We start from the raw sequence: 288,358 nt of genomic DNA, 5'->3' as shown, positions 1-288,358 counted from the left end.
TTTGGTAAGCCTCATATGCTTCCCTAGTGGCCGCGGTGGACCTAGTGGAGGGTTCGGGTGGAGAGGCCTCGGTAAGGTAACGAAGCTTGTCGTCACCTTCGGCGGCTAATTTGAGTTGGGCATCCCAATCGGAGAAATTTGACCCATTCTTTTCAAGTTTACATCGATCCATAAGGGTCCGTTTGGATACAATTTTAGGAGGGAAGGGGAGGGGAGGGGGAGTGAGGGGAGGTGAAGGGAGGGGAGAGAAGAGGAGGGCAAATGGGATGTGGGTGTTTGGATAACAAAAATTATGAAGGGAAATGGAAGGGGAGGAAGGAGGGAGATGAAGAATGGATGGAGGATTAAAGGATGTTGGTGGTATAATTATAGTCCAAATAATGTTTTCTTTCCAAATCTTGTCACCCTTGGAAAGATTATAGTTTGTTCTATAGGAGGGAAAATAAGTCCTTTCATTTCTCTCCCCTTCCATTTCCTTTCTCCCATATTCTTTATCCAAACAAAGGAAATTAAATCCCTCCCTTTCCCTCCCCTCCCCTTCTCTCCAATTCCTTCAATCCAAACGGACCCTAAAGGATCGGAGCCATGACGAACTAGCGAGAGGTGTGGCGTTAGGAGTTGGTGTTGGTGTTGCCATTTGTTATGAAAAAGAAGTGGTCTACAAAAACAAAATATAAGGAGTAAAACAAATGTCGTTTTAATAATAATACTCGTAAAAATGTATGATTTAAACAAGTTTTATGCATTTTTCTAGTGACCTCTACCCAACTAGATAAATGATTCTAAGACCCAAATTCATATCGACTTAGGCACGGTATGGCCGATGAAACCTTTATCAATATAACTCGGTGGATTAACGTTTTAATCGATTCTACTTTTAGAACTCTTGGTCGATAAAATTACTCTAATAATTATCTATAGCCCAGAACACATGCAACTACGGTCGCGAATACTTCCGTTGAGCTCAATCCAAATTTCGAATAAATGTGTCCATGATCCAAATCCACATCAACTTGGGCACGGTATGGCCGATGAAACCCTCATTAACATGAACTCGGTGGATTAACACTCATCACCCACTTCCCCTACGTAACAAGGTTTGTACCCCGGTAGGGCCGAGTGCACTCCCTCGCGAAATAGGTTTTCATGGTTTCTACTATTCGGTAAGGCTATGTCTCAATTAATTCTTTTAGCGAGAGGTCATGTCAATTTATTATCTATCACGTTTGAAGTGAACTAAAGCGGTGAACTACGATAATTCGAATTGACACGGTCGATAAACTCGATAAAATAGGATGCATGTTTTAGTTATGGCGATTTAGCGATGCATGCGACATAAAATAAAATGCAAGCATAAAAATAAATAAATCCTAGTATGGCCTTTCCTAAAATAGAAAAACTATTTAACTATTATATATTCGGAAACCAACTCCATTGGTCCCTTGAACTTTGGTTATGGCACGCATCTCGAGGTAACACCGTCTTTATGTATCGCCATTCTTGAAGAAATCCGTCTTTGGGAACTCCGGAATGAATAAAATTACATAATAAATTACATAATTTCCTATTATACATTTGTAACTAAAATAAAATAAATCTATTAAATTACAAAACGGTGATACGAGATCACAATAAAATTACAACCGAATCGATATTCCCATACATTTCGGGAAATACCAATTAAAATCTAAGGCCATACTAAGTAAAATTACATAATTCAAAATTACATAAATTAAAATTATGACAATCATAAAGAAAAACGCAGCATTATAATATGTATGAACATGCCCAATTTTATGCTAAATCGCCTTTAAATAGCCAATATCGTATATTACTCGGTTTTTACGGATTTGCGTGATTTCGACATTTTTATAATCACAAAAATACATAAACTCATATTTATGCATAAGTTAATTACCCTAACCTCTTAGGACTCAAAATTTAGTCTTCACTAATAATTTGACCATAATTAACCCATATTTTATAAAATTGTTCATAAATGGACCAAAAACTACAAAAATAAGCTATAAACTTCAAATAAATCACAAAATTTCAAATAAATTCAAAATTTGAAATTTAAACTCATGAACATTCTGGAAAAATACCATGACACTCATAATGTTCAAAATCTTAGGTTAAAAATTTCGAAATTTTTTCGGAAAAACAATGTTGCGGTTTATCGATTTTTAATAAAATAATCATAAAAACATGGAAAAATTATATTCATTAACTTTTCAATTTTAGATCTGAAAAAGATAATCAAAAGCAACATTAGACGTTTTTCCTAAGTCATAGATTATGTTTTATTAATTTTTCACTAATAATGTCACTATTTATGCTATTTTTCTTCAAAAATCCATAAATCATGCAAAAAGACTTCTTTATAGCCAATTATTTTACACACATCTTGTAAAATTGCATGTGACAACATATTAAATTTCTATGACCAGATTCGAAATTTAACTCATATTAACCTATTTTTCACCTAAATCCGAATTTAATAATGAAAAATCCATTTTTCGAGCATAACAAGTCCAAAAATTATGAAAATTTACAGGTTATCTCAAAATAATATATGTGACAACATATCCAAATATAAACTGAAAATTCGAAGTATAGCTAATTTTAGACCGAAAATGACATTTTTACTCATAAAATCACATTTAAATGCCATTATTGTATAATATGAACAATAAAAATCCGTAAAATTAACCAAAATATCCTAAAACATTTTAGGACCAGAAATATTAACATGCATGAATTAATTTCGTGATATATCATAATAACACAAATTTTACAAGTTTTATATGTTATTCTTATAACTCGGAAAAACTTTTAACCGATTTGCATGCAAACAACCAAGGCTCTGATACCGATTGAAGGAAATGTAGATCTTTATACATAAACATACTCATATATGTTATAAATTAATTTGTCATAAAATTAAATATGGATTTTATGCATGCAAACAAATGATAAAAATAGAGGAGAAATCATGTTCTTACGTTGGTGATTTCGGTTTTATGGGCACAAAAGAAATCTCCTTTTCTTTTGTTCTTGTGCTTTCCTATAATGGAAGAACCAAGATCCAAGTATAGGATCTCTCCTTAGGATTTATACCCAAAGCTTACCCTTAATCAAATTAATATTACATGAACTAGTATAATATTAATCTAGTAGAAAAATGACCCAAAAATATTACAACACACTTAATATTTTCGGTTTTATGGAGGGAGAAGAAGAGAGCTTTTTATCTCTCTAGAAATCTTATTTTGGATGAGTGAAGAAGTGAATGAATAATACAATTACATTATTGTATATGAGGTAAAAATTAAGAGAAAAACCAATTGTTTTTCCCTTCTTAAAAACCGGACAAAGGGGAGTGGGAGGGGAGCCAATGCATGGAAAAATTGTTCTTCACAATAAACAATAGGGTTGCATGGCTAGTGACTGGGGTAATCATCATGCCCTCCACTAATTATAATCAACATATAATTAGCTTAAAACTCCTCTAATTTTCGGCACACTTGATAATATGGATTCCATATTATTTTTGTCTATTGTCAATATGTCACATGTCATATGTGACATAAATTTGTTATGTATTTTTAACATATTAAAAATCAACGTATTAATAAAAATACGTCATATACAAAAATCGACTTAGTAATTTAATAATTACTTGTACCATAATATTTTACCATTTATAAATCACAACATATTGTATTTATAATAATTCATTCAATTTCATTTGTTTCTTTAAACAATAATTTCATCCGAGTAATGATACAATTCAATTACTTAGACCGTATCTCATTTAATCACATTTTAATGTGATACGTAAATTTTACTTCCAAAATCGTCCGTCAATTTTTCAAGTAATTTAATTAACCCGTAACATTATACGATTAATTAAATGATCAATTAAGAGTGTTGCCCTATAGGTATGACCTAGGGGGTCAACTGATCACCACCGTCACACGACAGTAATGTCAATTTCTAGTCAGCCAATCATTACCGATATATGTTGACCAGTTGACAGTAACAATATTACTTCCCAATTGTATTCTTTATAATGAGATTTAAACATGTGATCATCATGATCAATAGTCGTGATCGCATTATTGTCGGAGGACACATATTCCAACAATTACATAAACCAAAAGGCATCCTCCTATATGCAAAAGTACCATAAGGGCATATGAAGGTGGTCTTATGTTGGTCATCCGGGTGTATAGGGATTTGGAAGAATCCCGAATACCCGTCAAGGTAACAAAAGAATTTATTGGAGGCTAACCTCTCAAGCATTTGGTCAATGAATGGTAGGGGAAATGATCCTTTCTTGTTGTTGAATTTAATTTTCGATAGTCAATGCACATACGCCAACCGGTGATCATCCTTGTGGGTATTAGTTCATTTTTTTCATTTGTCACTACCGTGGTGCCTCCTTTCTTAGGTACCACTTGGACGGGGCTAACCCACAAAGAATCCGATATGGGATATATGATTCCTGCATCAAGTAATTTCATAACTTCTCCTTTAACAACTTCTTGCATGTGGGGGTTCAATCTTCTTTGAGGTTGAATGGTAGGTCTATGGTCTTCCTCTAGATGAATTCTATGCATGCAAAAATTGGGACTTATCCCCTTAAGGTCATCTAGACTATAACTTATAGCCTTCTCATGTGTTTCAACACATCAAGCAATTTTTCCAATTGGTTCTCATCAAGTCTATCATTAACAATCACGGGTTTGGTCTTTGATTCATCAAGGTAAGCATATTTCAAATTTGGGGGAAGGGGTTTTAAAGTAGGAGTTTGTGCCTCACTTTCCTCCTTTGGAGTTTCATTTAGAATTTGCTCCATCTCCAATAGACATTCCATTCTCATAGCATATTCAACTTGTTCTTCATTCTCATCAACCTCATCATATTCGAATTCCATGATGGATTCTTCTTACTCTTGATCTTGTAAGATGTCTTCTAGGATGGATTGCTCATCTTCTATAGGTTGACATGCTTCCACTAGGATGTTATGCACCAATACGGATTGTGCATGAGTGAGTTCTTTGTTAGCTATAGCGGCCTCAAAAAGATCTACCTCCAATTCCCAATACATATTTTTAGCCTCACTTGCTTCCAAGGCTTCCAATGCTTGCATGGAATCCTTAAAGAAAGGTATATTTAAGTGGTCCTCTACAAAATAATCTATAAGGTCCATCTTGCAAAATATCAAACAACTTGAAAATAATTAGAACAAACTTTGAGGAGTTTTACTTCCTCAAGGCAAAGAAAGACACAACTAATAACAATATAAGAAAATCTAAATCAGGATAACACCGTCCCCGGCAACGGCGCCATTTTTGGTCGGGACTATTTTCGGATGCTATATTCTATTTTTCGGGACAATTGTCGTTGGAAGCACCTAGACCAAAACACAATTTATAACTTCACAAACAACTCTACAATAAGTAAAGAGGCAAGTAAAGGTCGGATCCAAAGGGACGGGAATTGAGATGAAATTTCTATTGAAACTAGTGGTGTCTTAGGGGTGTCACAATTTGGGTTGATGTTGAAGGTCACTAAACTAAATAGCAATGAAAGTAAATAAGCAAGATCAATTGAAAGGGTTGTAAACAATTGATAAAAAGCACTAGGGTGTCATGAGGTCATAGGGGATTCATGGGAATTGATCATACAAACATGTTCTCAAATTATAAGCAAGCAATTATTGTTGTGATGGATTGAGTTGGGTTATATCTTACAATCCTAGGAAAGTTTGGGTCCCGGAGCCGAATCGATTAGATTGTACAACACCTACAAGTCGACTTAGTCTTCCCTACTCAACAACATGCATGGTCTAATGAGACTCGAGTTGGTTTATGTCTTACAAGTCTCATTGAAAAGATAGGTGATGGGTAAAAAATGCAAGGATTCATAGGCTCACATTTCATCAAACATAACATGTGCATGAGTTGAGATCAAAACAAGCAAGCAAATAAACCATTAAATTAAAGCATATTAATTTAAGCATGAATCATTCCCCATGTTGGTTTCCCCTAATTACCCATTAACCCTAGCTATGGAACTACTCACTCATTATCATGTTGAACATGCTAGCAAGGTTGTCAATCATACCAACAAAGTGAAACATGATGAACAAATGAAAGTAATTAGCAATAATTAAAAAGGGATTAAGAGAATTATACCTACTAATGATTCCAATAATAAAGCAAAGAATAATAGAAGTACTTGATGCTTGATTGAGAGGTTGTCAATCTCCCAATAATAACCCAAATAATCTTCAATTACCCAAGATAAAGGATGAACAAAAGAGAGATTAAGGAAATAAAACTTGTATTAAAACTTGATTAATTGTTGATTACAAAACTAAAGAGAGATTTGCGCTGTCTTGAGGCTTGAAGAAACGGATTTGCGCTGTCTTGGAATCCGTGCGTCTTAGGCACGGGACGGCCGGATTGAGGAGTCTCTGCCCGGGCGTCTTTAGGAGAAGACGGGTGTCTTCTGGGTGCTGCTGCCCGGGCGTCTTTGGTAGAAGACGCACGGATTGTGGTCCTGGGGGACGGGCGTCTTCAGGGGAAGACGGGCGGATTGTTGCTCAGCCGTGTTTCTTCTTCTTTTCTTCCCTTTTCTTCATGAAATCCTTGGGGATTTCCTTGGGGATGCAAGGATCTTTCCTCATCATTGCCCAACTACTATAATATGTACAAAGGCCTTCTAATCTTGTCTCTCCTTGATGCTTGGTCATTGGATTCAATCAATTTAGTCTCATTTTGCCATGAAAATGCAAGGTTTGCACTCCTTTCCTACCAAGGACACAAAACCTCAAAGAATATGCAAAACAAAGAACTAAAGACAATAAATGACCCAAAAATGCACTAAAAAGCATGGGAACAAGGCTAATTCGGGGACTAAATGTGCCCTAATTATGGTCACATCAACCGTACAGGACCACGGCTCTTCTACATCCCCATGCCTGACCGACTAAACAATCTCATAGCATTGCCAATTGTTTTTCACAAAACCAACCAACAATAGAGTACCAACCAATAGCGATAACAATATGATTATCAGATACGCAAGGCAATAATTATATCAATATACTCAACACAACAATTACGACGATATGCCCAAGACAACAATTACAAACAATACTCAATCTTTTAACCATCATCAATTACCAAATAATATAGTTGAGTAGTTAAGCTGCCTTTAGCAAAATTCTTCTCAAACAATTAAGCGATCAAAAAGCTTCTTCCACAAAATCACCACCTAAATAACAATTAAATTATATATAATCATTAACTAATCGTATTAATGAGATTAAGATGTAAACTACCCAAAATAATCCCGCAAAAATCGTCACAAATACACCCCTATATCACGGTTGACTCGACGGTGGTCAACTCGTCGGTAAACGACCTCACGGCAACGGTCACGGTGGTCAACGGCTCACGGGTATGGATCAAGGTCAACGTAAATAATTGATGTGAGGCGATAAAATAACTTACCACAAATAAATTGCGCGAGATGAAAACTCCTCCTTAGGGTTGTCTCACAAAAGCTCTCCTCACAATTGTGTATGCGTTTTTGAAGTAGAATAAATATGATGGTAAGGCATAGGGTAGGTATTTAGGTATTTAAATTAATTGGTAGGTGAAGGTGGAAGGTTCTAGGAAAGTGCTTTTAATATTAAACTAATGAAAATATCTAGTGCATAGATAACACCCAAACCAAATACCACTTCCCCCATATACACGGTCTAACTCGTGACCATACACGGTCCAACCCATGGTCACACACGGTCCAACCCCAAGTCCGTCTAATTTGTTTACTTTGTTTTACTTTTCTTTTTACGATGACAACTTATTATTTATTCACATTTTAAAAAAATTTAATTATTATTAATTAAAAATACAGAGAATTACACCGGCACCTCCGTGTAGTGCTCCCAAGGCCACCCAACAAACTGCACTCATGACAAAGCTAGTCAACTGACTGGAGGCTTTCTAGCTACATATGCATCCTACCTCTACCTTTTTACAAAACAAAGGAGACAAGGAACGAAGACTTACGTCGCCAAGTCGGAGGGCGTTCACCAGACACCTGCAGTCCTCATAGGTCGACTTAGGGAACTTCTTTCGAGCCACCGTCCAACCCTTCACTGTCGGGTAAACAAAAGGCTCGTCACCCACCGTCTTCGGGCGTAAAGGGGGAAAGTAAGAAAGAAACCAAGCCTGTAACACAAAACACGGCAACAACAAATCAGCCAATTTTCAAAAATTGCCAGAACTAAAAAAAAACCATCAATCAAAAACCGATAACCAGCAATAACGCTCGTACCTCTAAGATGAGGCCGGGACCAACCAAAGCGGGAGAACTTCCATCATCCATCCTCTTCGGACGAACAACAGCGTGCAAGTAACGGGTAAACTGAGCCAGCGCCGGCGTCACCCAGTCAAACTGACCCAAGGCGTCCAGGTCAGCAAGTGTAGATACCCAGTATCTGTTGAATCCCTAACAAACACCCGATGATTATCGGACTACAACATGCTTAGGAATCACTACGTTTAATCGACAGTTTGTATAACTATACGTCGAAAAACTCAAAACGATTTCGAAAACAAAACATTTTCAAAACTTTTTAAAAGTACCTGGAGTGTTTTATGCACGACGACGGGGTCACAATGACACTAACTAGAGTCAAAACCGACACCGGACCAAAAACCGACTCAAAATTTAAATCCCGACTCCAACATTAAGTAAAACCGAGTCAAACACAAAAAATAAACATCACAAAGCTTCCATGTTAAGTATACCCGGTTTGCCAAGACAGCTCGAAGACCTGGGAAATGGCTCGATTTCAAGTGCGTGATAATGACAAGACAGCTCAAAGACCTGGGAAATGGCTCTCGCCTCTTCGAGTAGCCAAGGTAGCCACGTCTCTCAAAATGCACACAACCACACAATCCCCTATAAATATCCCTCAAATGCCACCATTTGAAAGTCGCGAGTGTCGCCCCCTCATTTCTCCCTTAAAATTGTAGACTCGACTTCTTAAGTCACAAACCGACACGTATTTTCGACCTACCGATTGAAAATACAAGCAATACACAATTTTTGGTACAGTCATCGTGCATTAAATCACTTGACTGACCACTTCGACCAACTACACAATCACTAAACCCGTGTGTAACTCCTAGCTCGTGGTAACAACATCCACCTTGAGAACAATCGAATATTAGAACCCCTCGAAGATCAGCTGCCTGACAACTTTACCTTAACTGATGTGCCCAAGTTCAAGGGAGTGGAGGACCCACTCAATCACATTCGTGCCTTCAAGGATTACATGTCAATCAAGGGGGTAAAAAAGGAACTCTTCACCCGGATCTTTCCGTCATCCTTGGAGCCAATTCCCCGCCAATGGTACTAATCCCTCGACCCCAAGAGCATTACCACTTGGGACGAAGTCGTCGTCGAATTTGCTAAACAATACGCCCACAACGTCGAAATCCAAGCCAAAACCCGCACTCTTGAGGTCTTGACTCAGAATAATAAGGAAGGATTCACAGAATTCTTAACCTGTTGGAGGAGGGTAAGCACCCAATTGGTCAGTAAGCCGAGTGAATCAACTCTGGTGGAGACGTTTGTCAACAATCTCCGTCCAGTTTATGCCAACCTGCTGAGATATCAAAACATCAAAACCTTCCAGGATTTGCAAATCCTCGGAACACGCATTGAAGACAACCTGCACAAGGGCGTCGTAGTCAAAAAAACCGGTAGAGGCTATTAGGGGTCTACATAACCTGGATCTCGTCCCTACGGTCAGACAAACAAAATCGATGAGGTCAACCTCCTCGAACCAACTATAAAGAAAACTGAGCGTCCTCAAAGGGTATTCACAAACTTGGGAACAACCTATGCCAGCGCCCTAAAAAGTCTCATGGACCAAGGGAAACTACAGCCGATTGGGCCCACTCCTGACCCGTTCGAGGCCAAGAAAACCCGTTTCTGCAATCCCAACGCCTACTGCCAATACCACTAGGGAAAGGGTCATGACACAGAAGCTTGTTTCAAGCTAAAGCACGCCATTCAAGATATGATTGAGAAAGGGGAATTATCCTTACCTCCGCCAACAAAACCAAATAACAAAACAAACTCCTTGGAAATCCATGCCATCTCCAATGACGAGCCAACCATGGATTGTTCACACCTCATCCGGCCTATTGAGGACGAGTTGAATGCCTTTGAAAAGGACATCCCGGACGGGATGTTCGTATTCAGCGCCGCAACCATGCTCACCATGTTCCAGCAGGTTGAAGAAGCCATAGCCAGTCTCTCAGAAAGGATCACCCGACTTGAGGATGCCTACCATCGGCTGGTATTTACCTCACCAACACCAACACCACGCCCAAGTGAGGGTCCTCCAAGCATCCAAAACTCCCAGTTCCAGAAAGGATTGCTCTCGCGAACATTCTGGATAAACCCCACAAAAACTACCCCCACAAGAACGTCCCCTACAAAAACTGTCCGCCAAGGAATACCCCTCCAAGGTACCCTCGCGATCCCAAAATCAACGATATCTGGAGAGACGACGAAGAGGATGTCTACATTGTTTCGCGAAAAGGAAAACAGGCAAAAGAGATCGGTCACCTCACTCGATCCGGACGCCCCTACCAGAATCCAAACAATTCAACAACTAATCCAACAACGAATGACCAAGTCATCCCGAACGTAGACGTTCAACCTAGGATTCCCGAGAACTCGATCCTTAAACAACTACAAAAGACCAAGGCCGAAATATTAATTTGCCAACTGATCGCCACGTCCTTCGAGCATCGGCAAGCTTTGCTACAAGCCTTGGGAAAGTTGACGGTTCCCTCTGCCTTCTCTCCTGAAGAAGTGGTAGCACACATGACCAAGGATGTTATTGACCTGAGCTACCAAGTCATCTTCGCCGACGAAGATATCCCTCCGTTCGGAGCCAATCATAACTTGGCCCTGCACAACACTGTGCAGTGCCGAAAAAGGAATGTGCCTATGGTCCTAGCGGATTATGGATCTGCAGTCAACGTCATTCCCCACAAGATGGCTCATAAACTGGGTATCAAGGAAGCTGGCTTGGTGCCGACTAATCAAGGAGTACTCGCTTATGACGGTACTCATCGTAAGGTCGCAGGGCTCATCACCTTGACCATTGCAATAGGACCCCGGAAAGACAAGACAGTTTTCAGGTGGTCGACATCGACGCCTCTTTCAACATGCTTCTCGGAAGCCCCTGGATTCATGCGGCCAAGGCCATCACCTCAACCCTTCATCAGAAAATCAGGGTCCCTTTCAACGGGAAAACAATCATAATTCCTGCATCCCCGTTCAAGGCTATCATGAAGAAGGGAATAGCCTCTCATGTCATTGAAGAGGACGACAACGAAATGTGGGGATTCCAAGCTGTGAACGCCATAACCGATGAATCAACACCCTTTGATTGTGATCTGTTCTCAAACCTCATAGTCAACCGCATCTTGATGCGCTAGGGTTATTTCCTGGGCCTACCTCTCAACCCACTGAAGAGCATCTTGCCTCCCATGAAACAGGCCAAGGTCCCCATCATCGCCTTCGGGCTAGGCTATGAGCCAACCGATGAAGATATCCAGGAAATTGGTCTCCTAGTACGGAAACGCAAAAAGCAAGGAGTCATCCTCTGACCCTATTACTTGACTCTCAACGGCTACTTCATCCCCGAGGGAGAGTCTGGGCTTTACAACGGCTTTCCTGAGCCAATCTACGACCCCGTAGCAAAGGTCAAACATCCGGGCGTAGAGCTCTTTCAAGACTGCTACTTCATCCCCGACGACACCAAAGCTGCATCAACCAAATCAGAATCAACCCCTTGCTTGGACGGGCAAGCCGTGAGTCTCCTCTTTGGAGAATACAACATCAACACCTCGATTATGAGGACATCTTCAACATCGCTCTCAAAGACAACCACTTCGATCCCACTGCCTTGATCTCTGATGCTGACCCAGAGAAAGCTACACAAGGCTGGAGGAAGACTGTCAAGTGGACCGATCGTCAAGGCCGCATTCTTAAGATCACAATTGGATAAGGCCCTATGTTCAAAGAGGAAAGTGAAGATGAAAAGGGGTCAGAGTCAGAGTCTGAGTCTGAGTCTGAGTCTGTCTTAGCTCCTAGCACTCCTGATGTCCCGGTCAAGGTCCCCTTTCCACTGTGTTATCACAAACTTGTGGCTGCCACAGAGGCTGAGTCAACTAGGGTCATTCCCACTCCCGCAGAAGGTAGAAATCTGGAGCTTGTTCTAGGGGCCACCTCCTCTACTGCGTCGCCTCTGACTGCCCATGAGATGTCTGTCCTATCGGAGCTTTTCGCTCAGGTTGACATAATGAACGCTAAGTTTGCTTACGACTCCTCTTAATTTAACTGCAATACAATTCTGAACGAATATGAGGAATTTAACTCGGTTGACTACCCTCCTCATCTAGCCAAAGTACTTGACAAGCGAGAGGATAGGACACCCATCATTTGGGAGACCGAACCCATCAATGTAGGGACCGACGAAAGACCTCAAGAACTTAGGATAAGGACTACCCTTGACCCCTCGGAAAGACAGCAGTTGATCGACCTCTAACACGAATACAAGGACGTATTCGCGTGGTCCTACAAAGACACGCCTGGGATCGACAGAGAGATTGCAGAGCACAGGATACCCATTAAACCTGGAGTTAAGCCCGTGAAGCAGAAGTTGCGCCGTATGCGCCGCGTGGGACCCTGAAAATCAAGGAAGAGGTAGACAAACAATTCGAAGCTGGATTCATCACAGTTTCTGAATACTCTGACTGGGTAGCCAACATAGTCCCCGTACCCAAAAAAGATGGGAGAATTCGGGTTTGAGTCGATTTCAGGGACCTGAACAAGGCGAGTCCAAAAGAAGCTCACTATGATTTGTGAACCAATCTTCAAGAAGCTCCGCACCTCCGATCACACCGATTATCAAAAGGCCTTCGAGAGGATAAAGAAAATCCTATCCAAACCACCTGTTCTCATGCCACCTCAGCAGGGAATTCCCTTGTCCCTATACCTGACTGTCACCAACATAGCCATGGGGGCAATGATAGCACAAACAGTCGACGGCGAAGAACGGGCCATATACTACATCAGCAAAAAGTTCATCGAATACGAAACAAGATGTACCCAACTGGAAAAGACATGTCTTTCCCTGGTTTGGTCGACAAAGAAGATACGACATTATATGCTCAGCTACACGGTTCACATCTACTCCAAGATGGACCCGGTCAAATACATCTTCGAAAAGCCCGTGCTAAATAGAAGCCTGTCTAGATGGACACTCATGCTATCCTAATTTGACCTCAAATTAGAACCCCTCAAGGTCATCAAGAGAAGGGCAGTCACCGATTTCCTAGCGGAAAATCGCGTCAACGAGGATCCAACGACCGACACATGGTCACTTCCTGAAGAAGACATCCTTTGTGGCGACACCGACGCATGGGACCTATACTTCGACGGTACATCATACCTAAGAGGCTTCGGGGTAGGAATCCTTCTAATCTCACCAGAAGGGGAACACGTTTCGATCTCAGTCAAGCTAGATTTCGCAGTCACCAACAATGCCGCCGAATATGAATCATGTCTCATTGGCCTACAAGCAGCCATAACACTTGGCATCAAAAGGTTGAGGGTTCATGGCGATTCCTCACTCATCATCAATCAGATGTCCGGATCATGTAAAATCTGAAGCAACAACTTAGCACCCTACCAAGCAAAAATTAATCAGGAGGCCGAATTTTCGACCAAATCGACTACTTCCACTTGCCACGGGAGGAAAATCAATTTGCCGATGCCCGAGTAAAACTTGCTACGCTCGTCAACATACTTGACGATATGATGTCCATGCCCTTATGTGTCGAGAGAAGGAGCGATCCAGTTCACATCTGCGCCATCAACAACGACGAGGAAAACCATGTCGAACCTTTGTACCAAGCCATCCTCAACTACAAAACCAAAAACGAATTCCCTCCCAACTCTGATACAAGAGGACAAACAGCCATCCGTTTACTTGCATCATAATTAATGATAAACCAAGAACAACTGTACAAAAGAACACCCCAGGGGATTCTTCTCCTTTGCATTGATCACCACAAAGCCAAAAAAGTCATGGGAGAGGTCCACGACGGAGAATGCGGTCCTCACATGAGCGCAATGATGCTAGCATGAAAGATCATGTGGTTAGGCTACTATTGGACCACAATCGAAGCCGATTGCAAAAACTACGTTAAAAATTGCCACAATTGCCAAATCTTCGCCAACATACAACACATACCACCATCCCTTTTATAGACCATGACATCACCCTGGCCTTTCTCGACCTGGAAAAACATCAAGGAAGGTGACTTGGTCCTCAAGTCGGTTCGAGCACCGTTACCCGTCGATCCGAGCGGGAAATTCAAACTCAATTGGGCCGGGCCATACCTGGTCAAGAAAATACTTTCGAGGGAGCAGTGAGATTGAGTGACCTAGACGGGGAGGATTGTTGGAATATGTTGTTAGAATTTTAATCTCATTAATTTAACATATTCATATATGTGACATTTTAATTTAGTCATAAAATTAAAACTAGATCTTATGCATGCAAACTAAAACAAGAGTAGAGAAGAAATCGTCACTTCTTACTATGATGTTTCGGATTAAAGGGCACAAGTAAGATCTCCTTCTTACTTGTTCTTGAGCTTCCTTATAATGGATGAACAAAGGATCCAAAATAGAATCCCTCCCAAAAGCATATACCCAAGGAATATCCTTAAAGACTAAAAATAATATGATCTAGTATTAGGATTAGTCTTACTTAAAATTTTGACACAAAATATTTACTTGTTCTCTCTTATTTTCGGTTGAGAGAGAAGAGATTAGTGAGTTTTTATTTCTCTAGGATTTTCACAAATAGTAGAGAGTTAATTTTCTTACTCTAGAAAAATTGGTTGAAGTGGTGAATAATTGTAGAGGAAAAACCTCTTAGCATCACCCTAGAAAACCGGTTGGAGGGGGGGTATTTTTAAGCCCAATGCATGCAAAAGTTGCTCTTCTCAAAAGCTATAGGGTTGCATGGCTACTAGTTAGCTTTTATCATTGTGTTTTCCACTTAAAACAATTAACACAATTTAAACCTTATAATCCCTCCATAATTTCGGCACATGTGACATAAAATGGGAGGTCCATTTTATTTTGTCATTTGTCAATTGTAACATATGTGACATGTTACTTTACATGTGAAATTGTAATGTATTTTTAACATAGTAAAAATCAACATACTCATAAAATATGTCATATACAATATCGACTAGTAATTCGTAATTACTTGTACCAAAACGGTTTATCAAATTATAAATTACAACGTCTTGTATTTATAATAAATTATTCACTTAATTTCAATTTCAATTGTTTCGTAAACAATAATTTTATCTAAGTAATAAAACAATTTGATTACTCAGACCGTATCTAATTTAATCGAATTATAATAAGACACGTTAATCTTACTCACAAATCACCCGTCAATTTTAAGCAATTTAATTAACTCGTATCGGCATACGATTAATTAAATAATCAATTAAGAGTATTTCCCTATAGGTATGACCTAAGGGGATCAATTGATCACCACCGTCGCACGACAGTAATGTCAAACTCTAGTCAGCCAATCATTACCGATATGTGTGGACCAGTTGACTGTAAAAAAAAATTACATCCCATATGTATTCTTGAAATGAGATTTAAACATGTGATCATCATGATCGACAGTTGTGATCGAATAATTGTCGGAGGACACATATGTTGGAATATGTGTCCTCCGACAATAATGCCATCACAACTGTCGATCATAATGATCACATGTTTAAATCTCATTTTAAGAATACATGTGGGATGTAATATTTTACAGTCAACTGGTCCACACATATCGGTAATGATTGGCTGACTAGAGTTTGACATTACTGTCGTGCGACGGTGGTGATCAATTGATCCCCTTAGGTCATACCTATAGGGAAATACTCTTAATTGATTATTTAATTAATCGTATGCCGATACGAGTTAATTAAATTGCTTAAAATTGACGGGTGATTTGTGAGTAAGATTAACGTGTCTTATTATAATTCGATTAAATTATATACGGTCTGAGTAATCAAATTGTTTTATTACTTAGATAAAATTGTTGTTTACGAAACAATTGAAATTGAAATTGAATGAATAATTTATTATAAATGCAAGACGTTGTAGTTTATAATTTAATAAACCGTTTTGGTACAAGTAATTACGAATTACTAGTCGATTTTGTATATGACATATTTTAAGAGTATGTTGATTTTTAATATGTTAAAAATACATTACAATTTCACATGTCAAGTAACATGTCACATTTGTCACAATTAACAAATGACAAAATAAAATGGACTACCCATTTTATTTAAGTGTGCCGGAAAAAAGGAGGGAGTATTAGGTTTATATTGTGTTTTTATTTTTAAGTGGAAAACACAATTATCAAACCCTACTTGTAGCCTTGCATGCCTATTTTTCTTGGGTAGAAAAACAAGCTCATGCATTGGCTCCTACTCCCTCCTCCAACCGGTTTTTCCAAGAGAAAAGATAGAGTTATTCCTCTATTATTTATTCACAACTTCAACTTATATTTGTTGGAGCTTGTGTCCTCCACAATTAGTGTGATAACATTTATAAATCTCTTATAGGTTCACAAGGGTATACTTAGTATTTTATCAGTTGATTAACGATTACCTAATAACGGTTGGCTTGCTAGAAAGTTCGACGTTATTATCATACTGATGGCGGTGATCAACTGGTCCCTGAAAGTCACACCTAAAGGATGTGTTTGAGAGTTGTGATTATGGAAATGTAATCACATTGATGCCTAATATTACTAAAAGGTTAGTCCATGTATTTGACTAAACAGTTAGTCAAAGTGATGATGAGACGATTATTTAATGCAATTAAATAATTTTAGCTGAAACAAATTAACTGTCAATTCGTAAATTGAATATAATATGTTATATTTAATTAATGTAAATAATGTTAGCTTAAACGAATTAAGATGTTAATTCGTAATTAAACGTAATCGGTTATATTTAATTAGCTAATTATAAATATGCGATATTTATAGTTAAAGTATATATTATACGAGATTGTCATAATAAATTATTACCGACCGGTATTAATAACTCGACTGCAAGCTGTTGTGTGTCGACTGATTAATACGGAATAAATTAAATGACAATTTATAAATTATATAATTTATATACATTTTGTAAACTACCAAAAATAAGAAGATTTAATCACCTTATTTTGGTAGGTGGAAAAACCGAAAATAAGGAGATAATCCTCCTTATTATTTCGGTGGTCAAAACCGAAAAAAGGAAGAAATATATTCCCTTATTCCTCTCCCATATTTCGGTTATAATAGGGAGAGAGGGAGATCATTTTCTACTAATCTTTTTTAACCTAATTTTGACCTAATCACTCTCTCATCAAAAATCAAAAAAAAAAACCCTAAATTAATTAGTAAATTTGGGGATCTCATTCTAGCAATTTGAGGGGCATTTCTCGGAGCATCTTGGGTGCAATGATTAGGCGAATATCAATTCGATATTGTTCTTAGGCCATAATTGCTAGGACCGGAGGTTGTTTCTTAATCTCTTCTCTTTTGTTTATGTAATTTCATTTATGACTCGTTTTTCATAGATTATAATTTCGTTATAATCCTTAATCTTAAAGGATGTATACCGATATTTCCTACAAGTGGTATCAGAGCCAAGGCCACGAAATTATTTTTGTATGATTTTCATAAATGAATTTAAACAAAAAAAAATTGAGAAAAAAAAAATTCATTCGGCCGTGAGGTATTTTTTTGCTGAGTGCAAAAATTTTTTTTTGCCGAGTTGTTTGTTCTTGTTTTGATGATTTGTTCCATTTTGAATTATTGATATTATTGTTTTAATAGGTTAAGATAATAATATTATAAATTTGTAGATGTTTTGATTTAACAAGAATTAAATTGAAATGTAAATGGAATTGTTTTGATTAGTGATGATTTTTGTTTTTGCTATATAGTTTTTGGCATACATGATTAAATTGTTGTTTAAGATCATGATTCATTAATATTTTGATGATTATGCCAATCTTGTTCTAGTAGCAACTTTAAACAAACTTGTTCATTATTAATTGGGTTGTTTTCGAAAAAAAAAATTATGTTTTTTTGATTTTAGGGCATTATGCCGCAAGAAAAAAAATAAGGAACTGTTTTTGTTTTTATTTCTCAGATTTGCCGAGTAAAAAAAAAAATCTGTTTTTCTTTGTGGAAATGCCGAGATCTAAAGGCAAAAGAAAAATTTTTATTTTGGCAAGAAAGCCGTGAGCAAAGAAAAGAAAAAAAAAGGCTGTTTTTTTTTTTGCAAAAGGCCAAGAGCTTAAAAAAAACGGTTTTTGTTTTTTTGTTGAAATGCCGTGAGCATTTTAAGAAAAAAAAATTTCTGTTTTTTTTCTTGTTGTTCATGGCCAATAATTAGAATTATACATTACTTTTATAATGTATGATTAATTGTTGTGAAGAGGTTCACAAATCATAGATACCTAATTATTTTAAAGAGGTTTAAAATAATGTTAGATTAATTCATATTACAAGATTAATGTGAATTAAGATTAAAATTAATGTGAGTAATTGAGGAATTGTCACATAATTTGATCATTTAAAATAGGTGGTTTGGATAAATTACTCTACATAATTAAGGAATTATGTCTTGAATGTTTAATTTATTAGTTGACATTTTTATTTAGTTGAATGTTTTGTTGAATGGTTTTATTTACGTATGTTTGCAATCAGTTGTAATTTGTAATACCTAGTGTGGCCTTAGTTAAATTATGTTTTCGTAATGATGGAAACATAATTTTTAATGTAATTTTGAGATCTCGTATCTCCTTTTGGTTTTCTTTAAGTATTATGGTTTTGAAATTAGAATGTAAATAGGTTTATTATGTAATTTTTAAATTGTAATTTTTGAGAAGACTAAAGACGGAGATTGGATTGCTAACTCCCGCTACATGGACTAAGATGGAACATCAAGACAAGCTTCTCGGGTCCAAGGATGGATTCCAAAGTTGTATATATGTTCATTTTGGTAGATAGGCCACACTAGGACTTTATTTTGCTTTTACGTTTTTCATTCTCGTTACTTTCCATTCACATGATAGTTAATGCATCATATTCCGCCTAAACCAAACCACCTACTAAAATGCATGAAAATTGACTCGTATAGGTTGGATGTTAGTTTTCATAGACATACAGATGTCACTTTTTTAAGCCATAACCTTAGTTTATTCATTCTCGCATGCTAGATATTAGTTCACTTAAAATGAATTAAAATAAAGTTGATGGGATCTTCCTCTAAAACTGAAATTGAGACTAGTCTTTATAAGGGCAAACAACTATGAATCCCTTCTTCGTCGGTAGGCATATAGGACCTTACTCTCCATATGACCCCTTCTACGTTGGGTAAGGGCAAACAACTATGAATCCCTTCTTCGTCGGTAGGCATATAGTACCTTACTCTCCATATGACCCCTTCTACGTTGGGTAAGTAGTTTGTGTTGACTTAGTTTACCTTAACATTATAATCCGAAGAGTTTCTCGTGATTATGATGGACTAAAGATAGAATTTACAGAAATTTATCGACCAAGAATTCTAACAGTAGAATTAGCCAAGAGGTTGGCTTATCAATTTACAGATAATTGAGTCTTGGGATCATTTATATAATGCTTGAGGGAGGTCAATTGTATAAATGCTTGAGTCTTCGCGTTATAACAGTATTGCATTAAGACTTAAATCATAATGATGAGTATGCTTATTATATTTATTCTTCTTTTCGCAGTGTAGAATACGTTTATTTTGATAATACTGTTACAACAAAATGGCTGGAAATAACGAAATCCCAATGCCAAGTGCCACACTTGGACGCGAGTCCTGGCTGAAAGCTTTCATGGACCACATGAATCAGTTCACACGTCTGAAAAATGACGGTTCCAACTTTGCGGACTGGGAGGCATCATTGCGGAATGCTGCCATTGCTGACGGTAAACTCAAGTACTTAACTGAGCCAATACCGGTAAACCCAGGCCCCAATGCAGGAGTTAACGAGTCACTTGCTTATAGTGACTTCGTCATGGAAGCGGGTGCGATAAAGAACGTACTCATTTTTGCAATGGAAACCAATTTGCAAAGACGCTTCATTGCCCAAGGTGCAAACAAGATTTTCACCACGCTCACTAATGAGTTCTCAAAAGCACCGAGAATCGTTACTTATGACCATACCTGTCGCTTCTTTGATGCGAAACTCCAGAAGGGCCAACCGGTTAGCCCACACATTCTTAACATGATTGAGAATGTCGAGAAATTGGAGGCACTTGATTGCAAAATCAGTGAGAGCATAGTCATTGACCGAATGCTTCATTCACTTCATGATGGTTTTGCCCTCTTTAGGGCAAATTACTATATGAATGACATGAAGAAAAGTCCTCATGAGCTACACTCACTTCTCGTACAGACCGAGAAGGATATGAAATTGAGTGGGATCATGAAGCAAGATGTTCTCATGATTTCCAACAAGAATAAGGGTAAGGGCAAGGCTCACGGCGACCTAACTATAGAAAAGCCAAAGTATAAAAAGTCAGGAAACGGTAAGAGTGGGCCTGGTGAGACTAGTGGCTCACTAGGCAAGGCAAAGAGCAATGACGGTAACGTTGAATGCCACCATTGTCACAAGACTGGACATTGGAGGAGGAACTGTCTCGTGTACCGTGAGGACATAAAAGCAGGCTGCGTCACTCCTGTTGGTATGTCAACTTATATTCATATGATTGATATTAACCATGCAAGTTTCGGAACTTGGGTACTAGATACTGGTTGTGGTTCTCATCTGTGTAATCATTTGCAGGGCCTAAAAAACATCACACCTCTCGCAAAGGGTGATGTGGACCTGTGAGTCGGGAATGGAGCACGAGTTGCTGCAGTCTCAAAGGGAACATACGTAATCCAACTCCCAAGTGGTTTTGAGTTATATTTATATAACTATTACTATGTACCCAGTTTATGTAAGAACATTATTTCTGTTTCCGTACTTGATAAAGACGGCTTTTCATTTTCAATAAAGGATAATAGATGTATTTTCTCTTTTAATGAAATGGTTTATGGCAAAGCAGTTTCCATGAATGGAATTTACATCTTAGATCAAACCACGGATATATTACACGTGAATAATAAGAAATTAAAGGTTGGTGACAAAGATCAAACTTATCTATGGCATTGTCGAATGGGACACATAAATGAAAAACGTGTAAAGAAACTCGTCGAGAATGGGACTATTCCCGCATTCGAATTTTCTACATTTGACACGTGTGAATCATGTATCATCGGCAAAATGACTCGAATTTCCTTCAAAGGTGTTGGAATGCGCGCTAGTGACCTATTAGGACTCATTCATACTGATGTATGTGGACCTATGTCAATTACCGCTAGAGATGGCTATAGATATTTTATCACTTTCACGGACGATTTGAGTAGATACGGATATGTCTACTTAATGAAGCATAATAGTGAGTACTTTGAAAAATTCAAGGAATACCAGAATAAGGTTGAGAACCAACTGGGAAGAAAGGTTAAAGCACTCCGTTCAGATCGGGGTGGCGAATATCTTTCAAATGAGTTTCATCAACACCTTAAAGACTGTGGAATCGTTTTACAGTTAACTCCACCTGGAACACCTCAATTAAATGGTGTGTCCGAACGGAGAAATCGAACACTACTTGATATGGTTCGATCCATGATGAATCACACGGTAGTACCTGATTAATTATGGGGCTTTGCTCTTTTGTCAGCTGCTCTTATACTTAACCGAAGTCCGTCTAAAGCTGTCGACAAGACTCTATATGAAATGTGGAAGGGAACGGTTCCTAACTTGTCCTTTATTCGGGTTTGGGGTTGCGAGGCTTATGTCAAGTGGAGACACGAAGATAAGCTCGGCCCGCGATCGGTCAAAACATACTTTATTGGTTATCCAAAAGGAATGTTTGGTCATTACTTCTATTCGCCTACCGAACATCGAGTTTTTGTTGCGGCTAGTGCGACGTTCTTAGAGAAAGAATTTCTCGAGAACAGGTCAAGTAATAGAACCTTCCAGCTGTCGGAGATTCAAGAACCAACAACCGAGGAACAGATGGAGGAAGTTGTTCCTTCAACTGATGATACGGTTAATATTCCTCAGGAACCTAGGAGGTCGGGTAGAGTCTCTAATCCTCCAGACAGATACATTGGTATGGTCAAGGAGAATAACGTTTTGCTCCTAGAGAGTAATGAACCCGCTACCTATAAAGGTGCCATGACCTGTTCCGACTCAAAGCTATGGCTTGAAGCCATGCAATCCGAGATGGACTCCATGCATGAGAATGACGTATGGGATCTCGTTGATTTACCTAATAAGGTAAAACCTCTACAGTGCAAATGGCTTTACAAAATAAAGCATTCTGTAGACGGGCAACCAGATATCTATAAGGCACGACTAGTGGCAAAAGGTTTCACTCAAGTGCACGGATTGCACTATGATGAAATTTTTACACCCGTAGTTATGCTACGTTCCATTCGGATAATCTTAGCGATTGCCGCTTTTCATGACTATGAAATTTGGCAAATGGATGTGAAAACCGCCTTCTTAAACGGTTATTTGGAGGAGGAGTTGTACATGATACAACCTGAAGGTTTCATAGATCCTGAAAATCCTAAGAAAGTGTGCAAGCTTAAGCGTTCCATTTATGGACTTAAGCAAGCTTCTCGGAGTTGGAATCATCGTTTCGACCAGGTGATAAAAGAGTATGGTTTCACTCGATCAGTCGAAGAACCATGCTTATATATCAAGTCGAGTGGGAGCAAGATTGTTTTCTTGATATTGTATGTCGATGATATACTCTTGATTGGGAATGACATTCCTCTCTTATCTTCGGTTAAAGGATGGTTGAAGAACCATTTCCAGATGAAAGATCTGGGTGAGGCACAACGCATATTGGGAATCCGTATCTATCGAGATAGATCACGACGGATGTTATCACTGAGTCAGGAGTCTTATTTGGATAAGATTCTTGAAAGGTTCAGCATGACCAACTCCAAGAAGGGGAACCTTCCAATGACGTCCGGGATGCAACAGCAAGTCTCAGTCACCCACGACGCCTGAAGGGATTGAGCGCATGAGTCGTGTTCCTTATGCATCAGCCATATGATCGATCATGTATGCTATGATATGCACACGTCCAGACGTGGCATATGCATTGAGTATAACGAGTCGGTACCAAAAGAATCCAGGTGAATCACACTGGATAGCAGTTAAAAACATCCTTAAGTACCTACGGAGGACTAAGGATAGGGTATTGACTTATGGAGGAGATACTAAGCTATGCGCAATCGGTTACGCTGATGCTAGCTTCCAAACGGATCGAGATGATTCAAAATCTCAGTCCGGGTTTGTATTCACTCTTAATGGTGCTGCGGTCAGCTGGAAGAGTTCCAAACAGGATGTTGTAGCAGATTCTACTATCAATCCGAGTACTATGCCGCTCGAAGCAAAGAAAGGAAGCTATATGGATGCGCCAATTCTTACAAGGACTTACGATAGTTCCTAGTTCGAATGACCCGATCACCATCTATTGTGACAATAGAGGTGCCATCTTCCAGGCTAAGGAGCCTAAGTCTAGCAACAAGTCTAGACATGTACATCGGAAAGCTCACCTGATCCGTGATTACGTGGAGCAAGAGGAGATAGTGATTGACAAGATAGCTTCGGATGATAACATCGCGGATCCTCTCACTAAACCGTTGAATTATGATAATCATGAAGGGCACGTTATTTCCATGGGAATTAAACGTGTTCCTGAGTTGTAGTAGTTGATTATGGATTTGATACATTATCTTTTTCATATACTATTTATAACTTCATCGTTTTATTTCATATTTTGTTTTTCATGTTGATTGTACTGACAACATTGAACGCCACAAAGTGAACTGAATTACATTATATTTGTTTTGGTCCGTAATCGCCTACATGAGTGATAACTCTGGCTATTATATTGTGTAGTCGATTGATGGTGGGTTCAACGAGCCATAAGTCAAACGGTTGGTTGATCGATCACAGATACGAGTTATAACGATACCTCGTAGGACAATTTTTGTGACAACGTAATGGAGTCCTAAATGTTTAAAACATTCGGTGTCAGGTCGTGGATTGGACGTCCATTGTGTTCCTAGAGTCGATTCTTTTGACTATCGACTGTCTCTTCAGATTAAGCGCTTTTTGGGTGACTTTTGTTTCTTTCTCATGGTCTCGCCGTAACAGGAGGCTAAGCGAGATTTTTTCCGGGTCATTTCATATTGTGCTTATATCTCAGGGATTCGAGTTGAAGAAAATATCCAACCTTTATCGTGGTTTAGTTATTTCTCGGGGCCACTCGAGGAGTTGTAACTGAAATGCATGGCCATGCTCGAATGATGATTCGTTTATCAGTTAAGTTACTCTCTAGTCTGGGAAACCACTCTTGATATTGATCACTTGTAAAATACGACCTTTGTGAATACGGATTTTGCAAATTGTTTTACATTGAGTGGGAGAAATTTTAGGATATGAGAATCGGTTATCGCACATACACTTGTGAGGACAAGTGGGAGATTGTTGGAGCTTGTGTCCTCCACAATTAGTGTGACAACATTTATAAATCTCTTATAGGTTCACAAGGGTATACTTAGTATTTTATCAGTTGATTAACGATTACCTAATAACGGTTGGCTTGCTGGAAAGTTTGACGTTATTATCATACTAATGGCAGTGATCAACTGATCCCTAAAAATCACACCTAAAGGATGTGTTTGAGAGATGTGATTATGAAAATGTAATCACATTGATGCCTAATATGACTAAAAGGTTAGTCCATTTATTTGACTAAACAGTTAGTCAAAGTGATGATGAGACGATTATTTAATGCAATTAAATAATTTTAGTAAACGAAATTAATCATCAGTTCGTAAATTGAATATAATATGTTATATTTAATTAATGTATATAATGTTAGCTTAAACGAATTAAGATGTTAATTGATGTGGCTAAAGTCGTATTACCAAACCAAAGTAAAACTATCTCAGGACTAACAAGAATAGCTAGTGATAAGACAGGTATCGAATCCACAGGGAGGCGGTAAAAGCTAAGTCTAAGAGTATTTAAGCTGTCTAGAAGTAACCGATTTCTGGGGGTTTGTTTGTTTTGATTCTATTAAACTAACTGCAAGTAATTAAATGAAGGTTTAACGATATTATTAAAAGTCTAGGAATTAGGTTCACTAGGTCAATCAGTCGGGGATTATCAATCAATTACTAAATCTATCAAGTTGTTTAAGGTCATAAGATCGGTCGACTCCATTATGCCCTTTAGATTGATTCTAACATGCGGTCGCTATGATTAGATACTCTCTATTTGATTATCGCAGCCTATATCAATTCTAACCCGGTTCGGGGATCGATTCGCTACACTAATTAATAACTCAGGCCTCAAGTTGATTAACTAGAAGAATTACAATAATCAAACAACAACTTTAATGATATCAATAGCAACTAATTGATTTTCCCTTTTAATTAACCTAGATCCCCTTCATCCTAGATGAGGGGATTAGCTACTCATAATTATAATAACAACAACAAATATGATTAAAGATGAAAACATGATTGAAAGCATAAAACAATAATGATTAATTAATGAGGAAAGATTAGTACCATACAAGGGAAAGATTAGGGTTCTAAGAGAGTTTTCCAAAGAGATATCAAGCAAAATATAACGTAGTCTAACAATAAAACACGAGTTTCTAATTTATAACAAAAGATAATCGTTTTAGGAAATTCCGGAAATTAGTCTGCCAGAGAGGATCCTCGATCGAGTCAGAGGTGACTCGATCGAGGACAGCTGCTCGATCGAGTCAGTGGTGACTCGATCGAGGAACCTGCTTCACAGACGGTTTCTTCTCTTCTTTCACTTCTAGTCTTCGTACTTCCTCGTTTCCCGTGCCATGCTTCGTGTATTCTTCTGTGTCGTCGCCGCCATGCTAATCTTAGCTTGATCATACTCGTATTGAGTCATTTCTGCATCAAAACACAAAATAGCGGCAGTATCGACAATTTATTGAAATAAAGCATATAAATGATATAATAGGCACGAAACGGTATGAAATATGGTATAAAGGGAGCTATAAAAGTATATATGAAAGTGATACATCAAACTCCCCCAAACCAAACCTTTGCTTGTCCTCAAGCAAAGCAATCAGGCCAAAACAAAGGAAAATAAACATATGGTGAATGAATAACTCAGAGCAAATGTCTAGACACATACAAGTCTCAGCTATCCATATCTATAACAAAGTAATGACCGAAGTTGTGCTAATAAAACAAATTCAAAAGCACGGGTAATAGACTCACGCAGCTCTTACTCAAGATGTGACATGATACCGAGACTCAGCCGAATACTTTTCAACCTTGCAAGACAATTCTTTTGGATTCTCGCGGTTTCACTCATGCACTCATAATGGGTGATATATATGTAAGATAGAAAGAAATAAGACTCTCACTCAACTTATGAGATATGCATGCAATCTAATGTGATAAGAGATTCTCCAACTAATACGCATTCACGAAACAGACCAAGTACATGTATCAAGGACAGAATGGTGGTAAAGTGGCATGGGTATAGAAGTGGCTTGTGCAAAAGCACGTATGGGTAATGTGAGGCTCAGACGGTAGTCGCAGCGCTAGACCAATAGCCAAATCTAATAAATAATAAAACAATCATCCAACTGGAGAAATAATCTCAACTTTGACAACATATGAGAGAAATGAAGAAGCTCTCCAAATGTGCATTAGACTCCAGAAATTACCACACACGACCTCCTAACATAAATCAATGAAGCAAACATTATTCATCTTTTCTTTTTCCTTCTCTTTTCTTTCTCTTTTTTTCTTCTTTCTTCTGAACTCTTTTTTCGAAGCTTTTTTTTTCTTTCTTTTTTTTTCTTTTTTTTTTTCTTTCTTTTTTTTTCTTTTTTTTTTCTTTTCTTTTGCTTCACAATACTTGTTTTTCAACATAAGAGGTCACACAATTGTTACAAAAAGTTAGCTACTACCCACATGACAATAAAAGTCCCAACCCAACCAAAGTAGCTATAACAATAAGGCTCAAACAATCATGATCGTCCCCGAAAAGGTAGGCAAATTCTAGAATGTAGCTAAGAAATAGGATATAAAATTGCTACATGGTTCAAACGGGCTAACAAAACTGGGTAATGTAAGGCTTATTTGAACGATAAGAATCGCCTATCCACATGTACTTAATCAAATGAACGCGCAAAAGCTAAGAAACTAATGTCACACTTATGCAGTTTGATATTACATATACCACAAGGAGACCACACTCATCAGCCTAAATAACAATGAGACCGGTTTATTAATGTTCCCGGCCTAGGAAGCTCTAAAGACCTCAGAAATTTAAGTGGTTTACCACCAAAATAAAGTCAAGTCTACTCGGCATAAGGCATATTGTGACGGTCAAGACTTGAGTAAAGAGCTTTGTTTATCATAGCTAATAGGTTAAAACAATGTACATGAACAACTAAATGAGACTCAAATGCAAAGACAAAGCAAGTTATCATCATTGCTATACAATTCACCAAGACTCGACTCAAAATAAACAAAAGTAAATAAAAACATGTTTTTGCATTTAGTAATTTTTTTTCAATTTTTTTTGAATTTTTGATTTTTCACACAACAATAAATAAAAGCACACAACAGAAATAAACACACTCCCCCAAACCTAAATGTCACTGTGTCCTCATTGTGACGCCTACAGCATAACAGTCACACAGAAATCCAGCAACCTATAGGACACCACTAACAAAGGGAAGAGGGTAAAAAAGAAATGCAATAAAAACAAAAAGAAAGATAATACCAGCTGTAATGCAGTAGCCTCCCCCAAACCAGCTGGAAAGAGAGGGATGTAGTGACCAGCTGTCACTACTGGGCGTCATCAGCAGTATCATCAAAACCATCAATCTCGGCATAAAGGGACATCAACTCAGGATCAAGAACGGCAATGCGGCCACGACCTCTACCACGGGTGGGTCTCCTAACACGGCCTCGACCACGGGTGCCTCCAGTAGCAGCAGCAGTGGAAGTAGAAGCACTAAACTGGCCAAACGGGCCTCTCTGGGAGCAAGGGATACCGGTGTCCTCCGCAAAAACAGAAGTAGGCTGAGGGGGGCGGACTGGAGTGTAGAAGGGACGGCCTAACGCACCGTACTCGGTGCTAAACTGTCCAAATTCCGTAGGAGTCACTCCGTAAAGATGGAACACACGGCTGTCGTCACCAGGAGTGGTGTAATAAGAAGGTGACACACCGCGATACTGCCCCCCGGAAGCTAAAGACATAGCCTCCATCTGATCCCACATCCTCCTCTCTGTCAAAGCAGTGTTGATGCCCGTATGCATCCTCACCTCCCATTCAATGACGGGATCAAAATGGTAACTCAAGCATAGCCTCGAAGTGGGATAGGTCAAGGAGGTGGAGGAGGAGCAGGCCGGAAAGAGCCCGGCGATGGGTAGTGGGTGCACGACGTCTCGGCGCCGCCGTGTGGTAGTAGTACTAGACCCGGAAAAGTAACCGAAGGTCCTCGGGAATCGATAAGTAACGGGTGAGGGTCGCTCCACACCGCTCTCCTCGAGGGGGTCGACGACAGGTAAACGGGCGCAAGGAAGAAGCATGTAAGATTCACCCCGGACCCTCCAAAGAATGGTCCTTCCCATTCTTGATATCAAGATAAGAAATGTCATAACGAAGGTGGTCATCATCAACAAGTGGCTCATAGTCGCCCATGGGCTCATATGGGTCATCACCCTCAAAATCACAAATGCAAACCCTAGCAATCTTGGTGACAAGAGCACCACAGTCAAGGTTCCCATACCTCCCAATTATCCGGTCAAAAGCCATACACACAAGAGCAGGGGGAGAGAATTGGAATGTCTCCTCCCTATAAGGATTCAAGTAACTAGCAAGGATGAGGACCTCAATAGTGGAGGTCTTGCTCTTGTCTGTCCGGCCATACAACAAATAGCTCAAATACCTCAAAAACATACGAAGACAAACGTGTTGGACGTCCAACAAAGCCATAGCATCGACGTCGCATCCGCATAATCGGTAAATAATGGAAAATAACGAATGGACAACCCACCAACACCATACAAGTCCCCGTCACAAGATGCTTATCTATTCCCGGATTTCGCATGACAGACGGTCAAAGGTTAAAGACCGTTCAACATTAAGCAAACGAAATTTGATTAGATGATCACTGGGAAGGTAAGTAAATGAGCTCAGAAATTCGAGAGTTAAAGCAGGGTAAGATAACTCGTGGAGCGTGAAAAGACCCTGTAACCCTATCTCATTAAACATGCCATACATAATGTCGTCTATCTTCAAAGTGCGCAAAATTTTCCTATCAACACATCGAGTGGCACTCATAGACTTAGTTAACAGATACTCAAACCTGTCCTTCTGTGCTTTGTCACGGAATTCGATGAATGGGTAATCATCTAAAGGAGACAAGTCGTCCTCCGAAGACACAACTTCTTCGGGAATTACCTCGGGTTGTTGAATCGGGGCTCTCCTTTCTCTAGTCCTCTTATTTCCTTGCCTAGAAGTCGACATAATCTACACAAAGGCAAGTAGAAAATCAAACTTCAACCTTAGCATAAAAACAGTCCCGTTTTTGGCAATAATGGGTCAAAAAAATCAATTTTTAAGACTCCAAATGACAATGAAAGCATCCAAAAACTTAGGGGAACATGAGTATGTATCAAATATGGAAGATTCCAAGCAATAGAATACAATTCTAACCAATTTAATGCAAAATTTCTACCCGGATTTTGAAGAACCCTAATTCTCAAATTAGCAAATTAGGCATGAATGTCAACAATTAAGGGGCTAGAAAGCAAGGAAATAGCAATTGTATACTAGCAATGGAAGATTCAATACAATTAACTCAAGTAATAAGCAAGAAATTTCAGAATTTTCGAGACACAAATAGGCAATTCGTGACATACCTTAGCAATTTAAGCAATGGAATTGAGAAAATAAGCACAAGAGATTGATGCAAACAAGTAATAAGCAATTAAGCACAAGTTTTAAGTGAGTTTTGATGATGATTTATGATGAATATAGAGAGAATGAGTAGTAGAGGAGGAAGTATGCAGGAAAAAAGTGGCGAAAAAAGAAGAGGAAGTTAGAAGGAGTAAGAGCAAATAAACACAAAACCGGTAAAAACCAAACGCGGAACCGGGTTTATTTTAGATCCTCGATCGAGTCGCAGTTGGCTCGATCGAGGAACCAATTTCAGGACTACCCAACTTTCGTTTTAAACTTTTCTGAATTTGATGTGGCTAAAGTTGTATTACCAAACCAAAGTAAAACTATCTCAGGACTAACAAGAATAGCTAGTGATAAGACAGGTATCGAATCCACAGGGAGGCGGTAAAAGCTAAGTCTAAGAGTATTTAAGCTGTCTAGAAGTAACCGATTTCTGGGGGTTTGTTTGTTTTGATTCTATTAAACTAACTGCAAGTAATTAAATGAAGGTTTAACGATATTATTAAAAGTCTAGGAATTAGGTTCACTAGGTCAATCAGTCGGGGATTATCAATCAATTACTAAATCTATCAAGTTGTTTAAGGTCATAAGATCGGTCGACTCCATTATGCCCTTTAGATTGATTCTAACATGCGGTCGCTATGATTAGATACTCTCTATTTGATTATCGCAGCCTATATCAATTCTAACCCGGTCGGCGATAGGATCGATTCGCTACACTAATTAATAACTCAGGCCTCAAGTTGATTAACTAGAAGAATTACAATAATCAAACAACAACTTTAATGATATCAATAGCAACTAATTGATTTTCCCTTTTAATTAACCTAGATCCCCTTCATCCTAGATGAGGGGATTAGCTACTCATAATTATAATAACAACAACAAATATGATTAAAGATGAAAACATGATTGAAAGCATAAAACAATAATGATTAATTAATGAGGAAAGATTAGTACCATACAAGGGAAAGATTAGGGTTCTAAGAGAGTTTTCCAGCAGTATCCAAGCAAAATATAACGTAGTCTAACAATAAAACACGAGTTTCTAATTTATAACAAAAGATAATCGTTTTAGGAAATTCCGAAATTAGTCTCGAGAGGGATCCTCGATCGAGTCGAGGTGACTCGATCGAGGAGGATACCGCTCGATCGAGTCGGTGACTGACTCGAGGAACCCGCTTCACAGACGGTTTCTTCTCTTCTTTCACTTCTAGTCTTCGTACTTCCTCGTTTCCCGTGCCATGCTTCGTGTATTCTTCTATGTCGTCGCCGCCATGCTAATCTTAGCTTGATCATACTCGTATTGAGTCATTTCTGCATCAAAACACAAAATAGCGGTAGTATCGACAATTCATTGAAATAAAGCATATAAATGATATAATAGGCACGAAACGGTATGAAATATGGTATAAAGGGAGCTATAAAAGTATATATGAAAGTGATACATCATTAATTCGTAATTAAACGTAATTGGTTATATTTAATTAGCGAATTATAAATATGCGATATTTATAGTTAAAGTATATATTATACGAGATTGTCATAATAAATTATTACCGACCGGTATTAATAACTCGACTGCAAACTGTTGTGTGTAGACTGGTTAATACGGAATAAATTAAATGACAATTTATAAATTATACACTTTATATACATTTTGTAAAGTACCAAAATAAGAAGATTTAATCACCTTATTTTGGTAGGTGGAAAAACCAAAATAAGGAGATAATCCTCCTTATTATTTCGGTGGTCAAAACCGAAAAAAGGAAGAAATATCTTCTCTTATTCCTCTCCCATATTTCGGTTATAATAGGGAGAGAGGGAGATCATTTTCTACTAATCCTTTTTAACCTAATTTTAACCTAATCACTCTCTCATCAAAAATCACAAAAAAACCCTAAATTAATTAGTAAATTTGGGGATCTCATTCTAGCAATTTGAGGGGCATTTCTCGGAGCATCTTGGGTGCAACGATTAGGCGAATATCAATTCGATATTGTTCTTAGGCCATAACTGCTAGGACCGAAGGTTGTTTCTTAATCTCTTCTCTTTTCTTTATGTAATTTCATTTATGACTCGTTTTTCATAGATTATAATTTCGTTATAATCCTTAATCTTAAAGGAAGTATACCGATATTTCCTACAATATTTTTGTAACACCCCCATATTCAGAGGAGCCTTAACTAGGCCTTCCTTAGCATATAAGGGCGTTACCATCTCGGTTGCCCGAAGTAAGTAATCATCAAAAGTCGATAAAAGAACATTTATAGTTATATTGCAAATGTTACAACCAACTTAACAAAATAAAGATACAACTCGTGAGCTACACACTATCTCTATCAAAACTCGTGAGGCCTCATCCCGCCAGAACTCCAGCTATCAACGCTATCAGCACCTGCTAAGACCGACTGCTCACCATAAGGGATCACGGCAGACAACTAAAACAACAAGACAACCACACCAGGTTAGTGCTGAGATAAGACACGATAAAACCAACAACACCTAACAACACAACACAGTACAATCGGTCACACACACAATCACACCCACTCCAATCAACCTCCGTCACCGACTGTCCACTGGACCAGCCCTGCCAGTGGGGGACCGCAGTCGTACCCACCAAATCCCCGCTCATCATACCGAGCGATAATCCTGTCCCATTAATGTGCACATCCCCTCCCGTGGCGGGTTTCACGGAGGGCGAAACTAGGGCGTGAAGCCACTCCCGCAAGTGACTCCACTCAGCCGAGGGCGCGCCTCGAGAAGCAGAGACAAACAATCACAGACAGCTGCAATACAACAACAACCAACAGACTGAATACACCAACCGACTACCGTATGTATGCTGCCACGCAAACACAATGCAACACAACAACCACGACACAACAATCGACACACTAGACCATCCACAGAAACTGAGTAGGCGAACCTACCTTTAAGCAACTGCAACCCTTCCATGTCCACACACGCAACATCCAGCAACCAAGCAACACCTATATATATAACACAATCATCTATCACTACCAAGCAAACCCTAACTGCAAAGACAAGGATACGGATGATGATGACGACATACCTACAAGGGGAAACCTGGCAAAGGACCGCTACCCGACTCAAGCTATGCTCTCCTAAGGCACAAGGACCTTCAAAGGCTTCCTTGGAGGTTATATGGTGAAGGGAAGGGAAGGAGGCGACCTAAGGATATGAAAAAATGAGGCGGAAATGATTTGCGGATATAACAAAACGCGATTATAAACCCTCGCTGAAAACACGATACTCGATCGAGTGGCCCACCTACTCGGTCGAGTGTCCCCTACTCGATCGAGTATCAAAGCTACTCGATCGAGTAGCCTCTACTCTATCGAGTACCACCCCTAACTCACATCATAAGATCACTTTGGTACGACTTCTAAGGACTATTACCGCTCCCAAGGTTAGTCAACGCTGGTCAACGGGTCTCTAAAAGGGCGGGTATTACAGTCTTCCCCCCTTAAAAAGAACTTCATCCCCGAAGTTCAACTCACCTATCTCAAAGCACAAGACACGGGAACAAAACGACATCACTACTCTTTCGACATAGGTCTGATCTCCCCGAAAATACCATTCCCCATGTCATCATCATCGACTGTCGAACGCTCCATATAGATCGACCTCTACAAGCTACTACTTGAAATACCAGCCTCATAACACAAACCGGCACAACCACGGTTACCCAATAAATTACGAGATTACACTTTCACTAGTAACAACCATCAACACGAAACATGTCTCATATCAACACGCAGCATGACTATACCACCATGTTACTCAACAACGCGATTCTATTCCAACACATGACATCGTAACTATCTCTTTATGACCGTCTTTTAAAGCACACTGTCAACTTTTACTTCAGTACACGAATTATTCAAAGAACCAAAGCAAACAATTACAACTTCATACAATAAATGTAATCAAAGTGATAGAAAACCTTATAAACAACCAACAAAATAATTACCATGTGGGCCTTTTTTTATTTTGCGACATTACTCTTCCCCTCTAAAAGGAACTTCGTCCCCGAAGTTCACCATCAAAACACTGCACATGTTATGTACTTACTTACGTTTTGACACATATATCTAACCCATATCATTCATTATTGACATTACTCATTAGCTAGACAACCATTAAACCATAAAACGCATGCAAGCATATACGAATAACTAGTCAACGTCAAGAGTGCATGTTTATATCATTTGCATTTGTATATATGGAAGGACACACTTCCGGTGAACTATAACTAGTAGACATTACGGATGTAAAATGAATGCAATAAGAAACACTTACTACCTCACTATTCGTTACAAATACGCATCTAAAATCCAAGCACGACTTCCAACATATGAAATTAACGGTTCAAATGTGTTACTAATCATCAATAACCATGTTAAACACCAAACATGTAATTATATAACCATTAAACAATTTTAATTTTACGAAAAGTTCCTGTAACAGTGCTACTCGATCGAGTATATAGGTTACTCGATCGAGTGCCCGCTACTTGATCGAGTGTCTTGGCTACACGATCGAGTAGCCCTGAGATCAGAATGTTGTGTATCCGTCACAGCTGCAGCTACTCGACCGAGTGTGGGGCACTCTGTCGAGTAACTACAGGTCAAACCTTAGAGAACACCTGTCATAACACCACATGTATATATATAAACGTCACATAACGCGAGTCGGGATGACTCCCCGACCCCCAAAATCCTGCAACAAGGTCAAACTAACAAATCCGGCCTTATGGCCATCCGTACAAACCACAATAAAAAGTTCTACTAACAACGACTACCATCGTCCAACACCATCAACCATAAACAAGGATAAAGAAAAGGAGTATCTCTCCTGCTGCTGCTGCTCATCCATCATCTCATCTCCACCACCATCTCCTCCCGAGGTGCCCGCTCCCGATGACCCGATACCTGCATCAATCCCCGCTCCTGCTCCAGGACTCACATACCATGGGGTCAAGCCACCAAAAGCAAAGGACTGAGGTGTCCCCCAAGCTGACTGATCCACCCCGTAAGAGTGGAAAATCCCACTATAGTCCCCAACTCCGCTCTACCACACCGGATGCGGTCCCTGTATGCCAATCCCCTGAGCATACGCCATCTCATGCATGTTCCGGAGTGTCAAGGTGGACGACACTCTCTCTTCCAGGTAGCTCGAACGCGTCTCCGGGGTGTCGAGTTAGGGGTAACAAGGAAAAGGGTGCTGCTGCGGTGGTGCTGTCGGTCGTGGTCTAGTCTCAGCTGTCCTCTCCCTCACCTGGCGAGGTCCTCTCCCCAACCTGGGTCTCTCTTCCACCACCGCAACATTCTCCCCCTTCTTCGGCTCGGGCATCACCTGAAGAATCGTGTCATCGATGAGGTATGTCTACAACTGCCGGGGCACATCATCATCCTCCTCCTCCTCATCGGAGTCAATAGCTACCACCACCGGGTCTAACGGCTCTGTCGGTGGGAGGTGCTCAGGAGCCAGGATCCTCATCCAGCTCATACCCCACACCCTCCAAGCTAGGCCACCATCAGCTAAAGTTCTCAACCATTTCAGGTCGAGGTAGTAGTCTATGTCCATCGTAGGCACCGGTGTAGATAGAGGCACATACTCCGAAGAAGCCTCAAAGGAGGCTAGCTTTTCAGCTAGCCGAGTGGCGATAGCACCACAACTCAGGTACCGGGTGGTGGAGGTAGCCATCAAGGCCAGGCTAGCGCAGACCATGGCGGGAGCATTAAAGACCACCTTCTCGGTCCGCTCCGGGTTCAGATAAGACATAAAAAGCAGCAGTTCATGATTGTTCAGTTTACTCATATACGGCCTCTCATAAAGAAGGTTTGACAAAGAACGAAGGAAGATCCTCAAAGTAACATGTTGAACATCATTAATCAACATGTTGCTAGAGGTGGGAGCTAGCTTTCCGGAAAGACAAGGCATGAGTCGGCAAACACCACACTCGGAAGGAATTTCACTGATAGAATCCTTGGGAGGCTTGGCCAACCCAAGGTGAGAAGCAAAAAGGTCCATGGTCAACATGAAGCTCGTGTTCATCATACGGAACTCAACCGTTTGTGCAGCCAGCTGGTAATTAAACGAGCTCATAAACTCTAAGGTCAGAAAAGGGTAAGAATGCTTCCTTAGCCGATACAACCCCGTAAACCCCAAGGTTTCAAAGATGTGATGGACATCCGTCTCAATTCCCAAGTCCTCAAGAAGTGTGGTATCCACACAACGGATAGGCCTCATTTTGCGTTTCTGCAACGCCACAAATCTCTCCCTTTGTTTAAAGTCCACAAACACCACCGAAGGGTACTCCGGTACAGCGGGTACTACGGGTCCACTACCTTCCCCAAGCTCGGGCTGTGAAGCCCTCCCCCTCTTACTCTGACGGGTCCCTATGTTTAGTCTCGGCATCTGTTTCAGCATACGATTTAAACAAACTTGCATAGGCATGTAAAGCACATAATTCACACAATTGAACTTTGAATACACAGCTAGGTACACACTTTCACCAACAAATTCCCAAATCGGTATATAAATTCAGTTTATAGTAACTCAGACGATCTCTATAGCTGTGAAAAGTTTAGCATGATAAACACAATCTACTCAACCAATTCGGATATCATGTCATGGCTCAAATGCTACCCCATATAATTACTTGATAACATGTGAGATATTCATATATGTTCATAGAAAGGCAACTTAAAATATGTCATCATCAACCTTCAACATTAGAAGCAATTAACTCAACTAGACTAGTCAGACGGTCTCTACAGCTGTAACAAATTGACATATTCATCAACAATTAACATCACCATTACCATATTAAAAGCTTAACTCTTGCATATGCATTCATATCCAACACAAAATCTCAGTTATAGAAAACGAAATTCAACTTGGGGCACTTTTAAGACGGAGTTTTAAGGCAAGTTTTAAGGTGAAAATTACCAAAATCCAACTTTCAACATGGTATATACAACATATAGTACTTAATTTCACCATCCAACATGTAGAAAACAACCAAAATCAATTTTGATTTTTGCTAACCCTAGAAAATTCGTCCCCAATTTGGTAATTTCTATTCTATTTTTGGAGCAATTAATCATCAACAATCATGAAAGGGAAGCATATGAATCATATTACAACAATTACAAGCAACGATTCGCCCATATGAATCGAAATTTTCGAACTATTCTTTCATTCTAATAGATTCAAAGTGATAAAACATGTAAATAGGGAAGAAATCCATACCTTGATTAGATAGGAAAGTAGGAGGACGAAATTAAACAAAGCAAACAACCCAAACTAATCACCACCAACACAAGAATAAGAGAGTTTTGAGAGATTATAGAGCTTAGGGTTTCGAAATAAGGAAGATAGAATAAAAGAATGAGAAGAAACAAGGGTTTTAAGAAACCCGTAAGAGGCTCTATACTGTAGCCTACTCGATCGAGTGCCTAGGGTACTCTATCGAGTGCCCTCTACTCGATCGAGTAGGTGCTATTTCGTCGAGTATCTGTAGAAAATTTCCACATCCCGACGTCATAGCTTCCTAACTAGATCGAGTGAGGTCTACTCGGTCTAGTAAGCACTCGCACTCGGTCAAGTAAGGTTGAGTACTCGGTCAGAAATACGAAGTAAATTGAAGATTTCTGCAAAAACAATATCGCGTGTCGATTCCAAACTATGTTCGGAATTCGTCACTAGTTATCATACTCACTCATGTATTACCATTACTACTCAAGTGTATCATACCATCTCATCAAATAAGGTTTATTTCATGTTACGCTACAACAAATTCACACCACACGGCTTACCTGTTACCGAGTCATTCATATTCATAATTACGTCACTATATCATATCTAACTCGTTTTACCGTATGGCTATCAGCTCATTCTCATGTAAATGTAAAACATATAATTAACGATAATTATTCTTCCATATGTCATTCAAATGTATTACTATCATATTCCAATTTCAATCATAAGCAAATTATTCTACACAAATTGATCATTGCACAGCGGAAACTTTCAACCTTCGAACATTGCACAAAAGCATCATTACCTGCTATTTCCCATATTATGACTCAACAGTTCTTTAACTATCATCACTATAGCTACCGTAGGACTTACAAACTCGTGTAGGATCACCATTACCACAACTTTAGGCAAACACCAACATGACCACCTTTCACATTACAGCATGCACTTCACACTTTTCACGCATTCTAATTAAATAAAACCTACATCGTATAAGCTCCCTAATTATACCAAAACTTCACCATACACAATCCAAACGCAACTACCATGCCCATACCAACTTTAACAAAGACTCGACCACAAATAGTTCCGACGCAATCAACATACACATTATATACATACACACGAACTCCACATTCCCATACCCAATGACTGACTTAAGTACAATGAGGCCAAGATTTTGAAATGAGGGCGCCTACTCACCCAAAACCTAGCATCAGCTGGGGCTCTCATCATACATACACCAGGTTCATATTATTAGACTCACTACGTTCATTATTTTCATTGGTTACAGGTTTCAAAATCGTCGCTCTGATACCACTTTGTAACACCCCCATATTCAGAGGAGCCTTAACTAGGCCTTCGTTAGCATATAAGGGCGTTACCATCTCGGTTTCCCGAGGTAAGTAATCATCAAAAGTCGATAAAAGAACATTTATAGTTATATTACAAATGTTACAACCAACTTAACAAAATAAAGATACAACTCGTGAGCTACACACTATCTCTATCAAAACTCGTGAGGACTCATCCCGCCAGAACTCCAGCTATCAACGCTATCAACACCTGCTAAGACCGACTGCTCACCATAAGGGATCACGGCAGACACATAAAACAACAAGACAACCACACCAGGTCAGTGCTGAGATAAGACATGATAAAACCAACAACACCTAACAACACAACACAGTACAATCGGTCACACACACAATCACACCACTCCAATCAACCTCCGTCACCGACTGTCCACTGGACCAGCCCTGCCAGTGGGGGATCGCAGCCGTACCCACCAAATCCCCGCTCATCATACCAAGCGATAACCCTGTCCCATTAATGTGCACATCCCCTCCCGTGGCGGGTTCCACGGAGGGCGAAACTAGGGCGTGAAGCCACTCCCGCAAGTGACTCCACTCAGCCGAGGGCGCGCCTCGAGAAGCAGAGACAAACAATCACAGACAGCTGTAATACAACAACAACCAACAGACTGAATACACCAACCGACTACCGTATGTATGCTGCCACGCAAACACAATGCAACACAACAACCACGACACAACAATCGACACACTAGACCATCCACAGAAACTGAGTAGGCGAACCTACCTTTAAGCAACTGCAACCATTCCATGTCCACACACGCAACATCCAGCAACCAAGCAACACCTATATATATAACACAATCATCTATCACTACCAAGCAAACCCTAACTGCAAAGACAAGGATACGGATGATGATGACGACATACCTACAAGGGGAAACCTGGCAAAGGACCGCTACCCGACTCAAGTTATGCTCTCCTAAGGCACAAGGACCTTCAAAGGCTTCCATGGAGGTTATATGGTGAAGGGAAGGGAAGGAGGCGACCTAAGGATATGAAGAAATGAGGCGGAAATGATTTGCGGATATAACAAAACGCGATTATAAACCCTCGCTGAAAACACGATACTCGATCGAGTGGCCCACCTACTCGATCGAGTGTCCCCAACTCGATCGAGTATCAAAGCTACTCGATCGAGTAGCCTCTACTCTATCGAGTACCACCCCTAACTCACATCATAAGATCACTTTGGTACGACTTCTAAGGACTATTACCGCTCCCAAGGTCAGTCAACGCTGGTCAACGGGTCTCTAAAAGAGCGGGTATTACAATTTTCTAGTGTAAGAAAATGAATTTTCTCTCTATAATTTGTGAAAACTTAGAGAAATAAAACCTCACAAATCTCTCCTCTTGGCCAAAAATATTCAAGGGGAATTACAAAATATTTTTGTGTCAATTTTTATAGTAAGACTTATATTATTACTACATCATAATAATATTAGTTATTAAGAGGTTTCCTTGGGTATATACTTTTGGGAGAGGTTCTATTTTGGACCTTTTGTTCATCCATTATAAGGAAGCTCAAGAACTAACAAGAAGGAGATCTTGTGCCCTTATATCCGAAATCCGAAAGTAGGAAAGACGATTTCTTCTCTTATCTTGTTTTAGTTTGCATGCATAAGATCTAACATTTATTTTATGACTAAATAAATTATTTCATATATGAATATGTAAATTAATGAGATTAATGAATTCCAACAAGCGGTATCATGAGCCTTAGGTTGTTTGCATGCAAATCGGTTTATAGTTTTTCTGAGTTATAAGATTAACATACAAAATTAATTAATTTGGATTTATGAAGATAAACCTAAAAATAACTTTGCATGTTAAAATTTTCTGGTCCTAAGTGATTTTTAGGACATTTTGATTTATTTATGGATTTTATTGTTCATTTTATATAATATTGGCATTAAAATGTGATTTTTATGATAAAAATGTCATTTTTGGAAGAAAACTAGCTAAACTTCGATTTTTTCACTGGTTTTTGGATATGTTTTCACATATCTTATCTACTGATGGCCTGTAAATTTTAATGATAAAATGAGTTGTTTTGCTCGAAATATGGATTTTTCAAGTTAAAATCGTATTTAAATGGGTAAATAGGTTAATATGAGTTATATTTCGAATCTGGTCATGGAAATTTAGTATGTTGTCACATGCAATTTTACAAGATGTGTGAAAAATATTTGGCTATAATGAAGTCTTTATGCATGATTTATGAATTTTTGATGAAAAATCACATAAATAGTGACTATAATTAGTAATAATGCTAAAACATACTTCATGACTAAAGGAAAAATGTCACATGTTGAATTTTATCATATATTTCAGATCTAAAAGTGAAAAGTTGATAAAAATAATTTTTCTCATATTTTTATGGTCATAATTGTTAAAACCGATAAATCGCAACATTGTTTTTCTCGATAAATTTTCGAAATTTTTAACCTAAGTTTTGAACATTATGAGTGTCATGGTATTTTTCCAGAATTTTCATGAGTTTAAATTTCAAATTTGAATTTATTTGAAATTTTTATAATTTAATTTGAAGTTTATAGCATAATTTTGTATTTTTGGGTCCATTTATGAACAATATTAAGAAATTAAGTTTAATTATTGTCAAAATGTTAGTGGAGACTAATGTTTGAGTCCTAAGATGGTTAGGGTAATTAACTAGTATATAAATATGAATTTATGTAATTATTGTGATTTTAATAAGTTAAATCACGCAAATCCATAAAAACCGATTAATATATGATATTGGCTCTTAAAAGGCGATTTAGCATTAAATCTAGCATGTTCATACATATTATAATGCTGCTTTTTATTTATGATTGTCATATATTAATTTTATGTAATTTGAATTATGTAATTTTACTTAGTATGGCCTTAGTTTTAATTGGTATTACCCGAAATGTATGGGAATATCAATTCGGTTGTAATTTTTGTGATCTCGTATCACCGTTTTGTAATTTAATAGATTTTTTTTATTATTATAAATGTATAATAGGAAATTATGTAATTCATTTTGTAATTTAATTATTCCGAAGTTCCTTGAAGACGGTGGCATTCGAGAAGGCGATCCATCAAAGAAAGTGTTGCCTTGAATTGCGTGCCAAGACCGAAGTTCAAGGGACCAAAGGAGTTGGTTTCCGAATTTGTAATAGTTTATTAGATTTACTATTTTAGGAAGGCCATACTAGGATTTTATCTTTATGCTTTGCATTTTATTTATATGTTGCATGCATCGCTAAATCGCCATAACTAAACATGCATTTTAAATCGAGTTTATCGACCGTGTCAATTACAATTATCGTAGTTCACCGCTTTAGTTCACTTAAAACGTGATAGATAATAAATTGACATGACCTCTCGCTAAAAATAAACAATTGAGACTTAGCCTTACCAACAAGTAGAAACCATGAAAACCTATTTCATGAGGGAGTGCGCTCGGCCATATCGGGGTACAAACCTTGTTACGTAGGGGAAGTGGGTGATAAATGTCTATCCACCGAATTCAAGTTGATAAGGGATGAATCGGCCCTACCGTGCCCAAGTTGATGTGGATTTGGATCATGGACACATTTATTCGAAATTTGGGTTGAACTCAACAAAAGTATTCTCGACCATTGCCGGATGTGTTTTGGGCTAAAGATAAATATTAATGTAATTTTATCGACCAAGAGTTCTAAAAGTAGAATCGATTAAAGAGTTAATCCACCAAGTTATATTGATAAGGGATGAATCGGCCCTACCGTGCCCAAGTTAATATGAATTTGGATCTTGGAATCATTTATCATAGTTGGGTAGAGGTCACTATGTAAATGTTTTACTTGTTAAATTATTTACAAGTATTATTATAACGATAAATGTTTTGTTTTCATTATTCCGTTATCATATTGTTCTATTTCTTTACCTCAATTTATATACGATATCATTTCGATTTTAGTTCAAATCTCCATTAAAACATCGTAACTAAAGACAAAATTTAAATTTTCTTCTAAAAACCTCGTATTATCCATTGTAAGGATCTCTTGTGAAGAGTATAGATAAAAGTTATTTGTGATCAAAGGGGTTTTTGATTCTTGACTAACATATCTACTTACAATGAATTGTTTCTCATATGCTTAATTGAGTTAAGTACTTTGAAACATTACATCATTTTGGTCACTAGATTTGTTGGAAATCAAAATTGACCAAAATACCGCAACCACTTCAATGAAATTTTTAAGACTAAACAAACGAATGAAGAGTAGTCTTCATGATTTTCAATTTTGCTTCTCTTAGCAAAGACTCATTGAAATGAGTGGGAGCATTCTCTTAAACCGTTAAGAAAAGGGTGAGGTTTAAAGAAGTAAAATTAGAATGGAATTAATACAAGGTAATGTTAAAAGTAAAGTTATTGAGAATAACGATACTAAATCTATCAATCCCGACCGATAAAGTTTCCATTGTCTTAATTATTAGACACTAGAAAGGAAACTAACCCAAATTATTGAAGAATCAACGAGTTAGTTGTGGGACATCTAATGGGACCTTCTTCTTTAAATGTTTATTTTATTAACATAAATTTTGCTAGTACTAATTCGTCAATATTAGAAACCAGTGGAGGTTTTCATCATTGTATTCGATACATAAGATGATTATAATATGACGACTAGCATCAAATAATGTCGAGAGATAGAGTCATTGTGTAATCAATCTAGTTTAGGGTTTATAGTTGTACTTAATTATGACTATTAAGTGCATAAACTCTAAATAAGAATATAAACTTGTTAAGATACAAAATAGGTTTCACTTTTGTAACCTTATACACCACGATTTGATGTATGGCTAGCCCATTATCAAGGTGAATATATTCTAAACCAAACTAGAATGATACATCATGTAGATGATGCAAGACTCAAATTGGTAACCAGAGATTAAACCTTAAATTCTGGAATGATGAACGCAAAGAGTTATCGAGTACTCTTGGAACCATTAGATTGTTAATCTTATGGTATATGTATATCTTGTATTCAAAGCAAGATATCTCGTGCCTTTTGGTTGAAAAGGAGATCGAGGTTGTAAATCATTGATCCAAAATAGGTTGATCATTTTCTTTTACCAACGATTTAAGTTGACGCTAATGTGTTCACTTAATAAGGTAAATAGAGAAATCTTTGAAGAAGTTCAAAGAGTTCAAAGAATCACGATTTAGTCGTGATGTGATTATAAAGTGAAGACTTTGATATAAGCCAAAGGAAACGTGATATAGTATCACAAATTAATCTCTCTTAGCACGCATTATGGGATAATGTGTGGTTGGATAAAGAAATCAAACGCTATTCGATATGGTTTGGACTTCAATCAAGTTACTTTGAGTTACTTGATCCTTTTGGGGATTTTATCATTTTGTCTAAATTATTTTTCCACTAAATCTAAAACGAATCATATGAGATATGAAATGGTAGAGTATCATGCTTGTAAGTTTTCACAAGAAACAAATGCTCATTTTTCCTTACTATAATCACGAGTACAACGAGTTTGTGGCTCGTGAAATTGTCTTTCTAGAATACAAGTTTATTTCTAGAAGACAGAGTGGGAGAAAATATTCAAGAGCCACAAAAGAATTGTGTCAAAAATTGTATGTCGCAAGAAACTGGTTTTTTTTGGCTACATGACGTTGTTTCATCGAAACCTAGGAGGTTGAACTCATCACTTGTTGAAGATGATGAATTCGTGTTACTTTTAGAAAGTAAAGAGCTTGCGACTTACAAAGAAATTGTTTGATTCAAGTTACTTCTGGAAAGTAATGATCATATGACTTAAATAAGAGTGTTTAAGTCACAACTCAATACAAGGCTTACAGCCATGAAAATCCGAAATAAATTCCAAGTGGAATTGTTGGATATCAAAGAGAGATATCAAAGCTTGATTGGTGGCAAAGGGTTTTGCACTAGTTGAAATGCTTAAGTCTATTTGGATCTTCTTAGGGATTGTGTTTCATTATGATGATATACATATAGCAAGTGAATCTAAAACCCACTTCTTCAATTAGAAGGAATGTATTCAATACATGTCTTGAGTTTTGTAGATTCTTGCAATCCTAAGATAATGTGAAACTTAAGAGAGGGTCTTAAGTAGGACATCAATGAGTTAGAATCAATGTTTCGATCATGTTATAAAACTTTTCTCGATAAGTCGAGAAGTTGTGTTTATACATGGAGTTTAGTGGGAGTTACGGAAATTTTAATTAGTCTAATATATGGAAGACATATTGATCATTGGGAATGATTTAAGACTTGGAGTAATATAGTACATCTTTAATAACCAGATTTATGTAGATAAATCCACATGATATTAGCGCCAAATAAGAAGTCTTATGTTGATAAGATTCATGATTAGTTCAATCGAGTTGAACATATTTGATTGATTTCATTTGTTTCCGCTGCCGGATCAATTAAATGAGTAATGATGTACAACACTTCATATACTTTGAGTATGATGATTTGTTTCAAAATCGAATTTAAGTAATAATTACCAGGTAGCCATATAGATTATTCTTAAGTGCTTGAGAAAGCATTAAGGATGGAAAGTTAAGTGTTTTTGATGCAATTAACTAATTTGTGTAAGGGTGTTACACGATGACAATTGAGATTGCGAAAGGTTTCAGACAAAACCATATTCAAAACACGTGAAGATGGTTAAGGAACCATTGTGGCTATGTTATTTAAGAAATAGATTTGCTAGAATCGTTCTAGGCAATAAAGAACAATGAGAGATATTTACAACGGAAATTGAGTACACTTGCAATCATGAGATGTGCAAGAAGGATGAGTCCCGCACACTGTGAAAACAGTGGGAGCTATTCTAAGGCTAGAGGGCCTATGTCTAGATTGGATCTAGACACGTACTCAGAAAGTTTTGTAATGCAAATGTATACATTACAAAGGAAAAAGAGTATGTAGTAAGGTTGAGTTAGGTACAAGAAGTTGATAAAACCTACTAACCAAAGCCTTCTCATAGGCTTAACATGATGAGTCATGTCATATATCATTTCAATTGCATTGAGATGAACAACTACATATAAGATGAAAATGGATTATAAAAATATGAAGTAGTAATCAGGTATTGACTATTCATATGTGATAATCACATTTGTCGTTCGAGTTTTTAAATCTAAAAAAAACTCCTTTTTACCTTGTTACATCCAAACGGTCTGTAGAGACAATATTGAACCCCGTTAAAGTGAACCCGGATTAACATGGTATTTGCCCATAGTCACTTGTATGAGGTGACGTCTTGAAGTGACTAGAGTGTGATGCGATTGATGGCAAGTTCAAGTGACATAGAGTCATGTGAGATGACTAGTCGATCAAATAGGCAGACTGTTAGGAACACTTTATCGGGCCTTATGACCGCTTATAGAGTTCTGGCAAATTTATATAGCCTGGTCGTGCAAGAGCTACTATAGTATTCTAATGAGTCGATTCTTTTGACTAAAGACTGTTCGCCCAAGGTTGCACAGTTTCATATTAAATTTGATTTATGTTACTACGACCTTCGTAAATGGGGTCAAATGGGCATATTTTAGGTTATGATGGTTGTGGCTAGTCGAAGGGAATAGTGCGATAGGAATTGTCCACCCCTTGTCAGGGTTAAAACAATATCTCAGGGCCACTCGAGGAGTAATGAACTGGAAATGCGTGGCCACGCTCGGAAGGTATCTATGGTAGATAATTCCGGTCAATCAGTTTTTCTCGAGATCGAGGAAACCACTCTCGATATGACCACTTGCAAGTTCGATCTGAAAGATACCTTGCATTGAGTGGGAGATAGTAATAGGACAAGAGAATTGGTGACGCACACTTGTCGAGGACAAGTGGGAGATTGTTGGAATATGTGTCCTCCGACAATAATGCGATCACAACTGTCGATCATGATGATCACATGTTTAAATCTCATTTCAAGAATACATATGGGATGTAATTTTTTTTTACAGTCAACTGGTCCACACATATCGGTAATGATTGGCTGACTAGAGTTTGACATTACTGTCGTGCGACGGTGGTGGTCAGTTGATCCCCTTAGGTCATACCTATAGGGAATTACTCTTAATTGATTATTTAATTAATCGTATGCCGATACGAGTTAATTAAATTGCTTAAAATTGACGGGTGATTTGTGAGTAAGATTAACGTGTCTTATTATAATTCGATTAAATTAGATACGGTCTGAGTAATCAAATTGTTTTATTACTTAGATAAAATTGTTGTTTACGAAACAATTGAAATTGAAATTGAATGAATAATTTATTATAAATGCAAGACGTTGTAATTTATAATTTGATAAATCGTTTTGGTACAAGTAATTACGAATTACTAGTCGATTTTGTATATGACATATTTTATGAGTATGTTGATTTTTAATATGTTAAAAATACATTACAATTTCACATGTCAAGTAACATGTCACATTTGTCACAATTAACAAATGACAAAATAAAATGGACTACCCATTTTATTTAAGTGTGCCGAAAAAAGGAGGGAGTATTAGGTTTATATTGTGTTTTTATTTTTAAGTGGAAAACACAATGATCAAACCCTACTTGTAGCCTTGCATGCCTATTTTTCTTGGGTAGAAAAACAAGCTCATGCATTGGCTCCTACTCCCTCCTCCAACCGGTTTTTCCAAGAGAAAAGATAGAGTTTTTCCTCTATTATTTATTCACAACTTCAACTTATATTTTCTAGTGTAAGAAAATGAATTTTATCTCTATAATTTGTGAAAACTTAGAGAAATAAAACCTCACAAATCTCTCCTCTTGGCCAAAAATATTCAAGAGGAATTACAAAATATTTTTGTGTCAATTTTTATAGTAAGACTTATATTATTACTAGATCATAATAATATTAGTTATTAAGAGGTTTCCTTGGGTATATACTTTTGGGAGAGGTTCTGGACCTTTTGTTCATCCATTATAAGGAAGCTCAAGAACTAACAAGAAGGAGATCTTGTTGGTGCCCTTATATCCGAAATCCCAAAGTAAGAAAGACGATTTATTCTCTTATCTTGTTTTAGTTTGCATGCATAAGATCTCATTTATTTTATGACTAAATAAATTATTTCATATATGAATATGTAAATTAATGAGATTAATGAATTCCAACAAGGATTTCACAAATCCGACCAACCTAGACCAACTCAAGAAATACTACCCTTAAACCTTAGTAACCATAAACCCTACCCTAGTTTCACAATTAGTGGCCAGAATCTCCCTTAAAATGAATTCCTCAAAGCGTTCCGATTTGAAATTGCATGTTTTATCGAGTCTAAGTTACGGCTCCTTGCCATGTTTCAAACAACCTTTGATCTGTCAAAGGCAACATCCATTTGCACTCAAAATAAAAAACACCTGAACTACGAACATGGTTTGATTTCACCTCTTCAGGTGGATACGTAGGCAATCCTTTCTTAGGCAAGAAGGATATAACCACAACATCCAAACAAAAATAACAAAACATTCGAACTACGAGTATGGTTTGATTTCACCTCTTTAGGTGAATATGTAGGCAATCCTTTCTTACACGAGAAGGCTACAACCATCCCCACACAAAAAACAATCACCCATACCAAATTCAAAAAAAAAGGGAAAGCTTTCCCTTTTTCTAGAAAAAAGCCTTTCTCCCTTCCGAAAAAAAAAATCCTCTTTCACAGGTGCAGCGTTTAGGATAATTCAGACCGAATTGCCTTTACAAGATGGATGGAAGAGACAACAAGCATTCACAACTTCTTTTAACACAAGCAATCCTCTTCTTTAATTAATAATGAGAAGGATTACAAACTTGACAGCAAATAAAGCTAAGCGAGTCTACAACTCACCAAGCTAGAATGTCGACCAAGACATCTTACATAGTAATACTAGCACAAACACACAATCCATAGCTAGTACAACATAATAAAACACACAAACACTATTACAACATAATAGTAAAACGGGTAATGGAGGTCTTCACTCTTCCATTCTACCCTTGCCTTTTCCCTCGGGGTACATCTGTTGGAGTATGTGTCCTCAACAATAGTGCGATCACGTTATTAAAACTCATGATAAGAATACACAAAGGGATGATTCATTTTTATACGTCAGTAAACATTAATCGGTAATGATTAGCTGACTAGAGTTTGACATTACTGTCGTTTGACGGTGGTGATCAGTTGATCCCTTAAGGTCACACCTAAAGGACAATTCCCTTAATAGATGAAATTAATTAATTGTATAATGATACAGATTAACTAATTCCTTAAAATTGAACAATTTACATATGTGAGTAAGAATATGAATCTTATTGTAATTCGATTAAATGAGATTCGTTTTAGTAATTAAGATGTTATATTACTAAAATTTTTGTTTATGAAACAATTAAATTAAGAATGAACAGTTAATTATAATTACAATTTGTTGTAGATTATATTAACATGGACCATTTTATATACTTGTAATCATGAATTACTAGTCAATTGTTATATAGTTGTATTAATATATGTAATGATATTTAATTGTTAAATATGCATTAATATTATTAATAACATGTTACTTGTCACATGTCACACATTTTATGACAAATAGACAACTGACAAAAATAAAATGGACTCCATATTAGCAAGGTGTACCTGTTTTAGAGGGGTGTTTAGGGAGAAATGGTTAAATTATTTTATATTATAGAAAACATAATGATTACCATTTAACCTAATCTACACTCTAGCTTGTTTTTGAGAAGAACATTTCTAAAAGAGAATGGCCATGCATTGGCTCCCTAGCCACCACCCCACCCACCGGTTTTCCCCTCTTCTAATACATAAGAATTGTTCTTATTTTTCCTCTTTAATTTATTCTTAGATTTTTTACTTCTCACCTCTCACATTATCTCTCTAAAATTAGTTTTAGAATATAAGTTGTTCAAAATATTATATTAGATTACTAAAAGTAGTAATAGAAATAATAATAATAATAATAATAATAATAATAATAATAATAATAATAATAATAATAATAATAATAATAATAATAATAATAATAATAATAGTAATAATAGTAGTAATAATAGTAGTAATAATAGTAGTAATAATAGTAGTAATAATGAAAGCTGGGGCTCGGGTAGCCGCTTACATTTTTACTCGTATTAGCTTTACTATTGCTAAGGGTGTGGGAGCCCAGATTGTCTCTCGGCTCCCCACCAATTTCATGTAAACCTTTTATTTTTATTATAATGAAAGCTGCGCGCATTTTATAATAAAAAAAAAAATAATAATAATAATAATAATAATAAAATAATAATAATAATAATAATAATAATAATAATAATAATAATAATAATAATAATAATAATAATAATAATAATAATAATAATAATAATAATAATAATAATAATAAGATTTATTTAAGGATTAACTACTAATATAATCTAGTCAATTAATTAGTAGTTTTAAGGGGTTGTCTTGGTGCAATTAAGAGGAGCTTCTCACACTATTGAGACAAGGAGGATCATCCATTTATTTTGAGCTCAAGAACAAGTAGGAAAGGTGTTCTTACTTGTGCCCTTAAAACCGTTTTAAATATTGTAAGGGACATTTTCTTTACTTATCTTTTTATATATTGTTATGCATGCATAAGATCAACATCTAGTTTTAAAGAGTAAATTAGATCTATAATTAAAATAGTTTAATTAGAGGGTTATAGAATCCTTTCAACATATTCCCCTTGTTCTTCTTGATAGCCCGCCTAGTATGGACTTCCTCTTCGGAACGGATCCTCAAAGGAGCTACAACGACGATGGCATCCGGTCTCCTACAAGACCCTATACTCAGTCCAAGATGAGCCCACACATGGCCCACCATCTCTTTGGGACCCAAGCTCCTCCTCTTTAGTGGCCTCACCACATCCGGGCTAACGTCATTGGCAAAGTCGTCAAAGAAGGCACAGTCGGCCTTGCCAACATCTCTATACTTCAAATCAACGTCTTTATGGAACTTGGACCTTTATTCCAAGGTTTGAGCTCTTGACCACTTGACATAAGCGAGAGTCACCCATGTCGTGGAAACGGGGTTTGGTACCTCCCAAGTCGGCCGAGTGGCCCACAACCTCTTGAAAATCTCCACAAGCTCAGAGTTTCGAAAAACACTCTCTTGGACGAGAATATCTTAAGCGGGTGATGCGTGTCCTAAATATGATGTTTTACACCCTATTTTACACCCTATTTTACACGCATTTCAGAGCTCAATTATGTAGTTTATGCTACTATTTGCCCCATTTCGTCTACTTTCGTATTTTTATGTAATATTGCAGATTTATGCGGAAATGAGTAGAAATTGAGCTAAATCCGTCCCCGAGTACCTTGCATTGCATTTAACGTGAAGTATTTACTCAAGAAACGAACTTGGTGCGCATTTCGAGGCCTGAAAGACAATTTTATGAAGATTAGAAGCGGATTACCAGCTATACTGGTCGATCGACTGCTGCCCATGGTCGATCGACCAGAGCACGACTTACAGTAGCTCATGTTCAGCGCTATCCAGTCGATCGACTGCCTTGCATGGTCGATCGACCAGACCGTTGATTCTGACGCAAATTAAAAGGACGAGAAGTTAGAAGCCCATTGTATATTAGGTTTAGGAATAAGTGTTACGTGATATTCCTATATAACGTAACCTTAGTTTTTCATAAGAGGGGGGAAGCCATTATCAAGTCTTTTATCATCAATAATTAGGGTTCTTGAGATTAATGTTCGTAATCAATAAAGTTTACTTTTGCATTCGGTTTTGATCCTTTCTCTGCAATTCCTTTTACGGTATTTTCTGTTCCAATATATTCAGTTTTATTGCTTTATTTCGTTCATAGTTTAGAATTGCTGGAGTAGTTTCCCAAAGCCAATTTATCGTCTCATGTTATTTGCTTGTTTAGTTAATTTAATCATGAAATCAGCAGCCTTATTCATTAATCTTTTTATTGTTTTTTTCATAATCATGAGTAGCTAAATACCCTGTGCTAGGATGTAGGGAATCTGTAGAAGTAGGCGGCGTAGAATAGTAGACCTGGAATCGCGCCACGGTCGATCGACTGGGTTCCCTGGTCAATCGACTGGCCACGTGAGTTTTGTTTCGTTTTAATTAATTCAATTGCTATATTTGACGAATCGAGTGCACGCGACTAGTTGAATGTTTAGGAATTGACTGACCCGATAAGATCGAAAGATAGGGGAGGGAAATAGACTGCCTAATTAAGACGACTAAATTAATAAGATCGAGAGATAAGTTAATTTAGCCTTTTAAATCACTTTTCAGGACGAAAGTTAGTATTAGTGATACTAGGGACCTGTAGCGAGATCGAAAGATGCTACCTGTTAAGAATGGACCGAGAGGACTTCTTGTTTCCCGCCTCATGTGTTTATTTCAGACTTACCTAGGATACCGCCGCCGAAACTATAGTGAACCAACCATCTTAGCACCCTTTTAATATTCGATTTCATCTATTAGCTTAGTTTACTTTTCATTTATTGCCTTTAGTTATAGATCAACTTAAATCAAATCCCCCTCACATTTGTTACCTTAGACTAGAATCAGACAACTATAAATTACATTCGCCTCTCTGTGGTTCGACCCTGACTACCACTAGCTATAGTAGTAGTTTGGAATTATAAATTTATCTCTGGTACTCTACGACGGTATCAAATTTTGGCGCCTTTGCCGGGGAGGCAATTTTTTAATTTTTTTAGTTGTTTGTATTTTAGTCTTTTCTCAGTTTAACGGACATCTGTTCCTTAAATTATTCTCATATTCTACTTGTAGTTTCTTCTTATGCGCAGGTCACAGGGCGGTGAATTACTACCGTTCAATCCTGAGATTGAGAAGACTTTGCGTGAGTTGAGACGATCATCTAGAGTATTGCCGACAGAGGAAGAGCTGAGTACTCTGTCCAGTTACTACGAGAATGCTTTATTTGAGGAGGATCCACCTTCATCTCCTGTTTCCACTTCTTCACCGAGACCGTCACATCTCCGTATATGGTCAAGAAGCAAGTATAGCCATCACTCTGAGTGACAGAGAATCTCTATAAGGGATTCGCATTACCAGGGACGGATAGAAAATTCGAGCCGAAACCGTCTTATATCAACTTGGTTGAGAGAAACCAATTCGGGGGAGCTGCAAATGAAGATGCAGCCAAACATATGGAGATATTCATTGATTATTGCTGTTCCATACCCCCACCAACAGGTGTGACCCAGGACCAAGTGAAGGAGACTATGTTCATATTCTCGCTTCGCGATGCTGCAAGGGAATGGTACCGAGATTTGGATCGAGCTGCTAACGGTATTACTGATTGGAATTCGCTGGCCTTAGCATTTTCCAAGAAATATTTCTCTGCCTCGAAGACAAATGTCATTAGAGCTCAGATCACGAGCTTTAAAAAGGGTCCTGATGAGAATTTTCATGAGGCGTGGGTCCGTTTCAAGAAGCTGGTGCGAACTCTTCTGCACCATGGGTTCGAGAAATGGAGCCTATGCAATCAATTTTATAATGGGCTTTATGACGATCAGAGGGCAATCCTGGATGCGGCAGCTAATGGCAGATTCCAGAAGAATGTTGGAGAAACTAAGGGGTGGAAAATTATTGATGATTTGGGCACCCATAAAGCTGAGTATGGAAATTCCAGGGGAAATCAAAGGAGAGCTGCTGAATCCCCTTCTATAGCTGCATTAGAGGCTCTTACGGCGAGATTTGATAAGTACGAGTTGGGAGGAACTTCAAAAGGAGGCATTTATCAAGTGAATGTTGTGTCAGACGGTCCTTTCGTCTGCAAAAGATGTGGAGCTGAGGGACATGTTTCAGATTTTTGTCCTAATCCCTATGAGTCTTGTGCTGCTTTTCAACATTATAGGCAGACAAACACTTATTTTGAGCCGAATGTCCATCTAAACTTGACGTGGAGTAGCCAGAATGTCCAAAATCCGACTCCACCTCCGCAGCAGCAGAACTATGTACCTCCTCATAAACAGCAGCAGCCATACCAAAAGCCTCCGTATGTCCCTCAGCAGCAGCAGCAGCAGTCCCAAGGCTCCGATTTTGTCGAATTGAAAAATTTGTTGCTGAAAGAGTCTCAAGCTAGAGAGGCCGGGATGAAAATGTTGGAGAGCCAAATTGCTCAATTAGCTAGAAGAGTGCAACTCGAGCTACGGGGCATTTACCATTGCAGCCAGATCAAAAAGAGACCCTAAATGCTATCACTTTGAGGAGTGGGTCCACCCTTGATGGGCCCGCTATGGTTGAGGATGTCACTGAAAAAGATGAGGCGGAACCAAGCAAGAAGAAGGCAGTGACGAATAGTGGAAAGAAAAAGCCGTCTACCAGGTATATCAGTCGATCGACTGATACACCTGGTCGATCAACTGAAACGCGAAACAAAACAGCTTCTGGTCCTGTAGAAGTCAGTCGATCGACTGACCTACACGGTCGATCGACTGACAACGCTGCTGATGTTGAACCTTTTCGTCCTCCAATGCCTAATAACTTGAGGGACCACTTGTTTCGGGGTACGACGACTCCGAAATTATTGAGGGAAGACCCAAATGTTGATGGGTCAGTCCCGGTTCCAAAGTATGACCCGATGACGATTAATGGTTCATTTTTGAGATGGTCTGGAGAAGGTTCAAGCTTTAACAAGGAGAAGGTAGTGGATTTTCAGCCTAAGTCCACCGATGCCGGCATGAGAGACCTAGAGGAGAGGGCTAAGTTACTTCTTACAGCCCCTTATCCGGAAATATTAGTGCCGACAAAGGAACATGTATCGTTTAACAAATTTGAAAATGTTATTCGTAGCTTAAACGTACAAGTTCCTTTTCTTGAATTAGTAAATCAAGTTCCTGCTTACATGAAATTTATGAAGCAACTTTTGTCTAAAAAGAAGTCACTTGAAACTGTGCAATCTGTCGCACTAACTGAGGAGTCATGTTCTTATTTGACCCATAATGCACCTCATAAGCTAGAAGACCCAGGTAGTTTTTCAGTCCCATGTAGTATTGGCACCTTTTCTATCGAGAAGGCCTTGTGTGACCTAGGAGCCAGTATTAGTGTAATGCCTTTGAGTCTTGCTAGGAAGTTGAAATTGACTAGGTTTGCAGTCATAAACATGACAGTACAGATGGCTGATCGCTCTCGGTCCAAATTTATAGGAGTCTTAGAAGACATTCCCGTGCAAATAGGGAAGTTCTTTTTCCCTTTTGACTTCGTTGTACTAGATATGCCCGAGGATGCTCACATTCCTATCATTCTCAAGCAGCCATATCTGCACACCGCCGGGTGCTTTGGTGCGATTATAGATGTTGGTTCGGGGACTCTGACCTTCAAAGTAGGGAAGCATTCCATTGTCTTTGCCTAGACAGCTAAGAAGAAAGACCCCATGTGGCCAGTCACTTGTAATACGGTTTCTGAAAAGAAATCCTATTTTGTGCTTCCTGATATGCCTATCTCTATGCCTGTTTCTGCTATAACACCTCCGCCCCAGATTGGGAGCAAATTGGAGGAAGATTCTTCTGTTTTGGATATTGAAGGAGCTGGTTTGGGGAAGGAAGATTCGCATGTTGCTTCGGCTGTGAAGGAGCCAATCGTTCAAAGAAGCGGCTTAGGATGTCTTAGCTATGGCACTGATGAGGAGCCAGTCAAAGTGACGGAGACCGACTTGGATTTTGATGAGCCAGAAGAGGTCATTAGTTGGGAAGATGTTGAAGCTGTTGATCCGTTGAGTTCTGCGGATGTTGAAGTTGATAGGAGTGCAGCTGAGGAGATGAGCACTGTAGAGGCTACTTCCTGTAGCCAGGAGCCGAGCAAGTGGGCCATTCCGTGGCATTCTTGATCAACTATTAGTTGATTAAGACTTTTTCAAAAAAAAACATTCATTTTATTGCTTTCGTTAGACTCTTTTTATTGCTTTTGTGTGCGCGAGACTTCGCATTTTAATAAGTTTGCTTAGGATTTTAAACACTTTAGACTGTTACTTTGGGTTTTTCGCAATTTTGGGCGCGTTATTATATGTACTTGCAGGTTTATAGACCATGTTGGCTCAATTTATTGAGCTAATTCGAAGAAAATCAGAACTTACAGCAGGTTTTCAAGTCGATCGACTGCCTCCTATGGTCGATCGACTGAGCTGCGACTTCCAGGAGCTTCTGTTCCTATTCACCCTGGTCGATCGACTGGGTGATGTGGTCGATCGACCATGTTCGCTGCTGTACCTGTTAACGACCATTCCCTTGCTGTGTTTGTTCGATTTGCGGAGTTGAGGGAGTCTTTTCTCCACTTTATTCTCCGACCCATTTCTGTTTTCTTCTGCTTTCTTATTTTCACATAATTTTGCGTTTCGGAAATTGTTTTCTTGGATTTATGCACGGTACTTTTGTTTGTCTTTTCAGGTACCTATGGTAGCACTGCTGGCTACTGAAACCTCCTAGCTCACGCTGGTTTGGGGAGGTTTCCTTTTGCTGCGCTTAAAGTCTTGTGAGTTTCCGAGTTTCACTTCATGTCTTGTTTAGTTATAATAACGCAAATTCCGGTTTCCCTTTTATTTCACTATATGATTTTGCACAATGGGGACATTGTGTGATTTGGGTTGGGGAAGGGTTCTGCATTGCATTCACATGTTTTATTGCATTTCTGTTTCACGTTTATTTCAGTTTGCATTGTTTATTTCATTTCCAATATATATATACAGAAAATTCAAAAAAAAAAATTGAAAAATTTCAAAAATTCCAAAAATGCACGTTTATTTTAGCATATAGGTCGAGTCGGAACGGTAGTATTTCAATGATGACATTGCATTTTCATCCGTTTATGCCTAAACCTTGCTTAATTGACATGTTATTAGTAGAATCATATGCATAGTCTACGAGTTTTCGTTAAATTTCTTGTTGAACTTGAGACTCAGCTTTGATTTTTGGCAAACTACATCATTTTCTGAGGTTTAGAGCTTATAACTGGTGACATCTATGACCAGTTTATCTAGGATTGTGAGTAGTACTCCTTATGAGACATGTTACATAAATATGCATAAATATGAACTTGATCTGCTTAATACCTGTATGCATTCGGTTTATGGTTAGTTGACACATATGGAAGAGGTCACCCCCTTATTCATTTTTCCCATAAGCCTCACACTGCCAGAAATAGCCTTTTTGTCGCGTTAACTACATCCTACACTTAGCCTGCCCTTGTCAAGCTAGTAGTTTATGTTCTTGGGATTGTTACTTTGTTTTTTAGTAGCTAATGCTCATTTTGAGATGATGTTGGGAAGATGAAAAAGGAAGGAGAGAAAGAAAAAAAATAGAATTGAAAAAGAAAAAAAACGCGTGTTGTACTGTAGAGGGCGGTCGATCGACTGGCCATCTTGGTCGATCGACTGAAGCCCGAGAAAAGAGAAAATAAAATCACGTGTTGCAATCGTTATGAGTTGGTGATTTTATATTCCCTTACTTTATTATCATCATTTGGGGAATTACAATTATATCGGAGATTGTGAGATTTGTGCTTGCTATTAGCACCGTTTCGATTGAAAAATCTTGAGCAAGAAGTTGGATGTTGTTATAATTTGGTTCCCTTAGTTACTAGCTTGGCTTTTAACTATGTTTTTATCCAAATTTATCTTAGCCCTTCCTGCCCATACCTCACATATCCATATTTACTTCGGCATGTGTCATGGTCATTTGTTTGGTTGGAATGCGTATGTACGGTTGTAGAAATTGTTTTCATATTAGATTGCAGGCATGTTCTTATAGGTCGTAGTTAGGTGAGTGTCACTACAAAATGAATTCTTCCTATCTTTACATTTTATTCACCTGTGCTTATGAGTGATTCGAGCGACCCGTGAGAGTCCATAATGATAAGTCTCTATAGTTGACAATTCAGCAGTTTTTAACGACTTCATAATTCGTTTGCATGATTCATATTGCTAATTGATTGTTGATTTCTAGCATTAAATTTGGTTTTGGCTTTACAGTTTGCATTTCGCTCTGAGATTGAACTCGTTCCATTAGGTTTTAGGATCGAGTCTAGTTCTTGCTTGAGGACAAGCAAGGGTTTGGTTTGGGGAAGTTTGATGCGTGTCCAAAATATGATGTTTTACACCCTATTTTACACGCATTTCAGAGCTCAATTATGTAGTTTATGCTACTATTTGCCCCATTTCGTCTACTTTCGTATTTTTATGTAATATTGCAGATTTATGCGGAAATGAGTAGAAATTGAGCTAAATTCGTCCCCGAGTACCTTGCATTGCATTTGACGTGAAGTATTTACTCAAGAAACGAACTTGGTGCGCATTTCGAGGCCTGAAAGACAATTTTATGAAGATTAGAAGCGGATTACCAGCTATAGTGGTCGATCGACTGCTGCCCATGGTCGATCGACTAGAGCACGACTTACAGTAGCTCCTGTTCAACGTTGTCCAGTCGATCGACTGCCTTGCATGGTCGATCGACCAGACCGTTGATTCTGACGCAAATTAAAAGGACGAGAAGTTAGAAGCCCATTGTATATTAGGTTTAGGAATAAGTATTACGTGATATTCCTATATAACGTAACCTTAGTTTTTCAGAAGAGGGGGGAAGCCATTATCAAGTCTTTTATCATCAATAATTAGGGTTCTTGAGATTATTGTTCGTAATCAATAAAGTTTACTTTTGCATTCGGTTTTGATCCTTTCTCTGCAATTGCTTTTACGGTATTTTCTGTTCCAATATATCCAGTTTTATTGCTTTATTTCGTTCATAGTTTAGAATTGTTGGAGTAGTTTCCCAAAGCCAATTTATCGTCTCATGTTATTTGCTTGTTTAGTTAATTTAATCATAAAATCAGCAGCCTTATTCTTTAATCTTTTTATTAATTTTGTCATAATCATGAGTAGCTAAATACCATGTGCTAGGATGTAGGGAATCTGTAGAAGTAGGCGGCGTAGAATAGTAGACCTGGAATCGCGCCACGGTCGATCGACTGGGTTCCCTGGTCGATCGACTGGCCACGTGAGTTTTGTTTTGTTTTAATTAATTCAATTGCTATATTTGACGAATCGAGTGCACGCGACTAGTTGAATGTTTAGGAATTGACCAACCCGATAAGATCGAAAGATAGGGGAGGGAAATAGACTGCCTAATTAAGACGACTAAATTAATAAGATCGAGAGATAAGTTAATTTAGCCTTTTAAATCACTTTTCAGGACGAAAGTTAGCATTAGTGATATTAGGGACCTGTAGCAAGATCGAAAGATGCTACCTGTTAAGAATGGACCGAGAGGACTTCTTGTTTCCCGCCTTATGAGTTTATTTCATACTTACCTAGGATACCGCCGCCGAAACTATAGTGAACCAACCATCTTAGCACCCTTTTAATATTCGATTTCATCTATTAGCTTAGTTTACTTTTCATTTATTGCCTTTAGTTATAGATCAACTTAAATCAAATCCCCCTCACTTTTGTTACCTTAGACTAGAATCAGACAACTATAAATTACATTCGCCTCTCTGTGGTTCGACCCTGACTGCCACTAGCTATAGTAGTAGTTTGGAATTATAAATTTATCTTTGGTACTCTACGACGGTATCAGCGGGCACCTTTTATTGGCGGCCCATTTGCCTCATAAGACGTTCGGGATAAATGAAGGAAGCGACCTTCAAGCCCACCACCATCAAAGAACAAGAACAAGCGGCCGGAGCGGGAAACCCCGTGTAGGACCTCAAGTGCCACCACGGCACCACCCAACGGTTATGAGGACCACCATCCTCCACCTATCTCGAGGTCCAATAGGCCTCAGTGGATGCAAAACTATCTGAATAGAACTTCTTTCTCATAGTAAGGTGACGGAAGGAGTAAGAAGAGATATCAACCGGAGGCTCTACATACCTTAGCCTCTCCATGAGCCATACTTGGAGGATCCTCGGAGAACCAAACAAAGTAGCTTCTCCACAAGAGCCCTTCTTGTTCAAATCTTGGATGATCTCGCCAAGCACCAACCACGATGGATCCCACCCGTGCTCCATTTTCTCAACAACATGCACAAGGGTCATGCTACCATACCATCTTGACCCCTCCTTTTCCAAGGCATCGACAAGGAGGTACGCATGCACTAAGCAAAAGGCAAGAGACCTTCTCCTTGCCACCTCCGAGACATTACACTACGCCAAATAATAGGTGCAACAACGGTTAGATAAGGTGATATACTGTTGTAATACAAAACACGGAACCGTTATTACATCGACCGTGGTTATTTTGTGACCACGGTTGTTAAAAAGGCGGAGCCGTTATGAAATGTAAATAACGGGTTCAAATAACCGTAGTACAATATTAAGAACGGTTCAGAAACCGTTGTCTATAATATTGTAATTGTGGTAGTATTAGTTGGAATGCTCTACGGAAACCTATGATAACGGTTTTACTGAAACAAAACCGTTGTAAAATATTAAATATAACAAAGGTTTATGCTTATTAAACTGTTTTAAATGTCATGAATTCGACAACGGTTTTATTTCGTTATATTATATTTTTGGCCGCAGCATTATGGATGAATATGTCAACGGGTTTCTATTTAAATGCGACCGTTGTCAATATCTTTATTGACCACAGTTTTATTTTTAACCGTAATCGAATTTATAAATATTTTAAAAAAAAAATTGTTTTAGCAGGTTCCAGCAGCTGCTGATATGCTAATTTTTGCAGTAGTAGGTTCCGCTGAAATGCTACTGCAAAAAAGCATTTCAGCAGTTGCGCATTGCAAGAATTCAATCCTGCAACATCAGAATATTACACAGATTGATCTATTCAACCCAGCATCAAAATATTATAAACAGGGTGACCAAAACTAATTACGCATGGCTCTATATACACACATACATAATAAGCAGACTATTTACCATCTGTTAGTGAAAGAAAATAAGTGGCCCACTTATTTCTCATGTCGGCGATATCTTCCTTCGAATAGGTTGGGTCTTTGTTGTTGATTGAAGGTGGGAACTACAAATCAAAATATACTTAAATCAAAATAGATAGAATAAGTGGAATATTACACAGAATTAAACCCAAGTTATGTTTGAAATAGTTATTAAAACACACTAACCGGTGACTCTATGTTGATATACTTTCGGGTGATAATCTCCCACATGGACCGACAATAGAAAAAGGCGCATTCTTTGCTGTCTGGTTGTTGTAGAGGAGACTATTATATAAATCACATACAAATAAGCTAAATTAGATCAACCCCACGCATAAACATAAATTAAATGATAGGAGTAATTATTAAGAATACACTAACTTTTATCGTAACAAAAGTTGGACTTGATGCTCCAATTGCTTGAAACACACTAATTCATAAATATATACAGGAAATTATAATTAGCATTTGGCTCTATAATATTGATGGGACATTAAAAGGAGCCTGGTCTTCAAAGGTCATACAATAACAATTGACATTATAATTTAAGGTTGTAAACTTACTCAGTTATCATCTTTACATATTTCTCAGTGGGACTATGTCCGCAAGAGTCAATCCAGTACACTATGCCTTTTGTCACATTGATTGTTGTTAGCAGCCAATGCTTGCTATGAAATATTGAAAATTGAACTGTTAGTTCATATACATGCATGTAAGCGTGTTAATAAATGAATAGAATCGTGATTCATTATAATAAAGTACTACACATACTGATTCTCATTGCATGGGGCAAACCATAGGCTTTTGGGCATCCTCAACCGTTGAGCAATTTTATCGATGTGGTCTCTGTATGTGTATCCAAGCACCTTTTGAGAGAACAATTCAGGTGACACGAATCTGTAGTCATGAGAAACATCGTTCCCCTCAGCGATGTGCGTACACAGGTACCTATTGAGTCAAATGGAATAAAGAATGTTATTTTCATTGATGATTTAAATAAACATCACTATTCGTAAAACTAAATGCCAAGTTTTATTAATGAACTTACTTCATCCAAATTATAATGTGCATAGCATCTAAATCGTCAAGGTCGAGAAACTGACACAATGATTCCCCATCCATCATAACAACTGTATCTTCGCCCAGAACATCCTCTCTGATCTCAATAATGAGTACAGACTCGATAGCTGCCTTCCTTTCAGCCAGCTGGTGCAAAGCTACGAACAACAGCGTCGTGTGCAGCAAAAGTAGATGGCTTATTATGTACGTCGTCTGATTTAACCTTGGTCTACAATTTAGAAAAAAAAATATATACATTACACGAGACGTCATATATAATTTAAATAACCAAAAAAAAGGAAAAACTCACAATCTATTTTTCAAATTATTACAACCTCTTGAATTTTGGGTGGAGAGGCAGCCAAATCAGTGACTTTGGATGTTGACGTAGTAGTCCTAATTTCAGCCATAACGGCTTCGTGTAAATCCTGCAAATGTAAAAATTAAAATACTTACTATATGTTAGATCAGGTTACCCTAATAAATTTAAAGGCGTTCATTATATAAAATGCGTCCGCTTTAGCATAACTACCCTGGAGATGTCAACACTAATGAATGCTTCAGGCCATTGCACAATAGAACTCATGACATCTTGCAAACGCCAATTATCACTAAGTGGTACTATTAGAGTACCATACTCCTCCAGATATATGTCGGTCACTTCTATTTCCCTCCATTTATGATGGAGGGCAATGCCTTTAACCTCAACTTCTTGAATCTGGTTGTAATAGAACGCTGCTCCCCTAGCAACAACCATTTTGCCGGATGGTACTATAGGGGCATTGTAGTAAAGAACACAAGGCTTCTTGCAAATGCCCTTAACATTTTTAATTATTTAGTATATACACATGCACTACTTTAATTAATAAATTTAATTAATTAGTATATATACAGCAATTATAAACTAGTCGTAGTAGCTAAAAACCTCGTCAAAAGCCGGATTTGGAGATGATAAGAACGTGTCATCATCAACTACCTCCGCCTCCTCTCTCACGGCCTTCATGGCTTCCTCTTCAACCTCTAGATCTGCTGGAATGGAAGTGGGAATTGATATCAATGGACTTCATTGTAGGTCTATCTAGGACTCAAAAGGGGAACAACATGATTTGGGTTATTGTGGATAGGCTTACTAAATCGACTCAATTCATACCAATGAAGGACTCTTGGAGCAAGGTGGAACTACATAAGGCCGTATGAGATATTGGATAGAGTTGGGTAAGTGGCCTACCGCTTAGCACTTCCGCCGGCACTTGATCGTGTTTACAATATATTCAACGTTTCTCAACTGCGGAAGTACATAAGTGATCCTTCTCATGCTCTAGAAGCGGAGACAATTGAATTAGATGACTCCTTAACCTATGTGGAGACTCACAAGGAAATCTTAGACCGGAAAATAAGGAAGATAAGACATGGGGAAACGGTGTTGGTAAAGGTGTTGTGGTCTAATCACCAAGTAGAAGAGGCTACATGGGAAGAATAGGACGCAATGAAAGAGCGGTGTTGTCACCTTTTCGAGCAGGTAATGAGTTTGGTTACGAGGTCGTAACCTTGTTTTTAGAGGGGTGGAGCGTATTACGCAAGTGCAAGTTCCTTCTTTACTAGTTAGTTTGCTCCACCTTCATAGTCGTTATAGTCATTAGTTGTCTCGACCTATGTGAGTGTATAAGTGTCTTGGGTAGTAGAGACCTTCCATAATGCGTAGTTGGGACATGGGTAGTAGTATTAGAAGTACCTTTTTTGAGTCGAGTGTGAACGTCTGGGACGAAGTTCAATTTAAGGGGGGAAGACTGTAATACCCTTTAAGTTCTAAGGCTGCACTCGGCCGAGTACACCGAGTACTCGACCGAGTGGAACTCACTCGACCAAGTGAGGGACTGAGTAACAGCTGATCTTTTACACCAGCTCCTAGAATGAGTCACTCGGCCGAGTGGTGCACTCGACTAAGTAGAGGATCACTCGATCGAGTGCCACCGAGCACTCGACTAAGTGGCTTGTAGATGTCCCTTGTTTCGCGTGTGAAGCATGGTGGGTGGACCTTATCTCTTTTAAACTCATTTTTCAGATTTCCTCCTCATTTCCTCACCAAACCTTATCCTCATACCTCTCAAAAATCCCACAATATACTACCAAATCTTATCCTCTAAGATTTTCACCATACCTTTGAAGATTCACTTCCCAATTCTTGTTCTTGTTCATTTGTTTACACTTGTAAGTACACTCTTGCTGTTTTCCTCTATTCTAAATTAGTAAGGCCTAGTTTAATTAGTATGTTGTCTTACGGGATTTTAATTAGGGTTTTAACTAATTAAGTGGATTAATTAGTATTATTATTGTTGTAGTATATTGTTGTAATAGTTAGTCATAACGTGTGTAGGAGGACACTTCATTGAGGAGCTCTTCTACCTTGCTTGCTTGAGTGCTTGGAGATTAGCAAGAGGTAGAGTTTCCCTACTTAGTTTTAATAATATGGGTGTCTGTTTGTGCATTAGTTATCATAAATTACATAATCTATGTGGTAGTTGCATGATAACATGAGTAATTAGTAATTAGGGTTTAATGGCATACTAATGTGGGGTGTTTATTCATTTATTTTGATTGGAAGGGGATTTTGCATCATGACATCACCTTGTTGCATTATAACATGAATTGGTAAGTTGGTCAATTAGTTAGTTGGTATATTGGTAAACATGTGAGTTCTTATCATAAGATGGCTCATTCTTATGTGGAAAGTCTTATTTAGTTTTGTGCATACTTGGTTTATTCTGGATGTTGGAGGTGGTGAATGGAGGATATTGGATTGTGATATATGGTTGTTGAAGAGACGTAAGATGGTTGGGAGACCGTCTTATGCTTGGGACGCCTCTTGGAGCTTCCCACTCCAAGAGGGACGTGCATGTTTATGATTCGAGTTGGGAGGGACTCGTGTGGTTGAGGCACGACATCTAGGATTCGGTTAGCGCCTGGGTCCGGTACTAAGATTGTGTCCTGAGTTTCTTTGTTACTGATGAGTCATATTTATATACATTTATATGCCTCCCCTTAGTTACTTTTGATACAGTTTTCGTGCTAAATTACGTTATTTATATGTCATTTATATTAGAATGTCGATACTCCCACTATTTGATGTTTTTAATGTAGGAATGAAGCATTTGTGGATCAAAGGAATAAAATAAGCACCACGGAGTTGGCATGAAGGAATACACGAAGCATGGCACGGAGATCTAGAAGAACAAAGGAATAGAAGTGAAGAAGACTACATGAATAAAAGAGCTAAAAAGAGAGGATCTTCGATCGAGTTGATAAGCACTCGATCGAGTGGGTGTGTATTCGATCGAGTCACTTATACTCGATCGAGTATACTCCGTTCTAGCGATTTTCCGCGCAAGTTTCCTAAAGTCGGTTTATGTTTATTATAAATATAAAACTCGTGCCCTATTATTGGGTTATGCTTTATTTACGTATTATTACTCTAAAAACTCTGACAAACCCTTAGTTTAGTTTTATTTTTATTACTTCATATCTAAGCACTCTGTAATTACAGTATTACTAATCTTTCTTTAGTTATTATTAATTCAAAGTTTTATTTTATTCAATTGCTCTCTTAATCACCTTATTATGTTTTTAATTATGTTGTCCCTTCATCCTATTGTTTTAGTTCTTATTAATATGAGTAGCTAATCTTTTAATCTAGGGTGAATGGGGATCTAGGTTGTTAGAAGGAGGTTTAATTAATGAATTGATAGTTAAATTGCTTCTTTGTTGTTGTTCAATTATCTATTTTGAATCTAGTTGATTAATTACTCTAGGATTGATTAATTAGTGTTGCAAACTTGGATTCTCACCGACCGGGTTAATACTAGTACAGGCTGCGATAACTAAATAGAACTAATTTAGTGATAGCGACCGCATGTTAAGTTAGATCTAAAGGGCATATTAAAATCGACCGATCGTATGACCTTAAACAACATAAATTGCTCTACTAATGAATTAAATCTCACCCTCAGATAACTACCTAGTAAACTTGATCCCTAAACTCTTTTAATATATTTGAATTCGTCTTTATTACTTTATTGCAATTATTTATAGAAACCAACAAATAAAACTGTGGACACGAGGGGGCCCACGGGGGCGCTTGGGAAAATAAGCGTTTGCATTTGTGGAGTCGCCACCAATTTATTGTGGAAAATTGGAAACCGTTCGAATACTTCGTGTCATGTCAAAACACAAAGTACTGACATGAACACTAAGAACCCGTTACCCTTAGCATTCTATATCTAGAATGACTCTCGTGGGTGTCAATGAATACGGATGTTCACAGAGATCTGGAGTAAGGGGTGAGGGTACGTATTAGGAAGCTCTTTTGATCGAACACCTAATCCCGCCCGCCTCGATAGCGGCCTCTACTAATTATTAGAGAAATTATCTATACTTGATATGTTGTCGATTATATGCATGCAATGCAACATCCATCATTTTAAACCTAGCATGTGAAGATTAACTAAGTCGGTGAACATTTAACTTAGCATACATTTGGGTCGAAGTAAGGATTTAAGGTTGATTACATGTGAGAGCAAACAAATGATAATAAAGAGTACAACAAAATACAATAATTAAAATTACAATGGTTTAATTATTTACGTCGAAAATACGTTTAAAACGGATAATTTTAGAAAAGAAAAGGAAAATAATTAAGATTAGAACACGGACAGATTAGTGGTGATGTTACGATTAATAGTCGATTAATACATAAGCTAACAAACTGGGTCAAAGCAAGAACGGAAGTTCAGAGACAGAAATCACTCCGGAACAGGCGCAACAGTGCTGCGTCCCTTGGAAGAGGCCCAGTGGTCACTGCGTCTGTTCCTGAGGTGAGTTCTGGCTGTGAAGCCGGAACTGCATATTGTTAATGTTCGTTGGTGATTTTAATGATCGATTATTAATGTTCGGCTCAAGTAGAAGTGAGTTAACGGATTATTTACATATGAATTGGTCATAAAAGCGATAAAGAAACAAGTTCAAACGAATGAGAATTAATTATAGCGAACTAAAGTGAATTATAAACTAATTACAAATTAATTAGGTTTACTTATGCAATTAATGAGGTTAGATGGTGATAAACAGATGAAATATATACAAAAGGCGAATTCCAGAGACTTGATATGAACGAATCGAATCTCTAAAACCCGGGTTTGATTTTAATGACGAAAACCCGCAAATATTGATTACTTGGGATTTAAGTCGGAAATTAAGGGGTGATAAATAATTATGAATTATGTATTATAATTATGAAGGAAATATGAAGAAAATAAGAAAAGACGAATAAAAGAAACGAATCAACAAAGAACAAAGGAAGAAGAAGAAAGGCAGAAACTGCGGCAGCCTCAGAAAGAGGCGTAGCAGATGCTGCGACTCTTCGAAGGGGCGCAGCAGTTGCTGTGTTTCTTCTCGACTTCTGTCCTCTGTTAGTTCGTGAAAATAGGTTTGATAAAAGGGTTTTGTAAATCGGTTTTAAACATGCTTTCGACGTAAACCTTACAATAATTTATACAATAACAAAAAGTACAATAATAAAACATGGGATTTACACCCTCAGACTTACATGTTTGTCGAAACGAGATTAACTAAGTTAACGATTAGTGATTGCTCGACTCGAATGTATGATGAAAGTGCCCTCGTAAGAGGAATTAAATTAAATTGATTTGATTAATTGAGTGGAGCTGGTCAAATTGGTCGGTCATGCAAAACGAGACTGGTACTCAGAAGGATCCGAGCTTACGTGGTCGAAAGTTCAAGCACGTAGACGTCAATAAGCAAAGAGCGCGGTCTTAGAATGCAAAGAGAGAAGAGAAGGGCGGACACTCGCGTGAGAAATATGAGGAACGAAGGTCCCTATTTATACTAATCACAAGGAGGAATTAGGGTTACGGTAAAACTTTGGAAACAAATCTCGAAAAGATTTGAAAATATGCAGAAAAGAGCTGTGGAAGAGGCGCAGCAACCACTGCGACCTTTGGAAGAGGCGCAACAGGTGCTGCGTCCTTTCCCCCAGAAGTTTCCTCCTGTGGAAGAAAGATTTTCCGCGTTTCTGTTATGGAATTGCGGTAGATCTCAACTTCCTTATTGTTTAAAATATGATTCCGGGATATATTTTGCCAAAAGATGAAAAGGTTAAAATTATGGAATAGAAATATCCGGAATATTCCATAACATTCCGACTCGGCATTTTAAACGGTTTATTAGAAAATGAAGACTATTTTTTACCCGGACTCCAAATGAACTCTAATTACTGTCAAAACGACCGTAATGGCGCGTAGATGACGACCAAGTGGTAGACACAAGTATTTGAGCTATCACTTGACGATAAACTTATGAACTATCATAAATCATTCCGTGTACCAAACATGCGGCCCAATCATCACCGGGTGGTTTGAAGAAGGTGCAAAAATGAGGTATCTACACAAACCTTCAAGAAATTTTTAACCTAAGACGGACTTAGATAAAAGCAAATTAGATAATTACCGCCTCCCTGTGGATACGATACCCTACTTACCGATATCTATTTGTTAGTACAGATATAGGATTACTTTGATATAGGTGATACGACTAAAACCTTATCAAATTTGGCGCTGTTGCCAGGGAGGGAACTCTAGTTCCTTGAGACCGTTTGATATTGTTCTTGTTAGTTTTGTGTATGCCCAGGTCTAACAGGTCGGAGATTATATTCTTTGATCCCGAACCAGAAAAGACTTTTCGGTATAGACGGAATTTTCAGAGAGAAATCAGTCAGGTGGAAGACTTGAGTACACTTGACGTCAACTACGAGCACTTTACATTCGCAGAAAATCCGTCCTTTGAAGAGGAGAAGCCCGTTTCTGCCACTGTGGTTCGTCGGTTTTGTTACTCGTCGTCAAATGTTACCTAGACCAAAACAAAATTTATAACTTCACAAACTACTCTACTATTAGTAAAGAGGTAAGTAAAGGTCGGATCCCAAGGGACGGGTATTGATGTAGGATTTTCGATTGCAAATGGTTGTGTCTAAGGGTGTCACAATTTGAGTTGAGGTAGGATATCAACTAAGCTAAATAACAATGTAAATAAACAAGCAAGATGATTAAAATGAGATGTAAACAATTGATTAAAAGCACTAGGGTGTCATGGGTTCATAGGGAATTCATGGGATTTGATCATACAAACATGTTTTCTACTAGATGCAAGCAATTATTGTCGTGATGGGATCGAGTTAGTGTATATCTTACAATCTCTAGGATGGTTTGGGTCCCGAAGCCGAATCGATTAGATTGTACAACACCTACAAGTCGACTTAATCCTCCCTATCCAACTATATGCATGGTCTAATGAGACTCGAGTTGGCTTATGTCTTACAAGTCTCATTGAAAAGGTAAGTGATGGGTAAAAAATGCAAGGATTCATAGGCTCGCATTTCATCAAACATAACATGTGCATAAGTTGAAATCACAACAAGCAAGCAATTAATTATGAAAGCATATTAGATTAAGCATGAATCAATCCCCATGTTGGTTTTCCCTAATTCCCCATTAACCCTAGTTAAGATGACTACTCACTCATTATCAAGTTTAACAAGGCAAAACATGATGAATGAATGGAAATGATTAACAATAATTAAAACAAGGATTAAGAGAGAATTATACCTAAAGATGATTCCAAAATAATAAGCAAAGAATAATAGAAGTACTTGATGATTGATGGAAGGTTGTCAATCCTCCAAATAATCTTCAATTACCCAAAATAAATGATGAACAATAGAGATTAAGGAAATGAGATTTGTATTTAAGCTTAATTAAGAGTTGATTACAAGATTAAGATGAGATTAAAATTGGATTAGAATAACCTAAAAAGAGCATGATAATCTAACTAGTACAATGGGGTATTTATACTAAAGACTAGGTATATAAATTAGGGTTACTAAGGGCTTAAATGACGATTAAGACTCTTAAGAAAAGTTGAGGAAGTGCTCTTCTCGAGGGAGATGCGCATATCCGTTTTGGTGGTCTTCATGGAATACGCTCGTCCCGAGCGGCTTGGCTGAGGGACGGTCTGCACTGGAGAGGAATCCGAGCGGATTGGTGAGGGCGACGCTCGGATTGAGAGGGACCAGGACGAGCGTCTTGGCCACGGGACGCTCGGATTGTAGCAGGCCAGGACGCTCGTCCCGTGCACTGCGTCTTTTCTTTCTCCAACAATCCTCAAGGATCTTGTTGGAGATGCAAGGATCTATCATCATTGCCCATTTACTTCATTATTTACATAGGCCTTCTAGTTTTGTCTTCCCTTTGATGCTTGGTCATTAGATTCGATCAATTTAGCTCCCTTTTGCCATGAAAATGCAAGGTTCTTACTTCTTTCCTATCAAGGGATCAAAACCTCAAAGAATATATAAAACGAAAGACTAAAGATAGTAAATGACCCAATTATGCACTAAAAAGCATAGGAACGAGGCTAATTCGGGGACTAAATATGCTCTAAAATGAGTCACATCATACTGACATTCCAGTTCCTATCCCAGACGGGATGCCTACTCTAGCCAGTCATTCAGAGCCTATTCTTGCATCCATTCCTAAAGGATTCAAGCTACCCACTACGTACAATGGCACATTCGAGATTCGTCCCTCCTACATCAACCTGGTAGAGCGAAATATGTTTGGTGGAGGTGCTTCTGAAGATCCTGCTAAGCACATGGAGAAGTTTACTGATTATTGTTGCTCCATTGCGCTATCTACTGGAGTAACTTAAGACCAAGTGAAGCAGGTACTCTTCCCTTATTTCGTTGCGAGATGGTGCGGCCGAGTGGTTAAGAGATTTGGATATGAAGGCTCATGGTGTCACAGATTGAAACACTTTGGCTCTTGTATTCTATAAGATATATTTCTCACCACAGAAGGCCAATGCTTTGAGAAGTCAGATTACAAGCTGTAAACAAGGTCCCACTGATGACCTGAATGAGGCGTGGTTTCGCTTCAAAAGGCTAGTTCGTTCTGTTCCACATCATGGTTTTCAAAATTGGTTTTTGTGCAATCAATTCTATAATGGGTTATATCACGATCATAGAGCTTTACTTGACTCCTCTGTTAATGGAAGATTCCAGAATAATACTAATGATGCCACTGCATGGAAGTTAATCGAGGAGATGGCTACTCACACTGCTAAGTATGGTAACCCAGAGGAAGTACAAGTGCGGGTGGTTCAGATCGTGCAGTTGCAGCACAGTTGGAGGCCTTAACTGTCCAGATAGCCGAATTGAAGATATCCTTATCCTTGGGAAAGCAGCAAACGGTTCATGTCATAGTCCAACAGGAGGTGCCTTGTGAAAGATGTGGGATTAATGGTCATACTGTGGCCAGATGTATGAGTACTATTGAGCAAGTACATGCTTTTCAGGCTTTCAAACGAGGAACTCCATATTCTACTTTCTTCACTGAGAGGAGTTCGCAGTAGAATGCATATATTATTCCCCAAAATCGTCGTAATCAACCATAAAGGAACGTTGTTAGGCAGAACCAAGGAGGTCAAAGTTTCAATCAACAACAATTTCAGCAGATACAACCTCCTCAGCAAGCTCCTAACAATGACCTAGCATAGATGAAAGCTATGTTGCAATAGAATCTTATGGCTCAAAAAAAGCAAGCGGCTTTAATTTCTGAACTTATGCCTCATAACAAGATATTGGATACCCAAGTTGCTTAGTTAACGGTCCAAAATCCTTCTAAGCAGCCCGAAACTCTTCCTCTTCAAGGTAAACAAGCACATGAGCGAGTTAATGCTATTTCATTGAGAAACGGTACTACTTATCAAAGCCCAGAGGTGTAATACCAACCCTGTTAGGGACCCGTTGACTGACCTTAGACACATGTTTGACCTATTGGAACCTTTACTCTAGCGGTCTTGCGTCATAGTAACCTTTGGGAGTTGGAAACTCGATCTAGTGTAGGCTACTCGATCGAGTACTCTTGCGACTCGATCGAGTAAAGGCCACTCAATCGAGTAAGTTCCATACTCTATGGAGTATGGCGGGTTCAGCGTATTTATTTATATCGTGAAGTTGGAAACCCAAATCAGTTTCATTTTCATTTCTCCCAAAACCTAATGGACGACACATCTTCTCCCTCACCATCTTTCAACCTTTTTGAGATCCCTCACACTTTGAGACACCTTGGGGACGGAGGCTCGAGTCAGGTCGTGGTCTTGTCGCCGGAGTGTCGAGCATAGGTAAGTTATCATCATCAAACCTAGGTTTCATTGTGGTTATGATTGTTAGTAATAAGAGTTTCCTACTGGTTGTAATAGGTGTTGATGGAGGTTGCCTTGTCTTCATATGGATGTATGCGATGTTGGTGCTGATTTGCTAAAGGTAGGTTTTCCTACTCAGTACTGTCGATTGGTTGTCATGTGTGGTGCGTGGTATCTCTGATTGTGTAATAGTATTATTGTGTTTGTGTACGGGGTGCGTCCCTGGCTGAGTGGAGTCATCTTCGGGAATGGCTTCACGCCCTTGATTCTCCCCTTGTAGTTCCCGTCACAAGGAGGATGTGCACTTTAATGGTCATTGAGTTATTCGCTCTATGGTTTTGAGTGGGGCTTAGGTGGTAAGGCTGTGGTCCCCACTGGCGGTGTGGATTACTGGTTGCCACTGGTAATCTGGCAGGACTATACCTTCGGGTTAGTCAAGTGATTGGTAATTATTGGAGTTGGAGGCTTGTGCTTGTGTTGTACCATGTTTGTATGTTGTTCTTCAGTTACTAACCTTGTGTGGTTTTGTCTGTGTTTCTTGTTATGTGTCTGCGGTGATCCATTATGGTGAACAGTCAGTCTTAGCAGGTGTTAATATATGGAGCTTATCGGGGTGCGTTGGAGGGACGAGTCTTTCACCGAGTCTTGCCATGGATAGTCTCAGTGTAGTCATTTTGTTTCATCAGTTGTATATTATTTTGTTGAGATAAATCTTGTAATAAACTTTAATAGTTCTTTTATTGATGTTGTGATATACTATTCATCGGGCAACCGAGATGTTAAAGCCCGTATCTTCTAGGGAAGATCTTGTTAAGGCTCCTTGGTAGATGGGGGTGTTACAAAGTGGTATCAGAGCGACGATTTTGGAACCTATAACCAATGAACATAATGAACGTAGAGAGTCAAAGAAAATGAACCTGGTGTATGTATGTAGGGAGCCCCTTTCGTAATTGATTTTGGGTGAGAAGGCGCCTTCCTTCCAAAATCTTGGCCCCAATATGCTGAAGCCAGCCATTATGAATGGGGATATTGAGTCGGGAATTGTATGAACATGTGTGTGATGTGTAAGGTATATGTATGGAAGTAATGCCATGTGTGGTTGATAGCGTCTGTGATGCGTAATTACTTTTATAATTGTGTGCGTGGGTATGTGGATGGTACAGGGGGGATATATTAGAAGCGTGTGTATGGATTTGTGGTGGCATGTATGTTGATAATTGGTTTGAACATTTGCAATATTCGATGAATGATATGAGCATAGGATCGTTGTGAGATTAGATATGCATATGAATAAGGTAAAACACCGTTACCGCTATGGGTGAATGTGTGAACTAAGGTACGTAATAGCAGGTTGTATGTTATATGGAACGCAAAAGAGTAGTGTTCTAATGTTTTGGTTACGATGCTTTTGTTATATGTAAAGTGATAAATAGTTAACCCTGAGACCAGACTAATTGAAGCAACGACTAATGCTCCAACTTGACCCTGAGATAGTACTAAAATGAGCTGGAAAATAGAATAAGAACAATAGCTAGTTAGAGGTGTTCACTCATTGGTCCGACCAAAGACCAGACTGGATCAGACCATTTCGTCTAGACCAGACCAGACCGTATTTTATTTGATTCGGTCCACGGTCCACCTATTTACTCTACTTTGGTCTTTGGTCCGATCCTGGACCAAACCGAATGGACCGCGGACCGGACAGTGGACAGAACTTACATAAGAAAAAATCTTTACAATTGTAATATCAATGATTTTATTTTCTACTTTATTTACACGTATTATAAGATGTGTAACTATGTACTTAAATTTAATAAGAAGATAATGATGTTTATTTTGATCGTTACGAACTTCTTAAGTTTTAATTTTATATGCTAAACCATGTCGATGACCATCATATTTGGTCCATTTGGTCAAGTCCGATCTAGATTGGACCGGACCAATATTAATATGATCCGGTCCTCGGTCCACCTTATAACCCTTATTTGGTCTTCGGTCGAGAGAGTCTGGTTTGGTCTGGTCCAATCCGGTCCCGGACCAACAAACACCCCTATAGCTAGCCAACGAACAAATTCTCTGAATGACACTGATTTTGTGGCATGTGAATGACTCATCCTCAAACATCTTCTAGAATCTGGACACCTATGCATTATTTCCCTAACTTGGCAGCTAACATGGCCAATGATTGATGATTTGAATCAAATTTGTTAACATTTTATTTAGGATCCTGATTTTCGTAGTACACATTTTACTCATCGCAGTACACTGTTGACAATTATACCCTTATCATTTTCAATCCCAATTTCCCTCTCTAATTTCTCTCTCTATTCTATTCTCTCTAATTTCACATACCTTTACTCCTCTAATTTCACATCACCCTATTTTCGGCTAATGTTGTCGACTTGTCGTCGTTGGGGAAAGCGAGTTCGCTAGCGGTGGGTTGCAGAGGGGGTGTGTTAGGGTGGTTGCATGGGGTGCGGAAACCGAGTGGGCTTGTGTGGTTGCACTGGTCACCGGCAGGAGGGACTTTTCCGGCCGACCAGAATGTCGGCCTGGGGGGTGGGTGGTTCGTGGGTCAGGGTGGTGCATTGGGAAATTAATATTGCCTGCGTAACACTGAGTAGTACATTTCACCCCTGTATTACATTGAAAAAAAGGGCATTGGGTAAAGGAAAATAGAAAAATCAATACACACAGTACATTGAGAAAAGTAGAAAATCAAAGGCATTACTACATGTCTACAAGTATTGACGTATTGTATTCATAACTATGTAATACGCTGACATACAACTTCTTTACTATGTACTACGGCGGTCCAGTACCGCCTTACCACAAACAACCACTGTAGCATTGGTCCAAGGGCGACTATCACGGTCGAAAAACCCCAGCAAACCACCGTCGAATTACCAATGTAACCACCATATATACCACACTAGTTAGCCCTTAATTAATTTAGAAATAAACCATAATTAAAAAGGAATAAAATTGTAAGAAATGGTCAATTAAATTATTAATATGGACTTAATGAATTAAATACTCGCTCTTCATCAGAATCATCTTTCATAATTGAAGAATTTTAAGAAGATTGGAGAAAATTAAAGTTTAACAATAGAGAGAAGATAGAGAGAATTAGGTTTGGTGTTTGTTAGTCAAGGGTAGAGAAATGGAAATTTTGATGCAAAAAGTACTCTGATGAGTAAAAATAATTCTGTTTATTTAAAGAGTAATGAAAATATAGGACAATTAATTTGGAATGAAATATAGGGCAATATTAGTAATTCACTAATTTATTATTACTAATACTAAATTTAGAAATAGGACAATTAATTTGGAGAGAAATTTGCGGAAAAAGTGGACAATAAAAATGGAATAAATAAATATAAATTCACTTCCATTTTGTTATCAAATTTATAAGGTATGTTTTGAGTTCATTTACAAGTACCTTATTTTTCCAATATATGAAGATAAAGTTAAGAGTTTTTTTTTTGTCAAATGAAAATTGCATTATAATAGAGAGGAGGGGAGATTCGAACCTGGGATCTATCATAATACTGTCTACGATCTTAACTATTAAATTAAGACATTTTCGGTTAAGTTTGAGTTTTTGTGTTACGTTTATAAATGACCAAATTAAGAAATGGTTTATTGCAAGTCACATATTTCCCACATGGGCAATATTCTTCATGTCAAATTTAATTGCGAACATCCTAAAATCTTGACCAAAGTACAAACAAAAAACAAGGTAACATATGAAATGACCATAAATCCCCAAAAATAGTCATGATTAGATTCATCCTAAAACACAAAATCTCGGCATATATCCGCCTATAACTAAAAACGGGTCAAATACAATACCACAATTCTAATAGGACAAGCAATAAGTAGGGTGGTGGGGGCCAAAAATATCATCACTTTCAAGCTATTTGACCCGTCTTTAGCTATAGACGGATATATCCGTCTATAAAAAGACTAGCTGTAAAATACATCCGTCTATAGCAAGACTAGCTCTTCCTAAAATGCAATGAAAATGACACATTACTGTCTTCTGAACAAACACGTTAGAAATATTAAAAATAATCAATAAAAAAATCAATAAAAAAAACTAATAATTAATACAACCACCCGTCTCCCCCACCACCACCACCTAACCACCAATACCCCATCTCCAGCCGACCAACTGACCACCAAAAACCACCGTCCCCAGTCGACCACCTGACCACGGAAAATAGCCAACCACCTAACCATCGAAACCCCCTCTCTCGCATTCCCCTGCTCTCCCGCACATCCCTTTCCCCTGCTCCTGACCACCACCACCATCGCGCACCACCCACCGTCCATCGCCATCGCGCACCACGCCACCACCCAGCCGCACCACACCTTCATTGATAACAATTAATTCATATGTAAACAATTAATTTCACTAATTAAAAATTAAAACCGCTAATAATTTCAACAAAACATATTAACAATCGTTAAACCAACAAAATTACTTTATTGATTGAAGAATTACTCCTTCCTATTCTAGATAAACCTCCCTATTCATGGGGAACACTAGAATTAAGGAGATGGATTAAAATAAGGTAAAGTATTGTAGTTGGGTTTGGTTATTGGAGAGAGGGAAGGTATTGTGGGGTATTATTGTGGGTGATGTGATTAAAATAAGTATTGGTGTGTGGTAAGTTGATTAAAATAAGTATTGTTGTGGGGTGAGGTGGGGTATTGTTGTGGGGTAAGATGATTAAAATAAGTATAAAACTTTACTAAATAAGGAAATAGGGAAGGTATTGTGAATAGATGAAAAAGAAAAAAAGGGAAGTTTATGTAGAATAGGAGGGAGTATAATTCATTATTCAAGTTTTCAGAACAATTGATTTGATATTAGGGTAAAAGGCATTATACATGCTTTAATTTGTTAGGTTTAGGAGAAGGGCATGTCAAGAAAATTTAATGAAAAAATTTATGTGAAAGAGTAAAGTCCGTATATGAAAAAGTAATTACGAATATATAAATATAAATATTTTAATAAAATTCTTAATTTAGCCTGTGAACTACTCAGATAGGATTTCGACCATAAAATAATGGGTCACTTCAGGTCGAATGGTTTGCCGGGTCAAATTTCGGGCCTTGACGCTAGGAAAACCAGTTGGTTTTCAAGTCGTATCAAAATATGACAGGTCTATCCTATATCAAAAGGGTATTTTGGTCAATTAACGTAAACCCCTCCAGTTAGATGCTTTCCCTCCTCTTCTATTTGCAACAGTTCATAGACTATACATCTGAGGTAGTACCTGTTATTGTTTATTTTCTGAGTTTTATTTTAAAGTTTTTGAGTTCTGCTTTAGTATAAAGTTTTTGAGCACATTTACTAAAACATTACACTAAAAAATATAATATTCTTTCAAAACTATATTTATAAATGGTAATATCTTTAAAAATGTGTATATCTTTCAAAAACTACTGCCTGGCGTGCTACCTCAAATGCGTAATCTTTTTTCTCTATTTGCAACTGCCAACTGTAAGATTGTAGGACTCCAACAAACTCCCACTCTTTCACCTTTTTCTTTATTTTTTTCCCTTTTTTACTTCAACCTTCCTTGTTAAATCCCACAGTAAAATCTCAAAATCTTTTTAATTTCGGTAACAAAACTATCACTCAAAGAAAAAACCCACAAAAATTTCAGTTATATTTGGTAATAAAAATGGCGTGCATGCACTGAGATGAGCAGTTATAAGTTTCAACAAATAAATGGCGTCAATTAAAGTAGGATTACTGGACAATTTACATCAAAAATTACGGCCAACAACAAGAAATTTCATGATTTCTAGGTTTGGATTAGTAATTGGAGGAACATCTTTCATTCTTGTTACTCTCATCATTTTGTTTACAAACAATACTACACCCTCAATTTTTTACCCTTCTACTACAGTAACTTCTTGGTCTTTTTCACCCCCAAACACTTCCCTAACTACTTCTTCTGGTGTAAACAATGCAACCCTTTTGATTAATTTTACTAGTACTAGTCAGAGTTACGGTGGAGGTAATTTTTCAGGGGAGGGTAAAAATACCCATTTGGTAAATCTTGAGTTAGGGGTGAAAAATGTGAGCTTTCTTGGTCAAGAATTGAGAAATATTAGTTTGAATAGTAATTTAGAAGAGAAAGAGTATAATGGGAAATATGAAGGTGAGTGTGATATATTTGATGGCGAGTGGGTGAAAGATGATAGTTTGCCACATTATCCACCTGGGTCTTGTCCTTTAATTGATACTGATTTTAATTGTTATCTTAATGGAAGACCTGATCAAGGCTTCTATGCATGGAGATGGCAGCCAAATTTGTGCAACATTTCTAGGTAAACTATTCCACCAATTTTACGTGATTCCGAACTTATTGAGGCACTGGGTAATGTTGTTGTTGGGATGTTATTTCTCTACTTTTTGATTTTATGGTTGTTAGTTGTTAATTACTGTATATAAGGTGATTTAGGTTTGGTTTTTTGTTGGTGTTGGTATATACTCCCTTTGTTCCTTGTGAGGGGGTATTTTAATCAAAGGCAAACAAATGATTGAGACGGAGGAAGTATATGTTATGCTTCTTATTTCACGTTGTAGCTAGTTAATTATGCCTTAGGATGAAATGAGGTGTGTATTTGTACTAGCTACATGAATTTTCTTTGGTTGGATGTAATACCATGTTATTTCTTTGAGGTAAATCTTGAAATTTTTATATTGTCAATGTTGTTGCCTTTGTTCAGCGGGTTAATAAGCTAACTTCGTTTAATTGGTTAACATGCTAATTTTGTTGAATTGGATTTAAGTTCAGACTCAATGCCACTGATTTTTTGGAGAGAATGCGAGGACGGAAGCTAGTTTTTGTTGGTGATTCACTGAACCGGAACATGTGGGAGTCTCTTGTGTGTATTCTTCGACATAGTGTCAAAGACAAGACGAGAGTGCATGAGATTTCTGGGAAGTGGGAATTCAAGAAGCAAGGCTTCTATGCCTTCAGATTTGAGGCATGTTTTTTTCTGCTTTTGCCCATGAATGATATAGTCTTACTCCTTTGTTCGTCTGTACTGATGCAACTGACATGGCTTCTATATCCAGGACTACAACTGTACTATAGATTACGTCAGGGCTCCTTTTTTGGTCAGGGAATCCACATTTCAGGGCCAAAATGGATCATTTCCGACATTGAGACTCGATCTAATGGACGAAACTACTAAAATGTATCATGATGCTGATATTCTAATCTTCAACACAGGCCACTGGTGGACGCATGAGAAAACCTCCAGAGGGTAATTTCACTGTCATTTTATCTAGAATTTTGAAGCTGTAATTCATCTTTAGAGCGGGAATCTGACTGGTACGCTGTGTTTAATGAATATACAGTGAAGATTATTATCAAGAAGGAAAGCATTTGTATCCTCGCCTTGAAGCGCTTCAAGCTTATGGAAAGGCCCTTAAAACTTGGGGTAGATGGGTTGATAGGCATGTCAACCCCAACAAAACTCTGGTTATCTTTAGAGGATATTCTGGTACTCATTTTAGGTAGGACTTGGCATATTACTCTGAAGTCTAAATATGTAAAATTTTGGATAATTCATATGAATGACTACAATTTTGTTTCCTTTTTGTATGAAATATCACATTATAGTTGACTGAACTATAACATTAATGCAGAGGTGGCCAATGGAACTCTGGAGGACAATGCCATAAAGAAACAGAACCAATCTTCAACGAGACGTACTTGGGGCAATACCCGTCAAAGATGAGAGTTCTCGAGCAAGTTATAGGGAAAATGAAGACTCCTGTGATGTATCTTAACATAAGCAGGCTGACAGACTACAGAAAAGACGCTCATCCTTCAATATACAGAATGTCGTATGCGACTCCAAAGGAAATAATGGAGGCGGAGACATCTCAAGACTGTAGCCATTGGTGCCTTCCTGGTTTGCCAGACATCTGGAATGAGTTGCTTTACGCTTCTGTTATTAAGGTTGGATGGAAGCCCTCCAACTCTACAGGTATGAAGCCAGATATGCAAACTCAGTAGGAACTAGAAAGTCAATACTCGTATTACGTTGGTTGCAGATATTACCTGGGTTTAAACCATGCACAAAAGTAGGGTGCTGATTGTTGAGTTTATAGTCGTAGTTGAGTAGAGCTGTACTTGTAGTTGAGTTTGTTAAAAATCATAGCAAGTTACATATCTTCTGACAAGAAGCTTGAACAAATTATATATGTCAATTTGTATGAATTTTTGTGTTGTGCTTAGCTTGTCCCTTATTTTCCATCAACTATGAATAAGATGCTGAACTGATACAGTGCTCAATATGTGTGCAGTAGATACACAAAGACAGTAAGAGACTGGAATTTCATTCATATGAACTAAAATGTGAAATATCAGATAAAATAATCAGTATTCAGCATCTTCTTTAGTGGTTTTGTTGAAATTTGGTTCACATCCGGAAATCGGGAGGACTGATTTATTGACAGCACATCACCATCCGTTCTAAATGCGTCCGACTTTAGGTTACTGAACGAAGAAATGGTCTGGTAGTGAACAAACGGTGCCTTAGAATGGACTTTCAGAATAATTCAAGTAGCAACCCAGACATCAAATTTAAGTTTAAGTTGCCCACTGTTTTTCCGAGTTAGTAGTATCATCGATTATTCAAGTTTGATTTGGATTTCATATGAAAACCTTCAACAAGAATGAACAATCGGTTGTAAAACTGTAAATTACACACAAAACCTTCACCCACAACCCAGAAATTTGGTACCATGCTGGGTGATCCACACAGTAAAGCAGCATTAATAAGCATGGTGACAATGTATGTCAAATAAAGGGAGGACAACAAGTCAACAATAACATTCAAATACTCCTCAGGGTTGAGCTACAGGTGTAGCAGTTTCTTGTTCAGATGGTAGTTTGTCACATCTTTCACTCCTGCTACTGTCAGCAAATTTAAGACTAACTTGATGCAGGTCTCTTTTCTTTTCATCTGAATCCCATTCCCGGAGGTAATAATCTGCTTCAGATACATTTGGATTCGGCCCGCAAAACATTCCACCCCATTGTGGAAAGTATATCAATGCTATGGGAAGTGTACATGCTATGATCATTATTCCCATGTATGTTATTCCTTGTTCAGTTGAGTAATGTGACCCTTTGAAGAATATTGCTTGCGTTATAGCCGCTCCCACATTTCCGCCTGCTCCTGTTATTCCTGAAACCACTCCTAGTGATCTGAACCCAACAAACATATTTGCACACCAATTTAATGTCAATGCTATTGCTATTGCTATTAGGACACTCTGCATCCGGTTTAATAAAAGCTTATTGAATGACTAGTAAATACCTTCGAGAGATAAAAGGAACAACTCCGAAAGTGAGACCACAAGCAGCCTGGACGAAGACAGAGAAGACAAGCATGATAGTAATGGAAGCAGTTAAAGAAGAAACCAGGCCTAGAACAAGACAGAGGACCCCACCAATGGTCTGAATGGCCCACCACCCCCATAATCGGCCCCTCATCCCGTACTTTTTTCCCAAATAATCAGATACAACCCCACCCCCTGGCCTGGCAAATATATTCGCCAGGCCAAAACTTGCTGCTATGATACCAGCAGTGTGGAGATTGAGATGAAACCTGTCAAAGAAATACTGAGCAATAATGTTGTCAATGGTTAACTCCACCCCGAAACAGTAACCATAGCACAAAGCGGTTATCCAACCCCTGTAGTTTACAACTCCGTGGTATGTCACCTTTTTCATATTATCCTTGTGCTTCTCGCCTGCAGTGGTAGACCCAGATTTGGAGTTATGGATCATTAAAACATACGAGTATATATCCTCATTCTGCCACTAATTACCTGAAGTGTGGAGCCTCTGGTAGTTTCCGTCAGGCATATCTTGGCCAAATATCATGACTGCAAAAGCCGCGAGTGTTTGAAATAGAGCTGGTATGAAGAATGCTAATCTCCATGCTGTGAACTTCATTGCCCCCATCTTTAGAATTAGTTCATACACTAGTGGCATTATCAGCTGTGTTGCTCCTCCTCCCAGGTTTCCCCAACCACCTGACACATCCACATGTTTGTTACGTAAATTTACACAAGATAAAATACGTCATATTTGATAAATCGGGCATTTATTATTATTACTCGTAATTGTGTGACTGTATTATCAATTAAAGACGATGATAAAAGGAATACCTGAGACACCGTTGGCACTCCCAACAACAGGTGGCGAAAACATTGAGCTCATCCAAAATTGCGTGGACACAAAAGTGGCCAAGGAAAAGCCGGTGAAAAACCGGACGAGAGTAAAACCAGCCGAGGTGCTAACAGTTGCAGTAAGGTAGACTGCAGGGGAGGTGAGGAGGGTGAGGCAAGCAGAGGCAAGACGGGGACCGAATAAATCACAGGCGGTCCCCATAACAAGACGGGCAAAAACAGCTCCTGATACGGATGCAATCCCTGCATTTCCAATGTCAGTGGCGTTCAGGTTGAGATTGTCTCGGATAAGCGGAAGCAAAGGAGGTGCAGCAAAACTGGAGACAAAACATGCAAAGAATTGGACCCATGAAAGGTGAAATGCTCGCATATGAGGCTTTGCTATTGAAAACAGTGGGAATACTGTTGATTTGTGCTCTTTATCTACTGGAAGAACAAACTTTTTTGGCTCTATTTCATTATTTTCTTCATTTTTCGTCATTTTTGTTTGGGTTTTACCAAGTTAAGTTAATTTATGATTTTAACTTGGTAATTTTCTCTTACAAAAAAGATTGGTTTTGTGATATTTCAGGGGAAAAAGCAGTTATTTATGGTGTATTAGGGTTTGAGACTTGGTGGACCGTTGCATGGCTTTATTTTATTTAATTTCAAGTGTATTGTGTATTGCATGGCTCTTTGTTCTTAGGAAGAGGACAAGAATATCGACTGTAATGTTGCGTCACAGTATCATTTTTGTGAATCTTGGAGCTCTTAGGAATATTTACAAGAATTTAGGAATTTAGGAATCTCTGTTTCAGAATTTTAAACATATAATTAAGTTGCTTTCAGAGTATGTTTCTTAGCTGTCTCATGTCTGGTTTGAATTGTTATTACTTACTCTCTTCCGGTCATTTGTTGTCCTTTTCTATTTTTTGGTGTCTCAGTCATTTGTTGTCCTTTCTATTTTAAGAATGAACTTGATGAGTAATTTGATCATTCTCATTCAATTTGTTCCACTTGTCATTTAGTTATTGGTCTTTTCCTCATTCCTGGTCTTTTGTGCCAAAACGCGACAACAATCGAATTGGCCAATTTTAGGAGTACTTATTTATGGTTTGACTTTGGAAAGGGTGATGGTGAGCCAGTGAGGAATAAGTAGGAGGCTTGACTGAATCTTTAGGAATATTCATAGAATCCTTCTATGTCTAAATTAAATGGGCATGTTCTTAAGATTGTTTCGGGTTATTACTGAAATAAATTTAATTGTGCAATTAGAATTAATTTATCTATATAAAAGTATAATAGAGGAACCACTATTCATTTTTTGTACACGTGTCAACCATACGTTGCTTCTTTTACCCGCTCAACTGCGTAGTACTGTGAAGAGCATCTCCAGTGGACAGCTACAACGCATTGTAGCTTGATTTTGCAACTCGGTTTTTTAAGCTATTTTGATCTTCAACTACATACCGCTCCAATGGTTCGCTACAACATTTTCTAACTTTATGGGTCCCATAATAAAATTTCCACCAATGAAAAATTTTACTTTTTTTTTTTTAAAGCAAGCTACATGCTTGATAGAGCTACAATGCTCATAAGCTACATCAATTATTTCCTACTCCAATGGTAAGCTACTTGCTTGCAATTTTATAAATATTGCAAGCAAGTCCCTAAAGGAAACCATTGGAGATGCTCTTAGGAAACCTAAAAACTATTCAATACATTTACATAGAATCCTATAGCCGCCATTCTACCTCTCCTCACCATCATCATTCTTCACACCAAAATTTATTTCCGCTCTTACCTTTGTCACCATGGCCAACCTACCTTCACAGCAATTTTAATTCTTTTAATTGAGGCAACTGTTTCCATTAGATTGAATACCCAGGCAAACTAATCATATATTATATTAAAGCAGAAACCATCTGCCACATGTCATCGGCAGATGGCTTCTGCCACGTGTCATCGTCATATTTATTTTGCTGTAATCTAATAAGCTATTATTACTAATTAATAATTAAACCATGAATAAATGCATTACATAAATAACGTCAATAAAATGCAATATAAATGGTAGGAGATATGTAGAATGAAACAAATTTGTAAATTTTAAAAAACTTACCATAATCTCACTAAAATCACGGCAAGATATCACAATAGTAGAAAAACTCTATATTTAATATCGGAATTTATTTTCGCAATATGTTTTTTACTCAATTCAGTACATTTTTCACATTATTTCCATTTGGTTACCCTTGGCTAAAAATGCACAAACTTAATTCTCTCTCTTTCTCTATTATTGAATCTTTAACCTCTTCCAAATTCTTCAATTATGTATAATTATTCAACTGTAAAGCATATATTTAATTCATTAATTCATTATTTACTAGGGTTTATGTTAAATTTAGATATTTAATTTTGGTCTTTTTAATTAGGGTTTATGTAAAATTAATTAATAACGGAAATTGCGTGCACTTAAGAATCTCCAAGTCAACAACCTATGTCAACCCAGATATAAGCCTGCAAAGAGTATTTGGAAACAAATTAGTCCGCCATATATGAACCCATGTTGATGTCATGTTCATCGTCTTTTTCTATTAAAATTCCGTTTTCTTACATTGTCAATGTCGTTTCGTAGTGCCAATGCGTTTACTACCCGCATTGTTTTTGCGAATTTGTTTATGGATTTCAATTAGAATTGGTCAGGCAACCCATCGCTGGCGACCTACTCGGCCGGCGAACCCCCTCCCCCACGAGGATAGTAATTATAAGGGAATATGGTGATGTGAAATTAGAGGTGAATTATTGTGTGAAATTAGAGAGAGTATATTAGAGAGGGAAAATGGGAGGGGAAAATGTAAGGGGTATAATTGTCAATAGTGTATTGAGTTGAGTAAAATCAGCACTGCGAAAATCAGCACCCATTTAATATTTATAGCGATAATATTATGAAAGGAATATGAAAATACGTGCTTTGATTTTTGATTTAGTTACCTCAAATTTTGGTTCCTATATTACATGTGCTCATCCCAATTTACTACTCCGTATAACACTGATCACTTTTTAAGAAGAAGATAAACTTTCATGGTAACCATACAAATTCCATGACAAACGAGATTGTTCTTAACTTATATTTCGGTTTTGACCGTATTGCTTTAAGCGGTAAGTTAATAAATTTATTAATTTTAATTTACGTCAATATAATTTAGTATTATCTGTTCTAAAACTTTTCTTTGGTTATGTTAACTGTTAATTTTACATAATTATTTATAAGTACATCTCATATCTTTTGTTTTTATCTTCCATTATTTTAGTAGATTTTTACATTTTTACATTTAGTTTGTTTCTTCTAGATCCTATGTTCATTATATCAGACATAATAATATTAAAATGAATTGGAATATTATGTCTGTTCTCACATTAAGTGCTACATCAAGAACTAATAGTATTGTATACGATTTTGTTATTTGTATAGAATTACCAAAAATTTCAAGTCTACTGCTTTTGAAGTATTGTATTATCGTCATCAAATATTACAATGTGTGAGTTAATTCCTCTTATTGTAAGGTTCTTATTTGAAGGGTTGGATGAAATTGCGCACTTTAATGTCGACTCTGGAGTTAGAGGCTAGGGACATCATTTCAGATATGGATAACCGAAGATTGTCATTTTAATTTTAACAATATATGGCTTAGAGTTTATGACGGGTTACTTCATAATAATTTCACGAAAAAATAGTGTATTATAAACTCACATTATCTATAGGAAATTATTTACTAATTTTCCTAATAGTTACTTATTTTGATGTAGTCAATAACTTAATATGCAATAGTAAGTTTGACTTAAATTATTGTTTTAAGATATTTGAGTTATTAAAGGTACTTTCCAATTGTATAAAGTACAAATCGATCGCATTGGTTTATTTATTAAACAATTCAACAAATAAAGTTCATATTGACCGGATCGAGGCTGAATTGGGTCAACATGTCTTTTAAACCAATTTTTAGCATACACAATTTTTTTCTTTGTCCATCCTTATTGAGTAGGGCCACTACTAACTAGATTATTACAGTAAAAAAGTGTAAATTCTCACTTAAAAAGAAGGTTATTTATTAACTTCGATATAGTGTACTATTTCACCTTAACCACTAAATTGACGTAAAACCTGTTAATGTATATATTTTGCTATTGTACTCAAAGTAAATTGAAACACTAGCAGGTAAATGTGTAATGTTACAAATTATTGTCGTACTCCAAAGTAAATTATAAAAAATATTAAGAAGAAGAGATGATGGGGTGTCGTGTTTAGAAACTTTAGAGTGAAGTGGGTCGATTGGATGAAATGACATTACGGAACGATTAGATCGAGTGCGTCATTGTCAAAATCGAATATTCATATTTCATAAATTACTATAATGAATAAGTTTGCTACTAATCATATTTTTGATTTTCTCTCTAAATTAAAATGTGTCATTTAACGAAAGAAGCGGAAGACAATATTTAATTGCCTTGAAACAATCTTACTCTATTCTGATATTGAGTTTTAGAAAAAAATATATAAAGAAATATAAATTAGCTAAAATTTCTCTAGTAATTCCATAGTATATATATCAGAAAATGTGCAATAGATAATGTAGAATTATCAAAAAGATAATTTAGATACTTTATATTATTTTTAATTTATATAAGTTAGAGTGATTTTAAAGTGAACTAACAACTAATGCATGACATTATAACATTGAAAGGTAATGAGTAAACACAAAAGGCGTTAACAAAAAAAATGTTATATCCATTTTAATTTTACTGTTCAATCTCCCATTTTAAATTATTTCAAATTAAATGTGTGTTGCATGACAAAATGATTTACAGTATTGAAAGGCGAGTTTTAACATGACTCAATAAACAAAAAAAACATAGTATTTGGCTACTTTAAAGGCGAATGATTGAGCGGTGTTGACGGTGAGAGATCGTGATAGGGGAGGGGTCGCAATGGGTGAGGAGTCTCATAAGATTATGAGAAGGGTTATGGGTCATGTATGGGGTTGGGCCGGGATGATGGTGAGGCTGGGGGTACGAGACGTAGGAGATGATGGAGGCAAGGTGAGGTATGATAGTTGGAAGACGTAGGATATAAATTGTTGGAGAATGGTTAGTTGTGTGGGGGCTATTGAGACAGGGGTTGAGATGGAAGTCGTGGTCTGAGGTGCACGTTAGGTGCAGTCACACCTATGGTGGAGGGTCTGCAGGTGGATCTCGAGGTAGTCGGTAAGTGATGGCGAACGTTGTTTTCAGACGTCCAGACAATGTGGTGGGAGAGAAAATGGGAAATAAGGTAAAAAATTTAGAGAACAAACAAGTGGGATAATATGATTAAAAAAAACGTGTAACAATGAGTAAAATTAATTGTATATTGTGTAAATAAACAGGTTATGAAATTTTCAATAATTTTATATTTACTTTTCAAATTTCACCACTTATAAATTAAAAAGTCGAGAAATTTTTTTAAAGAGTACTTCGAATAAAAGGAAAAAACATAAACTTATCAAAAAGTTTATAGGTAAACAAAGTTAAGTTTCTAAACTTTAGTTATTCACTATATCAAAAAATACATAAATTTTACTTTTAATAATATTTTTCGTTACCACTCGTGCAGTGCACGAGTTTAAAAACTAGTTCCTTTAATTGAAGCAACCATCTCCATTAATTCGAATACTCAGGCAAACTAATTCCTTTAATTGAAGCAACCATCTCCATTAATTCGAATACTCAGGCAAACTAATGTAATTAGTAATTCAACCGATTGATAATTTGATGATTTTCTAGGTATGATTCTATCAATATCTTGCTATTTATCTCCATGCATTTTGATTTTTGATACAGAGTACCGACGTACCGTACTATTTTAGGATTAATTTATGATGTTTATATGAATTGTTAAGTGCTAGAAATCTTTTCATATGTTTGGTTATTTGTGGAATTTCGGGAATAATACTAAGATAAGTTTTGATAAATCAAACTTGCCTGAGTTGGTATTGATTATATAATTCGAAAATTACTACTTGAATTTTGGTTAGAATTTTTTTTAATTATGAAATTTGTCGCTACAATTAAACTTTGGAATTAATTTATGATGTTTATATGAATTATTAAGTGCTAGAAATCTTTAATTTTAAGATAAACAACTCAGGTTATTCATGTTTCGATATGAGTATTGTTTGATGGAATGCAAGTCATTTTCGAAGTCATCTTTATCTTGCAATTCCTTCATCTTGGGTTTGGTTCGATCTTGGAATGCAGTTGTTTGTTTTAGTTTTTATGGGTTGATCTTGAATCCGTAAGTTGAAATTTTTCCAGAATCATTTTGTTTTTCTTTATCTTAATTTTTAATTGGTCATAAAGTCGTCAAATTTAAATTTTTATTAATTTGGAGCTTCTTAATAGAAACTACCCATATATTCGATTATTGATATTATTTAGATTGCCTTTTAATTTTCTTAGTGTGTTTTTTAAAATTAGAACTAATATATTTAGGATGCAAACATACTATGAGTCGGCGGAAAATGTTGACAATAAGTGATCGATGTAGATACATGTATTGGCGCTCTGTGACTGGAATCTACAATTTTTTATTGCTCTCAAAAGGGTTCTGATGCTTTATATTTATTTTGAATTATGAGTGAAGTTGGTAACAAAATGTTCATATGATAATACTCCATCCGTCCCAATCATTTATTTGCCTTTGATTAAAATACATCTCACAATGAATAAAAAAGGCAAACAAATGAGACAAGGGCGTAATTTGTTTTGTCCCAGTTCAAACGAAGTTTATCATTGTGGTTGATCATAGTTATCGTGTTAGGAATGTGTTCGTACTGCTACAAAATTTGGCTATGATGTAATATGGGCTGTCTGGCACAAACTTAAATTTCATGATTCAAACATCTTTTGGTATAAGTTGTGTATGTTAGCAGCTTAGCATATTGGGTTATTGTGTATGAGTTACAGATTATTTACCAGTGGTCCGTACTCCTTAGATCATTACAACTTAACTACTAAGTAGCATTGTACTTGGATTCTTGGAACATATTAGTTGTACATAATTCTCCTTGGTGATCTTAGATTTGAATTAATCTAATTTTCTATCCTGAGTTTTCAATAACTGTACTTGGCTATGTCAAGTTTAGAGTACTTCTCTGTTGATTCAAACGGAACTTAAATAACCCATACTCATTTATGAACCTGAAGAGGTTCATCTACACCCGTTTATAATTTGTGATGCAATCCCAATCACGATGGACCCTTGGCTAGAACAAACTCATAATCTTCCTGCTTTATTAACTGTGCCTGCTTCTTCTCATTTGCCTATATAACATGAAATACTGTCGTATCTTAAGCTTCTCTTCTTTGGTATGCAGGTAACATAACAAGTTTCATCTAGACTTTTGGTCTATGATTTAACAGTCATCCTCAGCCAGATCCTTTTCATATGTTTGATTATTTGTAATTGGAAGGACGCATCACCATTAAGTGCGCAAACAAACGAGAAACACCTTTATTCAAACTGTCCCGATTGAAAGTTTTCACTCCAATGGATCAGAATAAAATTGAGCTTAGCAACGCGGTTACCCACCGACAAATCCAAATCAATCCTCACACATTGATCAACAAAGTTACTTCCTGTTCGAGCAAATTCATTTTAACGTTCTCGATGAAAAGGCTGACTACTGTCATTAACTTCATGGATAATTAGATTGCTTGAGTCTGGTATCTTGGCGATCCACTTGCTTATTCTCGGCTTCTTGCTGATTGTTGACGCATCTTTTAATTTTACAGTTCTTGCTGCTTTGCACAACACAGTTTTATATATCAACTTATATTTGATCTGGATATTTTGTACTTCTTGATATGGAGTATGGACAACACAGTTTTGTAATCCATATTATTCCAAATACTTTCAATATTCTCAATCTGGACATTTTACTTGTGCAATCATTCAAAACCAATTTGCACGAGCAATAGCTATATGTATTCACAAACAATTAATCCACATATATGTATATATAATTTATAGCTATTCACAAACCATTAATCCAGATATATGTATATGTACGCCCTGATTTTATGATAAGATTATCATGATACGAAGTACTTATCTAACAATAGTATGAAAAAGTGTGATTTAAGCCACTTCAATCAGGTATATATAATTTGCTCTATACAATTAAGTTCTTATAACAATATTATATTACGAAGGTATTATGAATTTTCTTTGCATTTGTCCGCTACAGTTTGGGTCATTTGAGTACGTATTTTCAAGTATAAATTATTTATAGCAAGTATAGTATTTTCACTATAACAATTAAACACTTATTTATATTTACTATCTATATATCCCCGTGAAATTTTACATGGGTTTTAAACTAGTATAAATTCATATATTCATAACCAAGGATATAAATATTGTGTAACGGACAAACTTCATGTTAAGTTTATAATGAGACCCTCTTTTATAAGAACTCGGAAAATTTTCAGATGTTCTGTCGTCACATTCTAACTTTCTAGATACTCTCATAAGTGTTACATATATCTCTAACAATATAAACCTAATCAAGTATCAGATATGAGATCACGGGCACATCGGAAAAGAGGAGCGAGTTTGTTCGATCACTATATAAACAAGGGAGTTAGTTGCTCCACCATTGTAATTTGATTTTGGACTGAAATCTTCTTAGACTTATAAAATGTGTCATGTCTTCTCCTTGTGGGTGCGGTCCAAATTTATGCATGAATTTCACATTTGGTACACCATATTAGTAACAAATACGGAGTATATTGTGATTGACAATTGACATGGACTAAATTACTTTCTCAAACATAAATATTAGTTTAGACCCCGTGTAATACATGTACGGTATTTAAAGTTTAATATTTTCATAAAATTACCTATATAATATTGATACATTATAATTTTTTACATTTCTCATTATTGTTTTTTTGCTTTGATAAATAAAATAAGGAACAAAGAATTGAGTAACGAGTTGAAATATATTTTTAATGAAAATATTTTTATAGCATAAAGCTAATGAGTTTCAATTTGTATTTTTTTTTTAAATTTTTTTTGTCATGAAACTAATAACAGTGATTTAAAGTTTTGTGTTTATACGAAGCATGAGTCAACTCATCATCCAATAATAGCACCAGTAAAAGATTTACCAGGTTTTATATTAATTTTATTTTATTAAAATTTAAATATTATCGTTTAGAGTTTAGTGAAAATATAATATAGTTTGAAGAAAAGATTAATTTTAATGAAAATATAATAGATAAATTAAATTGTAATTATTAGATTTCTTATTTAGTGAATGAACATTATCATCATCATCATTAGTTTCCTTTTTTGAGAATATGCATTTTGGCGGAAAAATAATAGACATCATTTATTCTTTTAGTAAATGGAGATTAGTAGTCTTTTTTTTTTTTTATAAATAAAATCTCTATAAGATAGTATACTTTAATCAAATATAAGAAAACTTATTTTGGGACTAACCTGAAAAACTTTGGATTCTGTGGGCAAAATTAGAAGTAAATGGAGGTATTTACTGTGATTTTTGTGTTTGAATGTTATATTCTTTCAATGATTTTACGAGTATTTATAGAATTACAATGTACGATATTATGGAATACAAAATTTAGGGTAAACTATATGTGCAAGAAACATATTACGAACTAAGGAAAGAAGGCTAATAATAATTACAATTTCCTAAATGCATTATTTACGAGATATCGAAGATGATACGGGAATATCTTTAACACGCTCCCGCAAGACGGTCGGTCTAGGAGTGAGACGAGTCTTGGAAATCAATGTGACAAAACGAGAGCGAGCCGCCAATGGTTTGGTGAGGACATCGACAATTTGATCCGAGCCATTTATATGTTGCACACGAAGGTGACCTTGTTGGACCTGCTCACGAACAAAATGAAATGACAAAGCGAGATGTTTTATACGGGAATGAAAAATTGGGTTAGCAGAATAGTGAGAGGCACCCAAATTATCACAATAGATCGTGAGAGTGTGCGTGAGAGACACTCCAAGTTCGGATAGCAGAGCACGCAGCCATATAATCTCAGCTGTGGTGTCGGATACAACTTTAAACTCGGCTTCAGTCGAAGATCGAGACACAACACGCTGCTTTTTCGCAGACTGGGAAATAGGGTTCGAGCCAAGGAACACAATATAACCACCAGTAGAAACATAGTCATTCATATCACCCCCCAAATCAGCATCACATTATGCATGAAGAACAAACGGAGAAGAGCGATTCAAATGAATACCAAGGTGAAGAGTGCTCTTAAGATACCGGAGTAGCCGCTTTAATGCAGTCCAATGGGACTCGGTCGAATGAGTAAGAAATTGAGCTAGCTTATTTACCGTAAAGGAGATATCAGGCCTAGTGAGTGACAAATATTGTAGGCTACCCACTAGGGCACGATACTGCGATTCTTCGTGTATGGGTAAATCAGGTTGGCAAAGAAGCAAGGTATCCATGGACATTGGTGTGGAAACAGGTCGACAATCTACCATATTATACTTAAGTAGGATGTCGGTTATATATTTCGATTGATTAAGATGCAATCCGCGTTGGGTCGGAGTGACCTCAATACCAAGAAAATAGGACAAGGGACCCAAGTCCTTGAGCGAGAAGCGACGGAAAATTACTTCAATAAACGTGTCAATGGCTGCGACAGAGGAGCCAGTGACGATGATATCGTCCACATAAACCAAAAAAAAATAAACGAGTATAATGTTTAGTAAAGATAAATAGCGATGAATCTGAAATAGAATTAACGAACCCATATGATGTAAGATATGTGCGCAACTCAGTGAACCACGCCTGAGGGGCTTGTTTGAGACCTTATATCGCTTTAGTTAATTTGCAAACGTGTGTCGGATTACTCATGTCCACAAATCCATGGGGCTGAATCATGTAGACATCGTCGGATAAATGACCTTGCAAGAATGCATTATTTATGTCGAGTTGTCTGAGAGACCAACCATTAGCGATGGCAATATCGAGCGTAAGGCGAACCGTGGTAGGTTTAATGACTGGACTAAATGTCTCGGAATAATCAATATCAAGACGCTGGTTAAAACCCTTAGCAACTGAGTGAGCTTTATATTGCTTAATCGATCCATCCGGGTTATATTTAATTCAGAAAATCCATTTGTAGCCTATGACATTGCGGTTCGGGGTAGAAGGGACAAGAGTCCAGGTGTTGTTGCGGGTGAGGGCATCATATTCAGCTAGCATCGCATCACGCCAACGAGGTTCAACAAGAGCTTGTGTTAAGGGAGGCAGTGTGAGCGAATTTCCGGGGAAGAGAAAAGTAGAGAGGGTTAGGTTTGACAATATTAAGGGAGAGGCGAGTGCCAGGACGGGTATGAGAGGGTGGGGGGGGGGGGGGGTGTAACACCCCCATACTCCAAGTGCCTTACCAGGACCACTCAGGTATGAAGATATTACCATCTCGGTTACCCGAGGCAATGATAATCAAATAAACAATAAAGAAACAACGTTTAAATAGAAATACTTAGTAAAAGGTTACAATCTCGAAACCAAAACCAAAAGTGTAATACATGTTCTCAAACTGATCATTTCTTCGTTCTAATCGAAATGTAAAGAAACTACTAAGCTACAGCGGAAGACTTCTATCATCATATCGTGGCAATCCCAGCTATCCCAGTACTCATCTCATACCTGCTCAATATCTGCTCACCATCCCCGAATGGATCACCGCAGGTTTACAAAACAACAACCGGGGTCATTACTAATCACATAACTCAATATATATCAACAATAAGATAAACAGATAGCTTAACTGTCACACACACAACCACACCAACTCCAACAATCTCAATCACCGATCGTCCACTTTGGACCGATCCTGCGCCATGGGGACCGGCCGTACCCACCAAATCCCCGCTCCTCATAATGAGCGATAACCCTGTCCATTAATGTGCACATCCCTTCTGTGGCGGGTTCCACAGAAGGAGAAACTAGGGCGTGAAGCCACTCCCGCAAGTGACCCCACTCAGCCGAGGACACGCCTCGAGGAACTTAGACAACCAATCACAATCACAATTACAGCCGTCACAATACAATTACTATAGCAAACAATCAATCTCAACACATCAACAATCATCCCATTATGGGACTAATACTGAGTAGGAAATCCTACCTGGAAAGTACACTATCAGACGATCTCTACAGCTGTATCAAAAAGCTTCCTCTACGAAACCTCCTCCTATCATATAACATACAAATGCTATCAAATCACATACTACTCAAAAACCCCCAAATCCCTATATTAGGGTTTAACCAAAACAAAGGAAAGACAACAAAAAGGGTACATAGATCTTACCCTCGACGCAAGGATCTCAACGGTATAACCAACGATGAAAACCGACCTTCCAAACTCCGGGATTTGCTAACGATGCGATTAGGATTAAGAACGTACTTGCTTTCTCTCTTTAACAGTAAATTAGGTTTTGCAAAAGTGTTTAGAATAATGACGACGAAGGTTATATATCTTAATCGCATAATTAACAAAACCCGAGAAAACTCCCCACAAAACCGGCTACTCGATCGAGTACCCAAGGTACTCGATCGAGTACCCCCTTACTCGATCGAGTATCCTAGTTACTCGATCGAGTACCCAACAGGTCAGAAACTTTTCTAAAACGCAACTTACCCTTACTCGACAGAGTAAGGCCTACTCGATAGAGTACCCGAAGACTCACAAATATGGAGTATTACAGTCTTCCCTCCTTAAAAAGAACTTCGTCCCCGAAGTTCAAACCACTACTAAACAAAGGTACTCCCTCAACACTTCCAACTCAACAACCAAAACAAAACTCAACATAAAACATGTTACTAACCCAACTCATCCCGACACACATACCGACACAACATACAAAAAGGGTATAAAACTCTTTAAAACTCGTGGCGATCATCTCCTACCCCCCTAAAAGAAACAAGGTTACGTCCCCGTAACCATACATACCTGATCAAAAAGAAAAGGGTATCGCTCTTTCATGGCTTCCTCTGGCTCCCATGTAGCTTCCTCAGTCTCGTGGTTAGACCAAAGGATCTTAAGCAAAACTGTCTCACCACTCCTAGTCTTCCTAACCTTTCGGTCAAGAATCTGCTTAGGCACCTCAAGATATGATAAGGACTTATCGAGCTCTAAGTTCTCTGCCTCTAACATATGTGACGGATCACTCACATATTTCCGCAGCTGCGATACATGAAACACATTATGCACTCTCTCTAACGCCGCTGGTAAAGCCAGACGATATGCAACTTCCCCAACTCGCTCTAAGATCTCATAAGGCCCGATAAACTTCTGACTTAACTTGCCTTTCTTCCCAAATCTCATAACCCCACGCATAGGAGACACTTTCAAAAGAACCTTGTCCCCAACTTGAAACTCTATGTCCCTGCGATGTAGATCTGCATAACTCTTTTGCCTATCCTGACACTACTACAAATCCAGGCAACTACAACGCCCCTTTAACAACGATTATTCACGAAAATCACAATAGACGTTGTAGAATGTATGGCGCGAATTTTACTAAAATCAATTACAACGGGTATGGTTATAAAAACCGTTGTTATTCTTTTTAACAACGGGTCACACATGAACAACCGTTGTTAATAATTTGGCGCAAAATTGGCGCAAAGTTAGTGAAAAGTAATCACAACGGTTATTTTTGAAACCCGTTGTTAAAACTTATTTAACAACGGGTGTTTTTTACAACCGTTGTTAAAACATATTTCACAACGGTTGTTGTTTAATAACCGTTGTCAATACCTTCCATACTCTAAACCACACAAACACAAGTCTGCTGCAGCCACAAAACACAAACCTTAATACATACACAAACACAAACCCAGCAGCAGCCAAACACAAACACAAAACACACACTTTCTCATCGTCTCTTTCTCTCTTTCTCATCGTCGCTTTATCTTCTCGCCGTCACTGTTGATTTCATCGTCTCTTTACGTACGTTCTGTAATTATCAGGTTTGTTTCATCGTCATTATTTTATTTTTCTAATTATTTCATTTCCATGTATGTGTTTTTATCGACCATTAGGTTCCGTTCAGCATCTGCTAATTATTTCATTTCCATCTTCTTTGGCGTCCTTGATGCGGATCGAGCATAATAAGAGTCTTAAGGATGATATCATTCATTTTGTTGGAGTTTGGAGTTTGTTTTGAAAGATTAAGGAGAGGGTTAATTTATTTGGAGTTTGTTTTAGCAGTTAGGGTTTGGAGAATATATTGAGATAATGGAAATGCATGTTAGTTGAGATAATGCAATGTATTTATACTAAGCAATGTGTGGGTTGAGTTGTTTTTTAATTAATATATATGTTAGGAAGTTGTGCCATAATCAGCATCATCATATCTCTCAATACTGCTTCAAATCTTATTGGACAGTAATGGCAGTAATAATCTGGATCTTGATGATGACTGATCTATGGAGTTGAAAAAATGGAAGCAAATCAAACAAGCATAACTCAACACTTTCAAAATGATCATTTCATTTAATTTTAAACCAAATACATTACAGCAATTATCAGAAATCAAAAGATGTATAATAAGCCGGAACAACCCCGGTTAAGCGTAAAAAGCGCTTCTCAACCTGCCACCAATCACGCCACTCTGGTATACCGCTAACTTCCGGGTCATTGGCTTCATATTTTGCAATAACATATTGAATATATGCAAGGACACGACTTGCATGTGGAGATAAGGTTGGAAGAGTACAACTCAACATATCTCTGGGCGCAGCCAAAGTTGTGAGTAACAGTGACGAGGGTATGAAGATGATGATGATGATGAGGCTTTGTTGACAAGCGGATCGCTTCACGCCTCTTAATCCAATAATTCCGTTGATGTTCAAGGGATGCTTTGATTAATGGGTGTTGATCGGCGGGAAGCCCGGCGAGAACCTTCCCATCATCTTCAATCGTTTGTGTAAGCCATTCTTCGTTGTTGATAAAATTAGGGTTCATTGCCATGTTGTTTCAATTAATGAATGTTAGATACTAAAGGATGCTTTAATATTTATAGCTAGTCACATTTATAAGTTTTTTCAAAACCATTGGTAATTAATTTAAGGGATATTCTGCATGCATCGGAATTCTAACGGGCCGTAATTATACATGCATCTAGTAATATTTAATTTTTTTTTTTTTTTATTTTTTAAGAACAAACAACAACGGTTATTTACAAACAACCCGTTGTCTTTCGTTATAACAACGGTTTTGTATATTACAACCCGTTGTTATAACTTTCCCCCCAAAATTGAGTCACACTTTCCACAACGGGTTTTTATACTTAAAACCGTTGTTAATAGTTTTAACAACGGGTTGCTTAAGAAAACCAACCGTTTTTACAACCTTTTACAACGGACGCTTTAACAACGTCCGCTTTTTTATATAACAACGGTTTTTGACCGTTGTTTAGCCTGTATCTGTAGTAGTGTGAGCTGCTCTCATCCGTTCCCTGATCATCTTAATCTGTTCCACCATCTCATGCACCATCTCTGGTCCTAAAACCACTGCCTCATCACTATCGTCCCAATAAATCGGACTCCTACATCTCCTCCCATACAAAGCCTCAAACGGTGCCATACCAATACTAGTGTGATACTTGTTATTGTAAGAAAATTCTATCAAGTCCAACCTCTGTTCCCAGCTACCACCAAAATCCATCACACAAGCTCGCAACATATCCTCAAGAGTCTTGATTGTTCTCTCAGTCTGTCCGTCTGTCGCAGGATGAAATGCTGTACTCATCTTCAAAGTTGTTCCCAACGATTCCTGCAACTCTTTCCAAAACCTTGATATAAATCTCGCATCTCTGTCAGACACTATGTCCTTAGGGACTCCATGTAACTTAAGCACGTTCTTTCGATAGGCCACAACCAATTGTGCTTTAGTCCATGTATCTTTCATTGAAACAAAGTGAGCTGACTTGGTCAGTCGATCCACTATTACCCAAATCATGTTGTTACCTTATTGACTCTTTGGCAAACCCACGATAAAATCCATGGAAATGGATTCCCACTTCCACTCAGGTACCGTTAAAGACTGAATCTTACCTTGTGGTCGTCGCTGTTCCCCTTTAACTCTCTGTCATGTCAAACAACGGGACACAAACTCAGCTGTTTCTTTCTTCATCCCAGGCCACCAAAACGTGTTCTTTAAATCCTTATACAACTTATCTCCATCTGGATGAACTGAATATGGTGTGCAATGCGCCTCTGTCATGATAGTATTTTTCAACTCCTCATCATTAAGAACACACCACCTACCGTCAAACCTCAAACTACCATCTGTGTGAATAAAGAATCGAGACACTGTCCCTTTCTCTACTCCAGCTCTCCACTCAACTATCTTAGGATCCAACGCCTGCTTACCTCGAATGTCATCATAAAACTCAAGCTGCACTGTCATATCACCCATGACATCTCCTTTCTGCATCATATGTATCCCAAACCTCGCTACCTCATCTCTCAGCCTCATCAAAGATAGAGCTGTAAACAGAGAATGTACACTCTTCCTACTCAAAGCATCAGCAACTACATTGGCCTTCCCTTCATGGTAGATAATTTCCATGTCATAATCGCCAATCGCCCATCCACCTCCTCTCGTCTCATGTTCGGCTCCTTTTGAGTGAAAATATACTTGAGACTCTTGTGATCAGAAAATACCTTAAAGATTGCTCCATAAAGGTAATGTCTCCAAATCTTGAGAGCAAACACCACTGCACCCAACTCCCGATCATGAGTAGGGTAGTTCTCCTCATAAGGCTCCAATTGCCTAGAAGCATAGGCAATCACTTTACCGTTCTGCATCAACACACATCCCAACCCATTCTTTGAGGCATTTGTATAAACCTCAAAGTTCTCGATCCCTTCAGTAATGCTAAGACAGAGCTGGTCAAACGCTCCTTTAATGTTTGGAACGCCGTCTCACAACTCTCATCCCAGCGAAACCTGTTCTCTTTCCTCATCAACGCGGTCATAGGTCTAGCTATCTTGGAGAAATCTTTCACGAACCGTCTGTAGTACCCACTAAACCCGAAAACTCCCGATCTCAAGAACATTCTTTGGTGCTTCCCACTTTGTCACTTTTTCTATCTTTGCCGATCCACACTACCCCATCTTTAGAGATCACATGCCCCAGAAAAGCAACTTTCTCTAACCAGAACTCACACTTGGATAGCTTAGCATACAACTCGTGCTCCCTCAAAGTTTGCAACACGATTCTCAGATGCTCCTCATGCTCCTCCTTAGTCTTGGAGTAGACTAAGATATCGTCGATAAACACCACTACAAACTTATCCAAAAACTGTCTAAAGATCCTATTCATCAAATCCATAAACACTGCCGGTGCATTAGACAACCCAAACGGCATCACCACATACTCATAATGGCCATACCTCGACGTGAAAGCTGTCTTTGGTATGTCCACCTCTCTAATCTTCACCTGATGGTACCCCGACCTCAAATCAATCTTAGAAAAGACTGATGCACCACTCAACTGATCAAACAAGTCATCTATCCTTGGCAAAGGATACTTATTCTTCACCGTCACTCGGTTCAACTCTCTATAGTCTATACACAACCTCAGACTCCCATCTTTCTTCTTCACAAAAAGAACTGGTGCTCCCCACGGAGATACACTAGGTCTAATGTATCCCTTCTCTATCAAATCATCCAACTGCTTCCTAAGCTACTCCATCTCCTTAGGACCCATACGGTACGGTGCCTTAGAGATTGGCCCCGTCCCTGGTTTCAACTCTACTGTGAAATCTATCTCTCTTCCCGTGCAACCCCGGAATCTCCTCTCGAAACACATCCTCAAACTCTCCCACCACCGTATCGATCAACTGTCGGACACTCTATCCGGTCATCTCTCACATGGCACAATATCAAAGGACATCCCTTCCTTAGATATGACTTCAAAGTAACAAAATGCAATCAACTTAACTTTGGGTTTGACTAGAAACCCACGATAAGACACACTAACGCCCTTAGGACCTCTTAAAGACACTTTCTTTTGATGACAGTCTATCTTAGCTTTATACTTTCCCAGCCAATCCATCCCAACTATCATCTCAAAACCGTCAAAAGGAAACTCTAGCAAGTCTACATGGAAATCAACTTGCCCAACTATCATAGTACATCCCTATATAACCTCCCACAAGATACGAGACTCACCCGAAGGTATAAAAACTTTCTCACCGACACTCATATACCCTTAAACCCAACCGTTTAACATGACTCGAAGATACAAACGACCGAGAAGCCCCCGAATCAAACAAAACAAAGGTATGAATACCATTAACAAGAAAAGTACTTGATAACGTGTGCATCCTCCTCACCGCTTTCTTCTCCATCATGAATAACTTTCCATCGGTCTTCCGTCCACCTCCCTGACAAGATCTTGGGTGATGTGGTCGGCTTAGCACCCGACCCTTGGTTGTTGTTGTTGTTCGTTGGTGGTTTCTAATAAGAATTACCGCCGTTGCGGTTGCCTCCACTCTGGTAACTCTGACTTCCCCGGTTTGGCCATGACCCAGCCGGTCTATTGCTCGCATAGCTCTGCGCAGGTCTCTGGAAGGTTCCCGGTGCACTTGTGCACTCATGTCTCTTGTGGCCTACACCACCACAAATGACTATAGCGGTCACTCCCCAACTACCACTAACACTTCCACGGCCACGCCCAAAGGAAGCCCCAGCACTAAGCCCTGACCTAGAAGAAAACCCCTTAGACTGATTGTGGTTGCCTTTCTTGTGATTAGATTGGCCACCACCCTCGCTCTCAGACTTCCTTTTCTCACTACCTGACCTCTCCTGAGCCATCTCCACCAACCTCTCGGCTCTTCCAAATTTCCTCTCATAAGCTTCCTTAACATCAGTAAGGACTCCTACGGGTAACTTATCCATAATCTTAGGGGTCAACCCCCTCTCAAACCTCAACGCCAAATTCTCCTCACTCAAACCCATATCCTCAGCATACCTAGACTTATCATTGAGCTGCCTGTAGTACTCGGCCACAGACATCTCAGTGGTCATCTTAAAACTGTCAAACTCTTCCCTCAACTTACTCCTCACATGCTCCGATACAAACTCTTTTCTCATAGCTCTACGAAACTCTTCCCAAGGTATAGCTACCTTGGTTCACATACAACTCCTTAGCACTCACCTTCACCGTATCCCACCACTTACCAGCTGCCTCCCTCAGATAGAATTCAGCTTGTTCCACTCTCATCTCATCAGGACAGTGAACCAAATCTAATATGTTCTCCATCTCTCTAAGCCAGCTATCAAGAAGGTTCGGCTCCCCAACCCCCTTGTACTCTTTCGGGTTAAACCTCGCTATATAGAGGCTGATTTTAGAGTGATCAACATCTTTCTCCTTATCCTTATCCTTATCCTTCCTCACAGTCTTTAAAGCCTCAGTGAGAGCATCCTGATGCTCCAACATCTTAACGATGTCATCTATGTTCATAAACTCAGCTCTCGCATACAAAGCAGTCTTCTTGGGCGGCATCTTGAAACTATATCAGAAAAGGGGTGGATATAAACATACGCGCTAAAACCTCAAAACACGAAAACAAGCTGCCCATACCCTACTCGATCGAGTTCCCAAACACACTCGATCGAGTAACAGGCTACTCGATCGAGTGCCCAACATACTCGATCGAGTGCCCCAACATCAGACCCCAAACAGACCTTCTGATCACTAACATACTTGACACCCTACGCGATCGAGTACCTCGGGCACTCGATCGAGTGCCCAAAAACACGATTCTGGACTCAAAATCGTCAAAAACCCACCCGATCAAGTTAGTCCCACTCGATCGAGTCATGCTAACTCAGAAACGCTACCCGCATGCTATATCATATGTTAACATGCTAAAAACTTTATAAAGCCAACATTATATCATAACTAAGCATATAATGCTACGCATCTTTTCATACGATCTACGAAATCATTATATCATGTTATTAAACTCCACATTGTAAACATCCAACATGTTTTCATTCCAACAACAAGTCTACATATATCATCAACCTTTCTTTCATATTCTCAGCTTTCTACTTCTCCAACAGTTACACACACCTCATCACATTCACACACAAGTTAACCAAACAACACATACGACCTTGACATACACCCCCCCCCATGTGACCGGTTCAAAATTGTAGCGCGAGTTCGCGACTTCAAACATCTCCCAAGCCTTTGCATTAGCTCCTACAACCTTTACCCCGGGTTCATTTTAATTGACTCCCTATGTTCATTAGGTTCATTGGTTACAGGTTTCAGGATCGTCGCTCTGATACCATTTGTAACACCCCCATACTCCAAGTGCCTTACCAGGACCACTCAGGTATGGAGATATTACCATCTCGGTTACCCGAGGCAATGATAATTAAATAAACAATAAAGAAACAACGTTTAAATAAAAATACTTAGTAAAAGGTTACAATCTCGAAACCAAAACCAAAAGTGTAATACATGTTCTCAAACTGATCATTTCTTTCTTTCTAACGAAATGTAAAGAAACTACTAAGCTACAGCGGAAGACTTCTATCATCATATCGTGGCAATCCCAGCTATCCCGAACTCATCTCATACACCTTTCAATATCTGCTCACCATCCCCGAATGGATCACCGCATGATTACAAAACAACAACCGGGTCGATACTAATCACACAACTCAATATATATCAACAATAAGATAAACAGACAGCTTAACCATCACACACACAACCACACCAACTCCAACAATCTCAATCACCGATCGTCCCTTTGGACCGATCCCCGCGATGGGGGACCGCAACTGTACCCACCAAATCCCCGCTCCTCATAATGAGCGATAACCCCGTCCATTAATGTGCACATCCCTTCTGTGGCGGGTTCCACAAAAGGAGAAACTAGGGCGTGAAGCCACTCCCGCAAGTGACCCCACTCGGTAGAGGACACGCCTCGAGGAACTTAGACAACCAATCACAATCACAATTACAGTAGTCACAATACAATTACTATAGCAAACAATCAATCTCAACACATCAACAATCATCCCATTATGGGACTAATACCGAGTAGGAAATCCTACCCGGAAAGTACACTATCGACGATCTCTACAAACAGTATCAAAAAGCTTCCTCTACGAAACCTCCTCCTATCATACAACATACAAATGCTACCAAATCACATACTACTCAAAAACCCCCAAATCCCTATATTAGGGATTAACCAAAACAAAGGAAAGACAACAAAAAGGGTACATAGATCTTACCCTCGACGCAAGGATCTCAACGGTATAACCAACGATGAAAACCGACCTTCCAAACTCCGGGATTTGCTAACGATGCGATTAGGATTAAGAACGTACTTGCTTTCTCTCTTTAACAGTAAATTAGGTTTTGCAAAAGTGTTTAGAATAATGACGACGAAGGTTATATATCTTAATCGCATAATTAACAAAACCCGAGAAAAACTCCCCGCAAACCGGCTACTCGATTGAGTACCCAAGGTAATCGATCGAGTACCCCCTTACTCGATCGAGTATCCTAGTTACTCGATCGAGTACCCAACAGGTCAGAAACTTTTCTAAAACGCAACTTACCCTTACTCAACAGAGTAAGGCCTACTCGATAGAGTACCCGAAGACTCACAAATACGGAGTATTACAGGGGAGGTGGAGTTGGGGAGGGAGAGGGAGAGGGGGATGTGGGTGTGGCAGGGGTGTCGGGTAGAGTGGGTGAAGCAGGGGTGTCGGGTGGAGTGGCAGGGGAAGGAGCAGAAGGAGAAGTCGATGGGGGTGGTAGGGGTTGTGGGTGATGATGCATCAGGTGAGGGGTTGGTTGAGGAGGTACGGGGGTTGTCGGGGGCACAAGTGGGAGTTCAAAGGTGGTCCATTGGGCAGGTGTAGGAGTGGCCGGGGGGTGAGTGCCGAGGAGTTGGTGATAGGGAAATTCTGTTTCAACGGATCGAGCATGGCGCGAAGTATAGATGCGCGATTTTCGTGGTTCAAGACAATAAAAGGCGGATTGTGTGTTCGAATAGCCTAAAAACACGCAGGGGGCAGAGCGGGGATCGAGTTTGTGATGGGTATAAGGACATAACCACGGGAAACAAAGACAACCAAAGGCATGGAGCTTGGTGTAGTTTGGATGTTGGAGGAATAGTTTAAAAAGGGAGAATCGTTTTGAAGAGTTGGAGTCGGGAGTCGATTTATAAGATAGGAGGTTGTGGTAAACGCATAAGGCCAGTATTTCGTGGGCAATTGAGAGTGAGTGAGCAAAGCTAGACCAATTTTAACTATGCGACGGTGTCTACGTTTCGCAAACCCATTATGTTCAGGAGTGTGCGGAGGTGAAGTGAGATGGGCAACACCAGAATCTAATAGAAGAGGAGTTAATTTGAGAAATTCTCCGCCATTGCCGGAATAAAAACGAAGAATCGGTCGATTAAAGTGTTTTTCAATAAGAGCAGGAAATTGCTTGAAGATAGTAATGGTGTCAGATTTCTTTTGAACGGGAAATAGCCATATATAATGTGTGTAATGATCAACAAATAGAACGTAATATTTATGTAACTCGTTGGAGTAGATAGGAGCAGTCCACAAGTCGGAAAATATCAAATCTAGTGGAGCCTTCAAAGTTAGTGAAGAAGTTTGGAACGGGAGTTTCTGACTTTTATTGATTAAACACAGAGTACAATGATGATATTCAGAGATATTAAAATTAAAACGAGTATTTAAAAGCTTGAGAATAGCGGATGACAGATGTCCTAGTCAGTGATGCCATTGTGTCGATGAAACGGATGCGGCAAGAGCATGAGGTGAGGCCGGTGTCCATTCATACGTGCCATCATTAAGCGGACCCTGGAGGAGTACCGCTCCCGTTGTGCGAGCCGTTATAAGAAAATAAGTTGGTGAGAAAAGTGCATTAGCGTCGTTATCAGCACAAAATTGAGTAATATAAAACAAGTTGCGAGAAATTTTTGGAACACAAAGAACATTGTTAAAAATTAAAGGATGAGAGGAAGAAGAGGGAATAGTGAAAGAACCTATATGAGAGATCGGAAGTGAGGACCCGTCACCTATTATAAAGTCATCCGGGCCTTCATAGGGGCGATGGAAAGCAAGAGTGTTGAGGTCGTGAGTGATATGGTGAGAAGCTCCGGTGTCGATGGTCCATGCGTTAGGGTTGGGAGTCGGGGCATGGGTTGCGGTGTGAGCATGAGGAGGGGCAGGTCAAAACTGTCGGGTGGGAAAAACAATCATAGGGTAGTCGGCTTTGAGTTTGCGACAGTCGGAGGGAACGTGACCTTTGATGTCACAGTAGTGACATCGTCCTGTGCAGGGTGCAGGCTTGTGGTCGGGATTAGGGGCAGAGTACGCAGGTTTGGGTTGATAAGAGGGGCGAGGAGTGTAGGGTTGACGGTTGTAGGTGGAGGTCGAATGGGCAGGGTTGGCAGTGGGTTGAAAGTTGGAAGGGGTAGTAGTTTTGGTACGATTCACATGAAGTTCATGTTGAATGAGATTTTCGTGTAAATCCTCGAAGGATATGGGAGTGTCATGAGCCTTGATGGACTCGATAACAGGGCGATAGAGGTCATAGTTGAGGCCATCGAAAACAACCGTGAGGATATCCTCGATGTCCATGGGTCGGTCAAGTTGAGCTATGTCATCGGCACATGATTTGACGGATTGCATGAACTCCGTGATAGTCCCGTCACCAAGCTTGAGAGATTGGAGACGAGCCTTGAGTTGGAGTTTGCGGCCGCGGGGTTTTTTGGCAAAGGTGGTAGCAAGAGTGGTCCAAGCTTCGTGGGAGGTGGTTGCATGGACAATAAGTGGGGGCTACGGTGGAGGAGAGGGTGCCAGTGAGGGCACCAAGGATGAATTGGTCTTGACGATACCAGGTGAGATATGCGGGGTTGGTGGTGGTGGTGGTTTTGTTGTCGTCGGCTGTTGTCGTGAGGTGTTCAGGAGGAGGGGGAATACTGCCATCGAGGTAGTGAAAGAGGCGGTGGCCGTTCATCGTAGCACGGATTTGAAAGCTCCATTGTTTGTAGATGAGGGTGTCAGTTAATTGAATGCGGTTTTGAAAGGTGATGACAGATATGGGTTTGTTTGGTTCATCGGGGTTGGGAAGGAGACCGTGGTTGCCTGCCATGGATGTTGCGAAAAAAATTGGCCGGATGGATGGTTAGGGTTTGTGGCTCAATGATACCATTTAAGTTTTGTGTTTGAATGTTATATGCCCTGTTTGGTAAACAGCGGATTAATATTAGCAGGAGCAGATTTAGAAAGCAGATTTGACTAGCATAATGATTTAGCGGGTTTGACTAGCAGATTTATTTAGCAGAATTGTTTTAGAGGTGTTTGGTAATTGACAGTTTTAGATTAGCAGATTGTTTAGATTCTTTGTAAAATGACAAATAAGGATATGAATAAATTATTTATTAAATATATAAAAGGAAGGTTAGTATTTTTTAAGGGGGTAAATAAGACAATATTGTTTCTTTCTAATCCGCTAACCTAATATGCTAGTAGGAGCAGCATATTGCAAAATAGCATATTGGACCCCAATATGCTATTTCAATATGTCATTAACCAAATGTTCTAAATAGCATATTCGTAAGTCAAACATGCTAAACCTCTCCAATATGCTGAAATTTGGTCAATATGCCATTTACCAAACAATGCCATATTCTTTCATTGATTTTACGAGTATTTATACAATTAGAATGTACGATATTATGAAATACAAAATCTAGGGTAAACTATAAGTGCAAGAAATATATTACGAACTAACGAAAGAAGGGTAATACTCCGTAATAATTACAATTTCCTAAACGCATTATTTACGAGATATCGAAGATGATACGCGAATATCTTTTAACATTTACAACATAAGTTGCTTTTAAAGTGTGCTTGTTTGCCGTCTGATTTGGATTATTATTAGGTTTGACTCTTAAAGGGTGACGATCGATGGTGTAGAGCAATTAGGTTGCTTCAGGTTTGGATTTTTTAATTAAGGGATATTGAATTCGTAAAATCCAACTTGAAATTCTTTTCTTCATGATGTTACATTTGGTACGGTAGACAGTACGTGCATAAATATAAACTCCTTACCGTTTCAAGGTAATTTGTCTTTATTCTAAAATATCTTCTATTTTAAAATTCAGTAAAATAACAAGGGTTTTTCTAACGTGTGCCCTAAGGGCACAGATTAATAACCCATATATGATAATATTACATTGAAATGGAATGGATCGGGCACACATATATGGGTTATTAAAAAATGTTAATATTATTAAAAACCCTAACAACAATTAGGAGTTGAAAATTTGAGACATCCCTACATCTTTTTGACATCTCAAATGTTAGAACACGCAAACGGAATGGATCGGGCCATATCCAAAAGGAGAAGAGACGAACCATTCCATAATAGAAGGAAGGTTTCATCCCTAAATTAATTGGTTATAAAAAGAGTGTAAAGAATTGGGAAAGCTTAAAATCTTATTAAGAATCAGAAGCGGTATGTATATACAAACGATAGGAACCTTCTAGCTATTCTAACGAAAGATGATACAGATACACATAGTGTACACAAAATTTGTACACAAACCAATGGTGGCTTGACACGTGGCAAACCGTGGTAAATTAGGTTAGATTAGTTTAGGGCTAGGTTAGTCATTTTACATATATAGTTAATTAGTTAACTACACTTAGTTAACATTATTTATGGTTATTTTTGTTATTTTTGATTTAGTTTTCTAAATTTCCAATTTAGTTTTCAAAATTTTCGTAAACATTATGAGAATTTATTCACCATTTTTTATGGTTGCATAATTTTTCGAAAAACCCCTAATTATTGGAACTCTAATTTTTATCCGAATAATCAATTCGTAATTGAATTCGATAGAGTGTTAAATTGATTAATATTCCATATACAATAATCAAAATCGAAATACCATCCCTAATTCAATTCGTGAATTTTTTGAACGTGAATGCGATTTGATGAACCCTAATTCGTCAATAGGTGCATAAATTTAGCACTAATTCGAGTAATCAAATGATTATGAACCGTAATTAAATAGGTGAAATTTATCTAGTATGTAATTCGATATTTGTTATCATTAATGATTGATGAACCCTAATTCGTGATGAACCCTAATTCGTTCAATTTGGGGGGGGGGGGGGGGGGAAAGTGGAAAATATAATACAAAAACCAAAAAAATGTTGTTAATAAGAATCGAACACGAGATGCATTGTGCATTAGAAGGGTGTTTAACCATTTAAGCAAGGGGTATCAGCACATCTAATAATCAATTTAATTTTATTATATAGTGTTAAATAATCTTAATTCATAAAATAGTCAAACTTTCCCATTATATTGCCCTAAATATTCGCCTTTTATTGTTTCCTTTTATTGTTTTATTTTCATATTAGATTTTTTTGGTAACTAAATGATTTTAAGAATCTTTTATTTGATACAATTAAATTTATTTATTTAAATTGATTCTTAAATCATACGAGTATAATTTTTAATACCGTATTCTAAATCATATCTTTTTGTTGATATTTTTTTGGTATAATTATTTTTATTTTCTTGTATCTCAACGTTGAAGTGTTAACAGAAAAACAAAGAGATATTTTTTTTTTAAGAAAAACACAAGCATTAGTAGTTGAAGATGGATTTTGATCTTAATTTGCCTGGGGAAGATGATGAGCTTGATCTTAATGTGCCTTTGCCTTGGGAAGACGATCTTGACAATATCAGTTTAGAAGATGTTCATAATAACGTGGAAGATCAACAAGATGGGGATGATCAAGAGGACGTTGTTAATAACGTGGAAGTTCAACTGGACGAGGATGATCAAGAGGAGGTTGTTAGCTTTGACAACTTTAGCTTAGATAATTTGTTATATGATGACGATGTTGATGGTGAACCTATCAACATTGGAGATGACGACAACCATGATGATGACGTCAACGATGAGGGTGACGACAACCATGAGGATGACGTCAATGACAACGATGATACTATCGTCGAAAATGAGGTAGATGACTTGCATGAACCTCCTGTTGTTGAAGGGGGGTATGTGCAGAAGGTCACTAAGTTCCTAAAAAGCGGATACACCAACAATGTTGAACTTGACCCTCCGACACAAGGAATGCATTTTGTAAATGGTAATGAGCTTGGTGCATATTGTTACCAATATGCCTATAATCAAGGCTTTCAATTTTATATCAGGACTAGCAAACTATTGGAATGCTATTCAGAAAAAGGGGTAAAGCGATATGGTGTGGGAAAGAGCAAGCCTCGTTTCTACATGTATAAACGAGTCAGATTATGTTGCACAAGGGAGGCTAAACCACGGAAAAAGAACATTGACGTCTCCTCATTTAAGCCATGCGAATGTGTTGTAGAAGCCACTTTACTAGATGATTTCATGGTCATCAAGCAGGTTAGATTGGACCACAATCATGATGATCTCAATCCTGCAAATAGTCGACATATGGTAGGATACAAGGTATGGGATGAGTATTTTAAGAGACGAGCCTTGATGAATGATGAAGCCGGTATCCCAATTGCTAAAAACTTTAACACCTTGGTCAGAGAAGTTGGTGGTCACGCGAATTTAACAGTCATTGAGCATGATTTGAAGAATATGCTCAATCAAGAACGACGACGCTTTAGAATTCAAGGTGATGCTAATGCTCTTGAAGAAAGATTTATTAAGTTGAAAGAAATCGATCCCGATTTTTACTATGCAATCCAGACGGATTCAAAAGGGATGTTGGTTAATGTATTTTGGGCCGATGGACGTTGCAGGGCTATGGCAAAGGTATTTGGCGATGCGATTTCTTATGACGCTACGTTCCTTTGTAACAGGTAACATTATCATCCCCGTTAATTTCTTTTATTCCACCAAATTTTTTGACAAATTTTATCAGTCATAAATTGATGATTCGTAATTAAAATCGTTGCTGTACAATTATAGCTGGGTATGACTAGTATGAGACCTATTTAACAATCACAATTATCATTACCTATGCGAAATAAAATTAATCATTTGATATTAGGATTAATATGAGCAGCTTGACCTTGTCTTTTTAAGAATAATGGATCAAGGTTAAGAGTTTTTTTTTTTTTTTTTTTTTTTTTTTTTTTTGGTAAAATGTAAGTATATATTAATAAAAGGATATCATAGTACAAGAGTCATGTAGGATATTACAATAAATTCAAGCTATATAACCAATCAACATCATCTTGTTTCACCATCGTTAAATCCCTACTCCTTATTCTTGCTCTGATCTCCTGCATAATCAGTGAACTAAGCCTCTCAGGTCTGAGCACTTGCATATCCACCCTGCATTTATTCCTTTGCTGCCATATCTGATAGACCAAACACACAAGCAATGCACACAATACTCTTTTCTGGACCTGAGAACCAGTATGCTGCATACTCCTTTCCAGCAGATCATGGGTAGCTAGAACTCCTCCCATCACCTGATTTATAGCATGGATAAGTCTTCTTCTATAAGAACAGTCAAAAAACAAATGCTCTTGAGTTTCGATACCTAGCCCACACAGCATACAATCAGCATCATCTGTAACACCATATTGCAGAAGCCTGCTTTTTGTTTTCAGAGCATCATGAACCCATATCCACCCCAGGAAGCTATGCTTAGGCGTGTTCCAGGGATTCCAAATCACAGAATGCCACCCAACCTTAGGCTGAACCCCTCTTAACCATCTGTAACAGCTAGCAGGAGAGTAACCATCAGGTTGGTCATGCCATTTGCCATTCAAGTAACCAGCTGCTAGTTCAGTTTTGACCCTGCATACACGCCTCCACACCCAACTAGTATTAGTGGTAGGCTCATATTCAGACCAAGACCTTCCTCGAAGATGATTACATTCCACCCACTTGACCCAGACAGAGTCCCTTCCTTCATAAATCCAGTCCACTAGTCTCCGAACTAGAGCTTTATTCCACATCTCCATATCCTGTAATCCCAGGCCCCCTTCCTCTTTGGTTCTGCTCACCTTATCCCAAGCCACCAAAGGAGCTCTCACATACTCAGGACCTCCATCCCACAAGAAGTTCCTGCAGGTAGCTTCAACTCTTTGTATTATCCCTTTGGGAAGCACAAACAAAGAGGCCCAGTAGGAGCATAGACTCTTTAGTACCGCTTGCACCAAAGTCAGTCTCCCTGCATAGGAGAATTTCTTAGCCCCATAGCCATGGATTTTGGAGCAAATTTTATCCACAAGGCATTCACAATCTTTCTTCTGCAGCCTGGTAGTTTGAATAGGCAGTCCTAAGTATCTGAAAGGCAGCTCCCCCTCTTTGAAGCCAGACACGCTGAGAATCTCTTGCTTTAGCTGATCAGAAACTCCACAGAAATAAGCATTTGATTTGGCAGCACTGATTTTAAGGCCTGTAGCTTTGGAAAATGTAGAGAAGGATCTCAGAAGCAACATCATTGACTTAGCATCCCCCTTACTAAACATCAAGACGTCATCAGCAAACATCAAATTTGTAAGGCCCATTTCCTTGCACATAGGGTGATAAGCAAAGTCATATCTAGCAGCTGCATATTTAAGTGTCCTAGTCAGGTACTACATGCAAAGGGTGAAGATGAGAGGAGAAAGGGGGTCTCCCTGTCTCAGACCTCTCTTCCCTGGAAAGAACCCAAACATTTCACCATTCAAAGAGACTGAGAAGGAAGCAGTAGTGATACATTGCATTACCAGGACTCTAAATTTCAGAGGGAACTTTAGCATTATCAACAGCTTATCCACAAACTCCCATTCAACAGTGTCATAGGCTTTTTGCAGATTAATTTTAAACATACACCTAGGAGAGGAGGAAGGCCTTTTATACAGTCTAATCAAGTCTTGACATATCAAGATATTCTCTTGAATGCTCCTGTGTTGTATAAAAGCTCCTCGGTTCTTGTCTACAATGCAAGGGAAAACCTCAGCCAACCTAGCACATAGTAGCTTTAATATGACCTTGTAAATAACATTGCAACAAGCAATGAGACGGAATTGTAGGACAGACTGAGGCCTATCACATTTGGGCACCATAATGAGATTAGTTGCATTAATTTGTTTCAAGATCTTACCATGTTGGAAGAAGTCAAGCACTGCAGTAATAACATCCTTGCCTATCTCTCCCCAAGCAGCTTTGAAAAACCTACTAGTATACCCATCTGGACCTGGAGATTTGATATCAGGAATACTAAAGAGAGCATCCTTGACTTCCTCACCAGTAACAGGTCGAAGTAGGGTAGTAGCATGAGCTTCAGAACACCTAGGCCCCTGATCAATGATCTTGCCATGTATTTTCTTCACCCCTTGACTAGAGCCCAACAGATGCTTATAGTAGTTCAAGAAAGCAGTTTGAACCTTATCAGGAGACTCACACATATTGCCATCCATATCCTCAATCATGATCACCCTGTTCTTATTCCTCCTGTGCCTAATAGAATTATGGAAATAAGCAGAGTTAGTGTCCTCTTCCTTGATCTAGACACTCTTAGCTCTTTGCTGCAAAAAGCTATCCCTGGCCAAGCTCTTAATCTTCAACTCCTGGCATGCCTCAAACTCTTGCTGCTGTAGCTGTATATTGTCAGGATCCCTGCCCAGATGAGCCTGTAGACCCTCAACCTCTTGCTGTAGCTTTGTAGTAGCCTTCTCAATATCTCTAAAGGCATCCCTATTCAGCTGATACAGACCAGCTTTGAGTCCCTTCAAATTTGTGGTCAATTTATAGAGAGGAGTGCCCTTTATACCTCTGTCCCAATACTTCTTGACAATGTTAACAAACTCTTTAGAATTGCCCCACATATCAAGGTATTTGAAGCTGCTTTTGCCTCTCCCATTGGTAGAGCTCCTTATCAGGCATGGTGAGTGGTCAAAGAGACCCTCTGGCAAGAAATGAGCATATGTGTCAGGATATAAATCACACCATTCTCTATTAACCAAGAACCTATCTATCCTGCTATAGATTCTCTCCTCAGGCCTCTGCTTGTTATTCCAGGTGTACAGGGAGCCAGTAGCAGCAATATCCACCACCTCACAGTCCTCAACACATCTTCTGAAAGGTTCCATCTCAGCCATAGTGGAAGCACCCCCATATCTCTCACTAGCAGCTAGGATACAGTTGAAATCACCTGCTATGGCCCATGGTACCATGAGTCTGTCCAGCAATCTTCCTCAGCTGATTCCAAAGAGGAGCTCTCTCTTGAATGTTATTGAATGCATAGACCACAGTCAAGTAGCAGATGCTTTTGTCAAGCAAAGATTCCACCTTCATATGAATGAACTGAGCATTGTACTCAATAAAATTCACTCTAAACCTCTTTGGTTGCCATAAAATCCATATTCTTCCTCCACTATGATATCCATTATTAGTAGAAATACACCATCCATTATTGAAACTATTAACAGCCTTTAAGAAATTTTTATTCTTGATTTTTGTTTCCAATAGACCAAATAAGCCTATTCCTTTATTCTGTAAGAAGTAATTTATACTTTTCTGTTTCCCTACTCTATTCATACCCCTAATATTCCAAAAACCAATACTATCCATGTGAATGTGTAGGGGAGAAACCATTACCATTTACACCCAACTTCATTGAGGGGGGGGGGGGGGGGGGCAACATCCTTGTAGGATTGAGCTCCAAAGTCTACTTTACTATATCCACCAGGCTCCTCATTTCTCCTTTGAAGAATAGTCAATCTCTTGATTGGGGTGGTGATAATTTGACTATTCTGGACTGGAGACTTACCAGCTACTTGTTCCGCCACAACTGTTTCAGTAGCAGCTACCTGTATCTGCTTCTCAGGAGCTGTCAACTGCTCAGGAGCTTTCTTAGCAACATGCCTCCATACTTTCCTAGTTGTCACAGCAACTTTCTTCTTTTCTTCTATTCTTTTGCATTGGTCCCCATCATGACCCATTCCTTGACATTTACTGCAAGTAATAGGCCTCCATTCATACTCTACCTCCACTTTAATCACATCTCCTTTTTCATCTTTAAACAAGACTTCTGATGGGAGAGGTTGATCCACCATCATCTCCACCATCACTCTTGCAAAACCTAATCTCATTTTCTCATTCGTAGCCTGATCACTCTTCACATATTTACCCACCAAGCTAGAGATCTTAGGCAGACTCTTACCCCAGAACTTAATGGGAAGGTTATGTAAGCGTATCCAGGCAGGGACAGACTTAACATTAGCTTTTGTTAATTCAATATCCTTCGTCCATTCCTTGACTATCATTGGCTTATTATCAAACAAATAGTGTCCTGACAATAAGACCTTCTCCTTCATCTCCACTGACTTAAACCTAACCAAGAAAACACCATTTGGAAGGAAGGAAATTTTGTCAATGTTAAATTTTGTCCAAATCCTCCTAATAAATCCCTCCACCACCTCCCACGGCGGATTAGCACCCAAAATGAAGCACATCACCGCCTGGTTCCAATAGACTATCTCTTCCTCCACATCCTCAGGTTGGATTTATAACATCTCATCGCACTCTGTTTTGGCGTCATCATCCTCTCCAGACTCTGTTTCCTGCGTTTCAGACACTACTACGTCCTCCTCTCTATGCACCTCGTCTTCATCCTCATGGATTGATTTATCCTCACTATCTGTTTCAAAAACTAGTTCAGGGATACCAACAACTTCATTAATATTTTTCATTTTTCCATTTGCATCAACATCAGGGCCGGCATGAATCTCAGTAGGGCTTCCTTCTATGGTTTCGTTCAATTCTTCATCATTGTTGGACGTCTCTATTTTCTTAGCAGGGATGATCCGTCCTCGTAAAGACATCTCCCGCTGCCGTTGAAGGTTAGATTTCCTCGCCATTGGCGCGGAAACTAGGTCAAACTTCGCTTTCTCTCTCTATGCAGTCATCGGCTTTCTCTCTCTAGGGTTTTTGTTTGTCTACTTCCTGGATCTTGATATGGTTAAGAGTTTCTTGGTATTGGGTTTATGTTATTTCATCAGTTAGCAACTTAGCATATGATAACTATTACTAAGTTCTAGTTATGTTAAAATAGCTAATTCTAAAAGATGAAGGCCTAGTGTAGGTCTATTGTAGGCTTGTAGAGAAGGATAAAGAGATCTTATCGATGTAGTGAGGAAGAAGTTCAATTGAAGAGATCATATTTTTCTATTTATTTAATGGCTAGTTGAAAAATAATGGTTAGTTTGGTAAATAGTTTTACGAAATGGTTATTTTGGAAAATATTTTTGATAAAACGGTTTTGTCTTATTGAATTGGATCCTTGATTGCTGTTTTGGTAGGAGAACCGTATTTAGGTTAAAATACGATTTCAATTTACATTAAAATGCTTATACTTATGTTTAAATTGCAGGTACAAAATGCCGTTTACTCCGTTTGTTGGTGTAAATCATCACGGTAGTACTGTTGTACTTGCATCCGCTTGATTTCACACGAGGACGCCGCAAGCTTTACTTGGGTGTTTAGGAGATGGTTAGACTGTATGGGTAGACCTCCATCAGTTATAATCACCGATCAGTGTAGGGGGATTGGTTTGGCTGTGAAGACCGTATTTCCTAATGTGCCACACCGTTTGTGTCTTTGGCACATAATGAGAAATGGTTTTAAGAATTTGGGGAACTTTGCTAGGTTCCGTGAAATTAAGCCTGGCCTAAGGGATGTGGTTTATGAGAGTAAGGACATCGATGATTTTGAGGCATCTTGGCAAATTTTTGTCAATAAATATGGGATACGACGGCATAGCTGGATCAAGGAGATGTATGAAAAAAGGGAGTCATGGGTTCCGTTGTATTGGAGGCACATGTTTTGCCCAGGTATGTCATCCACATAAAGAAGTGAGCAGACGAACAGATTCTTCAAGAATTATGTTAATCCGCAAACAACTTTGTTCGCATTCCTAGGCAACTACGAAAATGCCCTACGAGTCAAGGTCGAGGAGGAAGAACGATTAAACTTTGCTTGCACCAATAAACCGTCTTCGTACGATAAGAGTGTAACCGTTGAGGAAGTCTTCCAAAGAGCTTATACTAATAAGATGTTTGCGAAGGTAAAAAAAGAGGTGTACGCCCTTATACACATTAATGCTTCTAGTGAAATGAATATCGGACAATTCTCTTCTTTTGTTGTAACCGAGGAGGTGAAACATCCGTTTTGGGCTCCACGGGATAAGAACTATAATGTCACAATCAACACGGGTACAGGTGAGTATAATTGTAGTTGTCAACGTTTTGAATTCCGAGGAATTTTATATAGGCATATTATCCGTGCTATGTTGCTGAACAAAAGTGCAGTTAATTCATGATAAGTACATTTTTACTCGGTTTCGAAAGGATTTGGTTAGAGGTTATGAGCATCTTCAGGTTGGTTACCACACACCCGGAGAGTCGGAACGCCTTAAGCGTTCACTTGGGGTGACATTGAGGAACGACTACATATTCGGGCTAGCATTACAATCCAATGATGCTTTCGCCATATATGATAGAGATACATCGAAGATGGTGAAAGAAATAGAAGCAACGGTTGACATTCAGACCCTCAATGACATGGGTGCAGGTTGCGAAGTTAATCGGTTGTGGGGGAAAAGGAGACTACAACGGAAGGAAGACAATCAACGTTACATGGTTAGAAATGCGACTCCTCGTAGAGAAGGCGGCTTGCAAGACCCCGTTGATAAGAGAGGAACGGGTAGAGCTCCTAGGCCTAGACAAATTACAGTTAGGAGGGGTTTAAACGTCGACGAGGCAGGTCCGTCACAACCTACGCCGAGAAGGAGGAGGGCTTTAAACGTCGACGAGGCAGGTCCGTCACAACCTACGCCGAGAAGGAGGAGGGCTACTAGAAGCACAGCTCGTAACATGCAGTAGATGAATCTTTAATTAAGTTTTGAGACGATTTTATTTCAATTGCTTTTTGTCAATTTTATTGAATTCATTTGGTTTATTCGAATAGTAGAAATGTTAATTTAGTCCTATTTGCAATTTATTCGAATTGATCAATTTTCTGTTAGTTTAGTCGAATTGAGTTAGTTTATTAATCAGTTTTGTCTAAATGTTATAAAGTTTCTCCAATTTGTCTATGAGTAAGTCTAATTACATAATAGTTGGTCCGATTTATTAGTCTGTCATAGTTCAATGAAAGTTGTAAACTTAATGAGTATTAGTCCAATTGAAATCGTATCCTTATAAACATTAGTTGATATTATCGAATTGAAAAGTTAATTGAATACATTTACTTAGTGAAACGTAAACATATGCATACTGATTTATAGTCGATATTGTCGAATTGAAAAGTTTGTGCTACAATTAAGTGAAACGTAAACATATGCATTCTGGTTGAATTGAGATCACAAAACAATACGACTTAAATTACCATTGGAATATCATCCCGTTTCTTGAACAAAAAAAAAAAATTAAAAACAATAAAGTACGCCTTCCAAGTTATCACAATCCGATTAGATTACCATTGGAATATCATCCGATTACAGGTGATCCCAAAACCATACGACATATTTTACAACCGACATAATTAGACAATCCGTTTACATACTACAACCATCAGAGTTAAGCAAACGATTATAACCGACATATTTTACAATAGGAGAGGAAAATCAAACATCGAAATAGTACGCTAATAACCCGATCACATATTTCACAATATGATTAACTAGTTAACATACAATAATATATAAGATGACCGATTAGATTATCAAGACGACAAATTAAGGGCAATATTTTACCCCTTGACCGTATTTTCTCTCGACATTTTTCTGCTCCGCTTCAACAGCTTTCCTGCGCTCCGCACATCCATACGCCCACAACTTACAAGTACGGGTCATATGTATTCTCTGCCACGAACCACTTCTTGGAAATATGTACATGGACATGAGGTCCATGCATGCGGCAACCCGAAAGGCAGATGATTCTTCATCTGTACCTTCAATGGTTGGTGCTAATGTCATATCTCTTATGACACCGGGTACTGGATAAACTCTTCTGGCGGGTGGTGGCCCCCATGGCGTAGTAAGGATATGGTCGTCTTCCATAGGGTTTTTTTTTACACAGAAAAAGGGGAAGTTGAAGTGGTAGAAGATGATGATTATGAAAGGAGACGAATAATTTATGAGGGGTAGGTTGGGTTAAATGAATGAGAGGTTACATTTAAAGGCGATTATAAATGTCTAGTGCCTTCTAATCTCGGGTTTAAATTAAAAACGGGTTAAAAATTTGGTACACCATTTATGACCGGGTTAGTAAACGGGTTTGTAATAGGGTTGATAAGTAAATTTCAGTCAAATTATTAACAAAATTTAGACAAATTTTGACAAAAATAGTAAAAGTCGTATTCTATCAAAATCAGTCAAATTATACGATCCGAAATTTGTCAAACGTCGTCAAACGGGTTTAAATTAAAAACGGGTTAAAAACCGTGGTAATTTAGGGTGATTTTAATGAGTTTGTATGAAAACGGGTTAAAAACGGGTTAAAAACCGTGGAAATTTGTCTAACGTCGTTAAACGGGTTAAAAAACGTGGTATAAAAACGGGTTAAAATTAAAAACGGGTTAATTGAATTGACAAATTGGTCAATCTTGTACTATTTTGCATGCAAAATGACTTTATCCATCTACTTACTCAACCTTTTGACATATGACAACACCAAAAAATTCATGATGACTTACCATTGATTAAGGAAATCATGATTACTTTCATTGTGTTACGGTTTTTATTATTTTCGTAAACTCGAATCACATTACGAATGAACCAATTACGCAATAAACTAAATTAAATGAATTTGATAAAAGCGATTATAAGACGGAAATTATCAAGCGATTAATTTCGTAAACTGTAATCACAATATGGAAAATTATACAACTACGGTGATAAAAGCGATTATAAGACGGAAATTAAAGAACGGATTTACATGACAGTACAATATTACATTACCAAATTCGCACGAAAAACCATCAGAATAAAAGCGATTTACATTACATGACAATATTTACACATCATCTAACACAACACAATACGATAGATTATACAAACCCCAGTCTAATCTAATAGTACCATCCGATAGATTACAAGCGATTAAACCCTAATTGAAATCCTATTGCATGCAATCTGATTGGGACGAATTTGATACCAAAATAAAATCCGATTGCATGCAATCCAATTACAGTTTTCGGACTACTAATTAAAACGTACCTAAAGCATAATCTAATATACGATTATATGATTAAAAACCTATTTTACATAACCCGTTTGTAGTATGGCCATCCACGGCCTCATGCAAGTCCGTGTTTCTTTCTCCACTTCAGATCTTGGTAGTCTGCCTATCCATGACACCATGCCTTGCAAACCGCTACTAGTGAACCACGATCCCACGAATAACAACGTGGTATGATTTCGTACAAAATCAAATCGTTGCATGCAACAACTTGAAATTGTGGGGTATTGTCGTTGGTAGAACCAATAAAGACAGAAGACGGGATATCTCTAATTACTCTTGGTAGAGGAGGTCGATAAGGGGCAGGACAATAAATTGCCCAATAACGTTCCCCTTGATTAGCCATGGATTTTGATAAGGATATTTTTGGGAAAAAAAATTAGGGTTAAGGAGAGGGTTTTTAGAAATGAAACTGTTGAAGGAGGAGAGGAAGATGAAGAGTTGGAAAAAAGGAAGTTGAGGGGGGGGGGGGGGGGGAATGGGTGTGGATTTATTTATAAGAAGATTTTTACCAATTTTAATCTTTTTTTTTCTTTTACGTTTAACTTTTTTTACCTTTTTTTTTCTTTCCTTTTTGGTTTACATTCTTTACCTTTAGTTTTTCTTTTTGGTTAATTAGAAATAATAATATACAATGTACCAAAAAAATAATAATAAAAAAATAAGCTAAAACACTTTTACATGAAATAAAGATATTAAACTATGATCGGTATAGGTAATCTTATTTTTACATGAAATAGTTAAAATCAACTATGAAATATGACCTTCAATGTATGTGATAATTACCTATGATCCATATCGCTAAGTAGGGTTTTACATGAAATACTTAAAATAAGCTATGAAATACCCCAAACCCTAAACCCTAAACCCTAACCCCTAAACCAAAAACCTAGAAACCCTAACCCTTAAAACAAATTCCTTGAAACCCTAACCCCTAAAACTAAACCCTAAACAAAGATATGATCACTATAGCTACGTAATTACGTTTTAACATGAAATAGTTCTATAGCATACGAGAATGATGTAACTATTGGACGATATTTTTTTATTATTATACTTACCCTTCACCAAAAAAAAAACATGAAATAGTTAAAATAAGCTATGATCGTAAGTAGTTAGTGGCTAATTACATGAAATGTCGATAGTAAGCTATAATCAAAACTATTTAGTGGCTAATTACATAACATGTCGATAGTAAGCTATAATCGTAACTAGTTAGTGCTAATTACATAAAATGTCGATAGTGAGCTATAATCGTAACTAGTTAGTGGCTAATTTACGTAAAATGTCGATAGTGAGCTATAATGGAACTAGTTAGTACATAATTACATAAAATGTCGATAGTAAGCTATAATCGGAACAAGTTAGTTCCTAATTTACGTAAAATTTCGATAGTAAGCTATAATCGGAACAAGTTAGTTCTTAATTTACGTAAATTGTCGATAGTAAGCTATAGTCGGAACTAGTTAGCACATAATTACATAAAATGAATTATTAAGTAATTCAATACAATCAAACTTAGAAACCCTAAATCCTATATTGTAAACCTAAACCCTATATTCTAAACCCTAAACCCTATATTCTATACCCTAAACCCTATATTCTATACCAAAACAAGTATATTCAGTTTTGCGCCAATTGTGTGAAATTCAAAATTTTTCCCAAACTTAATTTAAATTATTCAATTTTGCACCAATAATGTTTAAATTTAGTCAAACTAATTAATTTTGCGCGAATGGTTTTAAATTTGGTAAATTAAAAAAAATCAAATAAATGTGTCTTTGAAGAATCGAACACGGGTTGGCCTATGGTATGCGTTACTATTAGAAACCAGTTGAGCAATGAGTATCAACACGATTACTAATCACTTAAATTGAAATATAAACTAAATCGAATTTGCGAATCATTACTCTTAAATTTACATTTCAAATTTTATTCATAATAAACTACGATATTTCATATCTTTTCCGTTTTAAATTTTATTGTATCTTGCTATAATATATTCATTTTAAGATTTTAAAAATTATACCAAGATATTTTGGCAAAAATATAGGGATACGATTAGGAAACTAAATTTTGGGCCAAAATTTAGGGCATAAAATTAGGAAACTTTGCTTAAGTTTCAGAAATCATATTATTTTGGGAGATCACATTTTAATTTATTAATTCCATTGATTTCCATTCACATTACACTCAAATGCAAACAATAATCTCTTCTAATGCAACGCGGGTTCGAATCCTATAAAACACAATTTTTTTTACCATGACTAGGACTTCTTATGCATCGTGGGTTCGAATCCTACAAAAACCACATTTTTTCCACCATGTCCATCACTTTAGGGTTTACCATTTCAAGTTACTTTACGACTTATTTCAAGTAGTTTAGTTGCTTTTGAACCATAATTCCTTTAAATCGATTCGATGTTCACACATATTCTTAATTCAAACAAATAATTAAAAGGATATTGATGAAATGACTATCAAATTTATTTGAATTAAAAATTCTATAGCATAAACTGAATGAAATTCAAGACTACAAAACTAAACTTGCAAAACGTGTGAAATGACAAAATTAATAACCCAAAATTATAGAGAAACTAAAACTGGAGGCTTTTAATTGCGTGTGGCGGCATTCGATATCGATCCCTAGACCTCCATCCAAAATAGATAGGAGGAGGAGGTGTAGGTTGATCTCCATTATTGCCAAACTCATCCCGAACCTCTATTGCAGCGTCCGCAACGGGCATGGGTAGATACTCCAAGTCACCTACTTGACGCCATTTAAGATGGTCATCAGGTAGAATTGGAGCATTTTTCGCATTAAACTCCTCTTCATATATGTACTCGATATTTTGGCAAGGGACCCCATAAAGAGCTTTTTCAAATTTCTTTTGTGGAAGAATTTCCATCATTGCTTGAATGAACCGTCTTGTTTCCAAAACATCTTGTGCGCCACCTTTCTTCTCCTTTGCAAGTCGATGCTTCAACATACGATTTTGTAACATAAGTTTTGCAATTTTTTCATCTCGCTTATCCATTTCTAATTTAGGGTTAGTTTGATAAGGTTTTAGAATTTTTGTGTATTATGGATGATCTGTGTGCGAGTTAAAATGAGCAAATGGTTGAACTTAAATACAATCCCAACTCAAAATTCCCTCCATTTTTTCCCTCCAAAATTACCCTCCAAAAATAACCACAAATCATACCCACGTTTAAGAATTACCAAATCTTTAAGAATAAATTTACAATCCATTAAAAATATAAAATATAAGATTACACAATATAATAAGATTATTTTAGAATAAATTTAAATAAGTAAATGGTAGAGAAAATATTCCTTAAATAATTTATTTACAAAAATAAAGAATATGCATATAAATCAAAATGGCCGAAATTTAGGGCACCCAAATAGGCAACAATAATGACGGAATATTAATGCAATATATTAAGAAAGTTTGACTATTTTATATATTGAGATTATTTCACACTATAAAATGCAATTATATTGTATACTTGACGTGCTGATACCCCTTGCTTAACTGGTTACGAGTATGCTTGCAAAAACTAACTTACCCAATTCTCATCAACGCCGGTTCGAACCCCAACACAACTTCTTTTGTTTTTGTTTTTTAAGCCTCAAATTTTCGACTAATTCCAAACCAATGAAATTCACACAGTCATTAAATTAGGTTTCATCATTCTTAATAGAACGATTTCAATTAGGGTTCATCATCAATTGAATAAACAATTTTTCTGTTTAATTGAATTTTGGATTAGGGCTACATTCGAATTACTTATTTTACGACGAAAACAATGAACAATTTCGATAAAATTGAAATATCGATCCATTAATTTTATTAATATAATTAAATTAGGGGGGAAATGTTATACGAAATTCAATTGTTTTGATCCCTAATTCAATTTTGGGATGAACCCTAATTTATTCAGATGTGTAATTGAATTAGAGTTTCGTTAATTTGATGCAAATAATTGTTTGATGCAAAAATTAATTATTTTGTAAACATTAATGGTTATTTTATAATAAATTATTTCATTTTTATGTAATTGCCTAAATATAAATGGAAACAAAATAAATGAAATAGGAAATAAAACTAACCATATAGTAGCTAACTACATATGCAAAATGACTAACCTAACCCTAAATCCATTTAACCTAATTTACCATGGTTTGCCACGTGTCATGTCCGTATTGGATGGTGTACAAAAAATTTGTACACCTAGTGTATCTGTAGCCTTTTCGTATTCTAACCTAGATTACAATATGAAAATACAACCATTACAATAGACAATAGGAAATATTTGAGAACACAAATAATAATAATAATAGAAAGAATAACTATGAGAATATACAAGCTTTAAGGAAAATATCAAGAATTAGAAATATCTTTATTAAGGAGTAGACCCCCTTGGTTATATAAGTGTTACAAACTCTTTTTCTCCAATAATGTGGGACATTCACATATGAGTATACTTTATATTGTAACATCAAACATAATAAATTTATTATAATTCATTACTCTCTCTGTTCCGATGAGTTGTTTGCCTATTCCATTTGAGGTGTCTCAGTCAATTGTTTGCCTTTATATTGGTGCGGCAATCGGATCATCCACACTCAATTTGGTCTACTTTCATCTAATAATTGACTTTTTCCTTTTCCTTGATCTTTGCATCAAAATTAAAGTTAAATAAATAACCGAAACAGATGGGTATAATCCTGGAAATTTTTTTTCTCTATCTGATGAAATTGTAGTAATATTAATCAAAGCTCAAAGAGCACAAAACACAACCATTGTAATTTTCTGCATCTTGATTCCAATATTCAATATTTACGCATATTGTCTATTTATTCAAGTTTTAATGTTAGCAATTTTTTAACAAACATCCTCGTGGATTTTTGCATTGCTAGTTTTAAAAATAGTTTTTATATAAAACTGTTTTACAGTGTAAAATCAAGTAGTAATATTTTACTTAAATACCCCACTAAAATACTTTACTACCTTTCACAATAAGGGCATCAAAGTCTTTAATAGAGTATATGGTTTTATAATGTTTAATTGTACATTCTTTTACAAAAGATTTACTCCAAATTCGTTACACCTTCGATTCTCGTAGAATATTATTTTCTTGAACTTTCTCTTCTCTTACAAATGCAAGAGGTAATTAGTTGTGTGGAGTCTATTGATCGAATACGAAAGAGGGAGGGGGGGGGGGGGGGGGGGTGAATTGAGTATTAAAAACGATGACCGCTTTTTCGAAATATATGATATAAATTAATTACTTGATTTTATTGATTAAAATCAACTAATTAAATTATTAACAATAAATGCAAAATCGAAATAACAATAATAAAGAGAGAGAGAAAGAGACACACAGGATTTTGAAGTGGTTCAGTTTCACAAGTCGAAACCTACGTCCACTATTCTCGATTAATAATTTTTAGTACCTTTCTCCGGATTACAAAAATTACCAATCCACTCGTATAATCAACTATATGATTATAACTCAGATTGAGTATCGCTAAATACTCTAGGTTGCTCTTACGTTAATAAGAAAAATACAACGACAAATACTAATCTCACGTTATGCGAGTGAGTATACTATCCTTGTGTATTTAATATCCTATAACGATTTTTCTTCGAGTGATTGACAAATTTGATGCGTGATTTTTGTATAAGCAAATATGAAAATAAGAATTAAAGCTCAAATGATTTTTGCTTAAAATATTTTTCTCTCTTTGAAATTTGTAGATGTGTGTGTCAACAATTAATGTTGAATGAATGAGAGTATTTATAGTAGAGAGGATTAGGGTTTGGAATGTTCTGGAATTAGGGCATAGGAATGTTCTGGAAATATAAAACTTGAAGAACAAGTAAGAATAGAAGGAAGAAGGATTTGGCCTCCTAGGGTTTTCGGCCACCTAGGGTTTCGGCCTCCCTAGGGTTCGGCCGGCCCAAGGCCTCCTTCGGTCCTTTCTTGGTTCTAAAGCCCGCAACAAATCGAGATAGAATTTAGTTAAAGCCCTAGGTTGCATGACGATATAAATATCGTGTTACAAACCAATAGTTTATTTAACTTAAATTCCAATTAATTAATTCCAATTAAAATAAATACTCTCTTATTTTTATAAACCATTAAAAATATATTTTCCAAAAATTAACGCATCATTTTTGTCTAGCAATGAAGTTATGTCTATTAGGTCATAACTTCACTAACCTTTAAATCAAACAAAGTAAAACCATTACCGGATGACGACCTATACTAACTAATTTTCAGTAGATCTTCAGTACACGAATCGTCTCTTCACAAGTCTCTCATCTTGAGTCTCGTGGTTGATTTCCAATCTTGATCTTGCTTGAAAACATCGATCAAGTATATTTGAAGTTGTACCTCCTTGGTCCAAACTTCAAGCTTGCGTCATTGTAATTGTTCCTTTCTAAATTAAAACTTAAGCACACAATTACATGCATATGTTTATATATTAAGTCCACATACAAATCATTACTGTCATTATCAAAACAATTAATGAGGACTAAAGGTCCAACAAATTCCCCCTTTTTGATGATGACAAGTCTCCTATGATTTGTGTCTAAGTCTAGTTCCCCCTCAACATAATACTTCCCAAATTATAGAACAGTTGAGCGTAGAAACTAATAATCTCTTCAAAGTTATAACTATATAACGCCATGCGAGAATTAACTTTGAGACGGTCGCAAATCATAAAAACAATTCCCCCTCTTGGCATCATTGAAAAGATAAGAACAAACATAAAACGACCAGAATAATATATTATGAGACAAGAATTAATCATGAAAAACATATTATATTAAACGCAATCTAGTTCTTAATTAGCATAATAATATTAGAAACTGAAATCACACAAGGAATAATGCGGAATTGAAAAAGCTAATATCCATAAGAATGGATTTTTATTGTGAGCAAAGGAATTAAAAAGATAAGGCTAGGTTGAATGGATTAGGGCAAAAAGGTCAAGGGTATCGTGGGCTTGGCGGGTTGGACCTAGGTCGGGTGCGGTATTCCAAGTCCTCGAGTCGCGCATGACAATGGTCGAGAAGTGCAGCTTGAGCGGTTAATCGAGTATCGAAGTTACCAATCCTCAAAGTCATTGCTTTAACTGCTTCATATATAGTTTGCATCTCAGACCTCATCTCCTTCCCAGATTGCAAAAGATCATCACTAAACTTAACCAAACTAGCCATACCTTCCTTTATTTGAGTAGACTCGGAGTGAGTTCGTACGGCGGCCTTAAAGACACTTTCCAGCCGTGTATCAAACCGTGACAACACGGTATTTAGGCGAGCCGGGCTGATTTCACTTGGTCCACTAGTATCAACTCTCCTTTCCTTTTTAATTAGGTCAAACAATTCTTCCAATTTCTTGTCTTGTTCATTAATCCGTCCAAGAATAGAAGTAAAGTTTGAATCCATCTTAGAATCCAACATATCAAAACTCACATTGCTTTTTCCTTCTTTTTCTCTTTTTTCTCCTTTTGTCTCAAAACCTAATTCGTTGCCATTAATAACGAGCTTCATATAAGATAGATAAAGATCGTTCATCTCGTCATTAGTGATAACTCCATAACTCTGCTTCCCAATTACTCCTTTCTTCTCTAAAATTCTTGAGATCCAATTCCCATAAGGCAAACTCAAAGTAGAAGCGAAATCCTCCATCTTAGCCGTTACACTAGCTTGTATAATTTTATGAAACACAAGCAAGGGTAGACTAACCTTTTCTCCTTCAAGCCAAGCCTTCATAATAATCATCTCATGTGCCCCGAATTTATCTCTACCTTCTTTTCGAGGAACAATGGTATTCCAAAGAAAGTTCAAAAAGAACCTCAATTTAGGCGACAACTTCGCAGTTAAGATAGTCTCAGATGAAGTTGCATCTTGTTTGAAATACCGTTTCACTATCAACCTTTTTTCAGGTGACACACCTCCCCATTCTACGCTTGGATTGATCTCAGTTCCCTCGTTAGGAACATGAGCCAAGTCGCAAAAATCACCAGGTGAGACTTTTATGGAAGTCTCATTGACCACAGCAAACAAATTTCCTTCCTTAAGATGAACAGAAGCATAAAATTGATATACCTCAATAGGAAAGACAGGACCACTTACAGCAACAATATTTTCCCATCCTTGATCCTTGAGAAAATTTCTGAAAAACCCAAGTGCTTTGTATTTCTTTAACCAATCAATCGAATATACTCGTCCTGCGTGAATGCGATATTGAGCAACTTGATTGACATCTCTTCTTTCTACTTGAGTTAGTCTAAGATTATTCAGTCCATTGTTGGTGTAATCATCCATATGCTGTGCGTAAAGAATACGTGAAGAACCATCTTGAAGTTTATAGTTTTCAGTCTTTGAACTTACCTCACTTTCCGAAACCAACTTTCCCTTACCCTTAAACAATTTTCGTCGCTTGGTGAGGTTGGAGGGTTGGTCGGCGGCGGACCGTGGGGAGCGAGGGGCGTCGGCCGGTGAGGTGGAGCTAGTGCGAGGCGGTGATTGGCTTACCTTTTTTCTAATAACAACATGTTTCTTTGATTGAAAACGGGTTGTAGGTTGATTAGTCATTATGAAAATAAAAGATAGTAGTAAAGGTAATTAGGGTTTAGAGGATTATAATTGATGAGAATTATGGTGAGATTAAAGGGGTATATATAGCATAAGGAATTTGAATTTAGGTAAGAATAGGATTCCTAAAAGATAGAGAATAATGCTAATTTCCTTATTTCTTTAATGCCTTTCCTTTTTTTTTTCAGCATCTTTCCCTTTTTTTTTTCTTTCTTTTTTTTTTTTTTTTCGTGCTTCCTTTTTTTTTTCACGGCACTTTCCTTCTTTTTTTTTTTTTTTTTTCGTGCGTTTTTTTTTTCTTTTTTTTTTCGCACTTTTCCCTTTTTTTTTGTTTTTGGCATTATCTCCTATTAGATGTAAGATTAGGAAAGAAAATCTTGTGATGGAGTTTAGGCAGGATTTGTGTAGGAATATAATAAGATAGAAGTATCTTTATTATATTAAGGCAGTTTATTGTAGATTTTGTCGATTTTTGTAAGGAAATGTGATTATGCAGAATATAAAATACTACCATACACATAAGCAAGATATAACACGTAAAATAAATATTATTTAACATAATTAAACTTGCAACAAAAATATACGGACACAATCGTACAATCTTATCTTCCTAGCCGTCATTCAGTTCCCGGACATAATTATGACGGATTTAATTATCACTAATTAAACCAATCTCAAGTCTCAATAACTCAAAGCGTTTTCTAGCGAATGCCTTAGTCAAGATATCAGCCCATTGCCTTTCAGTACTACAAAATTCAAGTGAAATGTTGCCTTTCTCTACATGATCCCGTAGAAAATGGTGTCGAATATCTATATGTTTGGTCCTCGAGTCTTTGGCAAGTGGGTTCTTAGAAATTACTATAGCACTCGTATTGTCACACATAATAGGCATACGACCTACATTAATACCATAATCACATAGTTGTTGCTTTAACCAAAGTAATTGAGAACATACCACCCCGTAGATACATACTCGGCTTCAAAGAAGATGACATTGCAACCGAATTTGTTTCTTCGATCCCCATGTGATAATACAAGGTCCAACAAACGTTGCATACCCAGAAGTGCTTTTCCTATCTAAAGATAATCCTGCATAATCTGCATCTGAATATCCTACTAGATCGAAATTACACTCAAGTGGATACCATAAGTATAAATTAGATGTACCAATTAAATATCTCAAGATACGTTTAACTGCAATCATATGTGATTCTTTAGGGCACGATTGAAATCGAGCACAGACACATACGCTAAACATTATATCAGGACGACTTGCAGTTAAATATAAGAGTGAACCAATCATACCTCGATATGTAGTCTCATCGACACACTTCCCATGTTCATCTATAGTCATCTTCTTTTCAGGTACCATAGGTGTATCGTATGATTTTGCATTTTCTATACCGAACTTTCGGATTAGTTCCTTGATATATTTCTGTTGGTGTATCTTTATACCATCCTTTGTTTGTTGAATTTGTAAGCCTAAAAAGTACTTCAGTTCTCCCATCATGCTCATTTCAAACTCAGAAGTCATTAGATCAGAAAAATACTTGCACAATTTTTCATTAGTAGAACCGAATATAATATCGTCTACATAAATTTGTACAACAAGTAGATTAGAACCCTCGGATTTAAGGAACATGGTTTTATCGACAGATCCTCTTGTAAAATTATTTTGTAACAAAAACTTGGATAATCTGTCATACCATGCCCTTGGAGCTTGTTTCAAACCATATAAAGCTTTGTCTAGTTTATAGACATGGTTTTGAAACTTGCTATCTAAAAATCCAGGAGGTTGTTATACATATACTTCTTCCTCGAAATAACCATTAAGAAATGCTGTCTTAACGTCCATTTGGAACAGTTTCATTCCTTTATGAGCAGCAAAGGCAATAATGAGACGTATAGCCTCAAGTCTTGCTACAGGTGTAAAGGTCTCGTCATAATCGATCCCTTCCTGTTGATTGTAGTCTTGGACAACTAGTCGCGCCTTGTTTCTTGTAATAAGTCCTGTATCGTCCAATTTGTTTCTAAACACCCATCTTGTACCAATAACAGTTCGATCACTAGGTCGTGGCACTAAGTGCCATACCTTATTGCGTTCGAATTGTTGAAGCTCATCTTGCATAGCGGTTATCCAATCAGGTTCAGCAAGAGCTTCTTTAATATTGGTAGGTTCAATGGTTGATAGAAACGAAAAGAACGAGCAGAAATTATTCAAGGACCCTCTAGTTTTAATGCCTTGCTCTAGATCCCCTAGGATTTTGTCCAAAGGGTGGGAGCTTTGATGTTTCCACTTTTTGAGAACTCTAGGCTCATTATCATTTGATGGACTAGCATCATCTGCAGACGAAGAATCATGATTTGTTCCCCCTGAGTTGGACTCGGGATTTTCTTCAGAAGCATCACTAACTTCATTAGAAATATCATGATTTGGATCGGAAGTTACAACATCATTAGGTATAACTTCAAGATCTCTTTCTTTATCCAAGGAAGGGTCGATAGTATCATTAACTATGGACTCATCACTTCCCTTAGGATTGTTTGCAGAATTTTCTAGTTCATCATTGATACCTTGAATATCTTCATCTTCATTTAAAGGCTCATTTCTTGCTAGAAAGAAATCGGGCTCATCTGGATCCTCTTCTTCCTGTTCAACTTTATCAAACACATTATCTTCGTCAAAGCGAACATGAACACTTTCTTCTATGCGCAAGGTTCTTTTATTGAACACTTTGTAAGCTTTACTATGATCCGAATATCCCAGAAAAACAGCTTCATCACTTCGGGGGTCAAATTTTCCTAAATTTTCTTTTCCATTATTATGAACAAAGCATTTGCTCCCGAAGCAACGGAGATGTGATATATTGAGTTTTCTCCCTCTTAAAAGTTCATAGGGAGTCTTTTTCAAAATAGGTCGGATCATAGCTCTATTATGTACATAGCATGCGGTACTAACAGCTTCTGCCCAAAAGCTTCATTAATACCACAAATTCATCGAAAGTTTCATCTTTAGTGGAAAGAAAGATTGGCCAGACATACCTTGAGTAATCATCGACTAGAACAAATACATACTTTGATCCACCACGGCTTCTAACTCTCATAGGTCCACATAAATCCATGTGTACCATCTCAAGTGGTCGTTTAGTGCTAACTATTCTCTTAGGTTTAAAAGAGGATCTAACATGTTTGCAGCGGGCACATGAGTCACACATTGTCTCTTGCTCGAAATTAATTGAGGGCAAGCCTTCAACTAAATCCATGGACTTAAGTTTCTTTAAAATAGTTGGACTAACGTGTGCAAACCTCTTGTGCCACAAGCAAGACTCATCGGAAGTTACTTTCATACACGCAAAGGAATTTGTATTGACAACATTTAAGTCAATCATATACACATTCCTCATACGGTGACCCTCAAGTAGAACATTACTAGTACCTTCAATTATGATACGACAAACATCGGCATGAAAAACAACTCTATTTCCTTTGTCACATAATTGAGAAATACTAAGTAAGTTATGTTTAAGACCACTTACCAGATATACTTTATCGATTGAATGAGAGGTTGAAATTCCAATTTTTCCTACTCCAATAATCGTACCCTTCTTATTATCTCCAAAGGTAACCTTGCCACCAAAGAAGGGCTCTAGTGAAAGAAAAAGATTTCTGTCTCCTGTCATGTGTCTCGAGCATCCACTGTCGAGATACCATAGATTATTTTCTTTCACTTCTACCTGCAAATGAATCAAATACAACTTTTAGGTACCCAAGCTAAGTTGGGTCCTTTATGGTTAGTAATTCTATATATTTGATCTTTTCTAACCCATACTTGTCTTATTATTCTTTTGGCTTTAACATTGGGTTGTCTTGGTCTTTGTCTAACAATCGGAACATAAGGTACTCTAGGTTTTGTTCTATCGAAAGTAGCTTCAGGTCTAGTACCTTCATGAGACGCTCTAGGTTTAGAGTTATGAACTTTAGGCTTGAATGTATGCTTTCGATTCTCATTTATTTTGTTTGATTTTGAAGGAACAGATGAGTAATCAAAAGCCATATCATAAGTCCATCTAAACTCATTATTGCGTTCTTCATTGTCGTTAGGTTCATCTATAGTAGAGACATCATCTTCCACTATGAAATCACAAGTCTTAACAGTTTCAACATTCTTTTTCTTATCCCAAGCGAGTTTGACACAATTGACTTGTATATGTCCAGTAGAGCCACAGTAATTGCAAATCAAGTATTCTGGAAGATTAACGTATTTTCTTTTTCTGAAATCATTTTCAGAAGGATTGGATTTGCATTTATCATGGTCTCTACGGCTATAGCATTCATGACCAAGTCCCATCTTCATGTTATTGTCAGATTGTTCAGTAAGGAAGTTTAGAACCTTTGTGCTTCCTTCCCACTTATCATGAACTTTTCGAGCATGTAAAAGTAATTCTTTCAAGGACTCAATTTCTTTTTCACATTTTGAATGATCTACATTTGAATCCTTGGAAGAGCTACCTTTCTCAAAGTCTTCACGAAATTTATCAAAACGTTCATTCAAGATACGTTTCTCCTTTTCATGTTGTACCTTGAGTTGAGACATACTTTTGCTAGTTTCATCCAATTGCTTAGAGAGAAATACAATTTCTCTCTTGTGTTCGGAAACCACACTATCTTTGCCATTAAGCTCATCTTTTAAAATCTCATTGACTTTCTTCAACTCAGAAGTTATAGCATCACTAGCTGTAACTTTAGCTTGAAGATGCTTAATGTTGAGTTTAAGCTCTGAAGTTATGGCATCACTAGCCGTAACTTTAGCTTGAAGATTCTTAATGTTAAGTTTAAGCTCTGAAGTTATAGCTGGAGTAGCCATAACTTTAGATTTGAGCTTTTTGGCGTTGGCTTTCAGAAGTTGGTTTTCCTCAGCAATGTCTAGAATTTGTTCCCTAAGGTCTTTTAATTCTAATTTCTGTTCATGAACTACATCGAGGGTTTGTTCAAAGGTCTTAACTAAAGCACTCTTAGAGAATTTATTAACTTGCTTTTTAAGTTCAAGAAGACTTACCTCTTCATCCTCTGAATCTGAATCTGAATTTCCAACAAGACACTTCTCAGCATTTGAAGCATTGCTTTCATTGTCGCTTTCGGAGAATAGGTCAAGACTGACGCTACTTAAACAGACATTGACTTCTTCTTCTTCTTCTTCTTCTTCTTCTTCTTCTTCTTCTTCTTCTTCTTCTTCTTCTTCTTCTTCTTCTTCTTCTTCTTCTTCTTCTTCTTCTTCTTCTTCTTCTTCTTCTTCTTCTTCTTCTTCTTCTTCTTCTTCTTCTTCTTCTTCTTCTTCTTCTTCAGACTCGTCATTTTCAGCGTCCAAGTCTCCCCAACAATAAGCCATCAATACTTGCTTGAACTCCTTCTTTGTCTTGTTACGTTGACCTTTGTCTTTTATGTTCTTCCATGTGGGGCAATGTTTGATCATGTGATTATTATCACCACACTTGAAGCATCCAGGGTTAGAGAAAGACCCTTTTGACTCAAAAGTTTTCTTGGGAGTTTGCTTTGATTTGTTATTCGTCTTATTTTGATTTTGAAAGAAAGACCTTTTCTTAAGACGTTTAACAAGCAATGCAGTTTCATCTTCAATATCTGAAGAATCATCAATCTTGCTAGACTCAGCTTGTAAGGCCATCTTTTTGCTTGTGCCAACTTCCTCCTCATCCTGATTCAGAGTAATCTCGTGAGCCATTAAGGTTCCGAGTAGCTCCTGATAGGATAATGAAGTTAGGTCCTTACATTCTTCTATGACAGATACTTTATGTCTCCATCTGCGAGACATACTTCTGAGTATTTTTCTAGCAATTTCCTCGGAGTCAAAAGTTTTTCCTAAATTCTTTAGCTCATTGATGATGCTAGAAAAGCGAGAGGACATGCTATCAACTGACTCGTTTTGCTCCATGGCAAACAGCTCGTATTTTCGCATTAGTAATGCCATACGTTGCTTTTTGACAACAGTGGTTCCCTCATAGGCTAATTCTAGACCATCCCATATTTCCTTGGCAGATGAACTGGTTGAGAAACGATCGAATTCAGTGGCAATCATACTGTTTTGCAATAAGCTTATTGCTTTTGAATTCTTCTCAGCCTTTTTATAATCCGCCTCAATATAGTCTTCTTCTTTCTTTTTGACGGTAGTGCCATTACTGGTTGCAAGTAAGATCTTATTAGAACCATTCTTGATAATCAACCAGCACTCCCAGTCATTTCCCTTAATGAAGTGGGTCATCATATTTTTCCATAAACCATAGTTCTTCCCATTGAATATAGGACACCTTAGGTGTTTGGAATCCATTTGATAAAAAATAAATGCAGCGGAAAAGACGATAAATAGACTACAAAAAAATGATCAACTCTAGCTGTTAGGCTATCAAGAGCACGAGGCTATGATACCAATTGTGGAGTCTATTGATCGAATACGAAAGAGGGGGGGGGGGGGGGGGTGAATTTAGTATTAAAAACGATGACCGCTTTTTCGAAATATATGATATAAATTAATTACTTGATTTTATTGATTAAAATCAACTAATTAAATTATTAACAATAAATGCAAAATCGAAATAACAATAATAAAGAGAGAGAGAGAGAGAGAAAGAGACACACAGGATTTTGAAGTGGTTCAGTTTCACAAGTCGAAACCTACGTCCACTATTCTCGATTAATAATTTTTAGTACCTTTCTCCGGATTACAAAAATTACCAATCCACTCGTATAATCAACTATATGATTATAACTCAGATTGAGTATCGCTAAATACTCTAGGTTGCTCTTACGTTAATAAGAAAAATACAACGACAAATACTAATCTCACGTTATGCGAGTGAGTATACTATCCTTGTGTATTTAATATCCTATAACGATTTTTCTTCGAGTGATTGACAAATTTGATGCGTGATTTTTGTATAAGCAAATATGAAAATAAGAATTAAAGCTCAAATGATTTTTGCTTAAAATATTTTTCTCTCTTTGAAATTTGTAGATGTGTGTGTCAACAATTAATGTTGAATGAATGAGAGTATTTAGAGTAGAGAGGATTAGGGTTTGGAATGTTCTGGAATTAGGGCATAGGAATGTTCTGGAAATATAAAACTTGAAGAACAAGTAAGAAGAGAAGGAAGAAGGATTTGGCCTCCTAGGGTTTTCGGCCACCTAGGATTTCGGCCTCCCTAGGGTTCGGCCGGCCCAAGGCCTCCTTCGGTCCTTTCTTGGTTCTAAAGCCCGCAACAAATCGAGATAGAATTTAGTTAAAGCCCTAGGTTGCATGACGATATAAATATCGTGTTACAAACCAATAGTTTATTTAACTTAAATTCCAATTAATTAATTCCAATTAAAATAAATACTCTCTTATTTTTATAAACCATTAAAAATATATTTTCCAAAAATTAACGCATCATTTTTGTCTAGCAATGAAGTTATGTCTATTAGGTCATAACTTCACTAACCTTTAAATCAAACAAAGTAAAACCATTACCGGATGACGACCTATACTAACTAATCTTCAGTAGATCTTCAGTACACGAATCGTCTCTTCACAAGTCTCTCATCTTGAGTCTCGTGGTTGATTTCCAATCTTGATCTTGCTTGAAAACATCGATCAAGTATATTTGAAGTTGTACCTCCTTGGTCCAAACTTCAAGCTTGCGTCATTGTAATTGTTTCTTTCTAAATTAAAACTTAAGCACACAATTACACGCATATGTTTATATATTAAGTCCACATACAAATCATTACTGTCATTATCAAAACAATTAATGAGGACTAAAGGTCCAACAAGTTGATCGTGAATTTCATGCTAAAGTAATGCGAAGATGAAACGAATTATTTAGATGGTGCATAATTGTTCAACAATCCTAACAACTTTAATTGAGAACAATAGAGTACTATTTCTTTGAACATTCTCTACTCTTACTATAACAGATTGAATACTTGAGTGTTATTCATCAGTTAAAGAATACATTTATATAGAGGATACAATATTCTAGAGACTAGTTGTTACCATAACTACATGCTACAATTAAAGAGAGAATATCGATATAATATCACAAGAATATTGACATATAAGAGAGGAGAACTAATGCTGAGACTGGAGCGAAAACCGTCAAAAAGAGGTCGTGGAAGACCCTTAGTAAACACGTCTGCATATTGATAGCGCGAGGGCACATGCAGAACATGGACTTGGCCAAGAGCAACCTTCTCATGAACAAAGTGAATATCCATCTCAATATGTTGAGTCCGTTGATGATTAACGGGATTGCCGGAGAGGTAAATAGCGCTTACATTATCATAATACACAAACGTGGCTTTGGTGATGGGGCAATGAAGTTAAAGAAGTAAATTCCGAAGCGAACATGATTCGGCCACAACATTTGCGACACCTCGGTATTCGGCCTCGGCACTTGATCAAGACAATGTGGCTTGGCGGTTAGAGGACCAAGAGACGAGGTTGTCACCCAAATAAACACAATAGCCGAAAGTATAGCGACGAGTGTCGGGGCAGCCACCCCAATTCGCGTCACTATTGGCGGTCAGTCGAGTGACATTCGAGGCAGAGAGTTGGAGACCAAAATGTTTGGTACCTTGGACATACCTTATTATTCGTTTGAGAGCAGTAAGGTGGGCAGTGCGGGGATCGTGCATATAAAGGCAGACTTGTTGAACCGCATAAGAAATATCTGGCCTAGTAAATGTCAAGTACTTTAGAGTCCCAACAAGAGAACGATAATGGGTCGGATCAGTGACCTTTTCACCAGATTCGACACCTAATTTGGACTTGGTGTCGACCGGTGTATGAACGGGTTTGCAATTTGATATCTTGGCACGAGAAATTATTTCTTCAGCATATTTCTTTTAATGAAGGAACAGTCCGTGAGTATGACGATAGCCGAGATGCCGAGAAAATAATTTAATGGGCCGAGATCAGTCATAGAAAATTCGGGCCGTAGGTTGCCAATAATAGTATCCCAAAGAAAATCAGACGAAGTAGTGAGAATAATATCATCAACATTCTGACTCAGCATTTTAAACGGTTTATTAGAAAATGAAGACGGTTTTTGACCCGGACTCCAAATGAACTCTAATTACTGTCAAAACGACCGTAATGGCGCGTAGATGACGACCAAGGGGTAGACACAAGTATTTGAGCTATCACTTGACGATAAACTTACGAATTGTCATAAATCGTTCCATGTACCAAACATGCGGCCCAATCATCACCGGGTGGCTTGCGGGAGGTGCAGAAATGAGGTATCTACAGAGCCTCCACTTTGGGTGAGGCTTGGACAAGGCGAAAGTCAAAGTATAGCCATCAGGTCAATCGAAGATTACAACTTGACGACTATGGCGACGCGAGGCGGCTCAAGGGGTCTGAGCCAAGGACCTGTCGTCGGGAACATTTAAGAGCCTGTCGACTTCCGGGGAGGGTCGTTTAAAGTCCATTAGACTACGTAAGGAGGCTCGCCAGCCATAAGAAGAGACCATACCTGAGATTCCTTGAGACTCCGAGGGAAGAGAAAACGTGAAATCGAAGAGGCAGCAGGACGTCGGCAGGAACTGCTGGAAAAATCTACTCGGGTCGATTTTCAAACAAACTTCGGCAAAACTTGACGTTTATCTCCACGTGTGGAGAGGGACGACTGTCTGTCCGGAACTCTCGCTGGGGGAACATAATCGAGACTGACCTCCACGTCTTGAGAGGGACAATTGTCTGTCCAGAACTCTCGCTGGGGGAATAGAATAGAGGTGTGTTGAAACACCTGTCAGAGGGTACTCACTTGTTGTGGCAAGCGAGGTCTTGATGGTGTACCGCAGCAGTTTGCAATTGGCTTGAAAATGCGGGTCTGGGAGAAGAATAAACATCAAACGGACCAAATATATGATATATGGTATTGAGGAATAGGCGCACCAAAGATAGGCCCACAAATAACGAACTTATAACGAATCTTCGAAAATTAATTTGGAGGGAAACTAAGGAAGAGGCGCAGCAAGAGTTGCGTCTCTTGGAAGAGGCGCAATACCTGCTGCGTCTTTTCCTGGATGTGGCTTTGTCTGGGTAAAAACCCGATAAAAGTCGTGTTTTATTTCATAATAACAAAACATAATTCCGTCTAATACTCTCTCAAATTCCAACCATTTTCGCCAAAATTTGTTTTTTTGGTAAAATGTAAGTGTATATATATCAAAAAAAGTAACTATACAATAAGGCTAGAACAAATGCCAGTCCAACATATTCAGCCCTATATCACATCTAACGGGCCTACCAAACAAGCCCAAAAATAAACTAACAACCATCAGACATGATCAAACAAAATCAGATAGAATTGATAAAACAAAATAGGTAAGAACCCTAGATCGTCATCATCAATCACCCCCATTTTCGTTCAACCAATCTTCACCAACAAAACCAGAAAACAAATCGCCTAAAAGATCACATCCCTTTTCTCAACAGTCCTTGAATCCAGTCTTCGTCTCTCCTATGTAACTTCCTTCGATCCAACCCACGAAATCGCATTTTCAATTCTTCCATTATCATCCGAGCTAGCTTGTTTGGACGTATAAGAGTGAAATCATACCTGCTACGATTTCGTTGATGCCAAATATTATAGATGCAAGCATTGATAGAAGCATCCAGGGTCCCTTTCTTGACCTGAGAGCCAGATCTCCCCAGTCGCCAGTTCAGTAAGCCACTCACCGGAATATTCATCCCCATCCAAGCTCCAATACAAGTAATGAGACTTTTGCTGTAGGGGCAATCAAAGAACAGATTTTCCAAGGTTTCTTCCTCTATTCCACAGATGCAACAAATATTGTCTTCACTGATTCCAAATCTATGCATTTTACTCTTTGTGTTCATATTCCCATGATAGTAAATCCAGGCTATAAAACCGTGTTTTGGAATAGTCTAAGCATTCCAAACACAAACAGACCAAGGGACATCCGGGGATTTGTTACGAATTAGCTCATATCCCTTAGATATAGTATATCCACTACCACTCGTGGCCCAGTTGAGCTGCTGATTTGCTTGATGAAGAACCTCTTTAACCTGGCAGATTTTCCTCCAGTACCATGATGAATTAGTACTGGGGGAGTAATCCTACCAGAGTGATTCCTTTAGATAAATAGTGCTAACCCATTTGACCCATAGAAGTTCTGGCTTGGTGTAAATCCACCAGACTAACTTGCCCACTGCAGCTTTGTTCCACAAAAGATCTTGTTTAAGCCCTAATCCACCCTCTGATTTTGGCCTACACACCTTATCCCAGGCTACCAGAGGAGATCTCATGAATTCAACCCCCCCATCCCACAAAAAATTCCTACAAATTTGCTCAATTCTAGTAATAATTCCAGTAGGGAGGATAAACATTTGAGCCCAAAAATTATGCAAGGTTTTAAGCACAGCCTTGACTAGTACTAACCTTCCAGCATATGACAGTTTCCTGGCTCCCAATGTTCTGATTCTAGCCACAATCTTATCTATGAGAGGTTTGCAGTCCTAAGCATTAAGCCTAGTAGTCTTGATAGGAACCCCTAGATACCTGAAAGGGAGCCTTCCTTCAACTAGACCTGATACTTGTAGGAAATAAGCCTTTAGATTTTCATTCACTCCATTAAAATAAGCATTGGATTTCCCCTTACTCATCTTTAGTCCTGAAGTAGCTGAAAAAGTAGAGAAAGTCCTGATAATAGTCATCATAGAAGGGGCATCTCCCTTACTAAAAAGAAGGAGGTCATCTGCAAACATCAGATGGGAGAGCCTCATAGAGGAGCAAAGAGGATGGAATTTGAACTCCATAGCAGAAGTAGAACTCATCAAAAGCCTAGTAAGGTATTCCATACAAATAGTAAATAACAGGGGGGGAGAGAGGGTCCCCCTGTCTCAACCCTCTTTGTCCATTGAAGAAACCAAACATGTTCCCATTGAGATTTAGGGAATAGGTGGCAGTAGTAACACATTGCATTATCTATCCTCTAAAAATGGAAGGAAACTTTAGAGCCTGCAACATTTGATCAAGGAATTCCCATTCAATAGTGTCATAAGCTTTTTGAAGATCCATCTTTATCATACATCTAGGAGCCACAACCTGTTTCTCATACATTCTTATGATATCCTGATAAATCAGAATATTCTCCATAATTCTCCTCCCTTGAATGAACCCTCCTTGATTTTGAGAAATGATATCAGGTAGAACCATAGCTAGCCTATTGCACAATAATTTAGAAATGCACTTGTATAGTACATTGCAATAATCTGTTGGTCTATATTCAAGGACAAAGGTGGGTCTTGCCACTTTGGAAATGAGGGTGAGAAGAGTAGAGTTCAGCTGTTTAAGAAGTTGGCCTGATTGGAAAAAATATGAAATAGCATTACAAATCTCTTCCCCCACAATTTCCCATGAATCTTTGAAGAATTGGGAAGAATATCCATCAGGGCCTGGGGCCTTGTCATTAGGTATACTGAAAACTACCTCCTTAATCTTCTAGTGAGTGATAGGGCTTAAAAGTTTCTGAAAGTGAGTCTCAGTACACACCTTGCCTTTTTGGACCACTGGCTCTTTAACTCTAAGAAACTGATTTTTAGACCCCAAAAGCATTTGATAGTATCCCAAAAAAGCCTGCTGAAGACCAGTCTCATCAGTATGCAACTTCTCTTGGTGATCTTTAATCTAAAATATAGAGTTTGAGTGCCTTCTGGACTTGATAAGCCCATGAAAATAAGAAGAGTTAGCATCCCCTTCTTTCATCCAGTGAGCCTTAGCTTTCTACTTTAGGAATGTCATCTTGGCTTCATATAAGAATGAAAATTGCTGATGAGCTTCACATTCCTACAATATCAAACCCTCATCTCTTGGAGATTGACTCAGTAATTTCTGAAGATGGTTTAGTTTCACCTCAGCCAAATCAGATTGATTCTCTACTGCACTAAAGTGAGACCTGTTAAGCTGTTTCAGGTATGGCTTCAAAAGTTTAAGTTTCCTGACCACACCATACATTTGAGTCCCCCTAATATTCTGAGTCCAGCAGTTGAGAACCCGTTCTTTGAAATCAGAGGCTTTGCTCCACATATTATAATACTTAAAAGGCCTATTATGGGACTGATTAGTAGCAGTAGTAGTCACTAAGCAAGGAGTATGATCAAACAAACCTTCAGGTAAAAAATTTGCACAGTACTCAGGTAATTGCAGTGACCACTCATGATTCACAAACATTCTATCAAGCCTACTATACACCCTTGTTTCAGGGAGTTGTTTGTTGCTCCAAGTATACAATGCTCCTGTTGAAGGCATATCACTAAGATTACAATCCTCAATGCACTGCTGAAAGGGCTCTGCCTCAGATTGAGTTACATTACCACCTAACCTCTCATGTGCCTGAGTCACACAGTTAAAGTCTCCCCCAACAGACCAAGGACCTCCAACTTGTGTAGCTATCCTTCTAAGACCACTCCACAAATCCTCTCTAGCTCTGTCTCCATTGAAGGCATAAACTAAAGTCTAATGTAATTGCTTCTGAGTAATCTTATCTGTGACAAAAAAATGCAGGTACTGGGCATTATACTCTTTGACCAAGATGTCCACCATTGTGGGGTTCCACAATAACCAGATTCTTCCACCCATATGATAAGCAGAATTGGTGGTTACACACCAATTCCTAAAAATATTAACTACAGTTTTATTGAGATTATGTGGTTTTATTTTAGTTTCTAGGAGACCAAAAAAACCTACTTTATTAAACTGAATAAAACTATTTACAAACCTCTGCTTTTTCTCCCTATTCATCCCCCTCACATTCCAAAATCCAAATTTTAACATCACTACTACAAATCCAGGCAACTACAACGCCCCTTTAACAACGATTATTCACGAAAATCACAATAGACGTTGTAGAATGTATGGCGCGAATTTTACTAAAATCAATTACAACGGGTATGGTTATAAAAACCGTTGTTATTAGTTTTAACAACGGGTCACACATGCACAACCGTTGTTAATAATTTGGCGCAAAATTGGCGCAAAGTTAGTGAAAAGTAATCACAACGGTTATTTTTGAAACCCGTTGTTAAAACTTATTTAACAACGGGTGTTTTTTACAACCGTTGTTAAAACATATTTCACAACGGTTGTTGTTTAATAACCGTCGTCAATACCTTCCATACTATAAACCACACAAACAAAGTCTTCTCGCAGCCCACAAAACACAACCCTTAATACACAAACACAAACACAAACACAAAGAGACAAACAAACACAAAACACATACACACTCTCTTTCTCTCTTTCTCTATTTCTCTCTTTCTCATCGTCGCTTTATCTTCTCGCCATCACCGTGATTTCATCGTCTACTACGTTCTGTATTTATCGTAAATCTCGCCACACTTTGTTAGTTTCATCGTCATTATTTTCTTTTTCTATTTATTTCTTTTGCATGTATGTGTTTTTATCGACCATTATGTTATTTGTTTAAGTATTGTTCGCATAATTAGTTACTAAAACAATGAAGAAGCAAGATGAAGAAGTAAGATAAACATAATTAATATATATATATATATTTATAAATACATAAATTAAAAAAAAAAAATTACATATGTAAAAATGCAATTCTTATATTTTCATGGAGGATCTTATTGTGCTCTATCGTATCCGTCTTCTCCTCCTTGGCTATTTGGAGGTTCCGTTCAGCGAGCTTGCTATATCGTCATATAGCCGCAATCGCTTTTTCCGTCAAGCCATCTTCTTTGGCGTGCTTCAATGCGGATCGAGCTTCCGCAAGGTAGCTCCTGAAACTTTCCTCAATATGGAGGAACCGGCGGATGAAGTTGTTGTTGTTCTCGATCATGGTAAGAGTCTTTAGGATGAAATCATTCATTTTCTTAGAGTTTTTGAGTTTGATTTGAAAGATTAAGTAGAGTTTGTTTTAACAGTTAGAGTTTGGAGATGAATATATGAGATAATGGAAATGTTAGTTGAGATATGCAATGTATTTATACTAAGCAATGTGTGGGTTGAGTTAATTGCTTTTTAATTAATATATATGTTAGGAAGTTGTGCCATAATAATCATCATCATATCTCTCAATAATGCTGCTTCAAATCCTATTACTAACCCTTCTCATTCCATATTATCCGTTCATATGTACAAAGTGATGTCATACAGAATAATGCATGCATCGAATTCTAACAGTAGTAATTATGCATGCATCTAGTAATATTTAATTTAATTTTTTTTATTTTTTAAGAACAAACAACAACGGTTATTACGAAACAACCCGTTGTCTTTAGTTATAACAACGGTTTTGTATATTATAACCCGTTGTTATAACTTTCCCCCCAAAATTGAGTCACACTTTCCACAACGGGTTTTTATACATAAAACCGTTGTTAATAGTTTTAACAACGGTTTCGTTAAGTAAACCAACCGTTGTTAAAACCTTCTACAACGGACGCTTTAACAACGTCCGCTTTTTTATATAACAACGGTTTTTGACCGTTGTTATAGCTTGTATCTGTAGTAGTGCATGAGGAAAGATGTAGGGTGTCACTACCACTAGTGTCAAATCCTTCCCTAGGGGAATTTGATCCACTCAAGACCTCCTTGTATGTTGGGGACAGCTGCTGATGGGTGATCTCGCCAAAGTTTGATCAAAAGCTTTCATTTTCCATGACTAATCGAGGTATGTGTATTATCTTTGCATTAATCTTCCATATTTGATCAATTTGGATAGACAAATTAGGGTTTCCAACCCTAAAAATGTCGAAAATTTGGGGCTTTTCCCCCAAACGATTTTGCCTTGCAAAATTGACTTGGTAGATGGAAAATTGGCAATATAAGGATCATAACCATGTGTTCATTTCGAATTTTCATTGAGTTTTGAGCTTTTGAGTGAAATTGAGACGGTCTCACAGTTGAACCGTAAATTGCTTCGAAAATAGCCTTAGGATTGCCCATTTGTGATGAAACTTGATATTTAGAATCCTTGTATGATGGGTAAACTTCCTACTATTTCGGAATTTTGATTTGTGACGGCTTTTTCAGGACACTTTCTAGGGCATAATCATCGTTATAGCGAAATGCTGTCGAAATTCCGACTCGAACCCATAACTAGGCTTCAATTTATACTTGATTTGACCCATATTACCACATGAGCGGTCAGGTTTTTGGGAAAACGGCCAAAGATGGCGAGAAAAGAGCGATTTCGGAGCTTTGAAAGCTCGAAAATCCCCTAACTAAGGCTCGTCGTCATTTGACGCGGCCTAAATTCACTTTAATTTTGTAGGCGACGAGGCTTCTACGTCAGGTAGGGGTCCCATGGACGTGGACACGGCTCTTAACCCTTCTCGTACGCTCGAGGAGGCGTTAGAGCAGGCTTTTACTACTGTAGTGGCAGCTGCTGAGGACGAGGTCGTCGAGGAGGAGGTTGCTGAGGAGGAGCAGGCCCCGAGGCGGGCCAACATCGGATGAGGTGGTCATCAGCTGAGGGGAGCACCTGAGTGGGCTAAGAGCTGGGACAGCAGACACCTCATCTGGGCTACGGAGGGTCACTTGTCCTACAGGACGGTGAAGAGCTTGGTAATTTGAACTCATTACTCTTTCATTTATCTTCTTTTATCCTTATTTGCTATTCCTTTTCTCTTTCACTCGAGCTAAAGATATCTCTTGCTTCGAATCAAAATAGGAGGCCGGGAACATCAGGTCTTTCTCGGGCTACACGACGATGATGGAGTTTTACGGGAGGTTGTCGCCGGAGGAGCGGACCATCATCGAGCAGGGAGCGTTTGGTGCCTTGGTACGAGCTTGGAGGGACATTAAGGGAAGGAAGATTCGGGCTAACCTTAGCCTGGTTCGAGCTTTCCTTGATCGGTTTTGGGACACGACCTCTACCTTTCACATGCCTTTTGGCGAGGTTGGAGTCACGTTGGAGGATTACAGCATGATTTCTGGCTTGCCGTGCAGGACCGAGGTTGTGGTGTGGCCGAGACAGCCATGAGGGTGGACTCGGCCGAGGCTAGGAGCTTGATCGGTTGGAACCTGATGCCGAAGGCTGCTGCGGTTCCCGGGTTGGTGTCGAGTTCCTACGTCAGGGATTACTTTGCTGGGAAGAGACCGGCGATGGTGGTGATTGGTGGGAGGGAGACGGATCCTCCTCCTTGCACTGCAGAGCAGAGAGCTCGTTTGTGGCTGTGGTGGTTCTTGTCTTCGATCTACCTCGGAGACAAGGGAGAGAGGCTGTCGACGAAGCTTCTTCCCTTCCTTTCTGATCTGAGTGGCCTAGGCCGTTGGGACTGGGTCACTGCTGGTTTTGCGGTCCTCATTCGCTATATGAGGGCCATGGTTCGTCCGGAACTGATGGAGAAAGGGACTTCTCCTGCCACTGTTGGCCCTGGACTGTTGCTGGAGGTATGAACCTTCATTTCGTATCATGAAAGATCATTTTCTTTTCTTATCGAATCACGAAAGATCGTTATTGATTATCTTGTCTTGTAGGCGTGGGTGTACTCCTACTTTCCGAGTCTCGCGCCCAAGAGGACGGAGCCAGTGGAGAGAGCCTATCCCGTTGTGAGGGATTGGGTGATGTGTCGCACGAAGAGCCAGCGTTCGTTTCACGACGTTTGTTGACGGGACGTGAACACTCTGCAGTTGGAGGGCGTGAGTACGTTCGACTCACCTTTCTTTGTTTGCTTCTTCATTGCTTTCTTTTAGAACTGATCATAAGAATGACCTCTTGTTTGCTTTTCATAGTGGGTGCCCAGGCCTTGGGTGGACTACACTGGCGTCCCTCCTTTTGTGGCTAAGGTCCTTCGACCCAGGAGCTCGAGCCGGTTGCTGCTGAGGACATCGATGGGTCCCGTGTGGTACTTGGGCGAGCGTTTGACTCGTCAGTGCTCTCGTGATGTCTTGCCGGTCCTCATCGATCCTCCTCGGACGATGTTCAGGGAGGCTTCCGATGCTAAGAGGGAGGCAGACTTGGCAGACGTCGGTGGCGACGCCCTCCTTCGTCCTGGTGAGGACTACTCGGTGTTCCTTTAGCGGAGGTTGGCGTACTGGCCAGTTGTGGTAAGTGCTTTATTCTTCTTTCGATTGTCTTGAAAACATGATAAATGATCATCAATTAATGGAAACCATTTGAATTTTGCAGGAGGTTGTGGTGGCGGGCATCGAGCCCCCAGTGTACCCCGAGACCCTCGAGTACACTGATGCGACGGGGATGACGACGATCTCCGAGCTTCGCGACATTGACGCGACGGTGAGAGATGCTGGCCTAGACGAGTGGCAGCAATTGATTCGGAGGGTATGTTACCCAACTTAATCAGTTTTTGTATAAGAATACACTTGTTTAAACTTATTCAATCATTGAGAATCCTTGTTTGTAGGTTGCGCCATCCCGGTTCGTGGCTTTGTGGAGGGTAGCCAACCGGCTACGGGCTACTGCCATCGAGGCACTTGCTGGCGGTTGAGGACGTCAGGTATGAACCTTCCGTTTACTTCTTTTTTGAATTTTCTAACTTTCTTTATGTTTGAAATGATTAACATGAGCCAATTCTTGTCGTTTGCAGAGAGAGCGTGACTTGGAGCAAGAGCTAGCCCAGTCCCGAGAGGAGACGGCTCGCCTGCTGAGGGAGCTGGAGGTCCGCGACGCCGAGATCGCTGCTCTCGAGGCGAGAGTTACCGAGTTGGGTGGCGACCAGAAGTAGTTTGTTGTTTTTGTTGTTTTTGTTGTTGGTTGTACTTCACACACTTTTGTACATTTTGGGACCTTCATTTTGCACTTTATACACTTTGTTTCGGGCTCGAGCCCCCAGTTTGGTGTACATATTCCTTTTGGTTGTATATATGATGGCTTGAGTGCCTTTGCTGCTGGGTTGTATGTTTGTACCTGCAGGTTAGCTTTGAACAGGTTTGGTAGATGATGGTTTATGCCGTCATGCTGCCGACATTTACACAGAAATTGCACGTAAAACACATATTTGTACATATGACCTAAATTAACGCAAGAAAAAGACTCGAGAAACTGCAAAAAATTTATCGAAAATGACCGGACGGGATGGATGGTTACCCTCTAAAAAAAATGAAAATAGAAACATATATGTTTGAAATGAAACGGGGGTAAAATGATTCCCCAAAAAAGAAAAATTAAAAGAAATGGCTAAGTTTGAAAATGAATTATTAAATTGGTGAAATAATTCCCCAAAAAAAGAAAATTAAAAAGAAATGAATAAGTGTTTTGAAATGACGAGAATGCCGACGTCGCCTCGAAATACGTGCCCGTGGAATTAAGAAACTCGAAAACATGGTAATTTGACGGAACTACCAAAAATAATAACCCATACGAATAGGAAATTATGCCTTAAGAAATTAGAAAATATCCAACGCGGAAAATCACAGAAATACAGCTGAGGAAGAGGCGCAGCAGGAGCTGCGTCCCTTTGAAGAGGCGCAGCAAGTGCTGCGCCCTTTCCTCAGTGTGTCCGTCCTGACAGATTTTAGGGAACAGCTTTAGTATAAATATAGACGTCGACGGAGGTTTTAGTCACATAATTCTTCCGTTTTTCTCCGTCTTATTACATAAAACTCTCTAATTAATCATACATCATGAATACTTTAGAAATCCGTCTCAAAGAATGGACAAACGAGTTCTCAAATGTTGAGAAACATGATATGGGTGCCTACAACTTTGGATCAATTTTGAGCTTGAAGCTAATTAAGGTTGTTAAACCGTTCTTGCATTCTTGTCTTGAGTATTGGGACCTGAATTATCACGTATTTGCCTTTCCTGGAGGCGATATCTGCCCAATCTCTAAAGAAATTGCTGTAATTGGTTGTTGGGACTCGGAACATTTACCTGCTATACCCGCCACTTCTCAAGGGTATAAGAACAAATTCAGGGATTTGGTTGGATTGACAAGAGCTGAGGTTGACCGTCTTGTGACCTCAAAAGGAGTCCGAATGTTGGATTTCATTGATCGATTCATAAATAGGGCAGATCCTACTATCTCCTATGTTGCGAAGCGTAGGGCATTCTGGTTTTGCCTATTGCATGTTTATGTTCTTCAAGGGCATGTTGATGAGGATATGAGAGGCGACCCTCGCTATTTGAGCCTAGTTGAGCAGATGGAGCTGCGCAGGAGCCCAGCTTGCCTATGTTTAGGAGAGATCCTGTTGAGGTTAGATAACAGGAAAGCCAACCGCAACCTTCCTTTGTTGGGAAGTCCCATCATTTTGCAGGTTAAAGAACGCAGCTTTTCTTTTTCTCTTCTTTTTTTTTTCTTTTTTTTGTGTTTCTTTTTTTTTGTGTTTCGTTTTTTTTTCTTTTTTTTTTAATACCTGCTTTGGTAGGTCTGGCTTATGGAGCGTCTTCGATTGATCGAGCCCCCAGTTAATGTTCCTGCTTATCATGCTCGCTCAATTGCAATGAGGACCAGGCTTTACATGGTGGACTTTACTTGAGTCTGCAACTACTGGGAGAACAAGCTGAAGACCGAGGATGGTCCCTTGATTAGATGGATCGTACCATGGTGGTATCTCAAGTCTGTTACTGGAGTATCGTCCTTGAATCCTACCCGATCGGTGCGCATTTCTGGCTTGGAATTCATGATATGCATCTTCCCAGAGAGGCTGATGAGACAGGTTGGATTGAAGCAGACGATTCCAAAGCTTGATACGGTTCCTCAGACTGCCATGGCGCTTACTACTGAGAGCCGAAGAGAGTGGGCCATCAAATGGGCTCAAAGAAACATGTGGTTCCTGAACTCTTCTGTTAGTGCACTATGGGTATCAGATTCCTACTTGCAGTGGAGGAAAGCTACTACTCCTGAGGAGCGAGAGAGACTAAGGAAACGCGAGCCTGTTGACTACAAGGTTCGTGATGTAGAGAAGGAGAAAGAGAAGCACTTGACCGAGGGAGAGGAAGAAGCCGAATTTCGAGTTGTTCATCCATCGAAGACACCGAAGACTTCTCCTGCCGTGGAAAAGGTGGTAGATAAGAATGGCAAGACTAGACCACGAGAGAGACCGTTGGTGATTAGGTCTGAGATAGCGCAGGAGCGTCCGGCTCGTGGTCGAGATAGGAAATATGACAAGAATGACAAAGGCAAAGGGAAAATGGAAGAATGGCCTAAGTCTTTTATATTATTTATTATTATTTTTTGTGATAAGATGGCGGGGTTTTTAGAATCCTAGCCTATTTATTTTAGCATTTATTTTATTATGTGGCGTATTATTATTATTATGGAAAGAAATGAAACAAAAAGGTTAATTGGTTATGAAACCGTTGTGATTTTCTTTTATTATTCTTGTCGAATTCCAAATGCATATGCAAATGTCCTTCTATTTACATTTAAAATAATAGTGGGTTGTATCCTGTGAAGGATTTCCTACGTATTCATTTAAAAAATGAAGTTAAACCCTTGCACGTAGTTCAAGTAAATGTAAAAGAATAATTGTTCTAAGCAAGAGCTTATAATGAACTAGAAAATAAGCACGAGCTTTACTTACTCTTAAAGCACAATTCAGTTTATTTGATGATATGTGGATGACGATTTGTCAAAATGCAAGAGCAAGGTGACATTAGCTTTATTTCAGCTGGCCAGGGGCCGTTTATATTCCGTGCCACAGGAGCGACACGTGAGGTTACGCGAGGCGCATTTTGTTCCTATTCTAGGCATAGTAACGTTTTAGCTGGTCGAGATTTGTTGGGTTGGAAAATTCATTCCCATCTAAGTCTGTGATCCTAACCACACCCCCCGGGAGTATGGATTTGACCAGAAATGGTCCGGCCCAGTTGGGTTTAAACTTTCCTCGCGGATCGACAGGTAAAAGAGCTCTAACTGATTTGAGAACCAAGTCTCCTTCTTTGATGTTCCTTGGCTTAACCCTTTTGTTAAAGGCTCGTTTGATACGTGCCTGATACGTTTGCACATTATGTAATGCGCGCAATCTACATTCATCCAGAGGATGAGTTCTTCATATCTATCCTTCTTCCAATCAGCTTCTGGGATTTGACTTTCGAGTAGAATTCGCAAGGACGGTATTTCGAGCTCGACTGGTTGCACGGCTTCCATGCCGTATGTCAAATAAAAAGGGGTAGCCCTAGTGGGCATCCTAACAGATGTGCAATATCCCCATAAGGCAAATGGTATCTTGCTTGGCCAATCTCGATAGTTGTCAATCATTTTCTTGAGGATTGTGACAACGTTTTTGTTTGCTGCCTCTACTGCACCATTAGTTTGTGGCCTATATGGCGAGGAATGGTGATGTTTGATTTTGTACTTAGCTAGCAATTGCTCAGTCTTAACCTGGAAATGTGACCCATTGTCACTGATGATCTCATATGGGCAACCGTATCGACAGATGATATTGGTGTGTATGAATTTTGCCACGTTCTTGGCCGTGAGACTAGTATAAGAAGCCGCTTCTACCCATTTGGTGAAATAGTCGATAACCACCAAAATGAAACAGTTACCTCATATTCCGGCTGGGGTGATCTTTCCGATGATGTCGATTCCCCAAGCAGAAAATGGCCAAGGAGATGTCATGGTGTAGAGTAATGAAGGAGGGACATGTTGCACATTCCCGAAGATTTGGCAGTTATCACAATGTCTGACGTATTTGATGCAATCGGATTCCATTGTGGTCCAATAATACCCTAAACGCGTGATTTTCTTTGCCATCATTGGTCCGCTCATGTCAGGGCCACATTCTCCATCATGGACTTCTTCCATCACTTTCCGTGCCTATGAATGATCAAGGCAACGCAGGATTACGCCAAGAGGCATTCTTTTATATAATTCTCTTTGCATGAGGACGTATTGGGAAGCTAGTAAGCGTATAGCATATTGTCCCCTCTTGTCCATATCCGGTGGATAGGTGCCGTTGAGTTTGAAGTTCGGGATCGCTTGGAACCAAGGTTCCTCTGGGTTTTCTTCTTCATCTGTAATTTGGTGCACATAAGCTCTGCTTCCGACCGGGCTGTCGTTCGATGCATAAAGGCATTTCTACCATATCATCCGGCATATTAATCAAAGATGCAAGTTTTGCAAGAGCATCTGCAAATTGATTCTCTTCTCAAGGCAGGTGTAGGTAGGTTACTTGATCGAAGAATTAAGCAACTTGGTCTATCCTGGCTTGATACGGTGCTAGGCTTTCACTCAGAATTTTCCAAGATCCCGTAATTTGGTTGATGATCAAAGATTAATCTCCATGTACCCGAAGATTTTTGATGCCTAGGCCTACGGCTGCTTGTAGTCCAATGAGGCAAGCCTCATATTCTGTCGCATTATTTGTCACCTCGCAGTCGAGTTTGATAGAGAGTGGTGTATGCTCGCCTTCAGGAGAAATGAGCAACACTCCTATTCCGAATCCTCTTAAGTTCGACGCTCCATCAAAATAGAGGTCCCAGGAGTCAACATCTGTTTGGAGTATATCCTCGTCCGAAAACGACCAGGTGTCTAATTTTTGTGCGTCCTTGATGGGATTTTCTGCGAAAAACTCGGCAACGGCGCACCCTTTTATAACTTTCAGAGGTACATACTTGAGATCGAACTCTGAGAGCATCAAAGTCCATCTTGCTAGGCGTCCGTTGAGGACGGGTTTCTCGAAGAGGTATTTGACAGGATCCATTTTGGTGTATATTTTGACGGAGTAGCTAAGCATGTAATGGCGTAGCTTCTTCGTTGCCCACACAAGAGCGAGGCATGTCTTCTCGAGTGGTGTGTATTTGGACTCATACTCCAAGAACTTCTTACTAAGGTAGTAGATAACCCTTTCTTCTTTTCCTACCGTTTGGGCCAGCATGGCACCCATGGCTGTTTCAGTTACCGTGAGATATAAACCAAGAGGTTGATCTCGTTGGGGTGGCATGAGCACTGGTGGCTTGGCTAATATCTCCTTGAGTCGGTCGAATGCCTTTTGACAGTCATCATCTCATGTGATCTGTTTTCTTTAGCGTTTTGAAGATAGGTTCACAGATCATGGTGAGTTTCGATATGAATCGACTTATGTACTGCACCTTACTCAAGAATCCTCTAACTTCATTCTCTGTTTGAGGTTGCGGCATTTCGATTAGAACTTTGATCTTGGAAGGGTCTATTTCTATACCTCGTTGGCTAACAACATACCCTAGAAGTTTGCCGGATGTTACTCCAAATGCACATTTCTGAGGATTGAGCCTCATGTTGTACTTTCGTAATCTGGAGAAGAATTTGCGAAGGTTCGTAATGTGCCCCTCTCTGTCCTTGGACTTGACAATCATGTCACTTACGTATACCTCAACTTCTTTATACATCATGTCATGTAGTAGTGTAGTTGCGGTGCGTTGATATGTAGCCCCGACATTGATTAACCCAAACGGCATAACCGTGTAGCAATAGGTACCCCATTGAGTTACGAAGGCGGTCTTGTGCATATCTTCTATGGCCATATTGATTTGGTTATACCCTGCATATCCGTCCATGAAGGATAGCAACGCGTGATCCGCTGTATTATCCACCAATATGTCGATATGTGGTAAAGGAAAGTCATCCTTGGGACTTGCTTTGTTTAAGTCTCTGAAATCAACACAAACACGGATTCCCCCATCCTTTTTGGGTACGGGTACTATGTTGGCTACCCAGTCTGAATACTCCGAAACTTTGATGAACCCGACTTTGAATTGCTTATCGACTTCTTCTTTGATCTTAAGATCCCATTCTGTCCTCATTCGACGAAGCTTCTTTTTTACGGGCTTGAAACCTGGTTTGATTGGGATTCTGTGTTCTGCAATATCCCTGTCGATCCCTGGCATGTCTTTGTTGGACCAAGCAAAAACGTCTTTGAACTCATGTAGGAGGTCTACAAAGTTGGCCCTCTCGGCGGGGCTTAAGGTCGTCCTATCCTAAGTTCTTGGGGTTCTAGTTCGGTTCCTACATTGATAGGTTCAGAGTTTTCTATAACTGGCCCCCCTTCCCCATCTTTGAGTATTTATTTGGCTATGTAGGGAGGTATTTCGATTGAGTCTGGGTCTGGGTCATCCTCATTATCATCGTAAACAGAATTGCATTAAGAATAACACAAAGAGTAAGCAGAACATGAATTATTCATATTAAAATTCGAGAAAAGTTGAAACAAAGAAGCCATCTGTTCGGTAGTCAGTGGCGGTAAAGGGACAGCCGTTGGGACATTTCCCGAACTACTTTTACTATATGATGCTAAGCTAGGAGAAACAAGGGGAGTGGGAGTGACGACAGGAGGAGACTCTCTAGGGACTTCTCTAGACTCTGACTCTGACTCTAACTCGAATTCATCGTCTTCTGGTTCTCCTTTGAAAATCTCTACTTCTCCAGTGGTGAGCTTAAAGAGTCTTCCTTGGTTATTTGTCCACTTGATCGACTTTCTCCATCCTTTCTGTTGATTCGAACTAGTTTCTGTGATCAATGCGGTAGGGTTGAAGTGATCGTCTTGAAGTATCATGGTAATGATCTCATCCTGCGCGGCTCTAACAAATCGATTTTCCGCAAATAGTAAGCTATTAGCTTGTTCGTCTAAACAAGGTGCTTGACGAGTTTTGATGGTAGGAACCGTTTATGTGGGAATGAAGTAGCAATCGTGAAAGATCTCGATTCCACCCAGTTTCTTTCCTATGTAGTGCCAAGGCTCGGGAAACCCATGGAAGAGTTCTTGCCTCCCTTCTCTAACGAAGTATCCATTTAGGGTAGGGAGGTAGGGTCGCATTTGGATTCCCACGTTCTTGCGGTTTTGGAATTGAGTGAGCATTTCTAGGGCTTCCTCCTTGGTGGGTTTGTATCCTAGTCCTAGTGGTATCCTTTGTGAGTTGCCTTCTTTGTAGGGTGCAAAGGTGTTTCTTTGGATAGGATTCAAAGGCATTCCTGGGAAGTATCCCTGAGATTTGAGTATGTGGTTGACCACTAAATTAGAGTAAGGATTGAAGTACAAGGGTGCCAACTCGCTTTCTATGACGTTTATGCTATGGAAGCCCCCAAGCTCATATACTGGATCCGCGAGTACTTGGTTACTTGGCCTTTTTTCTATTACCGCTTTGATAGGTGACGAAGTGATCGTCACCACTTTACCATCTAGTGGAATCTTGATTTTCTGGTGGAGGGTGGATGTTACCGCTTTGGAAGCGTGAATCCAAGGTCTTCCCAGAAGTATATTAAAGGATGCTTCAATGTCCACTATTTGGAAGTTAACCTTTCGTTCAATCGGCCATGTGTCTATGGTAAGGTTAACTAGTCCTACCACTTTTCGTTGTGTACCATCATATGCGCGAACACCTTGGTTGGTAGGTGATACCGTCGTTTTGTATCAAAATTAAATTTATAATTCCAAACTAAAACTATAGCTAGTGATAGTAAGGGTCGAACCACAGAGAGACAAGGTTGATTTTGGTTGCTAATTTTCAGTCTATGAAGGTAACAATTAATTGGGGGGTTTTGAGATTGGTTGACTAATTGGCTAATTGTTAAAATGAAATTTCTCAACAAGATAAAGAGAAGACTGGGAACTTCGGTTCACCACGGCAAATGTCGAGTCAAGAAAGTAAAGCAGAGAGGTCTTATAATACGGTCTCGGGGAATATAAGCTAGCCTTTCGATCTATGCTCAAATTAACCTTGCGGTCTCCTAATTCCCCGGAATTTCTCAAAGCTTTCACTCAAGAGAAATTCCAATCTAACGATAATTCAAATTACTAATCTTTCAATCTAGTAAAGGGATTTATCAAAAGACAACAAGACCAATACGGAAGAATTCATACCACAAAACAATCCTAACTTATGCCATGGCTCACCTAATTCCCAATCAAAGAAATTAGCTACGCATGACTAAAACTAAAACGATTGCTAAATTGACAACAAAGAACAAGATTGACATGATTGAATTTAAATAAAAGACAAAGGACAAGAGATGAATTTCTGGAATTAAATTGATAAAACAAGAATTGAAATAACAAGAATTAAAAGAAGAAAGGAATTGCATAAAACTTACTAATTGAATTCAAGAACAAAGTATCGAAATCGAAGTTTTCCCGTCAGCAAAGCTAGATCTAAAAAACTCCGTTCTTCAATAATGAAAAGCATAACCTAATTATTGCTGCGTTCTACTGATAAAAAGATACAAAAAGTTAATTACAAGTTGGGCTTTTAAAAGTCTAACACGAAGAAAAAATTCTCAGCTCGAAGACCGGTCGATCGACTGATCAGTATGGTCGATCGACTGATGGTGGCGATCCAGTAGCGTCTGATATACTTTAGTGGTCGATCGACCTTACAGCATAGTCGATCGTCTGATGGTGCTGTGCAGAAACACTTATTTTCTTCAAAAATACCCTCCTCACTCCAATGCACGCATCCCGAGGTGAGTGAGTACGAACCTCCTTCTTCCAAGCTTCCCTGAAGTTGCCTCCGGAGGACGATTTAGGCTCGATTTAGCTTACTTCCTTTCATTCCTACAATAAATCATAGAAAATGCAAAGTAAACCGTTTCGGGAGAAATAGTAGCTTAAAGTTAACAATTATGCATGGAAATACGTGCCAAAACCGCAGATAAAGTGTATAGAATATGCATGTATCAAATCTCCCGAAACCAAACCTTGCTTGTCCCCAAGCAAGCACTATGACCCATATAAAAACTAAATGGAAAGGAGTATACCTCAGAGCTAGCTACAAATCAATGCCAAACCGTTTAATGCACATAATCAACTACTGCAAAGCTTAAATCAAGTGAACAAATTTATGCATATCATGGAATTAAATCGGGCGTTCGACCTTGCAAGACTCATACATTCGGACTCTCCCCGGTCACTCTTCCCTCAGCAAAGCAAATGGTAAGATTATATGTAAAAGAGAGGAAAGAAAAATACAGTCTCTCACCTAGACTGCGACCGACAAAACATGTATGCTTGACTAGCATGAATAATGATTCAAGCTACCATACATACGCATAACCACCGTCAAAGACTATTACATGCCGAACTATTGCAAGATTTGGATATGTGATGTTAAGTGGAAAAAGAAGGGCAAAACAATTATGGAAAAAGTGAAGGTAAGAGCCAAGCTAGTACCTATACAACCATCGGAAACCGTATCCCTTCCTCCAACTCAACACATAAACCATGCCTTTAAAAGACTAGGCATCATAAAATCCCAAGACAAACGCCTCCAATTCATGAAATAAGCATATGAGGCGCGTTCTTATTCAACCAAAACCTTATTATTTTCAAAACTCCTCTTTTTTTTCTTTCTGTCTGTTTCTTTTTCTTTTCTTTCATTTTCATTTTTTTTTTCATCTTCTGAACTGGTGGTCGATCGACCAGTGATGGCAGTCGATCGACCACCCTATCACAACCAGAGCTCTCTGCCCAGGTAAGTCCTTTTTTTTTTCATTTTTTCTGAAATTTTTTTTCTTTCTTCCCAGCTGAAACATTAACATCCCCTTCACTTCTCATCAATACTCACTCCATCAGTACAAAACGAACCAAAACCGCTTCTAATCCGACAAAAATTCCTCTACTACTTCCTAGCTTGGCACAATGGTAGGCTAAGTATGGGATGTAGTTGAGGGCAACTGGCAGTTATAGCTTATAGTGGAGTTAATGGGGTAAAACGAGAAAGGGAGAGGATGCAATAGTTCTCAAAACATGCAATACCGACCACAAACCAATGCGTATAGGCAATAAGCAATCAAAACTCATACACGTGCAAAACATGAAATAAAGGGAGTACTACTCTCAATCCTAAATTAACCGGTCATGAATGTCACCAGTTATAGGCTCTATATCTCAGAAAGTATAAGTAGTTTGCCAAAAGTAATGAGTCAAGTCTAATTACCCGAAATGAATTCCATAACAAAATTTGAGAAATCTCTCATAATTCTCACTAAGCAGCTGTGAAAAGGCAAGGAATGGCATATTTGACTAATAGTGCAAAATCATCATTAATAACTCCAATCCGACTCAACTATATGCAAAAGTAAACGTGATATTTTTGATTTTTTTGAATTTTCAAATTTTTGTTTTCATTAAACAAATGCAAACAGAAATGCACTAAACATGTGACTGAAATGCAATAAAAAAAACAGATGCAAATGCAAAACAAAAGGCATATGCAAATACCCTCCCCAAACCAAAACGCACAATGCCCTCATTGTGCTCAGCAGCAAATCACTAGCAGAAAAATGGGAGAAAAAAAGCATAATAAAAGAAAAAGGAGGCTAATAAAGAAAGGAAGGAACTCACAAAATACGACCTCCCCAAACCAGCCAAAAACGGGGAGGTCACCAGCATCTAATTTCCACCATCGTACTCCTCTCCACTAGACTCTCCGGACCCCGAGTCGCTCTCCTCGTCCGCCTCAGCAGCATCGACAGTGGCTCTCCTGGAAGTGGAGGCACCAGCAGTAGTAGTAGGAGGGGGTCTCCTGGCAGGCTGAGGGTAGCCGCCCACAGGAGGGACAAAGTAGGAAGGGTGAGTCCAAGCACCCTGTGGGAGCATTCCTCCTCGGGCTAACTCCTCGTAAACTGGGTAGAGGGCTAGAGCCGTGTCTAGCCTGTGCTGGTCAAAGCTCCTGCACAAGTCACCCAACACACGTGACATTGCCCTCTGGTCCATGACCGGAGGGACAACCAAAGGAGTAGGAGGTCGAAAAGTGGTCGGGTAGCCAGTGGGAGCAGTAGTGGAGGTAGAGGGTGCCTGTGAAGAGGAGGCACGAGCTCTCCTCGAAGTGCTAGCAGTAGCAGTGGCCGCCACCAGAGGAAGCTTGTAACTAGGCAAGGGCGGCCGAGCTACCCCCTGAACAGTGGTAAGGGGCAGGACAGGAGGGTAGCCAGTGACAGGGATGCGGTCACAGATGAAAGAATCTATCTTCCACCGCATCTGTCTATCGACCCAATAAACAGCCCTCGCGTAAGGAAGGTCCATGAAACGTAGGTCAGGGTCGATGGGGTCCTCCTGTCGAGGGAAAAGTAAAACAAGACGGTTGGCGAGACGCGTCACCAACCCAGCACAAGCAATAGTGGTCAAAGTGCCCTCACTTACAGTCTGAAAGTGAGCGGCGGTCAAATAAGCGATGTTATAGATACGGGCTATCCGACTTTCAATGTTCAGATAGCCCGCTAAGATTGACAATTCAATATTATTCACATTATTAGACTCTTTACGGCCAAAAATGGTATTACCCATTAGCCGTAGAAAATAACGAAGAGGGGGCAAATGGACGGAAGTGCCCGTCCTTTTAGGCCCGTGAAAGTCACTGATGCAAGACCACATGGCTCGATGAACATCAGAGGTATCCGAGGTTTTGCCCTCGAAATAAAGACCCGAAAACCTAAGAAAATCGCCTAATGTCGAGAGTAGTTGACATTGAAAAGCCGAAAGGAAATGCAAGGGTTAGTCTTATTTTCCTTAAAAGCAAATAATTAAAAGCATAAGACGAAAAGAATTCAAGGGTCGAATGTAGTATGTGAACTCACCATGTCCACAAGACCCATCATACCGTCCCGTTTAGCGGGGACACAACCGACTCATAATGTGACCTAATTTCTCCAAAGTATCTTTATGGAGAAACCGGGTAGCTGTGACCTTCATTCTCGCAACAAAAAGGGAAAACTTAGCACGTTGAGTAGAATCAGCAAAGATAACCTGCGGATAGTCATGTAGACTATCCGTAGTAGCCTCTATCATCAGTGGCGGTCCGCGTGGCCGCTTGGGAGGGCCTTGGCTTGACTGACCCTCGTGCATGTGCTTCTTCCCTTTCGTCATTTTTGTTACATGCAAACAGCCTATTAGCACAAGAATCCCCTAACAGTGTGAATTTAAGGAAACCCGAAACAAAATCATAACAAGAAAGCAAATTAGGGTTTCGAAAATTTTGGGGGAAGCGGATTTAAACACATCCTAGCTGTTTATTTGCTTGAAAATCAAGGGGGAAAGGGTAGAATAAGCGATTAAAGCATAGAAAAGACAAGAAATCAATCCCAAAAATCAATTTCCCCAAATCGATTTTTTTTTTCATCTCAAATGCACTTTACTCGAAAATTTCGCATAAAAACGCAGTAAAATCGAAAATAGAGCATGGAAATGGGATTAGAGACATACCTTGAAGAAGCTTGAAGATTAAAGCAAGAAAAATCAAGTGTAAGACGAGATTTCAGGTGAAAATCGCGAAAAGGGGATGAACTTAGGGTTTGCTTATTTTCTGAGTTTGTGAAAGTGAATGAATGAATGAGTGAAAACTTCCCTTTTTAGTTGTAGTCTGATCCCGCAGAGTGGTCGATCGACCACTTTACTCGGTCGATCGACCGATCTTTCGTTTAACAGCTTCTGGAGTCTCGTGTATTGGTCGATCGACTCATTGACCCAGTCGATCGACTAATATCCCTGCACAGTAGCTTCTGCTTTCTCCGCTTCAGTCGATCGACTGAACCACTTAGTCGATCGACTTCTAGAGCTGGCAATTGAACCTTAATTCGTCAAAATTCATTTTGCCATCATAACTTCCTGTCTTCCTCTCACAAAAATCCAGCATTCCACCTACGCACTTTGCATAAAATAAATTCCTGCAAAATTTATCAAAGGCGCGCATATTCCCAAACCAAGAAATTGCAAATTGAAAGGAATTAAAGAATACAAAAGAACTCAAAAAATGCAAATTAAATGAAATAACAAAATAAAATTCCTAAATTACAAATAATTACAACCTGGGTTGCCTCCCAGTTAGCGCTGGTTTAAGAGGTCCCGCACGACCTTTTTACCTCACTTTGCATCATCCGATAACGGGTCGAAGTATAATACCTCGACTTTCCCAACATATGCATTTGATCCGTGATAATGCTTCACATATTGGCCATTAACCTTGAACCTTTCTCCAGCGGAGGTCTCCAATTCAACTGATCCGAACTTTGTGACTGCTGTGACCGTATAGGGGCTTCTGGTCCACCGGATTTCACTTACCAGGAAATAGACGGATACGAGCATTAAAAAGGAGTACCTTATCGCCAATATGGAATTCGCGCTTGATGATTCTCTTGTCGTGCCAGCGCTTTGTTTTCTCTTTATAGATCCTTGCATTGTCATAGGCCAGCAGCCTAAATTCCTCTAGCTCATTCAGCTGTGTCATGCGTTTCTCACGAGAGAGGTTAGGATCCAAATTCAAATCACAAATAGCCCACCAGGACTTACGCTCTAACTCAACAGGTAAATGACATGTCTTACCATAAATCAATCGGTACGGTGACATCCCGATTGGCGTTTTAAACGCAGTTCTATAAGCCCATAAGGCATCATCTAACTTAAGACTCCAGTCTTTCCGTGATTTAGAAACAACTTTAGCTAAGACTTCTTTCAATTCTCTGTTAGAAACCTCAACCTGACCACTAGTTTGGGGATGATACACCAAACCTCTACGATGTTGGACACCGAATTTAATCAATAAAGCACTAAGTTGTTTCTCTTTAAAATGCATTCCCCCATCTCTAATGACAACCCGAGGGACACCAAAATGAGGGAAAATAATCTTTTTAAACAGTTTAATCACGGCCTTTGCATCGCAATGGGGAGTAGCAATAGCTTCCACCCATTTGGATACATAATCTACAGCTACGAGGATATATTTATTACCTTGACTGCTCGGAAAAGGTCCTTGATAATCAATGCCCCAGACATCGAAAATCTCAACCTCAAGAATGCCTACCTGGCATCTCATGTCTCTTGAAATATTCCCGATCTTTGACAAGCATCGCACTCAAAGAACAAAATTGCGACAATAATGCATGCAAAGTTGGCCAATAGAAACCAGATTGGAGTACCTTAGCTACAGTCCTGGACGGACCGTGATGACCACCATAAGCAGAAGAGTGGAAAGCCTCTAGGATATCCTTCACCTCCCATTGAGGTACGCATCTCCGGATGAGACCGTCTGCGCATTCCTTAAAAACATAAGGATCATCCCAAAAATATTGTCTAGCATCATAAGCAAACCGCTTCTTCACCGCCATGAAATCTCGGGTGGTATCCTACCATCACAAAGAAAAGTTAGCAAAATCAAAAACCACGGAGGTGGATGAGACCCTGAAGTAGTAATAGCTAACGACTCTCATCGAAAAGAATCATTAATAGGTAACGAATCCTCCCTTTCTGTCAGCTGCAAACGAGATAGGTGGTCAGCCACCACATTCTCAGCTCCTTTCTTGTCTTTGATCTCCAAATCAAACTCCTGCAAAAGGAGTATCCACCTCAAAAGCCTCGGCTTCGCATCTTTCTTAAAAGAGAGTCTTCAACGCTGCATGGTCAGTATAAACAATAACCTTAGAACCTAACAAATAAGACCGAAATTTGTCTAAGGCAAAAACTACAGCTAGAAACTCCTTTTCAGTGGTAAAATAATTAATTTGAGCCTCATCCAGAGTTCGGCTCGCATAATATATGGCATTTAAAGCTTTATTCTTCCGCTGTCCCAAACCTGCACCGACCGCATAATCGCTGGCATCGCACATGATCTCAAATGGGAGGTCCCAATCAGGCGGCTGAATGATTGGCGCAGAAACTAGGGCCTCCTTTAACCTGTTAAAAGCGGCAAGGCACTCATCAGTAAATTCAAAGACAGCATCCTTAAGGAGCAAATGTGTAAGTGGTTTAGCAATTTTTGAAAAATCCTTAATGAAACTTCGGTAAAAACCAGCGTGACCTAGGAAACTCCTCACTCCTTTAACATTCACGGGAGGAGGTAATTGCTCAATCACCTGCACCTTTGCCTTATCAACATGTATACCTTTGTCAGAAATTAGATGCCCTAACACAACTCCCTCATTGACCATAAACTGACACTTTTCCCAGTTTAAAACAAGATTAACATCTATATAACGCTGTATGACTTTATCAAGGTTAGCTAAACAACGATCAAAGTCACTACCATAAACTGAGAAATCATCCATGAATACTTCCATAATATTCTCTATATAATCAGAAAAAATCCCCATCATGCACCTCTGAAAGGTAGCAGGGGCGTTACACAACCCGAAAGGCATTCTACGATATGCAAAAACACTCTGTGGACAGGTAAAAGTGGTCTTACTCTGATCGTCCGGATGAATAGGGATGTGAAAGAACCCTGAATATCCGTCTAGAAAACAGAAAAATTTGTTAGAAGCAAGTCTTTCAGTCATTTGGTCAACAAAAGGGAGGGGGAAGTGGTCTTTCTTGGTGGCAGCATTCAACTGTCTATAATCAATGCACATCCGCCACCCTGTCACTACTCGAGTTGGTATTAATTCATTTTTATCATTTTTAACCACGGTAGTCCCTCCTTTCTTCGGGACTACCTGAATCAAACCCACTTGGAGTTGCCAACTGTATAAATAATACCTGCATCGAGTAGTTTCATCACCTCAGCCATAACAACTTCCTGCATCTTCGGGTTCAACTTGCGTTGACCCTGTCTTTAAGGCTTGTGGCCCTCCTCCAACTCTATCCTGTGCATACAAACATCAGGGCTGATGCCCTTAATGTCATCTAAAGAGTAACCCAAAGCCTTCCTGTTTTTCTTAAGCACACACATCAAAGCAGACAGCTGGTCACCATTAAGCTTAGAGCTAACAATAGCTGGGTACTGCTCCTTATCATCTAGAAAAACATACCTAAGATTAGGAGGAAGTGGCTTACGCTCTGGCACTTTTACCTCTACAGCATAGACAAAATCAGCTTCAATGGTGTAGCAAGTGTTTACCAAGTTCTCGTTGGCTAGGCTCAAGAGCATCTCACCTTCTTTCTCATTGAGCTCGTAGCTCTCCATTGAGGCTACCAAAGCATCTGGCTCCTTAGCATTCTCCACTGTATTACCTGCACACTCATCTAAACGGGTTACATCAGCTAAGGGATCCTTGGCTAAGGATTCCCTCCAATTACAAGTAACAGCCCTGTCAACAATATCAATGGAATAACACGTATCCTCATCAGCAGGTTCAGTCGCCTTGTGAGAAAGACTGAACTCAATGGTGTCATCCCCTACCTCTAAGGTGATGGTTCCGCGTTTGACATCTATTACAGCCCCAGCCGTATGTAAAAACGGTATACCTAAAATAATAGGTATCTGACTGTCCTCTGCAATGTCCAAAACAACGAAATCGACAGGAATAAAAAACTTACCCACTCGAACGGGTACATCCTCTAGAACCACTATACGTCTCTGAGTCGATCTATTTGCCATTTGAACGGTAATATCGGTCACCTTAAGTCTACCAATATTTAACCTTTCGCAAACAGAATACGGCATAAAACTGACACTGGCCCCTAAGTCACAAAGGGCCTTTCCAATTACGTGGTTACCTATAGTGCAAGGAATTGAAAAACTACCCGGGTCCTTTAATTTAGGTGGCACATTAATTTGTGAAAGAGCATTACACTCTTCCACAAAAGCAACATTACCATCATCACGAAAATTTCTCTTACGATTTAAAATATCTTTCATAAATTTAGCGTAAGAGGGTACCTGGGTAATTAAATCAGTGAACGGAACCGTTACCTCGAGATTCGGACCATCTCCGTAAACTTACCAAACTTACGCTCCACTTAGTAGCCTTCAAACGCTCCGGATACGGATCGCAACATCGGCCGTAGGATCAGTAACCTTCGGCTTCCGTAAGTTTAAAACCCCCGTCAAATCATCAATGAGTGAAGAATCATGCGAACTAGTTGACGGATTTGCATCCTGCTCTGGCATTCCAGTCGATCGACTGGTATGAGTGGTCGATCGACCAACTTGGTCAAGGCGTGAACAGTTCTCGCTCGCAATTGATTTCGTCGGGTGATCCAAATCGATCGATCAAAATGTTGGTCGATCGATCGATCATGGCTTTGGTGTGAATATTTTCTCGATCGTAAACTATTTTATCGACGCTTGATCGATCGATCGACAATGTTGGTCGATCGACTGGAAATCGGCAATTGAGCTCGTTTTGCACCGAATTTAAACGAGCTTCTTCATCATTTCCCGAGTCTTCCTTTGGCTTGTCGGGACTTTCATAAGAGAGGCCACTTCTGAGATTAATGGCATTAATCGTTTCAATCGGCCCTTCACATTTGCTTGAAGAATTAGCAACTTGCTTAGCCTCTATATTCTCCAATTGCTTCACAAAATTCTTTGAGGACTCAATCCCGGCTGCTTCCATATTCGCCACTTGAACCAAAAGGAGTTGGACCATTTCTCTCAACTTCTCGATCTCATCTGAGTTTTGAACAGGTATTTCAACTTTCTCCTTGGAAGCTTCAGAAATCTCGAGCTTCTCGAGACGGGCAGAAATAGAAGTTATAAGTGTCACAACGGCACTCATTTCATCACTTTGCTTTCGTGACTTTCCACGTGAACTTCCAAACTCAGCTCTATGGACTGCCATCTCCTCGATAGTGTTCCAACCTTTACTTTGACCGGTATTGTTTTGGAACCTTCCATTAGCAGCTGCATCCAGGATGACCTTGTAATTATCATATAGAGCATTATAAAATAGGTTGCAAAGATACCATTGCTGGAAACCATGGTGAGGGACAGCTCGGACCAAACTTTTGAAACGTCCCCATGCTTCGCAAAAACCTTCATCAGCTCCTTGCTGGAAACTTGTGATTTTACTTCTCAAGGCGTCAGTCTTTGAAAGTGGGAAGTACTTCTTGTAGAAGGCTAATGCTAGAGATGTCCATTCCGTGACTCCAGTTGCTACCCTATCAAGGTAGCGGTACCAATCTCGCACTGAATACTTCAAGGAGTATAAGAACATCAACCCCTTTACTTCATCCTGAGTCACCCCAGCTGGTATAGGTATGGAACAATGAGAGTCCGTGAAAATTTCCATATGCTTCAAGGGGTCCTCATCTGGTAGACCAGCAAACTGATTTCGCTCCACTAAATCGATATAAGAGGAACGAAATTCGAAGTTACCGGTAGTAGGGGTTGGGTAACTTGTGCCCCTTTGGAAGATGGTGCTCCTTTGGCTGTAGATTATCATATATTGTAGCCATAATTGCCAAAATGAGAGTACTCAAGTCTTCCTCTCAAAAACCTGTCTTCTAACTGTGCAAAAGCAAAACTAGAAGCAAAGGTAAGCAACGGTCTCAAGGAACCAAAGTTCCTTGAGACAAGAAAAATAAACTAAAAATAAAGCAAACAGAATTACACCGTCTCCCCGGCAACGGCGCCAAAATTTGATACCGTCGTTTTGTATCAAAATTAAATTTATAATTCCAAACTAAAACTATAGCTAGTGATAGTAAGGGTCGAACCACAGAGAGACAAGGTTGATTTTGGTTGCTAATTTTCAGTCTATGAAGGTAACAATTAATTGGGGGGTTTTGAGATTGGTTGACTAATTGGCTAATTGTTAAAATGAAATTTCTCAACAAGATAAAGAGAAGACTGGGAACTTCGGTTCACCACGGCAAATGTCGTCGAAAAAGTAGCAGAGGTCTTATAATACGGTCTCGGGGAATATAAGCTAGCCTTTCGATCTATGCTCAAATTAACCTTGCGGTCTCCTAATTCCCCGGAATTTCTCAAAGCTTTCACTCAAGAGAAATTCCAATCTAACGATAATTCAAATTACTAATCTTTCAATCTAGTAAAGGGATTTATCAAAAGACAACAAGACCAATACGGAAGAATTCATACCACAAAACAATCCTAACTTATGTCATGGCTCACCTAATTCCAAATCAAAGAAATTAGCTACGCATGACTAAAACTAAAACGATTGCTAAATTGACAACAAAGAACAAGATTGACATGATTGAATTTAAATAAAAGACAAAGGACAAGAGATGAATTTCTGGAATTAAATTGATAAAACAAGAATTGAAATAACAAGAATTAAAAGAAGAAAGGAATTGCATAAAACTTACTAATTGAATTCAAGAACAAAGTATCGAAATCGAAGTTTTCCCGTCAGCAAAGCTAGATCTAAAAAACTCCGTTCTTCAATAATGAAAAGCATAACCTAATTATTGCTGCGTTCTACTGATAAAAAGATGCCAAAAGTTAATTACAAGTTGGGCTTTTAAAAGTCTAACACGAAGAAAAATTCTCAAGACCGGGCGATCGATCGATCGTAAGATGGTCGATCGACTGATGGTGGCGATCCAGTAGCGTCTGATGTACTTCAGTGGTCGATCGACCTTACAGCATAGTCGATCGACTGATGGTGCTGTGCAGAAACACTTCTTTTCTTCAAAAATACCCTCCTCACTCCAATGCACGCATCCCGAGGTGAGTGAGTACGAACCGCCTTCTTCCAAGCTTCCCTGAAGTTGCCTCCAGAGGACGATTTAGGCTCGATTTAGCTTACTTCCATTCATTCCTACAATAAATCATAGAAAATGCAAAGTAAACCGTTTCGGGAGAAATAGTAGCTTAAAGTTAACAATTATGCATGGAAATACGTGCCAAAACCGCAGATAAAGTGTATAGAATATGCATGTATCAGTAGGGGTCCAATCCGACTCTTTCATGCCTAATTTGTATGCCGTTTTTAATGGTATGACGTTGACTGCCGAGCCATCATCTACCAAAGTCATTGGCACATTCTTCTTCAAGCAAATGACAGTGATGTAAAGAGCCAAGTTGTGATTAGCGCCAAAAGGTGGTAAATCTTCATCCGAGAAAGTAACAGGGTTACTTAGCTTGGGTGACTCTTGGAAGACCAAGTTGACCACGTCATCGGGTGTGGAGTTATGTGCCACATTTAGTTTGGCCAAGGCTTGCAGTAAAGCTTGGCGATGTGGGAAACGAGCTTGCAATCGGGTTGCCGGACCGAAAGATCGGCCTTTGTCTTCTGTAGTTGCTTTAGCAAATGGTCAGTAGAGGTATCTTCATTATCATTCGGCGTGACAACGTTGGTATTGGTGATTGGACCATTTGCTATGGGATCATTTTGAGAAACATTTTGGTATGGACGCCCTGAACGAGTAAGGTGGTCTACATCTTGGTCCTCACTGTTTTGGACTATTTCCTCACTGACTTTAACTAGGTAGTGTTCGGTGAGTTATTCATCCTCATCATCGTCGGCCCATATTCCATTGACAGTAGCAAGCACTCTTATCCCCATGACTTCGGCCTCCAATTGGATGATTTGGTTGATTAGTTCATCAACCACGGCTATTACTTCTTGTATTGTAGCATTTTGAGAGAACTTTAGTGGCGCACGTTCTTTGGGTGATGCACTTGGATCACGTAGGGTTGCCACTACACTTTCTAATTCCGAGACTTGCCTATTCACACTCTTTGCCCATGCTATAAAGTCGGTGATGGTAGGGGAAATGGTAGAGTAGTTCCCTTCTTCTTCTATTACATAGTCTTATCTTCGACTGGAGAAATGAGGTGTGACCAATCTAAGGTAGATTCTTCACTTGTAATCATCATAATTCCAAGAGGATTCTGAGTATTGTTAGGCTTGCCTCCAGGCGGTATTGGTAGGCGACCGTCTTCAATCATGTCTTGAAGTACATGTTTTATCTTGTAACATTTTTCTGTATCGTGTCCCTTACCTCTATGATATTCACAATACGAATTCTCGTCCCAGGACTTGGATTTCTTTTCTGGTCCAGGTGTAGGGCCTATGGGTTGAAGCTTACCCTGTTTCATCAATCTCTTCAGAGCATTGGAGTAAGTATCCCCAATATTTGTGAACTTTCTTTGTGGGATACTCTTCTTTGATGGTTCGAGAAGGTTAACCTCATCAGTCTTGCTAGTAGAGCCGTAAGAACGACTTGTTGAACCTTGATATCCACGACCTACCATTTTGGATAAGAGTCCTTTACGGATGTCATCTTCGATCCTTGTCCCTAGTACAGTTAAGTCTTTGAAGGTCTTAATGTTTTGGTACCTCAAATGATTTGCATAAATGGGCTTTAAATTGTCCACGAATTTTTCAACGAGGGTAGCTTCATCTGGACGCTCGACAAGTTGGGTACTAGTCTTCCTCTACCTACTTAGGAAGTCGGTGAAGCCTTCTTTATCGTTTTGGGTAAGAACCTCTAAGGTGCGCATATTGACTTGGATCTCAGCATTATCCGTATATTGCTTAGCAAACTCGATCGCGGCATCATCCCAAGTGGCAATCTTCTTGTGCTCTAGAGAATAAAACCATTGTTTAGGAATGGTGTCGAGAGATGAAGGAAAGAACCTTAAGAACATCTCGGGTTTAATGCCTTTGATAGACATGTAATCCTTGAAAGCACGGATGTGGTTCAAAGGGTTTTCATGCCCCTTGAATTTCGAGATATCCGTCATGTTGAAGTTGGTTGGTAATTTGGAACTCACGGCCTCATACTTGCGATGTTTTCCCTATAGATATCATCAGTTGTTCCTCCAAGTATTGGAGTCGTTTCTCAGCTGCAGTCGGATCTACGGGAGGGTTGACCTCTTGTGCTACCACAAAAGCGGGAGTATTTTCATTCGCGAAGTCACTCACAAAATCATGAAGTATTTCATTTTCTGCAGGAGGCAACCTAGTTTCTACGGCAACAATTCGGCCCTCGATCGTGTTGAGGCGATTATTCACTTGGTCTTGGCTAGTTTGGAGACGAGCGAGCGCGGTTAGGATTAGATCATTACCATTTGGTGGTTGTCCATTGACACTTGCATGACCAGTTCCAGGCATCTTGAAAACTGGATAAGAGATCGACGACGAATCAAAACACGATCGATCATTCTAGCACACTTACTCAAACAAAAGGTTTGACTTGTGAAGTGGGAGTGTGCCACTTGTGTCAAGTGAGGTTTGAAGAAATGACAAGGTTTGGAAATGTTGGTCCTAGTCAACTATAGTGTAGTTGTAGGAGTGGACTCGAAGTGAGGTTTTGAAATGGGCTTTGAGGCCCGAATTTTGACTCGACAATTGGACAGAGTTTCGAATAGTTTTGCGCTAATATTAGCCTATTTTTCGAAAATTTTACGTTTTGAAAGTGGTTTTGATTTTACAAAATTCGTCATGGTTTCGTTTAGAAAATGGCGATCACATATGGTACAAGCATTTATACAGGCATTATAACGGGATGCTGAGTGCATTTAAAAGGGTTTTGGTTTAAAGGGTGGGTTGCCATACTGAACAATCAAACCCGGGGTCTGTGGAGAGGCTCGTACCAAACAGGAGTAAGGCCGATTCCTAGTCCATTTCCTCTAGTAGTAAAAGTCCTTGATACAAACAAGAGTAAGTACCATGGTATGGTTGACGGCAATCGCTATCCATCCTTAGGCCCAAATAAGAATTTAGACCGTCTAGATGGGACGATTGGTCGAATGGGTTAGGTTAGGCCTTAGAAAGGCCGAATAAACGGTCTAGGAAGACCGAGTAATGAAAACCAACAACTGTCTTGTACAAACTATTCCCTAACCTTGTTCAAGTTTCACCCTAGCTACACGTAAGTGTATTAATCCCCAGCGGAGTCGCCAAACTGTGGACGCGGGACCACGGGGGTCGCTCGGGAGGAAAAGCGATCAAGCTTTGCTTTTGTGGAGTCGCCACCAATTTATTGTGGAAAATTGGAAACCGTTCGAATACCTCATGCCATGTCAAGACACAAAGTAGTGACATGAACACCAAGAACTCGTTACCCTTAGCATTCTATGTCTAGAATGACTCTCGTGGATGCGAATCAACACGGATGTTCACAGAGATCTGGAGTAAGGGTTGAGGGTACGTATTAGGAAGCTCTTTTGATTGAACACCTAATCCCGCCCGCCTCGATAGAGGCCTCTAATAATGATTAGGGAAAATCGTCTATACGCGATATGTTGAAGGTTATATGCATGCAATGCAACATCCATTAAATTAATCCTAACATGTGAGAATTAACTAAGTCGGTAGACATGTAATTTAGCATACATTGGGTCGAAGTAGAAATTTAGGTTGATGACATGTGAAACATACAAACAATATGATAATAAAGAAATAAAAAATACAATAATTGAAAATTACAATAATTACAATGGATTATTTGATTTACGTCGAAAATATATTCAAAACGGATGGTTTTAGAAAAGAAAGGGAAAATAAATTAACGAACAGATTATTATGTGATAATACGAGTAATAGTTGATTAATACGTAAGCTAATAACTAGGTCAAAGCAACAACGGAAGTTCAGAGACAGAACTCAACCCGGAACAGGCGCAGCAGAGCTGCGTCCTTTGGAAGAGGCGCAGCAGTTGCTGCGTCTGTTCCTGACCTGAATTCTGGCTGTTAAGCCGGAATTGCGTGTTGTTAATATTCATTGGTAAATTAATGATTGATTAATAATATTTAACTCGGATAGAAGTGGATTAATAAATTATTTACATATGAATTGGTCATAGAAACAATAAAAGACGGATAAAATTAATTAGAACATATCAGTTAGGTTAATTATGGGATTAATGACACAAATTAACAAACTAATCAAATTAATTAGGTTATTAATGCTAAACTAATGATGGCAATGATAATAAACAGATGAAAATATACCAATGATGGATTCCAGAGACTCAATATTGATGAATCGAACCTCTAAAAACCCGGATTTGATTTTAATGACGAAAACCAGCAAATATGAGTTATAAGAGATTTAAGTCGGGAATTTAAAAGATGATGAATTATTAATGATTTACATGTCAAAATTATCATGCTATTAAAATAAGAACAAGCAAAGACGAAACAAGATAAACAGACGAGTTAAACAAAAGACGAAGGAAGAAGAAGGAAAGCAGGAACTGCGGCAGCCTCAGGAAGAGGCGCAACAGGTGTTGCGTCCCTTCGAAGAGGCGCAACAGGTGTTGCGTCCCTTCGAAGAGGCGCAGCAGTTGATGCGTTCCTTCTCGACATCTGTCTCCCGTTAATCCGTTAAAAAGGGTTTGAATAAAAGTTTTATAAATCGGTTTTGAATATGTTTTCGACGTAAACCTTAAAATAATGATTACAAAAAATAAAGTACAATAATAAAAGAAGGGATTTACACCCTGAGACTTACATGTTTGACGAAACGAGATTGACTAAGTTAACGTTTAGTGATGCTCGACTCGAATGTATGACGAAAGTGCCCTCTAAGAGGAAATTAAACTAGATTGATTAAGTTGATTGATGTGGAGTTGGTTAAATTGGTCGGTCATACAAAACGAGGCTGGTACTCAGAAAGATCCGAGCTTACGTGGTCGAAAGTTCAAGCACGTAGACGCCGAAAAGAAAGAGCGTGGTCTTAAAATGCAAAGGGAGAAGAGAAGGGCGGACACTCGCGTGAGAAATATGAGGACCGAAGGTCTTTATTTATACTAATTACACGGAGGCATTAGGGTTTCGGAGAAACTTTGGAAGTGAATCTCGAAAAGATTTGAAAATACGCAGAAAGGAACTGGGGAAGAGGCGCAGCATGGTCGGTCGCTTTCTTAGCTTAGATTTCGGTTACTTGTCGTTATGAGTACCTAGACCAAAACAAGATTTATAATCTTCACAAACAACTCTACTATTAGTAAAGAGGTAGGTAAAGGTCGGATCCCAAGGGACGGGTATTGATGTAGGATTTTCGATTGCAAGTAGTGGTGTCTAAGGGTGTCACAAATTGGGTTGAGATAAGAAGATCACTAAGCTAAATAACAATAAAAGTAAACAAGCGAGATGATTAAAAGGAGGTGTAAACAATTGATTAAAAGCACTAGGGTGTCATGGGTTCATAGGGGATTCATGGGATTTGATCATACAAACATGTTTTCAACTAGATGCAAGCAATTATTATTGTGATAGGATCGAGTTAGTGTATATCTTACAATCCCTAGGAAGGTTTGGGTCCCGGAGCCGAATCGATTAGATTGTACAACACCTACAAGTCGACTTAATCCTCCCTATCCAACAATATATATGCATGGTCTAATGAGACTCGAGTTGGTTTATGTCTTACAAGTCTCATTGAAAAGATAAGTGATGGGTAAAAAATGCAAGGATTCATAGGCTCGCATTTCATCAAACATAACATGTGCATAAGTTGAAATCTCAACAAGCAAGCAAATTAATTATGAAAGCATATTAGATTAAGCATGAATCAATCCCCATGTTGGTTTCCCCTAATTCCCCATTAACCCTAGTTAAGTAAACTACTCACTCATTATCAAGTTTAACATGTTAACAAGGTTGTCAATCATATCAACAAAGCAAAACATGATGAATAAGTAAAGATGATTAACAAGAATTAAAAAGGGATTAAGAGAATTATACCTAATGATGATTCCAAAATAATAAGCAAAGAATAATAGAAGTACTTGATGAATGATTAGAAGGTTGTCAATCCTCCAAATAAACCCAAATAATCTTCAATTACCCAAAATAAAGGATGAACAATAGAGAAATTAAAGAAATGAGATTTGTATTAATACTTGATTAAAAGTTGATTACAAGATTAAAGAGAGATTAGAATAATATAAACTACACTAAAGATTGATTAGAAGAACATCCTAATCTAATTAGTATAATGGGGTATTTATAATGGGGATTAGGTGCGCAAATTAGGGTTACTAAGGGCTTAAATGACGATTAAGTCCTTAAGAAAAGTTGAGGAAATGCTCCTCTCGAAGAAAGATGCGAGTCTCCTTTTTGCTAGTCTTTCGAAAATATGTGCATCCCGAGTAGAACAAGAAGAAGCCGGGCTGTACTGGAGAACAATCTGAGCCTCCAAAAGGTCGGGACGAGCGGATTGTGCAAGCGGTGGACGAGCGGCCAGGCAGGTGGGACGCTCGGATAGTGGCTCTTGGACGAGCGTCCCGATGCTGGGACGAGAGGATTCCAGTCCAGGAGCTTTTTTTTCTTCTTTCCTTCTTTCCTTCTTCCAACAATCCTCAGGGATCTTGTCGGAGATGCAAGGATCTTCTTCATCATTTCCTATCTACTACATTATTTACAAAGGCCTTCTAGTCTTGTCTTTACTTTGATGCTTGGTCATTAGATTCGATCAATTTAGCTCTATTTTGCCATGAAAATGCAAGGTTTGCACTCCTCTCCTACCAAGGAAACAAAACCTCAAAGAATATGCAAAACAAAGGACTAAAGATAGTAAATGACTCAAATATGCACTAAAAAGCATAGGAACGAGGCTAATTCGGGGACTAAATATGCTCAAATATTGGTCACATCAAATATCCCCAAACCGAACCTTTGCTCATCCCGAGTAAAGCGGTGACAAAACTAAGACCCTTATTTAAACTAACCTACTAATATAGCCGATATGAGACAATTAGTGGGTCTCACTCCGCTCCTTCAACTCACAACACGAAAACCATGAGGTAGGATGCCTTTTTGCAAGGCAAGGTGGGTCTTGCCAAAATGGCAACACATCCAATCATTAAAGCACACAAAATCAAGTAATGGATGCATCTACAAAAGGAATAGCCACTTTCCTCATCTAAGTGGCGGAAATTATCTAAAGAGGAAGCAATTCAAGGGTACACACTCCTTCATAGATATGGTTTCTTCAAACTACTAAGCCTAGAAGGATACCAATAAATCACCTCCAAGTTGTGTCAAGCTAGGGTACCTTTGTCCTCAATCGTTAAATGCTTTTGCAAGAGTAGACTCCCTATGGTGTTAGAAACACTGGAGGATCGCGGAATTCCCCCTCTTGCCTAGACAAGAATAAGGGTCGTCCTCTCTCTACCATGCACAAAAATGGATATGATGGATAAAGGGATCAATAGGATTTGAGTTTCATTTGGGAGTTTGCTTTTGTTGTTGTTTTTCCCCCCAATTTCTTGTGGCATTTGACATTTGAGAACACTTTATTTTTGCCATTTCTTTTGATGTTTCGCATTTCAATACTTGACAACTTTCAACTTTTCTTTGCATTTCTTTTTGAACATTTTCAAAGTCACCCCATTTGTAGGGAGGGTGCTTATATTTGAAGCACAGGAGTCTATTTTTGCTCCTCTTTTCTTTTGATGCAATTTGTAAACTTTTGGACTTTTCATTTCATTTCTTGAACTCAAATTTGAACATTTTTTTGTTTGTGCCCATTCCCTTTGATGACAAAATGTGGTAGAATATGGATGAATGATGGTTGCATGGTTTCAAGGGTTACCTTGGAATAAACGGTAGCCAAGGAGTTATCGCACCACAAGGTACTCTTCACTAGGCCTTAATCCATGGGTCAAAGGATACTAGCATGACACATCCCAGGGTGTTTTACAAGTATTCTAACAAGCAAAGTCATAAGAAGAAAAAGCATTTACTAGGGCCTATGTACACTTGTCAAGCTTCCCTAATAGACGAATTCGCAAAATTTTTCTAACATGCAAACTATATGCCATGATGCAACTAACATTTATACAACCTAATGCATATGTTTCTACCAACTAGTATGCCAAATAATCTAGATGCAAGTCCTAGATTCACATTGTTTATACCGCATCAATCAAAATAAAGCCACATAGTCATTAACATAAAGAGAAAAAAAGGAGATTGGAAAGATTATACCATGCGGTCTTCAATATCCCCGTGTCTCGGATGTGGCGTAGTTGATCAATGTGAACAAGGATGAACAAACAAAATATATACAAAACAATATATATACAAGACTACACTACAAAGGGAAATGAACTTGTTTTTGGATTCTCAATTTTTCAATTTTTTTTTTTGGTTTTATGTTTATGAAACAAAAAGACATGCTTTTGTATTTTTCAAAACTTTTCAAATTTTATGTGTTTTTGGAATATAAATTCCCATCCCCCACTTTATTTTGGACATTGTCCTCCATGTACATGTAGGAGTAGGAATGAAAAAGAAAGTACATGTTTTTTTGGATTTTTAAATAAATGCAATGATATGAATGAATGCATGCTCTAACTAAATGCAATTCTATATGATATATATATATATATATATATATATATATATATATATATATATATATATATATATATATATATATATATATATATATATATATATATATATATATATATATATAATAAATGAATGCAATCTACACTATACTAGATGATGCATGTGTTTTTGTTATGGCGGAGAGCATAATTTAGATTAGCTCCCAATGCATATGCATGGACTTTTCCAAACCAAAATAGACATTATTTCTAATGTCAAGAATTTTGGGGGAGTTCATGTACATGGAATGCAATGCATGAAACTAAAAATTGTCATTTTGGATTTTTCAAGTCGGGAACAATAAAAATGAACACCTTAATGATGCCAAGATGTTAGTCCTCCAATGTTGCTAGGACTCCTTAAAATGATCAAGATAAAAGAAAAACAAGAGAAATAGACAAACCATAAGGGAGGTGTAAGAATGTAGGAGCCTCCAAAGGTTTGCTAGTCCTCACCCATCGTATCATCATTATCATCATCTTCCTCGCTTGAGGCATCATCAACCTCCATAGATGTGGAATCATGTCCACTCTCACTTTCACTTCCTTGTTCTTCCTCACTTTCTTCTTCTTCTTGAACTTCTTCTTCTTGAACTTCTTCTTCTTGGTCACCACTCTCATCAACAACCAGTTCCTCTCCACCCGGTCTACCACCACTAGAAGTGCTAGGAAAGAATACTTCCCTATCCGCCCAACTAGGCAAAGGACATGATGGATGAAGAAGTCCTTGCCTAGCTAGATGTAGGAGGGGCAGATATTGGGCCTTGTACACATCAAATCTATCATTGTAAGCTTGTTTATGAATTTCCCTCATGAGTAGAGTCAAGTAATTATTTCCCGCCTTGGCATCTTTGGGGTTGAACTCGTGGTACTCAAATGGGTAAGGTGGGGTGATAATGGAGGAGGAGGGCTCGGCAATTTCGTCCCCTTGGTGTTGAATGATGTACTCGGTCTCTTCGGAGAGTGGGAGAAGGTAGTTCGGTCGATGAACATTCAATCGGCAACTTTTGCTAGGCAAAGTGAAGGATCTAGCTTCATTTGTCAACCACCCAAACTTGTTGTCAAGAGTATCGTTCTTGACCCACTTAAACTTTAGAATCATGGTGGGCAAATCGATAAGATGGCCACCTTTTACCGGTGCATTAGTGTTGTTCTTGTTGAAATCCCGGTTAAAATGCTTAGCCAAATAGGTAACTAGTCCTCCATTTACAATAAAGACCATGCCTTCTTTACCACAATCAACATTAAGCCATCGATCAATCAAAAGTCGTAGAGCATTGTATGGCTTGGTAAATTCTCTCCCAATGTTCAAAGCCGACTCAAGAAGAATAAAATCGAGTTTGGTAAGATGATTTGTGCCATTTCTAGCTATCAAAGTATTCCCAATGACCTTATGCCATACTCTAATGCCCGGATGGTGGACTAAGAGGGCACGATAATCATGAAAACGTGTGAATTTCCTTCCGAAAATTGCCATCCAAAGAGGAGCGGGGTCATACTTGGTAGGCATCTTTGTAAATTTCGCACCATCACTAAGGCCAAATATCTTACCCAATTCGTCATAAGATAAGCATCTATCAACATTTTCAAGACGAAATTTGATGACGGTTCGAGTCTCCACCCTTGTGACTTTCAAAGAACTAAAAAATTCCAAGGTAAGGGAGGGGTATGTCAATTCTTGCATTCTAAACAATTTACTTAACCCCATAGACTCGAAAAAGGTTTTAGTTTGCTCAAGAACACCCAACTTTGACAATGCATCTTCACAAATAAACTTAGTAGGCATGATGGTTTTCTTAGCAAAGAGAATGAATTTCTCCCTATGGGAGTCGGAAGTGAAAATTACCTCCGGATAATCGGATAATTGTTTAATGACCGGAGTTTAAGAAGTAATAGCCTCCATAGGGGGATTTGTTGTTGAACCTCCAACCTTTCATTATGGATTACCAAAGCCTTTGATACTTGTTTTGCTTGAAGAGCTAATTGCCTTTTGGAAAGTGTCTTCTTTTGGGGTGCCTTGTTTCCACCTTTTGTTCTTGCCATTCTCCTTTGCTTAATTTCACCAATGAAAGATTCAAATCTTCGATTTCTAGTAATGCCCAAATCGATTTAGGACGAATGAATGTTTCTTTGTATCCTAAAAATCGACTCAAAACTTGAAGATTTTGGGTTTGAATCACTTCTTGTTGCAAAAGGAGTGATTAATTTTTGTTGTGAGGAAGTTTGGATTTGATTTGGTTGAATTTGGTTGAGGGAATTTGTTTTTGTTGATGGAGAGGATGAGGGTTTTGGGGTTTTGGGTAGTGTTTGTATTTTGAAGTAATGAGAATGAATGGGAGAGGAGGGTTTAAAGAGAACCATTAGTTTTGAATTTGGAGAGGGAGATGAGCGGACCAGGGGTCGGGACGCTCGGATTCTTCAGAAAATGGGTTCAGAAAATGACGCCACAGGACGAGGGGACCGCAGGAAAGACGAGCGGATTCCTTGAGCTGAGACGGGCGTCTTTTGCTTAGGACGCTCGGATTCCTTTCCAGGGAGAAATCCCAGAATTTGGCAGCAAAAAGACGAGCGTCTTTCTTGATGGACGACCGTCTGCGAGAGGAGGAGCGTCTTTACGTCGGGACGCTCGGACTAACAGTCAGACCTAAATTTTAATTTCTGCAGCTTCACCAGACGAGCGTCTGATGGCTTGGACGCTCGGGTTTCTTCAGGACGAGCAGCTTATCCCTCATGCCGCTCGAATTCTTCCTTGACCACACGGATTCAGGTCCATCCGTGGGTGCTTCGTAACCCGTGTCATTTCATTCTTCAATTCTTGTGTTCTTCATAGTAGGGGCACTACAAAGGCATGAATAGCCTAGGCAGTTGCTATCCCCACACTAAGTCAAAGCACTACACATCAATAAATTCGTAAGTCCCTCCCTCACTTCTCTCAAAATTATGAATATCTTGATCAAGGCACAAAAATGTAAATCCAAAAATGCAACAGAATATTTGAAATGCAAGTTAGGGATTTAGAATATTTACAAATGGTGGTTTAGGGAGGACTCCACCAAACTCTCATCCAATGTGAGATGTCAAGGGGGCATGTTCAAGGTGTTGTTGATTTTACTGAACACCTTGAAGAAGTAGTCGAAAGCTTGGTCATTATCATGATAAAGATCCTCAATAGATCTTTGCACTTGTTGTTCTCCATGATGGCCTTGGGTCATAGCATTACCAATATAGGGATTGAATATCCCTTCAAACTCATCATCCCAAAGACCGCATACTTCGTCTACTTGCTCACTAAAAAAGTCTTGAGTTGATAAAGACAACTCTCCTTCTTTCTTGTCTTGGCCAATGAGGCCTTCTTCTTCACTTGTCATGGGTGATCTTTCCAAGCTCTCATTGTTGCAATTTCCTTGTTCTTTTGATGGGGCATCATCCACTTTCTTTCTCCATTGAAATTCCAACTTCTTCCTATCATCTTTTCGGCTATAGTGATCAACCATAAAACATGGCTCATGTAATCGGGGAGCTCACATGGTCTTGTCAAGATTGAAAGTAATGGTTTCATCTCCCACTTCAAGGGTGAGCTCTCCATGCTTCACATCGATCACCGCTCCCGCGGTGTGCAAGAAAGGTCTTCCTAAGATAATAGGAATGTTGGAGTCTTCTTCCATGTCAACAATAACGAAATCCATCGGGATGAAGAATTTTCCAATTCTCACGGGAACATCTTCCCATACCCCTAAAGGTGTCTTTGTCGATCTATCCGCCATTTGAAGCGTGATGTTGGTGCATTTGAGTTCTCCCATTCCTAGCCTCTTGCTAACCGAATATGACATGACACTAACACTTGCCCAAAGGTCACATAAAGCTTTGTTGATTGTAGTGTCACCAATAGTGCATGGAATGGAGAAGCTTCCCGGATCCTTGAGCTTTGGAGGTGAACTCCCTTGAAGGATGGCACTACTCAACTTAGTGAAGGCAATAGTCTCAATATTCCGGATTGACTTCTTCTTTGTAAGGATGTCCTTCATGTATTTTGCATAGGCCGGAACGTGATTGATCAATTCCGTGAAAGGAATCGAGACTTCTAAATTCTTCACAATTTCCATGAATTTTCCAAGTTGGTCATCAAACTTAGGCTTAGCTTGACGACTTGGGAATGGAAGTCTAATCACAATGGGCTCCTTCTCTTTGGCCTTTTCTTCATTCTTCTTTGAAACTCCTTGATTGGTGGGTTCTTCTTCCCTAGAGTTTTGCACAACTCTTTCCTTGTCACTAGCCTCCACAACTTCATCCTCAACTTGCTTCCTTGGCCCTTCATACCTTGTACCACTCCTAAAGTGGATGGCACTAACCGTTTCATGTCTTGGGGGATTACTTTGAGGTGGTAATTGCCCCTTTCGTCTTTCAGAGTTTGAAGATGCTAGTTGGGTCATTTGAGTTTCCAACATTTTTGTGTGGGCTAGGATATTGTTGATGGTGATGTCTTTTGCTTGGCTATCTTTTTGCATTTAAGTGAAAAATTCTTGTTGATTCTTTTGCATTTGGAGGACCGCTTTTTGAACATCAAAACCTTGGTCATTTTGTTGATTGTATGGAGTTTGATTTTGGTAACCTTGGTTTTGGTTGTAAAAGGGTCTTTGATTTTGGTTTCTCATTGGAGGTGGGGTGTATGTTGGTTGAGGGTTTTGAACATTTTGGCTTTTGTTTGAGAGATTTGGATGGAATTTGGTGTTTTCATTGTAATAGTTAGAATAAGGGGTACCACTTTTGTATGCTTGAAAAGCATTCACTTGCTCACTTGTTCCCCTACATTCACTTTGGACATGTCCCAAAGTTGCACAATTCTCACATACTCCATTTGGAATCGATGAAGATGCTACCATGGCATTAACATGTTGCCTTGGTGATTTTGAGGCTTCTTCAAGCTTAGCCATAGCCTTTTGAAACTTCAAGTTGATGGTATCAATATGAGCACTAAGTTGAGCACCCAATTGACTAATAGAGTCCACTTCATGCTTTCCTCCTCTAGTAGCCTTGCGAGGTCTACTATATTGTGAATTATGGACCGCCATTTCCTCAATCTTGTTCCAAGTTTGATTATCGTCAACTTCGGTGAACATACCATTTGATCCCATGTTGAGAATGTTTCGGGAGTCTTCATAAAGACCATTCCAAAATTGTTGTACCAAGAACCACTCGCTAAGTCCATGATGAGGACATGAGCGACAAATTCCTTTGAATCGCTCCCAAGCTTCATACAAAGATTCTTCGTCCCTTTGCTTAAAACCCGTGATTTGTGCTATTAGCATGTTAGTCTTTTTCGGAGGATAGAACTTTTTGTAGAAAGCTAGAGCCAATTTCTTCCAAGAGTCAATTCCAAGAGTAGCCTTATCAAGGCTCTTTAACCATTGTTTCGCGGTACCAATTAGAGAAAAAGGAAATAAGACCCATCGAATGTGGTCTTGAGTCACTTCGGTTTGTGAAATCGCATCACAATAGTCACAAAAAGTCTCCATGTGAGAATGAGGGTCTTCACTAGGCATCCCCCCAAATTGGCTTCTTTCGACTAATTGGATAAATGCAGATTTTGCAATGAAATTTCCGGTCAAGTGTTGTGGTTTGGGAGTACCATTGGGTAGGTTCTCCTCAATTGGTACGGAATGTGATGAAAACTTAGGCATTGTGGGTTGATTGTGTGGTTGATTTTGTGTTGGGTTCTTCTCACCTTCTCTTGCAAAAGGGTTGATGAACTCAATAGTATTTGAATGAATATCTACAACCTCACCAATGCCTCTCAAAGTGTTTCTAGCAAGTCTTCTATTGGTTGTCAAAGTCCTTTCAATTTCGTGATCAATGGGTAACAAGTTACCTTGTGATCTTCTAGACATGCAAAATATCAAACAACTCGAAAAAAATTAGAACAAACCTTGAGGAGTTTTACTTCCCCAAGGCAAATAAAGACACAACTAATAACAATCAAAGAAAATAAATCAAGTTAACACCGTCCCCGGCAACGGCGCCATTTTTGGTCGGTCGCTTTCTTAGCTTAGATTTCGGTTACTTGTCGTTAGGAGTACCTAGACCAAAAAAATATTTATAATCTTCACAAACAACTCTACTATTAGTAAAGAGGTAAGTAAAGGTCGGATCCCAAGGGACGGGTATTGATGTAGGATTTTCGATTGCAAGTAGTGGTGTCTAAGGGTGTCACAATTTGGGTTGAGATAAGAAGATCACTAAGCTAAATAACAATAAAAGTAAACAAGCGAGATGATTAAAAGGAGGTGTAAACAATTGATTAAAAGCACTAGGGTGTCATGGGTTCATATGGGATTCATGGGATTTGATCATACAAACATGTTTTCAACTAGATGCAAGCAATTATTGTTGTGATGGGATCGAGTTAGTGTATATCTTACAATCCCTAGGAAGGTTTGGGTCCCGAAGCCGAATCGATTAGATTGTACAACACCTACAAGTCGACTTAATCCTTCCTATCCAACATTACGCATGGTCTAATGAGACTCGAGTTTATTTATGTCTTACAAGTCTCATTGAAAAGATAAGTGATGGGTAAAAAATGCAAGGATTCATAGGCTCGCATTTCATCAAACATAACATGTGCATAAGTTGAAATCTCAACAAGCAAGCAAATTAAGTATGAAAGCATATTAGATTAAGCATGAATCAATCCTCATGTTGGTTTACCCTAATTCCCCATTAACCCTAGTTAAGGAAACTACTCACTCATTATCAAGTTTAACATGTTAACAAGGTTGTCAATCATATCAATAAAGCAAAACATGATGAATAAGTAAAGATGACTAACAATAATTAAAAAGGGATTAAGAGAATTATACCTAATGATGATTCCAAAATAATAAGCAACGAATAATAGAATTATTTGATGAATGATTAGAAGGTTGTCAATCCTCCAAATAAACACAAATAATCTTCAATTACCCAAAATAAAGGATGAACAATAGAGAAATTAAAGAAATGAGATTTATATTAATACTTGATTAAAAGTTGATTACAAGATTAAAGAGAGATTAGAATAATATAAACTACACTAAAGATTGATAAGAAGAACATCCTAATCTAATTAGTATAATGGGGTATTTATAATGGGGATTAGGTGCACAAATTAGGGTTACTAAGGGCTTAAATGACGATTAAGTCCTTAAGAAAAGTTGAGGAAATGCTCCTCTCGAAGAAAGATGCGAGTCTCCTTTTTGCTAGTCTTTTGAAAATATGCGCATACCGAGTAGAACAAGAAGAAGCCAGGCTGTACTGGAGAACAATCCGAGCGTCCAAAACGTCGGGACGAGCGGATTGTGCAAGCGGTGGACGAGCGGCCAGGCAGGCGGGACGCTCGGATTGTGGCTCTTGGACGAGCGTCCTGATGCTGGGATGAGCGGATTCCAGTCCAGGAGCTGTTTTTCTTCTTTTCTTCTTTCCTTCTTACAACAATCCTCTGGGATCTTGTCGGAGATGCAAGGATCTTCTTCATCATTGCCCATCTACTACATTATTTATAAAGGCCTTCTAGTCTTGTCTTTACTTTGATGCTTGGTCATTAGATTCAATCAATTTAGCTCTATTTTGCCTTGAAAATGCAAGGTTTGCACTCCTCTCCCACCAAGGAAACAAAAACTCAAAGAATATGCAAAATAAAGGACTAAAGATAGTAAATGACCCAAATATGCACTAAAAAGCATAGGAACGAGGCTAATTCGGGGACTAAATATGCTCAAATATTTGTCACATCACAGCAGCAACTGCGTCTCTTGGAAGAGGCGCAACACCTGCTGCGTCCTTTTCCAAGTGGTTTCCTCCTGCGGAAGAAAGATTTCCGCGTTTCTATTATGGAATTGCGGTTTGATCTCAATTTTCTTAATATTTTATATAATATTTCCGGGATATAATTTCCCAAAGAGATTAAAAGATTGAAAATATGGAATAGAAACATCCGGAACATTCCAGAATATTCTGACTCGGCATTTAAAAACGGTTATTAGAAAATGGAGACGGTTTTTTGACCCGGACGCCAAATGTACTCTAATTATTGTCAAAACGACCGTATCGGCGCGTAGATGACGACTATGAGGTTGACACAAGTGTTTGAGCTATCACTTGACGATAAACTTACGAACTGTCATAAATCGTCTCGTGTACCAAACATGCGGCCCAACCATCACCGGGTGGCTTGCGGGAGGTGCAGAAATGAGGTATCTACACTAGTACATCAAATAAGAGAAAAAGAAGGAATTCTTAAACATCTCCTCATTTACACGAGATGTTTAGCCCAAGTTTGTCATATAATTGCTTCATTTTCTCGAAATTCTAGCCTCATTTTCATCATCCTTCTATAAAAGGTATTTGTACTATTTTTCTTATATAATATTAAGATTTGTAGATTTTGGTTTTCAAAGTATTTTGAGGAAAAATCAACATGCAAGTCAATTATTGAATAAATCTTGGCTTAAAAACAATCTTTACTTTTATAATCATTTAAAAATAGTATAATTGATTATTATTGTGGTGTAATTGGTAGAAAAATTTATTCTTTTATTTTGGGTTCGTGTGACTGCTGAGAAGAAGAGGCACGGCGGAAACGGACCCGATTTTCTGACTCGGCAGAACCTTTTTAAGATCGTATTTTCAGTCAAGATTCAACCCCTTCATAAGGGTGGGTAAATTAACACTTTCTTTTATTATTATTATTATTGCATGTGAGTTAATTTGATTGCATAATTGTTTGCATGTTTAAATTAATTGATTTAACTTAGTTGCATGTGAATGATCTTAAGTGATTGTGTGGGTATAATTTTGCATTATAGAAAATATGTCATAAAGATTATGAGTTAAAGAGGAAAAGTTGGATTAGGGTGCTTGTGTTGGACGAATAGTCTAAGACCATTAAATGATTGATTTTACCAATATTTAACTTTAAATCTTGTTTAATAAACTAGCTTACGTCGATAATAATGATTTTAAGGTAGTATTAATTTTGAGTAGTGTTAATATTGTCCTAGAAGAGAGGGGTGAAAGATGAGTATAATTTTCACAAATCTTAATATATTTAAAATAATATTGTTTTACGACTAATAAATATATGATATGAAAAATCTTTGTTTTCAATTGTTATTCATTTTGGATGATGACCGTATGGTTCATTGACATGCAAGGTTTGATTTTCCAAACAAGTTTACCTAATTTATCTAATTACTATTTTATAAAGTAGTATTGTATTATTTTATATAAAAAGGTTGATTATTATTTGACAAAAAGACAAGAAGCCGAGACACTAGAGTAGATTTGGTAGAATTTTATATTATACACTCAAATTCCAAGTCAATAATATTATAATAAAGTAAAAATATATAGTTGTAGACTTATAGTGACTATTTTTTATTTGTTTTGAGTATATTGATTCTTGAAATAAATTAAGAATTGAGATGAAAATAATAAAAATCGTCTTATGAGTTAAGTATTTATTCTTAAGCAAAACTTTATTAAATCGGCTCACAAGATTGATTATAGTATTTTTGCCTCAAATGCTAAGTTAATGTGTTATTAATTGTTTTTATGTGATTTTATTATAACTATGTATAGTTTATGAAAACTATGTAATCTTGTTTCCATTTTGTTATTTTGTTTATTCAAAGGCAATGTAATTTAATTACTGTTTGCGTGACTTGACCTTTGAGATACCCCAAAAAATGTAATAATTTAATGACCTAGTTTATTTTAACTTCTTAAGTTCGAATTATAGAACCTTGGCAATCGTTTAGGCCTGACTCACGATATCGCTATCACTAGTCCGATTAAAATTTCCAAGGAGGATTAAAATTTTCCAATGAGGTTGTATCGACTTAAGAAATCATTTTATTTTATGAATCATTTTCATCACTTTGGACAAACTGTTTAAGTGAGTTCACCTTATAATTTTTATCAATCTTTTAACAAGCCTTCATATTCAAATTGAGATATAGAGTCAAAATTTCAAAGGGTTAGATTTTTACTCGGTTACTTACTGTAGATACCTCATTTCTGCACCTTCCGCAAGCCACTCGGTGATGATTGGGCCGCATGTTTGGTACGCGGAACGATTTGTGACAGTTTGTAAGTTTATTGTCAAGTGATTGCTCAAACACTGGTGTCTACCTCTTATGTGTTATCTACGCGCCGATACGGTCGTTTTGACAGTAATTAGAGTAAATTTGGAGTCCGGGCTTAAAACCGTCTTCATTTTCTGATAACCGCTAAATCCCGAGTCAGAATGTTCTGGAATATTCCGGATATTTCTATTCCATATTTCACAATCTTTTAATCTTTGGTAAAGAATTTTCCGTAATATTCACACAAAATATTAAGGAAAATAAGATTAATCCGTTATTCCATAAATTAAACACGGAAATCTTTCTTCCGCAGGAGGAAACCACTTGGGAACAGACGCAGCAGGTGCTGCGCCTCTTCTAAGGGACGCAGTGCATGCTGCGCCTCTTCCCAAGTCCTTTTCTGCGTATGTTTTCGTATCTTTTCATATCTTTCCTAGATTCACTTCCAAAGTATCTCCGAAAACCCTAATTCCTTCACGTGATTAGTATAAATAGGAGCCTTTGTTCCTCATATTTCTCACGCGAGTGTCCGCCCTTCTCTTCTCCCTTTGCATTCTAGACCACGTTCTTACTTTTTGGCGTCTACGTGCTTGAACTTTCGACCACGTAAGCTCGGATCTTTCTGAGTACCAGCCTCGTTTTGCATGACCGACCAATTTCACCAACTCAACCATAATCAACTTAACTAATCTTAATCGTTTTCCTCTTACGAGGGCACTTTCGTTTACATTCGAGTCGAGCATCACTAAAACATAAACTTAGTTCATCTCGTTTCGTCAAAACATGTAAGTCTGAGGGTGTAAATCCTTCTTTTATTATTGTTATTTACTTTTTGTAATCATCATGTAAGATTTATGTCGAAAGTACTTCTAAAACCGATTTGTAAAACCATGTTTAAAACCCTTTTTACGGATTATCAGGAGACAGACGTCGAGAAAGGACGCAGCAACTGCTGCGCCTCTTTGAAGGGACGCAGCACCTGCTGCGCCTCTTCGTGAGGTTGCCGCAGTTCCTGCTTCCATTCTTCTTCCTTCGTCCCCTGTTAATTTCGTTCCTTTGTTTTCTTTCGTCATTGTTTGCTCTTGTTTCGTTCACATGATAGTTTTGCATATTATTAATCGTTGTTAGTATATAATTCATCGTTAAATCCCGACTTAAATCCGTTATAACCAATATTCGCGGGTTTTCGTCATTAAAGTCAATCCGGGTTGTAGAAATTCGATTCTTTCATATTGAGTTTCTGGAATTCGATCTTTGGTATATTCCCATCTGTTTATCCGTCATTATTTCTTCATTAATTCGTCATATTTAACCTAATTAGTTCACTCATATGACTAATCAATCTTTCATTCATGTAATTAATTCGTTTACATTCGTTTCATCCATGTTTTATCGTCTTTATGACTCATTCACGTGTAATGAATATATTAAATCACTTTCATCCGAGTCGAATATCGTAATCAATCATTAAATTCACCCACGAATACTAACGATTTGCAGTTCCGGCTTCACAGCCAGAGCTCAGCCTTTTGAACAGACGCAAGAATCGCGCCTCTTCTGAGAGCGCAGGCTCTCTCAGCTGCGCCTTTTCCAGGTTGATTTCTGTCTCTGAACTTCCGTTCTGCCTTGACCTAGTTTAATTAGTTTACGTGTTCAATTAATTGTCATTCGTATTATCGTTAATAATCTGTTCGTTTATTTATTCTTTTTCCCAAATTATCCGTTTTAAAGGTACTTTCGACATAAATCATTAACCCGATGTAATTATTGTAATTTCCATTATTGTATTTCTTTTATCGCATTGCTTGTATGTCTTCACATGTAATTAAATCTAAATCCCTACTTCGACTCAATTGTATGTTAAATTAATTGTTCACCGACTTAGTCTAATTCTCACATGTTAGGATTAAAACTTGGATGTTGCATTGCATGCATATAATCGACAATATATCGAGTACAAATGATTTTCCCTAATCATTAGTAGAGGCCGCTATCGAGGCGAGCGGAATTAGGTGTTCGATCAAAAGAGCTTCCTAATACGTACCCTCACCCCTTACTCCAGATCTCTGTGAACATCCGTGTTCATTGGCATCCACGAGAGTCATTCTAGGCATAGAATGCTAAGGGTAACGAGTTCTTTATGTTCATGTCACTACTTTGTGTCTTGACATGGCACGAGGTATTCGAACGGTTTCCAATTTTCCACAATAAATTGGTGGCGACTCCACAAATGCAAACGCTTGTTTCTCAAGCGCCCCCGTGGCCCGCGTCCACAGTTTGGCGACTCCGCTGGGGACAATACACTTACGTGTAGCCAAAAGGGTGAACCTTGAACAAGGTTAGGGAATAGTTTGTACAAGACAATTGTCGGTTTTCATAACTCGGTCTTCCTAGATCGTTTCATTCGGCCTTCCTAGGCCCAACCCAACCCATTCGACCAATCAACCCGTCTAAATGGTCCTAATTCTTATTTGGGCCTAAGGATGGATAGCGATTGACGTCATCCATACCATGGTACTTACTCTTATTTGTATCAAGGACTTTCACTACTTGAGGAAATGGACTAGGAATCGGCATTACTCTTGTTTGGTACGAGCCTCTCCACAGACTTCGGGTTTGATTGTTCGGTATGGCAACCCACCCTTTAAACCAAAACCCTTTTAAATGCACTCAGCATCCCGTTATAATGCTTGTATAAATGTTTGTACCTTACGTGATCACCATTTCTAAACAAAACCATGACGATTTTTGTAAAATCAAAATCCCTTTAAAATGTAAATTTCGAAAAAAACCAACGATTAGCGCAAAATTGAGTCAAAACTCTGTCCATTTGTCGAGTCAAAATTCCGGGCCCAAGCCCATTTCAAAACCTTACTTCGAGTCCACTCCTAAAACTACACTATAGTTGACTAGGACACACATTTTCAAACTTTGTCATCTTTTTAAAACTCACTTGACACAAGTGGCACACACCCACTTCCTAGGTCAAAACATTTCTCTCTTAGTAAGTGTGCTAGAATGGTTGATCATGTTTTGATTCATCGTCGATCTCTTATCCAGTTTCCAAGATGCCTGAAACAAGTGACGTAAGCACTGACCAACCCCAGAATGGTAATGATCAAATCCTAACCGCGCTAGCTCGCCTCCAAGTTACTCAAGATCAAGTGCACGACCGCCTCGATATAATCGAAGGCCGAATTTATACCGTAGAAATGAGGTTGCCTCCTCGGGAAAGTGAAGTAGACGATGGCTTTGTGAACATCTTCGGGGAAGAAAACCCTCCCATAGGAATGACTGCTGCTGAGAAACGACTCCAATATTTGGAGGAACAATTGATGTATCTCAAAGGGGATGACATTCATAGGGAAAATAACCGTAAGTATGAGGCCGTGAGTTCCAAGTTGCCAACCAACTTCAACATGACGGATATCTCTAGATTCAAGGGGCACAAAAACCCTTTGAATCACATCCGTGCTTTCAAGGACTACATGTCTATCAAAGGCATCAAACCCGAGATGTTCTTAAGGATCTTTCCTTCATCTCTTGACACCATCCCAAAGCAATGGTTCTACTCTCTAGAACATAAGAACATCGCTACTTGGGAAGATGCCGCGATCGAGTTTGCTAAGCAATATGCGGATAATGCTGAAATCCAAGTTAATATGCGCACTTTAGAGGTTCTTACCTAAAATGACAAAGAAGGTTTCACCGACTTCTTAAGTAGGTGGAGGAAAACTAGTACCCAACTAGTTGAACGCCCAGACGAAGCTACCCTTGTGGAGAAGTTCGTGGACAACCTAAAACCCATCTATGCGAGTCATTTGAGGTACCAAAACATCAAAACTTTCAAAGACTTAACCGTACTAGGAACAAGGATCGAAGATGACATCCGTAAAGGGCTCTTGTCCAAAACGGTAGGCCGAGGATATCAAGGCTCAACAAGTCGTTCTTACGGCTCCACTAGCAAGACCGATGAAGTTAACCTCCTCGAGCCATCCAAGAAGAGTACCCCACCGAGGAAATTTACAAATATTGGGGACACTTACTCCAATGCTCTAAAAAGGTTGATGAAACAAAGAAAACTCCAACCCATAGGCCCTACACCCGAACCAGAAAAGAAATCTAAGTTCTGGGACGAGAATTCATACTGCGAATATCATAGGGGTAAGGGATATGACACAGAAAAATGCTACAAATTGAAAAATGTGCTTCAAGACATGATTGAGGATGGTCGACTACCAATACCGCCGAGAGGTAAGCCCAACAACACTCAGAATCTTCTTGGAATTCTAGTGATCACAAGTGAAGAATCTACCTTAGATTGTTCACACCTCATTTCTCCAGTCGAAGATGAGATCCACGTGATCGAGAATGAAGGGTTCTACTCTACCATTTCCCCTACCATTACCGACTTCATCGCATGGGCAAGGAGTGTGGATAGGCAAGTTTCGGAATTGGAAAATGTGGTGACAACTTTACATGACCCCAATGCAACACCTAAAGAACATGCGCCACTAATTTTCTCCCAAAATGCTACTATGCAAGAAGTAGTCGCCGTGGTTGATAAACTAATCGACCAAATTACACAATTAGAGGACGAGGTCATGAGAATGAGGGAACTAACTACAGTCAATGGAGTATGGGCCGATGATGATGAAGACGAGTATCTCATTGAACACTCCCTAGTCAAAGAAATAGTCCAAAATGGTGAAGACCAAGATGTAGACCACCTAACTCGTTCGGGGCGTCCATATCAAAGTACTACTCAAAATGGTCCAACCAACGTTATCACACCAAATGATAATGAAGATGACTCTACTGACCATTTGCTAAAGCAATTACAGAAGACAAAGGCTGATCTTTCAGTCTGGCAACTAGTAGCAAGCTCATTCCCACATCGCCAAGCTTTACTACAAGCTTTGGCCAAACTAAACGTAGCACATAACTCCACACCCGGCGATGTAGTCAACTTGGTCTTCCAAGATTCACCGAAGCTAAGTAATCCTATTACTTTCTCAGATGAAGATTTGCCACCCTTTGGCGCTAGTCACAACTTGGCTCTTTACATCACTGTCGTTTGCTTAAAGAAGAATGTGCCAATGACCTTGGTGGATGATGGCTCCGCAGTCAACGTCATACCTTTGAAAACAGCATACAAACTAGGTTTGAAAGAGTCGGATTGGACCCCTACCAATCAAGGTGTTCGCGTATATGATGGTACACGACGAAAGGTAGAAGGACTCATTAACCTAACCATAGCCACAGGGCCAATTGAGCGAAAGGTTAACTTCCAAATAGTGGACATTGAAGCTTCCTTCAACATACTTATGGGAAGACCTTGGATTCACGCTTCCAAAGCGGTAACATCCACCCTTCACCAAAAGATCAAAATCCCACTAAATGGCAAAGTGGCGACGATCACTTCATCACCCATCAAAGCAATAATCGAAAAGAAGTCAAATAATCAAGTCCTTGCGGATCCAGTATATGAACTTGGGGGCTTTCAAAGCATAAGTATCATAGAAAGTGAGTTGGCACCCCTATACTACGATCCCTACTCCAACTTGGTGGTCAACCACATACTTAAATCCCAGGGATACTTCCCGGAAATGCCTTTGAACCCTGCCCGAAGAAACACCTTCGCACCCTACAAGGAAGGCAACTAAAAAAGAATACCACTTAGACTAGGATACAAACCCACTAAAGAGGAAGTTCTCGAGATGCTCGCTCAAGTTCAAAGCCGTAAGCACGTAGGAGTCCAAATGCGACCATATCTCCCTACCCTAAATGGATACTTCGTCAGGAAAGGAAGTCAAGAACTCTTTCACGGATTTCCTGAACCTTGGCACTATCTCGGAAGAAAGCTAGCCGGAATCGAGATCTTTCACGATTGCTACTTCATTCCTCCAGAAACGGTTCCTACCGTCAAGGCTCGTCAAGCACCTTGCTTAGACGAACAAGCTGTTAGTCTACTATTTGGAGAAGATCGATTTGTTAGAGCCGCGCAGGATGAGATCATTATCATGATACTTCAAGACGATCACTTCAACCCTACTGCGTTAATCACAGAAAAAAACGCGAACCAGCAGAAAGGATGGAGAAAATCAATCAAGTGGACCAACAATCAAGGAAGACTCTTCAAGCTCACTACTTGAGAAGGAGAGATGTTCAAGGGAGAACCAGAAGACGATGAATTCGAGTCAGAGTCGGAGTCGGAGTCAGAGTTGGAGTCTAGAGAAGTTACTAGGGAGTCTCCTCCTGTCGTCATCCCCATTCCCTTTGTTTCTCCTAGGTTAGCCTCAAATAGTAACGGTAGTTCGGGAAATGTCCCAACAACTGTCCCTTTACCGCCGCTGACCACAGATCTGATGGCTTCTTTGTTTCAAATTTTCTCAAACTTTAATATGAATAAATCAGGTTCTGCTTACTCTTTGTGTTATCTTGAATGCAATTCTATTTACGATGATACGAGGATGACCCACCCGCACTCAATTGAGATACCTCCCTACATAGCCAAGGAAATACTATAAGAGGGGGATGGGGGACCAGTAATAGAGAACACCGAACCCATCAATGTAGGAACCGAACTAGAACCCCAAGAACTTAGGATATGGACTACCTTGAGCTCCGCCGAAAGGGCCAGTTTCATAGACCTCCTAAACGAATTCAAAGACGTTTGCGCTTGGTCCTACAAAGACATGCCAGGGATCAAAAGGGATATCGCCGAACATAGAATCCCAATTAAGCCAGGTTTCAAGCCCGTGAAACAGAAGCTTCATCGAATGAGGACAGAATGGGCTCTCAAGATTAAGGAAGAAGTCGATAAGCAATTCAAAGCCGGGTTCATCAAAGTTTCCGAGTACTCTGACTGGGTAGCCAACATAGTACCCGTACCCAAAAAGGATGGGAGAATCCGTGTTTGTGTTGATTTTAGAGACTTAAACAAAGAAAGTCCTAAAGATGACTTTCCTCTACCACATATCGACATATTGGTGGACAATACCGCAGATCACGCGTTACTATCCTTCATAGATGGGTACGCAGGTTACAACCAAATCAAGATGGCCATAGAAGATATGCGTAAGACCTCCTTTGTCACTCAATGGGGAACCTATTGCTACACGGTCATGCCGTTAGGGTTAATCAATGCCGGAGCTACATATCAACGCACCACAACTACACTCCTACATGACATGAAGCATAAAGAAGTTGAGGTATACGTAGACGACATGATTGTCAAGTCCAAGGATAGAGAGGGGCATATTGCGAACCTTCGCAAATTCTTCTCAAGGCTACGAAAGTACAACATGAGGCTCAATCCTCAAAAGTGCGCATTCGGAGTAACATCTGGCAAACTCCTGGGATACGTCGTTAGCCAACGAGGTATAGAAATAGACCCTTCCAAGATCAAAGCTCTGATCGAAATGCCACAACCTCAAACGGAAAAAGAAGTCAGAGGATTCCTGGGAAAAGTGCAATACATAAGTCGCTTCATATCGAAACTCACCATGATCTGTGAACCTATCTTCAAAAAGCTCAAGAAAACAGATCACACCATGTGGGATGATGACTGTCAAAAGGCATTCGACCGAATCAAGGAGATATTAGCTAAACCACCAGTGCTCATGCCACCTCAACGAGATCAACCTCTTGGTTTATATCTCACAGTAACCGAAACAGCCATGGGTGCCATACTAGCTCAAACCGTTCGAAAGGAAGAAAGAGCTATCTACTACCTTAGTAAGAAGTTCCTGGAGTACGAGTGCAAATATTCACAACTCGAAAAGACATGCCTCGCTCTTGTGTGGGCAACGAAGAAGCTACGTCATTACATGCCTAGCTACTCCGTCAAAATATACTCCAAAATGAATCCTGTCAAAAACCTCTTCGAGAAACCCGTCCTCAACGGACGCCTAGCAAGATAGACCTTGATGCTCTCAGAGTTCGATCTCAAATACGTGCCTCTGAAAGTTATAAAAGGGCGCGCCGTTGCCGAATTCTTTGCAGAAAATCCCATCAATGATGCACAAATAATAGATACTTGGTCATTTCCAGACGAGGATATACTCCAAACCGATGTAGACTCCTGGGACCTTTAGTTTGATGGAGCATCAAACTTAAGACGATTTGGAATATGAGTGTTGCTCATTTCTCCTGAAGGCGAGCATACACCGATCTCTGTCAAACTCGACTTCGAGGTGACAAATAATGCTGCAGAATACGAAGCTTGTCTCATTGGACTACAAGCGGCAGTGAGCTTAGGCATTAAAAACCTCCGAGTGCATGGGGATTTGTCCCTGATCATCAATCAAGTTACGGGATCTTGGAAAATCCAAAGCGAAAGCCTAGCACCTTATCAAGCTAGAATAGACCAAGTTACCCAATTCTTTGATCAAGTGACCTATCTACACCTACCTCAGGAAGAAAATTAATTTGCATATGCTCTTGCAAAACTTGCATCTTTTATTAATATGCCAGGTGACATGGTGGAAATGCCTTTATGCATCGAACGGCGATCAGAGCCAGCTTACGTCCACCAAATCACCGATGAAGAGGAAGTCACAGAGGAACCTTGGTTCCAAGCAATCCTAAATTTCAAGCTCAACGGTACCTATCCACACGATATGGACAAAAGGGGACAACGTGCGCTATACGCCTACTAGCTTCCCAATATGTTCTCATGCAAGGAGAGTTATACAAAAGAACACCTCTTGCTGTAATCCTACGTTTCCTTGATCATTCACAGGCGCGGAAAGTGATGGAAGAGGTCCATGATGGAGAATGCGGTCCTCACATGAGTGGGCCCATGATGGCAAAGAAAATCACACGTTTGGGGTATTATTGGAGTACAATGGAATCCGATTGCATCAAATACATAAGACATTGCCACAACTGCCAAATCTTCGGGAATGTACAGCATGTCCCTCCTTCATTGCTCTATACGATGACATCTCCTTGGCCATTTTCTGCCTGGGGAATTGACATAATCAGGAATATAACTCCAGCCGGAACAGGAGGTCACTGTTTCATCCTAGTGGCAATTGACTACTTCACCAAATGGGTTGAAGCGGCTTCCTACACTAGTCTCACGGCTAAAAATGTAGCATAGTTCATACAAAACAACATCATCTGTCGATACGGTTGACCACATGAGATCATTAGTGATAACGGATCACATTTCCAAGCTGAGACTGAGCTATTTGCTAGCCAAGTACAAAATTAGGCATCACCACTCTTCGCCATATAGACCAAATACTAATGGCGCGGTAGAAGCGGCAAACAAAAACGTTGTCACAATTCTCAAGAAGATGATTGACAACTATCGAGATTGGCCAAGCAAGATACCCTTTGCTTTGTGGGGATATCGTACATCTGTTAGGATGCCCACTGGGGCCACCCCTTTCTATTTGACCTACGGCATGAAAGCTGTACAACCAGTCGAGTTAGAAATACCATCATTGTGTATCTTACTCGAAAGTCAAATCCCAGAAGCCGATTAGAAGAGGGATAGATATGAAGAACTCATCCTTCTGGATGAACGTAGGCTACGCGTATTACATAATGTCCAAACATATCAAGCACGTATCAAACGAGCCTTCAACAAAAGGGTCAAGCCAAGGAACATCAAGGAAGGAGACTTAGTACTCAAGTCGATTAGAGCTCTTTTACCCGTCGACCCACGAGGAAAATTCAAACCTAATTGGGCTGGGCCATTTCTAGTCAAGTCCATACTTCTAGGGGGTGCGGTTAGAATCACAGACCTAGATGGGAATGAATTTGCCAACCCAACAAACCTTGACCAACTAAAGCGGTATTATGCCTAGAATAGAAGCAAAAACGCGCCTCGCGTAACCTCATGTGTCGCTCTTGTGGCACTAAATAAACGGGCCCTGGCCAAGCTGAAAAAGCTAATGTCACCTTGCTCTTCCATTTTGACAATCTGTCATCCTCATATCGTCAAATAAACTAAATTGCAACTTAAGAGTAAGTAAAAGCTCATGCTTATCTTCTAAGTTCATTACAAGCTCTTGCTTAGAACAATTATTCTTTTACATTTACTCGAACTACGCGCAAGAGTTTGATTTCATTTTTTAATGAATACGTAGGCAATCCTTCGCAGGATACAACCCATTAATTTCAAAATGTAAATAGAAGGACATTTGGAGTTGCATTTGGAATTCGACAAGAATAATAAATAGAAAATCACAACGGTTTTATAACAAATTAACCTCCTTTATTTCATTCATTTCCTAATAATATTAATAGTACGCTACATAATAATAATAATGCTAAAGATAAACAAAAATAAAATAGACTAGGATTCTAAAAACCCCACCTTCTTATTACAATAATAATAATAAATAATAGTAAAGACTTGGGCTATTCCTCCATTTTCCCTTTGCCCTTGTCATTTTTGTCATATTTCTTGTCACGACCTCGAGTCGGACGCTCTTGCGCCACTTCGGACCTAATCACCAACGGTCTTTCTCGAGGTCTAGCCTTCCCATTCTTGTCAATCACTTTGTCCACGGCAGGAGAGGTCTTCGGTTTCTTCGAAGGATGAATAACTCGAAACCCGGCTTCTTCCTCTCCCTCAGTCAGATGCTTCTCTTTCTCCTTTTCCACCTCGCGCACCTTGTAGTCAATGGGCTCGCGCTTCCTCAATCTCTCACGCTCCTCCGGAGTATTAGCTTTCCTCCACCGCAGATAGGAGTCCGACACCCATAAGGCACTAACAGAAGAGTTCAAGAACCATACGTTTCTTTGAGCCCATTTAATGGCCCACTCCCTTCGACTCTTAGTAGTAAGCGCCACGGCGTCCCCGAGGGACGATGTCAAGCTTCGGGATTTTCTGCTTCAGTCCAACCTGTCTCATCAGCCTCTCCGGGAAGATGCATACCATGAATTCCAAGCCAGGAATGTGCACAGATCGGGTAGGATCCAAGGAAGATACTCCAGTGACAGATTTGAGATGCCACTATGGTACGATCCATCTAATCAAGGGGTCATTATCACTCTTCAATTTATTTTCCCAATAATTGCAGACTCGAGTGAAGTCCACCATATAGAGCCTAGTCCTCATAGCAATTGAGCGAGCATGATAGGCAGGATGAGGACCGCAAAACCAGCAGTGACCCAGTCCTAATGTCCTAGGGAGCTCAGGTCAGAAAGAAAGGGAAGAAGCTTCGTCGACAACCTCTCTCTCTTGTCTCCGAGGTAGATCGAAGACAAAAACCACCAGAGCCACAAGCGGGCCCTCTGCTCAGCTGTAAAGGGAGGAGGAACCGTCTCCCTCCCGTCAATCACCACCGACGTTGGGGTCTTCCCCGCAAAGTAGTCTCGGAGGTAAGAACTAGGCACCAAACCAGGCACTGCAGCAGCCTTCGGCGCCAAGTTCCAGCCGATCAACCTCCTAGCCTCGGCCGAGTCCACCCTCATGGCAATCTCCGGCCACTCCACCGCCTCGGTCCCACACGACAGACCAGAAATCATGCCGTAGTCCTCTAACGTGACTCCCACCTCACCAAAAAGCATGTGAAAAGTGGAAGTCATGTCCCAGAATCGGTCCAAGAAAGCGCGGACCAGGCTAAGGTTAGCCAGAAGCTTCCTCTTCGCGATATCCCTCCAAGCCTGCACCAGGGCGCCAAATGCTCCCCGCTCGATCATGGCTCGCTCCTCCGCCGACAGCCTCTCGTAGCACGCCATCGCCGTCGTGTAGCCCGAGAATGATCTGATGTTCCCGGCCTCCTATTGTGATTTGAAACAAATTGGAAAAGATATGAATAAATGAAACAAAAGAAGATGAGTGATGAGTGATGAATCTAAGATTACCAAGCTCTTCACCGTCTTATAGGACAGGTGACCCTCCGCAGCCCAACGTAAGTGCCTGCTGTCCTAGGTCTCAGCCCATGCAGGTGCTCCCCTCAGCTGACGACAACCTCGCCCAACTTTGGCTCGCCTCGGGGCCTCCTCCTCCTCCTCCTCGAGGACCTCGTCCTCAGCAACCTCAACAGCTGCCCCAACAGCAGTGAAAGCCTCCTCGAGAGCACGAGAAGCGTCAACGGCTGTGTCTATTTCTATGGGAGCTCTCCCAGAAGTAGAAGCCTCGTCACCTGCAACGTTAAAGTAATTTTAGACCGCGTCAAGTGACGACGAACCCTGATTAGGGGATTTTCGAGTTTTAGAAGCCCCGAAGTCGCTTTTTTCTCGCCATCTTTGGCCGTACTCCCACAAACCCGATCACTCATGTAGTAATTTGGGTTAAATCAAGCCTAAGTTGAAGCCTAGTCATGGGTTCGAGTCGAAATTTCGACAGCATTTCGTTATAACGGCGATTATGCCCTAGAAAAGTGTTCTGAAAAAGCCGTCACAAACCAAAATTCCGAGATGGTAGGAAGTTTACCCATCATCCAAGGATTCCAAATATCAAGTTTCATTGCAAACGGGCATTCCTAAGGCTATGTTCGAAGCAATTTACGGTTTAGCTGTGAAACCGTCACAATTTCACTCAAATGCCCAAAACTTAACGAAAATTCGAAACAAGTACATGGTTATGACCCTTATACTACCAATTAGCCATTTACAAGGTCAATTTTACAAGGCATGATCATTTGGGGGAAAAGCCCCAAATTTTCGACATTTTAGGGTTGAAAACCCTGAATTTTGTCGATCCAATTCGTCCATTATAGAAGATTAATGCAAGAATGATATACATACCTCGATTAGTCATGGCAAATGCAAGCTTTTGGATCAAATTTTGACGGAAATGGTTGATATTTGAGAGAGAAATTGATGGTTTGTGTTTCGAAATAAAGAAATGAAACCCCTGTTTCATCGCGCTTTTACGCAGGAAAGACACCCCCAGGAATAGACACAGCAGGCGCTGCGCCTCTTCCAAGAGATGCAGCTCTTTCTGCGCCTCTTCCTCAACTTCCCTTCATACGATTTTTCAAAAATTCGTTATGAGTTCGTTATTTGTGGGCCCATGTTCGGTGCGCCTCTTCCCCGATGCCATTTTATCTTTTTGGTCCGTTTGACGATAATTCTTCTTTCAGACCCGCATTTCTAAGCCAACTGTAGACTATTATACATTATTTATTGCTCTCAAGACCTTGCTTGTCACAACAAGCAGGTATTCCTCCACAGGTGTTTCGACACGCCTTCATTATATTCCCCCAGCGAGAGTAAGCGGATAGACAATCCCTCTCGAGACATGGAGATAAATTCCCGATAAGGTTTCCCCAACGAGAGTTCATGACCTACAATCGTCCTTCTCGAGACGTGGAGATCAACATCGTCCCTCTCAAGTTCTTCTAAAGTTTGTTTGAAGATGACCCAAGCAGATTTCTCCCAGCAGTCCCCGCCTGTGTCCTGCTACTCACAATATTTCTTGTTTCCCCACGGTGTGCGATAAAGGTGTCGTTCTCCAGAAGTTCCCAGACCGGCAGAGTTCTTACACTCGAGCCTTAGTTACTCCTTAGGTTGAAATTATATATGGCCTCCTCCCCATCGATGCTTTCCTTTAGGGTCCCATACCCTAGAGCACAATCCTTATATATCTTTTAGGTTTTACCTTTAGCTCCTATGCTTACCTTTAGCTGCTATGCTAACCTTTAGCTCCTATGCTTTACCTTTAGCTCCTATTCTTTATCCCTTAGCTCCTATGCACCTCCGGAAGCATCTCGAGGAAGAAGTTTCTGGTATGGTCACTTCTTATAGCTGGTGAGCTTCCTTACGTAGTCTAATGGACTTTAAACGACCATCCCCGATAGTCGACAGACTCTAAAATGTTCCCGACGACAGGTCCTTGGTTCAGACCCCTTGAACCGCCTCGCGTCGCCATAGTCGTCAGGTTGTAATCTTCGATTGACCTGATGTCTATACTTTGACTTTCGCGTTGTCCAAGCCTCAGTCAAAGTGGGGGCTCTGTAGATACCTCATTTCTGCACCTCCCGCAAGCCACCCGGTGATGATTGGGCCGCATGTTTGGTACGCGGAATGATTTGTGACAGTTCGTAAGTTTATTGTCAAGTGATTGCTCAAACACTGGTGTCTACCTCTTAATTGTCATCTATGCACCGATACTGTCGTTTTGACAGTAATTAGAGTACATTTGGAGTCTGGGCTTAAAACCATCTTCATTTTCTGATAACCGCTAAATCCCGAGTCAGAATGTTCTGGAATGTTCCGGATATTTCTATTCCATATTTCACAATCTTTTAATCTTTGGTAAAGAATTTCCCGTAATATTCACACAAAATATTAAGGAAAATAAGATTAATCCGTTATTCCATAAATTAAACACGGAAATCTTTCTTCCGCAGGAGGAAACCACTTGGGAACAGACGCAGCAGGTGCTGCGCCTCTTCCAAGGGACGCAGTGCATGCTGCGCCTCTTCCCAAGTCATTTTCTGCGTATGTTTTCGTATCTTTTCATATCTTTTCGAGATTCACTTCCAAAGTCTCTCCGAAAACCCTAATTCCTTCACGTGATTAGTATAAATAGGAGCCTTCGCTCCTCATATTTCTCACGCGAGTGTCCGCCCTTCTCTTCTCCCTTTGCATTCTAGACCACGTTCTTACTTTTTGGCGTCTACGTGCTTGAACTTTCGACCACGTAAGCTCGGATCTTTCTGAGTACCAGCCTCGTTTTGCATGACCGACCAATTTGACCAACTCCACCATAATCAACTTAACTAATCTTAATCGTTTTCCTCTTACTGTGGACATGGGGCCACGGGGGCGCTTGGGAAACAAGCGTTTGCATTTGTGGAGTCGCCACCAATTTATTGTGGAAAATTGGAAGCCATTTGAATACCTCGTGCCATCTCAAGACACAAAGTAGTGACATGAACACCAAGAACTCGTTAGACTTAGCATTCTATGTCTAGAATGACTATCGTGGATGCCAATGAACACGGATGTTCACAGAGATCTGGAGTAAGGGGTGAGGGTACGTATTAGGAAGCTCTTTTGATCGAACACCTAATCCCGCCCGCCTCGATAGCGGCCTCTACTAATGATTAGGGAAGTTATTCGTACTCGATATATCGTCGATTATATGCATGCAATGCAACATCCAAGTTTTAATCCTAACATGTGAAGATTAACTAAGTCGGTGAACAATTAATTTAACAACCAATTGGGTCGAAGTTGGGAATTTAGGTTCGATTATATGGAAGCATACAAATGATACAAAATACAATGATAAATACAATAAAGAATACAATAATTACATCGGGTTTAGTGATTTATGTCGAAAATACTTTTAAAACGGATAATTTGAGAAAACGAATAAAAGAATAAATAAATAAATGAACAGAAATTAGGGCGATAATACGGTTAATAGTTGATTATACGTGGACTAATTAAACTAGGTCAAGGCAGAAAGGGAGTTCAGAGGCAGAAATCAACCTCGAACAGGCGCAGCAGGACTGCGCCCTTTGGAAGAGGTGCAACAGTTGCTGCGTCTGTTCCAAGGGTGAGTTCTGGCTGTGAAGCCGGAACTGCAAATCGTTAACATTAATTGATGATTTTAAGGATTGATTACGATATAAACTCGGATGGAAGTGATTTAATAGATTTAATTATATATGAATGAGTCATAAAAGCAATAAAACATGGATGAGACGAATACGAATGAATTATTTACATGGATGAAAGATTGATTAGTGACATAGGTGAACTAAATAGGTTAAACATGATGAATTAATGACGAATTAATGACGAATACGACAATAGACAGATAGAAATATATCAAAGGTCGAATTCCAGAAACTCAATATGAACAAATCGAATTTCTACAACCCAGATTGAGTTTAATGACGAAAACCCGCAAATATTGGATTATAAGGGCTTTAAGTCGAATTTAATGATGAATTAAACGTATTAATGATGATAAATAATATACATGTGAAATTATTGTGATTGTACGTCAAAGAAACTGAAGAAAACAAACGAAAACAAATGAAAGAAAACGAATTTAAAGAGGACGAAGGAAGAAGAAAGGAAGCAGGAACTGCGGCAGCCTCACGAAGAGGCGCAGCAGGTACTGCGCTCCTTCGAAGAGGCGCAACAGTTGCTGCATCCTTTCTCGACGGTTATCTTCTCGTATTCCACAAAAAGGGTTTTAAAGCACGGTTTTAGAAATCGGTTTTAACAAGTATTTTCGACATAAACCTTACATTAATGATACGAAAAGTAAATAATAATAAATAAATAAAAGAGAGATTTACACCCTCAGACTTACATGTTTGACGAAACGAGATGAACTAAGTTTATGTTTTAGTGATGCTCGACTCGAATGTAACGAAAGTGCCCTCGTAAGAGGAAAACGATTAAGATTAGTTAGGTTGATTGATTGTGGAGTTGGTCAAATTGGTCGGTCATGCGAACGAGGCTGGTACTCAGAAGGATCTGAGCTTACGTGGTCGAATCTTCAAGCACGTCGACGCCAAAAAGTAAGAACGTGGTCTAGAATGCAAAGGGAGAAGAGAAGAGCAGACACTCGCGTGAGAAATATGAGGAGCGAAGGCTCCTATTTATACTAATCGCGTGAAAGAATAGGGTTTTCAAAGAGACTTTGGAAGTGAATCTCGAAAAGATATGAAAAAGATACGAAAAATACGCAGAAAATGACCTGGGAAGAGGCGCAGCAGTCACTGCGTCTCTTGGAAGAGGCGCAGCACCTGCTACGTCTGTTCCCAGGTGGTTTTCTCCTGCGGAAGAAAGATTTCCGTGTTTGGTTTATGGAATGACGGGATAATCTTATTTTCCTTAATATTTTGTATGAATATTACGGGAAATTGTTTACCAAAGAATAAAAGATTGTGAAAGATTTATAAAATATGGAATAGAAATATCCGGAACATTCCAGAACATTCTGACTCGGGATTTAGCGGTTATCAGAAAATGAAGACGGTTTTAGGCAGGGACTCCAAATGTACTCTAATTACTGTAAAAACGACCGTATCGGCGCGTAGATGACAACTAAGAGGTAGACATCAGTATTTGAGCAATCACTTGACGATAAACTTACAAACTGTCACAAATCGTTCCGCGTACCAAACATGCGGCCCAATCATCACCGGGTGGTTTGCGGGAGGTGTAGATATGAGGTATATACAGAGCCCTCACTTTGACTAAGGCATGGACAAGGCGAAAGTCAAAGTATAGCCATCAGGTTAATCGAAGATTACAACCTGACAACTATGGCGACGCGAGGCGGTTCAAGGGGTCTGAACCAAGGACCTGCCGTCGGGAACATTTTAGAGTCTGTCGACTATCGGGGAGGGTCGTTTAAAGTCTATTAGACTACGTAAGAAGGCTCGCCAGCCATAAGAAGAGATCATACCTGAAACTTCTTTCTCGAGATGCTTTCGGAGGTGCATAGGAGCTAGGGGTAAGCGTGGGAGCTAAGGGATAAGACCTAAAGGATAAGTAAGGATTGTGCTAGGGTGTGGGGCCCTAAAGGAAAGCATCAACGGGAAGGAGGCCCGAATACACTTTCAAATTGAGGGGTAACTAAGGCTTGAGTGTAGGAACTCTACTGGTTTGGGAACCTCTGGAGAACGACACTTTATCACACTCCGTGGGGAAACAGGAAACATTGTGAGTAGCAGGACACAGGCGGGAACTGCTGGGAGAAATCTACTTGGGTCGTCTTCAAACAAACTTCGGAGGGACTTTAGAAGGACGATTGTATGTCGTGAACTCTCGTGTCGGGAAACCTTATCAGGAATGTATCTCCATGTCTCGAGAGGGATTGTCGATCCGCCTACTCTCGCTGGGGGAATATAATGAAGGCGTGTCGAAACACCTGTGGAGGAATACCTACTTGTTATGATAAGCAAGGTCTTGAGAGCGATAAATAATGTATAATAGTCTGCAGTTGGCTTAGAAATGCGGGTCTGAACGAAGAATTATCGTCAAACGGACCAAAAAGATAAAATGGCATCGGGGAAGAAGCGCACCGAACATGGGCCCACAAATAACGAACTCATAACAAATTTTTGAAAAATCGTATGGAGGCAAGCTAAGGAAGAGGCGTAGCAAGAGCTGCGTCTCTTGGAATAGGCACAGCACCTGCTACGTCTGTTCCTTAGTGTGTCTTTCCTGCGTAAAAACGCGATAAACAGAGGGTTTCATTTCATTTGTTCGAAATACAAATTCATCCATTTCTCTCTCAAACTTCAACCATTTCCGCCAAAATTTGATTTAAAAGCTTGCATTCGCCATGACTAATCGAGGTATGTATATCATTCTTGCATTAATCTTCTATAAAGGATGAATTTGATCGACAAAATTAGGGTTCCCAACCCTAAAATGTCGAAAATTTGGGGCTTTTCCCCCAAATGATCTTGCCTTGTAAAATTGATCATGTAAATGGCTAATTGGCAGTATAAGGATCATAACCATGTAATTGTTTCGAATTTTCGTTGAGTTTTGAGCATTTGAGTGAAATTGAGACGGTTTCACAACTAAACCGTAAATTGCTTCGAAAATGGCCTTAGGATTGCCCATTTGCGATGAAACTTGACATTTGGAATCCTTGGATGATGGGTAAACTTCCTACCATCTTGAAATTTTGGCTTGTGACGGCTTTTTCAGGACACTTTTCTAGGGCATAATCATCGTTATAACGAAATGCTGCCGAAATTTCAACTTGAACCCAGGACTAGGCTTTAACTTAGACTTGACTTGACCCAAATTAGCACATGAGTGATCGGGTTTGTGGGAATACGGCCAAAGATGGCGAGAAAAGAGCGGTTTTAGGACTTCTGAAAGCTCGAAAATCCTCTAATCAAGGCTCGTCGTCACTTGACGCGGCCCAAATTTACTTTAATTTTGCAGGTGACGAGGCTTCTACTTCTGGGAGGGCTCCCATGGAGATAGACACTGCTGTTGATGCTTCTCGTGCTCTTGAGGAGGATTTTGCTCTGGCTAGGACAACCGGGGAGGTTGCTGAGGACGAGATCCTCGAGGAGCAGGTTGCTGAGGAGGAGGAGGCCCCGAGACGGGCTAATGTGGGACGAGAAGGTCGTCAGCTGAGGGGAGCACCCGCGTGGGTTGAGACCTGGGACAGCAGGCACTTGCTTTGGGCTGCGGAGGGTCACCTGTCCTATAGGACGGTGAAGAGCTTGGTAATCTTTAATTCATTACTCATCACTCATATTCTTTCGTTTCATTCGCTCATATCTCTTCCAATTTCATTCAAACTAAAGATAGCTTTTGTTTCAAATCACAATAAGAGGCCGGGAATATCAGATCGTTCTCGGGCTACACGACGGCTATGGAGTGCTACGAGAGGCTGTCGGCGGAGGAGCGGGCCATGATCGAGCGTAGAGCGTTCGGCGCCCTGGTGCAGGCTTGGAGGGATATCGCGAAGAGGAAGCTGCGGGCTAACCTCAGCCTGGTCCGCGCTTTCTTGGACCGATTCTGGGATACGACTTCCACTTTTCACATCCCTTTTTGTGAGGTGGGAGTCACGTTGGAGGACTACGGCATGATCTCTGGGCTACCGTGTGGGACCGAGGAGGTGGAGTGGCCGGAGACTGCCATGAGGGTGGACTCGGCCGAGGCTAGGAGGTTGATCGGTTGGAACTTGTCGCCGAAGGCTGTTACAGTGCCTGGTTTGGTGCCAAGTTCTTATGTCCGAGACTACTTTGCCGGGAAGACCCCGGCGCTGGTGGTGATCGACGGGAGAGAGACGACTCCTCCTCCCTGTACAGCTGATCAGAGAGTCCGCTTGTGGCTCTGGTGGTTCCTGTCTTCAATCTACCTCGGAGACAAGGGAGAGAGGCTGTCGACGAAGCTTCTTCCCTTCCTTTCTGACCTGAGCTCCCTGGGACGTTGGGACTGGGTCACTGCTAGCTTCGCGGTCCTCATCCGCTTCATGAGGGCCATGGTTCATCCAGAGTTGATGGAGAAGGGGACTTCTCCTGGTGCTGTCGGTCCTGGACTACTGTTGGAGGTATGAACCTTCATTTGGACTAACAATCACTTCTTTTCCTTATCAAGTTACGAAAGATCGTTATTGACTATCTTGCTTCACAGGCATTGGTGTACTCCTACTTTTCGAGCCTCTCGCCCAAGAGGACGGAGCCGCTGGAGAAGGCCTATCCCGTTGTGGGGGATTGGGTGATGTGTCAGGCGAGGAGCAAGCGCTCCTCTCACGGTGTCTACCGGCGGGACGTGAACGCTCTTCAGCTGGACAGCGTGAGCATCTCACTTATATTCGTTTTGATTCTTTATTACTTTTTTACAGATCATAAGAATGATTTCTTTGTTTATCTTTTCCCAGTGGGTGCCCACGCCTTGGGCAGAGTACGCTGGCGCGCCTCCTTTTGTGGCTGAGGTCCTTCGACCTAGGAGCTCAAGCCGGCTGCTGTTGAGGACGTCGATGGGTCCTGTGTGGTACTTGGGCAAGCGCTTGGCTCGTCAGTGCTCTCGGGATATTTTGACGGTTCTCATCGATCCTCCTAGGATGATGTTCAGGGAGCCTTCTGAGGCTGAGAGGGAGGCTGACTTGGCTGGCGTTGGTGCTGACGCCCTCCTTCTTCCTGGCAAGGACTACTCGGCGTTCCTCTACGGGAGGTTGGCGTACTGGCCGGTTGTGGTAAGTACTTTATCCTTCTTTATTTTTGCTGACTTTGAGAATACAATGAAAGATCATCGATTGCCGGGAATCTTTTGACTTTGCAGGAGGTCGAGGCGGTGGGCATCGAGCCCCCAGAGTACCCTGAGACCCTCGAGTACACTGACGCGACCGGGAGGACGATGATCTTCGAGCTACATGACTTTGACGTAGCTGTGACGGATGCTGGCCTAGACGACTGGCAGCATCTGATTCGGAGGGTGAGCCTCCAATTTGCATGGTTTTTTGTGTAAGAACACGTTTGATTGCATTTATCCAATTATTGAGAACCTCTTTTTTGAAAATGTAGGTTGCGCCATCCCGGTTTGTGGCGTTATGGAGGGTGACCAACCGGTTGAGAGCTACTGCCATCGAGGCACTTGTCGGCGGTCGAGGTCGTCAGGTATGAACCTTTCGTTTATGTCTTTTCTTCCTAATTTTGATTTTCCAACTTTTCTTGTAATTGCTTGAAATGATTGACATGTGCCAATTTTGTTGCTTGCAGGGGACTAGTGAGCTGGAGCGAGAGTTGGTCCAGTCTCGGGAGGAGACGGCTCGCTTGCTGAGGGAGCTCGAGGTTCGTGACGCCGAGGTTGTCGTACTCGAGGCGAGAGTTGGGGAGTTAGAGGGCGACTGGCAGTAGCCTCGTTTTGTTGTTGTTTGTATCTTGCACATTTTTACATTTTAGGACCTACATTTTTGGACATTTTGGATTTTACTTGGGGCTCGAGCCCCCAGTTTGTTTGTACATTTCCTTTTTGACTATATATGACGGCCTGAGTGCCTTTGCTGCTGGGTTGTGTTGCTTGTACCTGCAGGTTAGCCTTGAACAGGTTTGGTAGATGACGGTTTACGCCGTCATGCTGCCGAAAATTACATAGAAATCACGCAAAACATACATTTGTATATACATATGGCCTAAATTAGCGCGAAACAAATGACCCAAAGGTGCTAAAAATGTAAAAAAATGCAAAAATTTACCGGAAATGACCGGACGGTAGGGAGGGTTACCCCCTAAAAAAAAAGAAAAATAGAAATCTATAAGTTAGAAATGTAGTATAGGACGGGAGCGAAATGATTCGCCAGAAAAGAAATAAATAAAAGAAATATAAGTGATGGGGCATATTCTGCACCCGCTGACCGAGTCAACATATTGAGCAAGGTCAAAGATATCCACAGCAAGTCAACGTCTTAGACAGCCTAACCGACGTAGCCTGTCGGCCTGTCACTTGGGTCTCGGCCAGGCAACTAGCCAGCCGGGATACACATCCGCGTACTCACATCCAAGACCCCTCGGCATGGAGTCAACAGGGCCCGCCGGCCTGCCATGGGTCCCTCGGCCGAGGGTAGAACAGTCTTTCTACCTGCTCTGCCACTTGGCCACTACGTGACAAAAGGTGAAAGTCTATAAATACTCCTCAAACCTCATTGAGGAAAGGATCCGAAAATAAGCTAATAATCCACAATTAATCTGGTATAAACTCCCTTATCTCTCTACAATATACTTTGCCAAGTAACACACAACTTAATCCCTTTAAGTTTACTGACTTGAGCGTCGGAATGAGTTCGCTCGGTACCAAGCCGAGCCCTCAAATTGTTCATTGTTTCAGGAGAGGCCGAAAGGAAGAGTCAAGCAAAGTCATCGTTCTACAAGTTTACGTGGTAACAAATCTGCTCTGGAATTACACCCGGAACAATTGGCGCCGTCTGTGGGAAACACATACTAGAAGCTAGTCAAATCCCTTAAAAAAAAAAAACAAAACAAAAACCCACCCAGCAAGCTAAGAAGATGTCAAAGCAACAAGAAGTAATTGTGACCGACGAAACTGCATTCTATCAGGATGACACAGTCCATAATTCTGAGATTGGGCAGTCCCCCACCGGCCGAGTCATTCAACCGGCGTACGGGATGCCAATACTACCAGAAACACCGCTGCCTGCCGGCCACGTCACTGTCATGGGACATGTGGTCGATGCAGCCAAACTGAAGCTGTTCCTGGACCTGATGGGTAATACGCCGATCACCCCCGCCGCAACGACGGTGACGGCAGCACACCCGCAGGTGACCAGGGCCCATAAAGTGACTCCGATCAACTTGACCGGAGCAATACAAGGAGCTGAGCATGCAAGGACGCCGGCGGTGCCCGTGGTGTCAGTGGCAGACCAAAGTCCTTCCCCACCTCGCGGGAGGACAGCGTCGCCGCGGCAACAACGAGGCCACCCCCGAAGAAATGAAGAAAGAAGTCCGACTCTCCAAAGTCGGACAACAAGAAGCCCTTCCCGCCACGGGGAGAGAAGCCGGACTAGGACGGTGAGGAGCCGATCACCGCGTGTCATTCGGCACGTGGTCAGACAGCCCCTCAGTGCCTATGTCCTCGAAGTCTCCGTACCGACCAAACTGAAGCTGCCGCCCCTATCATACAAAGGGGACAGTGACCCAACCGACCACGTCGAGGCTTTCGAGTCTTACATGTCGGTATGGGAGCAGCCTGATGAGGTCTGGTGCCGAGTCTTCCCAACAACCCTTCATGGGATGGCCTAGAGTTGGTACATGGGGCTGCCTAATGATTCGGTATACTGCTATGCCGACCTAAGAGACAACTTCGTAGCCCAGTATTCTTGCTACAAGAGGAGGGCCGTGGAGACATCCGATCTCCTCACTATCCGACAGGTGGAAGACGAGTCCCTCCGGAGCTACGTGAAGAGATTCGACGCAAAAGCTCAGCAGATCCGTGAGCTAAACAGTGAATTGGCGGCCTTCGCACTGATGAAAGGCCTGCCGAAAGGCGAGCTCAAAAACGAGCTGATCAAGTGCGGGGACCTCAACCTGGACTCCGCCAGAAGGATGGCCGACCAAGCCATAAAGGTGGAGGACTACGACAAGACCTGGTTAGGCCACAGCGAAGCTGGGCACCCAGAGAGGAGGAGCCGCCGAGACAACGAAGATGAAGGTCGCCGTGACAATAATCGGTCACGGCCTGAAAAATCTAACAGGAAACAGAGCTCGGCGGGCGCCGGGGGGAGTTCGGGACCATACACCCAGAAGCGGTACCACGGTCTCACCCCCCTGGTCAAATCACCGGCCGAGGTCTTTGCCCTGAGCAAGAGTGAAGGGCAGAAATGGCCAAGACCCCCCAAGACGAGGGCGGAGGGCGACGCAAGCCAATTCTGCGATTACCACGGTCAGCCCGGCCATAAAACTTACGACTGTCGGCATCTGAAGAACGCCATCGAGGAGCTGATCCGGAAGGGGGCCCTCAACAAATACGTAGCTGGGAACCCAGAATCCAGCTCTGACGGGGCGAACAGGAAATCCGTATTCCAGAGAATGGGAGTGATCCAGGTTGTAATCGGAGGAAACGAGAACGGCGGGTCGGCTAATGGGCACAAACGGCACCTAAATGAGCTTTACCAAGCCATTAACTTTGTGCCCACCACAGCGATCCCCGCTCATACCGTCCCCGATATAACCATCGGTAAGAAGGACTACGAAGGAGTCGTAGCCCCGCACAGCGACCCGTTGGTAGTCCACCTAGACATAGCCAACCACTTGGTCAAGAGGTGCCTAATTGATACAGGCGCCTATACAAACATCATGTTCAGGGAATGCTTTCTCAATCTCGGTCTGAAGATTGAGGACCTGAGCCCCTGCACCAACCCACTGTACAGCTTCTCCGGGGCCGGCCTGGTACCCCTGGGGTCTATTAGACTGCCGGTGATGTTTGGCCAAGCCGATGCGGCCAAGAATGTTTTTTCTGAGTTCGTGGTCATTGACGGTTCGTCCGCCTACAACGTCCTCATAGGTCGAGTCACCTTGAGTGAGGCCGATGCTGTGATGTCCATCCGGGCCCTGACATTGATGTATGTCTCGGACCGGGGGGAAGCGCAAAAGCTCGTCTCAAAGGACGAAAGAGACGAAACTGTCAATGTCCAAATATCTGCCAGAGGGTGTAACATGCAATCCCTCAAAGTGGCGAAGAAATCAGAGAAGGGGAAGAGCCCATCCTTACGACAGGAGGGTGATCCGATGAGCACCAACAACGTCAGCATGGTCGAGGGGGCCGAGACCGAACAAGTAGAAATTGACCCAGGGCGCACCGTAACTGTCGGTGTCGGTCTGGAGCCAAAGTTCAGAGCCGACCTCCTAGACCTGCTGAGAGAGAACAAAGACGTCTTCGCGTACTCAGCCGCCGAGATGCTAGGCGTGAGCCGAGAGGTGATCGTTCACAAGCTGAACGTACTCTCCAACGCTCGCCCTGTCAAGCAGAAGATGAGGAACTCCTCGGCCGAGAAAGATGAGGCCATCAAGGCCGAGGTAGACAAACTATTAGAGGCGGGCTTTATCATGCCTTGTACTTACCCTGAGTGGCTAGCAAACGTTGTAATGGTAAAGAAGTCATCAGGGGGGTGGAGAATGTGTGTTGATTTTACAAATCTTAATAAAGCATGCCCTAAATATTGCTATCCCTTGCCTTGAATAGATAGCCTAATAGACGCAACGGCAGGCTACACTATGCTGAGCCTGCTCGACGCCTTTTCAGGGTACCATTAGGTATTCATGGCCGAAGAAGACCAGCCTAAGTGCGCATTCATCACCATACACGGCACATACATGTATAAAATAATGCCGTTCGGTTTGAAAAACGCTGGCGCAACTTACACTAAGCTGGTGGACAAAGTGTTTCAAGATCAAATAGGGCGAAACATCGAGGCTTACGTCGATGATGCTATTGTAAAAAACAAGTCTGACAGCGAGCACTTGGCCGACTTGAGCGAAACATTTTGTTCACTTAGAAAATACAAGATGAAACTTAACCCAATGAAATGCAACTTCGGTGTCCGTGCAGGTAAGTTCCTCGGCGTGCTTGTCAGCGCCAGGGGAATTGATGCCAATCCAGAGAAAATCCAAGCAATACTGGACCTACCGGAGCCGAGGAATCGAAAAGAGGTTATGATGTTGACTGGGAGGATGGCGGCTCTTGCCCGTTTCATCTCTCGGTCAGCCGACAAGAGTACCCCATTCTTCAAAGTGTTGAAGGGGAATAAAGACTTGGTGGGGGAGGAATGAGCACGGCTTTCGAGCGCAATCGAAAGCTCATCTTCAAACTCTCCCAACCCCCGTCCCGTGCCGATCTTTGGGGAGACGCTATATCTATACATAGCAGTTACCTCGGCCACGGTCTGTGCCGTTATCATCAGAGAAGAAGACAAACAGCAACACCCAATCTACTTTGTCAGCCATACACTGTTTCCTGCCGAAAGAAATTACCCACTGATTGAAAAAGCAGCCTTTGCTGTCGTCGTTGCCGCAAGGAAACTGAAACCTTACTTCGACGCACATCCCGTGACGGTCTTAACCGACCAACCATTGGAGAAAGCATTGGAAAAATTTGAACAATCTGGCAGGCTCATCAAATGGGCAGTAGAGCTATCCGGCTTCGGCATTCAATACAAGCCGAGGCCCTCGATAATGGGGCAGGAACTTGCAGACTTTCTGGCCGAGTGCACATATCAAGAAGAACCAAACCCCGAAGTTTGGGAAGTATACACCGACGGGTCCTCCACGGCGAACAGCTCAGGAGCCGGCATCCTAATCATCAGCCCAAACGGGGACGAGTTTGAGTATGCCTTGAAGTTTACCTTCTCGGCCTCAAACAACGAATCCGAATACGAGGCGGTGATAACTGGAGTCGAGCTAGCTAGAGCTGCCGGAGCGGAACACATTGTGTTGAAGACAGACTCACTATTGGTGACTAACCAAATCAGAGGAGAGTATGAGGCTCGAGACGACGGGATGGTAAGATACCTGGAAAGGGTAAAAGCTGACACCGCTAAATTGAAATCTTTCCAAATCCAATGCGTCCCCAGGTCTGAGAACAACCGAGCCGACGCTCTCTCAAAACTTGCCAGTTCAAGCATCAAGAATGTCAGCCGGACCGTGCTGGTGGATATCAGGAATGCTAAAAGCATCACTGAGACCGTCGGCATGGTGGGCGACATAGAAGCCGAGACGACGTGGATGACTCCGATAATGAAATTCAAACTTACAAATGAGTTACCGGAGGACCGCAGTCTCTCCCAGAAGATAAGAAGGATCGCCGCAAGGTACTTGGTGTTTGAAGGAGAATTGTATAGAAGGTCCGTAATAAGGCCACTTCTGAAATGTGTCGGCCCAACCGACGCAGCTCATCTTGACAGAGATTCACGAAGGCATCTGTGGACATCACATGGGGCAAGAACACTAGCCCACAAAGCTCTCCGAGCCGGCTACTTCTGGCCTACCATGCTTGAGGATTCCGGAGCTAAGACCAAGAAGTGTAAAAATTGTCAGATGCATGCTCCGGTGATACACGCACCTTCCCGAGACTTACAACCAGTACTTAGCCCCCTACCATTTGCACAATGGGGGATGGATTTATTAGGGCCATTTCCGACGGCCTCCGGAGGAAGGAAGTACCTAATCGTCGCCGTTGATTACTTCACCAAATGGGTCGAAGCTGTCGCGGTACCTGTCAAGACCACGGCGGCCGTAAGAAAGGTAATCTGGGAGAACATCATAACTCGTTTTCGGTTACCCCAAGTCATGGTATTTGACCACGGCCGAGAGTTTTGGAGTGACATGGTGATGAACTGGCTAGAAGAGCTCGGTATCAAGTTTGCATACTCCTCCGTCTGCCACCCTCAGAGCAACGGGCAGGCGGAGGCAGCTAATAAAACGATCCTAAACGGGCTAAAGAAGAAGGTTGAAGATCTAAAGGGAAGGTGGGCTGATGAACTACCCGGCGTCCTGTGGTCCCTTAGAACCACGGAGAAAGAAGCAACGGGATACAGTCCATTCCACCTTGTCTTTGGGTCTGAAGTCGTCCTACCAATTGAAGCATCGGTGCCGACGTTCAGAACGCAAACCTTTAACCCAGTCGAAAATAAGGAAGGCCTGAAAGCCTCCCTAGACCTGGTCGAAGAAAGTCGAGACACGGCACGGCTCAACTTAGCCGTTTACCAAAACAGAATGAGAAGAGCCTACAACCGAAGGGTCCACAAAAGGGACTTAAGAGTAGGAGATCTAGTCCTAAGAAAGTCGGCCGCCACCAACAAAGGAAACATCCATGGCAAAATGACGGCCAACTGGGAAGGACCCTACAAAGTGGTTGAGGAAATGAGGCCGGGTACATACCGGCTGACAGACATGGAGGGAGTGCCTCTAATGAGCCACTGGAACACCGACAATCTTAGAAAATACTTCGTATAGCGGCGGAGGTGTCCGAGACCGTTGTGGGCACCCCAACGCTTGATTATATCTAATGAAGAATGTTCCAAGTTTTCTATCAAAATGAAGTGTCCCTCCCATAGTCATATCAAGATGTTTGCAACAGCAGTCAAAACGTAAACTCGATCACCTCGGCCAAAGCCGGGGGTGACGAGGGAAACGCGACTTGCCCCACAGCAGTTGATCCAACATGCTTAGGAACATATAATTACGGTTGAGAAACGCAAATCGGACGCCTCGGCCAGGCCGAGAGTGAAAGAGGAAGCAATCAACACGTTTACAGATACGAACGCTGTCGCGCCGTAACCCCGATTGCCTCGGCCAGACCGAGAGTGACGGGGACACAATGACCGATACGCTAACATGTTCACAACGGCGGTTGGGAAACGCAAATCTGACCGCCTCGGGCGGTGGAGGAAGCGACAGACACGCCAACATGTTTAAAAACGTTAAGTACTGATTGAGATACGCATTCTAACCGCTCGGCCAAAGCCGAAGTAGAAACGAAAAAGCGCTCAATTAATAACGAAAGAAGACAACTCAGATGAAAATGAGATAAAGACCTCGGCCAAGCCGGAGGCAAAATAAACAAACTCTTATTAAAAATGTTTACAGGTAATACAAGAAAGAAGTCGACGGCCGTCCCCATAGGGATAGCCTAAACACTACCTACCAAAGTTTACAAAAAAGAAGGAACAACAAAAGGGTACAGACATAAGACATGAAGTGCCAAAAGATGGCGGGGAGGAAAGGCTTAATAATTGGCCCCGAACAGTGGCTATCCGAGATGCCGGTGAACTCGGTGACGACCGCCCGTCTCCCTATGCTCATTCTTTGCTGCCACCGCGACCGGCGACATCGCAAAGATCATCTTTTGGTGGGCGACCCGGAAGCCGACTTGCGGCCTCGGCTTCACCTTTGCCTTCTCGCTTCCTCCCCGGCCGCCTTCACCTTTTCAAAGATGGGCGCCTTCTGCAGCCTCCTCGGTGGCCCTCTTCGCCTCTGCCTCCTCCGCATGACCTTTGCCTCCGCAGCCGCCACCTTATCATCAAGCAATTGTTCAAATTTTTGCCACGGAAAGAGCCGTCAGAAAGAGCTCTGATTACTTCCCGACACTTCTTCGGCCTGGTCCCGGTATTGGGCGCACATGTTAGGGATGACGTCGGTTTGAAGCGTCTCAATGTCCTTCTCCCTGCGGTCGAGGATGGCCCTCGTGTTCCGTGCGCCTTCGACCGAGCTAGATACGAGACTTCCATTCTTCCCTCTTCTTAACGGTGAAGTCGAAAGCAGGCCGAAGCTTGGCCGCTCCTCCCCCTTAGCGGCGTCGGCCCTCGCGACCTCGGCCTTGGCCCTCTCGGCTAGGGACCGCCTTGTCGCCTTCCTCCCTAAGCTTTCGCTCGCAAGGAGGCCTTTCTTAGCACACGGAAGTTCTTCGCCGACTCTTCGGCCTCCTTCTTAGAGGCGGCGAGCTCGAGCCCAAGCCGTTCAAGCGCGGGCGGCCGGCCATGACCTTTTCTTGCTCCAGAATGTGAGCACCGGCCACGTCATCCCACTTCGCCAGCATCTTCCTAATCTGGGCGGGGGAAGGCTTCGGGGAGGAGGAGACGACGACGGCATTCTTATCACCCGTCTCCACAGGCCGCTTCTCAGAGGGACCAGTAGACGGCGGCGGTTGATCTATAAAAAATTCGGACAAAGCATCTATGTCAACATTCATTGACATGCCAGAGAGCCTGTCATCAGGAACGCCTAATGAACCAGCTAAATCTGAGCCACTAGTTAGATCTGTACCAGGCTTGGCCTTCTTGGTGAGAGGACCCATTTCTTTGCCGGCCTCATTAGCGATGATGGCAAGGCGTGTGACGCTGTCTCTTTTCTCTTATGTAAAAGAGGAGATTCCTCTGCAACGGTGACCTCCTCATCGGTAATATCGACGACCACCACCTTCTCCTTTTGGACTGCAGGGATTGAAGGTGGAACTGAAGTTGACGCCGTCGACGCCGTAGACGTTGCTTTTGGCTTTCGGCGCGGCACGTGACCGTCGATCTTCCTCTGAGCCGCCCCCGCATCCAAAACCTTCAACTGTTGATCCATAAGGTCGTTTGGGGCCGGTCTGCGATCACGTGTCGCGGCCTTAGGATGCAAGTCAACAACTTTCCCGTCCTTGTCAAGTCCCAACCTCTCGAGGACGTCAACAGACAGTTCCGGGCCAAAGCGGTCTGCAAAGGAAACGAAGCAAGAGTTAAGTAAAAGAAATAAATCAAAGTTCAAAAACAGAAACATTAAAAGCAGAGATGGGCCTCACACCGACCCCACTCACCCCGTTCGAGGGCCGGTATGAGGCCGACGTGGTAGAGCAGCTCATCCTGAAGAATGATCTGCGTCGGGGGCATCCAACCCTTCGGCGTCCCATCCTTCTCAGCCTCAAACAGCTTCATTGCCCGCCTTTCGTCCTCATTAAGATGGACCCTAAAGGCGTTCATCTTAAGCTTATTCCGGGAGACATATTTCTCACGCTCCCCCCGACTCTCACACCGCAAATTGACACGGTGCTGGAAGGACCGGGGCAGTGGATAATCCTCCGGAACCTCGACGTACACCCACAGCGCCTTCCAGTCCTTGCAGGAAGTAAGCTTAGAGACGGTGATATAACCCGGCTCTGTCTGCACGCTGTACCACCCCGTGCCACCGGGGGTTGACGGCCGAAGATGATGAAGCCGGCGGAACAAGTTAACCGTTGGGGCCTCCTTTTTAAAGAGACAGAGCCACACAAAGCCAACTATATATAGTCCTAATGGCCAACGGATGCAGTTGAGCCACGGCGACGTTCATTGCTTTAATTATGGCAGCAACGTATGCATTCGTAGGAAACCGAGCCCATACTCCAGTGTCCGATGTATACGCCGATACAACCCGGGGGAGGACAACATACCGCTTGACCCTCCTTAGGGATAACCATTTTATATTCCCTGCCGAAGGAGTAATGATCCTCGAAAAGATCAGAACCGGAGCAACTGGCGAACTTGTTTGTCCAAGCACGATCGGGGATCGATCTTACAGCGCGCCGCGATCCAAGAGATGCGGCCTCTCCTCATCGGAATGAGTCCTTTCCACATCATCATCATCGTCAGCATCATCACCATCATCATCCGAGAAATCCTCCAAATACGATCGTCAACCTCGGGAGAAGGAGACCTAGGGCCCCGGACCTTATCGGGATGGCGGCGATGCCTCCTCTTCATCAAGACGCGATGGGGAGCCCCGTACGCAGATTACTAGGTCCCAGCATCGCGAAGACATGACAACGAATATTTAACAAGAAAAAAAGATTGAAGAATTTGTTTGATTACCTTGGAAGGAAATGTTACACCGAGTAACGCTTCGAGAAATTAGAAGAGAAAGGAACTCTGCGAAAGAAAAACTAAACGAGAGAAATTTTTGAGAAAATAAAATTTGGAAGGCCAAAATGAGGGGGTAACCGCCCTATTTATAGAGCAAAGCCCACTCAATCCGACCAATCAGAGCAAAGCCCATGAGGCGTCAACCAATCAACGCCGAGCCACGTGTCAAGCATGCAGCCATGGAATGTCAATCGACAAACAGTTACAAAACTTCTTCAACACGCTCCTTAACAGAATGCCAATCGATGTATCTTCTTCAAACACGATCCTTGGTATCTACTTGCCAAACGGCCCGCTCAACCGAGCTTGGCAAAGACCGGGCCGGGGCAATCAAAAGCACACGGCACTCACAACCTCGGTCTCGGTCAGCGCCATTTTCTTTTCCACATTTGATGCCCTTTACACATCCATGTGGAGGGGGGATACGGTACGGCCTAAGCAGAACCAAGCCGAGGAAGAAGAAGGCGGGGCAGAATATATATGCCCCATGCGTAGAATACGCTCAACACTCATCGAAGGTCCATACCACGACATAGACTACGCTGGGGGCAAATTGATGGGACATATTCTACACTCGCTGACCGAGTCAACATATTGAGCAAGGTCAAAGATATCCACAGCAAGTCAACGTCTTAGACAGCCTAACCGACGCAGCCTGTCGGCCTGTCACTTGGGTCTCGGCCAGGCAACTAGCCAGCCGGGATACACATCCGCATACTCACATCTAAGACCCCTCGGCATGGAGTCAACAGGGCCCGCCGGCCTGCCATGGGTCCCTCGGCCGAGGGTAGAACTGTATTTCCACCTGCTCTGCCACTTGGCCACTTGGCCACTACGTGACAAAAGGTGAAAGTCTATAAATACTCCTCAAACCTCATTGAGGAAAGGATCAGAAAATAAGCTAATAATCCACAATTAATCTGGTATAAACTCCCTTATCTCTCTACAATATACTTTGCCAAGTAACACACAACTTAATCCCTTTAAGTTTACTGACTTGAGCGTCGGAGTGAGTTCGCTCGGTACCAAGCCGAGCCCTCAGTTTGTTCATTGTTTCAGGAGAGGCCGAAAGGAAGAGTCAAGCAAAGTCATCGTTCTACAAGCTTACGTGGTAACAAATCTGCTCTGGAATTACACCCGGAACAATAAGTTTTAAATATATTACATTAAATTGGAGAAATGATTCCCCGAAAAAGAAAAAATAGAAAGAACTATGTAAGTGTGCTAAAATGACGAAAATGCTGATATTTCCTCGAAATGCGCATCCGCAAAATTAGGAAACACGAAATATGGCAATTTTGACGTGTTTACCAAAACAATAACCCGTAGGAATAGGAAATTATTCGTTAAAGGATTTAGGAAAGATCCAATGCGGAAATTCACAGAAACAAAGCTGAGGAAGAGGCTCAGCAGGGGCTGCGTCCCTTTGAAGAGGCGCAGCAGGTGCTGCGCCTGTTCCCAAGTGTATCTGTTCTGGCGGATTTTTGGAAACAGATTTTAGTATAAATAGAGATGTCGATGGAGGTTTTATTCACACAATTCTTCCGTCTCTTCTTCATCTTATTACATAAAATTCTCAATATAATCACTCATCATGAATACTTTGGTGATTCGTCTAAAAGAGTGGACCAACGAGTTTTCCAACATGGAGAAGCATGATATGGGTGCTTATAATCTCGGATCTTTGTTGAGTTTGAAGCTTATCAAGGTTGTCAAACCATTCCTAGATGTTTGTCTTGATTATTGGGACCCGAATTATCATGTTTTTGCGTTCCCCGGAGGTGACATTTGTCCATTTCCTGAAGAAATTGCTGTGATTGGTGGGTGGAACCCAGAACACTTGCCTGCTATTCCTTCTACTTCACAAGGGTATAAGAACAAATTTAGAGATTTGCTTGGATTGTCTAGAATTGAGGTGGACCGTCTAGTGACCTCGAAAGGAGTGCGGATGTTGGACTTTATCGACCAATTCATTAACAAGGCCGACCCCACCGTTTCTTATGTTGCCAGGCGAAGGGCATTTGGGTTTTGCTTGTTGCATGTATATGTCCTTCAAGGGCATGTTGACGAAGACTTGAGAGGTGATCCCCGTCTCCTGGGCCTAGTTGAGCAAATGGAGCTGCGCAGGAGCCCAACTTGTTTATGTTTAGGAGAGATCCTATTGGGCTTGGATAATAGGAGAGCCAATCGCGACCTACCGTATTTGGGAAGTCCCATTATTTTGCAGGTAAAAGGACACTTTTTTTTCTTTCTTTTTTTGTTTCCTTTTTTTTTCGTTTTTTTTTTTGATGTCTAACACCCGCTTTTGGTAGGTCTGGCTTATGGAGCGCCTTCGATTGATCGAGCCCCCAGTTCATGTTCCTTCTTATCATGCTCATTCGATTGCAATGAGGACTAGGCTTTACATGGTGAACTTCACTCGGGTCTGCAATTACTGGGAAAACAAACTAAAGAGTGATGATGGCCCTTTGATTAGATGGGTTGTACCATGGTGGCATCTCAAATTTGTCACTGGAGTATCTTCCTTGGATCCTACCCGATCTGTGCGCATTCCTGGCTTGGAATTCATGTTATGCATCTTCCCGGAGAGGTTGATGAGACAAGTTGGAATGAAGCAGATGATCCCGAAGCTTGACACTGTACCACAGACTGCCGTGGCGCTTTACTACTGAGAGTCGAAGGGAGTGGGCCATTAAATGGGCTCAAAGAAATGTGTGGTTTACGAACTCTTCTGTTAGTGCCTTATGGGTGTCGGACTCCTATCTGCGGTGGAGGAAAGCTACTACTCCAGAGGAGTGTGAGAGATTGAGGAAGCGCGAGCCCGTTGACTACAAGGTGCGCGAGGTGGAAAAGGAGAAAGAGAAGCATCTGACTGAGGGAGAGGAAGAAGCCGGGTTTCGAGTTGTTCATCCTTCGAAGAATTCGAAGACCTCTCCTGTCGTGGACAAAGTGGTTGACAAGAATGGTAAGGCTAGGCCTCGAGGAAGACCGTTGGTGATTAGGTCCGAAGTGACGCAAGAGCGCCCGACTCGAGGTCGTGACAAGAAGTATGACAAAAATGACAAGGGCAAAGGAAAGATGGAGGAATAGCCCATGTCTTTATTATTATTATTTATTATTATTATTATTGTAATAAGAAGGTGGGGTTTTTAGAATCCTAGCTTATTTTTATTTTTACTTGGCATTATTATTATGTAACGTATTATTATTAGAAATGAATAAAAGAGATTAATTGGTTATGCAACCGTTGTGACTTTCCATTTATTATTCTTATCGAATTCCAAATGCAATTGCAGATGTCCTTTTATTTACATTTTGAAATTAATGGGTTGTATCCTGTGAAGGATTGCCTACGTATTCATTTAAAATTTAATCAAACCCTTGCGCGTAGTTCGAGTAAATGTAAAAGAATAATTGTTCTGAGCAAGAGCTTGTAAGGAACTTAGAAGATAAGCATGAGCTTTTTACTTACTCTTAAGGTGCAAATTTAGTTTATTTGATGATATGAGGATGACAAATTGTCAAAATGCAAGAGTAGAGTGACATTGGCTTATTTCAGCTTGGCCAGGGGCCGTTTATTTAGTGCCACAAGAGCGACACGTGAGGTTACGCGAGGCGCGTTTTTGTTCCTATTCTAGGCATAATACCGTTTTAGTTGGTCAAGGTTTGTCGGGTTGGCAAATTCATTCCCATCTAGGTCTGTAATTCTAACCGCACCCCCTTGAAGTATGGACATGGCTAGAAATGGCCCGGCCCAATTAGGTTCGAATTTTCCCCGTGGATCGACAGGTAAAAGAGCTCTAACCGACTTGAGTACTAGGTCTCCTTCCTTGATGTTCCTTGGCTTGACCCTTTTGTTGAAGGCTCGTTTGATACGTGCTTGATAGGTTTGGACATTGTACAATGCGCGTAGCCTACGTTCATCCAAGAGGATGAGTTCTTCATATCAATCCCTCTTCCAACCGTCTTCCGGGATTTGACTTTCGAGTAAGATACGTAAGGATGGTATTTCTAACTCGACTGGCTGTACAACTTCCATGCCATAGGTCAAATAGAAAGGGGTGGCCCCAGTGGGCGTCCTAACTGATGTGCAATATTCCCATAAAGCAAAGGGTATTTTGCTTGGCCAATCTCGATAGTTGTCAATCATTTTCTTGAGAATTGTGACAACGTTCTTGTTTGCCGCCTCTACCGCGCCGTTAGTCTGTGGTCTATATGGCGAACAGTGGTGATGCCTAATTTTGTACTTGGATAGCAATTGCTCAGTTTTAGCTTGGAAATGTGATCCATTATCACTAATGATCTCATGTGGGCAACCGTATCGACAGATGATGTTGTTCTGTATGAACTTTGCCACGTTTTTAGCTGTGAGACTAGTGTAGGAAGCCGCTTTTACCCATTTGGTGAAATAGTCGATTGCCACTAGGATGAAACAATGACCTCCAGTTCCAGCTGAGGTTATCTTCCCGATTATGTCAATTCCCCAGGCAGAAAATGGCCAAGGAGATGTCATTGTATAGATCAATGAAGGAGGGACATGCTGTACATTCCCGAAGATTTGGCAATTGTGACAATGCCTTACGTATTTGATGCAATCGGATTCCATTGGGGTCCAATAGTACCCCAAACGTGTGATTTTCTTTGCCATCATGGGCCCACTCATGTGAGGACCGCATTCTCCATCGTGAACTTCTTCCATTACTTTACGCGCCTGTGAATGATCAAGGCAACGTAGGATTACACCAAGAGGTGTTCTTTTGTATAGTTCTCCTTGCATGAGAACGTATTGGGAAGCTAGTAGACGTATAGCACGTTGTCCCCTTTTGTCCATATCTGGTGGATAGGTACCGTTGAGCTTGAAATTTAGGATTGCTTGAAACCAAGGCTCCTCTGTGACTTCCTCTTCGTCGGTGATTTGGTGGACATAAGCTGGCTCTGATCGTCGTTCGATACACAAAGGCATTTCCACCATGTCATCTGGCATATTAATCAAAGATGCGAGTTTTGCAAGAGCATCCGCAAATTGATTTTCTTCCCGAGGTAGGTGTAGATAGGTCACGTGATCAAAGAATTGGGCAACTTGGTCTATTCTGGCTTGATAAGGTGCTAAGCTTTCGCTTCGGATTTTCCAAGATCCCGTAACTTGATTGATGATCAGGGATGAATCCCCATGTACTCGGAGGTTTTTAATGCCTAAACTCACTGCCGCTTGTAGTCCAATGAGACAAGCTTCGTATTCTGCAGCATTATTTGTCACCTCGAAGTCGAGTTTGACAGAGATCGGTGTATGCTCGCCTTTAGGAGAAATGAGAAACACTCCTATTCCAAATCCTCTTAAGTTTGATGCTCCATTGAAGTAAAGGTCCCAGGAGTCTACATAAGTTTGGAGTATATCCTCGTCAGGAAATGACCAAGTATCTATTGTTTGTGCATCATTGATGGGATTTTCTGCAAAGAATTCGGCAACGGCGCGCCCTTTTATAACTTTCAGGGGCACGTACTTGAGATCGAACTCTGAGAGCATCAAAGTCCATCTTGCTAATCGTCCGTTGAGGACGGGTTTCTCGAAGAGGTATTTGACTGGATCCATTTTGGAGTATATTTTGACGGAGTAGCTAAGTATGTAATGTCGTAGCTTCTTCGTTACCCACACAAGAGCGAGGCATGTCTTTTCAAGTTGTGAATATTTGCACTCGTACTCCAAGAACTTTTTACTAAGGTAGTAAATAGCCCTTTCTTTCTTTCCTACGGTTTGGGCTAGCATGGCGCCCATAGTCTTTTTACGATCCTTTGTGAGATACGTACCAAGAGGTTGATCTCGTTGAGGTGGCATGAGCACGGGTGGTTTAGCTAATATCTCCTTGATTCGGTCAAATGCCTTCTCGACACCATCATCCCACATGGTGTGATCTGTTTTCTTTAGCTTCTTGAAGATAGGTTCACAAATCATGGTGAGTTTCGATATGAATCGACTTATGTATTGTACTTTACCCAGGAATCCTCTGACTTCTTTTTCTGTTTGAGGTTGTGGCATTTCGATCAGAGCCTTGATTGTAGAAGGGTCTATTTCTATACCTCATTGGCTTACGACGTATCCCAGGAGTTTGCCAGATTTTACTCCGAATGTGAACTTCTGAGGATTGAGCCTCATGTTGTACTTTCGTAACCTCAAGAAGAATTTGCAAAGGTTCACAATATGCCCTTCTCTATCCTTGGACTTGACGATCATGTCGTCTACATATACCTCAACTTCTTTATGCATCATATCATATAGGAGTGTGGTCGCGGTGCGTTGATATGTAGCTCCTGCATTGATTAACCCAAACGGCATAACCTTGTAGAAATAGGTTCCCCATTGAGTGACAAAGGCGGTCTTATGCATGTCTTCTATGGCCATTTTGATTTGGTTATAGCCTGCGTACCCATCCATGAAGGATAGTAACGCGTTGTCTGCGGTATTGTCCACCAATATGTCGATATGTGGTAGAGGAAAGTCATCTTTAGGACTTGCTTTTTTTTAAGTCTCTAAAATCAACACAAACACGGATTCACCCATCCTTTTTGGGTACAGGTACTATGTTGGCTACCCAGTCAGAGTACTTGGAAACTTTGATGAATCCAGCTTTGAATTGTTTATCGACTTCTTCCTTGATCTTGAGAGCCCATTCTGTCCTCATTCGACGAAGCTTCTGTTTTACGGGCTTGAAACCTGGCTTGATTGGGATTCTGTGTTCAGCGATATCCCTGTCGATCCCTGGCATGTCTTTGTAAGACCAAGAGAAAACGTCTTTGAACTCGTTTAGGAGGTCTATGAAACTGGCCCTCTCGATGGGGCTCAAGGTAGTCCCTATCCTAAGTTCTTGGGGTTCTAGTTCGGTTCCTACATTGATGGGTTCGGTGTTCTCTATTACTGGTCCCCCTTCCCCCTCTTGTAGTATTTCTTTGGCTATGTAAGGAGGTATCTCAATTGAGTCTGGGTTTGGGTCATCCTCAGTATCATCATAAACATAATTGCACTCAAGATAACACAAAGAGTAAGCAGAACCTGATTTATTCATATTAAAGTTTGATAAAAGTTGAAACAAAGAAGCCATCTGATCTGTGGTCAGTGGCGGTAAAGGGACAGTTGTTGGGACATTTCCTGAACTACACTTGATATTTGAGACTAAGCTAGGAGAAACAAAAGGAATGGGGATGACGACAGAAGGAGACTCCTTAGTGACTTCTCTAGACTCTGACTCTGACTCCGACTCTGACTCCGACTCCGACTCTGACTCGAATTCATCGTCTTCTGGTTCTCCTTTGAACATCTCTCCTTCTCCAGTGGTGAGCTTGAAGAGTCTTCCTTGATTGTTGGTCCACTTGATTGACTTTCTCCATCCTTTCTGCTGATTCGCGTTTGTTTATGTGATTAACGCGGTAGGGTTGAAGTGGTCGTCTTGAAGTATCATAGTAATGATTTCATCCTGCGCGGCTCTAACAAATCGATATTCTCCAAACAATAGACTAACAGCTTGTTCGTCTAAGCAAGGTGCTTGACGAGCTTTGACGGTAGGAGCCTTTTCTGGAGGAATGAAGTAGCAATCGTGAAAGATCTCGATTCCGGCTAGCTTCCTTTCGAGATAGTGCCAAGGTTCGGGAAATCCGTGAAAGAGTTCTAAACTTCCCTCCTTAACAAAGTATCCATTTAGGGTAGGGAGATAGGGTCGCATTTGGACTCCTACGTACTTACGCTTTTGAACTTGAGCAAGCATCTCGAGAACTTCCTCTTTAGTGGGTTTGTATCCTAGCCCAAGTGGTATCCTTTTTGAGTTGCCTTCCTTGTATGGTGCGAAGGTGTTTCTTCGGATAGGGTTCAAAGGCATTCCAGGGAATTATCCCTGGGACTTGAGAATGTGGTTGACCACCAAGTTGGAATAGGGATCGTAGTATAGGGGTGCCAATTCACTTTCTATGACACTTATGCTTTGAAAGCCCCCAAGTTCATATACTGGATCCGCAAGGACTTTATTATTCGACTTCTTTTCGATTATCGCCTTAATGGGTGACGAAGTTATCATCACCACTTTGCCATTTAGTGGAATTTTGATCTTTTGGTGAAGAGTGGATGTTACTGCTTTGAAAGCGTGAATCCAAGGTCTTCCCAGAAGTATGTTGAGGGAAGCTTCGATGTCCACTATTTGGAAGTTAACCTTTCGCTCGATTGGCCCTGTGGCTATGGTTAGGTTAACGAGTCCTACGATCTTTCGTCGTGTTCCATCATATGCACGGACACCTTGATTGGTAGGGGTCTAATCCGACTATTTCATGCCTTGTTTGTATGCTGTTTTTGAGGGGTATGACGCTGACCGCGGAGCCATTATCAACTAAGGTAATTGGCACATTCTTCTTTAGACAAACGACGGTGATATAAAGAGCCAAGTTGTGACTAGCGCCAAAGGGTGGCAAATCTTCGTCTGAGAAAGTAATAGGATTACTTAGCTTCGGTGATTCTTGGAAGACCAAGTTCACTACATCGTCGGGTGTGGAGTTGTGTACTACATTTAGCTTGGCCAAAGCTTGCATTAAAGCTTGGCGATGTGGGAACGAGCTTGCTACTAATTGCCAGACTGAAAGAACAACCTTTGTCTTCTGTAATTGCTTGAGCAAATGATCAGTGGAGTCATCTTCGTTATCATTTGGTGTGACAACGTTGGTTGGACCATTTTGAGTAGTACTTTGATATGGGAGGCCCGAACGGGTTAGGTGGTCCACATCTTGGTCTTCACCATTTTGGACTATTTCCTTGACTAGGGAGTGTTCAATGAGATACTCGTCCTCATCATCATCGGACCATACTCCATTGATTGTAGCTAGCTCCCTCATTCTCATGATCTCGTCTTCTAGTCGTGTGATTTGGTCGACTAGTTTATCAACCACGGCGACTATTTCTTGCATAGTGGCATTTTGAGAAAAGATTAATGGCGCATGTTCTTTGGGTGTCGCATTGGGGTCATGTAAAGTTGTCACCACATTTTCTAATTCCCAAACTTGCCTATCCACACTTCTTGCCAATGCGATGAAGTCGGTGATGGTAGGGGAAATTGTAGAGTAGAACCCTTCATTCTCGATTGCGTGGATTTCATTTTCAACTGGAGAAATGAGGTGTGAATAATCTAAAGTAGATTCTTCACTTGTGATCACTAGATTCCAAGAGGATTCTGAGTGTTGTTGGGCTTACCTCCCGGCGGTATTGGTAGTCGACCATCCTCTATCATGTCTTGAAGCACATTTTTCAATTTGTAGTATTTTTCTGTGTCGTTCCCTTTACCCCTATGATATTCACAGTATGAGTTCTCGTCCCAGAATTTGGACTTCTTTTCAGGTTCGGGAGTAGGTCCTATGGGTTGGAGTTTGCCTTGTTTCATTAGCCTTTTTAGAGCATTGGAATATGTGTCCCCAAGATTTGTAACTTTCCTTGGTGGGGCACTCTTCTTGGATGGCTCGAGGAGGTTAACTTCATCGGTCTTGCTAGTGGAGCCGTAAGAACGACTTGTTGAGCCTTGATATCCTCGACCTACCGGTTTGGACAAGAGCCCTTTACGGATGTCATCTTCGATCCTTGTTCCTAGTACGGTTATGTCGGCGGAGGAGCGGGCCATGATCGAGCGTAGAGCGTTCGGCGCCCTGGTGCAGGCTTGGAGAGATATCACGAAGAGGAAGCTGCGGGCTAACCTCAGCCTGGTCCGCGCTTTCTTGGACCGATTCTGGGATACGACTTCCACTTTTCACATCCCTTTTGGTGAGGTGGGAGTCACGTTGGAGGACTACGGCATGATCTCTGGGCTACCGTGTGGGACCGAGGGGGTGGAGTGGCCGGAGACTGCCATGAGGGTGGACTCGGCCGAGGCTAGGAGGTTGATCGGTTGGAACTTGTCGCCGAAGGCTGTTACAGTGCCTGGTTTGGTGCCGAGTTCTTATGTCCGAGACTACTTTACCGGGAAGACCCCGGCGCTGGTGGTGATTGACGGGAGAGAGACGGCTCCTCCTCCCTGTACAGCTGAGCAGAGAGTCCGCTTGTGGCTCTGGTGGTTCCTGTCTTCAATCTACCTCGGAGACAAGGGAGAGAGGCTGTCGACGAAGCTTCTTCTCTACCTTTCTGACCTGAGCTCCCTGGGACGTTGGGACTGGGTCACTGCTGGCTTCGCGGTACTCATCCGCTTCATAAGGGCCATGGTTCATCCGGAGTTGATGGAGAAGGGGACTTCTCCTGGTGCTGTCGGTCCTGGACTACTGTTGGAGGTATGAACCTTCATTTGGACTAACAATCACTTCTTTTCCTTATCAAGTTACGAAAGATTGTTATTGACTATCTTGCTTCATAGGCATTGGTGTACTTCTACTTTCCGAGCCTCTCGCCCAAGAGGACGGAGCCGCTGGAGAAGGCCTACCCCGTTGTGGGGGATTGGGTGATGTGTCAGACGAGGAGCAAGCGCTCCTCTCACGGTGTCTACCAGCGGGACGTGAACGCTCTTCAGCTGGACAGCGTGAGCATCTCACTTATATTCGTTTTGCTTCTTTATTACTTTTTTACCGATCATAAGAATGATTTCTTTGTTTATCTTTTCCCAGTGGGTGCCCAGGCCTTGGGCAGAGTACGCTGGCGCGCCTCCTTTTGTGGCTGAGGTCCTTCGACCTAGGAGCTCGAGCCGGCTGCTGTTGAGGACGTCGATGGGTCCTGTGTGGTACTTGGGCAAGCGCTTGGCTCGTCAGTGCTCTCGGGATATTTTGACGGTTCCCATCGATCTTCCTAGGACGATGTTTAGGGAGCCTTCTAAGGCTGAGAGGGAGGCTGACTTGGCTGGCGTTGGTGGTGACGCCCTCCTTCTTCCTGGCGAGGACTACTCAGCGTTCCTCTACGGGAGGTTGGCGTACTGGCCGGTTGTGGTAAGTACTTTATCCTTCTTTATTTTTTCTGACTTTGAGAATACAATGAAAGATCATCGATTGCCGGGAATCTTTTGACTTTGCCGGAGGTCGAGGCGGTGGGCATCGAGCCCCCAGAGTACCCCGAGACCCTCGAGTACACTGACGCGACCGGGAGGACGACGATCTCCGAGCTGCGTGACTTTGACGTAGCTGTGACGGATGCTGGCCTAGACGACTGGCAGCATCTGATTCGGAGGGTGAGCCTCCAATTTGCATGGCTTTTTGTGTAAGAACACGTTTGATTGCATTTATCCAATTATTGAGAACCTCTTTTTTGAAAATGTAGGTTGCGCCATCCCGGTTTGTGGCGTTATGGAGGGTGACCAACCGGTTGAGAGCTACTGCCATCGAGGCACTTGTCGGCGGTCGAGGTCGTCAGGTATGAACCTTTTGTTTATGTCTTTTCTTCCTAATTTTGATTTTCCAACTTTTCTTGTAATTGCTTGAAATGATTGACATGTGACAATTTTCTTGCTTGCAGGGGAGGAGAGAGCTGGAGCGAGAGTTGGTCCAGTCTTGGGAGGAGACGGCTCGCTTGTTGAGGGAGCTCGAGGTTCGTGACGCCGAGGTTTCCGCTCTCGAGGCGAGAGTTGGGGAGTTAGAGGGCGACTGGCAGTAGCCTCGTTTTGTTGTTGTTTGTATCTTGCACATTTGTACATTTTAGGACCTACATTCTGGACATTTTGGATTTTGCTTGGGGCTCGAGCCCCCAGTTTGTTTGTACATTTCCTTTTTGACTATATATGACGGCCTGAGTGCCTTTGCTGCTGGGTTGTGTTGCTTGTACCTGCAGGTTAGGCTTGAACAGGTTTGGTAGATAACGGTTTACGCCGTCACGCTGCCGAAATTTACATAGAAATCACGCAAAACATACATTTGTATATACATATGGCCTAAATTAGCGCGAAACAAATGACCCAAAGGTGCTAAAAATGTATAAAAATGCAAAAATTTACCGGAAATGACCGGACGGTAGAGAGGGTTACCCCCTAAAAAAAAAGAAAAAAAGAAATCTATAAGTTAGAAATGTAGTATAGGACGGGAGCGAAATGATTAGCCAGAAAAGAAATAAATAAAAGAAATATAAGTTTTAAATAGATTACATTAAATTGGAGAAATGATTCCCCGAAAAAGAAAAAATAGAAAGAACTATGTAAGTGTGCTAAAATGACGAAAATGCTGATATTTCCTCGAAATGCGCATCCGCAAAATTAGGAAACACGAAATATGGCAATTTTGACGTGTTTACCAAAACAATAACCCGTAGGAATAGGAAATTATTCGTTAAAGGATTTAGGAAAGATCCAATGCGAAAATTCACAGAAACAAAGCTGAGGAAGAGGCGCAGCAGGGGCTGCGTCCCTTTGAAGAGGCGCAGCAGGTGCTGCGCCTGTTCCCAAGTGCATCTGTTATGGCGGATTTTTGGAAACAGATTTTAGTATAAATAGAGATGTCGATGGAGGTTTTATTCACACAATTCTTCCGTCTCTTCTTCATCTTATTACATAAAATTCTCAATATAATCACTCATCATGAATACTTTGGAGATTCGTCTAAAAGAGTGGACAAACGAGTTTTCCAACATGGAGAAGCATGATATGGGTGCTTATAATCTCGGATCTTTGTTGAGTTTGAAGCTTATCAAGGTTGTCAAACCATTCCTAGATGCTTGTCTTGATTATTGGGACCCGAATTATCATGTTTTTGCGTTCCCCGGAGGTGACATTTGTCCATTTCCTGAAGAAATTGCTGCGATTGGTGGGTGGGACCCAGAACACTTGCCTGCTATTCCTTCTACTTCACAAGGGTATAAGAACAAATTTAGAGATTTGCTTGGATTGTCTAGAATTGAGGTGGACCGTCTAGTGACCTCGAAAGGAGTGCGGATGTTGGACTTTATCGACCAATTCATTAACAAGGCCGACCCCACCGTTTCTTATGTTGCCAGGCGAAGGGCATTTGGGTTTTGCTTGTTGCATGTATATGTCCTTCAAGGGCATGTTGACGAAGACTTGAGAGGTGATCCCCGTCTTCTGGGCCTAGTTGAGCAAATGGAGCTGCGCAAGAGCCCAACTTGTTTATGTTTAGGAGAGATCCTATTGGGCTTGGATAATAGGAGAGCCAATCGCGACCTACCGTATTTGGGAAGTCCCATTATTTTGCAAGTAAAAGGACACTTTTTTTTTCTTCCTTTTTTTTGTTTCCTTTTTTGTTTCGTTTTTTTTTTTTGATGTCTAACACCCGCTTTTGGTAGGTCTGGCTTATGGAGCGCCTTCGATTGATCGAGCCCCCAGCTCATGTTCCTTCTTATCATGCTCATTCGATTGCAATGAGGACTAGGCTTTACATGGTGGACTTCACTCGGGTCTGCAATTACTGGGAAAACAAACTGAAGAGTGATGATGGCCCTTTGATTAGATGGGTTGTACCATGGTGGCATCTCAAATTTGTCACTGGAGTATCTTCCTTGGATCATACCCGATCTGTGCACATTCCTGGCTTGGAATTCATGGTATGCATCTTCCCGGAGAGGTTGATGAGACAAGTTGGAATGAAGCAGATGATCCCGAAGCTTGACACTGTACCACAGACTGTCGTGGCGCTTTACTACTGAGAGTCGAAGGGAGTGGGCCATTAAATGGGCTCAAAGAAATGTGTGGTTTATGAACTCTTCTGTTAGTGCCTTATGGGTGTCGGACTCCTATCTGCGGTGGAGGAAAGCTACTACTCCAGAGGAGCGTGAGAGATTGAGGAAGCGCGAGCCCGTTGACTACAAGGTGCGCGAGGTGGAAAAGGATAAAGAGAAGCATCTGACAGAGGGAGAGGAAGAAGCCGGGTTTCGAGTTGTTTATCCTTCGAAGAAACCGAAGACCTCTCCTGTCGTGGACAAAGTGGTTGACAAGAATGGTAAGGTTAGGCCTCGAGGAAGACCGTTGGTGATTAGGTCCAAAGTGGCGCAAGAGCGTCCGGCTCGAGGTCGTGACAAGAAGTATGACAAAAATGACAAGGGCAAAGGGAAGATGGAGGTATAGACCATGTCTTTATTATTATTATTATTTATTATTATTATTATTATTGTAATAAGAAGGTGGGGTTTTTAGAATACTAGCTTATTTTTATTTTTACTTGGCATTATTATTATGTAACGTATTATTATTAGAAATGAATAAAAGAGGTTAATTGGTTATGCAACCGTTGTGACTTTCCATTTATTATTCTTGTCGAATTCCAAATGCAATTGCAGATGTCCTTTTATTTACATTTTGAAATTAATGGGTTGTATCCTGTGAAGGATTGCCTACGTATTCATTTAAAATTTAATCAAACCCTTGCGCGTAGTTCGAGTAAATGTAAAAGAATAATTGTTCTGAGCAAGAGCTTGTAAGGAACTTAGAAGATAAGCATGAGCTTTTACTTACTCTTAAGGTGCAAATTTAGTTTATTTGATGATATGAGGATGACAAATTGTCAAAATGCAAGAGCAGAGTGACATTGGCTTATTTCAGCTTGGCCAGGGGCCGTTTATTTAGTGCCACAGGAGCGACACGTGAGGTTACGCGAGGCGCGTTTTTGTTCCTATTCTAGGCATAATACCGTTTTAGTTGGTCAAGGTTTGTCGGGTTGGCAAATTCATTCCCATCTAGGTCTGTAATTCTAACCGCACCCCCTTGAAGTATGGACATGGCTAGAAATGGCCCGGCCCAATTAGGTTTGAATTTTCCCCGTGGATCGACAGGTAAAAGAGCTCTAACCGACTTGAGTACTAGGTCTCCTTCCTTGATGTTCCTTGGCTTGACCCTTTTGTTGAAGGCTCGTTTGATACGTGCTTGATAGGTTTGGACATTGTACAATGCGTGTAGCCTACGTTCATCCAAGAGGATGAGTTCTTCATATCTATCCCTCTTCCAATCGGCTTCCGGGATTTGACTTTCGAGTAAGATACGCAAGGATGGTATTTCTAACTCGACCGGGACATGCTTCCATGCCATAGGTCAAATAGAAAGGGGTGGCCCCAGTGGGCGTCCTAACTGATGTGCGATATCCCCATAAAGCAAAGGGTATTTTGCTTGGCCAATCTCGATAGTTGTCAATCATTTTCTTGAGAATTGTGACAACGTTCTTGTTTGCCACCTCTACCGCGCCGTTAGTCTGTGGTCTACATGGCGAACAGTGGTGATGCCTAATTTTTTACTTGGCTAGCAATTGCTCAGTTTCAGCTTGGAAATGTGATCCATTATCACTAATGATCTCATGTGGGCAACCGTATCGACAGATGATGTTGTTCTGTATGAACTTTGCCACGTTTTTAGCTGTGAGACTAGTGTAGGAAGCCGCTTCTACCCATTTGGTGAAATAGTCAATTACCACTAGGATGAAACAATGACCTCCAGTTCCGGCTGAGGTTATCTTCCCGATTATGTCAATTCCCCAGGCAGAAAATGGCCAAGGTAATGTCATTGTATAGATCAATGAAGGAGGGACATGCTGTACATTCCCGAAGATTTGGCAATTGTGACAATGCCTTACGTATTTGATGTAATCGGATTCCATTGTGGTCCAATAGTACCCCAAACGTGTGATTTTGTTTGCCATCATGGGCCCACTCATGTGAGGACCGCATTCTCCATCGTGAACTTCTTCCATTACTTTACGCGCCTGTGAATGATCAAGGCAACGTAGGATTACACCAAGAGGTGTTCTTTTGTATAGTTCTCCTTGCTTGAGAACGTATTGGGAAGCTAGTAGACGTATAGCACGTTGTCCCCTTTTGTCCATATCTGGTGGATAGGTACCGTTGAGCTTGAAATTTAGGATTGCTTGAAACCAAGGCTCCTCTGTGACTTCCTCTTCGTCGGTGATTTGGTGGGCATAAGCTGGCTCTGATCGTCGTTCGATACACAAAGGCATTTCCACCATGTCATCTGGCATATTAATCAAAGATGCGAGTTTTGCAAGACCATCCGCAAATTGATTTTCTTCCCGAGGTAGGTGTAGATAGGTCACGTGATCAAAGAATTGGGCAACTTGGTCTATTCTGGCTTGATAAGGTGCTAAGCTTTCGCTTCCGATTTTCCAAGATCTCGTAACTTGATTGATGATCAGGGATAAATCCCCATGTACTCGGAGGTTTTTAATGCCTAAACTCACTGCCGCTTGTAGTCCAATGAGACAAGCTTCGTATTCTGCAGCATTATTTGTCACCTCGAAGTTGAGTTTGACAGAGATCGGTGTATGCTCGCCTTCAGGAGAAATGAGAAACACTCTTATTCCAAATCCTCTTAAGTTTGATGCTCCATCGAAGTAAAGGTCCCAGGAGTCTACATAAGTTTGGAGTATATCCTCGTCTGGAAATGACCAAGTATCTATTGTTTGTGCATCATTGATGGGATTTTCTGCAAAGAATTCGGCAACAGCGCGCCCTTTTATAACTTTCAGGGGCACGTACTTGAGATCGAACTCTGAGAGCATCAAAGTCCATCTTGCTAATCGTCCGTTGAGGACGGGTTTCTCGAAGAGGTATTTGACTGGATCCATTTTGGAGTATATTTTGACGGCGTAGCTAAGCATGTAATGTCGTAGCTTCTTCGTTGCCCACACAAGAGCGAGGCATGTCTTTTCAAGTTGTGAATATTTGCACTCGTACTCCAAGAACTTTTTATTAAGGTAGTAAATAGCCCTTTCTTCCTTTCCTACGGTTTGGGCTAGCATGACGCCCATGGCTGTTTCAGTCACTGTGAGATACAGACCAAGAGGTTGATCTCGTTGAGGTGGCATGAGCACGGGTGGTTTAGCTAATATCTCCTTTATTCGGTCAAATGCCTTCTGACAGTCATCATCCCACATGGTGTGATCTGTTTTCTTTAGCTTCTTGAAGATAGGTTCACAAATCATGGTGAGTTTCGATATGAATCGACTTATGTATTGTACTTTACCCAGGAATCCTCTGACTTCTTTTTCTGTTTGAGGTTGTGGCATTTCGATCAGAGCCTTGATTTTGGAAGGGTCTATTTCTATACCTCGTTGGCTTACGACGTATCCCAGGAGTTTGCCAGATTTTACTCCGAATGTGCACTTCTGAGGATTGAGCCTCATGTTGTACTTTCGTAACCTCAAGAAGAATTTTCGAAGGTTTGCAATATGCCCTTCTCTATCCTTGGACTTGACAATCATGTCGTCTACATATACCTCAACTTCTTTATGCATCATATCATGTAGGAGTGTGGTCGCAGTGCGTTGATATGTAGCTCCGGCATTGATTAACCCAAACGACATGACCGTGTAGAAATAGGTTCCCCATTGAGTGACAAAGGCGGTCTTATGCATGTCTTCTATGGCCATTTTGATTTGGTTATAGCATGCGTACCCATCCATGAAGGATAGTAACGCGTGGTCTGCGGTATTGTTCACCAATATGTCGATATGTGGTAGAGGAAAGTCATCTTTAGGACTTGCTTTTTTTAAGTCTCTAAAATCAACACAAACACGGATTCTCCCATCCTTTTTGGGTACAGGTACTATGTTGGCTACCCAGTCAGAGTACTCGGAAACTTTGATGAATCCAGCTTTGAATTGCTTATCGACTTCTTCCTTGATCTTGAGAGCCCATTCTGTCCTCATTCGACGAAGCTTCTGTTTTACGGGCTTGAAACCTGGCTTGATTGGGATTCTGTGTTCAGCGATATCCCTGTCGATCCCTGGCATGTCTTTGTAAGACCAAGCGAAAACGTCTTTGAACTCGTTTAGGAGGTCTATGAAACTGGCCCTCTCGGTGGGGCTCAAGGTAGTCCTTATCCTAAGTTCTTGGGGTTCTAGTTCGGTTCCTACATTGATGGGTTCGGTGTTCTCTATTACTCGTCCCCCTTCCCCCTCTTGTAGTATTTCTTTGGCTATGTAAGGAGGTATCTCAATTGAGTCTGGGTTTGGGTCATCCTCAGTATCATCGTAAACATAATTGCACTCAAGATAACACAAAGAGTAAACAGAACCTGATTTATGCATATTAAAGTTTGATAAAAGTTAAAACAAAGAAGCCATCTGATCTGTGGTCAGTGGCGGTAAAGGGACAGTTGTTGGGACATTTCCCGAACTACAGTTGCTATTTGAGACTAAGCTAGGAGAAACAAAGGGAATGGGGATGACGACAGAAGGAGACTCCTTAGTGACTTATCTAGACTCTGACTCTGACTCCGACTCCGACTCTGACTCTGACTCGAATTCATCGTCTTCTGGTTCTCCTTTGAACATCTCTCCTTCTCCAGTGGTGAGCTTGAAGAGTCTTCCTTGATTGTTGGTCCACTTGAATGACTTTCTCCATCCTTTCTGCTGATTCGCGTTTGTTTATGTGATTAACGCGGTAGGGTTGAAGTGGTCGTCTTGAAGTATCATAGTAATGATTTCATCCTGCGCGGCTCTAACAAATCGATATTCTCCAAACAATAGACTAACAGCTTGTTCGTCTAAGCAAGGTGCTTGACGAGCTTTGACGGTAGGAGCCTTTTCTGGAGGAATGAAGTAGCAATCGTGAAAGATCTCGATTCCGGCTAGCTTTCTTTCGAGAAAGTGCCAAGGTTCGGGAAATCCGTGAAAGAGTTCTAAACTTCCCTCCTTAACAAAGTATCCATTTAGGGTAGGGAGATAGGGTCGCATTTGGACTCCTACGTACTTACGCTTTTGAACTTGAGCAAGCATCTTGAGAACTTCCTCTTTAGTGGGTTTGTATCCTAGCCCAAGTGGTATCCTTTTTGAGTTGCCTTCCTTGTATGGTGCGAAGGTGTTTCTTCGGATAGGGTTCAAAGGCATTCCAGGGAAGTATCCCTGGGATTTGAGTATGTGGTTGACCACCAAGTTGGAATAGGGATCGTAGTATAGGGGTGCCAATTCACTTTCTATGACACTTATGCTTTGAAAGCCCCCAAGTTCATATACTGGATCCGCAAGGACTTTATTATTCGACTTCTTTTCGATTATCGCCTTAATGGGTGACGAAGTGATCATCACCACTTTGCCATTTAGTGGAATTTTGATCTTTTGGTGAAGAGTGGATGTTACTGCTTTGAAAGCGTGAATCCAAGGTCTTCCCAGAAGTATGTTGAAGGAAGCTTCGATGTCCACTATTTGGAAGTTAACCTTTCGCTCGATTGGCCCTGTGGCTATGGTTAGGTTAACGAGTCCTACGACCTTTCGTCGTGTTCCATCATATGCACGGACACCTTGATTGGTAGGGGTCTAATCCGACTCTTTCATGCCTTGTTTGTATGCTGTTTTGAGGGGTATGACGCTGACCGCGGAGCCATTATCAACTAAGGTCATTGGCACATTCTTCTTTAGACAAACGACGGTGATATAAAGAGCCAAGTTGTGACTAGCGCCAAAGGGTGGCAAATCTTCGTCTGAGAAAGTAATAGGATTACTTAGCTTCGGTGATTCTTGGAAGACCAAGTTCACTACATCGTCGGGTGTGGAGTTATGTACTACATTTAGCTTGGCCAAAGCTTGCATTAAAGCTTGGCGATGTGGGAACGAGCTTGCTACTAATTGCCAGACTGAAAGATCAGCCTTTGTCTTCTGTAATTGCTTGAGCAAATGATCAGTGGAGTCATCTTCGTTATCATTTGGTGTGACAACGTTGGTTGGACCATTTTGAGTAGTACTTTGATATGGGAGCCCCGAACGGGTTAGGTGGTCCACATCTTGGTCTTCACCATTTTGGATTATTTCCTTGACTAGGGAGTGTTCAATGAGATACTCGTCCTCATCATCATCGGCCCATACTCCATTGATTGTAGCTAGCTCCCTCATTCTCATGATCTCGTCTTCTAGTCGTGTGATTTGGTCGACTAGTTTATCAACCACGGCGACTATTTCTTGCATAGTGGCATTTTGAGAAAAGATTAATGGCGCATGTTTTTTGTGTGTCGCATTGGGGTCATGTAAAGTTGTCACCACATTTTCTAATTCCCAAACTTGTCTATCCACACTTCTTGCCCATGCGATGAAGTCGGTGATGGTAGGGGAAATGGTAGAATAGAACCCTTCATTCTCGATTGCGTGGATTTCATTTTCAACTGGAGAAATGAAGTGTGAATAATCTAAAGTAGATTCTTCACTTGTGATCACTAGATTCCAAGAGGATTCTGAGTGTTGTTGGGCTTACCTCCCGGCGGTATTGGTAGTCGACCATCCTCTATCATGTCTTGAAGCACATTTTTCAATTTGTAGCATTTTTCTGTGTCGTGCCCTTTACCCCTATGATATTCACAGTATGAGTTCTCGTCCCAGAATTTGGACTTCTTTTCAGGTTCGGGAGTAGGTCCTATGGGTTGGAGTTTGCCTTGTTTCATTAGCCTTTTTAGAGCATTGGAATATGTGTCCCCAAGATTTGTAACTTTCCTTGGTGGGGCACTATTCTTGGATAGCTCGATGAGGTTAACTTCATCGGTCTTGCTAGTGGAGCCGTAAGAACGACTTGTTGAGCCTTGATATCCTCGACCTACCGTTTTGGACAAGAGCCCTTTACGGATGTCATCTTTGATCCTTGTTCCTAGTACGGTTATGTCCTTGAAAGTTTTGATGTTCTGGTAACTCAAATGATTGGCATAGATGGGCTTTAAGTTGTCCACGAATTTCTCCACAAGGGTAGCCTCATCCGGGCGTTTAACTAGTTGGGTACTAGTCTTCCTCCACCTACTTAGGAAGTCGGTGAAACCTTCTTTGTCATTTTGGGTAAGAACCTCTAGAGTGCGCATGTTAACTTGGATCTCAGCATTATCCGCATATTGCTTAGCAAACTCGATCGCGGCATCTTCCCAAGTAGAAATCTTCTTGTGTTCCAGAGAGTAGAACCATTGCTTTGGGATGGTGTCAAGAGATGAAGGAAATATCCTTAAGAACATCTCGGGTTTGATGCCTTTGATAGACATGTAATCCTTGAAGGCACGGATATGGTTCAAAGGGTTCTCATGCCCCTTGAATTTAGGGATATCCGTCATGTTGAAGTTGGTTGGCAACTTGGAATTTACGGCCTCATACTTGCGATTATTCTCCCTGTAAATGTCATCCCCTTTAAGGTACATTAATTGCTCCTCTAAGTATTGGAGTCGTTTTTCAGCTGCAGTCATACCCATGGGAGGGCTGTCGTCCCTGAAGTCATTCACGAAGTCATCAACGACTTCACTTTCTCGAGGAGGAATCCTCGTTTGTACGGTATAGATCCGGCCCTCAATGGTGTCAAGGCGATCATGCACTTGGTCTTGAGTAACTTGGATTTGAGCCAGCGCAGCTAGGATTCGATCATTACTATCTTGGAGTTTATTGAAGTTCGTGTCGCTTGTTTCAGGCATCTTGGAAACTGGATAAGAGATCGACGACGAATCAAAACACGATCGACCATTCTAGCACACTTACTAAGAAAGAAAAGTTTTTGACTTGTGAAGTGCGTGTGTGCCACTTGTGTCAGTGAGCTTTTGAAGAAAAGACCAAGTTTGAAAATGTGTGTCCTAGTCAACTATAGTGTAGTTGTAGGAGTGGACTCGAAGTGAGGTTTTTGAAATGGGCTTGGGCCCGAAATTTGACTCGACAAAAGGACAGAGTTTCGACTTGGTTTTGCGCTAATGATGGGCCTTTTTTCGAAATTTACACTTTTAAAAGGGGTTTTGATTTGACAAAAATCGTCATGGTTTTGTTTAGAAATGGTGATCATGTAAGGTACAAACATTTATACAAGCATTATAACGGGATCCTGAGTGCATTTAAAAGGGTTTTGGTTTAAAGGGTGGGTTGCCATACCGAACAATCAAACCCGAAGTCTGTGGAGAGGCTCGTACCAAACAAGAGTAAGGCCAATTCCTAGTCCATTTCGTCAAGTAGTGAAGGTCCTTGATACAAACAAGAGTAAGCATCATGGTATGGATGACGTCAATCGCTATCCATCCTTAGGTCCAAATAAGAATTAGGACCGTTTAGACGGGACGATTGGTCGAATGGGTTGGGTTGGGCCTAGGAAGGCCAAATAAACGGTCTAGGAAGACCGAGTTATGAAAACCGACAATTGTCTTGTATAAAATATTCCCTAACCTTGTTCAAGTTTCACCCTTTTGGCTACACGTAAGTGTATTATCCCCAGCGAAGTCGCCAAACTGTGGACATGGGGCCACGGGGGCGCTTGGGAAACAAGCGTTTGCATTTGTGGAGTCGCCACCAATTTATTGTGGAAAATTGGAAACCGTTCGAATACCTCGTGCCATGTCAAGACACAAAGTAGTGACATGAACACCAAGAACTCGTTACCCTTAGCATTCTATGTCTAGAATGACTCTCGTGGATGCCAATGAACACGGATGTTCACAGAGATCTGGAGTAAGGGGTGAGGGTACGTATTAGGAAACTCTTTTGATCGAACACCTAATCCCGCCCGCCTCGATAGCGGCCTCTACTAATGATTAGGGAAGTTATTCGTACTCGATATATCGTCGATTATATGCATGCAATGCAACATCCAAGTTTTAATCCTAGCATGTGAAGATTAACTAAGTCGGTGAGCAATTAATTTAAACAAACAATTGGGTCGAAGTTGGGAATTTAGGTTCGATTATATGGAAGCATACAAATGATACAAAATACAATGATAAATACAATAAAGAATACAATAATTACATCGGGTTTAGTGATTTATGTCGAAAATACTTTTAAAACGGATAATTTGAGAAAACGAATAAAAGAATAAATAAATAAACGAACAGAAATTAGAGCGATAATATGATTAATAGTTGATTATACGTAGACTAATTAAACTAGGTTAAGGCAGAAAGGGAGTTCAGAGGCAGAAATAAACTTGGAACAGGCGCAGCAGGACTGCGCCCTTTGGAAGAGGCGCAACAGTTGTTGCGTCTGTTCCAAGGGTGAGTTCTGGCTGTGAAGCCGGAACTGCAAATCATTAACATTAATTGATGATTTTAAGGATTGATTACGATATTAACTCGGATGGAAGTGATTTAATGGCTTTAATTACATATGAATGAGTCATAAAAGCAATAAAACATCGATGAGACGAATACGAATGAATTATTTACATGGATGAAAGATTGATTAGTGACATAGGTGAACTAAATAGGATAAACATGATGAATTAATGACGAATATGACAATAGACAGATGGAAATATATAAAAGGTCGAATTCCAGAAACTCAATATGAACAAATCGAATTTCTACAACCCGGATTGAGTTTAATGACGAAAACCCGCAAATATTGGATTATAAGGGATTTAAGTCGAATTTAATGATGAATTAAACGTATTAATGATGATAAATAATATACATGTGAAATTATTGTGATTGTACGTCAAATAAACTGAAGAAAACAAACGAAAACGAATGAAAGAAAACGAATTTACAGAGGACGAAGGAAGAAGAAAGGAAGCCGGAACTGCGGCAGCCTCACGAAGAGGCGCAGCAGGTACTGCGCTCCTTCGAAGAGGCGCAGCAGTTGCTGCGTCCTTTCTCGACGGTTATCTTCTGGTAATCCGCAAAAAGGGTTTTAAAGCACGGTTTTAGAAATCGGTTTTAACAAGTATTTTCGACATAAACCTTACATTAATGATACGAAAAGTAAATAATAATAAATAAAAGAGAGATTTACACCCTCAGACTTACATGTTTGACGAAACGAGATGAACTAAGTTTATGTTTTAGTGATGCTCGACTCGAATGTAACGAAAGTGCCCTCGTAAGAGGAAAACGATTAAGATTAGTTAGGTTGATTGATTGTGGAGTTGGTCAAATTGGTCGGTCATGCAAACGAGGCTGGTACTCAGAAGGATCCGAGCTTACGTGGTCGAATGTTCAAGAACGTAGACGCCAAAAAGTAAAAACGTGGTCTACAATGCAAAGGGAGAAGAGGAGGGCGGACACTCGCGTGAGAAATATGAGGAGCGAAGGCTCCTATTTATACTAATCGCGTGAAAGAATAGGATTTTCGGAGAGACTTTGGAAGTGAATCTCGAAAAGATATGAAAAAGATACGAAAAATACGCAGAAAAGGACCTGGGAAGAGGCGCAGCAGTCACTGCGTCTCTTGGAAGAGGCGCAGCACCTGCTGCGTCTGTTCCGAGGTGGTTTCCTCCTGCGGAAGAAAGATTTCCGTGTTTGGTTTATGGAATGACGGGATAATCTTATTTTCCTTAATATTTTGTATAAATATTACGGGAAATTGTTTACCAAAGAATAAAAGATTGTGAAAGATTTATAAAATATGGAATAGAAATATCCTAACATTCCAACATTCGACTCGGGATTTAGCGGTTATCAGAAAATGAAGACGGTTTTAGCCCCGGACTCCAAATGTACTCTAATTACTGTCAAAACGACCGTATCGGCGCGTAGATGACAACTAAGAGGTAGACATCAGTATTTGAGCAATCACTTAACGATAAACGTATGAACTGTCACAAATCGTTCCGCGTACCAAACATGCGGCCCAATCATCACCGGGTGGTTTGCGGGAGGTGCAGATATGAGGTATCTACACTTACGAGGGCACTTTCGTTTACATTCGAGTCGAGCATCACTAAAACATAAACTTAGTTCATCTCGTTTCGTCAAACATGTAAGTCTAAGGGTGTAAATCCTTCTTTTATTATTGTTATTTACTTTTTGTAATCATCATGTAAGATTTAAGTCGAAAGTACTTCTAAAACCGATTTGTAAAACCATGTTTAAAATGTGGGAAATATCTGTATGCTTCCCTTTTAATTATAAGGATTATAACGAAATTATTATTATGAAAACTAGTCATAAAAGAATTGCATAAACAAAATAGAAAAGAGATGAAGATTGAACCTTCGGTCCTAGCAAAATCGGCCTATGAACAATATCGCAATGATATTCGCCTATTAGTTGCACCCAAGATGCTCCGATAAATGCCCCTCAAATTGTTAGAATGAGATCCCCTTAATCCTTGAAGAGGAACCCTAATTCCGAAAATATTAGGGTTTTTTTTTGTGTTTATTTTTGATGAGAGAATTTTTGGTAAAAATTAGGTTAAACAAAATGATCTCCCCTCCTCTTATTATAACCAAAAAAGAGTAGTAAAAGGGAGATATTTTCTCTACTTATTTTCGGTCAAAAACCAACCGAAATAATAAGGAGGATTATCTCCTTATTTCGGTTTTACCACCTACCAAAATAAGGTGATTAAATCTCCTTATTTTTGGTAGTTTACAAAATGTATATAAAGTGTATAATTTGTAAATTGTCATTTAATTTATTCCGTATTAATAAGTCTACACACAACAGCTTGCAGTCGATTTATTAATATCGGTCTGTAATAATTTATTACGACAATATCGTATAATATATACTTGAACTATAAATATCGCATATTTATAATTAGCTAATTTAATATAACCGATTACATTTAATTACGAATTAACATCTTAATTCGTTCAAGCTAACATTATATACATTAATTAAATATAACATATTATATTCAATTTACGAATTGACAGTTAATTCGTCTCAGCTAATATTATTTAACTAAACTAAATAATCGTCTCATCAACACATTGACTAACTGTTTAGTCATATACTTGGACTAACCTTTTAGTCAGGCATCAATGTGATTATATTTTCATACAATCACATCTCTCAAACACATCCTTTAGGTGTGACTTTTAGGGACCAGTTGATCACCGCCATCAGTATGATAATAACGTCAAACTTTCAAGCAAGCCAACCGTTATTAGGTAATCGTTAATCAACCGATAAAATACTAAGTATACCCTTGTGAACCTATAAGAGATTTATAAATGTTATCACACTAATTTGTGGAGGACACAAGCTCCAACATAAAACCCTTTTTACGGATTATCAGGAGACAGACGTCGAGAAAGGACGCAGCAACTGCTGCGCCTCTTCGTGAGGCTGCCGCAGTTCCTGCTTCCTTTCTTCTTCCTTCGTCCCCTGTTAGTTTCGTTCCTTTTTTTTCTTTCGTCATTGTTTGCTCTTGTTTCGTTCACATGATAGTTTTGCATATTATTAATCGCTGTTAGTATATAATTCATCGTTAAATCCCGACTTAAATCCCTTATAACCAATATTCGCGGGTTTTCATCATTAAAGTCAATCCGGGTTGTAGAAATTCGATTCTTTCATATTGAGTTTCTGGAATTCGATCTTTGGTATATTCCCATCTGTTTATCCGTCATTAGTTCTTCATTAATTCGTCATATTTAACCTAATTAGTTCACTCATGTCACTAATCAATCTTTCATTCATGTAATTAATTCGTTTACATTCGTTTCATCCATGTTTTATCGTCTTTATGACTCATTCACGTGTAATTAATATATTAAATCACTTTCATCCGAGTCGAATATCGTAATCAATCATTAAATTCACCCATGAATACTAACGATTTGCAGTTCCGGCTTCACAGCCAGAACTCTCACTTGGGAACACGACGAAGAATCGTTGCGCCTCTTCCATAGGGCGCAGCTCTGCTGCGCCTCTTCCAGGTTGATTTCTGTCTCTGAACTTCCGTTCTGCCTTGACCTAGTTTAATTAGTTTACGTATTCAATTAATTGTCATTCGTATTATCGTTAACAATCAGTTCGTTTATTTATTCTTATTCCCAAATTATCCGTTTTAAAGGCACTTTCGACATAAATCATTAACCCGATGTAATTATTGTAATTTTCATTATTGTATTATTGTATTTCTTTTATCGCATTGCTTGTATGTCTTCACATGTAATTAAATCTAAATCCCTACTTCGACTCAATTGTATGTTAAATTAATTGTTCACCGACTTAGTCTAATTCTCACATGTTAGGATTAAAACTTGGATGTTGCATTGCATGCATATAATCGACAATATATCGAGTACAGATGATTTTCCCTAATCATTAGTAGAGGCCGCTATCGAGGCGGGCGGGATTAGGTGTTCGATCAAAAGAGCTTCCTAATACGTACCCTCACCCTTTACTCCAGATCTCTATGAACATCCGTGTTCATTGGCATCCACGAGAGTCATTCTAGACATAGAATGCTAAGGGTAACGAGTTCTTGGTGTTCATGTCACTACTTTTTGTCTTGACATGGCACGAGGTATTCGAACGGTTTTCAATTTTTCAAAATAAATTGGTGGCGACTCCACAAATGCAAACGCTGTTTCCCAAGCGCTCCCGTGGCCCGCGTCCACACTTACTTAAAACGAGTATCTTTTAATCGCCTTAATATTAGCCAAGTACATAACTACTAAATTAGAATTTTAACAAAGGTCATTGAAATATTTTGAGCAAATCTTCTTAAATTTGGATTTTATTTTCAAATTAATTGAAATAGAAATTAGTAGTTTAAAGTGTATATAACGAAATTGAGTTAGGGAACGCTTCTTAATCAATTGACTACCAAGGGACTAAAACCGTTCCTTAGTTGAATTGATTAAACTTGTTTTGATAATATGGTATTTAACTTGTATTATTAACCCAGTTCGATAGCGAAGTCCCGGCTTATAAATAGGGTCAAATCCAATAAGGCGACCAATGATTGAATTTGTGCTATTTGGTTTCGATAAAACTTTTATCAAGGAAAGAAATTCGATTTGAAATTGGAGTCGTTAACACATAATGTTTTAAAAATGAATTTCGAAATATTTCATATTTTCTTGGGCATTTTTAGGGCTGAATTTGAAAGCTCATTGAGCGGGAAAGAATGTTGTTACTATTGTGTACGTAATGACATGGAAGAATAACAATTAGCTTAACCGTATAAAACCGTCCGTGCGTACGAAGGGTCTTTGGTGGACCTATCCTTAGACTCGAGAGTAGGCGGGATTGTGGCCATGCTTTAGGTAGGGACTTGATCAGTCTCATATGTGTTAAGTGGATCGCATCCGGGTTCCCTAAGGTCTATATTTGGTTAGGCTTAGGGGATAATAGCCGGGTGGTGTTTAGTCCGTGGTACGGGTAATAACCCCACGTACCGGCATTCGACCCTGGAGATGAGTGGACGAGTTTCGTTTTAAACGTGCTTATGTCACCACGGTAAACAGGGGTAATAATGTAACCCTCCTGGTATCGGTTTGATTGACGGTATATGATTATCATACAAGTTTTGGTTATTGGTCATATACTCGGAACGTGTACGGTAATTGGCCGGTATATCGTAATAAAATGTTACAAATATATATAATACGTCATTGAAAAACTGATTGTTTTCTCGAAAAACATTATGTGTTAAAGGTATGGATATATGGTTATGTTATACATGCTGATGATGATTGTTCTGTTTTAATTGTTTAAAGAAGTTAATCTACCCACCTGACGTTTGTTGTTTTTCTTATAAAATTTTTAAAACATAAAAAAAAAAGCGTCAGACTTGTCAGATTCGTGATGACGGACCATTCCCAAGACTTACCAAGCTGAAGATGGGATTTAGAAATTTGTATTCTATTAAATAACTTTGTAATTTTTTAGAACTTCTTGTAATATTTAACATTATTTTTTTAATTTAAGTTAGTTGAAAATAGTAATGACTCGGGTATGTATCTATCTTCCGTTGTTTCCTATTTTCGACTTGTTAAATAAAGTCCTGAAATTCCGGGTTGGTTCAATAAGGGCCTAACCTTTGTTGTCAATGTTGGATGTTTTGTTGTATGTGAAAATTTCGTCTTAAAACTTTGTCTTAAAATTTTCAAATATATGTTGTTCATGCCCAAATTTTGATTTTTCATGTGTAAACACTTGGTTTAATTGTGCTAAAAGACTACTTTGTTTGTTGATGAAACTATGTATTGTCTTAAAGTGGAAATTTCGTCTCAAAATCTTGCCCAAATTTTCGAAATTCACTATGAATATGACCAAAGTTTGATTTTTACATCTTAAACATGGTTTAATGGCATTATAAGGCTATAATTTTACGAGCATTGCTACAACATTGTTTAAGTCAAAAACTTTCGTCTTACAATTTTAACCAAGTTCTCAACAATTCATGTATTAGTTATGTGAAAATTTATTTTAAGCTTAAATCTTGGACTAATTGTGCTACAAAAATTTAACCTTTGATAAGTAGAGTAACATGTTGTCTTAAAATGGGTAAATTGTTTTCAAATTTCCCCCAAAATTTTCGAAGTATAGGCTACGTGTGTAGAATGTTCGGTTTCTATGCTCCAGAATTGGTGTAGTTGTGTCAAAAACTTGATCATTTGTCTTTCATTGTCTCTAATTAAAATTTAAATCATTGCATAATTTTACAAGAATTTCATTTTCCGGAAAATTTGTAACATGAGAAAATTTTGGTTTGCTTGAAGTACAAAGGGATCTATACTAAAATTTCTTCTAAATTGCGACTTATCAATTAAAGAAGTTGGGGAAAATTCTCCATTCATATCCAAAGTTGGCCTCGATTCTTACCTTTCCTATTCCATATCTTGTTGAGTGGTTTCATTTTGTAGCATGTCAAGGAACACAAGAAGCAACCGTGGAAGGAACAACCGTCAACCCTAAACCGAACCGGAGGAGCCATCCGCCATTACCCTTACGGGATATCCAGGAATAGAGTTTGAAAGTGAACCCCACAAAAATATCTTCCTAGCCTATGCCCAAAGGCGTATGAGTGGCACTAGGTGTGTGTCGGAGAGTGCCTTGGAAACCTTGGGAATTAAAGTATAAGTACATGACATTTTTAGCGTCCTTGGCATGGAGAGGCTATATAATTTGGCGGAAATAATCTAACGCAACCTCACCCTCGAGTTCTTGAGTTCTTTTGCCTAGAATAAGAGGGACCATTCCGTGAGATTCCGACTCAAGAACACATTCTTCAACCTATCTAGTGATGTCTTTGCGGAACGTTTAGGTGTAGGAAAAAGGACTACCTTTACCTATGACAAGGTAGAAATGGATATGAAGACCACGAAGTACATTGATCTTTATACGGGTAACCAACATACCGATGTGAGTGCAATGAAAATAAATGATGTGGAACACCCCATTTTGAAAGTTTTCCTTCACCCTTATGACCAATATCCTTTATGGGAGGAAAGATCATAGCAAACTCAACTCCACGAAAGTGTTACTTTTAAGCTCCTACCTCAACCCATGTTATGAGATACGCTTCTACTTTAGCCCCGTGACCATGGTGAGCCTAGCATTTGAGAGGATGACCAAATCCGGCAAGTGCTCTTTTGATTGTGGTGCCCTAGTGACTAGATTAGCCAACAGCCTTTTGGGTTATGAACCGGGGGAGATTGATAGGCCTATGAATGTGGGGGTGCCGTACTTTGACATCGCCTATATGAAGAACATGTTTTTGGCTTGTGGATAGGAAGGATAAGGATGGGTACTCGTGGAAAGAGAACACGAACTTGAACATGAATCTTTCCGCGCCCGGAAGATTGCCCGAGACCTCCCACCTGTTGGAATTATTAATCTCAATTAATTTAACATATTCATATATGTGTTAATTATTTAGTCATAAAATAAATTGTTGATCTTATGCATGCAAACTAAATAAGAAGAGATAAGAAAATCGTTTTCTCACCATCATAAATTCGGCCAAATGGGCACAAATGAAGGTCACCTTCCTTCATTTGTTCTTGAGCTAGAAAATACATTAGGATGATCATCCCTGACATCAAAATAGAAGCCCTCCAATAAGTAGCACCCAACACTATCCCAAAATCCCACAAAATAATATGTACTAGATATTTGTAATGTGGTTTACCTTAAAATCGGTTACTAATACTCATATACTACTACTAGTATTATTAGTGATTGATTTGTACAAATTTGATTCATAAAACTTGATTTTATGAAGAACAAGAGAGAGAATGTTGTGTTTTTATTAAACATAAGAGAATGGAAAAATTGAGGGAAAAATCTCTCTATTCTCTTACACAAAACCGGTGGGCATTAGGGTTATAGGACCATTTTTTCTTTTTCCTTTTTGTCTTCACAAGACTAACTAGTGTAAGGCTTTGTCATAGTCAAGTCACTATCAAGTGTCATAGACAAATGAATAAGACAAATGAATAAGACAAAACTTCTAAAAATGCCCACCAATATTTCGTTTATTATGTGTAATATGGTGTCCATTTTATTTTTGTCAATTTTACAATTGTATGTCATGTGACATGTGACATGTCTTATGTCATGTTTTAATTTAAAATGCATATTTAACAAATTAAATATCATTTACAAATTAAATAAATCACATTTAACAAATTGACTAGTAATTCAAAATTATTTTCTCATAAAATGGTCATTTAAATACTAGTTAGTATAATTCACAACATCTTGTAATTATAACTAACTTATCATTCTCATCTCGCGTGTTTCGCAAACACCGATTAATTTTAGTAATATAACTTCTTAAATTACTAAATAAAATCTTATTTAATCACATTATAATAAGATGTCATTTTCTCTCTTATGATAAAATTTGTTCAATTTTAAGGAATTAATTAATCTGTATCGACATACAATTAATTAACCTTTTTCAATTAAGGGAATCGTCTTTTAGGTGTGACCTCAAGGGATCAACTGATCACCACCGTCGCACGACAGTAATGTCAAACTCTAGCAAGCCAATCATTACCGATATGTGTGGACCAGTTGACAATATATGTAATGTATCATCCCTTCCGTATTCTTGTTATGAAATTTAAATATGTGATCAATATGATCGACGATTGTGATCGCATTATTGTCGGAGGACACATATTCCAACACCACCTACTCGAGATGACACCCCCTCGTCCTCCGGCCCAATCTTATCTCATTCTGGCTGAGCTCACCTACGCCTTTAGCGATGAAGAAGTAGAGCGGGCTAATACCACGATAATGCCCCATGGGCTCCCTTATCACTCGATGCATGATCCATCACCCTCATATATGCCCATGCGTTGACCACCCCACGATCGCCCTAGGCATTATACATATGCCCCGTCATCTTCCTACATGCACGTACCTTCGCCACTTCGTGACCCACTTAGGCATTCTATGCACATGCCATCGCATACCGGGGAATATACCCAACCCCAACCGGCCTATGATCACCAATACCCTACGGCAGACCTTATCGATTGGGTGAACCACTCCCTAGTTCTAAGAGACATGCATGAGTTTACCTACAACCAAGGTGTGAAACCCACTCAACGTCCTAGCTTTTGGTCCGGGGATGGGAATACTTCGAGGGTCTTCAAAGCTTATAGTATCCAACCATCGGATTGGGTACTAGAATCCCTCACAATTAAGGACATTTACTTGGTCCTTGTGTGGGACCTCACTATGCCACCGGGAGTTTCTTTGGCGATGATTATCAAGGAAGTGGAAGCGGTGCTTAGCAAGGAGGTGGAGGCGGTGTTTACAAGGAAGTGGGAGTAGGGTAGGAGCGTCAGATTGGACTTCGGGACTTATGGATCATGATGGCGGCTATGCTAATGTGGTGGTTGAGGATGCGGCAACGGACACTTCGGTGGAGACAAGGAGCGAGTATCGTAGCACTCTTAGAGAGGAATCGCCAATGAACAAGGAAGGAGCCTTAATCTGGTGGGAAAAGAGATTTGGTAAGAGAAGGAAGTCCTCTGATTATATTTGATTGTTTTGATTCAGACTAGCTTGACATTTACCTCGTATGAGACTTGAACAATTTATTTCTTGGTATGTAATCTTGGACATAAGGCCAATATGTGTTTTCTTTGAGATAGGCAATGGTGTAGTAGTCACCAATGGAGTTATTTGCATTTATATGATGAACTAGGTGGAAAATTAGAGACCAGGACATTTCCTTAAGATCGAGGCTGCCCAGCACTACTCGGCCGAGTGCCCCATTCACTCAACTGAGTGGCCCTTTCCACTCAACCGAATTGACCCGTTTGTTCCCATTTTGCATGTTTTCGACCAATTATTGAGTAGATACCCATGTTTAGCGACCATAATGATCCCTTGGTGATTGGATAGACATGAAAAGAGTTTATATGATTGACTTTCGTGAATTGTTTACGTTTAACCATAGGACTTAGCGTGTTATTATTCCTTGAGAAGTTGTTGTTAATACCCAAAATATCATTATTCAAAGTGTATCTAATTAATCAATAGCAATGTGACATGACTAAATGGACAACGAAGGCATGAGATAATCGTATATGACATGTAATGGTTCAATGAATTTATAGTGAGTGACATTGTGAATTTCATGATAATTGCTCGTTACATCTACGAATCTTGTGATGATTATAGACGGAATACGTACATGAAGTGAAAATAGACACATATACATGTACGATCATGTGATACATTTGACGCGATATATGCGTGACATGAGTATAGTAATTGAGTTCTACTAGAATACGTAACCTATTACGTGGTACCATCATTTCGCTCTTTGTTAGATGTTTGTAAGTAGCTTGTGAGTATAGCTATGTGTTTGAGCGTTGAAATTCGGGATGAAGTTCTCTTTTAGGGGGAGTGAATGTAATAGTTAGGAAGTTAAAGAAAGGAACCAAGCGTTATAAGAGTAACAATGTCAAGGGTGTAATACCACAAGTTTCTGACCATGGGTTACTCTGTCGAGTAGGGCTTACTCGACCGAGTAGGGCTTACTCGACCGAGTAGGGTGTCTGGTGTCCTAAGTTCGGGTTCTGATGCGTTGGAACTCGACCGATCTTGTTGTTACTCAGCCGAGTAGGGCGTACTTGGCCGAGTACGTAAGGTACTCGATCGAGTACCCAGTCTAACACGTTAATTTTCGGGGTTTTGATTAAAATGATTAGAGAATATAAATAGCGTGTGGAGCAGTTTTTAATCATTTTATAAATCATTATTTTACAAAACCTAACGACGTTCTAAACTCCTCTAATCATCTTAATCATTTCATAAGCCAAGGGTGATCGATTTTGAGCTTTTGGATTTCATTTTTCGTGTTGTCTGTGTTAGTAAGTCTATAGTATTCCTAATCAGTTTATCAAGACTTTGTGCAAACCCTAATTTGGGTTAATTTGGGGGAATGGTTTATAGTGATGGTATGTGATTATTATGTGTAGGTGACGGTGTCCTGGAGAATTGCCATTGGTTGCTTGTGTGTGCTTGGATTGCATAAGGTAGGGTTTCCCTACTCAGTTGCATGTTTAATTGATTTAAGACGATAATGATTGATGTATTGGCATGATTAGTATTGCTATTGAATTTGTGATTTTTGGATGATTGGCTTGGTTGTTTGTTTGTCTATGGTTCGCGAGGTGCGCCCTCGGCTAAGTGGAGTCATCTTCGAGAATGGCTTCACGCCCTTGATTCGCCCCTTGTGGTTCCCGTCACAAGGGGATGTGCACATTAATGGACATCAGTTATTCGCTCGTTACGATGAGCGGGGATTAGGTGGGCAAGGCTGCAGTCCCCCACTGGCGGTGAGGATTACCAGTTGCGATGGGTAATCTGGCAGGGCTACACACCTAGGTGTGTAGTCGGTTACTGGTTACTACTGGAGTTTGGAGGATGGTTCTGCAATTTGATTGGACTGTATTGGTTGTATTTGTGATTTTTTATCTTGATTATGCAGTGAACTGACCCCGTTTATGTTTTACAAGACTGTGGTGATCCGTTCGGGGATGGTGAGCAATTGATTGACAGGTGACGATTTATGATAGTTGCGGGATTGAGGAAGGGAGTGTCATCACCTAGAGTCTTAGCTTCCGCTGTCTTGAATCTTTTGATACTTTTTCAGCTGTAGTTGGTTTACATCTCTTTATACTTTAGATTTGGTTTTGAGACATATAATAACTTTAACTTTACAGTTTATTAATTGTTCTTTGATGGTCCCTATGGATATACTTACCTCGGGCAACCGAGATGGTAACACCTTTATATGTTAGGGTAGTCCTTGGTAAGGCACCTCGGTATATGGGGGTGTTACAAAGTGGTATCAGAGCAACGATTTTAGAACCTAAAACAATTGAACCAAATGAATATAGGGTGTCTTAATAAAATGAACCCGAGTAGGAACTGTTTGGAGCTATCGCAAAGGTTTGAGAGACGTCTCGAAACCGCAGTATTTCCCTTACAAGTTCAAGCCAGTCACTACGGGGTGTGTCAAGGGGATCGTTGTGTGTGTGTGTGTGTGTGTGTGTGTGTGTGTGTGTGTGTGTGTGTGTGTGTGTGTGTGTGTGTGTGTGTGTGTGTGTGTGTGTGTGTGTGTGTGTGTGTGTGTGTGTGTGTGTGTGTGTGTGTTTATATGTGTATGAATAGAGTGGTGTATGTGTATCTTGGTTGGAAGTGATGTGGAAATTGTACTATGTGGTATTCTATGTCCATTAATATGGGTATGTGGACGAATGTGGTGATTTTGACGAGTAATATGATTGGCATGGGTGAGTGGAGGAACAATGTGAATAGTACTGAATTGTGATATGTTTGGTTTGAATTTCATTTTGATGATATGCGATGCGTATTATTTGGTTTGAAAGTATGAGCATGAATGTGCTAAGAAAGGATGAACGTGAATTCTAGCATGTGTATTATATGAATGTTGTGTTTAATTCACATGTGGGTATGACAAAAGTTCACCTATGTACTGGTTTTTAGAAGTATTAAGTTGCTATTGTTTGCCTTATTCATGTTTAAGTGGTTTTGTTAAGAAAAATTGATTTGTATGAAGACCGATATAGAAGAGCTGTCTTAAAACTGTCATAAGCCGAGTTATAGGAATGATATTGCTATGATTCAAATTTGAGGTGATAGCTTGTCTTCTTATGATTAAAACGATAGGTCACACGCCCAAAACGACCAAGTAACGAGTGAGATGTGACTGTTTTACAAAAAATGGACGTTGCTGAGAACTGTGCAGGAACTCGGCCGAGTAGGGTCAACTCGACCGAGTAACTTGAGAATTCGGCCGAGTAGCCCGTATTCGACCAAGTAAACTTTTCGTGATAAATTGGGTCAGCTTCTGGAGTCGAGAACTCGGCCGAGTTGTATAGTTACTCGACCGAGTACGTCATGTACTCAAGCGAGTACCTCTTTGGGCAGTTGTTTTGAGGCGGCGGTTATGTTCGTATATTTGTTTTGAGTCGTGGGTTATGTGCACACGTATTTCTTGGGTCTTAAAGCATTCTTTTACATATGTGACGGTCTTGATACGTAAGTTACCAGATACTATGATGTGGAGAATACCAACTTATGAAGGATATGTGTTCGGTAGGGAGGACATGGGTACACGTGATTGTGAGGGATAGTGGAAAGAAAAAGCGAAGTTGACGAGTTATTGAGATAAGGAGCACATTCTGTGAGCTTTGGTGAGTGAATTAGACGTTGGCTTAAGTGGTGTAGTGATGACGGTATATGGTCGATGATGATGAGAGTGGTAATGTAAATTCGAGGAATGTGAGAAATAAAAGTTTGAAATGAGGGATGTGAAAATTATGGTAAGTTGGGATATATAGTGATTTCAGGAGAGAGATGATTATGATGATGTTGGGCGAGGAGATGGGTAATAGAAGGTTGTGATAAAAAAAATAGAAAAGATTGTTGTCAGTGAGCTTAGATGGAGGGATGCCGCAATGAGGATTTATATGTAGTAGTCGTTATGGAGATTTGTATTACTAGAAGGTGAGCCTAGTGTATAATCATTTGGGAGGTCACGGGATGAAGTGAAACTTGGTTTTCTAGAATTATGAAAAGAAGATGTAATCAATTAAGGAGAAATCATTGAGTGGGTGGATCTATCGGTGGGGAGTATGAGTGAGAAGCATGATGAGAGGGACTGTTGATAAGAAACGAATGAAAGATAATAATATAGGCTAATGGAATTTATTTTTTGGAAGTAATGGGAAGAGAAGGATGATGGTAAGTTGAGTGAATGTTCACCAGAATTAAGGGACATGAAAGTAAGGAATCTTGGAATTGTGTGATACTATCATGAGGGTGTGAGTTAAGGGATATATATATATAAATTGCAGGACGACTTGTTAGTCATGATTTTTGAGGAATTAAAGGACCAGGAAGTTGGTAGAGTATTTGCATGATATGAGACTATGGTGGTGAGCTAGGTGACGTTATAATCAAGGATAAAATTTGAATAGTTGTTGAGGTAATTTTTATTGATGTATTTGATGTTCGTTATTTGGGATGATAACCAAAGAGAGGAAATAAATGGTTATATTTGGAGGTGATTGTAAACGAGTAGTGATACGAAAGATGGTGGTGTCATGGTGTTGTCACTAGTGGTTACGGGTGATATTAAATAAGGAAGTGAGCCGTTCGAAAGAGATTGATTTATTGATTTTGTGGGGACTGAATTAGTACGTCAGGGTGCGAGGGAGTATAAGATGTGAATATAGGAGGCGGTTGCCAGTAATTGAGCATTAATGTTATGGTTACTTTGGTCGGGTGGTGGTAGCTGCGCGAATTGGGAGAATGTGTTATGATGGGGCATATGAGTTTAACCTCGTGTGAAAGATGTATTTAATCAAGTGGTAACTTACGTGATCAGGATTGGTTAGTTAGATTTGATATGGGTCTATGAAGTGCGTAAGTAATTGTGCGAGGTTCTGACCTCATGAGTAGTGGTATGGTATGATATTCATAAAGCTGTTATCTAGTTATTCCATGTAACATGTTCCATGGTTGGATGAGTCGTAAGATGATCGTTGTGTCGGAACACTGTTATTACTTATGTGGGTGTGTTGCAGGTTACGATTCGGGCACGATATTGCGTGTTGCGACACAAGTACCTTCGTGCTGCGGTGTGGCTGTTGGTGGCGGTGTTGCGATGCCGTCAACGGTTGTGGTGGAGTAGGTGGGGTACTTGTGAGATTAATTTTTGAAAGATTATGTCACTCTAGTATGGGCATATATATATTGTTGTTTTGTTTACTGCTGTTTCCTGTAATTTTGACTTGTGGGTGAGATTAGAGTATAATATGGAAGAGAGTTGCATATGTGGTCGATGTTGTCATAGTTACAGTGATACCTTGTTGAACAAACATAATTGCGGGAGGTGGTTAAAACACTCTCGATCTTATGATTAGATGAGACTTTTGTTTACATAGTTGTGGCAAGTAATTAGCGGAACATGTGGGTACTGAGCTGGAAGTTGCAGTTGGTTCATAGTCTTTTATCGGAGCAGTAAGTATGAAGTGTTTTGGAATTAGTATCATGCTAAGTTATGGAGGCGTTTGATGACAATAAAAAGAGGAATTTGAGGATCAAGTGGGTGTGTAACAATTTTGGGTCGTGCGTTAGATGGTGGGGATAGGTACGTTAATAGAAAAGAATGTGGTTGTGCGGTAATGTGGGAGAGTGGTGGTAGTGGTTATGTTGAGGATTTTGTGGTATATATTAGGTGGTGTACGGAATGTTTAGAAGTATAGAATTAGAGAGAGAGAGAGAGAGAGAGAGAGAGCCTTGGAACTGGGAATGATTATCGGTGTTGAGGTTATAGTCGGTTATCAGTGACATGAGATGGTGATAAGGGGAAGGAATAGCTAAAGATCTGGTATTAGTTGGGTTACGAGGACGTAACATTTATGTTAAGAGGAGTAGGATGCGACAAAGAGAGTTTATTGGTTATGTGTAGATACCCAGTATCTACTGAGACTCCACCAAACACCCGATGATTATCGAACTACAACATGCTTTGGAATCGCGGCGTTTGATCGACAGTTCGTGTACAACTTTACGTCGGAAAACATAAAATGATTTCGAAAATAAAACATTTCAAAGCTTTTCAAAAGTACCCGGAGTGTTTAATGCATGACGACGGGGTCGCAATGACACTAACTAGAGTCAAAACCGACACCGGACCAAAAAGCGACTCAAAAATTCAAATCCCGACTCCAACAACGAGTCAAACCGAGTCAAACACAAAAAACAAACCATTCAAATGCTTCCATGTTAAGATTTCCCGGATTCATGTATAGTCAAGTACCAAACATGTGCATACAAGTCCCAGGATAGAACAAATCATGATTGCATTTGTGTGAAAGCGACAAGACACCTCGAAGACTTGCTACATCGCTCGCGCCTCTTTGAGCAGCCCAGGTGACCACGTCGCTCAAAACTTACACAACCACTCATTTTCCTATAAATACTCCTCAAATGCCCCCATTTGAGAACTTACTCGAGTGTCCGCCCCCTCTTTCTCCCTTAAAAGTCTAGACTCGATTTCCTAAGTCACAATCCGACGCGTATTTACAACCTACCGATCGTAAATACAAGCCTTACACATTGTTTGGTACCGTCATCGTGCATTAAATCACTTGAAAGACCATTTCGACCACTACACCATCACTAAACTTAATAAAACACTCTTTTTACTTACTAAAACGGTTTTAAACCGAGTCTTTTCCGACAAAACGAGTTGATACACTTACGTCGGTTTCTCGCCATAAACCAAGCATGTAAGTATGAGGGTGTAAAAATCCTTATTTTATCATGTCTTTACTTGTTTCATGACTATAATATGCTAAATCATGCATAACATGGTCCCAAACAGGGGAAGAATGAGCAAAAACCGGACTTTTTGGTTGAGGCAGAGGCTACTTACGTAGCACACAGGCTCGCGCCTAAAGCAGCCTGCCCAGCCTTAAGTCCAATTCGTGTTTGGTCTCTTCTTTTCCTCTATTTTTCATTTTCATATTTGTAATCGGTTTTTACCATTTCAAGTATTTTCAAAACCATTTTATGTTCTTTTACTAGTTTTAACCATAAAGCATTTTTCACCCTTGGTTCTTAATACCATGACGGTTTAATCCGTGTTTCGGTGATAATATTTGGTTAATTACATTTAAAAGGTATTTTAAAGCCTTTTATTTCATTTCTTTACATTTTGGAAGGTATTTTAAAGCCTTTCATCATTTCTTTACATTTTCAAAATAAATGTATTAGTCACCGACACAAAGTCATCCTTGGTTCTACATACCATGTCGGATTTTAACCCGAGTACGATGATGAGTATCGACTAATTATATTCAAATGAACTTAAATCAATTATTTCATAATTATTTTCAAAACTATTCATGTCAAGCTTATAAAGTCGAACCCGACATCGAATATCGCCAAAACAATGATGATTATTCAAGTCTCGTTCCTCAAATCAACACAAATACGACCTAAACGGTCCTTTCAAACCAAAACGGGTCCAAATAACCATTTTCAATACGTTTTTCAACGGTCAGAATGCGTCTTATACCGTTGACTGGCCCGCGCCTAAACAGGCCATTTCTTTTCCTATTTTCAAACCAGGGGAGACCTCCTTACATCGCCAATAGGCTCGCGCCTCATTTGGTGCTGGTGCGGTCATTCCCTTTCCAAAGATTAGTCTAGGATTTATCCCGACTCCGGCTAACCCGGATATAGGACGGATCAGACGACTAACTTGCTCATTCAAAAACCGTATTTGCAAAACGTCTTATTAAGACAAATGGATCACGTTATGCACCATAAACCTGATTTGGTAAATGGATGTTTAATTTCTGTCTTGCATGCAAATCAACCATAAATCCAACTCGACATCTTATACTTGATACTTGGATTAAATCAACCGACTTAGAAAGCTCTCACATGTTAGGTTTAAATTATGGGATGCGCATTCATGCATTTAAACCGTTTTATCAACTTTTGCATTCAACCAACCAAGATCGATCAGTAGAGGCCGCTACCTAGGGCGGGAATGGATGTCTGATTAAAGGGCTTCCCAATACGTACCTTCACCTCTTACTCAGAAACTTTGGATAGTGGACGACCTTATCTAGGGCGTACGAGAGTCATTCTAGAGATAGGACGCTAAAGAGGGACGATTCCTTATCTTTAGTACCTATGTCAAACACTGCTTTGTGCTCCGTTTGACCGAGGTATAAAGTGGATTCGTACGGGTTCCAAGCATCCCACAAATGCTTGGTGGCGACTCCGAACATCTCTAATCGTTTCGAGACCCTTACCGAGACGAAACTGACCGTTCTAAAACGATCCGGTCAAAAGCATTTTTTTACGCCGCCGATCGTGGCTTTCAAAAGACCGTTGTATGTCCCACAGATCGGCTGGGGCGTGCAGGTGGCTACGTCCATAGATTGGCGACTCCGCTGGGGAAAACTAGGATACTTGTGTCTTTGTGATCCCTAGATGGTGAGACTCGAACGAGGACTTGGTTGGAATGCATTAATTGATATTACGGTCACAGTCGGGTACCTTGTCCGAGCCCACAACCTAACCATTTTCGACCAATTGGCTCGTCTCATCGGCGTGAGTTTTCTCATCCCCGCGTTTCGAATCCCGATTGAGTCAAGCATACCATTGACGTTACACATTTCTGTTTCGTCAAGGAGCTTTCATCACATTCGATCACGAGGCTATGGCACCCTCCTTACACATTTTGTTTGGATTGGTATCCCTCTCGCAAATCGGGGTTTGATTGCTTGGTGTGTAACCCACCCTTTTAACCCAAAACTTGTTTCAGCATTATGCATAATAAAATGAACTGTGAGTGCTTATGTGCTACTTGATCATAAGTCCTTCCGTGTCATTTTTCAAACTTTCAAAAAACACTTTTTTGCGCCGTTATAATGGCCGTTTCAAACCTCGGTCTTTCGCCGACCGTTGCTTTTCAACACGCCTTTCTAGGCCGTCGTAATGACGATTTTCAAACCCGGTTTTTTATAACCATTTCAACACGCCGTTCTAGGCCGTCGTAATAACGATTTTCAAACTCGGTTTTACAACCATTTCAAATCACCTTTTTACGCCGTTATAATCGGCGCGTCTAGACACGGATTTTAACCCGTTTCGCGCCGACAATGGCTCTTTCAAAACCCGAGAAAAGCACACACCCTTTTCTCGAGACACTTGCGAGATCCCGAGGACCATACACCGTCCCCGAGACCTCTTCAAACATTTCAAAACCCGATTTTCAAAACATACGATTTGGAATTTCAAAAACCGTCTTGGGAAATAGTACTTTGTTTTCCGAGCCGACTCAAACTCACAACCGTCTTTTGCAAACAAACGTAAAACAACCTTTTCAACTGACCGACTTGCGGAGATCCCTATCTTCAGAAGCCGTCCATAAAGCGACAAATGAATCTTTTTGAAAATTTCTATTTTCGAAAACATCAGTCCACCTTTCCAATTCCGCCTCGTGTCTATCGAGTCGAACTAAACGTACTTATGGGTCTTTACTTATGAGTCGTCTCACCACGAGACTCGTCCAATGGCGTCACGCCGCTACATTGGACGCGTGTCAAAAGTTCGGTCAACACCGTCACATCATAAATCGAGTCAGCACCGAGGTACCACACACGGTCATCCTCATCTTGTTGAGTCTGATCTTTGTCTCGTCCTTTATGTTGTCTGCGTTCAGTCTTTGAACCGTGTCGGATTGAGTTGTAATGTGAGCCATTTTTCTGCATCAGAACCATGGCCCCGTCTTCAGCTTCGTCCAACAACAATGATAACAACAGCGATGTCACAACTGCTCAGCTAGCCAGCCTACTCACTGCTCTGAAGGTCACTCTGGATCGTGTCGAGACCCGTATCAACACCCTGGAAAACAAGGAGGCTGATGAACACAACACTCTGCCTTTGACTGAAACTGAGAAAAGGCTCAAGCTCCTGGAAGAACAACTTCTAGCCCGGGGTAACAATATCCATCTTGAGAACAACTGAAGGTTTGAACTTGTTGGGGATCAACTACCCGACAACTTTACCCTAACTGATGTGCCCAAATTCAAGGGAGTAGAGGACCCGCTCAATCATATTCGAGCCTTCAAAGACTACATGGCCATAAAAGGGGTTAAACAGGAACTCTTCACCCGGATCTTCCCATCATCTTTGGAACCGATCCCTCGCCAATGGTACTACTCCCTTGACCCGAAGAACCTTACTACCTGGGATGAGGTCGCAGTTGAATTTGCTAAGCAATATGCCGACAATGTCGAAATCCAAGCCAATACCCGTACTCTTGAGGTCCTAACCCATAATGACAAGGAGGGATTCACCAATTTCTTAACCCGTTGGAGGAGAGTAAGTACTCAGTTGGTCAGCAAGCCGAGTGAGTCAACCTTGGTAGAAAAATTTGTCAATAATCTCCGCCCAGTGTATGCCAGTTTACTGAGATACCAAAACATGATGACCTTCCAGGATCTGCAAATCCTTGGGACACGCATTGAAGACGACCTCCTAAAGGGTGTCCTAGCCAAAACCACCGGTAGAGGCTACCAAGGATCCACATCAACCGGATCTCGCCCTCATGGTCAGACGAACAAGATTGATGAGGTCAACCTCCTTGAACCAACTGCCAAGAGAGCTGAGCGCCCCCAGAGAGTGTTCACTAATATAGGGTCAACTTATGCAAGCGCCCTAAAGAGGCTTATGGACCAAGGGAAACTACAACAAATCGGGCCCACCCCGGATCCGTCTGATGCTAAGAAATCCCGCTTCTGGAACCCTAATGCCTACTGTCAGTACCACCAAGGGAAAGGTCATGACACGAAAACCTGCTTCAAGCTCAAACACATCATCCAAGAAATGATCGAGAAAAGAGAATTGCCTTTGCCTCCACCAACTAAACCAAACAACAAAACGAACTCTTTGGGAATCCATGTTATCCCCGATGATGAGCCAACCTTGGACTGCTCACACCTCATCCTGCCAATTGATGACGAGGTGAATGCCCTGGAGAAGGATGCCTCAGACGGGGTATTTGTGTTCAGTGCCGCAACTATGCTTGCCATGTTCCAACAAGTTGAGGAAGCTATAGCCAGTCTCTCCAAAAAGATCATCCGACTTGACGATGCCTACCGCAGACTGATTTTCAATCCTCTAACACCACGCCCGAGGGAAGGTCCCCCAGCACCCAAAATTACCCTCACCAGGATGGATTGCTCCCACGACCATTCTGGCATGCACCTCACGATAACTACCCTCACAATAATCAACCTCACAAAAACTACCCTCACAAAAACTACCCTCACAAAAACGTTCCTCACAAAAACTGCCCATCGAGGAATACCCCTCCAAGGTACCCTCGACATCCCGAAATCAATGGCATCTGGAGAGATGATGTTGAAGACGTCTATATTGTCCTAGGGAAAGTGAAACAGGCGGAAGAGATCGGTAACCTTACCCGGTCCGGACGCCCCTATCAAAACCCGAACAATTCAACGGTCGCTCCAATAACGAATGACCAAGTTGTCCCGGATGTAGACACTCAACCCAAGGCTCCCGAGAATTTGATCCTCAAACAACTGCAGAAAACAAAAGCCGAAATCTCAATTTGGCAACTGATTGCCACATCCTTCGAGCATCGGCAGCTCTACTAAAAGCCTTAGGACAATTGACTGTGCCCTATACCTCCTCCTCGGAAGAAGTGGTGGCACACATGACAAGGGATGTCCCTGATTTGAGCAACCCGATCATCTTGTCTGACAAAGATATCCCTCCCTTCGGAGCCAACCACAACCTGGCCCTGTAAATCACCGTACAATGCCCTTAAAAGAATGTGCCTATGGTCCTTGTGGATGACGGATCCGCGGTGAATGTCATTCCCCTCAAAACGGCTCATAAAATGGATATCAAAGAAGCTGATTTGGTCCCAACCAATCAACGAGTACGCGCTTATGACGGCACTCATCGTAAGGTCGCAGGGCTTATCACTCTAACTATCGCAACCGGACCACTTGAGAGGCAAACCAGTTTTCAGGTAGTCGACGTCGACGCCTCCTTCAACATGCTTCTGGGATGTCCCTTGATCCACGCCGTCAAGGCAGTTTATTTAACTCTTCAACAGAAAATCAGGGTCCCCTTCAACGGGAAAACGATCATGATTCCTGCTTCCCCAATCAAAGCCGTCATGAGAAAGGGAATAGCCTCCCAAGCCATCGAGGAGGACGACAATGAAATGTGGGGATTCCAAGCCTTGAATGCCATAACCGATGAATCAAGACCCTTTGATTGTGACCCGTTTGCTAACCTCACAGTCAACCGCATTCTGATGCGCCAGGGTAATTTCCCGGGTTTACCCCTCAATCCAGTGAAGAGCACCTTACCTACCTTAAAACAGGCTAAGGTCCCCAACATCCCTTTCGGACTGGGCTATGAACCTACCAATGAAGATATCAAGGAAATGAACCTCCTAGTTCGAAAGCGCAAGAAGCACGGAGTTACCCTCCGTCCCCATCATCTGACCCTCAATGGATACTTTGTCCCCGAGGGAGTCTGAACTCTACCATGGCTTTCCGGAGCCGATATACGACTCTATGGCCAAGGTCAGGTACACGGGTGTAGAAGTCTTCCAGGACTGCTACTTCATCCCCGACAACACCGAAGCTGCATCAATCGAGTCTAAGCCTTCCTCATACCTCGACGGACAAGCTGTCACTCTCCTCTTTAGAGAGGATAACATCAAGCACCTCGACTATGAGGACATCATCAACATCGCTCTGAAGGACAACTAATTTGACCAGACCGCCTTGATCTCTTATACTGACCCGGAGAAAGCGACACAGGACTGGAGGAAAACCGTCAAGTGGACCGATCGCGAAGGCCGCATTCTCAAGATCACAACTGGAAAAGGCCCAATGTTCAAAAGGGGAAGTGAAGAAGAATCTGAGTCTGAGTCGGAGTCAGAGTCTGTCATAGCTCCTAACACTCCTGATGGCCCCATCAAGGTCCCCTTCCCACTGTTTTATCACAAGCTTGTGGCTGATTCAGAGGCTGAGTCTACTAGGTTCACCCCCACTCCCATGGAAGGTGACAACCTGGAGCCTGTTCCAGAGGCCACCTCCTCTTCTGTGTCGCCTCTGATTGACCATGAGATGTCTGTCCTCTCCGATCTTTTCGCTCGTGTCAACTTAATGAACGCTAGGTTTGCTTATGACTAGTATCAATTTAACTGCAATGCAATTCTGAATGACTATGAGGAATTTGACTTGAGTGACTACCCACCTCACCTAGCCAAAGAACTTGACAAACGGGAAACCAGAACCCCCATCATTAAGGAGACCAAGCTTATTAACGTAGGAACCAACAACACACTTCAAGAACTTAGGATAGGGACAACCCTGGACCCCTCGGAAAGACAACAGTTCATTGACCTCCTCCACGAATACAAGGACGTATTCGCCTGGTTCTACAAAGATATGTCTGGGATTGATAGGGAAATTGCAGAGCACAGGATACCTATTAATCCCGGAGCTAAACCCGTAAAGCAAAAGATGCGTCGGATGCGTCCTGAAATCAAGGAAGAAGTGGATAAACAGTTCAAGGCTGGTTTCTTCAAAGTGTCTGAGTACTCTAACTGGGTGGCCAGCATCGTTCCTGTACCGAAAGACGGGAGAATTCGGGTTTGCATCGACTTCAGGGATCTGAACAAGGCGAGTCCAAAGGACGACTTCCCTTTGCCACATGTTGATATTCTGGTGGATAACACCGCCGAGCATGCTCTCCTATCATTCATGGACGGGTATGCCGGGTACAACCAGATCAAAATGGCTGAGGAGGACATGCACAAGACTGCATTCACTACACAGTGGGGTATATATTGCTACACGGTCATGCCTTTCGGTCTCATCAACGCCGGAGCTACCTATCAAAGAACCGCTACCACTCTCCTACATGATATGATGCACAAGGAGGTAGAGGTATATGTCGATGATATGATTGTCAAATGAAGGGAACGGGACGGCCACATCAGCGCCCTCCAAAAATTCTTCGCTCGTCTGCGGAAATATAACATGAGAATAAATCCTCAGAAGTGTGCATTCGGGTTCACCTCCGGAAAACTCTTAGGATATGTCGTCATCAAACGAGGCATTGAGATTGATCCAACTAATATCAAAGCCCTCCAACAAATGCCTAGGCCTAAGAACGAGAAGGGGATTCGGGGATTTCTCGGTCAGGTTCAATACATCAGCCGCTTCATTGCCAAGCTCATCATTATTTGTGAACCAATCTTCAAGAAACCTCGCGACTCCGATCACACCGATTGGGATGACGACTGCCAAAAAGACTTCGACATGATAAAGGAAATCCTATACAAGCCTCATGTCCTCATGCCACCTCAACCAGGGACTCCTTTATCCCTACACCTGACTGTCACTGACACAGCCATGGGAGCAATGCTAGTACAAACAGTCGAGGGCAAAGAACGAGCCATCTACTACATTAGCAAAAAGTTCATTGAGTACGAGACGAAGTACACCCAATTGGAAAAGACATGCCTTGCCCTAGTATGGTCAACAGAGAAGCTGCGGCATTACATGCTCAGCTACACGGTCCACATCTACTCTAAGATGGACCCGGTCAAATACATCTTCGAAAAACCCGTACTAAACGGAAGGCTGTCTAGGTGGACACTCATGCTGTCCGAGTTTGATCTCAAGGTTGTACCCCTCAAGGTTATCAAGGGAAGAGCAGTCGCCGATTTCCTAGCAGAGAATCCCGTCAATCAGGATCCAAGGACCGACACATGGTCACTTCCTAACGAAGACATCCTTTGTGCTAACTCCGACGCATGGGACCTATACTTCGATGGTGCATCTAATCTGAGAGGCTTCGGGGTAGGAATCCTTCTAATATAACCAAAGGGAGAACATGTTCCGATCTCAGTCAAACTAGACTTCGCCGTCACCAACAATGCCGCTGAATATGAAGCATGCCTCATCGGCCTACAAGCTGCCATAACACTTGGCATCAAGAGACTAAGGGTCCACGGCGATTCCTCGCTCATCATCAATCAGGTGTCCGGATCATGGAAAATCCGAAGTGACAGCTTATCTCCCTACCGTGCGAAAATCAATCAAGAGGCCGAGTTCTTCGACCAAGTCGACTACTTCCACTTGCCACGAGAGAAAAATCAATTTGCTGATGCCCTAGCAAAACTTGCCGCGCTCGTCAATATACCTGACGACATGACATCGATGCCCCTATGTGTCGAGAAAAGGAGCGAGCCAGCTCACATCTGTGCCATCAACCACGACGAGGAAAAGCATGTCGAGCTTTGGTACCAAGCCAGCCTCAACTACAAAACCAAAAATGAATTCCCTCCCGGCTCTGATCAAAGAGGACAAAGAGCCATCCGTTTACTTGCGTCACAATTCGTGATGAACCAAGATCAACCATACAAAAGAATACCCTAAGGGATTCTCCTCCTTTGGATTGACCATCACAAAGCCAAAAAAGTCATGGGAGAGGTCCACGACGGAGAATGTGGCCCTCAAATAAGCGCAATGATGCTTACCCGAAAGATCATGCGGTTGGGTTACTATTGGACCACCATGGAAGCCGATTGCCGTAACTACGTCAAACATTGCCACAATTGCCAAATTTTCACCAACATACAACACATACCACCATCCCTTTTATACACCATGACATCACCCTGGCCTTTCTCAACCTGGGGCATCGATATCATCGGGAAAGTTAACCCGTTAGGCACCAAAGGGCCATGCTTCGTCCTCGTCGCCATCGACAATTTCACCAAATGGGTGGAAGCATAGTCATATGCAGTCTTGACCGCCAAACAAGTGGCCAAGTTCATCCAAAACAACATCATTTGGCAATATGGGGTAACCCATGAAATCATCAGCGATCAAGGCTCTCACTTCCGGGCGGAAACTCAGGCCTTGCTGGACAAATACAAGATCAAGAGATATCGATCATCCCCCTACCGTCCCCAAACCAACGGAGCGATGGAGGCAGCTAACAAAACTGTTGTCACAATTATCAAGAAAATGCAAGACAACTACCGCGATTGGCCGAGCAAACTCCCATTCGCACTCTGGGGATACCGAACCTCCATTCGAACACTGACAGGCGCCACACCCTTCTACCTAGAATACGGTATGGAGGCGGTTCAACCGGTAGAGTTAGAGGTCCCTTCCCTACGCATCCTACTAGAGAGTCAGGTCCCCGAGGCGGAATGGACTCGTCGAAGGTACGAGCAACTCACTTTTCTAGACGAGCGGCGGCTCAACGCCTTGCACAACGTCCATCTATACCAACGACGTATACAACGGGCATTCAACAAGAAGATCAAACCCAGGAACATCCAGGAAGGCGACTTGGTCCTCAAGTCGGTCCGAGCACCACTATTCGTCGATCCGAGAGGAAAATTCAAACCCAACTGGGCCGGGCCATACCTGGTCAAGAAAATACTTTCGGGGGGCGCAGTGAGACTGAGTGATCTAGATGAGGAGGATTTTACAAACCCGACCAACCTGGACCAACTCAAGAAATACTACCCTTGAACCATAGCAACCAACGACCTCAACCCTAGTTTTACAACTAGCAACCACCTCAACCCTTTTCAAGTCAAGTTCCTCAACGCGTTCTGATTTGAAATTGCATGTTTTATTGAGTCTAAGTTGCGGCACTTTGCCCGTTTCGAATTTCCTTTGATCTGTCAAAGGCAACATCCATTTGCACTAAAACAGAAAAAAAAACCTGAACTACGAGCATAGTTTGATTTCACCTCTTCAGGTGGATACTTAGGCAGTCCCTCTTATACATGAGGGATATAACCACAAAACCCAATCAAAATTTACAAAACATTTCGAACTACGAGCATGATTTGATTTCACCTCTTCGGGTGAATACGTAGGCAGTCCTTTCTTACACGAGAAGGATACAACCATCCCCATAACAAAAAATGAGCCTTTCTTCCTTCCCACAAAAATCCCACTTTCCCAAGTGCAAATGTTTAGGACGATTCAAATCGAATTGCCTTTACAAAATGGATGTAAGAAACAAGCGTTCACAATTTCGACACGAGTAATCCTCTTATTTAATTAATAATGGGTGGGATTACAATTTCAACAACAAATAAAGCTCGACAAGTCTACAACTTGTCAAAGCTAAGGTGTCGACTAAAGCACCTCACATAATAAAACTAGCACAAAACATAGCCAGTACAACATAATAAAAAACTCACAACACTAATACAACATAATAATAAAGTGGGTAATGGAAATCTTCACTCCTCCATTCTACCCTTGCCTTTTCCCTCGGGGTACATCTTCCCCTTGTTCTTCTTATTGGCCCGCCTAGCACGGACTTCCTCTTCAGAACGGATCCTCAACGGATCTACAACGGCAACCGCCTCCGGTCTAGTGCAAGACCCCATGTTCGGCCCGAAACGAGCCCATGCACGGCCCACTAGATTTTTGGGACCCGAGCTTCTCCTCTTTGGTGGTCTCATCACATCCGGGCTAACCCCATCAACATAATCCTCAAATAAGGCACAGTTGGCCTTACCAACCTCTCGATACTTCAAATCGACAACCTCGTCCTTATGGGATTTGGACCTCTCCTCCATGGACGAAGCTCTTGACCACTTGACATAAGCAGGAGACACTCATGTCGTTGCAACGGGGTTTGGTACCTCCAAAAGCGGCCGAGTGGCCCACCATCTTTCGAAGACCTCCACAATCTCGGAGTTCCGGAAAACATTCTCTTGGACAAGAGTATCTTGAGCGGGCACCTTTTGTTGACGCCCCATTTGGCTCATGAGCCTTTCGGGATAAATAAAGGAAGCGACCTTCAAATCCACCACCATCAAAGAACGAGGACTAGCATCCGAAGCGGTCAACCCCGTGAAGGACCTCAAGTGCCACCATGGCACCACCCAACGGATGTGAGGACCACCCTCCGCCAATCTTACGGCCCAATAAGCCTCGGTGGAAGCAAAGCTGTCCGAGTACAACTTCTTCCTCATGGTAAGGTGACAAAAAGAATAAGAAGAAGAATCAACCGGAGGCTCTACATACCTTAGCCTCTCCAATAGCCACACTTGGATGATCCTTGGGGATCCAAATGAGGGAACTTCTCCACAAGAGCCTTCCTTGTCCAAAGCTTGGATGATCTCGCCAAGCACCAACCATGATGGATCTCTACCATGCTCCATTTGCTCAACCACATGTACAAGGGTCATGCTACCATAGCATTCCGGCCCCTCCTTCTTCAAAGCATCCACAAAGAGGTATATATGGACAAGGCAAAAGGCAAGAGCCCTTCTTCTAGCAACCTCCAAAACATTGACATCCAATCGGTTCGAGAAGATGTTGATAAGAGCCAACATATCCACACCATGTGGAGCAAGAAGGAAGTTGACTTGACTTGTCGACAAACCCAACATCGAACGGAATTTCTCCTTGTAGCACAACCGAGTCGGAGGAAGCACCGGAACAAAACCCGGCCACCCACCAATGGCTCCGACTTCTTCGGCTTGTGGACAAATTTCGCCTTTCGGGAAAACGAAAACATGACGTTTCGAATCTCAAAACCGAGAGCATGCTTCAAGGAATGAGGATTGCACCTTAACTTGACAGAGCACCAACAATTGACCAACTCCCATGCAAATGAGTCAATACTTTTCGGGAGGTGACAAATCCCGGCACCATTGTCGCAACGCATTCTCAAAGGCATCCATGAAATATTTTTGTGTAAGAAGAAGAAGAAGTTTTGTAGAGATGTTTTTCGTGTTTCGGATGATGAAACAATGAAGCACAAACATCACTATTTATACAAAACAATCAGCGCATTTTTCAGAAAAAAAAGGGAGAGCTGCTTCTTATCGCCAAGCAGCTCGCGCCTCTTTGGGCCTGTTCTCAGGATTCCCACCTTGAATTGTCCCTTTCAAGTTGTGTTTTCTCCTGACACCTCAAACCTCTCGCCGGAATGCTCCCGCCTCTTCGAGATGGTTCGGGACATTTTGTGTTTTCTCACACTCACATTTCCTTGTTTTCGCGTTTTACGAAATCCGACACGGTTTCCATGATGCAGCTTTAAACATACGAATTTTTCTTTCTTTTTTAAAAGGGGGAAGGGCTAGTCGCCCCGATCCGCGACGGATCGTTTCCATGTCAATCAAAATTCCGAAATTTTTTCGCTTTTTTGCAATTTTCCAGCAAAAATAAAAATTGAAAAATGATAACACGACGTCAGTTTTCCTCAAAATTTAAAGCACTCACAAATTCGAGTCTTGATCTCACGAAAAATAAAATCAAATACACTCGTAAAAATCTTTTCTAAAATTGATCCGTGACGGTTTGAGTTTGAATTTTTTTCCTAGTCACAAATCAATTTCAATAATTTCGATGCAATTTAATTCAAGACACGAGTTAGTTGCTCAAAAATGTTCAAATCAGTTCCTTTTGGAGTCCAAACGCGACGACTTGTCGCAAATTTTCAAAAAAATCATTTCAGATTTGAAATTTCAATTTTTAACTTCGTGTCATCGCGGTTAAATTTTGTCTTCAATCGAGTGCCTTTTACGTGTTTACGTTTAGGCATACGTGCTACCTGTTGCTTGTTTTCTACACAAACGATGCATGAACTGATGCAAAGGAAAAGGGGAATTGACAGCCGACAGCGCTCCTCCGAAACACAACACAAAAAAAAGCCAAAAATCAGAAAATGAACCACAATCCCAAAACACATATATACAAACCGCCTCACGCAAAATATAAATGTGTACAAGCAAGAGTCTAAGACACGGACAAGCTACTACAACTACTCAGCGCCTCCCGTCAGACTAGTCCCGGTCTCACGAGGAGTCGCAGCCAAGGCAGACACTACCATCTGCTCATACTCCCTCTCTGGAGAACTCTCCAGCGTCTCGTGCTCCATCTTGACGTGAAGCTCCTCCGCCGCAGCCAACTGAGCCTTAAGAGAGGCAATCTCCGCATCTCGGCTCCGCAGCACGTCCTCGTGACGCCTCAGCTCCTAGTCTCGACGGGTGATCCCCAACCCCTAAGCCTCGATCGTCGACCTGGCTGTATCCAACTCAGCACAGACCCGAGCAAGTTCCGCCGGATCCACAGTACCCTACAAAACACAATACAAGTCATCAAGATCTAAAAACGTGAAATACAACACAAAATACACAAAATACACAAAAAAAACGCCTGAGAAAGCCGAGCCTCCCTCGCAGCCAGGTCACAAGCAAGCGCCCTCCAGCGGTTAGCCATCCGCCACAAATCCTGGTGATTAGCGGTCGTCACCTACAGCCAAGAAGGTCCTTCAGTACAATGCAAGGCAAAACGTAAATGAGGAAAAATGTTCAGGTCAAGAACTTACCCTCAGAACGACAAACCTCCACTCCATGAAACCGTCGGTCACCTCAGCAATCGCAGGCTCTGGCAAGTTCAGCTGTAGCTCCTTGCCACCCGGCCCCTGAAAGGTGGTCTCCGTCGGGAAAAATGGGGGCAGAGTCCTCATCAGCATGTCGACTCCCTGCAATTTGGGTCCACATCAAAGGTAACAAACCCTCCTATCAAAGAGGCAATGAAAACGAAAGAATAGAGGAAAACATACCTCGATCGGGTACCAGGCAAGCCTTGACAACCGGAAGGTATCATAGTCGACCTCCCGCAGCAACAGCTCCTCACCTCCCTGACCGTGAAGGTGCTCCTCAACCTCGTCGAGAGTCGACTCCTGGAACAACACCCTAGGCGGGTTGACCGGTACCACGAAAGTCATAGTAAAGCACTAACGAGCTAAACGCTCGCCCAGGTACCAAATCGGCTCGATCGCCGTCTCCAGGTACAAATGCTGGGAGCTGCGAGGCCGCAGACGCTCCCTGACAGCGGCCGGTACCTTTGTGTAGTGCTCCCAAGGCCACCCGACAAACTGCTTTCAAGACAAAGTTACTCAACCGACTGGAGGCTTCCTAAGCTACCTAGTCATCCTATATCTATCTATTTCTATAAAGAAGAAGGAGTAAGGAACGACAACTCACGTCAGCAACTCGAAGGGCGTTCACACGCACCTGCAGTCCTCGTAAGTCGACTTAATCGACATCTTCCGAGTCACCGTCCAAGCCATCACATCAGGGTAATTCGAAGGGATACCACCCGTAGTCCCCGGACGCAGAGGGACGAAGTAAGCGTACAACCAAGCCTGTAACCAAACACAACAAACACAAATTAGCCAGTCTTTCCAAAGAATTCCCAAAATCAAAATCAAAATCAAAATCAAACTCAAAACTAAAAAAAAACGCTCGTACCTCCAAGATGAGGCCGGGACCAACCAAAGCAGGGGCACTACCATCCCCCACTGCCTCCGGGCGCACCGCTGCGTGCATATACCGGGTAAAAGTCGCCAAAGCCGGCGTGACCCAGTCAAACTGACCCAAAGTGTCAAGGTCAGCGAGGAGATGAAGTACCTTGGTCAACAAGCGCTCACCCTTGTCACCAAAGTACGTGGCACCCAAGAAGTACCATAATCACAACCGCGCCTCCTGCGCGTCAGCTTTAGCCTCAGCCTCCGGATTCGCCAACGGCGCCGGAGCATAACCCACCGCTCTCCCTCTGAAGTGGTCTCTCATGTACGAGATCGCGATCAGGTAAAGAGTAACGTCAGAAGGCTCAGGCAAAACAGTACCGATCAGACGAGTAACCGCAGGAGAAGACACACTCTCCGGTGTCTCTCTGAACTCAACAGGCGTCTCGCCAAAAGGGAGGCCGGATATCATGGCAAAATCCTCTAAGGTCACGCCGACCTCCCCGAACTCCATGTGGAACGACAACGTCGTATCCCAGTACCGATCCAACATGGCACGGATCAGACACAGGTTCGACTTAATCGAAGACCTGTGAATGTCCCGCCAAGCGGCCACCAACGGCCTAAAGGCCGACCTCTCTATCAACGCCCTCATACCAACTCGGAGAACATCGTAAAAGCCCAGGAAGATAGTGAAGCCCGAGAAAGTCCTCATGGTGACGATCTCCTGAAATCAAAAATAGACAACTTCAGAACACCTATTCAGGTCTGCTACTTCAAAAAGTGACGAAAGTTCAACCAGGTGACACGACATACCAAGCCCTCATGTGCACGGTAGGAGATGTGCCTGTCCAGTCGAAGCAGCAACTGGCTACCGTCAAAACCCTTGGCCCAAGCAGGTGCCGCCCACAGGTTCAGCCTTTGCGGGGCTGTAACCCGTCTAACGTCCCAACCCGCAACGTGAGCGTCGTCCTCAACCGTCTCCACTTTGCGCCTCTTCGGCCCACGAGACTCGGCGTGACGGATAGGAGGCATCTCAACAATCCTGGCGACGTTCTGTAATGTCCGTCTGGTCGGTCAAGGAGCTCATCTCCTCCTAGATACCCTCCCCACGGAAGGACCAGCCTCAGACACAGTCTGAGCTCTCTTAACGCTAGCAGCCCCAACAGCGGCCCTCACGGACCTCACAGCGGCCCTCTCGGCCCTAACAGCCTCCTTGGAGGGCCCCTCCTCCTCAGAAGCGTCCTCCACTGTCACGACAGGTGCACTAACCGGAGTACTAACCGGTCCTGTCCCAAACAGGTCCTCTAAAGTCGCAGCAAGAGACGCAGTAGGTCCCGAACACTCTCCTGCAAACAAAGAACGTCAGCCGAAATTTCGGCATTCCGACGGCGTAAAATGAACAAACCTAAAAAAAAAACCTGCAAAGCAGAACATAGGCAATCCCGCCCAAACCCAACCAAACAAAAACAATTTACAAAAAAACGCACAAAAAACAACTCGCCCTTCTTTTCAAGCAAAAGACGAGTCAAAACAACAACAACAACAACACAAAAACGGCACCCCAAGACCCGTACAAGGTCCGCCAACAAACTAAAATACGTTCCCGATGCGACGGAGTATTTTTCTACGGCTCAAAAAGGCAATCTCTACACCAATTTGAGCGCAAACTGGTGAAAATTTCAAAATACAACCACAACAAGGCAACGTGATTTTATCACGCCTCAAAGCGACCTAAACTACCAATAAGGTCCATTTCAAGGCAAACTGACTCAATCAAGCCCGAAACAGGCGCTTATTCTGTCAGAGATAAGACCGTCACAAAAGGCAAAAATTCCAATTTTGCCCACAATACCAGCAAAGGTCCACAATGGCAAATACGGTCTTTCCCGACTACAATGCAGCCTAGTGGGACCCATTACCCAAGCAAATTTTGGGAAATGAGACGGTTTCTTCGCCTCACTCACGATTTTCGAGCATATGGGATGCAAACGGGGACCAAAATGCAAACTAAAAGCACCCCTATACTCCTAAACATGTTTCTAACCTAATGCAATCATCAATTTCACTCGAAATGGGCTCAATCAAAAACGCCCAAATCGATTTTCAAGGGTAAACATTTCGCCCTAATTCAATCTATCAAAAAGACCAACAAATTCAAATGGATTCAAGAGGAAATACATACCTTGAGATGACATGTTGATAATGGCACGAATGGGAGCAAGCTAAAAGACCAACAATGGCGGTTTTGTGCGGTTTTGTCGAGAGGTTGAAGAAGATGAAATGAGAATGGTATGCAAACTAATCTCGCGTCTTTTACAGGAAAATAGGGAAGGCCCCTTACCTCGCCAAATTGCTCGCGCCTAAATGGGGTGCTCCCTGCTCTATTGTAGCGGAATTTTGGGCTTTGGCCCAATTTCCAATCAAACCTCAAATTTTCAATGACGACATTAGGAACCGTCATTTTGCAAATACAAAAATCATAGTGAAAATTCAAAATTCACTATTTCTTGAAATTTCAAACGACGGCAATTAAAACCGTCATTTTCAAAAATAATAGTGAAAATTCAAATTCACTATTTCTTCAAATTTCGAACAACGGCAACTAAAACCGTCATTTTCAAAATAATAGTTGGAAATCAAATTTCACTATTTTCACCACATCTGTCAACAGCGGCAACATAAACCGTCACTTCAAAAGCAATAGTGAAGATTCAAAATTCACTATTTCCTTCACATGTCAACGGCAACAACATAGACCTTCACTCCAAACGTAATAGCGAAAATTCAAAATTCGCTATTTCCTTCAAAATTCAAACAAATGGCGAATAAAACCGCCACTTCAAATTCAAAAACGAGTACTGAAAGTTCAAAATTCACTATTCCTTCAAATGTCAACAGGGGGCTTCCTCGCGGAACCCGCTTATTTCAAAAACAATAATAGTGAAATTCAAAATTCACTATTTCCACGGAGGCATCAAGAGTCCGCTATTTCTAAAACAAGCCCATCCAACGCGGCTATTCCCACGGTCGATCAACAGACCGCCCCATGGCTGGCGAGCCTTACAACACACCACGGCTGGCGAGCCCTCCTCATATACGGCCAATGGCTGGCGAGCCGTACAACGCATTACGGCTGGCGAGCCCTCCTCATATACGCCCCATGGTTGGCGAGCCTTACAATGCATCGCAGCTAGCGAGCCCTCCTCATATACGCCTCATGGCTGGCGAGCCTTACAACACACTGCGGCTGGCGAGCCCTCCTCATATACGCCCCATGGCTGGCGAGCCTTACAACGCATTGCGGCTGGCGAGCCCTCCTTATATACGCCCCATGGCTGGCGAGCCATACAATGCACCGCGGCTGGCGTGCCCTCCTCATATATGCCCCATGGCTGGCGAGCCTTACAACGCATCGCGGCTGGCGAGGCCTTCTCACGTACGCACCATGGCTGGCGAGACTTACTACGCACCGCAGCTGGTGAGCCCTCCTCATATATGCCCCATGACTGGCGAGCCTTACTACGCGCCGCGGCTGGCGAGCCCTCCTCATGTACACACCACAGCTGGCGAGCCTTTGTCCGCAAACACGCAAGGACATATCCGAAGATGCCTCAGGTATGACTCCTTCTTATGGGTGGCGAGCCTTTTTACGTAGTCTAACGGACTTTAAACGAGCCGCACGGACAGTCGACAGACTCTAAACTGTTCCCGACGAAAGGTCCTTGGCTCGTACCCTCGAGTCGCCTTGGCATCGCCCTTCCCGGCGGCAGGTCCTTGGCCCGAATCCCTTCGAGCCGCCTTGAAGTCGCTTAGGTCTCCAGGTTGTAATCTTTGATTGACCTGGGGGCTCTACTTTAACTTTTGCCCTGTCCAAGCCTCAGTCAAAGGGGGGGCTCTGTAGATACCCAGTATCAGTTGAGACTCCAACAAACACCCGATGATTATCGGACTACAACATGCTTTGGAATTGCGGCGTTTGATCGACAGTTCGTGCAAAACTTTACGTCGGAAAACTTAAAACGATTTCAAAATTAAAACTTTTCAAAAGTACCTGGAGTATTTAATGCATGACGACGGGGTCGCAATGACACTAACTAGAGTCAAAATCGACACCGGACCTAAAACCGACTCAAAAATTCAAATCCCGACTCCAACAACGAGTCAAACACAAAAAACAAACCATTCAAATGCTTCCATGTTATGATTTCCCGGATTCATGTATGGTCAAGTACCAAACATGTGCATACAAATCCTAGGATAGAACAAATCATGATTGCATTTGTGTGAAAGCGACAAGACACCTCGAAGACGTGCTACATTGCTCGCGCCTCTTTGAGCAGCCCAAGTGGCCACGTCGCTCAAAACTCACACAACCACTCATTTTCCTATAAATACCCCTCAAATGCCCCCATTTGAGAACTTACGCTAGTGTCCGCCCCCTCTTTCTCCCTTAAAATTCTAGACTCGACTTCCTAAGTCACAATCCGACGCGTATTTACAACCTACCAATCGTAAATACAAGCCTTACACATTGTTTGGTACCGTCATCGTGCATTAAATAACTTGACCGACCATTTAGACTACTACACCATCACTAAACTTAATAAAACACTCTTTTTACTTAATTAAACGGTTTTAAACCGAGTCTTTTCCGACAAAACGAGTTGATACACTTACGTCGGTTTCTCGCCATAAACCAAGCATGTAAGTAGAGGTGCCTGATACAGTAATGCAGTTCAGGCCAATTGCCTGCTGCAATACTGTTTAAAAATGTTTATCCAAGGTGATCTGTGAAAGGTTGAACCAAGTGTTGCCAGATATCATCAATCCTTCTCAAAGTGCCTTCCGGAAAGGTAGGGACATTGTTGGCAACATCCTTATTTGCCAAGATCTGGTAAAGCTTTATAATAGGAAGAGTTGCTCTCCTAGAATACTAATGAAAATTGATTTGCAGAAAGCCTACGATTCAGTTGAATGGGCTTTTATGAAGGACATGATGCTTGCTACTGGTTTCCCTGATCATTTTTGTCAACTTATTATGCAATGCATTTCAACCCCTTCTTACTCTTTATCTCTGAATTGAGACATCTTTGGTTTCTTTAAGGGCAAACGAGGGCTCAGGCAAGGAGACCCATTGTCTCCTCTCTTGTTCACTCTGTGTCTGGTATACCTGAGTAGAGTTTTGAAGGTTACCCAGCAACATCCTGATTTTAAGTACCATTCTCTGTGCAATAGGATTCAGTTGACACATTTATGTTTTGCTGATGATCTCATGTTGTTCTGTCATGGAAATAGAGCTTCTATTGCTTTGCTCATGAAAGCTTTTTCCTATTTCTCCAAAGCTACTGGTCTTTCCATGAATATGGGTAAATCTAACTTCTATTGCAATGGGGTGGATGGCAGTTTGATTAAAGAAATAGAGGATCTCACTAGAATGCATAAAGGCTAAGTTCCCTTCAAATATTTGGGAGTTAATGTGTCTCCTAAAAGACTTTCAGTTTTGGACTGTCACTACTTAACTGAAAAAATTGTTGCTAGAATTCGAAGTTTGGGGTCAAAAAAATTGTCCTATGCTGGCAGATTGGTGCTCATCCAGTCTGTTTTAAGCACATTGCATAGTTATTGGGCTAGGATCTTTATCCTTCCTAAAACTATCATTGGTAAGATTGAATCAATTTGCAGAACATACTTATGGCATGGGACTGATCAGAAGGAGAGTCCTGCTTTAGTGTCTTGGTCTCAGGTTTGCAATCCTCTGAAACAAGGTGGTCTGGGATTGAGGGACCTGCATAGTTAGAATATTGCCGCCATAGGAAAATATGTGTGGTGGGTGGCAATGAAGACTGATCATCTCTGGGTTAAATGGGTTCATACTGTTTATATAAAACAGTCTAGCTGGCATGATTATGAACCAGGTGTTGGGAGCAGTTGGGCTTGGAGGAAAATTTGCCAAGTCAAGAATATTTATAAAGATTATTTATTTGGTACTACTCAGGTAGGGCAATACACTCTCAGGCAAGGTTATCAATGGCTTAAACCAGATGGTGATAAGGTTAGATGGTACCCTTGGATGCTAAATAGCTGGATCATTCCTAGGCATACTTTTTTGTGTTGGCTGGTGGCTCAACATAGACTGCTTACCCAGGATAGATTGTTTAGAATGAGTATCATTCAGCATAATTGTTGCTTTTTATGTGGACTTGAGGAGGAGACTCATGAGCATCTCTTCTTTGGGTGCATTTACAGCAAAATGTGTCTGCAGCTGGTAAAAGACTGGTGCCTGTGCCCGTTGCCTGATGCTGAATGTATCAAGTGGTGACTGAATGGAGACACCCATCTGCTTGCAGGAAGAAAATTGTGGCAGTTATTCTGGTAAGCTTGATGACTCGGATCTGGTATGGTCGTAACACAAGCAGAATGGATGGACTGATTTGGAGACCAAATATTTTATGTAGTAAAGTCAAGCATGATGTTGTAATGAGAATTGGACAGTGTGACCTTAAAGCTAGAAATAGTAGAGTACTTGATTGGGTCAGCTACTTAACTACTTCCTAGAGATGTAGTTAGGATTTTTAGCTGACTAATGATGTATGGTTGTACGGGACATTTTATTAAGATTCTAATGATAAGCTTACATTTCCCCAAAAAGTATGAGGGTGTAAAAATCCTTCTTTTATCATGTCTTTACTTATTTCATGACTATAATATGCTAAATCATGCAAAACATGGTCCAAAACATGGGAAGAATGAGCCAAAACCAGACTTTTTGGTTGAGGCAGAGGCTACTTACGTAGCACACAGGCTCGCGCCTAAAGCAGCCTGCCCAGCCTTAAGTCCAATCCGTGTTTGGTCTTTTCTTTTCCTCTATTTTTCATTTTCATATTTGTAATCGGTTTTTACCATTTCAAGTATTTTCAAACCCATTTTATGTTCTTTTACAAGTTTTAACCATAAAGCATTTTTCACCCATGGTTCTTAATACCATGGCGGTTTAATCCGTGTTTCGGTGATAATATTTGGTTAATTACATTTAAAAGGTATTTTAAAGCCTTTTATTTCATTTCTTTACATTTTGGAAGGTATTTTAAAGCCTTTCATCATTTCTTTACATTTTCAAAATAAATGTATTAGTCACCGACACAAAGTCATCCTTGGTTCTACATATCATGTTGGATTTTAACCCGAGTACGATGATGAGTATCGACTAATTATATTCAAATGAACTTAAATCAATTATTTCATAATTATTTTCAAAACTATTCATGTCAAGCTTATAAAGTCGAACCCGACATCGAATATCATCAAAACAATGATGATTATTCAAGTCTCATTCCTCAAATCAACACAAATACGACCTAAATGGTACTTTCAAACTAAAATGGGTCCAAATAACCATTTTCAATACGTTTTTCAACGGTTAAAATGCGTATTATACCGTTGAATGACCCGCGCCTAAACAGGCCATTTCTTTTCCTATTTTTAAACCAGGGGAGACCCCCTTACATCGCCAATAGGCTCGCGCCTCATTTGGCTACCTGGTGTAGGGTCTGTTCCCTTTCCAGCATTAGTCTAGGACGATCCCGACTCCGGCTAACCCGGATATAGGACGGATCAGACGACTAACTTGCTCATTCAAAAACCGTATTTGCAAAACGTCTTATTAAGACAAATGGATCACGTTATGCACCATAAACCTAATTTGGTAAATGAGTGTTTAATTTCCGTCTTGCATGCAAATCAACCATAAATCCAACTCGACATCTTATACTTAATATTTGGATTAAATCAACCGACTTAGAAAGCTCTCACATGTTAGGTTTAAATTATTGGATGCGCATTCATGCATTTAAACTGTTTATCAACTTTTGCATTCAACCAACCAAGATCGATCAGTAGAGGCCGCTACCTAGGGCGGGATTGGGTGTCTGATTAAAGGGCTTCCCAATACATACCTTCACCTCTTACTCAGAAACTTTGGATAGTGGACGACCTCATCCAGGGCGTACGAGAGTCATTCTAGAGATAGGATGCTAAAGAGGGACGATTCCTTATCTTTAGTACCTATGTCAAACACTGCTTTGTGCTTCGTTTGACCGAGGTATAAAGTGGATTCGAATGGGTTCCAAGCATCCCACAAATGCTTGGTGGCGAATCCGAACATCTCTAATCGTTTCGAGACCCTTACCGAGACGAAACCAACCGTTCTAAAACGATCCGGTCGAAAGCATTTTTTTACGCCGCCGAGCGTGGCTTTCAAAAGACCGATGTATGTCCCACAGATCGGCTGGGGCGTGCAGATGGCTACGTCCATAGATTGGCGACTCCGCTGGGGAAAACTAGGATATTTGTATCTTTGTGATCCCTAGATGGTGAGACTCGAACGAGGTCTTGGTTGGAATGAATTAATTGATATTACGGCCACGGTCGGGTTCTTTGTCCGGGCCCACAACCTAACCATTTTCGACCAACTTATGAAGGATATGTGTTTGGTAGGGAGGACATGGGTACACGTGATTATGATGGATAGTGGAAAGAAAAAGAGAAGTTAACGAGTTATTGAGATAAGGAGCACATTCTGTGAGCTTTGGTGAGTGAATTAGACGTTGGCTTAAGTGGTGTAGTGATGACCGTATATGGTCGATGATGATGAGAGTGGTAATGTAAATTCGAGGAATGTGAAAAAGAAAATTTTGAAATGAGGGATGTGAAAATTATGGTAAGTTGGGATATATAGTGATTTCAGGAGAGAGATGATTATGATGATGTAGGGCGAGGAGATGGGTAATAGAAGGTTGTGATAAAAAAAATAGAAAAGATTGGTGTCTAGTGAGCTTAGATCGAGGGATGCCGCAATGAGGATTTATATGTAGTAGTCGTTATGGAGATTTGTATTACTAGAAGGTGAGCCTAGTGTATAATCATTTGGGAGGTCACGGGATGAAGTGAAACTTGGTTTTATAGAATTATTAAAAGAAGATGTAATCAATTAAGGAGAAATCATTGAGTGGGTGGATCTATCGGTGGGGAGTATGAGTAAGAAGCATGATGAGAGGGACTGTTGATAAGAAATGAATGAAAGATAATAATGTAGGCTAATGGAATTTATTTTTGGAAGTAATGGGAAGAGAAGGATGATGGTAAGTTGAGTGAATGTTCACAAGAATTAAGGGACATGAAAGTAAGGAATCATGGAATTGTGTGATACTATCATGAGGGTGTGAGTTAAGGGATATATATAAATAGCAGGATGACTTGTTAGTCATGATTTTTGAGGAATTAAAGGACCGGGAAGTTGGTAGAGTATTTGCATGGTATGAGACTATGGTGGTGAGCTAGGTGACGTTATAATCAAGGATAAAATTTGAATAGTTGTTGAGGTAATTTTTGTTGATGTATTTGATGTTCGTTATTTGGGATGATAACCAAAAAGAGGAAATAAATTGTTATATTTAGAGGTGATTGTAAAAGAGTAGTGATACGAAAGATGGTGGTGTCATGGTGTTGTCACTAGTGGTTACGGGTGATATTAAATAAGGAAGTGAGACGTTCGAAAGAGATTGATTTATTGATTTTGTGGGGACTGGATTAGTACGTCAGGGTGAGAGGGAGTATAAGATGTGAATATAGGAGGCGGTTGCCAGTAATTGAGCATTAATGTTATGGTTACTTTGGTCGGGTGGTGGTAGCTGCGCGAATTGGGAGAATGTGTTATGATGGAGCATATGAGTTTAACCTCGTGTGTAAGATGTATTTAATCAAGTGGTAACTTACGTGATCAGGATTGGTTAGTTAGATTTGATATGGGTCTATGAAGTGTGTAAGTAATTGTGTGAGGTTCTGACCTCATGAGTAGTGGTATGGTACGATATTCATAAAGCTGTTATCTGGTTATTCCATGTAACATGTTCCGTGGTTAGATGAGTCGTGAGATGATCGTTGTGTCGGAACACTGTTATTACTTATGGGGTTGTGTTCCAGGTTACGATTCGGGCACGATACTGCGTGTTGCGACACAAGTATCTTCGTGCTACGGTATGGCTGTTGGTGGCGGTGTTGCAATGCCGTCATCGGTTGTGGTGGAGTAGGTGGGGTACTTATGAGATTAATTTTTGAAAGATTATGTCACTCTAGTATGGGCATATATAGTTTGTTGTTCTTTTTACTGCTGTTTCCTGTAATTTTGACTTGTGGGTGAGACTAGAGTATAATATGGAAGAGAGTTGCACATGTGGTCGATGTTGTCATAGTTACAGTGATACCTTGTTGAACAAACATAGTTGCGGGAGGTGGTTGAAACACTCTCGATCTTATGATTAGATGAGGCTTTTGTTTACATAGTTGTGGCAAGTAATTAGCGGAACATGTGGGTACTGAGCCGGAAGTTGCAGTTGGTTCATAGTCTTTTATCGGAACAGTAAGTATGAAGTGTTTTGGAATTAGTATCATGTTAAGTTATGGACGCGTTTGATGACAATAAAAAGAGGAATTTGAGGATCAAGTGGGTGTGTAACAATTTTGGGTCGTGAGTTAGATGGTGGGGATAGGTACGTTAATAGAAAAGAATGTGGTTGTGCGGTAATGTGGGAGAGTGGTGGTAGTGGTTATGTTGAGGATTTTGTGGTATATGTTAGGTGGTGTGTGGAATGTTTAGAATTATAGAATTAGAGTGAGAGAGCCTTGGAACTGGGAATGATTATCGGTGTTGAGGTTATAGTCGGTTATCAGTGACATGAGATGGTGATAAAGGGAAGGAATAGCTAAAGATCTGGTACTAGTTAGGTTACGAGGACGTAACATTTATGTTAAGAGGAGTAGGATGCGACAAACTGAGTTTAGTGGTTATGTGTAGATACCCAGTATCTGCTGAGACTCCAACAAAAACCCGATGATTATCGGACTACAACATGCTTTGGAATCGCGGCGTTTGATCGACAGTTCGTGTACAACTTTACGTTGAAAAACTTAAAACGATTTCGAAAAAAAAAACATTTCAAAAGTACCTGGAGTGTTTAATGCATGACGACGGGGGTCGCAATGACACTAACTAGAGTCAAAACCGACACCGGACCAAAAACCGACTCAAAAATTCAAATCCCGACTCCAACAACGAGTCAAACCGAGTCAAACACAAAAAACAAACCATTCAAATGCTTTCATGTTAAGATTTCCCGGATTCATGTTTGGTCAAGTACCAAACATGTGCATACAAATCCCAGGATAGAACAAATCATGATTGCATTTGTGTGAAAGCGACAAGACACCTCAAAGACGTGCTACATTGCTCGCGCCTCTTTGAGCAGCCCAGGTGACCACGTTGCTCAAAACTCACGCATTCACTCATTTTCCTATAAATACCCCCCAAATGCCCCCATTTGAGAACTTACGCGAGTGTCCACCCCCTCTTTTTCCCTTAAAATTCTAGACTCGACTTCCTAAGTCACAATCCGACGCGTATTTACAACCTACCGATCGTAAATACAAGCCTTACACATTGTTTGGTACCGTCATCGTGCATTAAATCACTTGTCCGACCATTTCGACCACTACACCATCACTAAACTTAATAAACACTCTTTTTACTTACTAAAACGGTTTTAAACCGAGTCTTTTCCGACAGAACGAGTTGATAGACTTACGTCGGTTTCTCGCCATAAACCAAGCATGTAAGTATAAGGTTGTAAAAATCCTTCTTTTATCATGTCTTTACTTATTTCATGACTATAATATGCTAAATCATGCATAACATGGTCCAAAACATGGGAAGAATGAGCCAAAACCGGACTTTTTGGTTGAGGCAGAGGCTACTTACGTAGTACATAGGCTCGCGCCTAAAGCAGCCTGCCCAACCTTAAGTCCAATCCGTGTTTGGTCTCTTCTTTTCCTCTATTTTTCATTTTCATATTTGTAATCGATTTTTACCATTTCAAGTATTTTCAAATCCATTTTATGTTCTTTTACAAGTTTTAGCCATAAAGCATTTTTCAGCCTTGGTTCTTAATACCATGACGGTTTAATCCATGTTTCGGTGATAATATTTGGATAATTACATTTAAAACATATTTTAAAGCCTTTTATTTTATTTCTTTACATTTTGGAAGGTATTTTAAAACCTTTCACCATTTCTTTAAATTTTCAAAATAGATGTATTAGTCACCGACACAAAGTCATCCTTGGTTCTACATACCATGTCGGATTTTAACCCGAGTACGTTGATGAGTATCGACTAATTATATTCAAATGAACTTAAAACAATTAGTTCATAATTATTTTAAAAACTATTCATGTCAAGATTATAAAGTCGAGCCCGACATCGAATATCATCAAAACAGTGATGATTATTCAAGTCTCATTCCTCAAATCAACACAAATACGACCTAAACGATCCTTTCAAACCAAAACGGGTCCAAATACCCATTTTCAATATGTTTTATATACGTTTTTCAACGGTCAGAATGCGTCTTATAACGTTGACTGAACCGCGCCTAAACAGGCCATTTCTTTTCCTATTTCCAAACCAGGGGAGACCCCCTTACATCGCCAATAGGCTCGCGCCTCATTTGGCTGCCTAGTGCAGGGTCAGTTCCCTTTCCAGCATTAGTCTAGGACGCTCCCGACTCCGGCTAACCCGGATATAGGACGGATCAGACGACTAACTTGCTCATTCAAAAACCGTATTTGCAAAACGTCTTATTAAGACAAATGGATCACGTTATGCACCATAAACCTAATTTGGTAAATGGATGTTGAATTTCCGTCTTGTATGCAAATCAACCATAAATCCAACTCGACATCTTATACTTGATACTTGGATTAAATCTACCGACTTAGAAAGCTCTCACATGTTAGGTTTAAATTATTGGATGCGCATTCATGCATTTAAACCGTTTTATCAACTTTTGCATTCAACCAACCAAGATCGATCGTAGAGAAATGCTACATGCATGGGGATTGGGTGTCTGATTAAAGGGCTTCCCAATACGTACCTTCACCTCTTACTCAGAAACTTTGGGTAGTGGACGACCTTATCCAGGGCATACGAGGGTCATTTTAGAGATAGGATGCTAAAGAGGGATGATTCCTTATCTTTAGTACCTATGTCAAACAATACTTTGTGCTTTGTTTGACCGAGGTATAAAGTGGATTCGAACGGGTTCCAAGCATCCCACAGACCCTTACCGAGACGAAACCGACCGATCTAAAATGATCTGGTCGAAAGCATTTTTTTACGTCGCCGAGCATGGATTTCAAAAGACCGTTGTATGTCCCACAGATCAGCTGGGGCGTGCAGGTGGCTACGTCCACATTATGCGTACTGTGGTATATTTGGAAGTGTTGAGTCTTAATTTGGAATAAAGGATGGACTTGTGGTTGATATTATGAAAGGTAAAGGTTATGCTTGTAGTATTATGTATTTTATGTGTATGGTTAAGGAGTAAGGTTGTAGGTAAGTATGGTTAAGATAGTGTTGATAGTTTTGGGTGGTGAAGTTTATGAGTGTGAGTAAACTTCGCGGACGAAGTTCATTTTAAGGGTCGTAGAATGTAACAACTCGCTTGGTAGATGGTGGTGATATTGGATTTGCTATTGAGCGGTATGGAAGTGTCGAGGATGGAGGATGAGAGATGTGTGGTGATGGTTGGTGGAGTGGTATGTGTGCTTGCCATGTAGGTATGGGTGTGAATTTCGGGGACGAAGTTCGTTGTTAAGGAGGAAAGACTGTAATACCACAGGTTTCTAACCATGGGTTACTTAGTCGAGTAGGGCTTACTCGGCCGAGTAGGGTGTCTGGTGTCCTGAGTATGGGCTCTGATGCGTTGGAACTCAACCGAGCTTGTTGTTACTCAGCCGATTAGGGCGTACTCGGCCGAGTACGTAAGGTACTCGGCCAAGTACATGTTGGAGTATGTGTCCTCAACAATAGTGCGATCACATTATTAAAACTCAAGATAAGAATACACAAAGGGATTATTCATTTTTATACATCAACTGATCAACATTAATCGGTAATGATTGGCTAACTAGAGTTTGACATTACTGTCGTTTGACGGTGGTGATCAGTTGATCCCTTAAGGTCACACCTAAAGGACGATTCCTTTAATAGATAAAATTAATTAATTGTAAAATGATACAGATTAATTAATTCCTTAAAATTGAACAACTTATATATGTGAGTAAGAATAGAGGTGGCAAACAGGTCAATCGGATCAGTTTCAATTCGGGTTCTTTCGGATCGGGTTCTTTCGGTTTATCTTCTTTTTCGATTTCAGTTCGGTTCAATTCAGGTTGGATTCAGTTTTCACTTTTAATCGGTTGTAGATATTTCGGGTTGGTTCAGGTTCGAGTTGGGTTAATATCGGTGCAAATAAGGTTCGAGTCGGGTTAATATCAGAGCATATTGGATATAATACGAATAATTATTTTTTAAAAAGTAATAAATAATGTTTTTTTACATAACTATGATATAATATTATAATTCATTGACGTCAAAGAAGTGACACTCATTATACAAAAAGACACCCTAAACGTGACGCCTAGTTACATTCGGGTCTTTCAGGTTTCAATGTTGGGTTTCTGTCATCAATGTACGGGTTGAAATCGGCTCAGGTATATATCGGTTCGGATTGAAACAATTCAGGTTGAAACAGTTCAGGTTCATTCGGTCTTGGGTCTATTTCGGATATTAAAAATTCGGCTCGATTTCGAATCAGTTCAGGTCGATTCAGGTTTCGGGGTGAAGTTCAGTTATACCTTTCGGGTGTACGGTCAGGTGTCGATTCGGGTATTTTCGGTCGGTTTTTCGGGTTCGGTATACTTTTGCCAGGTCTAAGTAAGAATATGAATCTTATTGTAATTCGATTAAATAAGATTCGTTTTAGTAAATAAAATGTTATATATCACTAAAACTTTGTTTATGAAACAATAAAATTAAGAATGAACGGTTAATTATAATTGCAATATGTTGTAGATTATATTAATATGAACCATTTTATTTACTTGTAATTGTGAATTACTAGTCAATTTCAGTATATAATTAAATTAATATATGTAATGATATTTAATTGTTAAATATCAATATTATTAATAACATGTTACATGTTACACATTATATGATAAATTGACAAATTGACAAAAATAAAATGGACTAAATATTACATGTGAAAACCGGTTTTATGAGGGAAATGGTTAAATGGTTAAATTGTTTTACTAAGTGGAAAACGTGATGATTACTATGATAGCCTTTTCTACACCCTAATAACGTTTGATAAGAACAATTGCAAAAGAAATTTTGCATGCATTGGCTCTCCTCCCTCTCTCCTCCAAACCGGTTTTCCCACCCCCATAAGATAAGAATTGTTCTTATTTTTGTACATTCATTCTTACATAATTTACAACTCACTCTTCTCTCTTTATCTCTCTAAAATTAGTTTTAGAAAAGAAAATAAAATTATTCTCATCTAATATTATTTAGTTACTAAAGATAGTAATAAGATGTATTATTAGATTATTTTTAAGGTCTCTAATTTAATATATCTAGTTAATATATAAATTAGAATTAGGGGTTTGTCTTGGTGCAATTGAAAGCAGGTTCTCACAATATTGAGACAAGGTGCATCATCCAATTATTGGAGCTCAAGAACAAGTAAGAAAGGTGTTCTTCCTTGTGCCCTATATAAACCGTTTTTCCTCAATGTAAGGAACACACTTCTTAATCTTTGTTTTATTTTGTTATGCATGCATACGATCATCATCTAAATTTAATGAGTAATTTAGATATATAATTAAAGAGTTTAATTTGAGGGTTTATGAATCCTTTCAAGGGGTATCAAGAGCTTTGGTTGTTGCATGCATAATCGGCTTAGTTTTTCCGACTAAATTAAAACTTGAAATTTGTGATTTATATGATTGAGCCACAAAATTATTTCGCATGTTATATATTCTGCTCCTAAAATGAATTTAGGTCATTTTGATGATTTATGGCATTTTTTAGCTCATTTTAATGATTTTTAGTAATTTTATTACATTTTATTGATTAAAATGGTGTTTAAAATGCTAAAAATAGTTAAACTTAGTCTCTGATCTTGAATTTTTTATATGACCTCACATGCATATTTTACTTATTGTATGTAAAATTTCGTATAAATTTGATTTATTTTGCATGATTTATAATTTTTATGAGATAAAAATGACATAAATGGAAGTAAAATGGTTAAAATTAGTTAAACTTCGAAATAGGTCATGAAATTTTAATATGTTATCACATGCACATTTTACTCACTGTGTGTAAAATTTTAGATGAACTTGATTCATTTTTCATGATTTATGAATTTTTAGGTGTAAAAATGACATAAATGGTGACTATTTTAGCATAAATAGCTAAAACAAATTAAATTGCATGAGAAAATAATTTTAGGTTGAACCTTTACCCCATATATCAGATCTAAAGTTGGAACATTGATTAGATTAATCTTCATATACTTTAGATGTTTTATTAGATAAAACCGATAAATTGCAACTATATTTTTCTCGAAATAAATTCAAAAATTTTAACCTAGATTTTTGATATTATGAGTGTCATGGAATTTTTCCATAATGTTCAAAAATTTAAAATTCAAATTTTGAAATTATTATAATTTAATTAGGCTTTATATCATAAAAGGTTATGATTTTAAGGTCAAAAATGAGCATAAATGATAAAACAAGTTGAATTATCGTCAAATATTGAGTGATGACTAATTTTTGAGTCTTAATAGGCTAGGATAATTAACTTGGACTAAAATTTGATTTTAGTAATATTTTGTGTAATTTTAATAAGTTAAAATTGCGAATATCCATAAAACCGGTTTATATTTACGATATAAGTTTAAATAGGGCGATTTGGCACATAATTGGCATGTTAGACACATATTATATTGTTGCATTTTTCCATTGATGAATGTCATATTTCTTTTATATAATTTTGAATTATGTAATTTTATCTTAGTATGGCCTTAGTTTAATTGATATTACCCGCAATGTAAGGGAATATTGATTCGGTTGTAATTTATTGTGATCTCGTATTACTTTTATTTTATTTCATTTTAAAAATTTATAATAGGAAATACAATATACATTTTATTATTTAATTATTTTTCTCGAAATAAATTCGAAAATTTTAACCTTGATTTTTGACATTATGAGTGTCATGGAATTTTTTCATAATGTTCAAAAATTTAAAATTTAAATTTTGAAATTATTATAATTTAATTTGGATTTATATCATAAAAGGTTATGATTTTAAGGTAAAAAATGAGCATAAATGATAAAACAAGTTGAATTATCGTCAAAAATTGAGTGATGACTAATTTTTGAGTCTTAATAGAATAGGATAATTAACTTGGACTAAAATTTGATTTTTGTAATGTTTTGTGTAATTTTAATAACTTAAAATTGTGAATATCCATAGAACCGGTTTATATTTACGATATAAGTTTAAATAGGGCGATTTGGCACATAATTGGCATGTTAGACACATATTATATTGTTGCATTTTTCCATTGATGAATGTCATATTTCTTTTCTATAATTTTGAATTATGTAATTTTATCTTAGTATGGCCTTAGTTTAATTGATATTACCCG

The 288,358-nt window shown here is 40.2% G+C and overlaps 7 protein-coding genes, 1 long non-coding RNA gene and 2 other non-coding genes across 10 annotated transcripts; 5 read left to right on the top strand and 5 right to left on the bottom strand.

Moving 5' to 3' along the window:
• The first annotated feature begins 77,892 nt into the window (after positions 1-77,892).
• LOC141623564 (protein trichome birefringence-like 2) lies at positions 77,893-80,551 on the top strand. Its single transcript, XM_074439658.1, has 5 exons — positions 77,893-78,604; positions 79,075-79,267; positions 79,359-79,549; positions 79,644-79,802; positions 79,935-80,551. The coding sequence occupies exons 1-5, from the start codon at positions 78,000-78,002 to the stop codon at positions 80,305-80,307; spliced, it is 1,521 nt and encodes a 506-aa protein (XP_074295759.1). The 5' UTR covers positions 77,893-77,999; the 3' UTR covers positions 80,308-80,551.
• Positions 80,552-80,909: 358 nt separating this feature from the next.
• LOC141623562 (high affinity nitrate transporter 2.5-like) lies at positions 80,910-83,104 on the bottom strand. The gene is made up of 4 exons (XM_074439657.1): positions 82,473-83,104; positions 82,131-82,337; positions 81,617-82,052; positions 80,910-81,504 (listed from the first exon to the last, which is right to left on the bottom strand). The coding sequence occupies exons 1-4, from the start codon at positions 82,972-82,974 to the stop codon at positions 81,141-81,143; spliced, it is 1,509 nt and encodes a 502-aa protein (XP_074295758.1). The 5' UTR covers positions 82,975-83,104; the 3' UTR covers positions 80,910-81,140.
• Positions 83,105-88,182: 5,078 nt separating this feature from the next.
• On the top strand, positions 88,183-90,359 carry LOC141621570 (uncharacterized). Its single transcript, XR_012532458.1, has 2 exons — positions 88,183-88,295; positions 89,888-90,359. It is a non-coding gene; the product is annotated as an uncharacterized LOC141621570 (long non-coding RNA).
• A 22,761-nt stretch (positions 90,360-113,120) lies between these two features.
• Positions 113,121-113,714, bottom strand: LOC141618198 (uncharacterized). The gene has a single exon (XM_074435305.1). It carries the CDS (start codon positions 113,712-113,714, stop codon positions 113,121-113,123), a length of 594 nt encoding a protein of 197 aa, XP_074291406.1.
• Positions 113,715-138,944: 25,230 nt separating this feature from the next.
• LOC141618197 (uncharacterized) lies at positions 138,945-139,352 on the bottom strand. The gene has a single exon (XM_074435304.1). The coding sequence runs from the start codon at positions 139,350-139,352 to the stop codon at positions 138,945-138,947; it is 408 nt and encodes a 135-aa protein (XP_074291405.1).
• Positions 139,353-139,418: 66 nt separating this feature from the next.
• On the bottom strand, positions 139,419-140,351 carry LOC141618194 (uncharacterized). The gene is made up of 4 exons (XM_074435302.1): positions 140,081-140,351; positions 139,933-139,990; positions 139,647-139,830; positions 139,419-139,559 (listed from the first exon to the last, which is right to left on the bottom strand). Exons 1-4 carry the CDS (start codon positions 140,349-140,351, stop codon positions 139,419-139,421), a joined length of 654 nt encoding a protein of 217 aa, XP_074291403.1.
• A 127-nt stretch (positions 140,352-140,478) lies between these two features.
• LOC141618193 (uncharacterized) lies at positions 140,479-269,363 on the bottom strand. Its single transcript, XM_074435301.1, has 5 exons — positions 269,285-269,363; positions 215,333-215,607; positions 141,406-141,885; positions 141,046-141,180; positions 140,479-140,994 (listed from the first exon to the last, which is right to left on the bottom strand). The coding sequence occupies exons 1-5, from the start codon at positions 269,361-269,363 to the stop codon at positions 140,479-140,481; spliced, it is 1,485 nt and encodes a 494-aa protein (XP_074291402.1).
• On the top strand, positions 165,019-165,125 carry LOC141625041 (small nucleolar RNA R71). Its single transcript, XR_012534841.1, has one exon. It is a non-coding gene; the product is annotated as a small nucleolar RNA R71 (small nucleolar RNA).
• On the top strand, positions 180,565-180,671 carry LOC141624609 (small nucleolar RNA R71). The gene has a single exon (XR_012534415.1). It is a non-coding gene; the product is annotated as a small nucleolar RNA R71 (small nucleolar RNA).
• Positions 269,364-275,676: 6,313 nt separating the features above from the next.
• Positions 275,677-277,059, top strand: LOC141618191 (uncharacterized). The gene is made up of 5 exons (XM_074435300.1): positions 275,677-275,749; positions 275,845-275,914; positions 275,976-276,142; positions 276,239-276,483; positions 276,631-277,059. Exons 1-5 carry the CDS (start codon positions 275,677-275,679, stop codon positions 277,057-277,059), a joined length of 984 nt encoding a protein of 327 aa, XP_074291401.1.
• Positions 277,060-288,358: the final 11,299 nt, after the last annotated feature.

This window comes from Silene latifolia, chromosome X, assembly GCF_048544455.1.
Source record: "Silene latifolia isolate original U9 population chromosome X, ASM4854445v1, whole genome shotgun sequence".
Classification (NCBI taxonomy): domain Eukaryota; kingdom Viridiplantae; phylum Streptophyta; class Magnoliopsida; order Caryophyllales; family Caryophyllaceae; genus Silene; species Silene latifolia.
This window is presented reverse-complemented; position numbering and strand designations above follow the sequence as displayed.

Bases quoted from the DNA above. Each gene is read 5' to 3' on its own strand.
- LOC141623564 (XM_074439658.1), top strand. From the start codon at position 78,000: ATGGCGTCAATTAAAGTAGGATTACTGGACAATTTACATCAAAAATTA. The intron at 78,605-79,074 runs GTAAACTATTCC...ATTTAAGTTCAG, and splicing joins AATTTGTGCAACATTTCTAG to ACTCAATGCCACTGATTTTT. The intron at 79,550-79,643 runs GTAATTTCACTG...ATGAATATACAG, and splicing joins CATGAGAAAACCTCCAGAGG to TGAAGATTATTATCAAGAAG.
- LOC141623562 (XM_074439657.1), bottom strand. From the start codon at position 82,974: ATGACGAAAAATGAAGAAAATAATGAAATAGAGCCAAAAAAGTTTGTT. The intron at 82,338-82,472 runs GTATTCCTTTTA...TGGATGTGTCAG, and splicing joins GAGTGCCAACGGTGTCTCAG to GTGGTTGGGGAAACCTGGGA. The intron at 82,053-82,130 runs GTAATTAGTGGC...CTACCACTGCAG, and splicing joins CCAGAGGCTCCACACTTCAG to GCGAGAAGCACAAGGATAAT.
- LOC141618198 (XM_074435305.1), bottom strand. From the start codon at position 113,714: ATGGCTGAGATGGAACCTTTCAGAAGATGTGTTGAGGACTGTGAGGTG.
- LOC141618197 (XM_074435304.1), bottom strand. From the start codon at position 139,352: ATGCATAGATTTGGAATCAGTGAAGACAATATTTGTTGCATCTGTGGA.
- LOC141618194 (XM_074435302.1), bottom strand. From the start codon at position 140,351: ATGGAATACCTTACTAGGCTTTTGATGAGTTCTACTTCTGCTATGGAG. The intron at 139,831-139,932 runs GTTAGTACTAGT...GCAAATTTGTAG, and splicing joins AAACTGTCATATGCTGGAAG to GAATTTTTTGTGGGATGGGG. The intron at 139,560-139,646 runs GTTAGCACTATT...AAAATCTGCCAG, and splicing joins AACTTCTATGGGTCAAATGG to GTTAAAGAGGTTCTTCATCA.
- LOC141618193 (XM_074435301.1), bottom strand. From the start codon at position 269,363: ATGGAGCACGAGACGCTGGAGAGTTCTCCAGAGAGGGAGTATGAGCAG. The intron at 141,886-215,332 runs GTGGTGGTCGTC...TGTGTGACTCAG, and splicing joins CTGCAGTCCAAAAGGAGAAG to GCACATGAGAGGTTAGGTGG. The intron at 141,181-141,405 runs GTGAAACTAAAC...TCTATATTTTAG, and splicing joins ATCAATCTGATTTGGCTGAG to ATTAAAGATCACCAAGAGAA.
- LOC141618191 (XM_074435300.1), top strand. From the start codon at position 275,677: ATGAAAATTGATTTGCAGAAAGCCTACGATTCAGTTGAATGGGCTTTT. The intron at 275,915-275,975 runs GTAGAGTTTTGA...TCTGTGCAATAG, and splicing joins TCTGTGTCTGGTATACCTGA to GATTCAGTTGACACATTTAT. The intron at 276,143-276,238 runs GTTTGATTAAAG...AAAGACTTTCAG, and splicing joins TTGCAATGGGGTGGATGGCA to TTTTGGACTGTCACTACTTA.